The 287,401-nt window shown below is 45.9% G+C and overlaps 4 protein-coding genes and 1 long non-coding RNA gene across 17 annotated transcripts in view; 1 reads left to right on the top strand and 4 right to left on the bottom strand.

Annotated features, from left to right (window-relative positions):
- The window catches only part of ATG4C (autophagy related 4C cysteine peptidase), an 83,791-nt gene extending 71,352 nt beyond the window's left edge, over nt 1-12,439 (bottom strand). For 3 of the 4 annotated variants that reach the window (XM_020993090.2, XM_020993093.2, XM_020993091.2), the window contains exon 1: nt 12,332-12,439. The gene's annotated coding sequence lies outside the window, so the exon portion shown is untranslated. Of the gene's footprint in view, nt 1-10,192; nt 10,268-12,331 lie in introns of those variants that run through there. The other variant, XM_078156679.1, reaches the window with a different exon arrangement.
- Nucleotides 12,440-75,121: 62,682 nt separating this feature from the next.
- On the bottom strand, nt 75,122-83,584 carry LOC144457870 (uncharacterized). Its single transcript, XR_013487456.1, has 3 exons — nt 82,754-83,584; nt 80,274-80,350; nt 75,122-75,532 (listed from the first exon to the last, which is right to left on the bottom strand). It is a non-coding gene; the product is annotated as an uncharacterized LOC144457870 (long non-coding RNA).
- A 165-nt stretch (nt 83,585-83,749) lies between these two features.
- On the top strand, nt 83,750-257,805 carry DOCK7 (dedicator of cytokinesis 7). Of its 10 annotated transcripts, none has more exons than XM_020993038.2 (50): nt 83,750-83,832; nt 105,540-105,645; nt 116,454-116,629; nt 116,909-116,977; nt 123,317-123,446; nt 123,551-123,763; nt 124,326-124,411; nt 127,557-127,623; nt 134,574-134,723; nt 139,682-139,762; nt 142,697-142,862; nt 143,592-143,734; nt 144,195-144,288; nt 145,159-145,321; nt 178,132-178,249; nt 184,761-184,831; nt 188,918-189,056; nt 189,411-189,512; nt 192,700-192,786; nt 195,629-195,860; nt 200,290-200,454; nt 201,601-201,770; nt 205,746-205,838; nt 207,042-207,131; nt 208,058-208,153; nt 208,398-208,538; nt 208,640-208,753; nt 208,951-209,121; nt 213,168-213,307; nt 218,582-218,751; nt 219,824-219,978; nt 222,624-222,806; nt 222,903-223,038; nt 226,948-227,044; nt 233,670-233,766; nt 235,053-235,187; nt 235,877-236,029; nt 237,601-237,759; nt 237,951-238,051; nt 239,105-239,297; nt 240,123-240,266; nt 240,753-240,884; nt 241,920-241,934; nt 251,889-252,014; nt 252,665-252,754; nt 252,886-253,122; nt 253,461-253,604; nt 255,223-255,329; nt 255,572-255,739; nt 257,348-257,805. In XM_020993038.2, the coding sequence occupies exons 1-50, from the start codon at nt 83,795-83,797 to the stop codon at nt 257,388-257,390; spliced, it is 6,396 nt and encodes a 2,131-aa protein (XP_020848697.1). In that variant the 5' UTR covers nt 83,750-83,794; the 3' UTR covers nt 257,391-257,805. The 10 variants fall into 10 exon arrangements, with proteins under 10 accessions (XP_020848697.1, XP_020848696.1, XP_020848701.1 ...); XM_020993037.2 differs by having other exon boundaries at nt 251,880-252,014; XM_020993042.2 differs by lacking the exon at nt 205,746-205,838.
- On the bottom strand, nt 154,907-165,475 carry ANGPTL3 (angiopoietin like 3). The gene is made up of 7 exons (XM_020993048.2): nt 164,885-165,475; nt 164,142-164,252; nt 162,763-162,877; nt 162,008-162,121; nt 159,590-159,685; nt 155,994-156,260; nt 154,907-155,137 (listed from the first exon to the last, which is right to left on the bottom strand). Exons 1-7 carry the CDS (start codon nt 165,377-165,379, stop codon nt 154,953-154,955), a joined length of 1,383 nt encoding a protein of 460 aa, XP_020848707.1. The 5' UTR covers nt 165,380-165,475; the 3' UTR covers nt 154,907-154,952.
- Nucleotides 257,806-261,196: 3,391 nt separating the features above from the next.
- On the bottom strand, nt 261,197-268,807 carry USP1 (ubiquitin specific peptidase 1). The gene is given in 10 exon segments (XM_020993047.2): nt 261,197-262,308; nt 262,311-262,870; nt 263,171-263,372; nt 264,077-264,247; nt 264,885-265,567; nt 266,377-266,537; nt 267,845-267,952; nt 268,078-268,204; nt 268,305-268,496; nt 268,719-268,807. Coding segments are annotated over 9 exon segments (2,361 nt in total). The 5' UTR covers nt 268,475-268,496; nt 268,719-268,807; the 3' UTR covers nt 261,197-262,129.
- Between the last annotated feature and the right edge of the window lie 18,594 nt (nt 268,808-287,401).

Here is a 287,401-nt window from a genome sequence, read left to right as displayed (position 1 = left end):
ACTTCCATACTTTCAACAGACCTATCATCTCATCAGCGCAGGGACACCCAGATCAAAGGTAATAAAAACCGATTTAAATAATACAATCATTTAGATAGAGGCTAAGATTTGGCAGTCTTAGCTAAGTTTTATCAATATTCTCTTTCAAAGGAAAGTAATATTTCTTCTGGTTTGACGTAGGAATTTTCATCATCTGAGAAGGCCGGATGAGCACAACCCTGGACCCCAAGAAGCTCTGATAACTCAAGCTTCGCCTCTCAGGGAACCCAGCTCCAGACTGCAGGGACCTCCACGTCCTCATGTGAATCCTTTCAGCTAAGGTGGCCTTCACCAGAACAGTCTTTCTATGAGGACCACCATCATGGATCGGGGAGAGCCTGACAGTTCCACAGCATGCTAAGGTCTACTAGAGTTGACATCCATCATTTCATTTGATTCCCACAGTCCCATAAAATCAGTACCACAAGGACCGCCCCATTTTACAGACAAGGAGACTGGAGCTCAGTGAGATGAAAAGGCTGTGCCCATCACACAGCTCAGACCGTGTTTTCACCTCACTCTGCCCAGGGTACCCCACAGTTCATCCAGCTGAGAAGTAGTCATGAAACGAGTCATTTACTGTGTACTTACCTCCCATGTGGAGGGCATTGCACAAGGTACCCCTTGAAAGAGATTTTTTTTAAAAGCATTTAAAGCCAATGCTTCCCCTCAAGAAACTTTGTCTAGCTAGAGAGAAGGTATGCACAGAAAATCATCATTAACAATAACAGCAGGTTAATGAGGAGTGCTCAGTGAGCACCACAGAAGGTAAGTGGCGGACAGCCGGAAGCAGCAGAATGGGCTGCCCGGGAAAGCCGTGGGCTGCTTCTTAATGAGAGCTCTTCAGACAAGGCTAGTATGGCAGAGAGGCTTCTGTTCAAATACAGGGGAGACTGAAAGCTCCCTGAGGTCTCTTCCAAAGCTGAGATTCTGTGATTCTGAGATGATATTATCAGAAGACTTTAGAACTGGAAGAAACTTTGGACACAACTAGATATGAACGTCCTTTTTTCACACAGGAGGAAATGGAGGTCCCGTAGGTTAACCTCTCTGATGTCACATGGCTATCTGGAGGCCGCGTTCTGCCTGGAATCCAGGCCTCCTGATGCTACGCTTCCTACTCCACCATCTTGCCTCTGCCCCACACTGGGCAGGAATCAAGTAAGTCTTTACAGAAGAGGTCCATAGAAGTGGAGTTCACTGATGGACCTAAAGAGTGCTTTGATGGTCAGGTCTTGAGTGGGAAAGGATCCAGTGAGACCACATATGTGATGATCATTTGCAAACCTTAAAGGGCTCCCCACGGACCAGCCCATTATTATTAACAGGACTGGGCGGGACGCGTAGGCTGGGAAGAGAGTGTGGTAGCAACGCTGGATGAAGCAGTTTTGAGAACGTGACCCAATTCCCTAACTCCACCTCACTGTCTCATTAAGAATCCAGTCACCCATTAAGCTCTGCAAGCCCTTCCTCAGGCTACTGAAATTTTCAACTTGCACAGCTCCTTGGGCCATCAAATTCAATGTTTACTCACTTCTGCCTAAAGATGTGCTTCCTTTTATTTATCCTAAAACTACCTTTGTCAAGCTGGAAGCTGATGGGAAAAGTCGATGTTCATCTCATAACCCTGGACAAATCACCAGGCATGAGTCCTCACTTTCTGACCTTCTTCCAGACTGAGGATCCCTAATCCTCTGGCCACACTGGTACCCGGTATGACTACAGCAAGAAGCAGAAGAAACAGCATCATCCTCAGAGTAAGAAGACATAGATTCCAACACTGAACTGGCTCAGTCTCCTCACCCACAAAATGGGCACAAACTCGTCCTCACACCACCTATCTCACAGGCTGTCATAAACACAGATCTTTATGACCCTAGGGGTATCATGGAAATACAAGCTTTCATGAAGGCTCAGTTAAACAGAACCGCGACAATATCTGAATAACAAACACACCAAATCAAAGCACGGTTGGTGCAATGAGGGCACATAAGAGACTGGGGGTTCCCTGTGTGTCCTCTCTCTCCTGAAGCAGACTACAACACCCCAACCCCACCCCGCAACTTCAGAGACAGAGGTGAGGAGCTGCAGCAGCTGGTGATACTTGGTGATGGGCCTCTGAGTTAGCCAGGCTGGGACTCGGATGACAGGCAGGCTGCCATTCTCCCCTCAACCAAGCCACACCAGCGTGGGGTGACCAGCAGGCGTTGTCTCAGCATCGTGAAGGAAACCACCGTTGTGAGAGCAGAAGCATCAGGTCTACTGAGGGTGGTTCTCTATGTCCAGAATCAGCTTCCCCACATTTTCCCAAGGGTAAGAATAATGAAGGCTAGCTGCCAGGGCCTGACAGCCAAGCAACAGTCAATGCTGGAACAAGCTGAGTCCCCACCATCGACTCACTCCTCCAGACTTGAAATCTGGCTTTCAATTCCATCACTACCGAGACCGCCGTCTCCCAGGTCACACCGGACATTTTAGCCAAATCAGAGGCCCATGCCTTGGGACGTGGCAGGGACCTTAGACGTCGTCTCATCTAAGACCTTTTATTTATATTACTTTTAAATTTAAAAATTAAGAAATTAAGCTTTACTGGCATGGAATACATTGATTGACAATGGCTCCCTCACATGGTCCAGCAATGAGAGCAATATTGGACACAGAGGACGGGAGGTGTCCTGAGGGAAGACACTGCAAGGGAGTTGACTTCTTCACTTGTTCATTCATTTTGGAGGGCACTTCAACGTGCTGGAGTTTATGTGTGCCCAGGTAAGTGTATTTATGGGTTAGATTATCTCATCTTAACTAAACTAAGCCTCATAGAATGGACGAGTAGCTTAAAAAGAAACATGGACTGAAGACAGCTTGAGCACAAGAGTACAAGATGACGGTCAAGCTGAAATTCTCCTCTTCCAAGTACAGGGTCTTCCTTACAACCTCTGGGGTCAAGCAGAACAAACCGAGCACCTCTGACACCAAACAAACCTTCAAACACCATCTTCCTCACTCAATCTTCTCTTCTGGATAAACATTCCTGGTTCTTCTGGACAGTTCCCAGATGGCATGATCTCGAGGCCTCTTACCATCTTGGTCACCCTCCACATTGGTCATGTTCCAGCTTATTAATGTCCCTCCTGAAACGCAGCCCTCCAAACCAAACACAGCTCTGCAGGTGCAGTCTGGTCATGTCGGAGCATGACGGAACCAGCCCATCTCTCTGCCCCCTCTGCTTCTGTTTGTCACTGCTTTGGTTGGCTGGGTTTCACAGAGGAGATTTCACAGGTATCGGACGCTCCCAGTGAGGACCAGAGGAGCTGGGATCAGCCTGGCCACCCGGCCAGCACGTGACAGAGCTGTTCTCTACCACCACGCTGTACTGGAGCTCGTACTTCTGGGAAGGCCATGTCAGTTCTTACAGGTGTCTTAGGCTGCCATATCACACCTATGGCTCTCGGAATCACCCAGCCCTACCTTCCCTAATGCATACTCGTCAAGCTGATTTGTAACCCAAGTGTACATACATCAGTATTCGATGTCACCATAATTCACTCCCCAGCCATCCACCCAGTCAAGATCTTTTTGTATACTGACTTGTTAATCCAGCAGCTTGCATATCCGCCTGATGAGCGTGCCAGGTAGGCCTCTGTCAAGGTCATTAATACAAATGCTGAACGATGCCTCCTTCTAGCAACGTACTCAGTGTCTCGGGCACTATCTAAGCCCACGCTGTCCCACAGTTCCAGAGGGGCCTCGGCAAAGGGAGATTCCTCCCCAGGAGATGTCTCTACCCGATCAATCCCAGGTCCAGAAGAACAACAACCAGGTGAACAGCACCCAGAACCCTGGAACACTCCACGGTCCTTAACCTGGGGTCCACAAGCCGGTTTAGGTTTTTCACCTGTTTTTTTTTAATAACTAATTCAATGTGATTGGTTTATATTGTGATCCTTTATATTTCATTTATATCAATATATTAATATCACTATTATTGTATGATATTATAATACATTAGCCTATTTAATAAGTTAATACTTATTTTATTTAATATTTTATAATATAAAATATTTTGTTGGTATTATATAATATTATGTTTTCTATTTCATAATATATTCTATATTATTTATTATATGCAATATAATATATTTCTATATTATATATTTAATATATTTATGTTGTATGACTTATTTTATATTATGTATTGTTTGTATTAATATTTTAATTATTTGATAATTATTTTAATTTGATAATATTATTATATATTATATTATATCATGATATATTAATATATATCATATTTCGTGTGATCCTTTCTATTTCATTTTACACATTTAAAAACATGACTCTGAGAAGGGATTGATGGGTTTCACCAGCCTGACTGTCACAGGAGCCCACAACACAAAAAGGCTTCCCACAGAACCTGTTCTAAGCAGACACTGAATCTTTAATGACTATTCTTTGGGTCTGGCCATCCAACCTCTTCTAAATCCATGTCTGACAGAGCCGAAACAGCACTGAAATCAAAGAACCTGGGTTCATGTCAAACTTTTGACACTCACTACCTCTGAACCTTGGCCAAGGAAGGGAAGAAACAAGCATTTATTAAGTGTCCACTACATGCCAGGCACTATGCTAGGCACTTCTCAAATACTATCTCATTTAATCCTTACAACAACCCTGGGAGGTAGGCGTTATTATTATCCCCATTTTACAGTTGAGGAAACTGAAGCATGTAGAGGTTAACTGACCTGCCAAGGGTCACAGGGGTAGTTAAGTGTGTGAGGCTGGATTTGAACTCAGGTCTTTCTACCTCCAAGCCCAGTGCTCTAACCACTGTACCACCTAGCTGCCCAGGGAGCCAAGCCATATAACCTCACTAGTCCTCAGTTTCCTCATCTGTAAAATGAGGGGGTTGGACCAGACTCAAGATCTACGATGCTACGATTCCAGTATCGTCTAATCCAGTGGTCCTCAAAATGGGGTCAAAGGATCCCAGGAGTCCCGGACACCCTTTCAAGGGGTCCATGAGGTCAAAGCTAGTTTCATAGTAATACTAAGATGTTTACATTTCTAAGATGGTACATATTAATAATCAAAAGCTCTTTGTGGAGGTCCTCAATAATTAAGAGTGTAAAGGTGTCCTGAGACCCAAAAGTTTGAGACCCAAAAGTGCAGCTGACCCAGTTGACATTTCTGCTTTGCCGAAATAAAGGTAAATTATAGCTGCGGCGTTCCCCTAATCTACGCGGTCAGTGACCCTGTCAAAAAGGAAGTGAGGTCAAGCTGGAATAACCCACTCTCTGGCTTTAGAGATAATTACTCCCTTTCCTAGGAGTTCCCCAACCACCTCTTTAGTTACATATTCTCCGATCTGGGCAAGGATCGCTATAAATCCAGCTCACTGACAGAGGTCACAGATTCCGGTCTTGTTCTTTTTCTGAAAACCAGGGCATTTGCTCTTCTCTAATCCTACAACATCTTCCCAGGGTTCTTCTCATCTCATTAATCTTGTCTGCCGGTTTTTCAAGTTTTCTGGGAACCTGCCCTCCCACGGGCAGCTGGGGACATTCTCACCAGCTCCAAATCTGCTCTTGACCTGGGCCTACCTCCAACACTCTCGAGCATGTGAAGTAGCTTAGCTTAGCTTTTCTCACCTATAAAAGACAACCTCACAAGAGCAGCTTTAAGGAATAATAAGAATAATTATAAAGCACTTCATTAATGGACTATTAACTAAATGATCACTAAGGAAAATAATGATTTGATTCTATTTTGAAGGCTTGTTGTCTTCAAGAAACTATGCCAGAACCTGCAGTTCTATCCCTCCTCTCATTCAGCTAAAGCCAACTGGGACAACAAAGGGGAAGCTGCCCGAGCACCAACGGTCTCGGGTGTGCCAAGAGTCACTCAGAGCCCTAAACTCCCAGCTCCAATATCTGTTCTGTTTCCTTGCCGCTGTCTACAAGAGGGTTTTTAAAGAAAACAACCACTGTACATACAAAGTTCACTGAAAGTGAGCTAGAAGCAAGCAAAAATAACCCAACCAACCAGTGACACTGATCAAACCGCTACCCAAATCCGCCTAGCACAAAAGAAAGAGATCCAATCCCCTGAATTCAAGCGTCTGCCGAGGCCGAAAGTTCAGCGGCACCTCTCAGACAAATCAGTGCCATCCCAGGCTTCTCCCACAGGAGACTGACAGCGAGGAGTCATTCCCTCAGTCTAAACACCAATTTCTGACTTTTTTTTTGGTCCAGACGCACAGATGCCGTCAGTATGGGGAACAGCCTGTAGGTAAATTTCACCCACTGACTCCTTTGTTCCTCACAGTCTTAGAGAGTTGCCTAGCCTCTGAGACAAGAGTGACTAGCCCCGGAACTCACAGAGAGTCTGTGTGCCGCACAGGCAGAATCTGAAACCAGGTCTTCCTGACTCTAGTGTCTGGCTGTCTTCTTGGGTCACAGGGCACTGAAATATCCACTGCAATTACAGAAGCATACCTACGGTTTATTTTGTCATGGGGGTCACAGTCCTCTTGAACTACTTCCTGAGACCCACGTCCACTGAGTCCTCACATCCTTCTCTTTCAATCCCACCACCCCAGCGGTGCCTGGTTAAGGCCTCACGGCCTCAGCCTCCAGGCTGGACTTCTGGCCTCCATGTCCTCCCCTTTCACACCACCCCAGACCCATCTTCCTGAAGCACTGCCGAGTCTGTCACCCGACTGCTCAGAAACCATCCAGAGTTTCCCACTGTCTCCAACTAAAGTTCTGGCTCCAAAACAGAGCCTCACCCCATTTCTAGCACTGCTTCTGTGTACCAGGACTTCAGTGGACAAGTTTACTGTTCCCCAAACACCCTCAGCATGAATCTCTGTTCATCCCATCGTCTCTTCCTACAAGGCCCTCTCCACCAATCTCCTGGAAAAAAGGCCCAGCCATCCTCCAAGGCTCCACACAGACAATCCTCACTATTCACGGATTCCAAATCTGCAGATTCATATGCTCACTAAAATGCATTTGTAACTCCAAAATCAATACTCCAGGCACTTTCACATTATTCAGAGACATGTGCACAGAAGCAAAAACTTTGAGTCACCGGACATGGGTGACCCCAGGTGAGGCCTACCAAGGCCGCCATGCTCTGCCTTGCTTTGCCTCTCTTATTGTAAACAAGTGTCCTTTCCACATTCCATTTAGTGCCATGTGTTTTTGCATTTCTGTGCTTTGGGGGCAATTTTGCTATTTAAAATGGCCCCAAAAGCATCATGTCGCTAAGCCAAGAAGGCTATGAGGTGCCTTATGGAAAAAATACACTTTCAATAAGCTTGCTCAGACACGAGTCACATCACTGTTGGCCATGAGTTCGACGTTTATGAATTGACAATACAGAGGGGCCATCCAGAAAAAGGAAGAGGAAATTCACTGATCTGTAACGAGTCTCTCCAGAACGTGCCCAAGTACACACTGTGACCCAAGGCTCACAGCAAGCTAACCTGGATTTCTCCTAGGAGCAATGGTTCACTGTTGGCTAATTCAGTGTTCATGGCAACTTCACGAACCATAACTACCTCAAATGACCAGAACTGGCTGCACTACCTCCTCCTTGAAGTCTCACTGGATCTTTCCCTGTTATAAGTGAGGGCTCCTCCATGGGAACTTCTCTGTCACTTTACGTGGCAGTCACATATTGCCTGGCACTACAGATGAATCAGTATCTTATTTCCGAATTACTTCAGCTACCAAAGACCCAGAAAATAATGTTCTCACCACCAAAGTCCTTGGCACTATCAAGCTACCAACACAGAAATGGGCAAGATTTTACGAGCAGAAATGACACCAAGGAAGATACCTGAACTCGTGCTGTGCCACTGCACCCTAAGGAACTGGTCCATCTGACCTACAGCTGAAACCTCCTGGCTCTGCTGACTCTTCTGTTGAATGGGAGCTCTCTGAGAGCAGGGGCTGTGCCTTAGCACAGTGATAGGCACACAGAAAGCCCTTGATAAATGGTTTTCATTCCTTCATCGCCCTCCCTCATAGGAACTGTTTTCAGGCCAGATTCTCAGTCATGTAGAACACACACTATAAGCAGAGAAGACAAGATTTCTGAGAGACAGGAATGGATTTAATACACCTTCACACAAGAAGCTCAGTGGCTCACAAATTATAGATATTTGAAAACATTTACCGAATGAATGAATGAAAGAAAATCCAGAAAAGAATCCACATGTGTAGAAAAGGACTATCCTCTCTTTCAACTTAAAATAAACATTACCTCTCAACATTTCCAAAAGAGGTCATAATACACTGGAATTCCACGCATCAAACAGAACTGAATCAGTTTCACATTCAGCATATTCTTAACTCCAAACAAATTGCACCGAAAGAGTAGCACCAGTTTTTCAGCTCGTAAATGGATAATGGACAAAAGGCAAGCATCTAATTAATAAAACAGTGTTGATTAAGAAGTTTTAAGAGAATTAAAGAATTAATCACTTTAAAAAAGAGTTGTTGACCATGCAGTCTTGGTCTCTACAAGAGATGAAGGCAGATCACAGATTCAGAGCTGAAAGAGATTTCAGGGTTTACGGAGTCCAGCCCCCCCCTTTTACAGATGAAGATGCTGAGGCTACAGGAAGTAGCTGTGTGACTCTGGACAAGTCATTCAACTTTTCTCAGGCTGAGTGCCCCATCCACAAAATCGAACAAAAACACATCTGCCTCTCAGAGCTGTCTCAAGGATGGAAGGAGATGATGTCATTGCTCTGAACACCTTCAAGGACTCCAGAAATGTTAACTCTTACGAGCTGTCATCATTCTCATTCTCATCATCATCATAATCGTTATTATCACCCAAGGGCACAGACCTAGTGAGGGCAGCGCCAGAATCTGAACCTATGTAGAGATAAAAGATGCAATCCTGAACACACACATGATCACTCGTGAGGAAAAAAGCCCCGACACTAGGAGGCCCTGCCTGCCATGTCCTCTCAGAAGAAAACCTGGCATTCTTGGGGGCAAAGGTGAGGAGGGACTGTGCTCCAGGAGTGAGGCACAGCCAACGGAAAGGCACAGAGGTGACTATGGAATGCTGAGTTAGGGCAACAGCAAGAAGGTGGCTCGGGAGCTGGGAAAGAAGAGTGTGAAGGAGAATCATGTGAAACCAGCCTGGGAAGGCTGGAGACACATTGGCACGTTTATTAAAACTGCCTGGGGGAGGAGGGGTGGGACTGAACCGGTACAGTAGAGAGAGGGAAACACATAGATGGCATATTGGCTCACATTATCTCTAACTTTTAAAATATGCACTACCAATTTTGTAGAACAGGAAAAATGGTTACAAATTTAAAATCACACTAAATCTAAATGATATTTTCTTCATTTTTTAAACTTCCACTTAAATTTAAACAATCCCTAAAGTTTTAATGAAACTGTTACCCAGGAAGAATACAGGTAATGTAGCAAATACAGTGACATTCCTTTTCAAACATAGGATTTCCCAGTCCCTTCCTGGCGCTCCAGTCCTTTATAATCAGGTCACAAGCAAGTCAACCAAGTGGGAGAGTCCCCTTCTCAGTCCTAAATTATTAACTGCCCAGTGACCTCACCGGCCGTCTCTCCAGCCCTATTCTCCCAAGCTCCGATCACCAACGGCCTCTTGCTCACTCCCAAAGAGATGTTCCACAGGCGCCTCAAATTCAACAAGCCCCGAAAAGAGCCTAGTCCCTGTTGCCAAGCCCTCCCTCTACCAACCTCATCATCGCAGTCAAAGGTCCCACCATTCTTCTAGCCCCCCAGACTTACAACCTCGGGGTCACCCTTGACCCATCCCTTTCCACACTCAGTCAGCTGCCAAACCTTGTCCCTCCCCCTAGCTCTCCAATACGTCCCATTCACTGCACTCACACTGTTCACCATGCCTTGGCCCAGGCTGCCGTAATGCTCGCCTCGATTCCCACAAGAGCATCCTCCTTGGTCTTCTAACCTCAGATCTCTGCCCCTCCAACACACACATCCACCCAGCCAAAGTCACCCCCTCCCATAAACTCAAGCAGCTCCCTGTAATCTAAACAGACACTCCTCCGAAAATCTTCCCCCTATCCCAGTCTGCCCATACATTCCTCCTCCATACAGACCAGACAGAGGGACTTCCTTACCATTCAGTCCCCTCTCCCAATTCAGGGTCTTGCCCCGCTGGTCCCCGTGCCTGGAAAGTACCCCCTCCTCCTCTCAGCTTCCTTTACTTTCAGACTCAAAGGAAGTACAACTTTCTACATGAGCCTTTCATGCTAAGCCTCATGCTCAGGCACACCCTCTCTGCCCAAACTACCCATCCTGACTTTCCAGCTATTCTGTACAGACTCGAGGTACATGCCAGTTCTCTCCCAGCTGGACTCCAGGGACTGCTACACTTGTCTTTGTTTCCTGCCTGGCACACAGTAGGTACTTAAGCACCTGTAGATTGATGGGAAATGACAGCAAAGGGTGATGGAGGCACAGGGGTTGGTGTGAAAGGAGGAGAGCAGTGCTGCAAAGACCAAGGGGACCTCCAGGAAGTCTGGTATTCCTTCTGATTCTGGGCCAAGAACAAGCACAAATGGGAGGACAGAAAGATTCTCCACCGAGAATCTCAGAAACACCAAATCGTCAAGGGGTAGGACATGCCTGGGGAGGGATCACTGACCATGGCACTGGCTGAGAAATGAACGAGCCCTCAAGATGGCAGAGGCCCCTGAGACCAGCTAGCCCGACAGGAACTGGGCAGGAAAGCCCGCTCCAGCCTCCTCCAGAAGCGGCCACCCAGCCTCTGCCCATAGACCCATGACTGCGTCTCCTCTGGAGAATGAGTAGCACAGGGCAGGAGGGGGAGACTGGGCCTCTGAGACTGCACCACCTGGGCCCCGTCCCTGCTCTGGCCCAAGGCTGTAGGGCCCTGAGTAACTCCCTTAATGACCCCATGCAATGTTCTAAAGGTCCGGGTGCAGAGGCAGGGGGGCCGAGAGGCACCAGGTCCAGATCAGAAGTAGTAATGGTGCCAAGGACGTGGGTCCCTAAAGACCCCTGAATATGAGAGGGCAGAGAGGGAGAGGCCAGATGGGTCTCAGGAGGGACATTAGCTGTCTCTAGGCCATTTTCAGAGGATACTGGAAAGAGCAATAACAGGGGCCGGCATCTGTGTCCCCAAGACCCCTAATCGCCCAGAGGTCATCCTCCCCCCCTCCCCACCTTGCCCCCACCCCGGGCAGACCCTGGCTCACTGCCAAGCTACTGGGGGGGGGGGTCCTGCCCGCCCCAGGTCACCCCCCCCAAGTCCATTCTCCACTCCTCTCCTAAGGCTCAGGACTCACCGTGTCACCCCCTCCTCAACAAACTCCAGGGCAAACACATCTCCCGGCCAGCCCCCTCCTCCCCTTCCAGGCCTCATCCTCCTCACACCCCCCCCCAGAAGCCCACGCCCCTCCTCCTTGTCTCAGGGTCTTCCCTCTGAGACCCCTCCCCACTTATCCCATCTGTGAGGAATGAGCGCGCCCCCCCCAAGACTGGCAGCTCCCTCGGCCCTTCTTGGGATCCCCAGCACTGACTGGCTGACTTTCCATCCCTGAGCTTCAGTTTCCCCCTCTATAAAATGGGCAGTGGGATGGCCACTGGAAGTGTGACGCTCACTACTTTCGGGAGGGGCCCAACCTCCCTGGACCTCAGTTTCCCTGCCTGTCAAAAGATGGCCTGGGGTCCCCTGAGATCGTGGGCTCCTGAGGGAAGGGCTCCCTTCGGTCCTTCTCTGGATCCCCAGCATTCAGCAGGTGCTCAATAAATGCAGCCTCATAATCTGCACCCGCCCTATGATCTGATGGGGGTTGGGGGGCACCAGCTAGCTGTGTGCCCCTGGATAAGTCACCGAACCTCCATCTGCCTCAGCGTCCTCACCTCTAAAATGGGGGGTGACAATGGCACCTCCCCAACATCTGTTAAGTGCTCAGTCGGTGTGTGGCACACAGGACGTGCCGAATAAATGCTTATTCCTCCACCACCAAACCGCCATGGAGTGAGGAAGTCTGAGGATCAGAGCCAAAGGGAGGACTGAGGTGTGGGGTTCAAATCCCGCCTCTGACCTAGGGAAGACCACTCCCCCTCGCCAGCCTCAGTTTCCCCATCCGTAAAGGGGAGGGGACCGGAGTCCAGGAACTCCCAGGTGGCCTCCCTCCTTCCCTCCAGCCCTGCCCGCCCCGGCGAGGCCATGTCTGCCCCTCGGGTGAGCGGCCGGGACCCAGGGAAGGGGAGCACGCAGAGCCACTAACCCAACACCGCTGCCGCCGCCGCCGTCCTCTCCGCGGGTCCGTCCGCCCCGAGCCGCCGCCTTCGGGCCACCGTAGACAGAAGGGCCCGCCCCTCCGGGCCTCGCTCCGCCCCCTCCGGGCCTCGCCCCCCAGAAGAGCAGACACCCTTCACCAACACCTTCCAGGCCACCGTAGGCAGAGGGGCACGCCCTTCCCGGCCTCGCTCCGCCCCCTCCTGGCCTCGCGCCTCAGAAGGGCTGAAAACCTTCCCGACGACACTTCCCCTTCCGGTACTAACGTGGGGACGCTCTACTAGGGCTGCTGCCATGACGACGGCCCCACCCACATCCGTCCTTCTTTCCTCCCTGGGCCTGAGCCATTTATTCCCCTTTACTGAGATCAACAGGCAAGCATTATTCCTAAGGAGGGTGTCCGGTCCAGCAAAGGATCTCTCAAGGATGAATGATCTGTCCTTTTGTAACCGGCCCGACTTCAAATCCCAGCATGCCCCGCGAAGGTTCTCTCCAAGGCGGGACCAACACGAGGACTCCAAGGCCCAACATGCAGTGCGCCCTGACGTCAACTCCCAGCATGCCCCGTGACGGCTGTTGCTCCGCCTGCACAGAGACTAAAAGACCCAGCATGCAGTGCGCCTCGACTTCGAACACCGGCGTGCTTCGCAACCTAGGTCATTCGGCCAACGCCACCAACAATACGGGGATACGAGGCCCAGCATGCAGTGCGGCCAGACCCTCTCTTCCCCTGCCCCTTGCCCCCATCCCCAATAGCCAGTGAGGTCTGGAAGAAGTTAGGAGGGCACCAGGACCTTGGGATTGTCCTCTAAGCTTGGGCATGAACAGCTTGGTGCTAGGAAGTCCCACACTTAAAGGCTGGACCCAGGATGTTGAAGGGAGCACGTAATTGTAGACCAGGACTGAGCAGGAAGAGGGAAGGGATTTTTTTTTTGGCTTGACTCTTCATATTTGTGACAAGAATTTGGTTTTTCTTTTTTTTTTAATTGTGAGAGAAAAGTCTGTTTTTGTTCAGCGCACACACGCCCCTCCCCCCGGGTCCCCTAAACTTGCCCTCGTGCTTGAGAACCGCAGGTTGGGTCTCCAGGAGGCTGCTACTTCCAGGCTGCTATGAGCCCCTGCAGAGAGTCTTCTCTTACCAATCAGCCCGTAGACTTCCTTAGCTTTAAGTAAAGGCGTTTTGAGGAGCCGCTAGGGGGCGCCATAGTGCACAGGCCCTGGGGTCAGGGAGCTTCGTCTTCCTGAGTTCAGATGTGACCTCGGACACTTACTCGCTGTGTGACCCTGGGCAAGTCACTCAACCCTGTTTGCTTCAGTTTCCTCGTCTATAACGAGATGGAGAAGGAAATGGCAAACCCCTCCTGTGTCTTGGCCAAGAAGGCCCCAAAAGGGGTCTCGGAGAATTGGATACTACCAAACAGCTACAATGCTAGTTACCATCATCATCATCATATACCTATATGTGTACTTATCGGTCCCCTACCCCCCCCACTATACTGTAAGCTCTATAAGGTCAAACAGTATTTCCCTTTTGTTTTTGTGTTCTCACCTGTTTAATTAATTGGTAACATTAACTTTTGTACAAACTAATTACTATTAGTCAAGAAGCATTTATTAAGTGCCTACCATGCAACAAGCATCATGCTAGGCTCCACAGATACAAAGATAAGAATGAAATAGTTCCTGCCCTCAAGGGGCTTACATTCAACTAGAAAAATGCAATATGTGTACAGATAAGCCAATGCAAACTGAAACACAAAATAAATATACAATGGGAGATAGAGCTCTAACAGATTAGGAAAGACTTCTTAGAGGAAGTGACCGTTCAGGTAAACCTTGAATGGAACTTAGAGTTCTGAAAGGCAGAGGTGAGGAGTGAGGGATAGCAAAGGCCTGGAGGCAAGAGAGAGAATGTCATAGAGGGGAAGCAGCCAGTAACTTCTGCTAAATTATGCAGCGCAACCATGTAAATATTTAAAATCTCAGCTCATTTAAAATGATCTACTGCATTTCATATTAATATACAAAAACAATCCTAATGCAATGAAACAAAGCACTGCCTTTGGAGTAATTCAAAGTTAATGTCCATAACCCGTAATTAACTTGTCTTCTGTTGCTCAAAGTTGGCAGTATGTTCCAGTTTTTTAATCCTTTTATTAGTTATTTGTTACAGCTGCTTTATAAATATGCTAAATATTTAATAGACTTCTGTCCCTGACCCGTGGTGTAAATGAACCAGAATATGACTTTAAAGTATATGTGAGTTATGCCATGGGCTTTTAAAAATAGATTCTGACAGCTGCAGGACGGACAGAGAGTGTCCCTGGCCCCAGTGGGGTCTCTGAGTTGTCCAGCTTAGCCATTTGCAGGACATGAGTTGAAATTAAAAAGCTCTTCCCAAATCAAAGAAACCTCTGATAATTCAGAAAGACTTAGGAGAGAGGCAAGAAATAGGCAAGAAGGTGAAATCACGAAGAAGAGAATGCATCAGGCAAGGATGTCCAATAACACAGAGAGCTCAATAACCCAGGATTCCATCAGCTAGAAGTCTCTAATGAGGAGCACTTTGCCATAGCCACAATGGAGTGACAGCTGAAAGTGATAATAATGCCTAAGGTGCCGAAAGATTACAACTGCCCAGGTCTTAAGAGACCTTCGTCTCTTTTCAAATTTTTTTTAATAATATTTTATTTTTTGCAATTACATGTAAAAACAATTTTTAACATTTTTTTTAATTCTTGCCATCTCCTCTCCTAAGATAGTAAGCAATTTTATATAGGTTGTACGTATGCAGTCTTACAAAATATATTCCCATATCAATCATATTGTGAAAGAAGACATCTAGATACAGAAAAACATACACACACACACACACACACACTGAGAAGCTTCCCGTCCTTCACCTTCTCCCCTCATACAGCCGCTCCCCTGATTTACGCCCACATCACCTCTTGCCTGAAATATTCCAGTCTCCTCACTGAGCCCCCTGCTCCAGCACCTCCCCAGTTTCCCACAGTTTCCACAACAATCTACCTTGAACACAGATCTGACCCCATCATTTTCTGATCAGAAATCTTTCATGCTCCTCGTTGACTCAAAGATAAAAATCAAACTGGCTGCTGCCTCCCTTTCCAAATACCTTTCCTCTGAAAAGGCCTCTGTATACATGAGCCAGAGACCCTGTGATGCACATCTGTGTGAGCCCAGGTACGAGCTTTGCCTAAAGATTTTCACGGAGCGTGATCAGGGGAGGCATAAAGAAAATGAGATTGAGGCCACCCCCAAAATAAGCCCACTCCAGGTAAACTTAGAATCTGGGACCTTGAGCAAGAGGCTCCATCTGGGTGTGCTTGGCATCCTTCCAGTAGAGGAGAAGCTACTTGAAGGCAAGACCTGTTTCAACTCTCGTAACCTTAGTGTCTAGCCTTCTGCCACGTCCTACACAGAGAGGGTGGTTAATAAATTTGTGTTGAGGTGTTGGACGTTGCACATGTTTACAGACTGTTTCAATGTATCAATCAGTTGTGCTGATGTTTTTTCTCCAAAAAAAGTTTGTCATACAAGATGGTTCTCTGAGAGGGAGACGGGAAAGGATACATGAAATACCATGGTGATGTAAGAAACAAAAAATATGAATAAACACTTAATTTTTAAAAATGTTAACTGAAGTTCCCCAAAAGCATTACATTATGTTTGATACAGGTTAAAGATAAAAAATACAGTTCAAATGTGTAATTTAGTGTTTTGTAATTCTTTAAACAATGAAAACCATGTATGAAACGCGTGAACAGCCCATACAAAGTTGCTGTTACCAACATCAGCCCCTGAAAGGTCTCTAGCTAAAACCCAGGTAGGGGGAGGGAAGGGAGGAGCCTTTGTTTGCTTGCTGGTTAGCTCTCAGCAGAGATGATAAGGGTTACATACACGCTGATCCCCTGGTTATGGGGAGGCCTATATGGGAGCAGCCCCAGATCCAGCACGGGCACTGATTTGATGGATACAACCTGTTTTTGTTGTTTAATTGTGTCTGACTCTTCACAACCCCATGAACCATACTGTCCATGGGGTTTTCTTACCAAAGATACTGCAGTGGTTTGCTTCTCCAGTGGATTGAAACAGAGGTAAAATGACTTGCCCAGGGTCACAGTACTACCAAGTGTCTGAGGCTGAATTTGAACTTGGGCCCTCTGTGATTCCAGGCTCAGTACTCCAACCACTGAGCTGCCTGGCTGTCTTGTACTTTTTATAGCTCCTTCTAAAACATAAAGGAAAACAGGTAAGATTAAAAAAATTTTTAAAAACCCAGCAGTTTGAGGATTTGGGTGCAGTAGACACAAGTTTGCGGTCAGAAGACCACTTAGAATCCCAACTCAACAACTCACTATCTCTGGAACTGGGGTTTTCGCCTGGATGGTGGAACATGGGGAGATGAATTGAGTATAGGATGACTTGAATGGGGTGTGCATCCTGGGATCCTGGCCAATGGAATGTGTCAGTTCCTTGGGAATTTCACAGATGACACCAGGAATTTGTTCTATGTAAATTGGTATTTCTGTTGGAACAGAGGACCCTGGCCCCTTGCTCTGGCTGACCTTGAGCTGGGGTTTAAATAGGGTCTCAAGGCAAAACTTTTGGTCACATGTGAAAAGGACTTTGCTCAAGCTCAGCCTAGGCCAGGTGGTGCTTCCCTTGGGCATTGCTTTTTTTCTACCTCCGTTGTCGAGTGCAGGCTATGAACGGAGGACCTGGGTGATATTATCAGGGCCTGGGGACTAATAGTCCCTAGAGTCAACCTCCTTCCACAATGATGAGATACCATAAAAAGAAAAAAAAGGACCTCTTTGCGCAAAGTTATTTGTAGCCATTTTGTAAGAGTAAATAACTTGAAGAAAATCCAGTGACCCACTGAAAAGGGAAATAGATGTAAACATGGATATAAATATAAAGGCATAGGCACAGATATATAGAAGTAGATATATTTGAAGGTCAATATCCAAATTTATGTAAGAATCCTCATCTCTAACAGTATTTTAAATTAGAGGTTAGAGGTGCATTGAATGAAAAGCCCAAGAGACAGTTTCTGGGTAATTAATAATCAATTTATTAATTAGGCTAGCTAATAATAAATAAATTGATAAGCAGTGGTTTTTCTTGGTAATTAAAGACCCCTAATGGAGACACGAATGCCTTAAATATTGTTTTGAAAGAGAATGTCCCTGACAGGAGAAATTAACCCTCGTTGGTGGATATTTAAAGGAGGAGATGGGCTAAAAATCTTCAGCTCCTGCTGCTGAGAACGTGGCTTGATGAGACTCGGCCACCTCCAATGATCTGAATAGAGATGAATCCATCTCTACCCAGAATCACTCCTTCATGTGCCCTAAACTTCATGTCACCCTAAACTCCAATGGAGGGGTGCAAGAACACAGGCTTATTCCTTAAGAGCAAGATTCATCTAGATTCTGTTTACACTGTGAGCAGAAGAAGGTCTCCTAGTTGGGTGGGATCCTGCCCAAGATCAAAGAGCATGTTCCCCGAGGATTAGGGCAATCTTATCCATCAGAGATGAATCTTGTTCTACCGAGATCGACTTTCTACTGGGTCCTAAATGAGGAAATGAAAACGTGGATCCTAATTAACAACTGTTTATTAATATAATAGAAAATAATAACCTCTCTCTGAGGATTCTCTAGGATTCTAACAAAAAGTTAGCCCCTTTGCCATCTGCCTTCTGGGATATTACTGGATTCTTTACCTTCCACACTTTGTTTCAGCAAACACCTTTGGTAGACCATGTTCATGTCAATCTCTCATGCACAGTATGGTGTCTGCTACCCTCCAGATCCCCATGCTGCACTATGTAGCTGAAATGCCCTATTCTCTGATAATAGCCCCTAGGTGGCCCAGGGGATAGAACACTGGGCCTGGAGTCAGGAAGACCTTAGTTTAAATCCAGCCTCAGATACTTTGTAGCTGGTATGAGAGCAGGTAGGGAGGGACAATGGCTTGCTGCTCACTTTTTTTTTCTCTACTCACTTATCTACATGGGAGAATTAAAATGACTTGAGATTTAAAAACTGAGAAACCTCCAGAGCTATTTGGTAATTATTAGGCAAGTAACCTTTACCCATTTGTAATCTAACTTTCAAAGACTGAAAATGGGAAGTATATGAAATAATCACCATAAGTGAGTGTGAGGTCCTTGAACAAGGGGCCGAGACCTGGACTGGAAAGAGGAAACAATCCATCAGTCAATTAATAAGCATTTGTTAAGTATATATTGTGTGCCAGGCACTGGACCTATATAAAGACAAAAGCAAAATGGCCCTTACTTGCAAAGATTTTACATTCTAATAGGAAACCAACATACATGTACATGTATTGGAGCAACTTGGGTTTACCTAACCCTCCCAAGAAAGGAATAAGAGATATGAAAAGGAATAATATAATGAAGAATAATAAGGAATAAATTTTCCATCAGTTCAAGCTGGGGGGTGGAGGTCAGAGCCAATTAGAGAGTAAGAAAGACCCTATTAAATTTCTTTGTGATAATTAAGGATTCTTTGAACTCTGGCATCTCATAAACTCTAGAGCTAGAAAGATACACTGTGGAGCAGACCACAAAGGTGTCACTTGTATCTATGGACACATTTACACCCCTGGGCTTCCTGGAATGTGACCAAGGCTGATGCAGTAGCCTAGGGGTGGAGGCTTTACCAAAACCACGAGGGTCTGGTGGGCAGTGCTCAGAGACCTCTGATTATGCATAGAGGAGCTTTCCCGGGCCAAACGGGGCTGGTTACCGTTGGTTCAAGAGCAGAGGGCTGCTGGCCTTGCTCACAGGAGCGGCTCTGTGATGGTTACTACAAACATATACAAATACAAGGTAACCTGGAGGGGATGGAGGGTGGGAAGGAACATGGACACCTGCGATAACACGGCTCTTTTTTCTAAAGAGGTTGGTACCAGGCCCTGGGAAGATGAAGAAGGAGCCCTAGCTGAGCCTCTGAGGGAGGGAAGCTTCTCCTGGTGCCAAGGCAAAGGTTTTTCTTCATCTTATAAGAGATCTGAGTTCTCTTAGCTATGGAGGAGCTGGGAGTATGGCAGCCCCTCCCACAAGGAAAAGATCAAAGCTTCCAAGCAAGCCAAAACTGGAGCCCGTAGAGATTCCAGCCAGGCAGCCTTTAGAAGCAACTGTGTGTCCAGCTGTGCAGCATCCGGTGGAGGCCAGCAGGGCGCAGAAGTCACATGTTCTAGTGTCACCAGGAGATAGGAGCCGCCTTGAAGCCTCAGAAATGTGAGTGGACATTCCCCATGTCTGTCCTGGCCATGGCTCTCCATGCGTGTGACTCTGTGTGCACCTGGCTCATAAATGTTCCCTATATTTGTATGTTCTCTTTGGGAGCTCCCTCCTCCCCCTGGAGCTGGGCGAATTTGTTGGAGAATGAGCTCTAGATTTATGGGGGAAATGTTGCTAGAAAAGATTTTACTGGTGCTTCTCTTATTGAGCCATTTCAAGAAATGCCTTTGTTTGGAACTAGCTGTATTCTCCAGCTTTTAATGGTAAATGCCTAGGGAGGAGCTCTTGCACCACAGGGTTAGGGGATGCATTCCCACACTTGGAAGAGCTGTCCTTTTTGGGACTGCCATGGCATCTAAGGCTATCCCCAGGCACTATATAGCTAAAGTTCTTCACAAACCTTACTGTGTAAATGCCCACCTAAACTCTGCAGAACTCCAGGATCCTCCGATAAGTTCACAAGGGAATTCTCCATATTTGTGCCTGTTGCCTATGAGAGGAAGAGGCACATCCCCACTCACCCAGCTGTACGGCTCCTTCTGAAAGCCTTGGCTTCCTGCAAAGACAAATTGAAAACCGTTGTCCTAGGAATCGTGATTGCCTGTAAACTTGTCTCCCGTTTACAACACTGTTACTATGAAAATAATGCCCCCTGTGATGTGTTTCACCTTAAATGTTGTGTTTTCTGTGGACCAATTAAGTCAGCCAAGAACTGATGAGCCACTGTAACAAGTATTTGATTAACTGTAATGTCCCAGGCTCCATCCATTCAAGATGAGGCAATTTGTTGCTTAGTTGTGCATACATTGTATGTACATAATATCATTTATCTCAAGACTCAAAGTCTTTTCCAAAAGGAACTTAGGAAGTTGAATCATCCTCCAATAACATCATTTAACTTGAAATTTGTATCAGGTATGTAGACATATTTGATGGAAATAGCTTTCTATTATTCTATTTGTCTTTATTTTATTTTATTTTATTTTATTTTTTTGCCTAGGCAATGGGAGTAAGTGTCTTGCCCAGGGTCACACAGCTAGTAAATGTTATGTGTCTGAGACCCCATTTGAGCTCAGGTCCTCCTGAATCCGGGGCTGGTGCTCTATCCACTGCACAACCTAGCTGCCCCTAAGTCTTTAATTTTCAACCAGCTAAGAGGCCTTTTTTGATTCCCCTGTTGTAAGTTTCCTCCCATTAATGTAGATTCGTTTTGCATTTATACTGTATTTTATTTGTCTTTAATATAATGTATCTCCTTAGTACAGGGGTTCTTAATCTTTTGTATGTCATGGAACCCTTTGTGAGTCTGGTGAAGCCTATGGACCCTTTCTCAGAATTATTTTTAAAGACATAAAATAAAACATATAGGATTACAAAGGAAATGCATTGTACTGAAATAGTTTCATATGTATCTTACATATAAAACTTCTTTTTAAAGATATTTAAATTTGTATGGATTATATATATATGTATGTATGACATGTATAATATATGGCATATAAAATCCATACAAATTTATATATAATATATTATATACATAAATCTCTCTACATAAAATATTATATATGTTATATAAGGCAGCTAGGTGACATAGTGGATGGAGTGCTAGACTTGGAGTCAGGAAGACTCACCTCCCTGAGTTCAAATCTGGCCTCAGAAACTTACTAGCTGTGTGACCCTGGGCAAGTCACTTAACCTGTTTGCCTCAGTTTCTTCATCTATAAAATGAGTTGGAGAAGGAAATGGCAAACCACTCCAGTATCTTTGCCAAGAAAACCCCAAATGGGGTCATAAGAGTTGGACACAATTGAACAACAACAATATATATTTTATAATATGTAATATATGTAAAATCTGTATAAATTAAGAGAGAAAGGGAAGGAGGGAATGAGACAGAGAGAGAGAGAGAGAGAGAGAGAGAGAGAGAGAGAGAGAGAGAGTGCGCGAAGGGAGGGAGGGGGAAGAGAGTTCCTGGAGCCCAGATTAAGAAGTCTTATCCTAGTAGAGTTTAAGTTCCCTGGGGTCAGAAGCAACTTCACTTTTGTATTTGTACTCCCATTGCCCAGCATACTAGAGGTAGGAGATACTTATTGACTGATTGAAGTTGATGATGGAGTTAGTTATGATTATCTCCAATTTATTCTTTCTATATCTTGCCTGTTCATAATTGTTTCCATGTTATCTCCTTCTCTTCCCACCCCTACTCCCACCTTATTAGACCGTGAGCCCTCCAGGACACAAAATGCTTGTTTTTTTCTTTCCTTTCTGTGTATCAAGGCTTAGCACAGTACCTGCCACATGGTACAGCTTAATAAATACTTGTCGATTTGACTTTTGAACCCAGGGCAGCTGCAAACAAAAGGTAAAAGGGTCTACCCAGAACCCCCCAAAGGAAAGACCTTGATTTCTCTGAAGGCCAAAAGAAGAGCTTAAAGGCCATAACTCAGCCCAGATGAGGAAGGCAGAAGGTAGACAGGGCAGAAGACCTATGACCTCAAGTCCAAGCCTGTCAAGCAAGCCTGGGCACTGAGTGTAAGAAACAACTACAATCTCTCTGTGGCTGCAGTGCAAGCTGCATGTGCAGGGGTTACCAAGGTCCCTGTGCTGGTGTGAGTGGGCCCCAACAGTCAGTATCCTGACTTCTATAGACCTATACAAAGAAAGAATGTCACTTTACCATTAACCAGCCAGAAAGTTGAATTTATAATTTTCCCCAGCAGATGGCATGCTACTCCAGCCACCATCTCTATGGTCCTGTCTGCCTTGACTCAAGTGCAAAATGACTCAGCTTGGTGCATGCCCAAGCCGCACAGCCCTGCCAAGCCCCTCAGCTTCAAAGAGCTGGGCAAAGAGAAACACTTACTGACCCTGGGTTCTGAATGAGTTTAGGGGTAAGCTATGAAATGCGGCCAGGGATTATTAAAATATGGAAATCCCTATGGTTCTAGCCTCCATGCCACCTCTGGGAAATTTCCTGTTATTGACCAATCATATAAATGATTCATAGGCAATTAACTTGTCTTCGGCTACATTATTTAATTAAACATAATAATATAAAATCTCAACAAAACTGTAAAGTGTTCCATCTTATGTAGCACTTGCCCAATTATCTCCTAACTTCCCCCTGCTCACCCTCCTGATCCTTTGAAGGGAGAGCAAGATGAGGGAATCCCATACTACCTGTTCCCTTAGGTCATGGAAGAGACTAAAGAAAGAACTGCATAGCTAAGACCCAAACTAGATACCATATCGAGTAGCTATAGTGAACAAAGATGAATAACATTTGAGACACTCAAAAATTCATAGGAGACAGAAAGCAGCCAGAAATAAAACCCTTGGCCTCATATGTCTACATGTAAATTTCCCAAAGCTTATGCAATAAAAACTAGAGGTCCTAACAAAAGGAAACAGGTATCAACGAGATTCAGTGGGATCAAAGCAGTGACCCAGATATGGCTTTGAAAGGGCATACTTCTTTCTCTTTTTTTTGCTTTTCACTAGGCAGTTGGGGTTAAGTGACTTGCCCAGGTTCATACAGCTAGTACGTGTTGTGTGTCTGAAACTAGATTTGAACTCAGGTCCTCCTGACTTCAAGGCCAAAGGTCTATCCACTGCACCACCTAGCTGCCCTGGCATACTTTTTCCTGAAGAGAAGGGATAGGTAAAGGGAAATATGGGAATAACCTTATATACTCAGAAACTATAGTATCATAAGGAAATCCAGGAACCATAGGGAAGAAAAATTGTGGGAAACATTTATATGAGGTTCAGTGGAGGGAGAAACAGGCATGACTCCATCATCAAACCATAATACTTCTGTGTGTTGCTGTGGAGGGTAGAGCTGGCCGGCCAGCACTTGGTCCTTTCTCCTCCTTCCTCCTCTTGGAGGGAGGTAGAACTGAATGCTTCTCAGGTTGTGCATATCTCCTTTCCTTGGGAGATAAGTTGGGATCACTGACCACCTTTCTCTCTAGAGAGGTAATCAACCACTCTGTATCACAACAGCTCATTTGGGGACTAGAAGGGGGGAAAAGGCCTTTGGGTTCACTTGGTCCTTTGCTATTTATGGACTTTATATCAAATGAAAAGCTATTGGTATAATCACAATATCTCATAGCTCCCAGATGGGAAAATTTCCCAACATTCAAAAAGAAGTTTGGATCTCTGCCCAAATTTAAATTTCTGTGTATCTCCAATTAACCCCTGGCTTCTCTGTATGTGAAGTAAAAATCAAGATCCAGGAAACATCTAGGTAAAAGGAGTAAATAGAGTATATTACAGCATCTGCTCCTGGACAAGCATGGGGAGGAGAAGTTGGGGAAAGAATAGGACTTTTGGGAACTTCACTCAGTCCTTGAAGAGGAGAACAGCCCGAGTTCTCTCTTCCAAAATAGCTGCAGAGAACCAATGGGCCATATGGACATCTTCCTGCTCTGTCACAGCTCTGCCCTCCTTTCAATTTCTTCTTTTGCTTGCTGCCCCTGAGCCACTAATGCTTTCTTTCTAGTTCAGTCCCCGCAGAGCTGGAAACAGTCTCCCTGATCCTTCCTCTCTCTGTCCTCTTAAAGGCTGTGAGGTCTCTTTTAAAACTATCTAGCATGACTCAAGTTCTCCTTCCACCTCAAACATCACAATAGTCCAAATCACTCTTACAGCCGGGAGAGGACGCTCGTCCTTGTGAATCTCAGAATACCAGTCAGTGCTCAGACTGTTATTTTGAGAATATCTACAGGGGGCAGAGTGAAGATGATGGAGGAGAAGGAAGCGATTCAGCTGAGTTCCCATCTGTAACTCCTCCAGACAGATTTATAAAATGCGCCACACTGAATCCTGATGGAGAAACCCAGAAAGAGCCACAATGAGCCCGTTGTCCAACCCAAGTTGGTATAAGAATACAGGCAGAGAGGTTGGTAGACACTGGTGACAGAGTCAGGGCAGGCACACGTGGTATGTAGGACACACCAATACCCAGGAAGAATCTTATACTAGACAAAAGGAGGTCCCAGAGTCCCACGGGGACACCAAGAGATCCATACTAGGGCTTTGCGATGAGGACAGGTGCCACATGGCGGCCTTGTTGCCTCCTCCCCAGTCTTGGGACAGGGATCCAGAGCACATGGCGCAGTGAGGCGATGGTGTTGCTGCTCCCAGGTAGAGAGGTCCTGGGCAGTGTACCAGGAACGGAGGAAGTTCAGAAGCCAGCAGCAGCAGAGGCATGGTTCAGACCCCAGACTACAGAGGAATCAGCAGGACAGAAAACCCAGACCAAAGGTGTATCCTACAATTCTGCCACTTGGGACCCACTGAGCTTTCCCTCTAACTGATGGAGCAGAGTCTAGCAGAACTCTAAGCTGGCAGAACTTGCCGAATGCAGGTGGGGGAGGGAAGGGAGGTGCAGCAATCCAATTTTCCCCTGGATCAAACCTCCTTGGGATCACTGAAGGAAGCTTCAGAGTCCGCAGCCTGTCCCTGGGATCCTGGAATGAGACGACATTCATTACCCCAAGGAAGCAGCAATGGAACCATTTAACAGGAAAATAGAAGGAAAAGGTGAGAAGGGCAGGGGCAGTTAGAGAGAGGATTTACTAAGGCAGGAATTAGTTCTAAGCAAAATGAACTTAAAGATGTACCAGCACACCCTTGAGCGTAGAAGGCTCCAGACTCCCAGTAGATAGCACAGTAAATAGAGTACTGGGCCTGGAGTCAGGAAGACCTGAGTTCAAATCCAGCCTTACATGCTTACTAGCTATGTTACCCTGGCCAGGTCACTTCTCTTATCTACCTTGGTTTCCTCCACCGTAAAATGTAACAGCACCCACCCAGATGGGTTGTTGTGAGGATCAAATAAGATAATATTTGTAAATGGCTTAGCACAATGTCTGGCCCACAGAAGGCTCCTTCTTCCCCATTCAGCTGTCAGGTGATTTTCCAGAGCCCAGGTCTGACCACGTCACCCCCTACTCAGCAAATTCCACGGGCTCCCTGTCCCTTCAGGATCAAAAGCACACTCTAATGCTCATTCATTTTTCAGAACGCTGAACCTCGAGTCACAGGATCTGAATTCAAATCCCAATTTTGCCACATGTTCCTGTGTCATGTTGTGTGCCAGTCACCCGACCGCCTTGTGCCTCAGTTTCCTCACCTGTAAAATCAGAAAGCTGGATGAGATGGCTTCTGAGATCCCTCCAGCTGCCAATCTCTGAGGTGCTCCTACTGTAGCAGATGCTACGGAGCTGAGGTAGGTAAGAATCTCTTCCAAGATGGATATGTCTGTGTCTGGAGCTGACCTTAGGAGTCTGAGAGATGCTGCCTCCCATGAGGTCAGAGCTGAAGAGTAGCAAGGGGAATTAGCCCAGTGCTATTAGAGAGGACTGCCACTGACTGGCCCAACAGAACTGGACTAGAAGTTGTTTGGACAGAGCAAAGTCAAGGTGGAATGTAGAATGCCTCTCAGAGATCCCATAGATTCTCTTAGCAGACTGTAACGGCAGCTATAGATTAAGTTGTTGAATCTTGTTTGACGTATTTGTCAAATGCCTGCTTATGAGTATTTAGCATTCCTCTTAAGTGTAGCAAATAAACACCTAATTTGTATTGTACGAATCTTTCTTCTCCCACTTTGGGGAAACCCTACATATGACTCTCACCCTGGCTTTATATAATTTCTCCCAGGGGTACCAGGGTGGTGATTTAACAAGCCAAAGATTGTGAGAGAAGAAATCCTTAGGAATCCTTAGAGCCCTGGCACTCCCGTGCTGAATCTGGTCCAGATTGCCTGTGTAGGTCCAAAGCAGATGGTTCCTTTAGCAGTGATGGAGTGGGCCCAGGATCCCAAGCCCTCTGGGTCCAGCAGCTGTTCCTTAACGTTATACCTCATTACTTCGTTAGTAGATATCTGACCTCAAGCAAGCTGTCTGTCCTTTCTGGACCTTTGTTTGCTCACGTATAAAATAAGCTAACCCAGGTGATCTCCAAGGTCCCTTCCAGCTCTAAATCCCATGCCCTTGGCCCACCTTTCTATTCTCTCAGATTCATCAGTTGGCCCAACCTGCCCTCTTGACCCTAATTCCGTTGCTTCCACTATCTCCCTAGCATTGATGTCTGCCTATGATTCCTCTCATTGTACGCAAGTGTCTACTTAGTTGAGGATTCCCGACTCCCTTTTCACCTGTTTTTACATCCTAGCCCCCTGATATACTCTTACCCAGCCCTTTGATCAGATTTCTTGGTACTTACCTTTTGGTGATTGATACCAATTACTTGCCTAGCTCTATTCTCAAATATCACATCTGCGTAACAGACCTGATGCCAGGCTCACTTTCAGATATTTATTGATGATAGCTTCCAGCCTAATCCTGCCTGGCCCCATTTACAGTAGAGAGGATCCTTGGAACCTTAGCCCGCTCTTACCCGTCTGACAGAACTGGTGGTAGAGCACTCTCGTGGGACTGAAGACTTCCTGGTAAAGCACTCTGGGATCTATAGAAAGAGAATGTGTCACAGTGGGGGCAAGCCCTCCTACTTACTGAATTAGAATAATTAGATAATTAGACACTACAGACATAGTTTTAGAGTCCTCTCTTGGCTCCATGAGGGTCCTACGTATTCCTATAGAATCTCTTGGGACTAGCTGGGTTCTTGGCCTTGGTCCAGTCACATGTAGAATTTCTCCATGGAATGATCAAAGGTTGACTTCTTGATTGACCTACTGGGTCTGTTGCATACTCACCTACTCCCTACATGCTTCAAGATAGCCCCTCACTTGGTTGCTGTGAAAAGTCAAATCATCAAACTTCTCTGGGCCTTTATCTACAGAATGAGAGGCCTGGAACTGGTCTCCTTTGGTCAACATCTGGAGTACTGTGTTCAGTTCTAGGGGCTCCATCTTAGAAAGGAGATTGGTAAACTAGGGAATGTCTAGAGGAAGGTCACCATCACGATGAGCAGACTGGAGACTGTGCTATATGAGGACCAACTAAGACAATGTGAGCTGTGCACCCTGGCTCTGGAGCAGAGGCGGGCGAGGGAGGTGGGAGAAGAGAATGACAGCAGCCTGCGAGGATCTGCAGGGAAGTCATGTTCCAGATTCTTTTTCCACAGTTCCCTGACCCTGGTCATTATCAGCGTAAGGCTGAGGCCAATCGATCAAATCACCTGACCCCACCTAACGCAGAGTCCGGTGCTTAAAGCCATTGAGAACACATCTTGATCATTCACTAGTTAGAATAAGAATCAATCACCTCCTTAGATGTAGTAGGAAGTCAGTTCTGATTGACTGAACCAAGAAAACTTGGTTATACTTTGTGGGTTGTGGGTAAAGGACAAGGAAATTCAAGTCCAAAAGAGATTCAAACAGAAAGAAGCTAAAACCATGAGAAATACATGATGGGGGGGAGGGGAGGAGGAAAGCAGAACGCTTGGCAGATCCTTCTGGTCTTAGTCTCAGTCGCCCTTTGGTGCCTTGGCCAGAGGGGGATCTTGTGAACCTTAGAGGTCAGGCAGAATTCCTGTTTTCCATTTTACCATCAATATATTAGTGATATCCCTAGATGTTTCTGAGATGGCAATGTCTTCACTGTGAGCCAAGGACAGACTGGATATGGATTTACAGCTTGACAAAGAGCCCAGAATAAAAGCTATACCATGACTAAGGGAAGCTTCATGAGCACCCCACGAAGTAGGGAGTAAGATCTTCTGGTAACCAGGAGTTACCACCTTACCACGTGTGCTAGATGTGAGTCTGCTTTCCCCTGCACTCTGTACATATTTGTGGGACAGTGTGTACCAGTTTTGGGGGGGATGTTTTGTGCCAACTCTTCTTACTAAGTTCCACCTTAATTAATACCCCTTTTCTTAAAGTTAACTTATTCTGGCTGACTAATTGATAATCATCTGGCAATTAAGGTGGGAAGAACATTGTTGGGGGCTTTTATTTTATTTTTTGTTTGTTTTTCCTTTTTGGTGAGGCGATCAGGTTAAATAACTTGCCCAGGGTCACACAGCTAGTAAGTGTTAAGTGTCCGAGGCTGGATTTGAACTCAGGTTCTCTGATTCCAAGGCCAGAGCTCTATTCACTGCACCAACTAGCTGCCCATAACTTTTTTTTTTTTTGGTGAGGCAGTCAGGATTAAGTGACTTGCCCAGGGTCACATAGCTAGTGAATATCATGTGTCTGAGGCCCTCTGATTCCAAGGCCTGTACTCTATCCACTGGACCAACTAGCTGCCCTGGGAAAGATGCTTATTCTTTTTTTTTTAAAGGCAATTGAGGTTAAGTGACTTGCCCAGGGTCACACAGCTAGGAAGTATTATGTGCCTGAGGTCAGATTTGAACTCATGTCCCCCTGACTTCGGGGCCAGTACTCTAGCTGCCCCCTGTTGGGGACTTTGAGAAAAAAAATAACTTCTAACCCATCATGGCTAACTCTGCAGCTCTCAGGGGATGGAGCAGCCTAGCTCTGAAGCCCCAGCAGGTTAGATGGAGGAAGGAAAGGGCAGGATAGTAACCCTGGGGTTTTACTATACTCTCTTTTAAGAATTGCCACCTTCATTCTATTTCTTCTAGATCCAATTGTGGCCCACTATCATTCAGCGTTATAAAAATATAGGTAGTGGTAATGACCAGGACAGCAAAGGTGGAAAAAGAATTTAGAACATTATTTAGTCTTAGCAATGTAGCCTTTTCAATGCTTCCCAAGGCCTTTGTTTATTTGATTAGGTAGAATTGGACCTGTGATGTCACTGATACAAGGATCTCCTGAGTGAGGAAGATTCTTCTACCAATGCAGTTCAGCACTTTCTCTATAACTTAGAGTCTTAGATGGTTGTCTAGAGCACTAAAGAGGTTAAGTGACTTTCCCAAGGTCACACAATCAGGATGTGTCAGAAGCAGGACTTGAAACATTGTCCTTCTGGCTTTGAATCCAGTCCTCTAACCATCATATAGCCTCTCGTTTGTTGGTTTAAATAAAGGGCAAATTGACAAGAGATCCTTCTCATCTGCCCAACTTCTTTCAACATGTCTAAGATCTTCTGCAGAATCCTACTCTGGTGCCTCATCATGGTGTAGGGGTGGCTCCCTCACCCCTGGGGTTCACAGGGGATATGCCAGTAGAGCACTGGTACCTTCTGTGATGTTGGAAAGGTTATGAGGATGGCTCTAGCAGATCGTCTTTTTTGTAAGGACCCATCTAGTTAATTACAGAGAGGCAAATTACCAACAGGCTGGCCATCTGATGGGGGCGGAGGTATGGCAACCCATGAAACAAAGAAAAATAAAGATTGTCCTTTGTTCTTATGCAACCAGTGATGGTGATACCATAGCAGAAAAGAGGACAGAGAGTGCTAAGAATCACACAACTTTTAAACCATCAAAAACTTTCCATGTGGCTATTGGTACTCTAATTATGAGAACCTCATCCAATAACCAATTAGAAGACATAATACTGAGGGTGCTGAATCACACCAGTCTTGACATTCTTCCTATAAACAAAACCAAAAGGAAGAAGGAAGTTCCTGCTAAATAAAAGGATGCCCACAAGAAATGTTATTTCATGGAATATTTGGTCATTGTGTATTGAAATAATAATGATAAATATTTTCAAAAAAATGCTACTTTAAAAATAACTGCAGCTTTTGCACCAGCATCAATTGCTGAAGACAAAGTGATGGAGAAATTCTATTATGAACTCCTAAAGACCTTCCAAATTAAATCAACATACGCTCAAATACTTGGTGATTTCAGTGCAAAGGCTGGAAAAGGTGAGAATAAGGAGAACTATATGTGAAAGTATAATTCAGAAGAAAGAAACAAAGGCTAAAGAGTTGGTGATTATAGAGGCCTCATATGTCTACATCATGAATATTTTCCTCAAAAAAAGAATGCAAAGGGATTAGATATAACAAACCCCAGATAACATCATAAAGAATGTTGGCTACATTTTAACAGACAGGAAAATATTTATTATTGCTGAGGAGTTATCCCCAAATCAACAGCTATTTATTCATAGTCCATCAGCTTCTCAGAGCTAAGATTAGAATTTGTCATAAAAAAAGGAAAAAAATACTGATAAAAGGATATGACATCCATTAACCGTGAATATTTAAATGTTACTAAAAATAAAAAAATGGAAAATGGACAACAGAAATGACATCAACACTAACTGTAATGGTTTCATCCATAAGTTTAACCAATGGAGAGTAATTCTCGTAAAAAGGAGACTAAACGAATCCAGAAAGTGTCTTAGTAAGCATCCAGTTACTAAACAAAAAAGAAAGATGACTGCCAAAGGCAATACCGTGTACAAATGGCAACTTGTCTATAAAATCTTATGAAGAACAATGATGGATGATTATAAGCAACATAATCCCATAAAGCAAGGAGAAACAATAGGAGATAAAAATCAGTTTAAAGAAAGCTTGGCAAGATAGCCAACTGAGCCTAGTCATCCCAATGGGCATTCAAAGATAAAAATGGAAGGATTACAAAGAGAAGAACAAAATGGAAACTATCTACAAAAAACCATTTCAACAAATTGTTTTCTCCTTGAAGGACAACAGAGCCACCATCCTTGTACTAACATCACAGTCCCTGTGATATTAAAAACGGCATTAAACAGTACAAAGATGGAAAAAGCAACCACACTGGAGCACGTATACAGAGGAGATCCATAGTGGAAGTAACAAGTGTAAAGTCACTGAGGGTCTGATATATAAAGTATCTCAAGGAGAAAATACCAAATGTTGGACAAATCTGGGACCTTACTAACACTCAAAAAATTGTGAGCAAGAGAATATCAATAATTACCAACCTATATGCCTACTCTTCCATCTATACAAAATCTTAATGAGAGTCATCTATACATGAATGATGAGCATCCTCTATGAAAGTATTAGTACAGAAGAAGCAGACATCCACAACTGATGTCAACAAAGGCCCACATCTTTACTGTCTCACATTTACTTGAACAACATAGGATATAGAAGGTCCCATTGTGCCTGTTTTTTGTGAATTATGGAAAAGCATTTGATTTGTTAAGAACAAAATGTCACCTTACAGGCTTTTATATGGCAAGTTATATCCCATCCATATATCAAGGTCATTCAAGATTCCTTGAGTGATGTAACAATAGAAATGACCCTGTTCAATGATCTTCCAATAATAAATATCAGAAGAGTCATAAAAGATATATCTTCCCCAAAGGTACTGTGATGGCAGACAGAATCTAGACTGAGGAGGGATTCATTGTGGATGCCGACATCCTTTAGATAGTCTTATTTTGGCATGATATTGGGCTGATTACATCCAGCCTCCTGGAAGAGATCTATAAACACTCAAAGAAATTTAACCTATCTATCCACATAGGAAAGACCAAATAGAGGTGAAATCTTTATGACCTAGATTCCAACATGCATTTAGATGAACACAGTATAGAGCCTGTCCAACAGTTCACATATCTGCGAGGCACAATACAGATAGACAATGAGCTGGACCCAGAGTTGAAAAGGAAGGCAATGAGAGTAAACTGGATTGCTATGAGGAAATTGCAAAACCCTTTAACTGACACCAAGCTTCTCACTAAAGCAAAGGTACTAGACTTGGAGGCAAGAAGACCCTGAGTTCAAATTCTGCTGAATATTCTTACTGAGTGACCCTAAGCAAGTCACTTAATTTCTGTCAGCCTCAATTTATTCATCTATAAAGTGACAGAATTGATGATCTCTTAGGACCTTTCCAGCTCTAAATCTATGATTCTGTGATCCCATAAGGCCATATTTGCTTTCTTTTTTTTGCCACATTTTTAATACTAACATTTTACCTGGGGTGCTACTTGGCAGAAAGATATGGAACATCACTGCCTCCAAAGAACTAAAGATTAGTATCACACAGAGGGTCATGGAGAGGCAAACGGTAGGCACAAGCAGGTTACAAATAGAACCAACAAAGAATTCTGAAGAAAAACAAGAGTAGAGAATGCCATTAAGGAAATGTAGAATAGGAAGAGAACATGGGCTAATCACATGGCAAGAGTGAGCTATGGAGGTAGGACAGTGAGAGTGTTCCACTCTTACTCTCACAATGCTGGAAGAAGGTGAGGAAAGGCTCCAACAAGTTGGGAAAACCCTCTGTGGTGAGCTTTTAGAAGACCACGGATATGAGTCCCATAAGATGCACAGACGTGGATGGGTTGCTGTCTGCACCGTCAGAGGGAGGTCACGATTAAATGAAATCGCAGCTTCAATAGAGATAGTTGAGGTTGTAAGAGAGAGCTTTTACCAGTTTCACCCCTGAAAGCTCTTGGGAGGGTATGGCTCATTTGGGTCTCATATTTTGTTTCTGCCACTTTTCATTGCTTTAAAAGGAGGGACTTCTTGTTATCTTCTGCCATTCTGCTCCACAGTATTTCACAAATACATTTGTGTCCATATTCTGTGTGACTTGGCCTCTGTCCCTTTTCCCTGGTATATGCTGGTCTTTGCTGAGAACAAAATCCATAACTGGAGTAATTTAGAAAGAAGCTTAGTAAGTCATCTAGCAAAGGGGAGAGCAAAAAAAGGGGTGGCTCACTCCCCCCGATGTCTCTAACTTATACATCATGTAGAGTTCAAACAGAGGAACAAGGAAACAGTAGCTGATTGGCCAGCATGGAGGCAGTTTCCCAATAAGACACATAGATTGCTTGAGATGTATAATGGGAGAAAACTTCCATTACATTCCTTGCATCAATCTTTGGCTCAGACTGGGTTTCTGGTCAGCATAACCTAGGTCCTGAGTTAATTATTAAATTAATCTGGTCTCTAAGCAACAGGTCTGGTTTCACAGCCACATAGGGTTCAAACAATGCCATAAAATTTTCCCACACTGGTTAAGGAAGTTTCTGGATTATTCTGGCCTCTTTCACTGTGGGAACTGGTTAATATCACTTAAACTTTTGCAGGAAGTGATAATACTCATAAGCAGTGTTATTGTGTTCAGTCGTTTAAGTAGTATCTGACTCTTGGTGACCCCATTTGGCGTTTTCTTGGCAAAGATACTGGAGTGGTTTGCTATTTCCTTCTCTAGTTCACTTTATAGGTTAGGAAACTGAGGCAAACATGGATAAGTGACTTGCTCAGAGTCACACAGATAATAAGTGTCTAAGGTTGGATCTGGACTCAGGAAGATGGGTCTTCCTGACTCCAGGCCTGGTGTTCTATCCACTGTGCCAACTAGCTGACCATCCTTGTATTCCACTGCAGGTGATTGCATTTTAGCGATCAAAGTATCAGGTGACCCAAAGGCGATGGAAAGTGACATGGCACACACAAACTAAACAGGTAGTAGTGTGTTTCTCGTGATTACCTGTCCTTAAAAAGGGCCATGTTACTGAGGGAATGCATGATCAGAAAAGTAGGAGGGCTGGTCATCAGTACTACTAGGGGGATAGCCACGTGAAGACAGGGAAGAAAGATGGATTTCAGCCAGAATGGTCTTCTGTTTTCCACAAAAAAATAACCTAGGAAAAGGCCCATAATTCACCTGGTAGATCCTCTGTGGAGGATGTGTCAGATGACGTGAACCAGGATTGATTGCACAGGATGAGAAGGTGGGGGATTGGTTGTGATCTGTACCCACATCAATGATCTCATGGTTCAATAGAAGTATTTAAATAGCCCTTGCCTACAGCAAAAAGCTGGTATTGATACGCAGAAGAACATTCAGCATAAAGAATAATAAATTTGGGAGTCAAGAAATCAGGGGTTCTAGCCCCAACTCTGCCATTAACTAGCCATGTGACCTGGGAGAAGGCAGCTCCCTTCTCTGGTCCTCAGTCCCTTTATCTGTAAAATGAGGGTTAGAATCTAATCAAATGATTAGATTGATCTCTAAGGTTCCTTCCAGCTCTAAGATTCTATTTCTTTGTGAAAAGGGGAACATAACACTTTATCAGAGAAAGACTGGGGATTCCATAGCTCACCAACAACCTTGGTGGATAAATTTCAGTCCTCTTGGAAATGGCACTGGGGAGGGAGGAGAGAAAAGATGGACTTCTAGCCCATGATCACAAATTCTAATTACATGTTGGTGATACAAAGAAATTAATCATATAGGCTTAAAACAATCTAAATCTTTATTTTCTTTGTAAAGATTGTTCACCTAATGGGGGGTGGGGAGGGATTGCTAGGGCAGGTCCTGTACAATGTAAATTTAACTCTTCTGTGTCTTATAGTTTACACTTTACAGAATTGTCTGAGGAACTGAGAGGTTAAGGGGACTTGTCCAGGGTTCTGAGGCCAATGTCACAGGCAGGGCTTGAAACAAGTTCTTATGACTCCAAAACCCATCCTCCATCCCCTAGGCAAGGCTTCCTCTCTTGTTATTTTTACTGTTGTTGTTGTTGTTAGTGACAATAATAACAACAATAGTAGTAGCTATCACTTACATAATATTTTATGTAATAGGAGACTTTCTATGGCATTTGTCCTTTCTTTTGGGTAAAAGGAGTTCATCTGGAGCTTACAATCCTGTGGGTTTTGAAAGAAAGGTCAGGAGAGTGAATCAATCCAAGTCCAGGAATCTTAGCCTTGAGTCCATGCAGGATTTACAGCCTCATTGCCCAGAGGAAGGAGGAACACTCTTCTAGACCAAGTTCATCTGTACCTGAGGAGAAGGCTCATTCTGCAGTGATGCCGCAGTTAGATGTGAACTTGGTGGGACTGATATGCAGGAAATATGTTAAGTCTGAGCCCACTTTCCCCAGACACCAAGGTGTGTTTTGTATCTCTTAGGTGTTGGGAAAAAATATTTGTATTTCTATTCTTCCTTTGTCTTTAAATAAATATACCTTGGTAAACATTAATTGATAGTAGAGGGTTCAAGGAACTGGGTTGCTGGTCACTGGTGGCTAATAGTGGAAAGAACACTTCTGGAACAAGGGCTTGAATAGATGAAAGTAAAAAGTGATACTCCAGCTCCTCAGGGGTACACCTAGAACTCTGACAATGAAATATAGCAGCTTGATTCTGGGACAGTGAGCTCAGAGAGTACTCACTACATATATATTATCTCATTTTATGCAATGGTTTAAGGCTTTCTAAGTTCTTTTATCTAAATGATCTCATTTGAACCTCATAACAGCCCTGTAAGGTAGGAACCACAAGTATTATTACTATTACAATTTTACAGATGAAGAAACAATCACAGAAAAGTTGATTGTCTTGCCTATGGTCTCATAACTAAGCAAGAATCAACACAGGCTTCCTCTCTTACCCTATTCCATGTTGTTGGTCTTTCAAACATTTGTCTAAACAAAGGGATGGTGGAGCTTCACATAATATAGTTTGAGGATGAGGAGCTGAGGAGCCTGCAAGAAACCTCTTCCACCGTGGGCTCAAGATCACTTTCTTTATTTTATTAAGGTTTTCTTCCACATGAGTAGATAGGTGCCTTTGTGATTCTCTGAAAACATTCATCTTTCAGCTCACCTATTACAAGAAGCCTTTCCCAGTCCCCTTAATGCTGGTACCTTTCTTCTGTTGATTATTTCCCATTCATCATATATGAGTGTATACATATATGTGTGTGTATGTACATGTGTATAATATATGTGCGTGTACATATCTTGTCTGTACGTAGTTGTTTGCAAGTTGACTCCCCCATTAGATTGTGAATTCCTTGAGGGCAGGTATTGTTTCTAGACTTGCTCTGTAGCCCAGGACTTGGCACAATGCCTAGCACATTGTAGGAGCTTAATAAATGTTGACTCGACCATTTTTTAAACAACAATATTCTTCTAGCATTATTGTATGGCTGTGAGTCATTGAACATGAGTCTCTAAGGAACTAACATGAAGTGTCACTCACTGGTCAATGGAAAGGGCATGGGGAGCATAAGCAAATTGTGACACATGGAATTAGACAGAAGCAGCTAGGTGGTGCCTTAGATAGAGGGCTGGGCTGGGAGTTGTCAAGACCTGAAGGCTTACTATCTGTGTAACCCAGAGTAAGCAGCTTAATCTGTCTACCTCAGTTTCCTTAACTGTAAAATAAGGATAATTGTTGTTCGCCTTTCGTTCTCAACAAACAACAAAACAACAAACTGTGAAATAAGGATAATAATAGCACCTACCACCCAGAGATTGTCATGAGGATCCAGTGAGATAGTGTTTGTAAAGTGCTTAGAGCTATAAAATTGAAAATTGACTTTAATTCTATTTCTAAGACTTAGTCAGGCTGGCATAGGTTTAATACTCCCCACCTCCCTTGTGAATCTAAACTCCTTACCCGGGTAACTTGACCCTTCAACCTATATTCTAGAGAAATTTGCCTAAAGGTCAGGCTTCTGTCTTATAATTACCTCCATCCTTTACTCAGGTGGCCTCCAGCGGTTTGAGTCCATTATGTTATTTTGAAATCTGTTATTTTAATTTGTGTCTCCACCTTGGGGCAGCTAGGTAATGATTGAACAATGGGTTAGGAGTCAGGAAGACTTGAGTTCAAATCTGACCTCAGACACTTACTAGCTGTGTGACCCTGGGCAAGTCACTTAACCCTGTTTGCCTCAGTTTCCTCATCTGTAAAATGATCTGGAGAAGGAAATGGCAAACCACTCTAATATTTTTGTCAAGAAAATAACTGAAATGACTAAACAACAGCATCCACCTTGGTATTGTTTCCCTTTGTAACTTTACCCACCACCTGTTCAAGTTTCTTTGTAACCTCATCCTTTGTTGTTGTTCAGTTGTATCCAACTCTTTGTGACCCCCTTTGGGGTTTTCTTGGCAAAGATACTGGAGTGGTTTGCCATTTTCTTCTCCAACTCATTTTATAGATAAGGAAACCGAAGTAAACAATGACTTGCCCAGGGTCACATAGCTAGTGTCTGAGGCCAGATTTTAACTCATAAAGATGAGTCTTCCTGATTCCAGATCCAACACTCCATCCAGTGCACCACTCGGCTACCCCTGTTACCTCACTCACCACACACTTAACTCAAATTCAAGTCAATTCAATCAAAGTCATTGTAGACCACACCCTTGGCTAGCACCTGAGGATTATTCCTATCTCCCAGGAAGTAATGGTGAGGAGCTGAAGTAACTCTTCCATTCACTCCTCATTAAAATGTCTGCCAATGGGGATTTATCTTACCATTGCAGGGGAGTGGTATGCAGTGTTCAGGAAGGACCAGCACCTTTGGTGTGAGGGAATACAGAGCCCTTTTCAGGACTGTGCATCCACCTTTATTGTTCACTTGTCACCCAACTCTCCCCTGTGGCTCTAAGAAGCTGTAGTATGTACAGTGGTCACAACCCAGTTAAACATCTCAGTAGACAACTCCACTAGGTTGAGGGTAACTGACAGGCCTCAGACCCATTGGTGAGTTAGAAGAATGTCTACCCCAAGCATGTGAAGACCTCCCCCAGCAGAATGGGTGGATGAGAACAGTTTGTTCCAACAGCCATGAAGGCAGCTGAAGTACGTGCTGTGGAGTGCTTAGAGCTTGGTCAGACATTGAAGACACCAAGATCGTCCACTGCATCCCTGGCCATCACCAGTTGTCTTGACTTTTGTCTTGTCATTGGACTTTGATGACTGGAAGAGAGAGTGAGGCCGAAGACTTTGTGCAACTCTGCCTCACTTAAATCAATTCACTCACAAGTTAAGCCATCACCACATCATTGGTCCTCTTTGACAATGAAGGATGAATAACAAAAACTTTTTGCAGGGGAGCTCCAAATGATGTACTTTCAAGCCAATCAGAAGGAAGACACACGTAGGTTTAAAAGCTCCTGTCAGCACTCATTCAGGGTTCTTGGTCTTTGAGAGAGGCCATTGACCCAATTTATTGGTTACCGCTACCCTAACTAATAAAAAGATCATGCTCAGAATTTCATCTCTCAGTTTACCTTAATTTTCAAACATAACAGCACAGTGGCAAACACGTAGCAGTCACTTAACAAGTGCCTGGTTTTTTCAAATGAGAGAACATCACAAATGAATAAATAAAAATGAAGATAATGATAAAAGCTAACATTTATATAGCACTTTAAGATTTGTAAAGTACTTTACAAAATTATCTCATCTGACCTTCACAAAGAGCCTTGGGAAGTAGGTGCTATTATTAGCCATTTATTGATAAGGAAATGGAGATCAAGAGAGTTTAAGCAACCAGGGTCATGACTGGTATAATGGATCAAAAGCTGGACTTGGTGGCGCCAAATCTGAGTTCAAATCCTGCCTTGAACCCTACTAGGTGAAAGCTGTAAAGTCTCATTTGTAAGACCCAGAAACGCAGTTTCCTCTCTCTCTCTCTCTGTGTGTGTGTGTGTGTGTGTGTGTGTGTGTGTGTGTGTGTGTGCGCGTGTTATGGAATCATTCTTAAATACTTGGGAAAGCCTGCATGATGATTGTCGGAGGCTAAAAACATTAACTGTATTATTTTATTATGGTGTTGCATTCATCATCTGAGGTGAGAAATAGAATATAGATTTTATTATAATCTCCCTGGCCTATTCCCTGGTATGCTAGTTCTTTGTGTAGAAGATGCCACTTTGCTGGGATATTATAATCTTACCTTCAAAATGATCTCCTGACACCTTTGGAAGACCTCTTCTTGCACCATTACCTGCCTCATTGGAGATAACATCATATAGGATTTGTGTCAACCTCGTTATAAATCTCGGGAGGCAGAGCGATGATCAGCAGAGGCCTGACTTGGAATGATTATAAGCATGCTAATAACTATGCTAATCCCACATTATGCTCCTGATTATCATGCAGATCACCCTCTCCGACTCCAGACCTGATTTATACTAAAAGGGTTTTGCAGGCTCAGCCCCACAGGATTTCTAAAGATGAGAATAATTAGATCTTCTCTCACTTTCCTAAAATAGTCTCCAAATTTGAAGATGACTCCAATGATGTTGAGTGAAATACATTTAGAGCTGGGAGGGGCCTCAAAGGTCAACCAGTCCAACCCATTCATTTTACAAAGGAGGTACATGAAGCTCAGGGAGGTTAATTAACTTCTCCAAGATCACACAGGCAGTAAGTGGAAGAGCTGAAATCTGAACCCACGTCTTTTGATTCTAAACGCAAGCAGTCTTGACGCCTCCCCTACAATTATTCAGTGATGAATCCTGTCATTGGTCACAGAAACTGCAGGCACCTCTTCGTGTTCTCACTCCTTTCTCCCCCATCGATATGTGCAGAGATTTCTCCACTTCCAGTCACGTTATTTTGCCATCCGGCTGGCATGTTAATAGTTCTGAAAGTTTTTATTTGCACTATTAGTTGTTGCTGCTCAGTTGAATCTGACTCTTTGTGACCCCATTTGGGATTTTCTTGCAGAGAGACTAGAGTGGTTTGCCATTTCCTTTTCCTGCTCATTTTCCAAATGAGGAACTGAGGCAGAAGGGTGAAGTGACTTGCCCAAGGTCACACGACTGGTAAGTATCGGAAGCCAGATTTGGATTCAGGTCTCCCTGATGCCAGGCTGGGAGCTCTATCCAAGTACCACCTAGCTGCCCGTATTTACACTATAATGGTGATGAAATTAAAAAGCAAAATGACACAGACATTTTTGGACATGGACAATGTAGGAATTTGTTTTGCTGAAAATGCATATTTGTTATGAGGTTTTGATTTTTTTATTGTTCATTCAGGGAGAAGTCAGAGGGGGAAATAACAAATGTTTGTAAGAATAATTTCTTTTAAAAGAGAAGCAGCAATTAGGAAAAAAATGAATTAGTCATGACACCAGCTCACAGTCAGATGGCGCCTCATAGAGTTACAAAGTGTTTTGTCCTCTCCGTGAGAGGTCAGTCATGCTCTTCGCGTGATACTTTCTTCTCTCTGGGCTTCAGAACCCTTTGGACTTTGTTCATCACCTCTTCCTAGCAATTCTCTCGGCTCTAGGTGTCCATCCCATAGCTTTTGTCTAACTCTCCTCTTACGTGTCCAACCACTGCTCCTCAGTTTCCCTTTGCTGGTAGAAGAAGATACCCATGCCATACACCCTTGGCTGTGTCCCAAGGCTCTCTGTCCTCAGCCCTCTTCTCTCCTTCCTCTCTACTATATTGCTTGGTGACCTCATGGGCATTCTGGGGTTCAATGATCATCTCTATGCAAATCACTCTATATCTGGCCCTTGTTTCTGCACAAAGAACTGGCATACCAGGAAATAGGCCTGGGAGATTATAAGTGGTCACATGCCTCCAATTTTAGATGTCTCAAATTGAATGGTCCCAGGACAGCTCAAGTTCAAAATGTCCAAAACAGAGCTCATTGTTTTTCCCTCAAAACCTGCTTTATTTGGCCTCACAAGTCAGGTCAAAGCAAAGGCCTGGGTCGGGGAATTTCTAAGAAATCAGTACTTGGGGAGCTGATAAAAACAGAAGCTTTGTTTTCATGTGATACAACAATATCTACATATACATATACATATACACTAGATGACAATATATTCTGATAGAGGTTTGTCCTCAGGGATACCAGAAATTCAGCCAGTGCAAAGGGGAGGGAGAAGTGTCCGGAAGGAAACCCACTCAAAGTATAGGCTCAGATGGCAAAATTATATTCCCTAAGAATGGTCTTGGTTGAGAAGAGGTAATTGGTGCCAGATGTGGGAGAGGGCATTCCTAATCAGACCCAGATGTGGTGGAGAAGTTCTCAAGGTCATTTATGTTAGGCTTGTAGGAGACCCAGATAGGGGGAGTTTCTTTTTTTTTTTACTATTTAGTGTTTTATTTTTCCCCAATTACACGTAATAATAATTTCTAACATTTGTTTCTAAAATTTTGAGTTCCAAATTCTCTCCCTCCTCTACCCCTCACTGAAAAGGTAAGTAATTTAATATAGGTTATACATGTACAATCGCGCAAAACATATTTCCGTATTAGTCATGTCATAAAAGAAAACAGACAAAAAAACCAAGAAAAATAAAGAAAGTTTAAAAAGGTCTGCTTCAATCTATATTCAGACTCCATCAGTTCCTTCTCTGGAGGTGGACAGCATTTTTCATCATAGGTCCTTCAGAGTGGTCTTAGATCATTGTATTGCTGAGAATAGTCATTCATAGCTTATCATCTTACAATATTGCTGTTACTGTGTACTACGATGTTCTCCTGGCTCTTCTCATTTCACTTTCAGCAGTTTTCATGCAAGTCTTTCCAGGCTTTTCTGAATGCTCCTCATTTCTTAGAGCACAATAGTATTCTATCACAATCACACACCAAACCTTGTTCAGCTATTTCCCTAATTGATAGGCATCTCCTTGATGGCCAGTTCTTTGCCCGCAGAGATGAGCTGTTATAAATATTTTTGTACAGCTAGGTCATTTTCCTTTTTTGTTCTTCTCTCTGTTGGGATGCAGACCTAACAGTGGTATTGCTAGGTCAAAGGGTATATGTGGTTTTATAGCCCTTTGGGCACAGTTCCAAATTGCTCCACATAATGGTTGAATCAGTTCCCAACTCCACAGATAGTGCATTAATGTCTCAATTTTCCTCCTCCAACATTTGTCATTCTTAGGGAGAGTTTCTTTATCAAAATCACAAACTGGGGGTGGGGGGTGGGGGTGGATGTAATGTTAGCTATGAAAGGCAGCAGAAAAGATGACTGGCTTTCACCACTGAAGCTGGTCAAAAGGTTGACCCAAACAAAAACTATAGGCATTATCTGCCTGGCACCAAGTTTACAGTGGAAAAGTACAAACTGTCTTTGCCAGCGTGTTTTTATGGGCATTAGGACCACTTAATGCAAATACCTGGTCCTTTCCTACCTTTGCAGCCTTCTTTTATACCTTACTGTCCTCCAGATACACAATGATCCAAGTACAACATTATGCTGTTCTCCTACCTCTGTGCCTTTCCATGGGCTGTCCCCCCATCCCTGGAATGCTTTGCCCCCTAACCTCTACCTCCTATGTTCTCTGGTTCCTTCAAGGCTCAGCTCAAATCTAACCTCTGCTGGAAGCCTCTTTGGGTCACCTTAGCTGCTGAGGCCTTCCCTCCTCAGATTAACTTTATCTACTCATATAATTTCTACGTGCCTTGTTATTTACATGTTGTCTTCACCACTAGAATATATATTCCTTGAGGACAGAGACTGTTCTTTATTTTTAGGAGGGGATGAGCATACCTAGTGCTTGGTACCATATCTAGTACATAGTAAGAACCATATACTTGTTGACTAATTGACTCTTGGTGAGAAGACATTGGCTATAGAGTTAATGGACCTGGGTTCAAATCCACAAACATTCATTGAGTGCTTACCATATGCCAGTTAGTGTACTAAGTGCTAGAGATACAGAGAAAAGCAAAAAACATGGTCTTTGCTACCAAGGAGCTTCCATTCCAACAGACAAAACAATGATGTGCAGGTGAGATAAATACATTGTAAATGAAAGGCAACCTCAGAGGGAAGGCGCATAGCAGTTGTGGGGTGAGGGTGGGGGACTGGGAAAGCCTCCTGCAGAAGAGGGGAAGGGACCAAAGAAGGCAAGAGGTAGTGGTGACAGGGACAGGGTATTCTAGTCATGAGAGCATCCCGTAAAAAGAGACAGAATTGGAACATGGATTATCACGTATGAGGAGCAGAAAGTGGCCAATGTCACCGGACAGTAGAGTATATTGAAAAGGAAGAAGACTGGCTAGGTAGGAAGCAGCCAGGTTATGGAGAACTTTAACACCAAACAGATGACTTTGCAGTAGATTCTGATTGATCCTGGAGGGAACTGTCGGAGCTCATTGATATGGTACCTTTCTGGACTGTCTTCCCTACAGGGAGCTGGCTTGCTTTCAGTCCCCTCCAGGACTTGTTCCTGCCCTTCTGGACATCAAAACCACACCTCTACTGCTGTCTCATATTGGAATGGCCCTCAGTGCCTGAGACCTCTTTGCCCTAGAACAGCCTACTATCCTTTTAGCCTACTCACCTTGGAATAACCCTCCACAAGGCCCTGCACTCCCCTTTTCCTTTTGGTGCATTCCTCCTGGAGGCACAGGTTGGCCTGCCTTCATTCCCCTGCAGGACCTATTCTTGACATTCTAGACTTCAGAATTCCCCTTCTACCTCTTATCCCCCACACACTTTTCTGCTCTTTTTATGTGTTGTCTTACCCATTGGAATGTAAGCTTCTTGAGGGTAGAGACTCTCTCTCTCTCCCTCCCTTTTATTTGTTTGTTTTAGTTGTCAACCTTCACTTTTATAAGATTTTGAGTTCTCTCCCATCCCCCCTCCCCAAGATGGCATGCAACCTGATATAAGCCATACATGTATAGTCATATTAAACATATTTCCACATTAGTCATGTTGTGAAAGAAGAATCAGAGCAAAAGTGAAAAACCACGAGAGAGAAAAATAAAGAGAGAAAATAATGCACTTCAATCTGCATTCAGACTCCATAGTTCTTTCTCCGGATGTGGATAGCATTTTCCATCATGAGTCTTCGAATTACCTTAGATCATTGCATTGCTGAGAAGAGCTAAATCTCTCAAAGCTGATCATTGTGCAATGTTGCTGTTACTGTGTACAATGTTCTGGTTCTGCTTACTTCACTCAGCATCAGTTCATGAAAGTCTTTCCAGGTTTTTCTGAAGTCCTCCTGCTCATCATTTCTTATGAAGACTGTCTCTCCTTTGGGTTGTATTTGTATCCCCACTGTTAAGCACAACACCTGGCTCATAATAAGTAATTAATAAACATTTCCTTCTTTCTTTTCCTTTCTCCCTTCCTTTCTTCTTTCCTTTCCACCTTCCTTCAGTTCTTCCATCTTTCCCTTGTCTTCCCCAAGTTAAGTAAGATGGCTGTCCATGGTTCTAAGGCCAATGCCTCCTTCAAAAATGTAATTGAATCTTCCAGGAGGAGCACACCTGGAATTTCTGGAAGTACCTGGTAGGCTTGCATGAGGAGTAGTGAGAGCCTGGGGCTCAGTTATGTCCATGGACGATATTCAGCCCAAGATCAATGAACTTCCAGAGAAACCCAACCTAGGAAAGAAAGATAAGTTATCTTTCCTTCCTCTTCTTTCCTAACTTTCTCCTGGCTCCCACAATCCCAAAGATAAAGAGTCTGTTTACATTTTTTTCCTTACAGGTGCCTCCCAGGGAGAGAGTCTTCCTTCTTCTTTCACTCCTTAAACCTAGAGGGAAAAACCTGTTCTTCCAGTGCTGTATTTTCTAATCTGAATCTAAATGAGCTAATAAGAACTTGTGTCCCTAAGAACTCATTGGTTTATAAGAACTTGTAGCTACTGTAACCAATAAGAACTTGGAACCAATAAGGACTCACTAGCCTATTAAAAACTTGCGGCCAATAAGAGTTCTTCATCAAGTTATTAAGACTTGTAACATGACAAGAAGAATGTTTTCAGAAAAATTGGAAAGACTTACATGAACTGAGGGAAATTGAAGTGAGCAGAACCAGGAGAACATTATATGCAGTAACAGCAAAACTGTACAATGACCAACTGTGAATGACTTAGCTACTCTCAGCAATGCAATGATCCAAGGCAACTCTGAAGGACTTTGATAAAAAATGCTATTTATACCAAGAGAAAGAACTGATGGAGTCAATGCAGATCAAGCATACTTTTTTTTGTACTTTATCCTTTACTTTTCTTAGGTGCTTTTTTTTTGTCTGTGTTGCACAACACAGCTAATGTGGAAATATGTTTTGTATGACATATAGCATATACCAAATTACTTGCCTTCTCAAGGAGGAGGGAAAGAAGAGAGGGAAGGACAAAATTTGGAACTCAATTTTTAAAAAAGAACGTTAAAAATTGTTTTTATGTGTAATTGGAAATATATATATTTAAAAGACTTTGTGACCAGGAAGAATTCAGCAGCAAGAAATGATTTATGATGAATAACTTGGTAGCTAATAAAACTAATGGCCATTAGGAACATATTGGCCAATAAGAATTTAGGACCAATGAGATCTCTTTGAGGCAGCTAGGTGGCATAGTGGATGCAGTCCAGACCTGGAATCAGGAAGACCTGAGTTCAAATCTGGTCTCAGACACTTACTAGCTGTGTGACCTTGGGCAAATCACTTAACCCTGTTTGCCTCAGTTTCCTCCACTGTAAAATGAGCTGGAGAAGGAAATGCAAACCACTCCAATATCTTTGCTAAGAAAACCCCAAAAGGGCCCACAAAAAGTCACACATGACTAAACAACAGCAGATCTCTTTGATCAGTCAAAGTTCTGCAGCCAATAAGAAATCAGTAGAAATTCATGGCCGGTGAGAACTAACCAGTTAGTCAGACTTCTCTGCCAATAAGAACCCACTTAGACGTGCCTATGGGGTCAGGGCTGGGAGTGCTGCAGGGGATTTGGGGAGAGAGTATGGAAGGAGTCAGTCCCTGTGAGAGAGGGGGAGAAAGGGAAGTGAGGTGAAGAGCCCTGGCAAATATGAAGTATAGGCTCTATGGAGTGACTCTCACTCCCTGAATGATCGGTATGGCATTCAGGAAACCCAGCTGCTGGTCACAGTTATGGGATGGGATAATCTCCACCTTTGATTTTGGGTAGCTTGTTTCCCTTCTCTGGACCTCAGTTTCCCCATTCGTAAAATAGGGTCTGGGGGCAGAGTTGGCCTGGGTGGTTTCTGATGTCTTTCTAGCCCTGGGGATTCTCTGCAGCTCTTCTTTACAATGCTTCCCCCAACAGCAGCTCCTGTGTGAACAGAAAGTTGGGGTACTGGTGGTGGGGGAAATCATGGCTTTAAGATTAACTTTATTAACCTTCCGCCTCTGGACCTAGCTACCCATGGCTCCCTTACAGCAGGGTCCATGACAAATTTGAAAAGTAGAATAGGGATCGTGTCTGTCTCCCTTGGGGTCCTGCCCAGTAAGCCCCACCACATCATGGCATATTAGAGCAGGAGGTTCCCTGAAGACCATGCAGTTCAAGCCCCTCAGAATCCCAGCAGGATCTCAGAGCTGGAGGAGACCTCAAAGGCTGTGGGATCTGAGAAAGAGCCGGTACCTGTAGGGTGACAGACCGTTCAGAATGATGGTCTCACCTCCAAGAAAGGTCCTGAAATACCAAAGAAAGAGGGGCAGTCCGTGCCAGCATGCCCGCAAATAGGTTTTATGAGGGGAGCTCCCAAGGCCAGTCCTAGGCAGGGGCAGGATATGATAGATCTCTGCATCACACCTCGGTCTAGCCACGTATTACATAGAAACAGAACAGAGATGGCCCAGGGTCACATGCAGGTTTCCGCAGGGGAGCTGCTCTTTCACAACATGACAACGATAACCGTGAGGCCACAGGTGGCATTCTCGGGCTCTTGATCCTACCACACATCACCAATGATGTGGACCCTGTGAGCTGCCAATGATCTTTACCCATTTAATCTCGTTGGCTGTCGTCCAATCCACGCCTGAATGGGAATCCCTTCTTTGACATTCCAAACAAGCGGTCACCTCTCACTTTACAGAGGAGAAACTGGGGCACAGAGAGGGGTAATTACCTGGCCAGGGTCACATGGCAGATCAATGGCAAAGCCAAAACCAGAGCCAGTTCTTCTCCCTCCCTGTTCAGGACACCTGCCCCTGACCTGCTCCTTGCCTGATCCCATTCTCCCTCAACAGCCTTTCACTAGCTAAATTCCTGAGAAAATGAGTTGGCCCTTTTGGTAGTTCCTTTCCGTCTACTTGGCAAAGGAAGAGGAAATTAGAAATAAGGAAAGAAGCTTGGGCCAGATCACCCAGTGAAGTGAGTCAGAGGCAGAGATCTCCCATCTCCTGTCATCCCACCTCCCTAACCCCTAGGAATAAGTTAAGGACTCCCATGGCCATGGCCACAATGACAGTGGCTGGAGCAGAGTCCAGGACCATCCTTGGCAACCAGAGCTAAGGTGGTCCTTCCTGCTTTATGGCAGGCCTGGGGGCAGCTCTTCTTGGGGCTGATTTAACTTCAGAAATGACTCATCCAAGTATGCAATATCTATTTGCTAATAAAGGTAAATGGGGGAAAAGGGGGACCTCCCTTCTAGCTTAGCATCCAGGATCCCCTCATAAGTCTTGGAATCAAATACCTCAGCGGGAACCCTACCTGCAACAGTACTTTTGTCCTTATAAGGACAGTAAAGCCTCTTGAGCTTCAGTACCCACATCCTGATAGAAGCATTTCTCTACTGCTTTGAGGCTTAAGCAAAGTAAGGTCCACAAATTCCAAGGCACACAGTGGAAAGCGCTATCCACCTCCAGGAAAAGAACTGGTGGAGTCTGAAGGCAGATCGAATCAGGCTATTTTCACTTGCTTTGTTTTGTGGCTTTCCCCTTTTGTTCTGTTTCTTCTTTCACAACATGACTAATAAGGAAATGTGTTTCACATGATTGCACGTGTATCTCCTATATCAAATTGCTTAGGAAGGGGAAGGATGGGAGGGAGAAAATTTAGAACTCAAAATTTTACAAAAAAATGAATGTTAAAAATTGTCTTTACATGTAATTGGAAAGAATAAAATACTATTTTTAAAAAGTAATGTCTACCAAGTGCTTTGCAGACTTCAAAATGATATAGAAATGTCAGTATCTTGAGTAAACTGGAGCAATGGCTATAAACTGTAGGAGAGCAGTTTTGACTCAATATAAGAGAAAAATTGGTCATAATTAGAGTGAAATGTGCCACCTGGAGAAGTTCTCCATTACCAGATGTCTTCCATCAGAGGCTGGGTGACCACTTGTTCAAGATGTCATGGAAGAGATTCTTGCCCAAGTGTACATGAGAATTAATGTCTCAAGAGATACCTTGCTACTCTAGGCTGTGATGATTCAGAGAGATACTGAAGAACTTGGCTTCAATCTAAAACACTTCCTTCCACTTGATACCAAGTGTTACATGTCTGTACCTTAGATTAAATTTGGGAACGGTACCCAGGAGAGAAGGTAAATTATATTGGACACAGGAGCCTAATCAATGAAGCGAGTTTCCAGGGGCTGCCAGCAGATGGCTCTCTTAATTTGCAATTTGGGTCATTTTCTGAGTTGGCTTCTTTGCCTGATTAAAGCCCCACCCCCCACCCCCCACCCCATCACGGAGGCCTGAATGCTAGGACTAGAAAGGCTTCCCAGAACTCATGGGATCAGAGGTCCCAAGATGAAAGGGAACTTAAGGGCCACTTAATCAAAACCCTTCATTTTACAGCCAAAGAAACTGAAGCCCAGAAAGGTTTAGGGTGGTTTAGAATGTCCGGAGGACCAGACATTCCCCTTAGATATGGTGTTGTATTTCTGTTGGCCTTGAATCTGCCTTTTCCTCAGTGGATCTAATTTGTTCTCCCCCTCCCCCAATAAAGGCACTACTACTAGACATTGCTGTCCCAGGGACATTGTTGGGATGTCAACAAAAACTTTTAAATCTTCCAGTTCTCTGAAGTTTTCCTCCGATAAAGGGGGAGCACAGGTTAAGGCTTTCCCCCCAACCCCAATGCCAGCTGCCATCTATTCCTTCTCAAGGGTTTGGCTGGAATACTCTCTCTGGTACAACATGTAACTTTCACAACTGTTCTGCTTCTCTGTGAATAAATGGAGAAAAGATTAGCACCTATGTGAAAGAGTAATTATGAGGACCAAATGAGTTAACAAGTGACTTGAAAACCTTACAGGCTATTTCAGTGCTACCTATTATTATCACATCTCTGGGTCCTCCTCCCCTCTGTCCAGGACTCCTCCGCCTTCCTTTCCTGGTTATTCAGCCTAATCACCCCCACTCCCACTAACTGTGATTATACCAACCAGTTCTGTCCTTGAGACTTTCCTTTTTTCCCTCCATGCTATCATGGTTGAGTTCATCAGCTCCCATGGATTCAATTATCATTTCTTTGCAGGAGATTTTCAGAAATATAGCCCTAGTTTCTCTGCTGAACTACTGTCAAATATCTCCAACTGTCTTGCAGAGGTTTTGAACTAAATGTCCTGTAGACTTCTTCAACTCAAAAACTTAGTTCATCATCCTCCCCCTCTACCCAGGCCTTCCCCATTTCCAAGCTTCCATATCATTGTTGAGGACTCTACTCATCTTCCCAGACTCCGGTCTAAAAGCTCAGTATCACGCCGAACTCTTCCCTCTCATTCACCCCACAAATCCAATTTATTGCCAGACTCAGTCCTCTCATTAATTTCACAACATCTCTCATTTATGTCTCCCCTTTTCTATGCCCATGTAGCCACCACCCTGGTTCAGGTCCCCCTTAGCATCTCCTTGGACTATTGCATTAGCCTTCTAAACTGTCCTTCCTACCTAAAATCTCTCCCCACTTCAATCTATTCTCTAATAAGACACCAGAGTAAGTTTTCTAAAGCGTAGGTGTGACCATGTTACTGTCTCCCCTCCCCGAACTCCAGTGACTCCCTATTACCTCCAAGATCAAATATCAAGTCCTCTGTGTGGCATTTTATCCCATCTTCTATTCTACTCTCTTCTGCCCACTCCAGCAGCCAGCTGGACACACAGACCTCTTCATTGTTTCTCACACCTACACATTTTGCATCTGCTTGTCCCTCCAGGCCTGGAATGCTATCCCTCCTCATCTCTACCTTCTGGATTCCCTAGCTTCCTGCAGAACTCATTTCAAATGCCTTCCTTCCCCCTGAAGGGAGGCCTTTCCCACCCTGCCAGCAGCTATCGAGTTGCGTTCTGTGTATATCTGGTAGGTCCTTAGTTTTGGACATCTGGTCTCTCCTATTAAAAGGTGAGCCCCTGGATCAGTGCTTGATGAATAAATGTTTGTTGAATGGCTGGTTGGCTGCAAGGAGCTTCCCTCTTGACCTCTGCCTCTTAGTTTACCTGGCTTCCTTCAAAACCCTACTCAAATGCCACCTTCTTCAGGAGGCTTTCCAGGTCCCCTAAATTTCCCCTCTCAAATGACCTGCCATCCGCTCTGTACCCATCCTGTATATGGCATATATTCTTCACATGCTATCTCCCCCATTAGATTAGAACCATGAGCTCCTTGAGGGCACAAACTGGTTTTGGCTTTCTCTCTAGCCCTAGTTATTAATTAATTAATTTATTTTTAGTTTTCAACTTTCACTTCCACAAGATTTTGATTTCCAAATTTTCTCCCCATCTCACCCCTCCCCCACCCCAAGGTGGCATGCATTCTGAATACCCCTTCCCCTAATCTGCCCTCCCTTCTATCTCTCCCCCCCTTCTCTTATCCCCTTCCCCTTCTATTTTCCTGTAGGGCAGGATAGACTTCTGTACCCCATTACCTGTATATCTTATTTCCCAGTTAGCCCTAGTTCTTAGTACAATGATTATGACCTAGTAAGTAATTAGTAAGTAATTAGTAAATGCTTGTTTAGTGATTGAATCAGAAACCTCATTCCTTCAGTAATTCCAAATTCAAAAAGGACAGAGTTCTTGGTTTTCCCTTCCACATTTATTCAGTTCTTTCTCCAGAAGAGAAATCATACCTATTGAAGGTGTGAATTCAGTGGATTCACACCAGACCCAAGAGAGTATTTAAGACAAGGGGACTGGTGGGCATCATCATTGGCCTGGACGACATTTTCCATGTCCTGAACATGCAGGACCAGGTGGTCACTGTGTGCCGCCAAGCAGTCACCGCCAAGGACAACCACCTGGCTTTGGCCCTGGACGGCCAACAGCATCAAGGATTCGGTCAGGGTGGTTGACGGCCCACTCTCTGGACTCGAGGCCAAGATGTCCACCTCTTCAGAGGAATCGCCTTTCTCTACTCCAAGAAGCTCATGGACAATGGGGGCTTGCTCGCCTGCAAGTCCTGCCACCTCCTGGTCATCGGGGCTTCCCAGTCTACCTGGGGCAAAGACCTTTTAGTAAGGGGCCTGGAGCCGGGCCGGAGCCCTCACCTCGCCAGTCCTAAGCGCCCTAGCCCCAGAGGGCACAGGGGGCCAGCATCTGAGAGTGCAGCTGGTGGGGGCCTGAGCCGGGGCTGGGACCGGGACCGGGGCCAGGGCCGGGCTCCGACAGGGGCCGCGGCTACGACCACCGAGACAAGGGCCTCGTCAGACAGTCTGTGCACATCTGCCAGGGGCCCTAAAAGGGCTACACTGGGCTCGTGAAGGACATGACGGAGGACGTTGCCCGCGTGGAGCTCCATACCCACCAGACGATTTCTGTGCATCCTCAGAGACTCATCCCCCTTGGCACCACATGCCTGGGACTCCTGACTTCCACCCCTGCCTACCCCCAGCTATGGCTCTCAGGCACCCCCATGGCTCGGAATCAAATAAATACCCAGCACATCAACCCTCATCAAGTCCTGCTTACCCCCATTCCCCAGCTAGTTTCCTATCTACGCCCTCACCCATGGCTTACAGATTTTTTTTTATTTCATTTTCTTTTTATTCTGAACTGTCTGTTGTTTTTGTTCAGTTGTTTCAGTCATGTCCGACTCTTCATAGCCCCATTTGGGGCTTTCTCAAGATACTGGAGTGATTTGCTATTTCCTTCTCCAGTTCATTTCACAGATGAGGAAACTGAGGCAAACAGGGTGAAGTGACTTGCCCAGGGTCACACAGACAGTAGTGTCTAAATCCAGATTTGAACTCAGGTTTTCCTGACTCTGGGCCAAACATTCTATCCACTGGACTACTTAGCTATCCCAAATCGAACAAGCATCTCCATATACATCAGAGAAGAAGACATGCATACTAATATGTGAACATGCCTTCCTCAATAGAATGTGAATTTCTCAAGGGGAGGCACTGTCTTTTTCTTTTTTGTATCTCTAGCACTTAGCACTGTGTCTGGCATATAGGGGGGCTTAATAAATGTTTATCTTATGGTATTGTTTTGTAATTAATTGCTTCTATTTCTTGTTTGGTTGAGACTACATTTCCTATCTGTCTATGATTTGTCACTCTTCCAACTTTTTCAGAGTATGATCTTCATATTAAGGTTACATGTCCTTTTAAAATATAGTGTGGAATATAGTGTATGGTGTTGCTCTAAGCCTAATTCCTAAAGGGCATCATGATGGTAGTGAAGTGGAAACTGGGCAGAGCAACTGGTGGCAAATGAGAAAACAGGGATTTTGAGCCCTCTAAAAAGGGAGACTCTTGGAGAAGGCTTTTGCTCCACCAATCAGAGAGGGAGAAGAAACTGAAGGTCCCATAAGGTCTGATAAAGATAAAATAGGTAACTTTGCATTAATTGAACTGAAAAATTGAATTGAAAAGCTTCTGCACAAACAAAATTAATGCACCTAACATGAAAAGAGAAGTGGTTGAATGAGAAAAAAAAATTGTATGAAATTTTGGTATCCAAGATATAACATATATATATATATATATACATATATATGTATATATTCATTTATATATATATATATATAATCTCACTCATATATATGTTTATAAATATATATGACTAATGACCATTCCCCACTAGAAAAGTGGTCTAAAATATGAGCAAAAGAGTTCTCAAAAGAATGCAAAGTATTCACAAACCACATAAAAGAATACTCGAAATTACTAAAAAGAGAAATGTAGATCAAAATTTCATACCCCGAAGACTGGCAGAGATGACCCCACCCCCAAATGGCAATGGTCAATTTCAGAGAAGTTGTGGAATGATGAGCATACTAATTACTGTGATATAAGAAAAAATGTGTGTGAAGAATATAGAGAAACATGGGAAGATACATAAACTGATTCAGAGAGAGGAAAGCAAAACCAGGAGAGCAATATATACAGAACTATGACAATGTAAAAAGAAAGAATGATGCACAAAATAAAAAATGAATGTAACAAAATTAGGAAGATCAAGCAGGACTCGAATGGATTATTTCACTTTTTAAATTTCTATTCCTGGCACTCAACACATGTCTAACACATAGTAGGCTCCTAATAAATGCTTATAGATTCATTACTCGATGGATTAATGAACTGGCTCAGAGATTTTTTTCTTTCTATCCGTTAATCAATGAATGCAATGTTTATTAAGTGCTTACAACGTCCAGAGCCCTAAGGGATACAAATAGAGAAACCAGATGGTCCCTGATCTTAAGGACCTCACATTTTAAGAACTGAAATTCAGTGATGATAAAGAAAGTTTCCTTTAATAAGTCATCCTTGATGAATTATTAGAATTGGAAGAAATCATTCTCTAGCAGTGACTGTGCTATGGAGGGAGCCATGCTGAATTTGGACTCAGGGTACTTTGGTTTCAATCCTGGTTCTGGCACTTCTTTGTTCTGGGACCTTGGCAGCAAGGGGAGGAGATGGCTGGGAGGTGAAGGCCTGGTCCAGGCAAGATAAGGCAAATCTCACCTATCAGAGCCAGGGGAATGTGGATGAGGTAAAGGGGACGTATAGGCAAAAGAGAATTTGTGAAGGCAAAAATAACAGGATTTAGCAAAAAAGCAGGGGGGTCTTAGAGGAGTAAGGGAGAGTGAGAGGAAAGGATAACAATAATAATGATCACAACTAACATTTATGTGGTGCCCACCACGTACCAGGCACTATGCTAAGCACTTCACAAACATTATTTCAGTAGGTGCTATTATTATCCCAATTTTATAGATGAGGATACTGGGATGAACATCTAGGCTGATACTTAGGTCATGATTGTGGGTGATAGGGAAGTTTATAGTAGAGGAAGAGTTGGGGGGAAGATGAGTTCAGTCCTGTTGATGTCATCCAGTTCTAGCTGTCCAAGAGGCAGTCAGTCATAATAGTCATTGAACATTTATTAAGCACCTATTGTGTACCAGATGCTGTGTTAAGCACGTTGGAGATACGTGGGGATACAAAAAGAGTCAAAAGACAGTCTTTGTTCCCAATTAGTTCACAGTTGAAGACAGCTGATGATTTGAGCCTAGCATTTAGGAGTGGGGTTAGGGCTGGAGGGACAGGTCTGGGTCCCATCTACACAGAGGTGATGATTGAACTTATGAGATCACTAAGTGAGATAGTAGGGAGGGAAATGAGAAGGAGGCCCAGGATTTAGCCTTGGGGCACACACCCAGTTATTTTAGTGGGCATTGCACAGAGGAAGAACCAGCAAAGGAAGCTGAAAAGGAACTGTCAGAAAGATAGGAAGAGCCTGTCCTGAAAACCCAGAGAGAAGCAAGTGTCCAGGAAGAGATACGGATGCAGAAGAGTGTCAGGACGTGTGTGCACGAAAATGGGGCCCAAGGAGCTTCTCAGTGTATTATCCCAATACAGCGATGTTTTATGTTACCAGCCTGATCTAATGAATTAGGAGCAGAATGAGAAGTGGACTCAGCGACAGAGGCCAGGTCTGTTACACGTGGCCCTTCCCACCAGATCAGGCCTCTGGTACCCTTAAAGGGGCTTGGGGGACGCTTAGTCTCTCTGTCAATGTTGTTCCCTCAATTTAAGGGGTCCCCTTTACCCCTCCTTCATTTAATCATATAAAAGTTTAGTTTTTACAAAGAAATATTTACTTAAAAAGCATATTAAGAATAAACACACTCCCCCATAACATATGGGGGCATAATCCCCTCACTCTCTGGGGGGGGGAAGATTGTCATTCAGTTGTGTTCAACTCTTCGTGATCCCATGGACTACATCCATGAGGTGGTTTGTCATTTCCTTTTCCAGTGTGTGCCCATTTTACAGATGAGGAATTGAGGCAAATAGGGTTCAGTGATTTGCCCAGAGTCACATAGCTAGTGTCTGAGATCAGGTGTGAACTCAGATATTCCTGATTCCAGGCCTAGTGCGCTATCCACTGCACTAACTGCCCTACACTTCAGCTATGCTGCTATAGATTGTAGTCCCACCAAGTTCTGAGTCTAATGCCCTCCTAGGCTTTAGTCCCAGCACCCTGGCTTCTCAGGGATTCCCCACGGGGCTGGCAACAAGATCTGGCCTGAAATCCTGGGCTCTTGGGTCACCTTGCCTCACGGTCCTGCACCAGGGGCTCTATCACCTGTGTGTAGAACTGAAGAGGATGAACAAAACGCACAAAAATCCCAACCCTTCTTCTAGGGGTGATGTGGCCTCAAGTGGGGAAAGCTCCATTCGTAATGTCCATGCTGTGGGTGAACGGGACCTTCGCCGACTAAGAGACAGAGACAGAGACAGAGACTGGGCTGGGCTGCTCATTTTAAAGCCCATTCTGGTTAGGTAGCCAGCGGAAAGAAGCTGGTAGGAGAATGTTCGATGTCAAGATGCTTCCTTCTGAAGTAATCTGGCCATCTCACAAGAAGAAATTGTGAAGAGGCAAATGTAAGCTCCATAGGAGGAAAAACTTCCTAACCATTAGAACCACCCCTCAGAAAAGGCTATGTCTGAAGGGAGTGGTTTCCCCTGAATTGAGGTTGTCAAGCAAACATTGGATGACCAACAGTCAATAAACATTAAGTGCCTCATATGTGTTAGGAACTGTGCTGAGTTCTGGGGATGTATGAGCAAAAAAATTGAAGATAGTCCCTACCCTCCAAGAGCTTACAATCTAATAGGGGTAGAGGCACACAAAAGGAAGCTGAAAAGCAGGGCTGAGGAGAGAGGTACCCAACGTGAGGGCATGGTGGAGACGTTGGTCAGAGAAGTCCCAAAGTAAAGCAGCCAGATGAGAAATAAGGAGAGGTCTGCTCTACCCCCACCCACCCCCCTGAAGGAGGGGCTAACTGACTTCACCAGGGTCACACACCTAGTAAATGTCTGAGGCCAGATTTGAACTCGGGCCCTCCTGACTCCAAGGCCAGGGGTCTATCCGCTGCACCACCTATCTGCCCTAAGGCTCTCTTCTTAAATGGAGGTCTGGAGTTCATGGCCCCATCCTTCAATCAGAGAGAATGAGGGTAGTGAGAAGGTGAGATCTTTGGGATGATGAGGTCATCACAATAATGACTATTTGTAATGTATATCATAGAAAGATTTCTTGGTCAGCTATGAGTCTATGTGGTTTCTCAGCTCTGAAATTCTGTGACTTGTAACGTCTGGGCAAATCTCACATCTGCTCCGTATCCTCACTCAGGGGATGCCACATTAGCGTTTGCTCGGGGTAACAGATCAGGAACTACAGGGGCTACAGGAAGGCGCCGGGCACGGAGCAAACGTGGAGTGTGGGATCTACTCCTGGATCCCTCTTGCCTCTAACATCAAATACAAACTCCACCAGCACTAAGTCCTTCACTACTAGGCTCTAGCCTCCCTTCCTAGCCTTCCACCGTGTCCCTCCTACCCTTTGTCTATGCCATATTCCTGCTAACCTGGCATATTTGCTGTTTCTCACACATGACATATCATTTCCTATCTCTTTGCCTTTGCACTGGCTGTGCCTCACACCTGGGATGCACTCCCTCTTCGCTTCAATCTCTTAGAATTTTTAGTTCCCTGAAACATCAGTTTTAGAATTCCTCCCTCCCTCCTATAATCAATCGATCAACAAGCATCTATTAAGGGCTTACCATCCCAGGCACCGTACGTAAGGATGCCTCCAACCACCAGTGCCTTCCCCTGCCCCCCTACCCCCACCATTCTGTACACACTTATCTGGATACATATTGCTTCTCTCAATAGAAGGTAAGCCACTTTATCAAGGAATGTCCTTCCTAAAACGTGGTGCCCAGAAGAGAACGCAGCAGATGTGGCCTGACAGAGAATTATCATCTGGCTGCACACACAGTTCTGGCTTGATAATGGCCATTAGCAAATAGAATTTGAAAAGAAGCCCATTAATAATTAAAACCTGAAAACCTCTTTATAGGCCTGCATTTGCCAGGGCTGGGTATCTGGGAGCCCTGAGCTTTTCTTACACCACCTGAGAGGCTGACCACTGCCAAGGCCTGGAACACACAAAGGCCTGTTTGGCCTCTTCAACGATGCTTTTGTCGACCCCAAGTTTTTTGGGTTTTTTTTTTCCCTCTGGATCTTATCTGTAAGGAGATAATCCCGTGGACAGAGCGATGGGAGCCTGGCTAACTGTGACCTAATATCACTCAGTCAAAAGGCTTTTGTCAAAAAACTTCCTCTAAATGTGGCATGGACCACGTTAGTTTGAAATTCAAACAACTGTGCCTACCTCAGTGCAAAGGCTCACAGTTTTACTTTTGTTTTAATGTTAAAGTTTGATGTTAAATTTAATGTTTAAATTTGATGTTAATTTAACGTCTTGTGTTGTTCCTCAGAGCTTTTTAGATCTACTCTTTCTCTGCCTCCAAGAAAAACAATTGAATGGAACTAACCCACACAACATCCCTGTCTAACGGTATATGCAGCTTTCCATACCAATAGTCCCCCACCTCTCCATGGAAAAGGAAAGTGGCATATCTCCTCTTGTCTTCTTCAGGCCAGGCTTTGTTGGGGTTTGGTTTGCACAGATTTAGAGCTGGAATGAACCCCAGAGGCCACCCAGTCCAATGCCTTCATCTCATAAATGACTCTCCCCAAGCCCATAAGGTAGTAAATATCAGAGGTGGGATTTGAACCCAGGCCCTCTGACTCCAGAGCACCCTTCTTTTATTTTTTAAAAATTTTTATTTTTTACAATCATATTAAATGTATTTCCACATTAGTCGTGTTATGAAGAATCAGAATGAAAGGGAAAAACCATGAGAAAGAAAAAAAGAGAGAGAAAATACCATGCAGGGCATCCTTCTAATTGACTGTCACTGTGTAAACGATTTCCCGGTTCTGTTTGTTTTACTCGGCATCAGTTCATGCAATTGTAATATAGTACAGAGGAAAGAGAACCATGTTAGTCAGAGGGTCTGAGTTCAAATCTCCATCCAGCATCTTAGTAGGTAATCTAAGGCCACTCACTACATTTGTCTGGGTCCTAACTACTCCATCTGTAAAAGCAATGGGTTAGACGTAGGTCCCATTGAGCTCTCCGCAGAGGATACTCAGTCTCTTCAAATACCTTAAGGAACCTTGATTCAGAGACTCCACTACCTCCTCTATGGTTTTCCACTGCCCTTCAGGGGGACTGAGTCTAAATTTTCTACCACTGACTCTAGCTCCCACCAATTATGGGGTGATGCTCCCCAGTTTCATTCTCCACCACAGTCTAACTTTTACAAAGAAATACTTACTTCAAAAGGTATAATCACAAATACACTAACTTACTTCTCCAGTTGTTGTTCAGTTGTTTTTCATTCCTGTCCAACTCTCCATGACCCCATTTGGGGTTTTCTTGGCAAAGATACTGCAGTGGTTTGCCATTTCCTTCTCCAGCTCATTTTACCGATGAAGAATTACGTGTCAATGGACACCCTCGCCTTTCATTTCTTCTTTGAATCTTTCCATGTGGTTGAAACAAGGGGGATGGGACTGAGCAGGTGGCACAACCCCTCCCAGGAGTCCACACGCTCTGGCCCTTGCCTAAAGGATATGGACGTGTGGGACCAGCAATTCCAAGTTGGTCTTTTCAAATCCCTGTGGCAGGAGGAGGAGGAGGAGGAGGAGGAGGAGGAGGAGGAGAGAACTTTCTTTGTGGGCTATAGGGAACAGGGAAAGATGTTTTCAGCCTCTCTCAAGATGTCTTCTATGTCAGGACATGGGCAAAGCCACCTCTCCCTTGGACTTCTAGAACAAGTTGCCAAGGGCATTGCTCTCCCTGCCCCCGGCCCCCACCAGCAATGTCAACTGCACGTCCATGGCCGGAGAGTAGATACTTGCCTCCGTGAGCCTGGATCTCTGGTGGCCCTTTTTGCTTTATGTTTCTTTCCCTGAGTTTTCCACTTAACTCTAGCAGCCTCTCGGCTTGTTCTTCATAATTCATCTTGACCAGAGTCACATGGATGCCAGATAAGTCATCGATCCTGAGAGATGAATATATCCAGCCTCCATCACTACAGAGGCTGGGGTTGATTGCCCAATGGAAAGTGCTCTCTATGATGACACCCTTGTTGGAGGAAAAAGTGGGCACTTGTAGGAAGCTGGTGCAGCTAGAAAGACTAAGAAAGACCGTGCCATAACCGGGAAGGCGGAAGAGAGAGAGCTGGTGACGAGCATGGACAGTGCGAATCCAGGGTGAATGGAGAATTACTTTTTAGCAGGCTCACAGATCTTATGGGAGTTTTTGACTCTAAAGTGATAGAGGTGATGGGTTATTGTTTCATGTGTTAAATATTGCTGGTTTGTAATTATAAGGTTTTGTGTTTGTGTGTTTGTTTTGAGCATTTCTTTTCTGTGATGAAGGAAAGAAATGGCTGTCTTGCCTAATATCCAAGACTGGGACCTTGTTAATTATTTTTGGAAATACCCTAAGGTCATCCACACTTAAGCTTTGTTTTAGAGATTTTCCCCAGGTTTCTACTACAGGCTGGAGGCAGACCCCAATTTGGGGTTAGGTTCCCCCAACACTGAACTTGGAGCTGTTTGAGAGCAGAGTCAGAGACCCTTGAGAGAGAGGCATCTCCAGGGCCACAGACTTCAGGATTGGTCAAGGTCTCCGGCTTTCAGCAGTCTTCCCCTCGCTGATCTCATGGAAAGGCTGAGGATGTTAACACCCGGGTCACATGCTTATTCTCAGGGCCACAGTCTGTTAAGTCATTAGTCTGAAAGTCTGGGGCCGGAAGCTCCATCTCCTGATTTCTGGTACAGGGCCCCATTCATTCTCCCACGCTCCTCTCAGAGGGGCCGGCTCTGGTAGAGCAAGGAGCCAGCGATGTGTTAGCGACTGATTTCTCCAAGGTCATACAACGAGTAAGTCCCAGAGCCAGATTTTGGACCCAGGTCCCCCGTTCTCAGCTTGCCCTCTCCCCCGCACCTCACTAAACTTCTTTTCTCTATGATTTTTTCTGTCTCTGGTACATCAAAGAGCCAGTGACTGGCTTGGTGGTATCCCCAAAGAAGTTTATTTCTTAAAAATACCAATTAGGTTGGGATATTAATGCACTATTGGTAGATCTGTGAACCGTTCCAGCCTTTCTGGAGAGCAATTTGAAGCTATGCCCAAAGGGCTATAAAACTGTGCACACCCTTTGATCTAGCAATACACTTCTAGGTCTATATCCCAAAGAGATCATAAAAAAGGGAAAAGGACCCACAAGTACAAAAATATTTATAGCAACTCTTTTTGTGGTGGCAAAGAATCGGAAATTGAGAGGATGCCCATCCATTGGGGAATGGCTGAACAAGTTGTGGTACATGAATGTAATGGAATACTATTATGCTGTAAGAAATGATGAGCAGGCAGACTTCAGAAAAACCTGGAAGGACTTACGTGAACTGATGCAAAGTGAAGGGAGCAGAACCAGGAGAACATTGTACACAGTAACAGTAACAGTAACATTGTACAATGATCAATTGTGAATGACAGTTCTTCTCAGCAATACAACGACCTAAGACAATTCTGAAGGACTTATGATGAAAAGTGCTATCCACCTCCAGAGAAAGAACTGGTGGAGTCTGAATGCAGATCAAAATATATGATTTTTTACTTCATTTTTTCATGGTTTTTTTGGAGGGGGTCTGTCTTCTTTGCAACATGACTAATGTGGAAATATGCTTTGCATGATTGCACATGTAATAACCTATATCAAATTGCTCACCACTTCAGGGAGGGGGAGGAGAGGAAGGAAGGAAGAGAGTTTGGAACTCAATATTTTTAAAAAATCAATGTTAAAAATTGTTTTTACATGTAATTGGGAAAAATAAAATATTATTTAAAAAAAAAGACTACCAATTAGGAATTGGATTTAACGTGGCATTAGCAGGGGTCATGGCGTCAGTCTGTCTCTAGCTTCCATTCTGAAGGAAAACAGAAATCCTTCTATCCCACTGGGAAGAGAGGCAGAAAGCCTCCCTTCTCCTTTCATTTCCAGTTGTTCAAAACCACTTGTGAGGAACCCTGAAGTCTTCCAAGGAACCGACTTAGAACTGAATTTGGTGAAGCTGGCCCAAACACCATTAGCATTCTGCAAGGGCAGAATATCAGAAAAATCAAATGAAGTAAATAGAAGGCCCTGCCCCCAGACAGTAAAAGCGTGTTTCAAAACTCTTCCTGGCATTCCTACTGCTGCAGCTGAAGATGATTGGCTTCTTCCTGTTTGTCTCCAGAGGGGGATGGGGAAGTTGGCTTGCTTTTCTTTCCTTGCTTTTGAGTGGGAGTAATGCAATAGCATCGTCAAAAATAATGACAAAAAAAAAGGAGGTGGGGGGTGTGGGGGGAGAGTGATATTCGGAACTGCTTTAAGCTATACTTATTCCTCTGGCAAAAAAAGAACTTTGATTCAGTTGTTTGGTATGCTTCCTTAATCACACAAATGTAATCACGCCTTGATTGAATTGACAGTAATGAGAATAGCAATAAAGATAAGAGTTGGTATTTCTATAGCTAACAAAGTACATTACCACCTTGGATCCTCACAACAACTCTGGGAGGTAGGTGCTATTATTATCCCCATTTTACAAATGGGGAAACTGAGTCTGGGAGCGGTTAAGTGACTTGCCCAGGGTGACAGAGCTAGGACGTGTCCGAGGCCAGGTTCAAACCCAAACTCAGGGCTTCCTGACTCCAAGTCTAGAACTCTATCTGAGCTGCCTCAAAAACATAAACTAGGAGTGAATCGGTCTTTAATTAATTTGAGAGGATCAAATGAGTTAACACAGGTAAAGGCTTCCCAGCCCTGAGAGCTGTATAAATGCTAGTTACCATTTCAGGGGAAGAGGAAATAAATAAAAAGGCCACAAACAAGAGCAATATATTCTTTAACTGGTTTGTTAAATGAATCAGGCATTTATTAAGCACCTACTAGTGCTGGGCCCTAGGCTAGGAGATGAGGATACTGAAGACAGAAATGAAACAGCCCCTGCCCTCAAGGAGCTTATTATGTTCTGTTGAGAGTAGACAAGTACATCTGTAAGCGTATGATGGCAGAAAGTAAAGAGGAATTAGGAAGCCTCTAGATGACGCTGAAAGAGGAGAGTATAAAAGCTGGCTTGCAGCTTCGAATCAGAAAAACAAAGATCTTGGCAACTGGTCCCATCACTTCCTGGTAAACAGTGTGAGATTTTATATTCTTGGGCTCGAAGTTCAGTGCAGACGGCAACTGCAGCTTCAGGAAATAACAAGACACTTGCTCCTTGGAAGGAAAGCTATGGCAAATCTGGACAGCAGACTAAAAAGCAGAGACCTCCCCTTGCCAACAAAGGTCCACATAGTCACAGCTATGGTTTTTCCAGTAGTGATATATGGCTGTGAGAGTTGGACTATAAGGAAAACAAAGCACTGCAGAATTGAGGCTTTTGAATTGTGCTGGAAAAGACTTTTCAGAGTCCCTTGGACAGTAAGGAGATCAAATAGGTCAACACTTAAAGAAATTAATTCAGGCTATTCATTGGAAGGTCAAATACTGAAGCTGAAGCTTAAATACTTTGGCCACATAACGGGAAGATGGGACTCATTGGAAAAGACCCTGATGTTGGAAAGATGGAAGGTAAAAGAAAAGGGGATGGATGGCAGAGGATGAGATGGATGGATAGCATCATAGAAACAATGAATGTGAACTTGGACAGACTTAGAAAGATAGTGAAGGATAGAAGGGCCTGGCGTGCTAAGGTCCATGGGGTCACAAAGAGTCAACATGACTGAATAACTGAACAATCTTTGAAGAGTGGTACTAGCAGCTAGAATATGAACCTAAGCTCAGGCCCTTCAGGGCTGGGCCCTTTTATTTTTCTTTCCTCTTTTCTATATAAATTAAAAAATGTTTACATTATACATGGAAGCATCTATTAGCACCTTCAGTGTACAGAACTGTGCTTGGCACCCAGGGACACGTTCCCTGATCCCATCAAACTTAAAGTCTACTAAAGAGATAAGATACCAATACCAAGGGTAGCTAGGTGGCGCAGTGGATAGAGCAGCAGCCCTGGATCAGGAGGACCTGAGTTCAAACCTGACCTCAGACACATAACACTTACTAGCTGTGTGACCCTGGGCAAGTCACATAACCCCATTGCCTGGCTAAAGAAATAAAAAATAAAATAGATACCAATAACTAGAATGCATGATATTTTGTAATTACAAAACAATAGAGAGTGTTATATGAAGTCTAGAGGTGAAAGGGATCATGAAATAGGCACAATTTGAGCTGGACTAAAAATAATAGTTTAGCAATGCAACAGGAAAATAAAAGCCTTGGCATTCCAAGTCTAAGGGGGAAGGTGTTCATTAATGTAACCACATACATACAATCACATCTTGATTGAATGAAAGGGTATAGCAAGGGTAAATAAGTTGATACTTTGAGAGAGAATGAAAGGGTTTGGTTATTGAAAGAAAAGCAGATGATGCTTCACAGGAAACATCTTATAATCAATTAAGGAGACCAAATTACATCTCTTGGGCTATATCGCTGTTGTTTGTCCTTTGCTGTTGAAGGGGCCCATGACATCAGGAAGGTGATACCACGACATGCAAGTGAATTGGATTTAAGTGAGGCAGGGTAGCCTCACTGTCTCCTCTGGAGCCATCTGGGTCCAGTGGCCAGATATGGATCAGGACCACTGGGATGGCGCAGGCCTTTTCGAGCTGAGGTTTCTGAAAGGTTTCAGTTTGATTGAGGCCGCGCTCATTCAGTGATTAAGGCTAGGTAAGAAAGGTCTATGGAACACAAACAAGCTAGTTCTGAATTTGTAAGTCAAGCAGTGGCCTTGCCTGGTGATGGAACAGTTCTGACAGCTGAGTCAGCTGGCACAGATAATGAATCCCTCCATGTGGTCACACTGCCTATTTTCCACTGGGCTGGGCCTAATGACCCTAGTGTACCTAATTCTAACTTTGAATAAGGGGCTATTAGGGGAAGCCACAGTGCGTACAGCATCAGGCCTGGAGTCAGAAGACTCATCTCCCTGAGTTCAAATCTGGCCTCAGACATTTTCTAGCTGTGTGACCCTGGGCAAGTCACTTAACCCTGTTTGCCTCAGTTTCTTTATCTGTAAAATGTGCAAAAGAAGGAAAAGGCAAACCACTCCAGTATCTCTGCCAAGAATACCATAAATGGAGTCACAGAGAGTCAGACAGGACTGAAATGACTCAACAAGGAACTTTGAATAGTGTGAATTTGATTACATGTGACCACTTCGGGGGTTTAATATTTCACATTAATTGGGACCTAGCTGTAGTGTTAAAGATTCCAGTGAGAGAGACAGAGCCACGCCCCTGAGAGAGAATGAGGGAGACAGAAGGGGAAGGAGAGTGTCCCTCTGTCTCTTTCTTTCCTCCTCCTATCTTTGGCCATGTTGCTGGAGGGACTGGACCAGTTGGATATAGGACATCCAGCTGAGCGTGATTATCCCCCCAAAAAAGGCAGCTTCAGGGAACACAGCTCTTCATGGCAGAGAGAGACAAATAGGCTTGGGTACCACTTTATCCTATCCTGGCATGTAGAGCCTCAGAGGCTGGCAGAGGGCTACACTTCCAGGTAACTTCCTAAGGACTCTAAGAAGTGGGAAGGGACTTTCAGGAACCTTTGGCCTCTTTGCCACATGGGTTTTCTACACGTGTTCCTCACTACCTTTGGATTTGAATGTTTTGAGCAATGAAAAAGGCAAAAACAGGGAGCTCACAGTATAATGGGGGAGGCAATATGCAAACAGCCTTGTGCATGTAAGATATACACAGACTAATAGGAGGTAATTTCAGGGGGAAAACATCAGCATTAAAATGAGAGAGGCTTATTGCAGAAAGTAGAATTTTAGCTGTCTTTTTTTTTTTTGAGGAATTGGGGTTAAGTGACTTGCCCAGGGTCACATAGCTAGTAAGTGTTTGGGGCTTGATTTGAACTCATGTCCTCCTAACTCCAGGGCCTGTGCTCTACCCACTGCATCACCTAGTTGCCCCAATTTTACATAAGTCTTGAATAGAGTCTAGGAAACCAGAAAATGGAGGTGAGGAAGGAGACACTCTCTTCTTCCAAATGACACAGGACCTCACCCCTCTGCCTCTAGGTGTGAGTTGGGTGGAGAGGAGGGGTGACCAAGGGACCACTCAGGAGTTAGCCCTTCATATCAAAACAGCAAATCCTTTCACATGGCAGATGGCAGCCAGGAAGTTAGTCATTTCCAAAAGGCCCAAGCAATGAGTCACCATGTCCTCAGAGTCCCAGAAGTTTCCAAGGAAGCTCTGCATAGTCCCTGGAATGGCCCCTGCAGGCAAATTCAGCCTCTCCAATGTAAGTATATACAAAATAAATGCAAGTTAATGTGGGGGGGGGTGCACTAGCAGCCATGAGGATCAGGAGAGACTATGTAAAATGTCACCCTTGAGCTGAGTTTTGAAGGAAAGAAGGAATTAGAAGAGTCAGGAATAAAGAGGAAGGACATTCTAGGCATGGGGAACAGCCAGTTTGTAGGACAAGAGACCAGAGAGGGAGTGTCCTGTGTGAGAAACAGCCCGCAAGGCCCTTATGGCTGGACAGAGGCTGGAGAGGTAAGGTGGGTCTAGGGTGCAAAGGGCTTTAAATGTCCAAAAGAGAAAATTATATTTGAAATGAAAGAGGATGAGCAGAGGAATGAATGAATGAATGAAAAAGTATTTATTGAGTACTTAGTATGTGCCAAGGATGGTACTGAGAGCTGGGGATACAAAAAGAGAAGTCAGGCAGTCCCTGCCCTCAGGGAGTTCACTTTCTAACTGGGGAGACCACACCATGGGAAGGTTTCAGCTGCAAATCAGATGGAGAAGTCCCATAGTCCTTTGGGGCAGCAGCAAAGCAGACGTCAGGCCTCTTCTTTAAAGTCATTTCTACTGATAAAATCATCAGTTTCTGAGGCCAAACCATTGGACAGGGCCAAGGACTTTGGGGTCAAGAGCTTTCCTCTCTGGATTTTGGTAGCTGTGGCTGCAGCCTCTGCAGGAGCAGGGACCAGGCAGCATCTCCGTGGGGGCTGTTTCCCAGGATGAAGGCTGAGGGCACTGGGCTGGAAGCATCACTTATTCCCAAGACTCTTGGGTTCAGGGGCCTGGGCTGTTTCCATCAGGGTCTGAGGACAGATATGTAGACAGTGGTAGTAGTGGTCTGACTTGGCTGGCACATGCTGCCTCGGGCCTCCCCCTCGGTGCCTTGATGTTTCAGATAGGCTGGCCTGCCTACCCTGGGGGTGGCAGTTGGTGGGCTTCACTGGATCCTTCTCCACAGCAGTAGCTTCCCCGAACGATGGCTGTGAAGTCTGGGATTGAATTAAGACTGGTGGTGTCAGGGGGCTGTCACTCCCAGGGCTCCTGTGCCCATTTACTTGTTGCTGACACTTGGTCAGCAATTGTTGCTGGTAATGAGGAAGGTGGGCCCCCTTCCCACCATGACCTCCCCGCTCAGTGATGGCTAGGGGGGCTGGGCTGGAAGCAGGTCTTATGGACTGGGGGGCACTGCTATTCCCAAAGCTCTTGGATTCAGAGTCCTGGGCTGTCTGCACCGGGGCCTGGGGGGGTGGTGATCCAGGTGGCAGTAGTGGTCTGACTTGCCTGGTACTTGCTGCCTCCCATCTCTTTCTCAGGGTGCCCCACTGCTCCAGCCAAGCTCCCCTGCCTGCCCCATGATGAGTACTGAACCAAATGACTGGTTGTGGTGATTAGGACTGCACCGGCCACCTTAAAAAGAGTTTGGACACGGATATAAATATAAATATGACGGCTGATGTCTCACAGCTGATTCCATTTATTTGAAAGGATTCCATGGTGACATTACAGCCAGGATCCGTGCCTACAAAACATTTCCTCAATAGCCTGACATGAAACAAAGAAACTCACTTGACCCGGAGCAGACATGTTCCACGGAAGTTAATTGTTTGGTGATTTCCCATACTTGAAGTGCAAATGTTTCCTTTTTAAACAATGGACTTGCTCACATCTCAGCCTGAGAAATGTTATTAGGAACTTGAATTCAGCCCCATCTGCAGATTTGTTAGAACAAAGATCAAAATTAGTACAGAGCTAGAAGAAAGCAAAGGAATGAGAAAAGCATGAAATTAAAATGTTGCCAACCTGACCTACTTAAATTTCAATGAGTTATTGATGCTAAAAAATGGGATATAGATGGAAGAAGGGATGCAGATCAAAATTACAAAATTTCACGTGAAACTTTAACTCCTGTAAATCAAACATCAAGATGAGGACAAAAGAGCCTAAAATACCTTAATCAGCAAAGACTTCATTTACTTAGAAGCAAAAAAAAAAAAGCCATCCAAGGTCAACATAGATTTAGAATATTAACTTGTTTGTAAAATTTTATAGAGAATGATAGTGGAAGATTATGAGTCGTTTCACCTCATAAAACAGAAACAGGAAACTAGTTCATAGAAACCCAACTGAGTGTATTTAAAGATGAAATTGGGAAGAGGCCATCTAAAAAGATGAAGATGGAAAGGATCTACAAAGATTTTTATAGTAAACTCTCTTCATCAACAAGGCTAGTGGCCCACATTTGGAGTCTACCATGGCAGCCCTGGATGTGGCTCTAGGAGTTAGAAATGGCATCAAAGAGAACAAAGATGGGGAAAGTTGCCATATGGGCCCATAATTATATAAAGGAGATCCATGCTGGAGGTAGCACAGTTGAGAGAGCACTGAAGCATTCATTCACAATCTATCTAAAGGTACCAAAAATGTAGAGAAATGTCTCAGACTTTATGATTAAAAAAAAAAGATGAGCAAGAATGGACACCCCCATCTACCAATCTATATAGCCCCTTGTTCCTCCAAGTGGACATTCTTATGACAATGATCTACACACCCATCAACAGCATCCTTGATGACAGTGTTAGCAGGGAGCAGGTAGGCTTTGGCAAACAATATCCCGCGGTAGATAATATAATTACCATCATATGACTAACTGAAAGATGTAGTGAATACAATATCCTGTTGTGTTTAACATGTGCGGCTATATTTTAAGAAAGCAAAAAGGTTTTCCTCCCATGTTTATGTGAAGATTACATAAGATTCTTTGAAAGATAAAATGACAGAAACGACTGTTTTAAAGAGCCCTTTGATGATTAACATCTAGTGAGAAGGGGAAAGTATGCTAGCCGAAGGTGTTCACCACTGCCTGGGAAGAGACCCAGAGGATGGTATGTAGGTGAAATCAATCAGTCAGTAAGTGTCAACTTAGTGCCTACTATGTGCCAGGCAGCGTGCTAGCTGTTGCGCATACAAAGAAAAAGCAAACAAATAAATAGCTCCTGCCCTCAAGGAGCTTACATTCCACTGGCGAAGGTAATGTGTATACAGTCTATAAATACATACCAAAAGTACATAAACATAAGGCAGTTTGGGGCAACAGGAAACATTGGCAGTCTTTAGAGAAGCCAATACCTCAAGTTGGGATTCCCCACATTTCAGGGGTTCTTAACCTTTTTTTTTTTTTTGGTATCCTGGATTTCTTTAGCAATCTCAGAAAAATGCTTTTAAATTCATAAGATAAAATATATAAGAATACAAAGGAAATCAATTATACTGAAATATGGTTATTAAAGTATTAAAGAAACAAGTACAGGAACCCCAGGTTAAGAAGCCTACTCTGGCTGAAGAGAGATTCCCTAGAGATGGTGACACCCTCCAGCTGCTTCTGGTGGCCATGACATCACACTGGCCACACCCAGCCCCACAGTGCTGCAGGGATGAGGGCCACACCAGGAGCCATTATTCAACCAGTACCTTGAGGTTGGCAAAGCACTTAACATACATGATCTCATTTGATCCCCACAATGTCCTGTGAGGGAGGTGCTGTTATTATCTTAATTTTATAGATGAAGAAATGAATGATGAGAGAGATGAGGTGATTTAACCAGGGTCACACAAGATTTGAGGCAGTATTACTATTCAAAAGACTGGTGGGAAACCCAAATTGATGGAGAATACCTATTATCCAGGCTAGTACATGCAGATATGTGGATGGCTTGTAAAGCTCACTCAGCAACACGTCGATATCTTAGGCAGACCCTAGAGTTATTTAAGGGGAGGAGTGGGGCATGGGTTGCTCCTAGGAAATTGTCAAACTCTTTTAATGGTCTTCCCCCAATTTTTCTCAGGTATAAAAGCTCATCCTTTAAATCCTCAATTCCCCTGGCATTGATGGATAGCTACAAGTCATGGAAAACTGTGGTCTTTGAACAATTTAAAATCAGTATGATTCAGAAGTCAGTGGAGAAGTAAGAGGTAGAGTGCAAAACATTACAGATAAGGAATAATCAAGAAAAACAGATGATATCATCAAAGAAATGTGAGATTGAAAAAAATAAAATGGGGCAGGTCCAGAGGCAAGAGTAAAGAATAATCAGATGGCCTGAGCATTCCACTAGGATCCTAGAATAATTTCAAGAGAAGATGAGGGTGGCCTCCAGTGTGGTGGGTGGACTCCTCTGTGGTCAGCCTATGGGAGGGCAGTTTTCTAGTGAGCAAAGAACCCAAGTATTTTCTGCAAATGGGTTTCCTGCAGGAGAATTAGAAAGAGAGCACTTTATGTGTTAAGTGGGGAAGATCATTGACTTTGAAGTCAAGAAGACCCCGGATCAAATCCCACCTCTGACACTGCCTATGTTCTAAGCCTGGCCTCAGTTTCTTCAGCTGTAAAATGAAGAGATAGATCAGATGTCCTCTAAGGTCCCTTTCATTGTAAGATCTATGATCCTATGATATGCTAAGCAACTAGGACTCTCTAAAGGGATATATTGAAATGTCTTCTCAGTGAGCTTCTTCAGTCAACAGTTAGAGCGCTCAGCTGGGAATTAGAAGGCCTAGGCTGGGACCTTGGGTCTGCCACTTGATTGGAGATTAGCTAATAAATACATTTGTCATCTGAAATGACTTCATCTTCTTAAATTTGATGATACAAGAGTTTCTTTAAAATACAGGTGAGATGATAAGGCCTATTGCAACTGATGCTATTTTTTTCCCCAGTGGAAAAAGGACCAGTCACCAAACCCCAGTTCTGAGCATTCTCAGTGTTCTCCCCACATGGACTTCAAAGCATGTTCAAGTACTGATTCTGGTCTGAAATAAAGGCAAAAAAAAAAAATCCCTTCTCTCCAGGAGCTCACCATCCAATGGTATCCGCTCCCAGCAGGCTGCTCTCCTGGGCTTCATCATCAACTCCAGAAACTCATCAAAATCAAATCAACTCTGAAGGTGACCTCTCCTCAGCACCTCTATCCCAGGTCCCTCCCTCCCTCGAGCAGGAGAGGGCAGAGGCTGGGCAAAGGCACTTCCTCCTGCATCCTGTGCTGAAGGAGGGGCCCCGGACACAACCTTCATGCATAGCTATAACATGTCCCTATTCCAGGTACCTTTTATGGGTTGTTTCCTCTACTAGTCTGTAAGCTCCCTGAGGGCAGGGACCATCTTTTGCCTTTGTTTGTATCCCCAGCCTTAGCTCAGTGCCTGGCACATAGAAGGTGCTTAATAAACGTCCATTGACTGACTGGTGAGGGTGACATGTGCAAATCAGCCATTTGGGTCATTTGCAGTTTTGCTTTCTCAGGAATCACGGTGTTCCAAGATTTACAGCCAAAGAGCCTCACTCCCTAGCCTACTGTTGCCCGTATTCACCCTTCCCTCAGTATCTCTCAGCCTTTGTTCAGCCGGTCCCCCATGCCTATACTGCTCTCCTTCCTCCCCTCTGTCTCGTGGGGACCCTAGCTTCTTTCCTGACCCATCTTAAGACTTTGCCATCTTCTCCACCAGGCCTTAACAGCCAGCACCCTCCACCTCAACAGTCTTACTTTGTTTTTTGCTGTGCATGTATTTGGTATTGATTCATCTGTATACATGTTTGTAGGATCATAGCTTTAGAGCTAGAAGAGGCCTTGGAGGCCCCCTAATCCAAACCCCTCATTTTACAGATGAAGAAACTGAGGCCGGGAATGTGACTTGTGGACAAGAGATTTGTGAAGTGCAGTGATTTGTCCAAGACTGTTCTGTAAGTCCCAGAGAGGCCTCTCTCAACCCCCCCTCTTCTTCTTTCCCATCACTAAACTCTTTTCCCCCATGATTTTTTTCTGCACTGGGGTCAGGGAATATTTCCTTTTTGTCTTTCTATCAGTAGCACCTAGCATTGGGCATGCGTGTGTATGTGTGTGTGTGTGCACAAGTGCCTGAGTATGTATGTGGGTGGGTGGGTGTGAGTATAACAGAGTTCTGGAAACATGACTGACACATTTTTGTTATTTTTCTTGTGTTCCTTGCTAAGGCTCATTGGGTTTGAAGATTTGCATATCTAGATCAAACAAATGAAAGGCACCTGAAGGGGAGGGCTGGTGATCTATTACCCCAGAGGAAAGGTGAGTTAATGGATCTCATTTAGACTGTGCTATCTGTTACCCAGACACCCTTTGGACCATTCCGTTACTGCCTTGGAAGTTTACATTTGGGATCATCTATGTAAACAGGGTCTTAGGATTAGGCAAAAAACCATCTTTCCTCCAGCAGCGCTTTTCACAGGTTGCATCCTTCTTTCTGGAAATCCCTAAGCAATAACACCAATAAAGTGGAATTAAAGAATGAAAATCAGAGGGTGATTCTTTGGGGCTGACAAGTGGAAAGAGTAGGTTTTCTGTAAGGAATGAATGGGCTGATTGTAGACTTCCAACTTGACAATGCTGACTCAGGAGGGTCAGTGCATCCCAACAGCCCTGAACGAACACAAAGCTCTCTGGCAGTCAAGTCCTCACTCATTAGAAGACCATTTCCATAGGACAGCAAGCAAAAATGAGGCCAATTCAGACAACCAAAGGACACTTCGACAGCTGAATTCACTGTTCGATTTCTGAAACCCAACTCTAGAGCAACAAAATCAACTGACTTTCCCCCAAGGCAAGTCACCCGTTGAATTGGAGGATGACACTCACTTCGACAAGCATCTGAGAGCCTCCTGCAGGGTGCTGCCCTGGACAGATAGACCAGAGTGTGGAGCCAGGAGCCCTAGCTTGGCTCCTCACTCACTTGTGATCTTAGACCAGTAACGTCATCTTTCTGGTCAAAGTTTCTTCATCTATATACTGAGAGCATTGGGCTAGAAAATCTTCGAGGTCCCTTCCAAGTCTAAATCTATGGAACAAGAAATAAGTGCCAAGCACTGTGCCAAGTCCCTGCTGTCAAGAAACTTTCATTCTGACCGAGCACTGGCCCTGGAGTCAGGAGGACCTGAGTTCAAATTCAGCTCCAGACACTTGATAGCTGTGTGACTTTGGGCAAGTCACTTAACCCCAGTTGCCTCAAAAAAAAAAAAAGTAAGAAACTTACATTCTACCAGGGAGAAAACAGCAAGTTTAAATATAAGACTAATAAATAGAATAATTTCAAGGACACCGTACACGTAACATGGGGGAATCAGGAAACTCAAGTCAACAAGAATTTATTAAATGTTGACCACATGACAAGCATTATGCTAAGTGCAGAGGATACAGATACATACAAACAAAGACAGTTTGTGCATTCAAGGACTTCTAATGGGGGGAAATGCATCTTAGCACGTGTGGGTCCAATTATTCAGGTTAGAGTATTTGGAAGCATCCCTTTCCTTCTCCCTGTCTTCTGAATGCAGGCAGTATTCACAGCAAGAATTAAGGAAGGAAATTACACACAGTGGTAGGTATGATATTCTTACTTGGGCAAATACTTTGCCCATATCTGCCTCTTGGATTTTACTCAAACTAGCAGCCCTAGGATCAATAAAACTATGTGGCTATGAGATAGGAAACCCTAACAGTTGTATTAAAATATTATGGGACAGGACATTCCTGTCCCTGGATAGCTGGGATTCTGTCTTTAAAGAAAATCCATGTCTGCTTGGGGGTTGGTGCAATATGGGGAGAGATTCATTAACACTAGGAGGTCCAGGCATGTCAATTGACGCAAAAGTTTCATTATAATTTTACTTTGAAATGAACATTTTCATCCAATCTCTATTCTCCTCGCCTTATGAATAACAAAAAATGAATTGTGTCAATTTACTTAGCTTGATTCTTTGAAATATTCTTAAATTCTGGTCCTTCATAGCTATCTAGCCTACCATCAATCTCTCATCTCTCCTTATGTATGGGGCCCTAATGAATCCATCACCTAGGACCTGAGTCTTTTCAATCCCTTCCTGAGCCTTGACTAGAAAATAGGATGTTAAAATTAAATCCAGATTACTGCCTGGTAGTCAACACCTGTGTGATCATGGGCAAATTGTTTAACCTTTCCTAAAGCCTCATTTTCATTTGTAAAATGGGGATAATACCTACAGTCTTTCTCTCATAGATTTGTAGTAAGACTACAGTAACATAGTACCTGGAAATTGATCTTCAGGAATTGAAAAAATTTAACTTTTAGAAACCCAGTTTTTATTATTATTTTTTCTATTATCTTTTCTGGAGGATGGCTTCTTTTTCAGTAATATTTCAAAATATGCACTTCCCTCTCTTCCTTTCAGAGGTGAGGGGCCAGCAACACGAAATGGGATATGCTTGTTAGTTTTGCTGACCTCTTTTTCTTCATCTTTTTATTTTTATTATTATTTATTCTTTGTTACTATGGCTCTTTTGAGGCAGAAGGAGGAAAGAAATATCTGGAAATGAGGATGATGTAAAAAAAAGACATCAATACATTTTTTAAAAAATCATTGCCTCAATTCTATATTCCTATATCCATATTCCCTTACCATATTGACCCCTCTCGTTGATATCTAGATCCAAAATTTCCTTGCTGACTACCCTCTCCAATTTCATTCCTCTTTGTCTCTCTGTCTCTCTGTCTCTGTCTTTTTCTCCCTCCCCTTCCCTATGTCTCTCTATCCATCTATCCATCCATTCATATCTACCTATCTACCTATCCCTCTTTCCCCCCCGACCCAGAGAACCATCCCTTGTAGCTATCACTTGTTAGTTCAGCAAAATTAACCAACATATCAACCAAGTATGACAGTGTATGCAATGCCCCACACCCATATTTGCATGTATGCAAATAAAGAAGGGAGTTGTGTTTTCCAATCTCTTTTGGGGAGTTAAACAGGGTCATCATAACAATGTAGCATGCAGTTGTTATCTTTGTTTATTCTTTCCATTTCCATCATTGTAGTTATTGGGTACAATGTTTTTTGTTGGTTTTCACTTCCCTCTGCATCAGCACATGAGTTCGTACATGTCTTCTAGTGCTTTTTGAAATTATTTAGGTTCATTGTTTCTTATATTTGGTTATATTCATGGACCGCTGTTTGTTTAGCCGTTCCTCAGTGAATGAGAATCTGCTCTATTTTCACTTCCTTGCTGGTATATAAAGCGTTCTGACAAATATGTTGGTGAATATGTAACATTTATTGAAGGATCATAGATTTTGAGTTGGAAGGGACCTGAAAGGTAGTCAAATCCAACCTTCTGATTTTGCAGATGAGGAAAATGAGGTCGATGGGCTGAAAAGGCTTGCCTATTGTCACTCAGCTAGTAAGTTTCCAAGGCAGGATTTGAATTCAAGTGCTCATGATTTCAAGAAGAGCACTCTATCCACTATGCCATCTGTCTCACACAAAGACACTGTCTGACTCCCTTGGGGCATATGTCCATTGTAGCAGGACTTTTGCCTTCAAGTCCCACAACTAATCACACAATCAACCAATTAACAAGTATTTATTAAGCACTACTATGTGCCAGTCACTAGGGATATAAGTACAAAGAATGAAACAACCACTACTCTCTATAAGTTTACATTCTCACGGAGGAGAAAAGTAGCACATATCTAAGTATATATAGAACAGGTATAAAATCAATGAACACATATACAAAGTAGTTAAACATAAAGCAGTTTGGGAGGGAGGGCACTAGTGATTCCATGCAATTATTTGAATGCTGCATAATAAAATCCGCTTGAGTCAAAAAGCATCATGTGTCCTTTGGCACGAACTTTCCAGGGGTAACAGTCATAATTCTGGGGAGCTGTTCTCAGAGGTAGAACATCAGGGTTTCATCAGCAACGGCACTAAGGGGAGCAGTAGCTCAAAGAGAATAATCCCAGGTCTCATATCTGACGAAGCAAGTGGAATGAACATATTTACAAAGGTGGCATTTCGTTAGTACCCACAATAAGAGAGCAGAAGCGCCGCTAAATGCTAATGTTAATGAACGTCTTCTCGCCCAAGGTCACACAGTTAGTTTGAGAGGAAGTGCTGGGGGGTGGGAAAAGCCTGGGATGTGGAGTCAGGAGGCCTGAGCTGGACGCTTGCCTGGCCACCGCACAGAACCAGGGCTGTAAGAGGAAGTCGGAATCAATGACTTAATGGGAGAATCAAGTGAGCTAACATATACCCTAAAGCTCTCTAAATGTTAGCTATAATAATAGTTATGATTATTGCTGTGTGCCAGGCACTGTGCTAAGCTCGGAAGACAAAAAGAAAGGAGCTCACATTTCAATAGGGGAGGCAACATGAGAATAACTCTGTGCATTTGAGATACATACGAGGTAAATCGGCAGTGATCTCAGAGGGGAGGCGTAAGCTTTAAGGGGCATTGGGAAAGTCTTCTTGAAGAAGGAGAGGCTTTAACTGAGACTTGAAGGAAGGCAGGGAAGCCAGGAGGCAGAGATGGGGAAGGAGAGCCTTCCAGGCACGAGGGACAGCCAGTAAAAATGCACAGAGTTGGAGATTGAGTGTCTGGTTTGAGAAAAAGCCGAGAGCCTGGATCACAGAGTGTTTAAATGGAGGGGAGAAAATATAAGAAGACTGAAAAGGCAGAAGCGAGGGCAGGTATGAAGGACTTTCGAAGCCAAACAAAGGATTTTCTATCTGATCCTGGAGAGGGTAGGGGGCCTCCGGAGTTTGTTTACTAGGTGGGCGACTTGGTCAGCCCTTTGGGAAGATGACTTTGGTAGCTGAATGGGGGTGGCAAAGAAACCAATTTAGAGGATGATGGGGAAAAAATCATTCCCCACAGTCTGAGCTGTCCAAAAGTGCTATGCCTTGTCTTGAGAGGCGATGGGTGGGTTCTCCCGCACTGGACGTCTTCAAGTAGAGGCTGGAGAACCCCTTCTCAGTGACATTATGGTGGAGAATCCTTTCATGGATGACCCTCGATGGTCACCGGGCTCTCTTCCAACGATCAGATTCTGTTATTCTGTGACTTACTCAATATGACCAAGTGCAAATCGCCTAACTTCTCTGAATCTGTTTTCTCCCTTATAAAATGAAGAGAATTGGGTGCTCGTTGGTGTTACCTACCCCTTGGCCAGTTACTGGGACAAAGGTGATTTTTAAGCCTTATAACACCATAGGATCCTAGATCCAGAGCTGGAAGGGACCTCAGAGTCCATCTAGTTTAATTTTCTCTTCTTTCAGATGAGGAAACAGGCTTAGAAAGACTGTGACTTGCTCAAGTTCATACAGCCAGTAAGTAACAAAGGAACTGATGCTATTCTTATTGCTAGTGCCTAATATCAGATTAGAATACAGGTCTCTAGGGGCAGCTAGGTGGCACAGTGGATAGAGCAGCAGCCCTGAAGTCAGGAGGACCTGAGTTCAAATCCAGCCTCAGACCAAACACTTGACACTTACTAGCTGTGTGACCCTGGGCAAGTCATTTAACCCCAACTGCCTAAAAAAAAAAAGAATTCAGGTAGTGGGATTCACTGTCTACTTTAACCACTCAAAGTCAGACAATTACACTGAATATGTTGTACTTCAGCTGTGATTTTGTTGGTGTGGGTGTTCCCCTCATTGATAGGTCAATCCCTCCGTTCCTTATTAGATGGACCTATTGGGCTGCTAAGTATAAGAAATTAAGTCTCGTACAGCTGACCAGCTTAGAGTCTCTCGGAGTTTAGTGGCACTACTCATCAGAGGATACACTTAGGCCATATTCAAAGCCTGTTTAGCTTGGCAGGACCCACCAGAGCTTGCATCTCATGGCCCACGCTCTTTGAAAGCCCAGGGTCATCTCCAAGTCATGAGGAGCTATTGAAGACATGGCTAGAAGCAAGGAAATATAGGTCTTGGGAAATATGCCAAGGAGAAGGGAGCATCAGTGACACGTTAAGCAAAAAAAAAAAGGGGGGAGAGGGAATAGAATGGGGGTAAAAATGCCATCTAATAGCATTTTCTGCATTAAGAGGATTTTAACAATGTCACTGCACACTTCTCTCTCTCTCTTTCTCTCTCTGTGTTTATGACCTTCCCTCCACTTTGCAGAATTATTTACTCCACACAAAATCCAGGTTTTATTGCCTTTATTTGGAAGGCTGGGAGATAGGATCTCAGTGATCTCGGGTGACTTACTAGAACCAGTCTCTAGCAGAGCTTGGGTTTGATTCAGAATTGTCTGGCACCTGTCGAGACAGACTCTTTTCTGTAAAAACAACTGTATGAGGCTCTGTGGCCACACAGGCAAAGCTAACAAAGACTGGTAATAAACTTTAGGTTCGATCATAAGGGGGATTCCCATAGAAGACTTCTGGTTAAACTCATGGAACCAGTGGACTGGAAGGATGCCTGCCTGATGATTGGACACTTACTATCTACCCCACCAAAGTCACCCTAGAAGAAAGAGAGCGGGCTAACTTTTTCTTAGAAAACATTTCAAGAATACTTTTTCTTTTGTCTGACTTCATGCACAGGGAGCTGCCAGTGCGGGCCTTTCCCCACCATTACAGAATGGACCTTCTTCGGGATGGCACCAGGCAGCCAGAGGTTAAGTGATTCCAAGGGCCCCACAGCCAGTATGTGCTAGAGGCCAGAACTGAAGTCAGGACTTCCCGACTCTGAGGCCAGTTCTTTATCCAGGGACACTGGCCTCCTTGCTTGTCATGGAACGGGCCAAGCCACCTCTGGATTCCAGGTTTTACTGGCTATCTCCCATGCCTGGAACACTCTCCCTCCTCAAGACCACCTCCTGGCTTCCCTTGTTTCCTCCAAATAAAAGGAATATAGAGACAGGGCGAGGAAGGGATTGGGGGAGGCATGGGGAGGAGAGGGCATTCCTAGAGACTGGTCGTTGTAGTGTAAGCACAGGTGCAGGGAATGACGGGTGAGGACAGACTGGGGTGTAGAATTTGGATGTAGAGTCCTAGATCCATAAGACTACCGAGTGGGAGTGGCCTGGTGGAATAAAGCATCTTTCTAATCAGTTTATGGCCTGGGGGGGTGGCTTCAGTTGCTGGGATTGCAAGCACCAGTGTGGGCTGGGATATGGCTGCTCTCACTTCACCCCTATTTGCCTCAATTTCCTCTACTGTAAAATGGGGATAATAATAGTACCTACTTCCCAGGGTTGTTGAGAGGATCAAATGAGGTCCTATTTATAAAGTGCTATATAAACATTAACCATGATCCCAAGACTCCATGGCCTCTGAGGTCCCTTCCAGCTCAACATTCATGATCTGGTGAACTTAAGGAACAGAGTGGCAGATTTAAGCTCATTTTTGAAAAAATTTCCCAACAACTAAAGCAAGAAATGCAGTTGTCCCAACAAGATCCACCCTTTTCAAAGTATGAATTTGTTGTTTTTCTCTCTCTCTTGTCCTTTTTAATATAGCTGTAAAGCAGCAGGAAGGAGATTCTTTTCCCCTCTGTTCTGAACTTCATCACGGGGCAGAAGTGGATTCAATTCACTCAATGGAACATTTATTTAGGGCCTACCACTTGGAAGGCACCAAGCTAAGCAGTGGGGATATGAAAACCAAAATCAACAACCACCCAGTCTCTGCCCTCAAGCAGCTTACCATTTGCTATCTGAAATGTCCTTTGCCCTCCCCCAGCTCTTTTTTTACTGCTTAGATAGGAACTAAATACTTATAAACTCTACCATCTCTCATGCACAATAGAAAGGGGGATTCTCAGTCAGGTGTAGGTATGGCTGGAGGGCCCCTGAGTTCTCTTCTAGCCCTGAGGTTTTGTGTTTTCTCTATGTCAAATCACCTTGTATTGTCTAGGCTACTACATGAATTTGTTTTGACAACCTACAGAGCTCATCCATCAGCAACTATATCTTGGACAGACACTGCAAATGGACAATGATTTGGGACTGTAATTGAAATTTATTTCTCTCTCTGCTGCATTTCCCCAGTAGAGGCTGAGGCCACTGAGTTTTTGTATTCCTCAAACTGTCTTCAGCACATCTACTTGCTTAATGTCTGCCAAATGTTATGGAATGGAATTCCGGGATCCATCAGTTCTCCTTCAATGTTTCTCATCCATCTTTTCTGGCAAAACAGATTCTTAACAGGCTGGTTTCCACAGAATTAATTTCAAAGCTCTAGGGAACTTTAGAGATCTTAGGTTCCTTATAAAATCCTCTCTTCCAACTGTTCTCCTGAACAGAGTCAGAGGAACTGAGTTCAAATCTTGGCTCTGTTACTTATTGTTTGACCTAATCTCTCTGGGTCTATTTCTCCCACCTCAAAAGGAAAGAGGTCGGACCAGATGGTTCCTAAGCCCCTCCCCTTTCTCTGAGCCTCATTTTTGTCTGACACCTTAGTAATCCAATTTCTGTCTGCATACCTTTTCCTAGACCTTTTCCTCATTTCTGGAATGTATTGAGAGGGCCATAGCTTCCAGGAATGAGGAGGTGACACTGTCCTATTGTTCTCTGCCCTCATCACCTTCTCTAGGGCAACACATTCAGGGCTGATACTGTGGTTTAAGAAAAACATTGATAAGCTGGAGGACCACCAACACGGCGAAGAGCTATCCGTCCATGACATTTGGAGATCAGTCTAAAAACTTGGCATGTTTAACCTGGAGAAAAGAAGATTGAGGGAAGAAGGGGACGCATAATACCCATATCTGAAGGGCTGTCACGTGGAGGAGAATGGATTCGACTTGTTCTATCTGTCTCCAGGGGGAAGAACCAGGAGCTGTGGGGAGAAGGTGCAAATAGGCATATTGAGATTTGCTGTCAGGAGCAACTTTATAATAAGCAGAACTTGTTCAAAAGTGGAATGGTTATTTGAGGAAACCCTCGGTTTCTCTTCCTTGGAGGTCTTCTAGCAGAAGCTGGACAACCATTCCCCCCCCCATCTAATTTCATTTTTAAAAATTCAAATATATTTTTGTTTTCAGCTCTTTCCTTTTTTCCTCCCTCCCAATGAGAAAGCACAAAAAACAAAACCCGTCACAAACATGCACATTGAGCCAAAACAAATCCCCTCACTGGCCAAGTGCAAAACCCCAACAAATTGTGACTCGCAGGCTGAGTCCATTAACTCTCTCTCTGGAGGAAGGTAGCATGTTTCATCTCGAGTTCTGGAGCTGGTCATTATGTTGACTGGAGTTACTAAATCTTTCAAAGTTGATTGTCTTTACAACGTTCTTGTTCTTGTATAACTATTATATCCTTTATTAGCAGGGGCATGCAACCTGGTAACAAAGTGGTTTTACTGGCTAGCCTCCATTTGTGCCAAAAGTGTGTGTGTGGGGGGGATGTTTAATACCTAGGTGTGACTTTGTTCTGACTGGCCTAACAGTACATCACTTGGACCTCCCTTGGCAACCCCAATTGGTGGGCGGCGTTTTAATGAAGAGGTGGGCTAAGACAGTGCTCAGCTCCTTCCTATCACTTCATCTATGGGTCGAGGGAAGCAAGAATGTCCCCTGGGGAGGGCCTTGGCTCAAATTGGCTTCTGGGGCAAATAGAAAATAGGAACTCTGTGAGTTCCGTGGAAAGCTTAGAGCTTGGCCAAACATCCAAGATGCCAAGGTTACCCACTGCATCCCAGGCCATCGCCAGTCATCCTGATTTTTGTCTTGCCACTGGACTTTGATGTCTCTGGAAGAGAGAGTGAGGCTAATGACTCTGTGTAACTGTGCCCCACTTAAACTCAATTCAAGCCCAGAGTCAAGACATCACCCCGAGATGCTATAGTCCTCTTTGGACACCAACAACAATAACAACCAACAGAGGCAAGGGGCCCTGTCCAAGCTAGGTAATGAGCAGATGTCTTTGGGGGCTGGGAGTAATGACTTCTTCAGAAAAGCTGCCAGACCTTCAGAGGTTGGAGTCTGGGGAAACCAATGGATTCACATAGAACTATTGGTAATAAATACAAGCCAAACATTAATCTTCCTCATTCTTCTCAGTCTTCTCACTTCACCCTGCATCACTTCATGCCAAGCTTTCCCTGGTTTCTCTGAGACTTTCCTCTTCATCATTTCTTATAGCACAATAGTATTCCATCACCCTCATGTACCATTGTTGATGGGCACCCCTTCAGTTGGCAATTCTTTGCCACAACAAAAAGAGCTGCTATAAATATTGTTGTACATGTGAGTCCTTTTCCGCTTTCTTTAAGCTCTTTAGGATATGGACTTAGTTACATTATTTCTGGGTGAAAGGGTAGGCACAGTTTAGTAGTTTCGGGGCCATAGCTCTAAATTGCTTCTGGCAACCACTTGTGAGGTAGATCAGACTAGGGGCTTCTTCTGTGTGTGGCCACTGAGGGCCCTTCTGACTCTCAAATTCTATGATTCTGTGACCTAAGTCCATAAGGCTCTTAGACTAGCTGTCTAGATTCACCAGGACACATGCTTACTGTTAAGCAGTCTAAGTCTGCTTAAAAGTGAAAAACAAAGCAAAACAAGGTGAGCTTTGATAGTGTTCTAAGTGTAGTATTAGGGAGGGACCTGTATTTAAACATGCAAAGTCCCACAGCCCATGTCTAGCTTTCATACTTACAAAGGTACAGTCACTCCACAGATAACAGAACTTAAGCATTCAAAAGGTTCACAAAGAACCTGGTCTGACTCGTAAGGAAACACACCAGAAAAGGCTGCCCAATTACAGTCTTCCATGGGCTTTTTTCTCGGCTTCCGGTTGGATTTGTAGCCTCCTACAACTCAGCCTCTCCAATGACGTAAGGGAGAGAGGGATCTAACTCCACTTCAATTCACTTCGGCATCCTTTCCCTGCCCTCGGGAATCCTGCAAAAGGGTCTGCGGCTCCACTGCCCTGAGCCAAGCGAGGCTTGGTCAGCCCTCAGATAAACCAAGCAACCCCATTCACTTCCTCCTGCTCCAAAGCCCCCAGAGACCCCATTAAGTTAGTATTTGGTTAGCCAGTAATAATTTTTCCTTCTAGAACTAATTAAAGTGGTTTCCATCTCATAAAGGGAGCAGAGCGTAGAGCTGGGATTCTTAACCTGGAGTCCGTGAGCTTTTTAAAAGTTATTTGGATAACTATTTCAGCATAACTGACTCCTTTGTAATGTTACATACTTTTTTTTAATTGACTTAAAAACAGGACTGGGAAGGGGGAACGGTACCTGGCACAGGGGCCTGATAAAGTCTGGTAGGCAAGTGGGAGACGCAGAGGTGAGCGCCCTGGGGTCCCGCCTTACGTGGGTGCCTCGGGAGGAGCTCAGCCACGCACCCCCTCCAATCCCGGGGTGAGGGGCCCATGGAGGAGGCGTCCGTTTCAGTGGGTCCAATCCTTTGGGAGATGATTTCCTTTATACCGTAAGTAGGCAGCCGGAGATCTGGGGAGATCCTGGGTCATGCTTGACTGGGATGCGAGGCAGGCTTCTGGGACAGGCTGGTTTAATTGCGTTTTGAACCCGCCAGCCCTTGCCCCTCTCTGGGGTCTAGGTGTAGCTGGGCATCACTCCCCGGCTAAAGGGCACTCACACTGTAATGGGGTTTTGGCCACAGTTCCAGATTGCTTCTGGACAACCGCTTGTGAGGTAGATGGGATTTCTGGGTCAATTTAATTCAATCCAATTAATCCACTAGCAAACATTAAGCACCCTCTTAGTGCACCGAGCTAAGCACTGAGGGCACGCCCACCCACCCACGCGGTCCCCAAGTTCTCGGGGGGGGCACTGTAGAGACACGTTGTAGAGCTGGGCAGAGCGACTCCGTCGGTCACTGGATCACCCAGGACGGGTCACACACACCCCTCCCCCCGTGCCTCAGTTTCCCCCTCGGGGGGCGGGGGCAGATCTCCTGGGAAGCGCTCCGCACAGCGCTCCGCCCTACGTGCCCACTGGCTCGGGGAGGGGGTGCGGACGCGGGGCGCCTGACTGGGAGCTCGCGGAGGGCAGCGCCCTTCCTTTAAAGCCGCACGTTTTCATTCCCGGTTCGAGCTCCGACGCCCGGTGGCCTGGGAGCGCCCCAGCGGCCCCGCCCTTCGGCCTGGGGGGAGGGGGAGGGGGGGGGTCGGGCGGCGCGCCTGCGCGGAGGGAGCATCCCGGCGGGGCCGCGCTCGGGCCGGGAGGGAGGGGGCCGGGCGCTGTGGCGGCGCGCGCCCGGCGGGGCGGGGGCGGGGGCGCGCAGTCCCAGTCGGCCGGGCCCCGGGCGCCGCAGCCATGGCGGAGCGCCGAGCCTTCGCGCAGAAGATCAGCAGGTACGGCGAGCGCGAGAGCGGGCGGGAGCGGCCCGAGGCCTGGGGGCCCGGGTGGGGGCGGGGGGTGGCTCGAGGGGGAGGCTCGGGCGGGGCGGGGTGGCCTCGGGGCGGGGGGTGGCCCACCGCCGCCGAGCGGGAGAGGCCGGGCGGGGGAGGGGGCTGGCGGACCGACGGACGCGCGGACGGACTGACGGACGGGGAGGGGAAGGGAGGGGAGGGGAGGGGAGGGCCCCGCCCCCGGGACCCCCCCACCGCCCCTCCTCTTCCATCTCCCTGTCTCCATCCTCATCTCCCCTTCTCTTTCTCTCCCATTCTTCCTGCTCTCCCCCTCCCCCTCCCCCGAGGGGCGGGGGTCCCTGGTCGGGGTCGCCTGGAGCCCCCCCCCCCAGCTCCGGGTGCAGACGGGAGGGGCTCTGCGCCCGGCTGGGGCTGGGGGAGCACGGGGGGGGGAGAGCAGCCCACAAGACGGCGCTGGCCGGGCGCCCTGACCGCAACGAGGATACTTTGTTACCCGCGGGCTCCGTGCGTCGGCGGGGCGGGCTCGGGTCCCGGGCTGGGCGGGCCTGGAGGGCTGCGAGCGGCATCCCTGGAGGGAGCCTTTACCTCTGGGAGACCCCAGACTCACGGCGGGGGCCGGCGAGACAAGAAGAGGACCCTCCTACCCTCCCCGCGCCCCGGGCAGACCCTCGCCCCCTGCACCCTGGCAGTAGCTGCAGGCGGTCTGCCTGCCCCAGGCTCTCCTCCCTCGGGTCCATCCTTCACTCAGGGGCCAAGTGGGTGTCCCAGAGCCCTGGTCTGGCGGTGTCACCTCTCTGCTCACCGGCTCCCCATTGCCATCAGAATCAAATACAATCCTCTGTGGGGCATTCAGAGCCCTTCATCCCCTGCCCCTCTCCCACCTTCCAGTCTCTGTGATTCAGGAACACTGACCTCCAGGCTGTTCCTCAAGCCCATTACTCCGGCTCCCGACTCGCCTTTTTTCCCTGGCAGTGTCCCCTGCCTGGAGTGCTCTCCCTTCTCCTAAAAGTGGCAGCTAAAATCCTTCTTCCACAGGAAACCTTTCCCAGCCCTTCTTCATTCTAGTGCCTGCCCTCTGTTCATTATCTCCCATTTTTCGGCTTTGCAGCTGTTTGTACGTGCTGGTTTGCTTGTCTTCTGCCTGTTAGACTGGGAGCTTCCTGAGGGCAGGAACTCTCTGGCCATTCTTTGTATCCTCAGTGCGAAGGAGGGTGCCTGGAACAAAATAGGGGCTTAATGAGTGCTAGCTGACTGATAGTAGACATTTATTTATGTTTTACTAGTATTCAGTGTCAGGTAATTTCAAGAGAGCTCTGGAGTGTGATGGGGGGGGTGATGGAGGGCACCGAGGTGATGAAAAGGTACCTCACTGCCTTTGAAGGGAATGAGGGGCTTCTCCATGGTGGAGGGAAGGCGGGAGGGAGCACAGTCTACACATGAGGGGCATTTCCGAAAGCAGCAGCAAGGGGAGGCAAGCTGGATAGGACACACATAGGGGCTTCTTCCCAAGGGTGGTAGAGGGTCAGTAACTTGCTTGTGGTCACATAACTGGCCAGTGTCCGAGGCAAGGCCCAGTCAGAGTTTACTGACTCCCCCCATGACCTGGTGGATGGTGTGGGGCTGCCCTGGAACCCCAGGAAGGCAGGCTAATAGAGCAGGTTATATGTGTGCTGGCAGCCTCAGTGCTACCTAGGGATCTGGTGACTGTTTCAGGAGTTGGGCAAACATTTATGTAGTGCCTGCTGTGTGCAGAGCAATCTTCTGCATGCTCTAGTTTGGGGTAGCCTTCTGTCATAAAGGACATTCCCAAATGTGTCTGAGACAAGACCAGAGAGCATTTTGCAAGGGTTAGGGGAGCTCCAGAGGAGGGCAGACCACATGGTGAGTGATCCCAGGGTCCTGCCATCTGAGGAGCCTTTTTTTTAAAGGCTCTGGACAGTCTGAAGAGGAGCTGGCTCTGAAAGGAGCAGGACCAGGAGCTGAACGTGGTCCAAGTGGCAAAGAGGAGAAAGTGGACTGGGCTGCTTCAGGAGGCTCAGGCTTGACCCTGCTGGAGCTTTGAAAACAGAAGCTGGCCAGTTCCTGGTGGGATGACCCTGTTTGGGGGTGTAGGTGGGCCGAGTGACTGCAGAAATCCCTCCCCAAGTGAAAGTGCGGTGACCCTCCCTAGGAGGAGGCTGTGTGAGCTGAGGCTTAAGGAATAGGTGGGAGCATTCAGGAACAGGGGAGGAGCAACGCTAGAATTGCTGCATGCAGTTAATGTGCAATGCTGGATCAGTGTGGTGGAAATAGGTCTCAGGCTTTTTCCTGTTTTGTATTTTTATTGATGGATAAGGGGAAGGGAAGGGAATAAAGAAGCATTTATGTAGTTATTTTATTATTGTGTGCTGGGAGCTTTCTACAAATGTTGACTCATTTGATCTTTGTGAAGTAAGTACTTGAAAACCGAGGCAGAGAGGTGAAGTGACTTGTCCGGGATCACCCAGTGAGTCACTGTCTGAGGCTGGATTGGAATTCAGGTTTTCCTGACTCCAGGCTCAGTGCTCTACCTACTGGGCCACCAGGTGCCCCAACACAGAGCAGAGGATGTGCTTCTCTTTCGGCACTGACTTTAGACAGGCCTGGAATGCTCCCTCTTCCCCTGTCTCTTAGAACCCATCCTTCACGTCCATCCTCTGTCAGAGGCTGCCTCCACTAAGCAGATTTTCCTGGTCTCCTCATCTCACTTTCATCTTAAGCCTTTTCCTTTTCTACTCCTTCCATCTTGGTTCTCACCTCCTGTTGTGTTCTGGCTGGCCATGGTCACCTTTTCCAGCCCAGGCTGCACTTCCACTCATGCCCCCCTCGCCTTCAGCAGTCCCCATTGCCCCTTCTACGCACCACCTCCTTTGTGGGTTATTCAATCCAAATCTGTGTGAGCCAAGATTCTGGGGGCCAGTTCCTTCTGTCCTTGGGGCACTGTCCTTTGTCGGGGAGGTCAGTAGCTGGCTCATAGTCTTTCCATCTAACGTCTGCCCTGGTGCTAGGAGATGGCAGCCCCTCCTCCTGTCATTGATAGTACTTTGGGTCACTCTCACCAATCGTGTCTTTCTTAATCACATACTTTTGAACAGAGCAGGAGAAAATCACAAAACCATACTGAAGGGGTCCACCACGGTTTATGTTACATATTCCCCAGCAGTCCTTTTGCACGTCCCCAATACTTCTCTGCCATCCCCACAGTGGCCTTTCCAACCCTTCACCCTGCTCTGCCCTCCCTTGGCTTCCCTGCCTCTCACTCCAAAGACCTTGCCTCCGAATTCACTGAAAACATTGAGGCTCTTTGCCTGGAGCTCCCTCTTCTCTCCCTGCCCAATTCACATCACCCGAGGTCATGCCCCACAACAAAATCTCCATTACCCCTTGTCTCACACCCCTTCTCCTTGCCCGGGTGACCCCTGCTGCAAGACCTCCAGCTGACTGCCTCCTCCATCCTCACCCCTCTCACTAATCTTCAGTTTCTCTCCCCCCTCCACTGGTGCTCCCCTGCTACCTACAGACACTCCCACGTCTCCCCAGACTTCCTCGCTGGAGCCTGCCATCCCTCCTCTCTGTCATCCTGTCTCTTTTCTCCCTGACATGGTGAAGCCCCTCAACAGAGCTGTGTACAGTCAGTCCTCTCACTCTCTTCTGAGTGCTTTCTCTTCTGCCTTCTGGCCTCTTCCTTCTACTGAAGCTGCCCTCTGGTCACCAGTGGTTTCTTCATTGCCAGATCAAATGGCCTTTCTCCACTGGAGAAGCAAACGCAAACCATCCAGTATCTGTGCCAAGAAAACCCATGTGGGGTCACGAAGAATCAGATATGACTGAGCGTGGAACAGCAGCAGGAATGGCCTTTCTCCATCCTCTTCCTCCCCGCTACCCACACAGCACCCTTTGAGTGGCCAGTGTTGACTCTTTTGCATGATACTGTTCTCTCCTGGTTCTCTTTCCACCCCTGTAACTAACCCTGTCTCTGTCTCTTTTGCTGAATCTTCTTTCAAGTCACGACCACCCCGCGTGGGTGTTTCCCAAGGGTCTCTCCTGGGCCCTTCTCTCCCTCTTTGCTAGAGAGTCTTAACCTGGGGTCTGTGAACTTATTTTAATGTTTTTAAAAGATATTTTGATTACTGTATTTTAGCATAATTTGTTTCCTCTGTAATACTGAGTATTTTATGCGTTTTAGAACATTGTTCTGAAGAGTCCATAAGCGTCACCACACTCCTGGGGCTGGGAGGCGGGGTGTCCAGGACACAGGAGAAGTTGAGAACCTCTGCTCTGTACTGTCTTGCGTGGGGATCCCATCAGCTCCCACGGGCTCCATTATTGTTGTTGTTCAGTTATGTCTGACTCTTCGTGACCCCATGGGTCACAGCACACCAGGCCCTTCTGCCCTCCGCTGTCTCTCCAAGTCTGTCCAGGCTCATGCTCATTGCTTCAATGACTCTCTCTATCCATCTCTTTTTCTGCCATCCCCTTCTCCTTTTGCCTTTAATCTTTTCCAACATCAGGGTCTTTTCCAGTGAGTTCCATCTTCTCATTATGTTGCCAAACTATTTCCGTCTCAGCTTCAGTATTTCGCCTTCCAGTGAAGAGTCAGAATTGATTTCTTTAAGTGTTGCCTGATTTGCTCTCCTTGCTGTCCAAGGGATTCTCAGAAGTCTTCTCCGGCAGCAGAGTTCAAAACTGTCAGTTCTTCGGTGCTCAGGTTTCTCTGTAGTCCAGCTCTCACAGACATACGTTGCTACTGGAAAAATTAAAGCTTTGACTCTACGGACCTTTACCAGCAAAGTGAGGTCTCTGCTTTTTAGTCTGCTGTCCAGATTGGCCGTAGCTTTCCTTCCAAGGAGCACATGTCTTGTAATTTCATGGCACAGTCACCATCTGCATTGATCTTTGAACCCAGGACCTTTACCAGCAAAGTGATGTCTCTGCTTTTTAGTCTGCTGTCCAGATTGGCCGTAGCTTTCCTTCCAAGGAGCACATGTCTTGTAATTTCATGGCACAGTCACCGTCTGCATTGATCTTTGGACCCAAGACCATAAAATCTGACACTGCTTCCATCTCTTCTCCCTCTCTTTGCCAGAAAGTGGCGGGAGCAGTTGCCAGGGTCTTTGCTTTTTGGATGTGAAGCAGCAGGCTATCTTTTATGCTCTCCTCTTTCACCCTCATCAAGAGTCTTCTTAATTCTCCTTCACTTTCTTCCATCAGAGAGCTATTATCTGCATATCTGGGATTGTTGATATTTCTGCCAGCAACCTTAATTCCAGCTTTTGATTTGTCCAGCGTTGTATTTTGCATGATGTACTCTGCAGATAAGTTAAATAAAGAAGGGGCCACCGTACAGCCTTGTTCTCCTTTTCCAGTCTTAAACCAATCAGTCATTCCATGTTTGGTTCTGACTGTTGCTACTTGACCTACATACAGGCTCCTCAGGAGACAAGTGAGATGATCTGTCCTCCCGCGTCTTTGAGGATTTGCCACATTTTGTTGTGATTCACTTAGTCGAAGGCTTTTAGTGTTGTCCACGAAGCAGAGATGGATGCTTTTCTGGAACTCCCTGGCTTTCTCCACAATCCACTGAACGCTGGCAATTTGGTTTCTAGTTCCTCTGCCTCTTCAAAAACCAGCTCGCTCTTCTGGTAATTCTTAGTTCACATATTGCCAAAGTCTAGATTGCAGAATCTTAAGCAGAGCCTTGCTGGTGTTTGAAAGGAGCACAGTTGTTCAGTAATTGAAACATCCCTTGGCATTGCCTTCTTTGGGATTGGGACACAAAAACTGATCTTACCCAAGCCACTGGCTAATGTTGAGTTTTCCAGATGTGTTGACCCATTGAGTTCAATAGTTTAACAGCATCACCCTTTAGGATTTTAAATAGCTGAACTGGAATCCATCACTTCTGCTAGCCTATTTCAAGCAGTGCTTCCTAAGTCAATCCCAGTTGACTTCATTTCTCCAGGCTGCCTGTCTCTAGATTAGTAATCACACCATCATAGTTATCAGTGATGTTAAAATCTTCCTTGTGTAGTTCTTTTGTCTGTTCGTGCCACCTCTTCCTGATCTCTTCTGCTTCTGTTAAGTCCTTGTTATTTTTGTCTTTTATCATGCCCATTTTTGCGTGAAACATTCCCTTGAGATCGCTAATTTACTTGAAGAGATCTCTTGTCTTTCCCACTCTGTTGTTTTCTTTGATTTCTTTGCATTGCTCATTTAAGAAGACTTTCTAATCTACTTGTTATTCTCTGGAATTCTGTGTTCAGTTATTCCCTCTATGAAAATGATTCTCAGATCTGTTTCTCCACCCCTGACCTCTTTTCTAAGCTTCAGTTTGATATCACCAGTTGCCTATTGGACATCTTCAATGACATGTCCCATAGACACCTCAGAGTCAGCATTTCCAAAACAGAACTTGCTATCTTTCCCCCCAGACCCTTCCTTTTTCTGGCCTTCCCTGTTGCTGTGGAGGGTACCACCATCTTCCCGGTCACCAGGCTCACCGCCAAGGTGCCATCCTGGACTCATTCTGTCTTACTCCCTAGACCCGTTCTCTTCCCAAAACTCCTATCTCCCTTCACAGCATCCTTCTTCCATGTCACCTTCTCTTCACTCAGAGCTGCCCTTCGGGGCTGGCCCTCCCCATCTTGTGCCTCCTGGTGGTTCCAGGTCCCTCCCCACTCCAATCCATTCCCCATTCAGCTATCAAGTGATCTTCTAGAGCCTGGGTCTGACCATGTCACCCCCTACTCAGTAAATTCCACTGGCTCCCTGTTACCTTCAGGAGCAAAAGTACATGCTAGTTTTTGATTTTTGAAGCCCTTGAGAATCTGATCCCTTCCTGCCTTTGTAGTCTTTGTACACTGACTCGTTTTCACGTGCTGGAACGATCCAGCATCCCCTTCGGCCTGTTCCGCAAAGACAGCTCTCCACCTGCTGACCCTGCTTCTCCTCGTCTGTCCCCGAGCCTGTTCTCCCTCTTCACCAGTCTTGACTTGAACATGTACATTGGTGGACGGCATCCCTACAGATCAGATAATCAGAGTCAGAGCTGAAAGGGACCACAGAGATGATCTCATTCAAGTCCATTTTACAGTCTAGGAAGCTGAGGCCCACCGCCCCACCGGCTGCGCTCGACCGGGCCCTCTGCCAAGCCCGTGCATCTCCCAGCGTCTCCAGCTTCCCACATGTGCCTCCCTTGTGTTTGGGGTAGTTTGGTTCTCTCCCTGGTGCGGCTGCAGATCTTCCACATGATCCCCAAGGCGAGACCTGGGAGAGCTGGAGACTGCGGGGGGTGGCCAGGCCCACTCCCAGCTCTCTCCCTCTGGCAGCCAGGGGTCACTGCTTCTGGGGAAGGAGACCCGCCAAAAGAGCCCATTCCATTGTGTGAGAGCAGCCTGCGTAGAGCGTCGAGGCCCTTTCCAGGAGACTTCCATCAGCTCATTGACCCTCAGGTTCTCCTGCACGTGTCCAGCACTTTTAACAACTGTGACCTCATTTGGTCCTCACAGCAACCCTGTGAGGTAGGTGCTAGTATTATCCCCATTGTACAGATGAGGAAATGGAGGCAGGCAGCAGTTAAGTGACTGGGCCGGGGTCACACAGCTAGTCAGGTCTTCCTGACTCCAGGCCTGACGTTCTATCCACTGTGCCACTTAACATTTAACTGAGATTTTACAGACATGGGGACCGAAACCCAGAGAGGTGATGGAAGCGAGAAGGAAGGCATGGCTTTGAGAGAAGTACAGCCTGTAGTATTTAGTCACGGAGAGGGGAGCTCTTTGAAGATCTCACCGACAGAAGTTGCATAGATAAGAGCAGGAAACTTCTCGCGGGTGCCAGCGGAGCTCACCTTTCTTTCCAGGGGCCTTTCTGTTTCTCTTTGACAGCTACTTGCTAGTTTTCGCTTGCCTGAACTTCCTTTTCTCCTGCTCCTTGTTCTGTAGCTTCATCTGTTAGCTTCTTGTTTGGGTCTTGTCCCTTTTCATTTGAAAATCACACTTTAAGCTTTGTGTTTTGAAGATAAAATTTAAATTTTATAGTTTTTTCCCTCTTTTTCCTGTGTCCATTTGGATGTTGTGATAGCCATAATTACACACTGTTGCTGTGGCTTGTGTATTTTCTCCTGGGATTGCTAGGTCTTATTTCTGACAAAACAACAAAACAAAACTGTTTAATCTTTTTTTTTGTGACATAGTTTTGTGACGCCATTACATAAACATTCACAGGAAAAATAAAGCCCATTTACACATTCAAAATCCATAAGTAAATTGTTCTTTCAATAACGTTTTGTTGAGCATTGAAACATGGGACATCGGAAGATACAGAAAAAACGAGACCTTGTCTCTTAACTCTAGGAGTTTATAATCAGACGGGGGCAGGTTAAGATACCTGCACTGGGACATGGAAGACGTACATAAACAAATCCTCTATAAAGACAACGCGAGAGATGGTTCATGGAGGGACGTAAGATTGTAAGAGACATATTAAGAGACTTCAAGGATGTGTGGAGTAATGGGGCCTCGGTTGGATTTTCGGTGGGAGTGAGTCAGATACAACTTTGAGGTGACCGCTGGCCTTGGCGTGGTGAAGAGAAGGGTACAGGATGGTTGTTGGGGCACTGGAATCTTGGAAGAGTAGTAGAGGCTTTGTGGGCAGCGAGTGATTCATGGACACAGATGGGAGGGGACTGGATTTGGGAGTAAGGCCCTCCCTAAATGGGGAAGCCCCTCCACTCTCCCAAGAGGTTGGCACCTTCTCCGCTCCCAGGCACGTGCCTGCAGTAGTCCTAGATGTGATAGAATAAGGAGGAGGGTGAACAGGTGGTGGGAGGCTTTGAAGCAGATGAGGAATGAAGCATTTGAGTTTGTTAGAGGCATCTGGTAGAGTCAGGAGATATCATCCCCCTCTGATGGTGCTGTGTGGCACCTCAGGCTTTGCAAAGTGCTCACATATAGGGGGCAGCTAGATGGCACAGTGGATAGAGCACTGGCCCTGGAGTCAGGAGGACCTGGGTTCAAATCCAGCCTCAGATACTTAACAGATAATAGCTGTGTGACCCTGGGCAAGTCACTTAACCCCCAATGCCTCTTCAAAAAAAATTTTTTTTAAATCAAAGTGCTCACATATACTACCTCATGTGATCCTCACAACTGCTCTGGGAGGTAGCTGTTATCACCCCCATTTTACAGAGGAGGCCACTGAGGCAGATGTTAAATGACTTGTCTCAGGTCACCCAGCTGGTAGGTGTCTGAGTCAGGATCTGGCCTTGGCTCTGCTAGGATCCCGGCTTACGGCCCTGTCTATAGCTGCATCTGCTTCAAAATATGGGCAAGTCCCATAACATCTCTGAGCACCTGTTTGTCGGGATACTGACAGTTGTACTGTGTATCTGCAGATGAGATGTGTGTAGAGGACTGTAATGATGGGAACTGCTTGATGAGAAGGGCTGGCTGTGTGTTTGGTGATAGGTCAGTAAGTGGAAGAATGAAAAAGCCTTTCCCTCTAGTTTGGGTGCCCAGTTCAAAGATAAAATACTCTGATGGATCCCGGCCAGCCTCTCAGAATCTGCCTCCAGGCCTTCCCGCCTCGTCAGGGGCTTATGCCCTCTGCAGTCTGGCCTGCCTGCCCTTTCCACCCTGATTTCAGGCACTGTCTGTTCCAGCCGTTCTGGCCTCTGGGGGGATCCGGGCATTTCCATTGCCAGCTCTGCCTGCCCTGTTTTCCTCCGTTTTCTGCTGTCTTTGCACCTGGAGCTAGAGCCTCGAGCTTCCTCCCAGGGTCAGCTCCAGCCCTGTCTCCTGTGGGGCCCTTTTCTGGTCCTGCCTCCTTCCTGAAACCAGCTGGCATTTCCTTAGCTGCACAGAATTTGTATCTTTCCAGTAGAATGGAAGCTTCTTGAGGGCTGCTGGACCAGATGGGTTTTTGTCTATGTGTCCACAATAGGTACTTAATAAATGTTTGTGAAATTGAGTAGACATGGTGTTACGGTATTTGGACTGAAAATTTAAAAATATGCTATTTTAAATTTGACCTCTTGTGTTAAAGGATGGGAGAGATGATGCACGTGTTACATGCAGCCCATCTGGTGAAGGCTGTTCATTAGTGGTATGACCTGGTTGGCCCAGCTCAGTGTCTGGTGATTTCGATTCACGGTTTAATCTGGGAAATGAGATTTTTCCCCTCTCCTTACTAACCATTCCTCCGTGGCCTTCAGGATTTATGATGTGACTTAAGATCAGTTGGGGAACCAGATTTTTCTCCAAACTTAGGAAGTTTGGCTTTTTACTAACATCTTTAGTTAATATATGAAGATATTGCTGTCAGTCAACAGACATTTATTAATTGTTTACTATGTGCTGTGTGTTGGAGTTACAAAGAAAGGCAGAACCCCGGCCTGGCCTCTCGGCACTCCCATTCTCAAGGGGAGTCACCACGTGGAAATAATCAGGCCCTACTTGATAGAGATGGGGACGCTGGAAAGGTTCTTTCCGAGGGAGGGGCCTGGGTCAGACCTCGAGCTTGGGCCTTGCCCTCTCAGCTCCTTCTTAAACTCTGACCTGGCCAGAAGTCTCGGTGTAGAAGGTAGGTCCCCCTGTTCAGTCGGTTTTTAAAGCCATCCAAGATTAGTGCTCGGCTGAGTGAGAATATGCTTTAGTGAATCCTTGTATTTGCTCCTTGATGTTCAGTCGGTGGCATTGATTAAAGGGCTTAACAAGCTAGAGGACATGTCCTTTCTGGGAGGTCCAGGGTTCACACTGTGTAAGAGAATGATGCCACGGGCCTGTCAGTCAGCTTCCTAAAGGCTGCCTCCGCCATCTTGGCTTGGTCCTTGTCACTCTGTGTGTCACTGGACAGTGAGCCGCCCCAAGTGGCAGCTTTGAATGGGTTACCAGTGAAATCATAGGTTGTGGTAGAACTGGTCCAGCCTGGCTCGTGAGTTTAAGATTATTTTCAACTTGGGCCCCATAAAGTTAGTTTCTTTATCTTTTCTATTCTCCTTTGACAATTTTCATAGCTCAGCACTTAGACTAGACTTGGTCTTACTTTCTTAAACCCTTATTTCTTTCCTGCACATTCCTTCTTAGCAGATAATCTCACCTCAGACTTTGAAAATATTACAGTTTTTCTGAGCTCCTTTAAAGAATCTCCATCCTTCACTGTACATTTTGCTGGCTCTGCCACTGTTTTGTCATCATTTTCTTTCGTGTCAGAGGAGTAGATTGTCTTTGCTAAAGCCAAAGCCTGCACCATATTGTGGATTCCATCCTTTCCCGCTTTCTCCAGATCTTAGGCCATCTCATAGTTATCCCTTCTGTTTCTAACATCTGTAACATTTTTCTTTCCTATAAGACTTTTCCCTTTAGACTTTTAAACATGGTTAGGTTTTCCCCATCACTCAAATAAACTCATTTGATTCTGCTACTCTTTCTAGTGACCATCCAGTCATTTTCTTTCTTTCTTCCTTCCTTCCTTCCTTCCTTCTTTCTTTCTTTCTTTCTTTCTTTCTTTCTTTCTTTCTTTCTTTCTTTCTTTTTCTTTCTTTCCTTCCTTCCTTCCTTCCTTCTTTCTTTCCTTCTTTCTTTCCTTCTTTTTTTCTTTCTTTCTTTCTTTCTTTCTTTCTTTCTTTCTTTCTTTCTTTCTTTCTTTCTTTCTTTCCTTCTTTCTTTCTTTCCTTCCTTCCTTCTTTCTTTCTTTTCCTTTCTTCCTTCCTTTTTTTTGTTGCTGTCATATACCTGGAATGTGGGGTGTACACTTACTGCCTCAACTTTCTTTTCACACAATTCTGTGTAATATGGTTCCTCTTCCCACTTTGATAGTGGAACTGTTCTCTTGGAGATTGGCAGTGATCTTGGGTTTTATCTTCAATTCTAAAGCATTTTTATTTAAAGGTTTGAGTTCCAAATTGCATGTCTCCCTCCCTCCCTCCCTCCCTCTCCTCTCTCTTCTCTGAGATGATGAACATGTGCAGCTATGTGAAACATGTCCGTGTGAGTCGTTTTGTACAAGACAACTCGAATAAAAGGAAAAAATGAAAGAAAGTGAAAAATAACGTGCTTCAGTCTGTATTCAGTCAGTGTCAGTTCTTTCTCTGGAAGTGGATGGTCGGCCTCCTCATTAGTGCTAGGGATTATCTCGGATCATTGTATTACGGTTCTTTGTTGAACAGTATGGCTGCCGCTGTGTACAGTGTTGTCCTGGTTCTTTTCACTTCACTGTGCATCAGCTCATGTAAGGCTTTCCAGGTTTTTCTGAAATCATCCTGCTTGTCATTTCTTATAGCACAATTATATTCCATCACAATCATATACCATAGCTTGTTTAGCCGTTCCCCTGTTGATGGGCATCCTTTTGATTTCTGATTCTTGGCCAGCACAAAAAGAGCTGCTATAAATATTTTTGTACAGATAGGTCCTTTTCCTTTTTTTTCGATGTCTTTGGGATATAGACCTAGCAGTGATATTGTTAGATCAGAGGTATGCACAGTTTGATAGCCCTTTGGGCCTAGTTCCAAATTGCTCTCCAATTTGGATCAGTTCACAACTCCACCAGCAGTGCATTAGTGTCCCAGTTTTCCCACATCCCTTCCAACATGCAACATTTTCCTTTTTTGTCAGATTAGCCAAGCTGCTAGGTGTGATGTGGTGCCTCAGAGCTGTTTTAATTTGCATTTCTCTGACCAGTAGTGATTGAGAGCATTTTTTCATACGATTATAGACAACTTTGATTTCTTTGTTTGAAAACTGCCTGTTCATATCCTTTGACCATTTATCAATTGGGGAATGACTTGTATTTTTATAAATTTGACTCAGTTCTCTATATATTTGAGAAATGAGGCCCTTATCAGATATACTTGTTACAAAATTTTCCCCCAGTTTTCTGCTTCCCTTATAATTTTGGTTGCATTGGTTTCATTTGTGCAAATTTTTAAAAATTTTTGTATAATTAAAATGATCTATTTTACATTACTCTGCATCTTCTTTGGTCCTTTATCCATAAATTTGACAGGTAAACTACTCCATGTACTCTTAATTTGCTTATGGTGTCACCCTTTATGTGTAAATCATGTACCCATTTTGACCTTATCTTGGTATATGGTGTGAGATGTTGGTCTATACCTACTTTCTGCCATACTGTTTTCCAGTTTTCCCAGCAGTTTTTGTCAGATAGTGAGTTTTTGTTCCAAAAGCTTGGATCTTTGTGTTTATCATACACTAGATTACTGTGGTCATTTACTATGTAATGTAATTTGTACCTAATCTATTCCACTGATCTGCCACTGTAGGCAATGATCTTTTTGCAAGATGCATCAATGCCTCCTGAGATTCCCATCTCCTTGGTCTTCGTGCAGCCCTCTGCCCTGTTGGCCAACTGCTTCTGACAAATCTGTCCTCCAATACTGTTCTCTAATCTTGTCTCTCTGTAGCTACACACTTCTTCTGCCTGTTTCCAGTCTGCACGGCTTCCAAAGATTCTGCCTACAGTTCTCCATTTCTTCTTAAGTTTGTTTCTTCTCCGAGTTCACAGAGCTTCAGCCATGACGTCTCTCCAAATGGCTCCACAATGTATAACTTGCAGGCCTTGGATTCTGTGTCTTCTCTTGTGTTAGCATTCTCTGGTTTTTCTTCCTTGCGCCCAAAGTGCCCCAGCTCCTTCCTTCTCTGATTGATGCTTTCTGGGTCTGCCTGGAGACCTGCGTCGGGCGGGACCCCACTCCCTCCCTAGGTTGTCTGGTCTGGCACTTCAGGCAGAGGGCTTTCCCCAGGGACCTTCTGGACCAGGGCGATGAGGACAAAGTGAAGGGGTTCCTGGGGGTTACTTCGACGCAGCAAGCCCACGTCTGCGTTTTGCTGCTTTGACCTCTTACGTGAAATCTCTAACCTCTGGGGCCCACCTGAACAGCTTGGGGAAGCCTTGATATTATTGTCGTTATTATTGCACGAGGCATGTCTGTAACTTGCCCATGGGAGCCATCAGTGAGACTACCTGTCATTCAGTCAGTGCTGGGTCCCCCCTCTACAGGAAGCTTTTCCTAACCTCCCCTCCCCCGCCAATTCTAGGGCCTTCCCGCTGCTGATTGTTCCCAGTTCATCCTGTATATAACATTTTTGTCCCTGTCTGTCTGCGTGTTCTCTCCCTCCTTGAGAACAAAGACTGTCTTATGCCTTTTTTTGTATCCCCAGTGGTTAGCACAGGGCCTGGCGCATAGTAGGCCCTTAATAAATGCTTCTTGACTGTTTCTGGGTGTCATTCATCTAGCCCCCACTCTTCATCACGGTTCAGGTGAACAGTGAACATTTTTGAGGACTCTTCTGGTCTAGGCCCTATGCTAATGCTGGGAATACAAAGACAGAAGTCACAGTCTTTACCCATGAGGAATGCCACGTCCTTGTGAGGGAGATAAAATATGTCCACATAGAGCACACACAAAATAGGGACCTGCTGAGTTCAGAGGAGCCAGTCTCTGGGCAGGAAGGCCTCATGCTGAAGGTGGCCCTTGAGGTGAGCATTCCAAGCAGCAGGAGCACGGGGACATGGAGGCCGAGGAGCAGAGAGAAGAGCAGCCTGGCTGGGCCGTAGCCGGTGGGAAGGGCTCTGACGGACGATGGGAAACTTGGCTGGGAGGCCAGGAGGACAAGGTGGTGTTCGATTCTAGAGACTACAGGAGCCCCTGGAGTTTGAGGAGGGGGGGGGACGGGGCTTTCCCTACTTAAGGAAAGCCATGATCAGCTGTGTGGAGAGTGGATCGGAATGGGGAAAGACGAGGCTGGGAAACCCGTGGGAAGAATGGTGGTTAGCTGCTGCTGCCGCCACTGTCATTATGGCAGCAGACTGTTCCGGGCTGCCAGTCCAGGGAGGAATGAGGATGACCTGAGCCAGACCAAGAAGGACCAGCTGGCTGGGTCTCATGGGGGTGGAATGGTCGTGCTTGGCAGCTGGTTTTCACAGGTACTTTGCCTCTGAGCACATTTTTATCTTGGGTGACCCCGGCATAGTTACCCTGGCCTCTGGTGTCTCTGCATTTGTCTCTGCCACAGGCTGCTCCCCACTCCAGCCCATCCTTCACTCAGCTCTCAAAGGGAGCTTCCCAAAGTGGAGGCCTGACCATGCCACTGCCATCCCACCCCATCCACTGCAGTGGCCCCTAGCACCTCCCAGACCCGATATCCCGTCCTCTGTTGGTGTTCAGAGCCCTTTTCCCCTCCCAGGCTTTACCGCATGTCCCCCTTCCCCCCTTGTCCTTTGCAGTCTGTGTCAGCAGCCTCCAGGCTGTCCCTCCATTTCTGAATGGGCATCTTCTCTGGAGCCGTGCCCACTGTGTTTGGGCCCCACTCCCTCCGGGCTTCTGCTGCTAAAATCACACCTTCTGTAGGAAGCCTTTCCCAACCCCTCTGACTTCTAGGGCCTTTCCTTTCCAGATTGTTTCCAGTTGATCTGTTGGGAGCTTGTTTGGACATTGCTGTTTGGCTGTAGACTGTGAGCTTCTTGAGGGCAGGGAAGGCTTTGGCCTTCCTTTGTGTCCCCAGTGCCTAGCACACAGTAGCTGCTGAATAGATATTTAATGACTGCCTGATGTGTGGAGATGGATAGATTTGAAGAGAAGTACCTGTGTGTATAAACGAGCCATTTGACTTTGTCCAAAGAATGCCTGGAAGAAACAGCATTTACATGTTTCCTGTGTCTGGGCATGGTTCTAAGGCACAGATGTTTGTATATGAGAGACAGCCCTTGCCCACAGACTGCTTAACCAACCCCTCTTTTCGCACTGGCCCCTTTGGCAGGGAAGGCTGTGGTGCCTGCTGACCCCTGCTCGGAATCTTAGGATCACAGAGTAAGCCAATTCTACAAAAGTACGGTTATCAAAACATTTTTTTTTAAAAAAGTTAAAGAGGGACCAAAAGAGTGGGGTATAATCATTGTATTGTTGACTGACTTCAGCTAAATGGGAAAGGAAGGATGATCTCAGAAAATAGTAATTTTGTGGAATCCTTAAAATAGAGAAAACCAAGCGTGTGTCCAAGTTAGCTCTTCCTCTGCTGTTCTGATGGCCCTTCTTTTCTCACTCAGATTTCTCCAAGCTTGTGAGCCGTTGCCAGGACCTAGCCTTGGGCTCCACCATACATGGTGCTCATCCCCAAGGGCTGGGAAAGGCACAGACTTTTTCCAAGTGTAAATACCCCTCAGCATTTTTCTAGTTCTCATGGTTTCTGAACGTGGCCCATACTGGAACATAACAGCATTCACACTTTAAAATGCCTCCCCTGTCATCTGCTCCTTACATGTGAGTGGAACCTCGGCTTTATTTTTTTCCACTCATTTAAAACAGCAATGACTTTTTCTTTACGCCATAGGCATTTTCTGACATCAGCTCACAATTATGGAGTGCTTTTAAGGTTTGCCCATCTTTTTACAGATGGCATCTTATTTGATCCTCTCTTATAACAGAAAAACTACTGAACATAAACTGTCCTCAAATCTTGCTTTATTTGGTATGGGTGAGGAGTGAGATTTAGCAAAAAACTCTGTCTCAGATTCTGCAACTGAATATTTTAAGAGCGGAATTTTTTAGCCTGATTTGTTTTTTTTCCAGTGCCAATGACAAATACCTAGCATGTCAAATTGTAAAATTTTATATTCTCCCATTATTTGACTATTTGGTTTTAAAAAATTGTTTACTATGTGCTGTGGAGTAGGGCTTAGTAATATCATAGTTTTCAAGGTAAAAAAATTAACAAAAGAAAGTCAGATGATGCTTAACGTCATTGTTAACATATTGTTAACGAGGGATTCAGTGTGCAGATTCAGGTCTTTGATGCGTCTTCGATGTTCCACATTCACTAACCCATCACTTTGTGACGCATCCGTGAGACCACGTAAATGTGAATTGTGTTGTTGGAGACCAGGATCTGTGAAGCCTGTTTTGGGGCTTCCATAATCAGCTGGGAATCAAAGGCCCTTCTTTCCTCATTCAGTCCTCTGTGGTTGGCAGTGATCTGATGGAGCTGCTTCTGGTAACCTGCTTTTTCCAGTTTAAAAGTAGCCCCACAAAAACATGTAGGTGACCACACAAAGGCTGGCCAAGAGGAGGGAATTTCATTGACAAGCCTGTGAGTGACATCCTGACTGATGGTGTCCCTCGTGCTACATCAGCATTTTCTTTGGAATCACAGGATGGAGGCACTTTAGCATTTACAGTGAAACTCCTACCGCATGACTTAGCCTGAGTTTTAGAATAGGTGGTGATATGGAAGAGTGAGGAATGTTTCCATTTTAGGGGAGTTTCCTGATCTTAAATTCTGATTTGGGAAACTCCCCCCTTGAAATAAATATTTATGAATGCAAAGCCCAGTCTTTGGAATCTGTTCCTATGTCTTTGTTTCTAGTTTGTGAAGTCTGTTCATTTGTGAGTTTTTCAACTAAAGTAAATTTTTAGAAAAGTTGCTGAATTTGGAGGCTAAGACAACTATCTTTCATTTAGTTTTTCTTTTTTGACTGATTCCCATCTTGAAGCTTCTGATTTCTTTCTCTTCTCACCCTGACCTGATTTTCTAAGTCAGAGGGATTGGAAGCTGGCTCTGTGTCTGCCCTTGGCAGCCTCGCCTTTTCATTAGAGGGAAGCCGCCTCCACCACGGGGAGGCTGCCTGGGCTGTTCTGAAGGCAGTACCTGCAAGTGTTTGTTGTGGGGGAAGAAAGAAAAAGGATTCTGTTGTTGGGGTGCTGGCGGGGGAGGACAGTTAGGATGGTGGCAGGTAGGAGCTCTTTTCTGGAACACTAGCTAAGTAATATCTTCGTTGCCTGATTATGAAATGTTACAGAGTGGGGTCTTAGAGGGGAATCTATGTCCGCATCTAAGTAATAATAATAACAATAGCAACTCATATTTATAAAGCGCTTTAAGGTTTTCCAAATGCTTTCCATATGTTATCTCATTTGAATCTCAGTACAGCTTCTTAATTTAACAAGCATCGATTACGTTTTTTTTGTTATAAGTAGACGAAAAGGACTGGTGGTGAGATGACCTGAGATCTGCGTCTGCAGTATCCAGTCTCTTACACTCGGTCATGCTAGCATGTTTGCTTGCTTGGGCTCAGTCACGTCAGAGCTCTGTTAACAACAGGACACAGTGAGAGGTCTGGGGAGCTGCCCTGGCGACCCGTTTGACCTTGGGAGCATCCACCTACATGGGCATGCAGTGGGCATGCAGATACCAGAGGGAAGGCCTCCCTGCCCCCAGGTGACATGAACACTGTGTCACACAACCTTAGTGAGGGGAACCCGATTCAAATATAATGGGGAAATATTTAACAAAATCAATCAAAATACAATAGAACATAGTATTAATATGTGGTTTTCTATGGCCATCTCCTCCAGAGAAAGAACCAGTGGAGTTGGAAGGTGGATTGAAGCATCATTTTTTAATTTTTTTTTCTTTTTTACAGCATGGCTAACATGGAAATAGGTTTTGCATATTTCACATACATTTCACATGTATAATTGATATCTTTTTTTGCCTTCACAATAGGTAAGGGAGGGCTGGGAGGGAGGCAGAGAATTCAGAACTCAACATGTAAAAAATGTAAAAAAATGACTAATAATTTTTAAAAGATAATAGTTTAAAAATAGCATGCGGTTTTTCTGTGGTTGAGTGGCCATCTTCTACTTGGGTTTGTCACCGCTGGCCGAGGGCCAAGAGGCGGCCTGTGCAGCTAGCATGTGTCAGAGATGGTCTTGAACCCCTTCCTTTCTGACTCGGAAGCCAGCTTTCTAGCTGCCGTGTCACGCTGACCCTCACACATACACAGTATACAGCTTACATACTTCAATAAAAGAGACTTTTTTGGGGGAGGCAGTAGCTGTTGGGGAGATGTGGAAAGGCCTCACGTAAGAAGGTGATGCTTGAGCTGAGCTTTGCAGGGAACAGAAGCGGCCTTGAAAATGGCCTGTATGGAGGTGTGGAGGCTGAAGATGCCTTGTGTTGGGTGTAAGGAACATCCAGGCAGCCAGTCTGACCAGATCACGAGTATGTGAAGGGAAGTCCCGTCCGACAAAGCGAGCCAGTGTGTGAAGGGCTTTAATTGGCAAAGAGAAGAATTTGGATTTGGCCCTGTCATCGCTGAGGTCACTTCCTACTCTAATGACCACCAGCTGGTGCCCAGATGCCAGATGTGGCCAATGCATTGGTGTGTTTGTGGAACGCTTCTTGTGGACTTAAGGGTAGTGACAGAAGTAGAAAGGAAAGGACATCAATACAAATTATTTTTAATGCATAAAAGAAAAAAGTTCAGAAAAGACAAAGGAGCAAATTTATTTTACTACCTTTTTAAATTTAAACTGTGTGTAGCAGAAATCCACCATTTCTTATATAGTTCTCTTTCTTATTCCTCTAATATTGAAATGTTTGTTTTTGTTGATTGTTAAATTCATAACAAAAAAGGAAATAAACTTGAACCCAGATGGGGGACTCAGTGTCTACTCATTTGGACATAAGTGCTTGAGGGACCTTCTGGGCAAGGACAGAGGCAGCGGGTGACCAGATAACTCACATTTAAAATGATGCCCTTTCAGCTGAGTTGAATAGTAATATAGTGCTTTAATACTTATGAAGCACTTCCTTAAAGAACCGATTTCCTGCCTCACACTGCCTGCTCCCATCCTTCCATGTCCTGTTGTAGAAGCCAGCCCTTCCTCAGTGCTCTCTGGAATGCTTGTTCTCTAGGTCACAAACTTCCCCCTCCTTCCATCTCTGGCCTCTCACTGAGACTTGGCCCCCTCCTGATGACCCAGCTGTCCTGGACGCTCTTTCCAGCCTCAGCTGCACTTTCACACATTCCCCCAGGTCAAGGTGGAGGCCTAGGAATCCTCCCTGCTCTCAGCACCATGGCCAGGGTCTCCCTTTACTTACCACTATTACTCAGTAACCTCTCTGTCCACACTTTCCTCCCAGTCTAAATTCTGGCAGATATGTCTGCTGACCCCCATGGTGGTACTCCTGTTTGCTCATGAGCTCAGTAGATGGCTAACAGTCTTTCTTTCCTCCTCCTGCCTGGGGACGTGAGCATACACACTCATTCCTCAAACACCACAACTTGACCCGCCCGTCGATCTCAGCCACACACAAAGATGACCATCCCCACCCACACATGCCCCACTTCCACGAGCTCTGAAATTCCCTCAGATGTTCACAAGCTGTCAGCATCCCTGTTCCTCCTCAACATCACGACTTCAAATCCCTTCCCCTCCCCTGGGTGAACCACGCCAACTCTATACTCCCTTGAAGGCCTTGAGTCCCATCCCCACATCGTACTGTTCCCGTCTAGCTAAGCCACAGTCTTGGGTTACTTCCACCACGTGTCACCTTCACTCCTGCACACATGCGGCTGAACAAGGGTGGAGAAAACTGCACTGCTGTTCTGACTGGGGCCACAAGAGACCAGTTACCCAGACCCAGCTGGGCCCTCCCTGCTGCCGGGCACTCTCCCTACATCCACATTGTCTCCTCATTCTCCAGCTCCCACAGTGGCTCTTCCAAAGCTTTTCATCCCTCCCCAAGCCTCCCGTGACTCCCCTTCCCCCCAGCCTCTCAGCGGAGAATCTGGCCTCATCTGTTACAGAAAAATGGCGACCACTCCCCATGCGCTGCCTCTCTCCTTGTCCTCATCTGCAGTCACCTGGATGCCTCTGCCTCTCTCCTCTCACTTCCTCTCCCTCCCTGCCTAGCTCTGAGTCTGGCTTCAGACCTCCTTATTCCACCAAAGCAGCCCTCTCTTGTTTGCCAGATCCATTGACCATTTCTCAGTCTTCATCCTTGACCTCTGTAGCCTTTGATACCGTCCATCACCCTCTTCTCTAGGCCTTCTGGACACCACTCTGCTGCGCTTCTTCTGCCTGTCAGACTGCTCTTCCCGGCGTTCAGTGGATGTCTTAAATTCAGCAAGTCTAAAAGTGAATTCATTGTCTTTCTGCTTTTTTTTTATTCGGAAGAATCAGTTCATTTATAGGCTTGGGGTAATAATAATGGGGGCCGCTAGGTGGCATCTTAGTGCACAGTGCCCGGGCTCATCTTCCTGAGTTCAAATCCAGCCTCAGACACTTACAAGTATGGTGTCAGGGTAAGTCTCTTCCCCCTGTTTGCCTCAGTCTCCTCATCTATAAAAGGAGCTGGAGAAGGAAATGGCCAACCACCGCAGTACTTCTGCCAAGAAAACCTCGGGGGTCGTGGGTCATCAGACATTCCTGAAGTGACTGAACAGCCACAAGAATAATAATAGTAGCCAGCATTTATCCAGTACTTTAAGTTTGTAAAAACACTTGAATGAATTATCTCATTTAATCCTCATGTGCACCCTGTGAAGTAGGTGCAGTCATCACTCCCATTTTACAGATGAGAAGACTGAGTGAGGTTAGGTGACTTGCCCAGGGCCACACAGCTTGTATGTGCCCGAGGCAGGATTTGAATGGTGCTCTCTCCCTCAATGCCACCACCTGGCTGTGGAGGTGACATTGTGTCCCACTTTTATTTATTTCTCTGTTGCCATGTATTCCTCTCTCAGAACCATGTTTTAGTTAATTGTGGTTAATTTTGTATAAACATTGGTGTAAAATAACTGTCCCCAACATTCCTTTTTCCAGCTGTACAAGTTTTTCTAATCTGTGACTTGCCTTCCTTCCATAGAACAGTGGCAGCTGAAGTGAGGAAGCAGATCTCAGGCCAGTACAGCGGCTCGCCCCAGCTTCTCAAGAACCTCAGCCTTGTGGGCAATGTTTCCCACCACGCCAGTGTAAGTAGCGCATCAAAAATGGGCTCAGTCGTGGCGCGTTGCTGACGAGGCTGGAAGCATTTTGCAGATGCTGGGCATCTGAACCAGGAGGAAAGGCTCTCCGGCTGGGGCCTGCCCCCAGTGCCTCCGACCTTCCTTCTGCAGCTCGAGTGTGACGCCAGGGAGGATGAGCATGTAGCTGACCCAAGGGGGCCTTTCTTTTCCTTCTTTCAGGGAGGTCACTCTCAACACTGGGAGCCCCAGTGCCCTTCACGTCTTCTCTCCACTCCTGTCTCCCCATGTGTATATACAGACACGCACACACACACACACAGATCATCTTGTTGTTAGGTACCGCTCCTATGAAGAGGCATGAAAACACAACTATGAAAAGAGGGTAGAAGTTTGGAGTAAATTTTGATTTATACAAAATATTGAGCTTGTAAATTAACTAGGAACAGGTATACAAAGTATATTAGAAGTTAGGTCTTTCTGATACTTGGGCAGTTCCAGTGACATGGTAGATGCTGATATTTGTTGCTTTTTAAAGACATAGACATATTTGGATTGCGATGTGTTCTGGTGTATGCTCTCCAATACTGTTGAACAGAATCACAACAAAAGTCGTGTAGTGCGGCCTGTGGGAAGGTATGCCAGCCAATTCTTCTCTCAGCCCAAGAAAGTGCCTTTATGTAAGGCCGAGACGAGACTCACCAGCGGCTTGACCATAATGGATGAAATGTATTCTGTTTACACGATCTTAGGATTCGTGCCTCCATGAATCACCGCATCAAATGATTGCGCTTAGAGCTGTTGCATCCACCCACTCTCTTACCTACCGTTTGGTTTGTCGGTTGGATTTCGTCCCATTGCTTGACGTTCTCCTGGTGGTGTTCCAAGATAAAAGTATTGGAGCTAGATGGCAGCCGCCACAAGGATGGAAGTCTTGCAAGGTCAGCAAAGTTGACTCGCATCAGCTGCTGACAGAGCCAGGGTACTCTGTTTTTCGTGGACGCAGATTGGTCGCAGAGCGTTGCTTCAGCATTCGCTTCATGCCAGGCTTTGTGCGAGGCTCCAAGGGGGCACAGACAAGAATGAAACAGTCCCTGCCCTCGAGGAGCTGATACTCTCTTGGGAATGGACAGGACTGGGCAAAATATATATCACAGAATCACTATGAGGTAATCTGGTGGGCGGGGAGGGCAGTCCTAGAGGAGGGGTCAAGAAAGGAAGGGGCTGATTCATCAAGAAAAGTGGGAATTCTAAGAGGCAGCAGTGAGGAGGGGGAGTGCTTTCTAGGTGTGAGACACTGCCAGTGCAAAGGTGCTGAGATGGGAGAGGGAGTGTCCTATGGGAGGGACAGCAAGAGGGCAGCATGAGAGGGCTTTAGAATACAGGGAGGAGATTGATGTGTAATGTAATAGTACTGGCCAGCTAGGTTAGGGCTGTCAGGGCCAAAGAGAAGGATATATGTTTGATCTCATTGCTTCCTGTTGCCTCGTATCAAGTTACCTCTTTAGTTTTTAAAGTTTCCATGTGTTGCAAAGTCACATAGAGAGCCATCGGCCTTGGGGAGAAGGGTCTCTTCATCTCAGACTGGAGGAGAGACGTGGGTATGGTGTCAGGGTGTTTTGAGACATAGAGAAGGGGAGAAGAAGAAACTCACAGCCAGGGACCCCTTGCCTTCTTAGTGAAGCATAATCCTGTAGGTGACAAGGAGCCACTGGAGGTTGGGGGTGGTGTGACGTGGTTGGACTGCGCTTTAGGAAAATCACCCTGGCGGCTGAATGCCGGATGGACGGGAGTGGGGAGATCCTGAAGGCAGGCAGTTGCACTGTCAGCTACTGCTGTAATCCAGTAATCCAAATGAGAATTTACCGGCCTTGGCAACAACCTGGACATGGGGAAGCCTGAGGGTCTGGGAAGAAGTGCTGCCCTGCCCAGTAAGAGGGAAATTAGGTGAGGGGAGGGTCTGGAGGGAGAGAGAATGAGTTTAGTTTTACAAATGTTACATTTGAGATGTCTGCTGGACACCCAGTTTGAGGTGTCTGAAAGGCAGTTGGATGTGAGTCTGGAGGTCAGCGAGAGTTGGGGGTAGGAACGGCAGCATAGAGGTGATTGTTCAGTGCCTAAGAGCTGATGAGAGGATACTTGTGAGGGACAGTCAAAGCAGAACTTCCTTAGGCAATGATTTCTCAACACTTTATCAGTGAATGAGGTACATGACTGAAAATAGTAAAAAGGTGGCAAATCAAAGCCCCAACTAAACACTGAAATAGAGATCTGAAAATCAGAGAAAATTAATAAATTGGGAAACCAAAAAAACCCCTATTGAATTAATGAAATTGTGAGCTTTTTTGAATAAAAAAAGAACAAAATAAATGGTTTTGTCATCTGATTTTTTTTTTAAGGAGGAAAAATAAATTGCCCATATGAAAAAGGAATGCCTAATGGCTAGTTACCTTGCTGCCCCTCCCCCAGCCTAAATTCTCTCACCTTCCCTGGTCTCCTTCAAGATTTAGCCCAGATCCCACCTTCTGTAGGAGACCTTTCCAGGAACAACCCACAGCCACAGGAAGCCCTTAATATTTCTTGACTGCCTGATGGAAATAAAGGAATTTATCAGAAATTATTTTGCCCAATTATATGCCAAAAAACTAATAGTTTAGATGAGGTGGTTAACTACCTATAAAAATAGAAAATACCCCGATAACCAGAACAAGAACTAGACATTTTAAATGGCCAGATTTTAGGAGTGGGTGGGGTGGGGGAATGGCCTGAGAAAGTACCGACTTCTGGGACTGGACAGAAAGAGTCAGAGCCTCCTGGGGCGTGAACTCTCCATGGAGTACCAGGTTTCAATGTGAATCCTTTATACTTATGAGTTGCTTAAATAAGTGATTTGAAATATCCCAATGCTGCACTGGTGTTTTCTGTGCTGGGTGGAGGTCTTGGGTTCTCCAATAGACTGCTGTGCCTCAGATGCATTTAGATTGGGAAGTAGGAGAGGGGGCAGCTGTCTCTGAAGGACCTGCCTGCACAGGGCAAATAACCTTTGTTATTTGTGTTGAATTTAATTTTGTGTCACAAATACGATGGTCAGGCTTGATGGGCTCCATCCTCCAAGTGCAGAGCGATGCAACTCAGGAGCATCTCCTGAAAAGGGCTGGTGTAACTGCGGCCGCCCTGCTCTAGGACGGGGAGAGTAGGGAGGCCGGGCATTCGAAGGCGGCCAGCTTGATCTGCGTCACAGTAATAAGTTAGAGCTCATTCACTTTCTTCATATATATTGGGTGCCCAGCTCTCCCAGGAACTGGGGATAAAGAGACTGAAATGAAACGGGCCCTGCCCACAAGGAGCTTACGTTCTGTTGAGGCCGAGGGGGAAACAATCTGTCCATAAATAAGTACAGCCAGGCCTCGGCTTCCACAGGGCAATATTCTTGTGAGACGGTGCTGTGAACATTATGGGAGATGGGCCAGATGGTCGTCTCGCACAAGAGATTGCTGGGAATGCACTTTTCGGCGTATGACTCTTTATGACAAAACGTGATTTCTGATGACAGGACCTTTTCCTAACAGAGTGGCCATGAAAGGACACATGGTGCGCAGGGGAGGGGAGGGCAGAGATGTCAGAGGAACCCAAAGTACACAAGGGAAAGGTACCGCCTGCCCTCTCTGAGCCCCCTCCCATGAACTCCTGCCCCGGGCATGGGGGCGGAGGGGAGACCCCAGTACCGTTCACCCACAGACTTAGCGGCTTTTCCCTTTTTTCAGTTCCCTCATGGCAGACAGGAGAGGGCACTGTAGCATATATGGATTCATGAACATTGGCCTTTAAAGGGGAGGCCAGTGTGAGGGCCTGGAGATGAGGGCAGTGTACCCAGTGCGAGGAAGAGTGGCAAGGCCTGGCAAGGATGGTCTGAACTGCCAGGGTCAGCAGGAAAGCAAAAGCATAAGAAATAAGACTGGAAGGGGGGGGTCGGGGCCATGCCATGGAGATCTTTACAAGCCTACAAAGCCATTGATCTTTGGTCCTAGGCTAGGCGGGAGGGAGCTGTGGAGGCCCCTAGTAAGTAGAAGAGTGACCTGGCTCAACCCGGGCTCTGCTGGGAAGTTCGGATCTGGCCGTTGACACTTACTCGCTGTGTGTTCTTGGATAAGTCACTTCACCTCTACTTGTCTGTATCTTCATCTGTGAAATGAGGATAGTAACAGCACCCACCTGCCGGGGTTGTTGTGGGAATCAAAGGAGATGATATTTATGCTGCTTAGCACAGTGCCTGGCACATAGTAGGTGCTCTATAAATGCTAGTTACTGTTGTCTTTATACCTGTGCTTTAGAGAAATCACTGTAGTAGCTGTGAGGAGAGAGTGTGTGTGTGTGTGTGTGTGAACATAGGCACACATATGCATGTGTGTGCATACACACACATATAAGAAGGATGAAACTGGAAAGAGACAGTGTTACCAGATGAATCTTGAATTGATAAATACAATTAGACACTTTAAAAAACCAAAATTGATGAGCCATTAACTCAGTTTACTCTTGCCAGTATAAAAAATGAGAAAGGAGAAATCACAACGCTTGGAGAAGAAATGAAGGAAACTATTAGAAACACCTTTGCCCAATTATATTCCAACAGAATTGATCATTTAAAGGAAATGGATGAATCCTGAAAAATACGCAACATCCAGATTAACAGCACAAGGAATACAAAATTTAAATAACCCAGTTTCAGAAAAGGAAACTAATCAAGCAGTAGTAAATGAATTCCCAAATAAAAAGATCCCAGAATCAAGTGGATTTACAAATGAGTTTTATAAAACTTTAAAGGAGCAATTAATTGCAATTTTGCGTAATGTGTTTGCAAAAACAGGAAAAGAGGGGATCCTCCCAGATTTGTTATATCATTCAGTTATGATCTCAATAACCTAAATCAGGAAGAGACAGAATCAGGAGAAAATTATAGAAAAAATCTGTTGTAAAAATCTGCAAAATTATAATCAAAATAGTAGCAAATGGCGACAGGAATGTTTCAGAAAGGTTGTATGCTATTAACAGGTAGGATTTATAGATTTAGTCAATATTAAGAGAGCTATAAATAGAACAAAGTCATATAATTGTTTCAGTAGATGTAGAAAAAGATTTGGCAAAATTCGATATCCATTTCTGATAAAAGCACCAAAAAGCAGAGAATTAAATAGATCTTTTCTTAACATGTTAAATAGTATTTGTCTGTGGGGGGAAAAAAAGAGAGCCTCATTTAGATCTAATGAAGATAAATTAAAGGCCTTTCTTACTAAAATCCAAAGAAAAGTAAACATGTCCATTGTCAATCAATCAATAAACCTGTATTAAGCACTTACTAGGTGCTACCATTATTATCACTGTTATTTGACATGGTGCTAGAAATGTGCTCTTGTAGTAAGACAAAAAAAAGATGCTTAGGGAATAATCACACAGAAAAAAGAAATAGAATTGTTGCCTTTTGCAGATGATCCAATCAAGAACTCTACAAAGTTATCTAAAAATTAATTGAAATGGTAACTTGAGGAAAGTAGCAAGATATAAAGTAAACTCAAATTAATTATGTCTTTTTATATATTACCAAGAAAACCCAACAGGAAGCGATGGAAAGAAATTTCATTCAAAATAATTACCAATGTAAAAATATTAGGAACTATACCCAGTAATTCTACAATACAGTTACAACTCACTCTTGCATAAAGACAGATAGACTTGAGTGAATGGGAAGAGATTGTTTAAGGTTAGGCCATGCTAATATACTAAGTGACTGTGCTACGGAATTCATTTACTTATTTCCATAACAATCAGACTGATAAAAGATAACTTTGGATAGCTAAAAAAAAGGACAACATTCCTCTGGAGGAACCAAAGTCAAGATTCTCAAGGTAAATAACGAAAAAAAGTGGGAAGGAAGGGAGGCTAATCTCCAACTGTACTACAAAGCAGCCCTAGTCACAACTGTTTGGTACTGAGAAATAGTAAACTTAATCAGTGGATTAGATTTAATACAGAACATTCAGAAGCAAACACAGTGTGATGTGGTGTTTGATAAACTGAAAGACAACAGTGACAGAGAGGACCTGGGTGGCAGGTAGACCTACACGTTATACCATGCACCGAAACACACAATTTACATAGAAAAATGGTCACATCCTAAATTAGAGGAGCAAGGAAGAAGAAGGTGTTTGTAAGTGTGGCTGGAGGGAGTGATCATGACCAAACAGGGCATGCAGAAGATCAGAGAAGGCACAGTGCCGATTATGTGGAATTGAAAAGTTTTCAAGTGCAGTTAAAATTATAAGGAAATTTATCATTGGACAAAAATCTTAGCGCCTTCCAAGTGGATGTTTGGAGATGTCATAAGCTCAGTATGTCTGAGCTATCCTTACAATCTTTTCCCCAAACCGCACCCTCTTCTGGACTTCCCTGTTCCTCCTCGATGTGCTGCCATCCTTTCAGGGTCTCCCGTTCATCATCTTGAGATTGTCCAGGACTCCTCACTCTCCTTCCATCCACACACATCCTGTCACTTGTCAGACCCTGACATGTCCACCTTTCCAGCATTGCCAGCGCCCTCAGTGCCTCTTACTTGTGTCATTGCAGTAGCCTTTGTCTTGTGGCTTCTGTCCAGGTCCCGCTAAAATCTTACCGTCTACTAGAAGCCGTTTTTAATTTATCATGTACGCGTCTTGTTCGCGCATTGTTTTTGCATGTTGTCTGTTTCGTTAGACTGAGCCCCTTGGTGTTTATGCCTTTCTTTGTATCACCCAGTAGTGCCCAGCACAAGACACATAGTAGGTGCTAAATAAGATGCTTGTGGATTTGACTTGACTCCTCATTAGTGTCCCCTCCTCAGGCCTCTCACCTCTCCACTTCAGCCTGCAAAGGGCTGCCACAGGAACCTTCCTTCTGCTCGTGTCTGGCTCCTTGACTCTCCTAGCGCCCCGGGATCGGATCCAAACGCCTGCGCTAGGCTTTGCAGCCTGCCTCCATCTCTAGCCTCAGTAGACAAAGATGGCATTCCTCCTCCTGCACACTGTGATCCAGCCACTCTGGCTTTCCCTTGGTTTCTCCTGCCCTTTGCACTGGCTGTCCCTCTCGCCTGGAGCCCCTTTCTCCCTCCCTCCCTTTAAGGCACAGCTCTCCGGCCCCCTCTTCTGCATGAAGCCTTTCCTGATTCCCCCAACTGCACTTGCCAGACTACCTGGTATTCACCAGTGTTGCGGATATTTGTCTTCATTCACGTGAAATTTATGCTGCCAGCGTTTTTATATGTAATTGTCTTCCCCATGAGAATGGAAGCTCATTTTGAATAGGGACTGTTTAATTCACTGTACTTCTACCCAGCATGCCTAGCAAAGTGCCTGGCCCATACTTGGCACTTAATGAAAAACTGGGGACTGATTCCTGTGATCCAGATAATCTAAGAATGACAACCCTCCCCACCATGGATAGGCAGAAATTCAAACATTCAACAATCATGAAAAAAAGGTTCCAAATCATTAATAATTAGAAAATTCAAGTTAAATCCATCCTGCGGTTCTGCCTAACAGCTATCAGAATCTCAGAGGTGATAAAAAGTTAAAGAACAGTTGTTTGGAGGGCTGAGATAGGATAGTCAGCAAACACTTAATAAGTGATTACTGTATACCAATTACTGACAGTACAAAGAAAGATAAAAACATGGTGGCTGCTTATAAGGCCTTCATTTTCTAACAGGGGAGATGACACGAAGGTAGCTTTGTATATACAGTAGGAGTGGGAAATAATCTCAGAGGGAAAGAAGGAGCACTGGATTATCTTGGGGAAAGGCTCCTGTAGAATGTGGGGTTAGAAATAAGTCCTGAAGGAAGCATTCCAGGCATGGGGGGCTTTCAGTGAAAAGGTAGAGAAGGAAGAGGCCATTGTGTCCCAGAGAGTAGCGGGGTGGGGTGGGGGGAGCACGCCTGGATCAGGGAAGGAAAAGGAAGAGCGTTTATTAAGCACCTGCTATTTCCTGGACACTATACTAAGTGTTGGTGTGTGTGTGTTTTTTTTTTAACAAATGTTAAACCATTTGATCCTCAAAACAGCCCAGGAAGAGGGGTAAGGTGCTATAATCCCTATTAAATAGTTGAGGAAACTGAGGCAGGCAGAAGGTAAGTGACTTACCCAGGGTCACAGTAGTAGGTAGTAATTGTCTGAGGCTGGGTTTGGACTCGTCTTCCTGACTCCAGCCCCAGTGCTCTCTTCACTGTGTCCCTTAGCTGCTTAATGTGGTGGGAAGTAAAGTGTAAGAAGGAGCCAGGTTGGGAAGGGCTTTAAAGACTAACAGAGGGGAATTGTTGGAGATTATTCAGTAGGGAGGGTGATGTAGACCTAATGCTTTAGGAACATCACTTTTGGCCCCCAAGTAGAGGATAGATTGGAATGAGGAGAGGTTTGCATCAGAGGCCAGCTAACGTTCCATTGTGGTCATCTGGCGGTGGGGTGATGAGGTCCTGCATCGGGGAGATCACCTTATAGATAAGGCAGTGTGCCCCAGACAGGCACGCTGGTACGCTGTGGGTGCAGCTGTGACTTGGTCCAGTCATCTTGGAAGTATGCCTCAGAGGTGACCAAGCCCTGTATCCCCTTTTATCCAGTGATTACTAGCCCTGTACCCCAAAGAAATCCAGAAAAGAGGAGAAAGCCCCAAATATACAAAAGTGCTGATCAGTGCCTTTCGTAACTGGAAAGAGAGTAGGTGCCCATCAATCAGAGAACTGCTGGATAAATTACAGCGTACGAATGGAATGGAATAGCACGAGTAAGAGAAACCTGGGGAGACTTGAATGAGCTGATGTAGAGGGCAGTGAGCAGGATCAGGAAACCCAGAGTGATTGTCCCTGATTCCAGGACACTGGCAATGAAGCACAGGGGCTGAATGGAGGAGACATCCCTGGACAAGGCTGCAGGGTGGTTTGTTTCGCTTCACTCTGCATCTTCATTACTAGGATCATGTGTTTCTCCTTTATTGTTGGGGGAGTGAGGAGCTAATGATCGTGTCCCTTCAAAAAAGAAGGAAAAAAAGGGGAAAAAAAGTCTGTAAAATTTACTGGAGGAAACAACTTTAGACAGAAATGTAGACAAGTAGGACAGTGTTGAAAATAACGTATTGAATTTGTTATATGCTTAAAAAAGCAAGCTTCGTATAATAGAGATTTGATGTTTCACATATAATCCTCCTTTTCTGCTCTGCTTTATATTTGGAAAAATGTTTTTGATATAGTTGTTAAATTCAGAATGAAAACTTTTTTGAAAAGCATCTTACATGTGGCCCCAGAGCAGAACTAGATGGAAGTCACACAGAGACCAATTTAGGTTTGCTGTAGTTCTTATGAAGGCTTCCCAGCTGGGAGGAGGGGCAGCAGAGACCCCATCAGCACTTACTTGTCCAGTATGTTATAGAGGCTGTTCTGGGCGGACTGTATGGCCTCCTAGGTCCCTTTCACCTTGGAGAATGGCATAGCTTCTTCTAATGAAGCAGAAGCTTAATACCCAAGTCCCAGAAGGGTCTCTATATAGTCAGGCCTGGGTCTGTGGATGCTCTCCAGCAGGGCCAGATAGAGGCTCTCGATGACTTGGGTGGGAAGTCCTAGCGCTTCGCTTGGTGCTAGGAACCGTTTCACCTTTACCCAAGTTCCACGTCCCATGTTCTGGACTTGAACTGGCATTTTCTTGGCCCCCATTCCAGTACTCTGTTTTATGCCATGCTTTCTTTACAGATATGTAACAATTATAGTTAAATTAGTGAATAATGTAGTCATTAAGGTTAATTAAAAGCACATGACTGCCTTTTGGATGAGATAGATGGAGCCTGCGATGATGAGGGAGATTCAGGTGGTCCCCAGTGCACTGCTCCAGGGAGGCTGTGCTTGGCCCTTGCTGTCTGTCCCCTGTTGGGCTGGATGCGCTAGACAAAGCTTATCAGATCTGCAGAGCGCACCGAGCTGGAAGGGACGGTCAGCATCCCAGAGGGCTGACATCGTAGAAAAATGGGCGGAATTTAATAAACTATAACAAGGATAAATGTAATGTTCTGTGCTTGGGTGTAACAAAGAATTAGACAGAACAGAGGTGTGATGCAGGAAGTGTTAGACCTTTTATTATGCACGTCCTAACACCCTCAAGGGGGTGGTGGCAGGAGTCGAGGGCAGTGAGGAAGTACTATAATGAAGAAATGGCAGCTGGGAGGCAAGGGGATGGGACTGTTCTTTGAGCTGTGGAGCTCAACTGTGGGCCTTACAGAATGGATTGATGTCAAGTTGGAAGCAGGTCCCTAGCAGTCAACAAGGAGAGGTCTATCACTGTGTGTTCTGGGATGCCCGAGGGCTCCTAATCCCCTTCATGCCACAGCAGCTGAAAGTTTCCAGTTTGACTGAGAGGAAACAGGTTCTCGGGCATCCATGTTGTCTTTGATGTCTTACACCAGGCACCATGGTGTATGGGTTAATGCAGAAGTCCTTGGCTGAATTGAAGCCTGGGATTTCAGGGACAGGCATGGAGAGGGGCCGTGCTGAGTGTTTCTAGCAGAGGGGGCCTCTGGACCGGAGGCCGTTTGAAGGCGCCTGTGCTGCTGAGATTCTGTGATGGCAGACTCGGAGTCTGCAGGAGTTATGGAGGAATATGGAGGTCTGCCAGCAGGATAAAATGCCTCCTTTGTGGGCAGGAGTTGGGGGATCAGTCTGGGATCTCTTCAAGTGTCTGTTGAGATCCAGATGAAAACTTAGCTTAATTATTATCTTCATTCAGATGTCTTCTGTGACTTTGTCTTTAAGGTTCCCCTTACTGAAGCTGTGGACCCAGTGGATTTGGAAGATTACTTAATCACTCATCCCCTAGCTGTGGAGTCTGGGCCTTTACGGGATTTGCTTGAGTTTCCCCCAGATGACATCGAGGTTGTTTACAATCCCAGGGACTGTCGAACCCTTGTGTCAGCTGTACCTGAAGAGAGGTGAGGAGGTCTTCAGGTGGCCCCGGCTGGGTTATGAGAATTGCTGCCTCCTTCTGTAATGGGGCCCAGCTTCCTTGATTGTGTCACTAATGGATACTGTCATACAAAGCAAGGGCTCCTAATGTGGCATCTGGGAATATGTTTTTAAAAATTATTTTGGTAATTATTTTAAGATGATTTCTTTGCTTTGTTAACCTATGTTTACATGTTTAAAAACATGATTCAGGGAAGGGTTCCATAGGTTTCACGGCAGCACTAATGGCTTTTCTTCTTAAACAGTGAAATGGACCCGCACGTTAGAGACTGTGTAAGGAGCTACACCGAAGACTGGGCCATTGTGAACAGAAAGTAAGTTCCCCGGTGCTTGTGTCTGTCTGTAGTCGCCACTTCAGTAGCTCAGGCTCAGTTACTAAAAGCCCAAAGGTTTGGAAAACTCCTGACAAAAACAGGAGAGGAGGAAAGGGAACATTTTAACAGACGCTTCCTCAGTGAGTCCTTTTTACTGCATCACTTTCACTTCCCTTTGCCACTGATAGAATTCCCCCTTATAGGCAGACGCTAGAGTAGAGCCAAGACTGCCCCAGAGGCAGGTGCAGAAGGAAAGGAAATGTCTGTATCTGTGGGTCCTTCTGCTACCCCCCCCACACCTCTCTGAGGAGGACTCCTGATTGTAACCTGAGGAGATGACGTGTCGAGCTCTTAGTATGTGCTGCTTGAGTCATCCCGAGAGAGTGAGGGCCCTGACGGTAACCGTGGTGACGACGTGTGGAGCCATCCCTTTGAAGGTTACTGTCCTGCCCTGGGGCTGGTTGTCACAATTCACTGGGGTTCGTGGGGTGCCCAGCACCCCTTGGGGGCACTGCCAACATGCGTTTTCAGTGACTGATTAAAAACATGGCCTTGGCAAAGAAAGGCTACTTTTATTAACTTGCAGCTTTGACAAATATGTGGACCATGGTCTCTTAGCTGTTGAGCAGAAGGGTGAAATCTAGGAGGAGGGGTGTGTGTGTGTGTGTGTGTGTGAGAATCAGAGGTGTAGTTACTGCTGACATGTATGTTTACACCCAGCAGTACTAGCTTGTATGTATTTATGGTTGGAGTCTAACTAGAAGGCTCTTAAGGAGGCTGCAGGCCTAAATGAAGTGTGCAACATATTCTGTGAGGTGTGGGCTGAATTCTAGTCTTTGCTCGCTGACCTTTCACTTTCAACACAACCTTCCTCTTCTTATTTAGGCAGTTATTTGTAAACTGTACTTCATACCAATGTAGTTTTGTTCAGAGTAATAATTAAAAATGAGTGTAAAGGTATTCACATAAACTAAGATCTTGGAACTCTAGCACCAAATTAAACGTGCATTTTTTTAACCTGTGTTGTAGGTGGTATTATTGTTGCTAATTAGCCTTTAACACCCTGATCATACATACACTACAGTGGATTTGTATTCTCATGTGGGTCTTCTCTCCAAAAATGCAAATTGCAGCCCATCCTTACCTGCTTGTCCCGTGTGACTGGTGTCCAGGTCTTCTCATAAATCTGCCATAGGGATTCCTTCCGACGTGCTGAGAACTTTTAGCTTTTTAGATCTTGCCGTCATATCCGAGAGCACGTAGACTGTTCGTTGATTGTCCCTCCCTCTTGCTGTAGGGCCCATCTTTTTTCCCCAGGGATACATTTCTCTGATGATGTTCTTTAAATTCAGCAAAATTCTCTGTTGGTAATGTAATATTTCTTCTCATGCCACTGTGTACCTCTCTCTTGTTCTTGGGGTGACCCTGAGACTAGTACTTCATAGCCTGCAGCCATGTGGTCCCACCAGAAAAATAGTCATGCTAGAAAAGATGGTTTTTTGTTTGAGGGAAATGATTGGGGCCATTCAAAGTTCAAGTTCCCAAAGGCTCTATTCCGTTTTCTCCCTTTTGTTCTGTTCTGGGCTCACCTCTGTGTATTCGCCATGCCTGTCTAATTTATATGTACTGACAGATGAGCCTTTGAGTTGTCCATCTACATGTATACCAGAGTATGGATGACAGTCATTCAGCATCCACTTTGTTTTTCCTGTATGGTTGGTTAGATTAAACTCATTTGAGTATTTGTGGGTCTTTTTAAGAAGGAGACCCTGCAGTGTTCTTGGGTTTGATATAATCCACACAATATCATATGCAAACAGGATCCTCTAGATGACCTTTCTTTCTATAGGGAATTCCTCTTCTACTGTATATTCTCAGTGACGGTGGCAGGTACCACCTCCTGGTTGGCATGTTTCCTTGATTACCACCCCTTTATTTGGTGGCATCCTTCCGTGTTCAAATGTGGGCTCCTCGAGGGCAGGGGATGTCTTGCTTCTATATTTTTATCCTCAGTGCTTAGCTTAGGCCTTGGTACTTACTGACTGCTTTACACGTGCTCATTTGTTCATCCATCCATCCACTGGTTTGTGAGATCTTATGTTCTCTATACCTTTCAAGTCTTTTGTGCACCTAAAGAATGGTGGGTTTTGTGGCGTATCGTTTGTGGAAGCTTTCCCATTCCTTTCTCGTATCTTCTTCAGTATCATTTTGATTCATTCTGTATTAATTTTGTAGAGCCGGGAGAGTAAGCAGTTACTGATAACATCTCATTTCTCTTGGAGGTAACACTGAGGTCTGAGATATTTCCAAAACTTTGGATGTTCTCCCTTCTTTGTGCCTTGGTAATTTCTCCCAGACTGAGGAGAAGACTTGATTAAGTGTCTCCTGTGTGCCTAGCATGGTGCTGAGCGCTTTACAGACAGTGTCTCTTTGGATCCTCATGACTATCCTGAGAGGCAGGTGCCACTACTATTCCCGTTTTACAGCTGAGGAAGTCGAGGCAGACTGCGTCCAGGTCCGCTGTCACTGATGGTGAAAAGTTTTTCTTGAAATCCTCCACAGATTTTTTCCATTTTGCACCTTGGTTGTTTTCCATTGTCAGCCCATTTTCCATTGCTGCTTTCTTTGACTGGGTTTCACCTCCATTGATTCTTATCACTTTATAAGTCAGTCTTGCTCCTAGTCTCCCAAGGACTTCTCTGTGAGTATCCTGAATCGATGGTGTCTTTGGCCGCCTCCTCTGGGCCCGTGTGGTGCTGTGCTCTGGCTCCCAGTGATTCCATGTCCTTCTCTTTGTCTGGGTCTTCCTCCATGGTACACCCCCTCATCGTGGGCATTCTGCAGTGCTCTGTCCCAGGCCCTCTTCTTTCTCTGCACTCTCTGCTGAGTGCCTGTGGCAATGCCGGCGGGCTTAATGATCATCTTGGTGTTGTTGATGTCTACACATACAGCCTGGTATCCAATTAATCAATAAATCTGCAACATCTCACATTCGTATTCTTCCCTCTGCTCACATAGGAATTGGATTGCCTATCAGTTGAGGAATATTATTTTGATATGAGAAATAGTAAATATGAAGAATTTAGGGAAACTTGGTAGTAAGACTTAATTGAAATGGTAGAGTGAAAAAAGCAGTCAGAACAATCTTATACAGTGGCCACAACAACGTAATGGAGAAAAACTTTGAGAAATATGTGAAGTGTGATCAGTGCAGTGATCAGGCTTGGCCTTAGATGGTGTCAGTGAACCTTATCTCCCTTCTCCTCCTGGAGCAGGTGGAATTTCAGGTGCCAAAGAAGGCAAAGGTTTGTTTTCATTAACTGGACTTCTTTGCAGTGGGGGGCACTGGTGCCGTGAAGCAGTCTCTGCAAAGTGAAAGTGGTCAGGAATAGGAAAAGCTTCAATAAAACTTAAAAAGAAGTTTTTCAGCGAAGCGTTAAAGCTGTGAGGCTGGCAGCACCTTGATGCTGGTCTGTGATTTCAGTGTAGTCATGTCTGATTGCTCACCACGACAGTGTCGATTGGACTAGCGCCTTCCATGCAACTGATGGAACAAATTATTTTTTTTAAATAGAGGAAACAAAAAGAGGCATTTCTTTTGAAAGGAAGGTAAAAAAAAATTACTTTCAGTTCCAAATTCTCTCCCCTTTGTTCACTCCCCCACCCATTAAAAAGGCAAGAAATATGATATCCATTGTACGTGTGAAGTCATGCAAAACATATTTCCACATCAGCCACGTTATGGAAAAAAAAGTAAAGAAAAATAAAGAGAAAGCAGTTGCTTCAGTCTGCACTGAGTTCATAAGTTTTCTCTCTGGAGGTGGATAGCATTTTTATTATAAGTCTTTGGAATCGTCTTGGATCATTGCCTTGATCAGAATAGCCAAGTCTTTCACAGTTAATCATTATATAATATTGCTGTTACTTTGTATGAAACCAGATGTTCTTACTTCACTTTGCATCAGTTCACATAAGTCTTTCCAGGTTTTTCTGAGAGCATCCTGCTCGTCATTTCTTGTAGCACAATAGTAGTCCATCGCAATCACATACCACAACTTGTTCAGCCATTCCCTAATTGATGGGCATCCCCTCAATTTCCAGTTCTTAGCTACCACAAAGAGAGCTGCTGTAAATATTTTTGTACATGTAGGTCCTTCTCCTTTTTCTTTGATCTCTTGGAGATATAGACTTAGTTAGTGATGTTGCTGGGTCAAAGGGTATGTATAGTTTTATAGCCCTTTGGTCAGATGAACACAGGGTGTGAACAGTGACTGTCAGGGTGTGGATCCGAGGAGGCCTGGGGTGGAGAGTCCACAAAGAAGGGTCAGACCACTGGCATAGTTTGAACCCTGGGCATTTTGCGGGTAACAGTGGTGGGGCAGTGTTCACTGGCTTCACTTTTTAAGCCATCTAAGGCCAACTTTCACACAGGCAGCAGGTGGTGTGGATAAGCTTGTCTTTGCTGTCCCAGTCACTCTGGGTCTAAACCTCAGATTCCTGTAGAAGCAGGGTTCCTTTTCACTCAGATTATTTTTTCATTTTTTATCTTGGCCTCTCAGCCTTCTTCTGCCTTTCAACAATCATTGCCGAATGCTTTTGTTAAAATGGCCTTCCTCACGCCTGCTGCATAATGGTGACGTCCTCTTCATCTAATCTCAGCTGGTCCATCGTTCCTTTCCATTTCCCCAGGTTCTTGGGCCACCAGCTGACTAGAGAGGATCTCCTGATTCACTAGAATTTGGAAAGATCTTCTGGAGTTTTACATCAAGCATACAAATACGTGCATTACTGGTTGCCAAATCCAGCGGCCTTTTCTCCGTGCTCATTCTCCTTGACTCCCCTGCAGCCTCTGACACTGTTGGCCCTCTCTCTTCCTTGGTATTCTCTTCTCTCCAGGTTTTCAGGACAACTGTCTCTCCTCAGTCTCCTCCTACTTCTCTGACCACTCCTTCTCAGTCTTTTTTGCTCGTTACTCTGCCAGATCACCTGCACTCTGTCCTGGGCCCTCCTCTCTTCCCCCTCTATATCACTTCACTAGGTGATCTCCTCAGCTCCCCTGGATTTCATGCCCATCTCTGTACTAACGATTCTCAGATCTAACCATCCTGCCCAGCCTCTCTGCTGCCTCAACCTCCCCTCTCCCACTGCCTTTCAAATGTTTCTAGCTGGACGTCCTGTGCACAGCTTAACCTCAACATGTCCGAAGCAGAACTCATTATTTTTTGCCCTCAGATGCTCCCCTCTCATTTTCTCTGTTACAGTAGAGGCACTACCACCCTCCCAGCCCCTCAGGCTCCCAACCTAAGAGTCACCCCAGACTCCTCGCTGTCTCTCGCCCCCACATCCACTCTGTTGCCAAGGCCTGTGGAGTTCACCTCTGCAGCATCTTTCCGCTATGCCCCCTTCTCTCTGCTGACACAGCCCGTACCTGTGCAGACCCTCACCTCCTCACACGGGGGCTGTGACAGTTGCTGCTGGGGGTCCTCCCTGCCGCCATTCTCTTCCAGTTCTACTCCGTCCTCTATTCAGCCATGGAAGTGATTTTCCTAAAATGTGTTCCACCGCCCACTCCCACCCCCAGCCTCCCCAGGTTAATAAACTTCGGTGGCTCCCTGTTGCTTCCAGGATCAAATTCAGAAATCCTGTTTGGCGTCACAGGTCCTTCATGGCAGAGGGCCCTCCTGCCTCTCCAGTCTTCTCGCACTTTTCCCCCACATCCTCTTTAATCCAGTGGCGCTGGCTTGGCTCTGCTGTGAACGAGACCCTCCATATCTCCCCGTGGCCAGAATGCTCTCCCACTTCCTCGTTGTCTGCCAGCCTCCCTGGCTTTCTTTAAGTCCCAGCAAAAACCCATCTTCTGCCAGAAGCCTTTCCCAGCCCCAGTTAGTCCCCTCTGTTGATTGTTTCCTGTTTCTCCTGTGCAGGGAGTGCTTTGTGTAGATCTGTTTGCGGCTGTCGCCCTCATTAGACTGTAAGCTCCTCGAGGGCAGACTTGTCTTTTGCTTCTTTTTGTATCCCTAGTGCTTAGTACACTGCCTTGCATACAGTAGGTGCTTAATCAGTGCTTATTGACTGACTCACTGTCACACACATTTGTGAGAGTACAAGGAAATGGGACTGGAAGACAACAGATACTGTTAAATGAATATTAAATGTTATGGTACCTTGGGTGGGTGGCTATTTGTTTACTGCACACATTTGTCATTCTATTGGGCGTTACAATTATTTTAAAAATGGCAAGAAACGTTGCAGAGAAATATGTACTTTTTGAGTAAGGACACTGAAGAATTGAGTTTGACAAAGGTAAAGTGGTTTAAATACTTGAAATTTTTTTGACAGGTACCACAAACTGGGAACTGGCTTTAATCCTAACACGTTAGACAAACAGAAGGAAAGGCAGAAAGGTTTGCCCAAACAGATCTTTGAATCCGATGAAGCCCCCGATGGTAACAGCTACCAGGATGAACAAGTAATATTCTTTAACTTTGACCATAAAGGCTGTTTTTAACTTGAGCGCTTAAAAACGTACCCATTGCTCATTGGATTATGTATGCTTGACGTTCCACGTCACAGGATGACCTCAAAAGGCGATCCATGTCCATCGACGACACTCCAAGGGGCAGCTGGGCCTGCAGCATCTTTGACTTGAAGAATTCTCTGCCGGACGCCCTGCTCCCCAGCCTGCTCGACCGGACTCCAAACGAAGACATTGACCATCAGAATGACGACCAAAGAAAGGCCAACCGGCACAAGGAGCTTTTTGCGCTGCACCCGGCACCAGATGAGGTACGCGGGTTCACGGATGATGGAGACAAAGCGAGGCCAGCGCCCCTATGCGCTCTGCTGGAGAATGGGCTTCTCACTTGCTCTTGGAACTCATTCTTTGTTCTGGTCTCCTGTGGAGTGCAAGCCTTCTTTCTCACTGACTTTCCCCGGAACAGTGGTTTGCACATTCCTGGGAAGTACTCAGAGAATTCTTGCTTGTTGAATTGACTGGATTAGAAACTTTGGGAATATTAATACAGTGTTTAAACTTTGTGGGACAAAAAGGAGTGTAACTTGCCCCAGTTGCTTAACTTTCAGAGTTAAATTGTTGGAAATGAATGGATTTCTTGTGCCATAGCTCAGGCTTAAGCCAAGCCATGTTGACATTTTAGTGATTTTGAATTGTGCTCAGACTTCTTTGCTGCTCATTATTTAGAAACAGCAACATCTTTTTAGCTGCCCCTACAAACGAAATGAGTATAGCATAATGTCTAACTTGTGGTAGAATAACTTTTGAAAATGTATGCTGCCCTGCTAAATTTTGAAAAGCTTGTTCATTTTTAATTTTGTTGCTCAATTGTAGGAAGACCCCATAGAAAGACTCAGCATTCCTGAAATACCCAAAGAACATTTCGGTCAAAGACTTCTTGTAAAATGCCTATCCCTCAAGTAAGTATTTCTTTCTTTTCCTGTTCGAGTTTATTTTCCACAATGATTTTGCACCGAGATGGCATATTCCTCATCCCTCCTGCCACTTCTGCCCCTTCGCTTTTCCATGTGAAGGTCCATCCCAAGGTCTCCGTTTAGAGGCCAGTATCTGTTACATGTGGCAGGTTATAATAAATGATTTTTGAAGGTTTAAGGTGAAAGTCACTGTTTTGGGGACACATAGTTTTTAAAGTTGCCTCTTCAGGATCTTGCAGGGAATTTTTCTTTGCCTATAGAATATGATTTCACCTTTGTCTTCAGGAGATCAAGTTGATAAACCTTAGGATTTTTAACAGATCTTGCTTTGTTTCTGTCAGAATTAATTATCCTGTCATTTATTTCTTTGAAGAAAGAATATTTAAGAGAAAAGAAGAAAGGTGTTGTAATTAAGAGCATTAAAAAAGCTTCCAGATCTCAGGGACCCATTTGGAATCCACGTCTGTATTCCTTTAAGAGCAGCTGTTTTATACATTTGATGACCTTTCACTGGAAACCTGTTAGGCAGGTGTAATGAGCTGGAGCTTTTGAACAGAGGGCTCCCTGTGCCTGGGTCCTTGCCTGTAACTCTTCTCTAATAACACAGGTGAAAATTTTACTGTTGCTCCCTTAGAGGAATGAAGCTTCTAGCTGCCGTATTCATCTTCTTTATCCCCAGTTAGGCCACCAGCCAGCCAGGTTTTCCTAACAGTATTAGAGATACAGCCTCGTCCATCAGACATTTCATAAGGGGCAAGGGGATGGAGAACATCAGATAAGGTGGAAGCATGACTGAAGACTTGGCGCTCGGCCACGGAGCAGCTCATTATTGGTGCCTTGGGCCGAGGGCTGGGCTTGAGATCAGTAATGTCTGGGTCAAGTCGTGCTTCTGACACCGAAGGGCCAGACCCTGCTGCTCATTCCCCCGCCTGTCGCACCAGACGACTCCAAGGCAGAGGTTATGGGAAGTCACTGTGTGACATTGATTGGGGGGGGGGGTTACTTCCACTGGGGATTCCCTTTACTGACGAAATATCTGGACTGGAAACCACCTTCATCTCAGAAAAAAAAATCAGTAGTTGTCCAGATTTAATTCCACTAATATTTACCCTGGTAAATAAATTCTCCATAGAGTATGTGGAAGACACAGTCAGGGAAAGAGAGAGGGCATAAGCATTTATATAGCGCCTCCTGTGTGCTGAGGGCTTTACAGATATTATCTCATTTGATCTTCCCAACAGTTAGGAGGTAGGTGCTGTTATTATCCCCATTTTACAGCTGAGGACACTGAGGCTGTGAGGTTGGGAGACTTGGCCAGAGACACATTGCCCTGAAGTATCTGAAACAGGCTGGAAGGCAGGTCTTCTGGCACCAGCCAGTGCTCCAGTGCCCTCTCCTCTGTGCTACCGCCCTGCCTTTCCATTCAACTGCTGTGCTTATGTTTAGGAGGAAAGGGCTTTGCGGTTTGTCTTCATATTATGCATTAGTCTTTAATTAACAAATAAGCTTGGTCTCAGACTTCCAGGCCTGGAGGTAAACTTCTGTACTTCTTGCATCTGTTAATTTGTTCGTGTGAGCTCCTCTTCCACCCATGAAGGTTGCAGTCTCTCTGTAGCCTCGTGGGAGATACTTGCTGAGAGTTGCTTTAGCCAAAAACTTATCCAGTCACAGGTACGCTGTCCCATCTTTTACGGGCTGCCTTCCCTAACCCCTCTCAATTCCAGAGCCTTCCTTCTGTTCATTATTTCTGATTCAGGTTGTATATGTTTGTGTGCATGTCATCTCCCCCATTAGGTCATAAGCTCCTTGAGGTCAGGGACTATTTTTTGACTCATTGTATCCCTAGGACTTAGCATTGCCTGGTGCGTAGTCTTCAGTTAGTACACATTCATTGGTTGATTAATGACCCTCTTTAAATTTATTTTGATTCATCTTTAGACAACCATGAAGTCCATCTCCCAAGTGTTAACCTTTCAGGCTCATTAGAGACACGTAGGGTAGAGGAGAAATTGTGTTGGAATTCCTTAATATGGCACCTTCGTCCAGCACAGCCTGGCCTGTGCACAAGGGCACCTCTCTTCTGTCTCTGCTTCAGTGAGATGGAGGGTGGGCAGCATTTTCCATGATGTAAACCTCTTTGTGATGGGATCCACAGAAGCTGCCCTCTGTCAGCTTCTCTTCAAGGCCACCAGCATGTGCCACCACGAGACAGAGACACAGGACTGTTGGTGCGGGGAGGGTTTGCAAGTTTTAACTCCGTCTGTCTCTTGGCATTGGTGATGGCAAAGAACCATCTTTAAGACTGGGTTACAGTGAAACATTTGGACCTTTTGCCTTTTTTTAATTATTATTATTGTTAGTGTTATTTTGTATCAGACCTAAGATTTCACTGGTTCAGGGCCACTCTCTGTGTGGGCATGACATCACTAATGCAGATTAGCAATTTGTGTGAAGTTGAGAGTCTCAGAGAGTGGCGTGGCCAGTCTGAGGCACGTCTGGGAGGGGCTCCTCTGCCACCGGGCCTCCTTTGTCTCTTATCTTTTTGATGGGTAAGGTACCACCTGTGGCAGCTGCCTTCAGATGGCTTACCTGGAGAAAAGAATCAGAACTCATTGATGTTTTATCTGATTGGAGTTGTAGACACTTTGGTAGTTTGTCCCATATCTCTTGATGAGGAGTGTCAAGGAAATGATTTTCTTTGTCCCAGAAGCCGGCCTCCAGCAAAGCCCAGTGTCCATGTGACCCAAGCCTCACCTGACCAGGATTCCTCTCCCAACATCACTGAGAAGTAGCTGTTTAGTCTTGGCTTGGAGAGGGAGCTCTCTGGTCCTGAGGCAGCCTGGTCAGCCCGCTTTGGGATGGCTAGGTTACGAAATCCTCCTTACATCAACCCCAAATCTTCCTCCGTGCTGTCGCCACCCATTTCTCCTAGTTCTGAACTGCAGTTCTGATACTGTTCCATTTGACGGCCCATCAGATATTTGAAGACAGTAATCGTGTTCCCCTCTAAAGCTCTTAATACAGCTAGATATTTTAGGAAGTGATTGGCCATATGTATGAAAAATGCATCAGTTAAAACTTAATGTTCTCTTCTTGTGGGGAATTCACCATATTGTTATTATTTCTTTAGATTTGAAATTGAAATTGAACCCATTTTTGCAAGTTTGGCTTTATATGATGTCAAGGAAAAGAAAAAGGTAAGTTTGCGGAATATGGGAACATTTTTCAGTCACAATCATGTAACTTTAAAAAATTTTCTGAAATCTTATTTTGATATTTTTAGCTATAGTCATAGGCCATAATTTTAAAAAAATGTTTCTAGAATATTATCTTACAAGGCATATGTGAAATGTGTAAATTACCGAGTAATTGATGAGTAAACATTGATCTTTTACCAGCATTTTTCAGAGTGCTTGGCACATAGTAGACACCCAACAAATGGTTTTTGATTGGTCTTGACAAAAAACGTAGAAATGTTAGGCAAGAATGTGAATTCTAACGATTGTTGAGCATTTTTCTGTTTCGAAGCAAACTTGATGGTAGGCTCCAAAGTCATTTAGTGATTTCATTTCCTTGAAAAAAATGTCGAAAGTGAACAATACAGAGAATGAGATATGAATGGCAACGTTCTTGGATGTTGTGATTAATCAAAAAACTTGGTCATAGAGGAAAGGCGTTTGAGGCAAACACTACGAAAGTCATAGTCATCAGACGTTCTCGTTGCTTTCTTCAGCAGCTGAAACGATATTCTTTTCGGGTTTAGAATATTCTGTGTTGGAGAATATGCTTCTTTCATCGTTTTAATAGCTGTGTCTTGTTGCTTTGGGTGCTTATTCCACTGATGTAAACCGGCACCTCTGTACCTTCCCATCCAGTCTGCTTCTTTAGAAAGTAAGTGCTGCGTCACGGCTGCACATACGTGCCCGCTTTTCTAGGGTCAGCTCTGCTTCTTTTAATGTCTCAGGAGGACTAGTGTAGTAACGCACGGATGATCAGAGATTCCCGCTGGGGAAGGACCTTAGAGATCAGATGATGCAGCCTCTTCATTTCGGAGGTGATGAGACCAATGGCCAGAGAGGCTCACACACATAGGTGTAGTCAGGGTGAGAGCTGGCATGGGAGCCCAGGGGCCTGGCTCACAACCCTGGCACTTCTGATGCCTCCAGCTGCACTTTCTGCTAGGTGATGGACTGTCTCCTGTAGTCACGTAGAAGGTCACAGAGGTCCCTTCCAGCACAGCGATTCTGTAATTCCATAACTTCTGTCCTAATCTTGGAGAAGAAGTTTCATTGCCAAAGTTCCATTGTCCTTTGGGTTGTGTGTCATTTTGGTTTTTTTAAGTTTATGGAGATCAGGCATCCCTGAGTGAGAACTGGTGTGAAAGAGAGAGGCTTTTGTAGAACTCAAAGTCTGGATATCAAAGGATATCATGGTTTACTGCTTCATGGATTATTTTCTCTTTCTCTGCTGAGCTTATTGTTCATTGGGCAACACCCATCCTAAATCTGTGGATCTTCCTGGGTATCTGTGATGTGTGTGTATGTGTCTCTGTATCCAGATATCCCTCCATCCATCCACACATGCATATATACCCTACCTTGAGAGACTTCATGTAATTTAGGCAAAATTAGTTTCTCGTTGACTTTGTTTTTATAGTGTGGTGTTTAAACCAGTCTTATTCTCGTTGCTGTGAATTTGTTTTTATGGAATATCATATCCGAGCTCTCTGTTCCTTTATAGAGGTAGCTACTAAATCGTGCGTGATCCTGACTGTGGCTCCTCCGTACTTGAATTCTTTCTTTCTGGCTGCTGGCAGTGTTTTTTCCTTGACCTTGAAATTCTGGATTTTGGCTGTGATTTTCCTGGGAGATTTCATTTGGGGGTTTCTTTCAGGAGGTGATAGAGTGGATTCTATTTCCATATTGCCCTGCTTCTAAGAGATCTGGGCAGTTTTCTTTAAGTGTTCTTGAAATAGGTGTCTGGACTCTTTTTTGGTCATGATGTTCAAATAGTCCAGTGATTCGTAATATTTTTCCCCTTGATCTGTTTTCCAGGTTGTTTTTGCTGCAAAATACTTGATGTTTTCTTTTATTTTTTCCAACCTTTTTGCTTTGTTTTAATATTTTTTGTTGCTTCATGGAGTCATTGACTTCTCTTTGAAACATTCTACTTTTTAGGGAGTTTATTGCTTGGACAAGGTTTTGTACATCTTATGCTGAGCTTTTAATTCACTTTCCAATTCTTTCTTCCATAGCTCTTATTTTTTTTTCTTCAAGGGCTCTCATTTCTTTATAAAAATATTTTAAAACTATTTTAAAAATTAATTTATTTTTAGTTTTCAACAATCACTTCCATAAGCTTTTGAGTTTTAAATTTTCTTCCCTTCTCTCATCGTCTCCCTTCCCAAAACAGTGTGTAATCTGATATAGGCTGTGCATATACATTCCTATTAAACATATTTTCACATTAGTCATGTTGTAAAGAAGAATTAGAACCAATAGGAGGAACCACAAGAAAGAGAAAACAAAACAAAACAGAAGAAAAAAAAAGAGCAAACAGTATGCTTTGATCTGCGTTCAGACTCCATAGTTCTTTCTCTGGATGTGGATAGGATTTTCCACCATGAGTCTTTTAGAGATGCCTTAGATCCTTGTATTACTAAGAAGGGCTAAATCTATCAAAGTTAGTCATCACACAACATGGCTGTTACTGTGTACAACGTTCTCCTGGTTCTGCTCACTTCACCATCAGTCCATGCAAGTCTTCCCAGGTTTTTATGAAGTCTGCCTGCTCATCATTTCTTATAGCCCAATAGTATTCCATTACATTCATGTACCACAACTTGTTCAGCCATTCCACAATTGATGGGCATCCCCTCAATTTCCAATTCTTGGCCACCACAGAAAGAGCTGCTATAAATATTTTTGTACACGTGAGTCCTTTTCCCATTTTTATGATCTCTTTGGGATACAGCCCTGGAAGTGCTATTGCTGGGTCAAAGGAAAGCTATGTTTTAAACTCTGGCTTCACCTCTTGCAGGAATTCCAGTTGAGTTTGTGCCCAGGCTATGTTCTTCTCTGAGCTTTGCTTGTAGAAGCTTTGGAATCATTCTCTTCTTCTGTATTTGTGTCTTGAGCATCCCTGCTACCATAATCCATCATTGCTACCATAAACCATTATTATGGTGGAATTCTTTTTTTTTGTTTGCCCATTCTTCTAGCCTTATTCTTGTCTTTGGGCTGGCTTTGTGCATGTATGGAGGGAAGGTCTGGGCTAGTCCTGTGGCCACTTTCTTGGAGCATTGAGAGTTATGTTACTCCAGAATCTCAGGGATAGGCCAGGGACCTGCAAGCTTTCAGAACTCCCAAAGGGGTCTGATCCAGGACAAAGTCTGATTACTCCACCTGGTCAAACCTCCACAAGGTCTTACCTGGGTTTGGATCTGAACAAGGGCTGATTGTGACCAGACCCTGCCTGTCAGCCCTGGGGAAGCTGTTAGTTCAGAGTGACAGAATTGTAGGCTCCTCTGGTCTGGGATTCCTGTCCTGGTTATCCTCTGCGGGCTGGGCCAGATGCTGGACTTAAGGTACTCTTCTGTACCTTAATCCTGAACCACACCGCTGCAGCTGCTGCTGTTTCCTGATCTTCTTCCTTTCTCAGCACACTGCACGGGGCCTCTTGACAGTTAACATTACTCCCCTCTGTTCAGGTCCCCTTTTTTGCCTGCCCTGGATCTGTGACTTGGGGCTGGGTAATGGGCAACAGAGGGGTCGGCTCCTACCTGTCCCTGTCGGTCTAGGATTTCCTTGGGGCGCTGGAGTACTCTGTGCCCTACGTGCTCCCAGCCCCATCCCATCCCTAGTGTCACAGACCTCCCTGTCTGTGTGCTGAGCTGGACAAAGGACTTAATGGGATTTTTTCTGAATTTCCCTATCAGGATTCAGTCCGATGTATTTTCGAGATCTCTTTGGAGGAGTTTGTAGAGGGGAGCTGCCCCGAGTGCTCCCTACCACTCTGCCATCTTGGCTCTGCCCCTCAGAATTCTTTCATCAGGGTCCTCCGTTCTGGGCTTTGGTTGAAGACTTCTCATGCTGTGACATCTGTGACCTCCTAAGGCAGTCCATTTCACTTTTTAGAGTCCTAAGTATGAGGAAGCTTTCCTTCATTTAGAACTAGAGCTTGTCTTTTTGCCGCTTCCACCCGCTGTTCCTGATTTTGCTCTTCAGAACCAGGCAGAAGCAGTCGAGTGCCTTCTTTTCCATGTGGCAGCCCTCTAAATACTGGAACATGAGTGTCCTCTTAGAGACGCATTCTCTTCTCTGAGCTCAACGTCCCAGGTTCTCTCCATCAGTCTTCACATGTTGTGGCCCCCAGGCCCCTCGTTATCCTGGTTGCCTTCTTCTGGAAGCCCTCCTGCTTAAGATGTGCCTTCCTCAACTGAGCGCACTTTGAAGTGTGGTCTGCCTCGGGCAGCGGCACTACCGCATGCCCTGTTCTAGGTCTGGCTTGATGCGCAGCCTGAAATGGCATCACTCGTGATTTCCGTGTGACCTTTTTGACTCATGCTGGTGTTACGGTTCATGAAAACACCTAGATCTCGTCTGGCGAGCTCTCTAGCTATTCCTTCCTGTGGCGTACTTGGGCCGTTGGTTCTTTGGACCCCAACTGTGTGACTTTGCAGTGATCCCTACTGAATGTTGTTGTGTCTGGAATCTAACAAAAGGGTAAACTGAGGCACCTCTCTGCACAAGGTAACATTTATTAGCAGGGGCATGCTGCCTGTCAGCAAATGGGTCAGTGGCTTGACTCCATTTATGCCAGAGACCCTGAGAAAAAGGACAGTTCCATATATATAGGGTTTGGGGGGGTACAGAAAAAGAAACAGGACAGGGTAGATGACATCATGGGATCGAGGGCAGCGTGACTGGTTACAAAGCTGAGGTGCAGGGAACAATGTTGGTTGAAAGTTTGGTGGGGGCCTACACCCCACCCCCAGCCCGTCTTCTCTCCTGAGACCGCAGAGTGCTCACGGCTTGAGTGCAGGTGTGAGATGGTGGCCCAGACTTCTGGACAGCCAACAGACATCCTTGGAGGATAGCTTGATTAAGATATCAGGCCTGACTCCCTTGCATTCACCCACATTCCCAAGGTCAAACTACTTGAGGCAGGAATAGATCAGTGATTAGCTAGGGGGCTGGTTTTCTAAAATTAGTCTGTTATAGGCCAGCTGAATTCTGAACTAAGCTCAGAGATAAAGAGCCATGATGTAAGCAGTTACAGGACAAAATCAATTACCTGTAAATAGGATCAATAAGAAAAGGATACAGGATCAATCTTAATCTTCCCAATTTCATCTTACTGGATTCAGCCCAGTGGTCAAGCTTATGAAGACCCTTTTGGTCATCCAATGTGTTAACTATTCTCGGAAGTTTATCATCTGCAGATATAATAAGGAAGCCCCTTATCCAGGTCAGTAATAATAACGTGAACTGTTCCAGACCAAAAAGATATCTATCCCTTTGACATTGTATTGAAGCTTTCTTTCCAAGGTGACATTGAACCATTGATGACTCCTTTCGGGGTCTGGTCATCTTGTCCCTCTGTCTTGTTCCCCACCCTCCCCAAAAAGGGAAATACTGTCCATCTACCATCACTTGTCTTTTTTTTCCTTTTTCCTCTTTGAGGTGGTAAGCAGGAACTCATCATGGTCTTTTAATGTTTAAGTATAAATAAAAAATTCATAATGTAGTATTTCAGGGATTTGTGACATAGTTGATTCTCTCACCAATGCAGATCACAACTCCTCTGCTTCTTGAGAGATGGTCATTGTGGGGTGCTTTGACTGGCACATTCATCCTGCTGTGGCCTTCCTAGTGAAATGCCTTCCCTCCTAGGCCGGCTGCCATGACTGTTCTTTAAGAATTGTACTGGTTCGGGCAGCTAGGTGGTACAGGGGATGGAGCACTGGCCCTGGAGTCAGGAGGACCTGAGTTCAAATCCGGCCTCAGACACATAACGCTTACTGCCCATGTGACCCTGGGCAAGTCGCTTAACCCCAAGTGCTTAAACAAACAACAAAAAAAGAATTGTGCTGGTTCTTTGAGCTTGGCTCTTTCTTTCCTGATCTCTTCAGTAGTGCCCTCTTGAGATCCGTCATCATTCAAACTCAGACTCCTTGGCCCAGAGCCTTCCAATTCCACTCTCTGGCCCCTTATGAGAATCTCATCAGAAATGCTTGCCCTTTGCCGAGTCTGTGGTAGCGCTCCCAGGGAGGGGGGCCCGGCAGTGGCGCCCCACAGTGGTTGGTGTGCTGGGTTGCGTGGTTCTAGGCCTGCTGCCCAGATTGCACGCATGCTTGCCTCAGCTGGGGTCGGCCTGTAGGGTCTGCCCTTTTCAGGTCAGAGGTCATTCTCCTCGACGCTGGCAGACCGGGAGTTGAAGTGCCTCTGGTTTGTCTCTGCCATTGGTTGCCCTTACCTGCCCGCCCCAAGCTGGGCCGCGCACCCATTTCCGCCTTCGGGGTGGCCTTTGTATTCCCTGCCAGCCCTGTGCTTCGTAAGGCTGTTTAGTTGGTCAGTGAGTTCCCAGCATATTCGCTAAGAACATCATAGTGTTAGGGAGGAGTGTTTCCTCCCAAGGTAGCCCTTATTTTATTGTTTTAAATCTTTGTTTATGGGAAAGAAATAGGTAAGAGCACACCGGCGACCTCCTGCTTGTGAATGGCGTCTCCCAGGCTGCTTGAGGTCTGTCCAACTGCAGGACTTGTAAATGGTGGTACTTGGCATGTTAAGATTTACCAGGCCTTCTTAGCAAAAAACAGTCACGCGGTTTGGGAGCGTTGATTCTGAAACACAATTCCCTGATTTGTCACATTGAGAAATATGTCTGCTAAACAAATTTGGAACAAGATGCTTGAGAGTACAATAGTAGCCTTTGTGAGGAGTTGAAGATTGCTTTCTTGTCATGGTTTATCCTCTTTGGGCATCAGAAGGTGGGTTGTAGTGTGTTTCATAAAGCATGTTAACAGAGGCTTATAGAATTGCTTCTGTAACCTTTTTGATTGAGCACATGTAGCTTTATTAAATTGATGGCTAAATAAAATAAATTTTAACTGCATTTGAAAAAACAAAAAAATGCTCTCTTTCAGATTTCAGAGAATTTTTACTTTGACCTGAACTCTGAACAAATGAAAGGCATGCTGCGTCCTCACGTGCCCCCCGCGGCGATCACCACGTTGGCAAGATCTGCCATCTTTTCTATCACTTATCCCTCCCAAGATGTATTTCTTGTAATAAAGGTAAGAGTCATACTTTTTTTTTATATATGCTGTCCTTTTTTCTCTGGTCTTGTCTCCCAGGATAGATGTTTTGAAATCCCTTTTGCATTACTTGTTGGGGGGCCTGCCTGTGGCCGTCATTATCCTTGCCTGGGTCTTGTATTCTTCCTAGACTCAAACTTCCATGAAGGGAGGTTTGTGAATTCCATAAGCATTTAATTATTATTCTTATTATCATCATTCTGTTTAGTGATGATAAGAGCAGCTAACATTTATATAGCACCTACTGTATGCCAGCCTTTGTATTAAGTGCTTTACAATGGTTATTTCATTTGATCATCACAATACCTCTGGGAGGTAGGGGCCATTATTATCTCCATTTTACAGTTGAGGAAACTGAGTCAAATAGAGGTTAAGTGACTTACCCAGGAGCACATAGTTAGTATTTGAAGCAGGATTTGAACTCAGATCTTCCTGACTATAGGCTTTGTATCCTATGGCACAAGGCAAACCTCTCCATAGAAAGACAAGCCTAAAATAGTCCTCGCTTTCAAGGGGTGTTTCTACCGTGGGAGGAAACAACACATACATGGAAAACTGAATGCAGAGTGTAGAAAGTCTACAGAAAGTCACCTCGGTGTGTGCTAGCCATGGGTTGGTAAGGGAGGACCTCATACAGGAGGGCACGCAGGGCCTGCGCAGAGGGGTGGATCTGCTGATACTAGAGAGCCTCACAAGGGCCGCCATCCCTGCGAGCTCTCCCCGATGCTTTTACTCTTCTGGCTAGTCTCCTTGAAACATCTGTCTGGCTTTGTGGCCTTCACGCCCTCTCTTCCAGACTGTCTGGAATCCTGCTTTCGCCTTCTCCAAAATCATCCCTTAGTTCTTAATGGCTAAACCCAGAGGCCCTTTCTCAGTCCCCATCCTTTGGAGCACAGGAGGGTCATTGGCTTAGAGTTGAAAGGACCATAAAAGCCCTTGAGCCCAGACCTCTCGTAGGGCCAACAATGAAACTGAAGCCCAGACCAGTGCATGGAGCCATGATTGGAATCTGTGTTCCCTGGAGTCCAGATGTAGCATCCTTTCCCCTGGGTCAAACTCTTGACCTCTTTTTGGTATGAATGAAGAGTAGAAGTTGGCCTTTATTATTATCAAAATCCTCCATTGACTCTTTATTAAAAACAATACCGTTGGGGCAGCTAGGTGGCACAGTGGATAGAGCACCAGCCCTGAAGTCAGGACCTGAGTTCAAATTCGGCCCCAGACCAAACACTTGACACTTACTAGCTGTGTGACCCTGGGCAAGTCACTTAACCCAGTTGCCTGAAAAAAAAATTTTTAAATAAAACGACACCACTACACAGACTTCCAGTGCCAAGATGGCAGAGTGAGGAAGGAACCCTCTGAAGCCCTCTCAGATTCCCCTCCAAACAACTAGAAAAGCACATCACAGTCGGTCTAGGAGCAGCTGAGCAGCCCAGGAGGAGAGGTCCTTCTCACTGGGGTGGGAGGGAAGGGAGGTCCAAGGGAAGCAGCAGCCTTCCCGAGGGAGGGGGCCTGCGGCAGAGCTCTGAGCCTGGGCAGTCCACCAGCAAGGCCCCGCCCTCCTGCAAGCCAGCAGACCCCAGGCAAGTGAGCAGTCTGTGCAGCTCAGCAGGGCCCCACCCCCAGAACAAGCCCACAGTGAGGCCTTGACCCCATTGCTGACCAGCAGTGAAGGCCTGCCCTCACCCCTGTGGCCTACCAGCAGAGAGGCCCTGTTACCATAGCAACTTTGCAGCAAGGCCCCACCTGGGGGAGGGCCCCCTCCCCCCAGCCCAGCACAGGCCAGAAGGGAAGCCTGCCCTCCAGAGAAAGCAAGCGGCTGAGCCCCGAAGCCCAGTGAAAGCCCGCAGTAAGACCCAAAGCCCCAGCACAGTGCAGGACTAGAGCCCAACTCCCATGTGAAAACAGTGTCACCAAAAAAAAGCAGGAAAAAGTGAGCAAAAAAGAGCTCGACTTATAGAAAACTGCTGTGGTGATAGGGAGGATCAAGGCATAAACTTAGAAGAGGACAGTAGTGTCAAAATGCCTACATGTGAAGCCTCGAAGAAAAATGTAATTTGGTCTCAGGCCCAAAAAGAATCCCTGGAAGAGCTTAAAAAGGATTTTAAAAAGCAAATTAGAGAAGTAGAAGAAAAATTGGTAAAAGAAATTAAAGTAATGCAAGAGAATCATGAAAAAAGAGTCAGTAGGTTAGGAAAGGAGACACAACAACTTACCGAGGAAAATAACTCCCTTAAAAACAGAATTGGCCAAATGGAAAAGGAAGTACAAAAGCTCACTAAAGAAAATAATTCCTTAAAAATTAGAATTAAACAAGTGGAAACTAATTACTTTATGAGACATTAAGATATGATAAAAATCAAAACTGAAAAAAAAAAGAAGAAAATGTGAAATTTACCATTGGGAAAACAACTGGCCTAGAAAATAGATTCAGGGGAGATAATTTAAGAATTATTGAATTGCCTGAAAGCCATGATTAAAAAAAAAAAAAGCCTGGACCACATCTTTCAAGAAATTATCAAAGAAAACTGCCCTCATATATTAGAACCAAAGGGCAGAGTAGAAATTAAAAGAATCCACCAATCAGCACCTGAAGGAGATGCCAAAATGAAAACTCCCAGGATTGTCATAGGCAAATTCCAGAGCTTATACATCAAGGAGAAAGTATTGCAAGCAGCCAGAAAGAAGCAATTTAAATATCGTGGAGCTGTAATCAAGATTACACAGGATTTGGAAGCTTGCACATTAAAGAACTGGAGGGCTTGGAGTATAATATTCTGGAAGGCAAAGGAGTTAGGATTACAACTAATAATCAACTACTCAGCAAAACTGAATATAATCTTTTGGGGGGGAGGTGGAGAACATGTCTAATTAAAAGACCAGAGCTGAATAAAAAATTTTACCTCTAAACACAGGACTCAAGGAAAACATAAAAAGGTTTCAAAAAAAAAAACAAGAAAGAGAAAATATAAGAAATTCAATAAGGTTAAACTTTTTATATTTCTGCATGTCAAGATAATGTTTGTAACTCTTAACGATTTTATTACTGTAAGAGCAATTAGAAGGAGTGTATGTAAACAGAGGGTGTGGGTGTAAGGTAACTTCCATGGGATGATACCCCAAGAAACAAAAAGGTGAGAAAGAAAATTGCATTGGAGGAAGGAGGGAGGAGATTGAATGGGGTAAACTATCCCACATAAAAGAGGCATCACAGAGCTGTTATAATGGAGGGGAAGATGTAGCATGGGGTGGGCAAATCTTAAACCTTACTGTCATCAGAATTGGCTTAAAGAGGGAATAGCATACACACTTAGTTGGATATAGAAATCTATCACCTTACAAGGAAGTAAAATGGGACAGAGATAATATAAGAGGGGGGAGCCAGTTAAAAGGGAGGGGATATTGGGGAAGTGGTAATTAGAAGTTAAACACTTGTGAGGAGGGAAAGAATAGGGGGTAAGATGGGCAGGGATAAACAAGCAAAAAATAGCATGGCAGGAAATACACCGTTATCATAACTGTCATGTGAATGGGATGAACTCACTCATAAAGTGAAATTGGATTAGCAGAATGGGTTAATGTGTTGTTGCAGAATCCTATAATGTGTTGTTTGCGAGAAACATATTTGAAGCAGAGATACATACAGGATAGAGATAAAGGGCTGGAGTAGGATCTATTTTGTGTCAGCTGAAGCAAAGAAAGCAGGGACAGCAATCATGATCTCAGACAAAGCAAAAGCAAAAATAGATCTAAAAGAGATAAAGAAGGAAACTATATCTTGCTGAAAGGTACCATATACAACAAAGTCATATCAATACTAAACATATATGCATCAAATGGTATAGCATCCAGATTTTTGCAGGGAGAGTTAAATGAGTTACAGGAGGAAATAGATAATAAAACTATACTAGCGGGAGACCTCAACTTTCCCCTCTCAGAACTAGATAACTCTAACCAAAAAATAAAAGAGAAAGAAGTTAAGGAGGTGAATAAAATTGTGGACAAGTTAGATAGGCTAGATCTCTGGAGAAAAATGAATGGGAATAGAAAAGAATATACTTATTTCTCGGTAGTACATGGCACCTACACAAAAATTGACCATATATTAGGACATAAAAACCTTACAACCAAATGCAGAAAAGCAGAAATAGTAAATGCATCCTTTTTAGATCATAATGCAATAAAAATTACGTTCAATAATGAACAATGGAAAGAGAGATAAAATTAATTGGAAATTAAATATTCTAGTCCTAAAAATAGGCAGGTCAAAGAACAAATCATAAAAACAGTTGATAATTTCATTAAAGAAAATGGTAACAAGAGACAATATACCAAAATTTGTGGGATGGAGCCAAAGCTGTACTTAGGGGAAAATTAATATCTCTAATTGCTTTCCATCAGTAAAATAGAGAAGAAGCAGATCAATGAATTGAGCACGCAACCAAAAAAGGTAGAAAAAGAACAAATCAAATCGTTTGGCTTCATCAGACTGCCAAAAGGGTCCCTGTCCCAAAAAGGTGAAGAAGCATGTCTTTAGATGGCAACAGACTTAAATTTTCTTCAGAATTTTGTTTTACATCACATTTGTTTCTGAATTGTTACTGCTGTATTCCCTTCCTTTCCCAGTAAACCTTTCCTTGTGAAAATGATTTGAAAAGAGGAAAAGAGTGATTTGGGCTCACGGTGTCACCCAGTCCATGAGGTATTTCTTCCACCTGCTTTGTTCTGCCTGCTGTGGTGGAGGAAGGACGCGGTACCTTTTCTCCCTGTTCTCCAGGGGCAGCCTCAGCCGTGGTAATAGCACGGTGGTCAGTTGCTTTTTGTTGTTCTTTCCGTTTTCTGCAGCCATGGCAGAACGTGGTGGTTCTGGCAGCATTGTTAAATCATCGGTTTTGTTGTGAACATAACCTGGCGTCCTGTTTTTCTTTTCTCAGCTGGAAAAAGTTCTACAGCAAGGAGACATTGGAGAGTGTGCGGAGCCGTATATGATTTTCAAAGAAGCAGATGCCACTAAGGTAATCACTCCCTTTCTCTCTTCATTTTTGCTTAAGGAAATAGCATGCTAATTTTAAAATTTTACAGTCTTTCTTTTTAGTAGAAATTCAGACTGGCCCCCTTGCTTCTGTAAAGCCTACTCAAGCCATGGGCTTATAGATCTTGAGCTGGCATCGAGTTCTGACCCTGGTCTTGAACCTCAACTGTAATAACTCTGACAGGTGGTCCCTCAGCCATCTGGGTTACCTTCTGGAGGCATCCTCTTCTCTTCCATTCAGTTCTCTCAGCTTAGGGCCTAAAAACAGTTAGTTATCCCTTCCACATCACCACTTTCTCCATCTCATGCTGGCATAAGAAATTAAGTGGGAATTTTTTGGGAGTTTTGCAGAAACCTCAGATGACACACAAAGGCCAGCAGACGACACAAAAAAAAGGTTTAGAAACTCAGAAACACATCATGTATATATGTGTTTGTGTATGTATGTATGTATAGATACATATTTATACACATGCATATTATTGTATAATATCAACATTTTATCTTTTATTAACATAAATATACACAGTTTCTGTAAAATTAAAATAAATAAAAAGTTAAAGTCTGTGGAAAGAACACAGAAGCCAACAGATGAAACATAAAGGCTAGACATGTTGAGATATTTTAAAAAGCTTAGTAACTGTAATCCATAAAATGTATGATATTGTTAGATAGAATGTTACCTGTACAGTATGTATTTTACTGTTGAATAATTTAAATGAACGCAATTTTTTTTTCTTAAAATTAAATTTGTAGTAAAAGAACCACAGTTCTACCCACTGATTTGGGATACCAAGTGTATTTATGGCACAATTTCATGTGCTGTCTCACAGCAATCCTGCAGTGATCTGTGCATCTCGAGTTTCTTATGTCTTGTGTTGTTTAAACGCTATAAACTCTGTTAAAATATGGGTCCCAAGCATAGCATTCCTAGTGATTTCGGAAGTGTTTCCAAGAAACAGAGAAAAGTGATGAGCTTGAAGGAAAAAGTAGAATTGTTAGATATGCTTCATTCAAGCAAAATGGCAGCTTCAGTTGGGCATCGTTATGGCGTTAATGAGTTGACCTGAAGGCATGTCAAGAAGAAAGAGAAGGAAATCCTAGAAGCCCTCACTGCAGCTACACCAACGGTTTTTGGGTGCAGACTTGTTAGGAAGAAGGCATTCCGTAGACTCTGGCGTCATAGGAGAAGAGGCTAAGTCCTGGTATGATTTCCCAAAGGAAAATGGAGGTGAAGCGTCTGCCCCTACGGATTTTCAGGCCTGCAGAGGCTGGTTTGAAAATTTTTTGAAAAGGTCCAGTCTGCACAGTGTGAAAGTAACGGAAGAGGAAGCGTCCGCTGATCAGTCAAGAGGCAGCTAAGGAGTTTGCTGAAACCCCGAAGAAACTGATTGAAACTGGAGTAGATTCAGTGCTGGCAAGTCTGCCCCAGGTTGGCATAAAAGGCCCCTGAGGACCTGTGGCAGCCGCAAGGGGCGGGCTGGCCCTGCTCTTCTGTGCTGGTGTCTAGGGGCCACAGTAAGCACAGCCCTGATGCATAAAGCTGTGAACCCACGAGCTTTGAAAGGGAAGGGCGAGGGCCTGTCTTTGTGATGTTCAGTAAGAGACCGCGGATGACCCAAGCTCTTTTCCTTGACTGGTTCCATCAGTGTCTTGTGCCCAAGGTTAGAGAAGTCATTGCCAGCAAGGGATTCCTTTTGAAGGTGTTACTGCTTCTGGACGACACCTCGGCCACCCAGAACCCCACGAATTCCACGTCGAAGGTGCTGAAGTCGTCTGCATGCCACCTGACAGATGTCTCTCATTCAGCCTCTTGGTCAGAGGGCGATATGGACATCTGAGGCACACTACACATGCTATTCACTGGTTATTTTTTTTAATCTCTTTTGTTATACATGCGGTATGTTCAGTATTATGCTTCTCAGATTTGCTCCATTTTTTAAAATTTTCTGATTTCATATTTTTAAAATTTCTTTTAGCAGTATCATTGACCTACATATAGCCTATGACTAAATACTTAACCCAAATTTTACAGGAAGGTACTGTAAACAAGCATAAAAGGAAAAGAAAAAAATCAGACTGCTTCTGTGGTACAAAGAGAGGGCCAAAAAATTTTACATGGATTTTGTAGATTGTGGGGATGCTGTGCCTCTGACCCCACTGATGTAAAGGGGATAATTGTAGTGAAAATGGTCATCCTAATGTAACTTAGCCAAATAAAAACCAAAACCGAACAACTCAATAATAAAAAAAAATGTTAAACTAAGAGATAAACCATTGAACCAGTCTTGCTTGTTGGTCTGGCATTTGGAGAAATACTCGACTCGGTGTTATAGTTCAGCTCTGAATTATTTGGACCCATGATAGATATCTCACCTCTGGAACTACTTGTATACTTGTACAGCTGTGCGAGTAATTATTCTCATAATGTAGTTGACTGTAAACCAGATGTGTCCAAGATCCTCTCGCCCCTAGTCTTTTCAAGAAGAAAAGTGTGTTTGGTTTTGGAAGCTTGTCTAACCAAATCTCCATTGCTTTTTCTTCCAATCTCCTACACGTGCTGGGTTATCATCTCTGTGAGGACAAGGGACAGACCCTGATTCACCTTTGCATTCCCCCTGGTGTCTCGAGTGCCCAGTAAAGGTTTATGGAGTCAGTCGGTGCATGAATGAATGAATGCCCTCAGAGGCTGGACGTGTCAGTGGCGGGGAGATGAGAAAAACACCTCGTCCTTGGTATTTGTACCCCTGTGCCGGTGCAGGCTGTGAGGTTGTCAGAGACGCTTGAGTCCCTGTAGTGGGCCGATCTCTGAGCAGGGGACTGTGGCCGGGGCCCGCTCCGCAGGCCTCTGGAGCCGTCGCTCCTGGACTTCTCGCACAGTCATAGAACTCGTCGTCTTCTCTGCTTGCTTTCTCAGAACAAAGAAAAGCTGGAGAAGCTGAGGGGCCAAGCAGACCAGTTTTGTCAAAGGCTGGGGAAGTACCGCATGCCCTTTGCTTGGACAGCAATCCACCTGATGAACATCGTCAGCAGCGCGGGGAGTTTGGAGAGAGACTCCACCGACGTAGAGATCAGTGCCGCAGGTATGGGGGCTGCCCCGATTCTGCCCAGGCGTGCAGCTCTCGCTGCTGCTGGCCTTTGTGGGCCTGGGAGTCTGAGTCTGAGACGGCGAGCCGTGTGACCCTGGGGCTGCTCGGAGGCAAGGCGTCTGCCCGTATTTCAGGTCACGCTGTTAAGACTGGGGGTGCATTCTGACTGAAGAGTTGGCGGCTGCTCATCTCTTTAGCCAGTTCAGAGAGTCTTTCAGCCCAGTAGCGTCACCTCCCCCTGTAGAAGAGGCGTATAAACCTTCATGATAAAGACTTAGGGTGATTGATAGCATTGCTCTGAGATTGTGGTAAACAACAGCAACAGCTCTCTCTTACTTCATCATAGTAATAGTCATGGCTGCCGTCTGGATGGTTCTGTAAGGTCTGTCAGGTGCTCTCAGTACATCACCTCCTTTGATCCTCACTCTCGCCCTGCAGAGGAGGCACTGAACATCTCCATTTCGTAGATGAGGAAACTGAGGTTCTTGTGCTCACACTCTCAGTAAGGGTCAGGGGACTGTTGGTATCTGAGCTTCTCCTTCCCGAGCCCAGTGCACACAGCCTCGCCTCTCGGTCATTCCCGGTGCTTCAGGAGGGCGTTTCTTTAGCAGAAGGACTTGCTTACTCCACGGTTTCTCATTACCTTGAATACGTCTGCATTTAGGGTTAATGACTTAGAACTGGTTTTAATTCACTGGACCTTTTATTTTTTTCCCTTGGTAGAACGCAAAGGATCGTGGTCTGAGAGGAGAAATTCCAGTGTTGTTGGCAGACGATCCCTAGAGAGGACAACAAGTGGAGACGAGGCTTGTAGCCTCACCACCTTTCGACCGGCGACCCTCACTGTGACGAATTTTTTTAAGCAGGTATTTTTGGTCACACACATCCAGAAGTTTGAGAGACAGTGTATGTGCTGTAACTTCCTTGAGTTGAGGCTTCCCAAAGGCTAAACAGACTCTGAGCGTGATTGAGTGCATACAAAAGATGGAGAGAAGGGCAGCTAGGTAGTGCAATGACTAGAGCACTGGCCTTGGAGTTAGGAGGACCTGCGTTCAAATCCAGCCTCAGACATATAACACTAACTGTGTGACCCTGGGCAAGTCACTTAACCTCATTGTCTAGCCAAAAAAAAAAAAAACAACAAAAAACCCCCCCAAAAGATGGAGAGAGAAGAAGAGCGGGAAATAAATGGCGTTAATTCACAGTCATCCGCATGTTGACTTAGGAACCATTTCACTAAACCCAGTAGGGCAGTAGGAAGTCAGAACTTTTCTTTACTCATTTGCATATTCCCTATAAAACAGGTGCTTTCTTTTTTCCAAACAGGAAGGAGACCGCTTAAGTGATGAGGATCTCTATAAGTTTCTGGCTGATATGAGAAGGCCGTCTTCTGTCTTACGGAGATTAAGACCCATCACGGGTATGTGTTGATTTTGGAGAAACAGCATTATAGGCATTTTTGTTTTGTTTCCTAGACATTACAATTGCCATTTTATTTATTCATTTTTCCTGATCGCACAGATGTGCCCTGTATCCTTAGGTGTTCCATATGACTATGATCTTTCACTTTCACTGCATTAAACTTTCAAAGTACATGACTGGAACACGAGGGAGTTGGGAAACTGATGATTTCGTGCTGAAATGGGAAGATAGTTTCACGCAGTGTCTGAAAATAGACTTTTTTACCCCACAGGAAAAAGCAGTATTTTTTCAGTAGATTCCTATAATAATTAAAGACTGTGAGCATGATAATAATTATTACCAGTATTGGCTTGAGTCCGCCATTTCAGAGTGAAATGTTGCTTATTCCTTCCAGAGTCGATGTCAGCTTCTCTACTGAGGCTGCTGAGGGGGCAGATCACGCTAAGAGTCTGGTGCCAATGTGGGATATGGTACCTAATTTTTGAAACATTGAATAGCTTCCTCTAGAGCTCTTGGGACTGGATAGATAGTTTATAAAATCTGAGGGCAGGGCTCATGTCCTAATTATCTTCTCATGTCTCCCAGCTGTTAGTAAATTCTTTGCAAATACTTAACCAATGGTTGTCAAATAGTTGTTGAATTTCTCAAGGACATATTCAGTTTTGGGTTAGTTTGGGTCATAAATCCGGAACATGAAATGAGAAGAATTAGACTGTCACTTATTTTGTTCCCTTTGGAGGTTCTCCGGGTTTCCAGATAAGCAACACTGCACACATTCAGATCACCCCTTTGTCAAAAACAAGCTTAAATACAGATTCTAAACTCTGTTTTCTTTTAGTTGTTATAGTAATCCTTTTGTAATGTGCAGCTCAGCTGAAGATCGACATTTCTCCTGCACCAGAGAATCCCCATTACTGCCTGACCCCCGAATTGCTGCAGGTCAAACTCTATCCTGACAGTAGAGTTAGACCCACTAGGGAAATCCTGGAATTTCCCGCCAGGGATGTGTATGTCCCGAACACTACTTACAGGTAAGAGCTTTTCATCTGGCATCAAGGAAGGGGCATGAAAAGTTAGTTGCCTAAAGTCTCAACCTCAGAGCCTAGCGTGAAGGAGGAGCCAAAGATGTGTGGACTCACAGTGCAGAGAAACTGGCAGTCCCCTCATCCAACCTTCTGGCCCCCTCAGAACCCTGTAACACAGCCTTTAGAAATAATGAAAGAGATCACCTTCATAAAATCTTAATACTAGAAGCAGACATTGAGAGGTCAGGAATTTACGAAATTTTTAAACACCTTTTGTCCAGGTAATTCAGAATCTATTTTTTAATCCATTTAAGCCTTTAAAAATGTCCTATTTCAGGAAATGCTTTCAAATATCTGACCTAAAGATATTGTTTCATGTTTAAATTCATTTCTTTGTGTTCAGTCTTTACCAGATGCGTAAAATGGCTTTTTACTGTCCTTTGTATAATAACTCTTCATATATTGGAAGATCATTCAATCATTCTGCAAATTTTCCTTTGCCAGGTGAAATGACTGTAGCATCTTAACCTTTCTTCGTGAGCCTTTTTTTTTTTTAACCATTTCATCATCTTTTGTCTCTTCTCTGAAACCCCTTATGAATTCTCCTATTACCTCTTGGTAGAAGTTATAGAATTTTAGAGCTAGAAAGGGCAAAGAGATCCTGTAGTCCAGTTTCCTCATTTTATAGAAAAAATTAACTGCATCCCAGAGAGTTACCAAGCTGAGCTCAGTAGATGTTTAATCTAAGGCTTAGACCTGAAACCCCGCTTATCTGGGGCATCGACCCAGTCATTAACCTCTGTTTGCAGCTGGCATTCTGCGCTTTTTTTAGCAGATCGATATTATGTCTGTTTTGTGTTACATTTTCAATTTGTTACCCAAAGGTAATATGTTTCCGAGTATGCTTTTCGTTAACTTTAGCGTTCCATGGGCGCGCATGTATTAGTACTGTTGTTGTTAGTAATTATAAACGTTGGGGCAGGCGGCATAGTGCACAAGGGATCAAGCTCTGAGTCAAGATACCCGTCTGCTTCTCAGTGGAGGCCCTTCAGAGATCCCACTCAGCCTTTGTGTTTATTACTGGAAAAGCTGAGACGTTTAAAAAATGCTCTTGAGACGTTGTCCTTAAATGGTGAGAATAGTATGAACAATGAGAACAGAATAATTACTGTTATTTTCAAATGAATAGTTTCAGAGCTCTTGTTAACCCATGAAGACAGAAGATTCCAAAGGGAAATAGGTTGCCTTTTAAATAAGTAATATGTCTTAATTCATTCTGACTGTATATAAAACATATGGATTATTTAGTCTACTATGCGGAAGTTCTGTTCTCTTATTACTGATTAAAAAACAACGTCATTTGACTAAGTATAATTTTTGCCAAGATTAGGTGTTAACACATTTAAGTAATGTTTATTGGAATAGAAATAACATTCAGAATTAAGGTTCCTTTTTTAGATTGATATTGGAGTGGAAATGTTATTGATAATTGGCCTCCTTTACCTTTCTGGTTGTCATATCGTATCACGTCACCGCGGTACTCAGCGTGCTAAAAACGTCCGACAGCGATGGTGACATGCTACGCAGTGACAGCCAGAAAGGCAGATGAGGCCAGGTATCAATAACATTTCCACTCCCATGAGGCATAAGCCCTATTGATCTAAGTGTGGCTGATCAGATGGGATGGCTCAAGAATCCGTGTGTGTGTGAATGGTCCGTCCATAGGGGCTCTGTGCCCTGCTTTCATTGAAGGGTTGGAACGATCCATGTAGCAACATGGTTGGGATATTTTGGATTTTCATTTTCATTGGTTTGACACACTTGACGTGAATACATGCCATGAGGAAGTTTACTTGTTAGATCAGTACCTTGGGGTACCATTATGTTTCATCCTGTACTGTATCATTCAAGGTCTGCACAGTTCTGCAAACAAACTATGCAGCTCTAGGAATAGATTTATGGAAGTTGAGCATGAGACTAGGCCTTGAAAGGTCAGCCAGACTATCCCACTGTACTCTGCAATGACTGCCTCTAAATTGCCCTGCTAATTACAGACCCTGACATTCATCCCAAGCATTAAATAATGAGTGTAATAGAGGAGCCAAAATTTTTTTCTTAGGTTCATTAAAAATCTCACGGAAGGGTTCATTCTTCTCCCATGAGTGAGCAGTTTATTCCCAGAGAATAGCAACCCCATCTATGCTCATCAATAAGATTAGGCGTATTCCTTTTAAACATTTATTGAGCACGACCCATGCCACAGACTTTAATCGTTTTCATCAGGGTAAATTGGTTTCAGGTTAAAATTGTGCCTAACCATATTCCTTCTTGTATTTTGTGCAGCCCTATAAAAAATTCTTCTGTAAAATGCTTATAACCTGTTAACAAACCTTACCATTGATAAATTGTGGTATGTGATGTGAAGGCTATTAAGTTTCATATTTTATGGTGATGATCGTGCTGCTGCTACATGAGTAATATGTTACCAGAGAGAGCTGTTGAAGCAAGGAGGATACATTATTTTGTTCCAGAAAGAGATTAATTAGTTTCTAGATGAAGGGTGTCCTCGAGGAAGTGAACAAAGTTTGGAAAATGGTGGTATGAAGCGAGGTTAGTTAGACTCATTCTCCTTAGTGACCCTTTTTCCCTACTGCTGCATTTTCTAGAAAATAAGTCATATTCTTACTCAAAGACATAAGGAAGAGGAAGATGTCACTCAGATTTTTTTAATTAAAATCTACCTCAAGTTTCATTGGAAATATATATATCTGAAAATACCATGTAACTGGAAATTAGGTACTGGAGGTAGTATGTTAAATTTTGGAATGTAGGGGCACGTGACCAAGATTTGATAGCCCGTTTTATTACAAGTTAATGAATAACTGGAAAAACATTTATTAAGAGCTTGCTCTGTGCCAAGCACTGTTTTAGATACTGGGAATATAAATGTAAGTAAGCCAGTCAGTCTCTGCTCTCAAGCAGCTTATAATCTGATGAGGAAACACAACAAATGCAGGGGAAGACAGGAGAGGAGAAGAGCTTGGGTAGGATGTCAGGGGCCGGATCCTTGGAATTGAGGCAGCTGAGTGACCTGTTCTTGCCTGGAATGGTGGTTTGGAGTTGTTCTTAGCACTAGAATTGGACAGTAGGGGAGGGAGAAGAAGGTGTAGTCTGAAGGTGGTGCAGGAAGTGGCACAGTTGGTCTGACTGGGAAGGAAGAAGCTAGCAAGACAAGGCACCCTGTGGGAGTGACAACATGTAGTCTGTGCCAGGCAAGTCAAGCCACCATGACTCCCTGGACCACCACCTTCTCCAGACACCTCAAGCCCAAGAACTGCAGTTCTTAGCAGGGACTCCCCAAGACCTCAGCCCTACTTCTGCCCCAGGCCGTGTAGCTACCATCAAGGGGAGCAATCTCTGTGAAGAAAGGGCCCGTTTTTCTTGTCACTACCATCACCAGCATCTCACCACTGCCACTGGTGGTAAGTTTGAGAGCCGATGGGGTGTCAGCATCCCCTCCCACCCCTCTGCTTCCAGCCCAGCCCTCCCATCCATCACCCTGGAAATAACCTCGGTGGAGATGCATGGCAGTTGCTTTGATCAGTGTTATAGCCATAGCTACTGAAGACCCAGCCAAGACAGTGCTTCCCATCAAAGCCTTTGGCACTGTCAGATGGTTCCAAATGATACGATTTTATGAGTGGAAATGACATTAAAAAAAAAAGATGTTACCACCTGCTTGGCTTCTGCACCTAAAGGACCGTGGCACTTTCCATCTGATGCCATTGTCTGTTTGTATATTTGTATTCTATTTTTCCCCAAAGAGGAAAGGGAGTGAGGTTCCACCAACTACGTCTTACCCTAATGGCTCCTGTTGCAGCACCTGAGTGGCAGAGTGTTTGAGAGAAGCCAATCTCCCCCACCCATCCGTCTCTTTAAAGAGGATGCTTCCCGGTTACCATATTTTACCATGACTTACTCTAATCTGATTGTAGCTAGTTACTGATATGGTACAAGAAGAACGGTTTTGATGAACAACAGAAAGGAGAGAATTAATTTTTCAACATAGAGCAATTTTAAGATTAAAAAAGTGACATTCAAGAAAATTCCCAGTAATTTATAGGAAAAAATAACTAGGATGAAGTTTGGAACCAATACCTCTATTTTTAATGCATATGTTACAGTAGGCAGAGGGAAAGGCAGTGGACAGAATGTAGCTGAAGCTGTTGCACACTAGTAGCGAGCATTTGTGTAAAGCTTTAAGGTTTGCAGCTTCCTATGTGTCGACCCGTTTTTCTGCACATGATAGCCCATGACATAGGTGCTGTTATCGGCAAAGCAGGCAAACTTGGTGTCATAGATTTTACCGTGGTTTATTGAGGTGGAACCCAGGACCATAGCTGTGCAGTGGAAAGGTATAGTTTGTTCAGTGAAACAAGTCTGATCGAGGGGATGGTAGACAGGTCTTCTCTCCGTGGACTTCAGGATAGGGGCATGGTGGTAGAGAGCAGTTAGGAGTGAATTCATGCCGGGTGTGATCTGCTGTAGAGCCCACTGGGATCTGGTGCGTGGAGCTGATGCTTTCTTAATTGAAACTCCACACCCAGAGCCCAGGTGTACTTGTGATGGACGTTGTGACTGTCAGCTATCCAGACAACAAATGGAAGACTTATTCCTTTGAGAGCCAAGAATTGAATGTTCTTGACAGTTTTCTTCTGTTGGAAGGTGGAGGGCTTAATTCTGACCACTGAGAAGAAGCTGATTGCTAAGTTGGAAGTGGTAAGAACTGTGGGCAAGTGTAACCATGTGATGTTATCACTTGTAACGTCCAAGGAGGGGAATGCTGAGCAGAGTCAGAAATGGAGTGTAGGAAAAATAGATTTCATAACATTTCAGAAAGAAGTGACTAGTCCACGGTCCCTCAGCACCCTGGTAGGAAGTATCAGGAGAGACATGAGACCTCTGGTGATCCTGTACATGGTAAAGAGTGTGAGTAAAGGCACAGAGAGTAGACCGGTTTGGCCGTGACATAGAGCATGCAAGCGGTGTGATCTAAAGTAATGCTTGTGGGGAGAGGACCTTCACTGTGAGACAGAGGAGCTCACACTGACTCAGCAGTCAGGAGGACTGCTGAAGCTTTTTGAGTGGGGCAGTGACCATGATAAGGGCAAGTCTGGTGCAGAAATAAGGATGGATTAGAGTTTGGAGACAGTGGAATCAGGAAGAAGAGGAAGGACATCCAGGAAGTGACTGTGATTTAGCCTCAGAAAACCCAGCTTAACCTCCCCCTCAGACTTACTAACTGTGACCTTGGGCAGAGCTCCTGTGTTCCCCTTTGAGATCACCTTCCACTTGCTCGTGTACGGACCAGAATATTTCCATGTTCTCTCCACCATTAGAATGTGAACTCCTAGAGAGCCGAGGCTGCCTTGACCTTTCTTTGGATCCTTAGTGTTTAGTGCAGTGCAGAGCAGTGCACATAGTAGGTGCTTAATAATGCTTTTTTGGTTGGTTGGAAAAGATGAGCTGGTCACGTAACAGGAGGGAAGGCTAGAATGATGCAAGAAGATCATGAAAAAAGTAAGAATCTTGAGAAAGGAGGCACCAGAAATACTGAAGAAAATAACACCTTGAAAAATAATTGGCCAAATGGAAAAAGAGGCACAAAAATTCACTGAAGAGAAGAGCTCCTTAGAAAGCAAAATTGACCACTTAGAAAAAAAGATGTGCGAGAATTCACTGAAGAAAAGAACTCTTTAAAAAGTAGAATGGGCCAAATGGAAGAGGAAGTACAAAACCTCACTGAAGAGAATGATTTCTTAAAAATTATAATTGGGCAAGTGGAAGCCAAAGAAACAATAAAACAAAATCAAAACAATGAAAAAAGTAGGAGAAGATGTGAACTATCTCACTGGAAAAACAACTGACCTGGAAAATAGGTTGAGGAGAGATAATGTAAGAATTATTGGACTACCTGAAAGCCATGATCAGAAAAAGAGCCTAGACATCATCTTTTAAGAAATTATCAAGGAAAATTTCCCTGATATTCTAGAACCAGAGGGTAAAATAGGAATTTTAAAAAATCCACTGATCACCTCTTGAAAGAGATTCCCAGATGAAAACTCCCAGGAATATTATAGCCAAATTCAAGAGCTCCCAGGTCAAGGAGAAAATATTGCAAGCAGCCAGAAATAAAGAATTCATATATCATGGAGCCACAGTCAGGATAACACAAGATTTAGCAGTTTCTACATTAAAGTAGTGGGAGGCCTGAAATATGATATTCCAGAGGGCAAAGGAGCTAGGATTACAGCCAAGAATCACCTACCCAGAAAGACTGAGTGTAATCCTTCAGGGGAAAAAATGGTCATTCAGTGAAATAGAGGATTTTCAAGCATTCTTGATGAAAAGACCAGAGTTGAATAGAAAATTTGACTTTCAAATACAAGACTTAAGAGAAACATAAAAAGGTAAACAGCAAAGAGAAATCGTAAGAGATTTAATATGGTTAAACTATTTACATTCTAACGTGGGAAGATGATACTTACAATGCCTAAGAACTTTTTTAGTATTAGAGCAATTAGAAAGTATATATAGATAGTGGGCACAGATGAGAGTTGAATATCATGGGATGATATATAAAAAAATAAGATTAATGGGTGAGAAAGAGGAATGCACTGGGAGAAGAGGAAAGGGAGGGGTAGAATGGGGTAGGATATCTCACATAGAAGAGATGCAAAATAACTTTTATAGTGGAGGGGAAGATGGAGAACTTTGTTTTCATTGGAATTGGCTCAAAAAGGGAATAACTCAGTTGCATATAGAAATCTGTTTTGCTCTACAGGAAAATTGGAAGGGACAGGCGTTAGAAAAGGAGGAGATGGCTGATAGAAGGGAGGATGGATTGGGGAAGGTTGTAGTCAGAAGAAAAACATTTTTGAGTATGGACATGGTTAAAGGAGAGAGTGACTAGGATAAACAGATGGAGGGAAATACACAGTAATCGTAACTGAAAAAAAAAAGTACAGCAAGTTTTTCTGATAAAGCCTTCATTTCTAAATAAATAAAAAGTGAGTCAAATTTGCAAGAATGCAAGGCATTCAAAGGATAGGAACAGGCAGTTTTCAGATAAAGTAATCAAAGCTATTTATAGTCATATGAAAAAATGCTCTAAATCACTATTGAGGAATCACTATTAAGGAATGCAAATTAAAACAACTCTGAGGCACCACTCCGCCTGTCAGATTGGTTAATAAGACAGACAAGGAAAATGGCAAATGTTGGAGAAGATCTAGGGAAAACTGGAACACTAATGCTTTGTTGGTGGGGCTGTGAACTGATCCAGCCATTCTAGAGAGTGATTTAGAACTATACCCATAGGGCTATAAATCTGTGCATACCCTTTGACCCATAAATACCGCTACTAGGTCTGTATCCCAAAGAAATTAAGAAAAAAAAGAAATGTTTGATTCTGGAGGCAGTTGGGAGCCACTGGAATTTATTGAGTAGGGGGTGCCATGGCCAGACTTGTACTTTAGAAAGTCACTTTGGTGGCAGAATGAAGGATGGATTCGACTGAGGACAGCCTGGAGGCAGGTGACCCCCCAGCAGCGATTGCAGTAATGTAAGCGTGAGATGAAGACGGTCTGCATCAGGGTGGGGGCAGCGAGAAGGGGGTAGATTTGAGATGTTATGCATGTGAAATCAAGAAGCCGTGGCAACGTCTCAGGTCTGGGGACTGAGAGACGGTGAAGAATCCAGGATGCCTCCTACATGGTGAGCCTGAGGGGCTGGGAGGAGAGGGGAAGGGTTTAAGGGAGAGGTCAGGAGCTCAGTTTTGGACATTGAGTTTAAGATATTTACCGGGCATCTAGGTCAAGGTGTCTGAAAGGCAGATGGGGAGATGTAAAATTAGAGTTATTGTCCGAGGTCACATTTGAATTCAGATCTTCCTCACTCCCGGTCCCACACTCAAACTATTGTGTCACCTGGCTAGCTGTTTCTCTATTTTGGGAGTACTTATTTGTAGTATAAACAGAAAAAAAATCAATAAATAAATTAATAAATTACAAATCTTTGTATTATTTTGAATTTTGAAAAGGCAGTATAAAGATCCTTATTTAGTTATGAAAGAAGCCTTTTTCTTTATTTTTTAAAAAAATAATTTGTTGCAAAATGGTTCTATTTTTGTGGGATCCGTTAAAGCAGCCCTGGACTCCTGGTTAAGTGATGATCAAATAAGAGCCTTATTGCCTCTAAAAAACGTCTGGCTTTGTGGTTTCCTCCTGCAAAGCCCCATAGAGAGCTCAGCTCACTTACTGGTGACTGGCTTCATTCATTTCTATCCTTGCCTGTGTAGTTTAGCGATCTCTCTGGCCTCAGTGTTTGAGCCACTAGGCATGGCCTTAGAGGACTCATTTGCCTAGACTTCTTTATCTTTGGGCCAACATCTTCATGAATGGGGGGTGAGTAGTTATGAGGCCCACCCCTTTTAGTGAAGGCAACAACATTCAGCGTTTAAGAGAGATTCTTTAGGCATGTTATAGTCGTTTTAGACATAGACTTTTTATTTATTGAACTGCGAAGTATACATACGGGCCTATCAGGCTTCCTGCTTCAGTTCAAGTCATTTACTCATTTCTTTCTCAGAATTTTGATTGTTCTTTTTTACTTGGAAATTTCCAACAGCATCTTTTGTTTTCCTTGTTGTAGGGACTGAGATCCCTGTTACCTTGTTTTTGCTGTAGTGCTTATATTGATTCTTCTGCTATACTCTGACAGGATCATTTTTTAAAGTATTTTTACAGGTGCCAGGGCTAAAACACTGTAAAATTAATACACTCCTACAAAGTACAAAAGACTCATTAATAAGATACAGTGCTATAAAATAGAAAAGTCAATATGACTTAATAATGATGACCAACTGCATTTACTCAACGAGCATGAGCCAATTTAAATACAGTAATTTATCCTGCTTCTTTTGGTTTCATAAATAAAGTATAAAAACATGTGACACGAATTTTTCTCCGGCGAGGTATAATATAAATTTTAAGTTTTACATTATGGATTTTCATAGGTACTGTTGAACAGATTGAGTTCAAGTTTTAAATTAATAATATGACAATACTTCACGAATATAGAAGCATCTGACCTTCACATTTATTCATGTTTATATTTTTTAAGAACTTGGTGAAACTGTGAAATCAGACTGCATTATGAATATAAAAACAAAATTCTTTTTGTAAGTTTCCAGTTAATAGGGTGATCCTTAAATGGAAAATAAAAGTGCCCTTGCCATAGCGTTCAAGGTTGTTTAAAAAAGTCCATGTAAAATTGATTACAACATCATGAAATATTTGCACATTCAATGTCAGAAGGCATCTGACTGAGAAAGGTAAAGTTCACGAGGTGGTATGATGACAGTTTTGACCTTGAAATAAATTTATAATCGTTTTAAACTCCAGATGAATTCTTATTAAAGAAAAGAAAAAGGTATGTGAGGTTGCCCTAGCAAACACCCTAGAACATCGGTTGGCCCTTAATGCCTTTTGAAGGTCTTTCTTGCTGATTATTAAACCACAGTAACTTGGGTTGAGTTTAATGTTCAGTTTATTGGTTTTTGGAAGCTTGCCTGTGCTCATTCAAAGCTTTCCAGGTCTGTTGGGTGGATTAACATTTTGGTTGTCTTGAGGGCATAGAGCCTTCCTTTGGGAGACTTCCAGTACAGGCCTCTTCTCCGCTCTGGCCTGCCCTTCGATCGCGCCTTGCTGTATTTGCCATTCAGGTTGGTTTCTCCACATACGTTGTCCCACCACCAGCCGCCTAGGGAAGATAGACTGCATGAACCTCAAAGTACATTTTCCTCTACTGCCCTGTCTCCTGTCCCCAGCTCCCCTCGTTGGCTTGGAGCACGGAGCGGCCCTCAGCCGTGCCGGCCAGCCTCTCTGCTTCGTGCAGGCTGGCTCCTATTCTTGGCCTTCCCAGACCTCAGCGGCCCAGAAGCCTGCTTACTCTTGGGCCACATTTAGGCCTTAGGAACAGGCCTGTGGCGGCTCGAGGGGATGAAGAAGGCCTTTGTGTCATTCTAGCTAGGTCATGGTTAGGCCTTGGATTTTAGCTACATGTTCCATTGTAGTTCAAATGCAGGTGATACTCTCAGAGTAGTTCATTGGGGCAGAAAAGGTAAGGTAACCTTCTAGAGTATATGCAAAGGTAATCCTGCTCAGGACCGGAATTTGTCATCCCGAGTAATGTCTGAACCCCATCCTGGTTGGTGCTGCCTTTATTTCTCTACGTTCATCTCTTCTAGATGCTGTGACCAAGTTTCCCTAGGGAGTGCACTTTTATTTTCTCTAAATAAGATCCTGTTTCAAATGTGTTTAAGAACTTGAATATGCTGGTAAACATTATGTATTTCACCAAATATGCTAAAGGAGAATTCCAGGGGCTTTAAAAAAGGCAAAGCTTTAAAAAAGGCAAAACTCCTAGGTCTGCTTGTACCAAATGAACTTCTTTTTTCATGATAGTTGCAAGATTTTGTTGATAAGTAAAATTGACCCTAATTCTTTAAGTTTTTTTTCATGTAAGCAGTACTTGGGTGTTATTTTTATTCAGTTGCTTAGCATAGTATTTCTCACATATGCAAATAAAATATTAATATTAGTCTAAACAAGAGTACCTGAGTAGCTTTCTGGGCAGTTCAAATAGTTCTTTGCATTATGATCCCAAGTCGAAAAAGCAAGGTCTTTGTGTTCAGGGATTGCATTGGGAATGTTGCCTAGAATCTCTGACAGGTGCAGAGTGTAGTCTGTTTCTTTACTCCCCAGGCTGAACGAATATTCAATGTAACGCTTGTTGTCTTTCCAGTCTTCCAGCTCAATTCGTAAAATGTAATCAGATTGGTTAACAATGGAGTAGATCTTCTCTAGGCCCAGCCAAAACTCTCCTGCAAAGAAAAGTGTCATGAATCTGTAAATGTGAATCGCAGGTGGGGCACAGTTATTTAAAAGGGTTTGATCTGTTGATTTAATTAAATCAGTATTATTAATATGCTGATCATTTTAGATGGTCTCTGAAGTATTCCTCCTTGTTTACTTTCATGAGGAGTAAAACAGAGATTGGAATAAGAATGTGACATCTTACGTTTTGGGAAAAATTAAAATCTGCAAGTTGAGTTGAAGGCTTAATTTTTAAAAGGGACAGCATACGACTGACATATGTGAACCTTGTTAGGTGTTTCCTTTCGTAGAAAACTGTTTAGGTCACTATATTAGATCATTTCATTTCCAAATCTCCAAAATCATTATGGAATACAATTACATATGACATTGAGTTATTTATTAAGAGATATTTAATATTTCAAACACCACCAGAAGGTTTGGGGTTTTTTTAACTCAGCAGCAATATAAATTGGTTTCTAAATGCCTTAAATTGAAACCATTGTTATCTCTTCAAATGTAGATGTGGTCTTTTCTTTCTGCCTGATGTCTTCTAAAATGATACATTTTGTCTAGTCGAAACTCGATATGTAAATACGTTTTTATACTCTTTTAAAAAGTTCCCAAACCTTCCTGTTCCTTCAGTTGGCACGAGGATAAATCCAGACATTTGTCCTTGAAAATGCGCTTTTCACATATGTAATCGAGTCTCTAGTTAGAGGTTTGGTCCATGTAATTTTGAGGGTAAACAGCATTTGATGAGGGAGGGAGGAAAGGCCATGACTCTCTGTGATTGCTGACTGGTTTCTTTATGCATGAGCCTCAGGAGAGAAAGGCTGTGATTTAAGGATAACAAGCCTGCAGGTGCTGAATATTTGTTTTTGACATGACAGGGGGTGCAATAGCCTTTACAGGCTGTGCTCCATTCCCAGAGTTCCACCAACTTAGCCACTAGTGTCTTAAACGAGATCTAGGACCTCCAAGACCGTCTAGTCTGGCTCCTTCCTTTTAGAGACGTGGAGACTGGGGCCCACTGAGGTGAAGTGATTTTCCGAAGGTCACCCACTCGTGAGCGTCAGAGGTAGGATTAGAACTCAGGTCCTGTGCTTCTAGAGCCAGGATTTTTTTGGTTTTCCTCCCCTGTCTATCATGCAGACACCTTAGGAGTGGACTTGATGAGATTAGGTAATCAGTGGGGAATCATATTAATAATCACCATTTTAAATTATAAATAGGATATTTTGGGGAAAGATTCATTTTAGGACAAGGGTAGTTGACAACGTATCAAATCTGGCATTTTTAAAAAGGAAGTTTAAATTGCAATGGATTTTTTTTTATAATTTCATTCAAGCGATGAAAGATGGAGTCTGTAAAGTCCTTGGTCATCAGTAACAGGCATAGTATTTGTTTATATCTCAAATAGATGCTTCTGATAAATTTATTTACCGTCAACCAGCACTCTCTATCACAGATTTTAATCCTTAAATACATTATTGGACTTTCTGTGTTCTGTGTTAACATATGGGAAGAGATGTTTGTGGTGCAGTGGATTGATATCTGGCCCCGGGTCTGTAGGCTTGGCTCGGTGCCACATTCTGACCCATCCATTGTGTGTGATGCTGCCTGAGCTGGCCTCTCAGCTCTGTAGGCCAGTGGTTCTCCAGGTGGGGTCCTTTCAGAGAGTCCTTGAGGTCAGAACTGTTTTCAAAGGTATATGACAGTGTGATTCACCTGAGGAAGTAGTCTCACTTTTTCCACCTGTATATCCATGTGAGGCTGGATTCTTTGTTGACTTCAACCAAAACATACTATTGGAACAGATTGAGTTTGGCAGAATCCAGCAGTTTTCTACTATAGACACTGAAAAGATTTGCAAAAAGATGTAAAACAATGCTGTTCTTCTTACTAAATGTTTGGGTTTTTAAAAAAAAAATTTGCCTCCCAGGAAAGAGATATCATAAGAGACTTATTAAGGTTGAACTATTTACATTCCTGCATGGAAAGATAATATTTATAACTCATGAGACCTTTGTCAGTATTAGGGTAGTTGGAGGGAAAAAATTGTATGTATGTAGATAGATAGATAGATAGATAGATAGATAGAGGGCACAGGGTAAGTTGAAGATTAAGGGGTAATATCTGGAGAATAAAATTAAGGGAGAGAAGAAAGGGAGAGGTAGAATGGGGCAAATTACCTCACAAAAAGAAAAGAAAAGAAAAGAAAAAGGTCTTACAGTGGAGAAGAAATGGGGGAAGGTAAGAGGGAATGAGTGAATCTTATTCTCATAGGATTTGGCTTAATGAGGGAATAACATACACATTCAATTGGGTATGGAAATCTGTCTTACCCTACAGGAAAATAGGGGGGAGAAGGGGTCAAGAGAGCAGGGAGATGATACAGAGGAGGGCAGATTAGGAAAGGGGGTAATCAGAAGCAAACACTTCTGAGGAGGGACAGGGTCAAAAGAAAGAATAGAATAAATGGGAGGGCAGGATAGGATTAAGGGAGATAGAGTTAGTTTTTCACAACATGTCTACTGTGGAAGTGTTTTGCATAACTGCACATGTATGACCTATATTGAGTTGCTTGCCTTTTCAGTGAGGATGGGTGGGGAAGGAGGGAGGGAGAAAATTTGGAACCCAAAGTTTTTAAAACATATGTTTTTAAAAAAATGTTTTCACATGCAACTGGGAAATAAGAAATACAGGAGATGGGGTACAGAAGTTTATCCTGCCCTACAGGAAAATAGAAGGGGAAGGGAATAAGGGGGGGGGGGATAGAAGAAAGGGCAGACTAGGGGAAGGGGTATTCAGAATGCATGCCATCTTGGGGTGGGGGGAGGGGTGAGATGGGGTGAAAATTTGGAACTCAAAATCTTGTGGAAATAAATATTGAAAACTAAAACTAAATAAATTTATATTAAAAAAATTTACCTCCTATAAAAATATACTATTTATATTACCATGTGACTTGTTTTTGTTATTTTTAAATGAATTAATATATTTCAAAAATTGATCAGTATTAATTCCAACATGGTAGATATTGACATGTAACCCACAGAAATAGATGCTCTTGGAAGGGGTCCTCAGTTTTTAAGAGTATAGGGAACTTGAGATCCCAAAAGTTTGAGAACTGTTGCTGTCATTAAGCTCTGAGATCATAAGCTCCAGTGAAGGGGTGTCCTGATCTGAGAACTCGTTACTCGCCAGTAAAGTCCCGCTTCGAAGCCCATTACTATTGATCTGAACACACACATTCCAGGGGTCTGACATGCCCCAAGAACTCTTTTTTCTCTTTCCAGTTCTGGGTGTTAAGAAGGAAGTCGGGTGACCTTACCATCAAGACTCCCAAAACCATGCTGATAGTTCTCCCAGGTTTCGTTGAAGTTTTGTGATCCATCCATGCGGTGTTGAATTACTGTCCATGAGCTGCCTGAGAAGGATGAAACAATATTTTCAGTGACTTATAGTGATTTGTTTTAATGCTGACAAGCAGAGGACACGTGCAGAAATAGTTATTTTTATGATCAGTTGCGATGTATGACAGTTTGTAAATGCTCTGTGCTGTTTCTCTGGTGGGTGGTCCGGTGAATAGAGCACTGGGCCTGGAGTCAGGAAGACTAGAGTTCAAGTCTGGCCTCAGAGACTTATCAGCTGTGTGATCCTGGCCAAGTCATTTAGCCTCTGATTGTCTCAGTTTCCTCAATGGTAAAATGGGGATGATAATAGCATCTGCTTCCCAGGGTTGGTGTGAGGTTCAAATGAGATACTAATTGTCAAGTGCTTACCACAGTGCCTGGCACATAGCAGGTCATTATAAAAATGCCTTCCCCCTTCCTCATTGTGAATTATAGAAATCTAGAAAAGTTGAACAAAGCACCTGAAAAACTCTCTAATCACATCATACTCTACTCATTTTGATCTGATACATTTTAATGAGGATGTGTTTGACATATATTGGTATTTCCATTTGATTCATTAAGCATTTATTAACGGCTCACTCTGTGGCCACCATTGTGCTTGTTGCTGGGGTACAGAGATTGAGATGAGGGGACCCCTGCACCCCTGCTCACTGACAAGCCTCTCATTCTGGAGTGCCAAAGACATAAACAGAGTTTTCTAAAGACGTCCGAGCTATCAAGAGCCATCTAAAAACGCTTTGAGTCATGAATAATTAGAAAAATTTAAATGAAAGCAGTTCTTAGGTCCCACCTCCTACCCATCCAATGAGCAAAGCTGACCGAAAAAGGAAATGGTGAATGTTGAAGGGTCTGCAGAAAGCCAGGTGCCAAGTAATGCCCAGTCTGGGCAGCTGGCCTGGCTCCTTGAAGAGCAGTTTGGCACGAGGCCCACAGAGTTACCCAGCTGGCACACTTGGGACCTGCCAGAGCACTCCAGGACCTGGGTGCCGAGGAGGTGAATACCAAAGGAAACAGACCCTGTGCGCAGAAGTCACTGTAGTGACTCAAGAGCTGGAAATCCAGGAGTGGCTATCAGCGAGAGAGTGGTTGAACCAGAAAGGGACTCCAGATGGGATAGAACGCTTTGTGTGTGTGGTAGACCTGCTGAAGGAGATGTTTCAGAGGAGCCTGGGAAGACTTGTGTGAACTGACTGATGCGCAGTGAAGTGAGCAGAGCCCGGAGGAGCATTTCTACAGGAAGAGCAGCTCTGTACAGACAAAGAACTTTGACAGCTCTGAGGCCTCTGGCCAGTGCAGTGACTGCCTGTGATTCCAGAGTACCGCAAATGAAGCGCGAGGAGATTGATTCACGCTGCAGAGGGAGACCTAGAGGTTCTAGTATGGGGCCATGTGCCAATTTGTTTGGCTGTCCTATTTTTTTGTTACAAGGATTTTGTCTTTTTTTTTTTTAAATGATGTGGGTACGGTGGGAGGAGATGAAAAAAATCAATTTGTTAATTTTAAAAATGCAGTTCATCTAAAAAGAATCAAAAAAATTCCCATTAGGATGTATGCTTTTCAAGACAGGAACTATATTAATTTTTAGCTTTGGATCACCAGTGCCTAGAACACATTAGATGCTAAATGTTTGTTGATTTGAATCACATTTTCTAAATAAACACACAGCAACTCTGGGAGGTAGGCGTTATTATTATTCCCATTTTACAGATGGGAAAACAGAGGCAAACAGTGGTTAAGTGACTTGCCCAGGATCATACAACTAGGAAGCATCTGAGGTGAACTCAGGTCTTCCTGGCTTCAAGTCAAGCCCTAACCACTGTACACCCCAGCCTGCTTACCGCCCCTCACTTTTGCTGTTACCACCTTTCTTTTCTCCTTGCATCCCCAGGACTTATCAAATGCTTTCCATAAAAAACTTAGTAATTGCCTTTTCATTGATTCTTTTTAGCAGTACACTCACTGCGTGACACATAGAAGGTATTATTAAATAATTAGTGAATGGGGGCAGCTAGATGGCACAGTGGATAGAGCACCAGCCCTGAAGTCAGGAGGACCTGAGTTCAAATCTGGCCTCAGACCAAACACTTGACACTTACTAGCTGTGTGACCCTGGGCAAGTCACTTAACCCCAATTGCCTAAAAAAACAACCCCCCCCCAAGAAAAAAATAATAGTGAATGAAGCCCTGTAGAGGCGTCATGAAGGTGAGGGCTAGGAAAGGTCATTGGATTTGGCACTTAGGGAATCAGGCTGTGCCACTGGTGTTAGAGAGACTCCCCTCCTGCCCAGTCACTAAAACAGCCCCACTGCTTCTCCTTTGCCTTGTCTTTTTACCTGATTTCATTTCACAGTAGACATTAAAGACTTCAGATTGGCTAGGTTTGATGGGGTAAATGCCGCTTGAATGCAGATCTCCATCGTAAAGAGCGGCGCAGTCAGCTGGACCATCTAGAATTAGGGGGCAACAGAGTGAGGACTTGGGAAGTGGGAGGATTACACATAGAACATGAACTGTTTTGTCTGAGGCTTTTCTGAATCTTTGCCTACAAAATGCTTCATGCCAGGGCACCTTCTAATGGTTACTGCTACACAATGACTGTATTAGATGGGGTTTTAAAGTCTTTTCTTTGAGGAAACATTTACAAAAGATGCCTGAGAAACATAATTGCACTTTGTGATGGAGATGGGGAAGCTGGAAATGGTCAAAGGCCAGTTTTTGAGATTGGTTGGGTTTGGGGTCAGGACCTGGCTCCCAGCTCTGGGTCTGTTCCTCCTTACTTGTGTGACCTTGAGAAATCATGGGCAAAGTGGTAGGCTTGGGCTTGGTCATTCCCAAGGGTGCTTCTTACACTCATTCTCTGTTCCTCGTCCCTTGTTCCTATTGCTTGGGAAGCCTCTTGTCCCTTCTCCTTCGGTTCTGTGTGAATCAGGGCTGCTGAAGTCGTGTCATACACAGGGGCTCCTGCTAGTCAGACTTGCTTTGTATTTTTCACTCTTAATCCATTTGCTTAGTAGGACATTCCCATTTTAGAAACATTCACCTGTGGGATCCTGCTGAACAGGTTTTGCAAAGCTCTCAATGATCTTACCATCATGTTCTTCAGATTTTGTTCCATTGAGCTGAAGAGAAGGAATGGTCCTTGGCGCTCTTTGCTTTGAAGAAAGTGAATTGTCTGCGGTTTCTTGAAAACCTGTCCTCCTTAGCTGATAAGAGGAACATGTACATATGATTAATTTCTTAAAAACTGCTAGGGCAGGCTGGGAGAGTGGGTTAAGTGCTGGTCTGATTAAGCAGAAGATGAGGAACACATACACATTCTCATTTTTCACAGCCCAGAAGGGATGATTCAAATGCCTGTGGCCTTCCCGTTTTGTGCCTAGAGATCCTGTGTGCTCTGGGAACATCCTGGGACCTCCCAGAGCCTCCTGCCTGGCATTAGGGGGAGGGCTTGCCCAGGGATGAAAGCCCAGATCCAGAAGACCCCGACTCCCAGGGTTTCCTTGGTAGAATACTGTCATTTATACAGTGCCACATAGGCATGGTTTCATTTGCTGCCCAGAAATGATGGGGGAACAGTAGGGCCACCACACTCGTCACATGTAGGTGATGCTTTGAATGTTCTAATTCTCTTTCCTCACAACAACCCTATTAAGCAAATAGTGCAAGTACTTATTCTTATTTGGCAGATGAGGAAACTGAGGCTCAGCATGACTGGCTTGCCTAACCTCACAGCCAGGGAGGGTCCTGGCAGCCTGGTGTCAAGTCCAGAACTCTCCTCTCCTCCTTGGCAGAGGGATTTTTCAAAAACATCCTTGTAAGGCAAGGGTTGTTGAACTCACACAGCTAAAGGATGTCAGAGACACCCTTTGAACCTTCCTTCCTCACTGCATGCCCAGAACTCCTTCCATTCCAGTTCTCAACAAAAGTACGTCATTGAGGCTCCATGTTCCTTCTCCCACTCGCCCGATGAAAGCGCTGTAAGCACTTAGCTCAGTATCTAAAGGACTGTTGCCATAGTTGCTGGATGCAGCCAGACATTCCTTTCTAATTTGTAGGTGCTCCTTAGGGGCTGCTGTGGCAGAGAAGGTCCCCCTTGGAGGGGAGCATTTGTCCAGCCCTCAGACAGCGGCCTACGGGCTCGTGCTCAGAGCGGCCGCCACACTTAACTGCCACCTATTGAGGAGGCGGTGAAGGAGAGACCCTGGTGGAGACTAGTAATACATATAATAGTGATGGCATTTTGTGGTCTGCAGATGGCTTCCTTCACAGCACCCTGTGACGTAGGTGGTGCAAGTGATCATATCCTCACCATACAAAAGAGGAAACTGAGTCTCGCTGAGATCAAGGGACCTGCCTAGAGAGGAGCAGAGGAAGCACTCACTGCCTTTCTTGAGCACCCGTCTGGTGCTTTCTGCCACTGATGGCAGAGCCATGGGACGGCCCTCTCCCCTCTCACTGTGGCCTTACCTGGTTTTCCATCTCTTTGATCTGGCCGTGCTGCTTGGTCAGCTGCTGGTACTGCTCTTGGACCGTTTGGAAAAGCTCTTTGATGCTGAGATCTTGCTGCTCTACAAAAGTCTGGAGATGGGGTCTGGTCAGAGGCCATCCTGGCCGGACCTGTCCCACCCTGACCCTGTGACCCCAGAGCCTGGCAGCCACTTCTCCCTGGAAGTTTTCTATAACAGTCTGTATATGTGCTTTTATGTTGGATTTCAAGTCAATATTCTTTGTGGCTTTTACTGAACTGGCTTTTTAATGTAACATTCCTTACATGGACCTGATGAAATGCAGTATTTCAATAGGAGAGGATTTTTAAAAATTCCTCTTAAAAACAACAAACCTCCTTTTTAGTCTTGAGTAATAATCCTAAATGTTTCCCACTTAGTGGTCCTTTAAATTTTTCATTTCACAATTTTGGTTTTCTACTTATTGGATCTTATATAATTTTGCTGATAAATGACCAATGATTTCAAAGACATTTTGCTTTGATTTTTTTTTTCAATTTAAAAGGAAATTTTTACAAAACATAATGAAATTTGGAAAACACAGATCTGATTTGAAATATTACATGAGCTTTGATTTTCCTGAAGCTCTTTTCCTCAAGAGCTTATTTGCAAATCCTACCTCTTTCAGATAACATTTTTGAGAAACCTGCGACAGAAGAAAAGCTTGCCAATAGAGACAGTCACTCATTGCGTGGGTGGTCTCACCTTGAGGAAGGTCACCTCTTGATGGCCCTGGCCTTGGGGTTGACTGCGAATTAATGTGATCAGCTTCTCTTCTAACACCCTCACTTTCTGCTGGAGTCGCATCTTCTCTTCTAAGAGATCTTCGAGCTTTGAATTCAGTTCGAGCGACAGATTTTTCATTTCTTCGTTTTTGGCTTGAAGATTTGAGGTCGTTTTGCGAAGCTCTCTCTCTTCTTCCTTGATCTCCTTGGTTTGTAGTGAGAGGTCGTAGAAAGACTTGTCAAATATGTTCAGTTTTTGAAATATGTCGTTAATCTGATTCTTCGTCTTGTGAACAAAGTCCTTGAGACCGTGTCCTAGCTGCAGGAGGCCATTGGCCAAGATCTTGACGTCATCCAGCATGGCGAATCTTGATTTTGGCTCCGGGGGGGGAGAGTCCAGCGGGGAATGACTCTGGTCAGTTCTAGAGGAAATAACAAGAGGGACGATTGCAAGGAAGAGGGAAATTGCTCTCATTTCTTTTTTCTGATTTCTGTTATTTATAAGAGGTATGGAACTAATTTCCTGTTGTAGCTGACCTAGATTGCTGAACTCTATATATACCCCAGTTGCTTCAGAAGAGGTGAGCTGCAGAAGAAAAGATAGTTGATCATTAAACTGTGTAAACCTGAACAAAGGTAACCCCTTTCTTTATTCAGTTAGGTCAGTTTTACTAAGCAGTAGTTTTAGGAATTAAAAAATAAATGTGATAGAAGTTGAACGTGTAATGATGTGTGGTTGCCTTTTTTTTTTAATTAATTTATTTTGAATACTAAATACCAACCCTTAAATAGACAATAAGAAAAGAAAAAGAAATATGTTATAAACTTAAATACAGAATAGGAAAAGAAAAAAGCATTGCTGCATATGCAGCCGGATGTAAGAGAGGATTCAAAATATAGAGCAATAGATTTCCGTTTCCAGAAAGCTGTATAATAAATACCACACATTGTGTTCTGAGCTGTCCATCTTTTCTTTGCTGCCTTGTGAATTTTCTTTTGTCCTCTGCTGTATACTTTTTACTTTGTTCTTTTTTCCACCTTCCTCCCTCACCCCCCACCAATTGTAGAAGGCTACAATTAAGTGTGGATACACACACACACACACACGCACATATACATATGTACATAGACTTACATACATATACTTAGATAGCTATGATATTCATATGTAGATGTATACATTTCTGTGCATCTATGTAAGACTGTACTATATTTATTTGGCCTCCTATTTTTTCTGAGGGTGGATAAACTCTTCTTTCATAAGTCCAAGTCTTTCCATATTTTTCTCAGTCCACCAACTTGTCATTTCCTATGTCACAGCAATATTCTAACCCTATAATGTCTAGTTATTTTAAATAGTCTAAAACAATATTGATTAATATGACTGGCGTATAAGGTAGTTTCCCCATTTTTCTCTTTTGATTAAAATTTTCCTTTTTTTCTCTTTTGTTTTCCAAAGCTGGTTTTATGATGATATTAAAGCGAATTATGAAGCAGAAATGAGCCCTTTATCTCACAGAAAATGGAATGCAGTTGACATTGAGGAAGTAATGGATAAAACTTAGATGTATACCTGTGTCTTTAGAAATATTGAAATTTTAAAATTATTTAGCAGTTCGGAGGGTTTACATTACAGTAGATCCGTGATGGCATTGCCATGAAGAGGCATTCCGAGATGAGGTAGACAGACCATCGATGCTAAGAGCGATAGGCCTTTACCAGAGAGGTGTTTTAATTTTCAAAACAACAGCAGCAAAACCAACCACTTGTGACCTAACTTGGGATTCCCAAGGGCCTGTCGGGGGGGGGAGCACAGAGGCTTCTGGAAGATGGTATCCTCAGAGGTGAGCTTTGCCTTGCCCACCTGCCAGGGTTGTGTTCCTTTTCCTCATGCTTGCCCTCTGCCCTTCTCACGTGCCTATAATATCAGGTTCTTCTTCCCTGCCCCAGTGATGTGCACACATTGGGGTGTTCAGCTCTGCTGCACACATCAGGGTACTCAGCTCTGCAGAAGGGTGCCCAGGGCTCATCTGCCAGCCCTGCTTGGTTGGTTGCTAGCCTCTGATGTAACCAGCAGGGAGGGGCCATTTATGGGCCAAGGGGCTCCCTTGAGTGCAGCAGGAGGCTGAGAATGTGGAAATGTGTGACCATCTGAAGGGTCCTAAAAAAGGGAGAGTGTCTGGACCACAGGCGGCATTCTATACATCGGCCTCGCAGCTCTCTGAGAGTTCCCCATCCTCTAGGGAAAAGCAGCCACCACAAGGTCGCTCGAGGAAGCTGGTTTCTGTTTGTACCATGTGTTGGAAAGTTAGACTTATGCAGGTTCTTCCTAAAACATGCTGCCTAGAACTGGAGCACAGTGTGCCAGATGTGTTCTGCCCAAGGTTGACCGTAATGAGAATGTTGTCTCTCTGCTTTAGACTCTTTACCTGTCTAAATTCTCTAACTTTCTTGACTGACACATCGTAGAGTTAACTCATTTTGACGTTATAGTTTGCTAGAATACCAGGCCTTTTTCAGACCTGCTTCCTCTGACCGTGCTTTCTCCATCTTAGACCTGTGAAGTTGATTTTTTGAACTTATATATGAAACTTTCTGTTTAACTCAGTTAAATTTCATCATATTAGATCTGGCTCAATATTCTAGTCTGTCAAGATCCTTTTAAATATTGACTGTCATACAGTATATTAGTTGTTCTTCCCAGCCTTGTGTCATCTGCAAATTTGCTAGGCATGCCATTTATGTAATTGTTAACGCTGAGTGAAGTAAGGACAGATCTCTGGTGCACTATGTTGGAGACCTCCTTCCACATTGACATCAACCATTTGGGACTGCTCTCAGGATTTTTGTGTTCAGTGGTAGAAGTATGGAAGTCTGCATCTCCAAATTGTCCACAGAAAGGCCAGGAGAGATTTTTTTCTATCGAATACTTTGCTAAAAGTCATGTAATATTTATTTATAGCATTCCCTTGAACTACCAATCTTGTCACTGCTGAAAGAGGAAAACACATGCATCTATCACGACCTGCTCTTGATGAAACCGTGGTGGTTCTTTGGGATAATTTCTTTCTCTCCCAGATGCTCATGGACCAATTCTTTATTGATGCCTTTTAGAATTTTCTAGGAATCAGTTAAGATGACTGTTTGTAGCCTTCATTTTCTTCCCTTGTTTTAAAAATTGAGCCAGCCCCTGGCCTTCCACAGCTCCTTGCTGCTGCTCCCATTCTCCACTAGACTCCCAGTGATACCGACAGTTACTTAGCATCATCTCTGCTGGTTTTTTCAGTACCTGAGGATGTGGCTCCTATAGGCCGGCTACTTAAGCTCATTAAGGGTTGCCGGGTTCTGGCTTACTGTCAATTCCTCATTAGCCATTTGTGTTTGGTTGCTTTCAGTCCAAAGATCATTCTGTCTAGTAGAGAAAGCAAGCAGAATAAATATTAAGCACTTCTGCCTCTTCTCCCCCATCTGTTATCATTGTCCTGTCCACTCCAAACGACAGTTCTGTCCTTTCTTTGATCTCCCTCCTTTCCCCAGAGCATACAAAATACAAAACCTCTTTTTTGCGGTTATATATGTTTTTCAAAGTATTCACTTCAGATCAAGGGACATTTTTTTAAAAATCATCTGCTTTGTACAAAGCTCTTCACTAGGTGCCGATGGGATGCTGAAGGGATAAAATACATGCATGGATGATGATAGATGAGCGATGCAGGCTAAGTGCTGTGGGCAGATGCACAGGAGGCTGACATGGGACATTCAAGGGGGAAAGGTGGTGGAGAGGAGACTCTCCCAGGAAGATGTGAGCTGCTGATTGCTGGAGCTCCCTGGCCAGAGCTGGATGGCCACGTGCAGGGGATTCTGTTTGATCCGCAGTGGGTGGATGGCTCCTGAGAGCCTTTCTAACCTGAGTGGCTGTCAGGCAGCCTGTGGGAGCGGAAGCAGCTTTGGGCCGGGATCAGTTAGAGACCTCAGTCCAGATTGTTCTTCCGGTGGTTACCACTTGGGTCATTAGGAAACCACTTAGCCTTCACCTGCAAAATGAGAAGTAAAATCATGTGTATGATGCTTTGTGGTGCAAATTGTTGTAAGACTCAAATGGGAATCCCGAGGTGCTTCTGGACCCTCTCTGCTGTGAGCGCCTCCTCTGTCCCTGGAATCGCTTTGTATTTACTTTTTTTTTAATTTTTAGGCAATTGAGGTTAAGTGACTTGCCCAGGGTCACACAGCTAGTAAGTGTCAAGTGTTTGGTCTGAGGTGAGATTTGAACTCAGGTCCTCCTGACTTCAGGTCTGCTACTCTGTCCATTGCGCCACCTAGCTGCCCCAATTGCTTTGTATTTACTTACGGCTGTTTTGTATATTAAGGTAGGTCCCAACTAGCGCAGATAAGGGATTCCCACACAGTAGGTTGTACTATCTGAAGTTACGTTGTACTGTGGTCATTGTTTCCAGCCAAGTAGAAATATGCAGCACAAATTGAAGTGATTTGACTGCTTCGTGGGATTCATTATTCATGCTAATTGGGACCTGGGCTGCTTAGATGTGCACATGCTGTTCTTGCCATAGAAGGAAAGCTTCCTGATGGGCAGAGGCCGCTTACCTTTTGTCTTTGTATCTCCCACGCTTCTCATGGTGCTTGGAACATAGTAGGGTTTAATAAGTGTTTGTTGATTGAAAATAACTGTAAAGCACTTTGTAAACCGTGGGATGCTGTGTAAATAGTTATTACTGTAGGAGAAGGTGATCAGGGATGGCTCCGTAGGGCAGTCGATGTGTGACTTTGAGTTTTGCAGAGTGTTTAGGGAAGAGGGTGAGGGAATGCATTCTAGGCACAGGGGAAGGTCTGAGCACAGACACGTGGGTAGCAGCATGTCTGGCTTGTTTCCTGGGCCAGAGAATCGTCGGGCTTGGTGGACGTGTGGAATGGGTAGGGAGCACAAAGAGGATGCCAGGCTGTGCACGTAACCATGGATTGTGGAGGGTTTTGAAAGCCAAGCATTTAAACTTGGTAGACCTGAGGCTGTGTGCACACCTCCAGCTGCCCTTTCAGCACTGGGTGGATGGGGCCAGAAGGCCGGTCCTGGGGCTGGGCTGAAAAGTAGAGGTGTATGACAGAGGGAAGGCTCCAGTATTTTGCCAGAAACTCCTGTGCCATGGAAGGCTCACCTTCCTTACCCTCTGTTGCCTTTGGCAGAAGCAGCAGCTGCTATCAACCCTTTCCTCATGGAAGAGAAGGCTTTGTGATCAGCCCTTCCACCCACCATTTTGTGAAACAGGAATTAACATGTATCAAGTCTTAGGGGTTTTTTAATTTTAAATAAACTTTGTTCAGTTTGTAGGACCAGGGGCTTACGAATGTCCAAAGGCAGATTATTACTATTCCTGTGATAGGAGCCATTTCACAGATGAGGGGTGCCCTTCCCTGCTTCTGCCTAGTGCTTGGAACCCCTCACTCTGCCCTTTGACGGAAAAGCCCTTTAGGCACAGACACGCATGACCTGGTGCTATGGTGACAGCAGGCATATCTGCCGGGCTTGTGTGAGGGGCTTAAATTGGAAGGGAAGTCAGCGACCATCTAGGTCATCCCAAAAGTCCAGTGTAACAAGAGCTCATCTGGCTTCTGCTTGAAGACTATGGATGACGAGGGAATGGTTGGGAACTTAAATGACCTCTACATCATCTGTCCCTTGTCCCGGGTTCTGCCCTTGAGTCACACAGTCCCCATGTCACAGAGCTCGAGATGTTTGAAGACAGCTGGCCCCTTCTCTTAGGCTAACATCCCTGTTCTGTACACTGGGCCTCGTCACATGATCATCACTGTTTGGTGCTCTCCTCTGCACATTCTCCAACTTACAAATGAATTTCTCTGCTAAAATGTAGAGTTTAGAACTGAACATTCTATTCCACATCTGGTCTGAGCAAGACAGTGCCGTAGGACTGTCACTGCCTCACTTCAGAAAGGACACTTTCCCACCAGCATTCTTGCGTTTAATTTTCTTGAGAATCTCTTCTGGTACCTGACGGGGTACTTGAAGGAGGTGATTTACCAAGTTAGCAAACACTAGAAAAAGCGCTCCAGGGTAGGAGAGCTGGACAAAAGTGGCATTTTTAGAAATTATTTTCATTTCTCTTTTTACTTTCTTCTGTCTGACTTACACTATCTGTTATGGGGAACAGAACTCCTGTTTTCCTTGAACTTCTTTTTATACAAATAAAACTGACATAACTAATTATCTTGTAGAATAGCCCATTTACTAAGAAGATCATCTTTAAAGAAAACTAGGAAATTTGCAGAGCAAGTTGAAAGAGGACGCTTAACTTCAGAAACTTTGCAACGGCCGAAAGCTCTCAGGCCTTTAAAACATTTGGATACTTTTTAGCCTTGTTTGAAATAGCACAAAAGCAAAGTCCTTTATCCTGCCTTGCTTGTGCAGGGGGTGGTGTGATTGTGAAATCCCATGAAGGTTGGATTTCCTAATACAACACAGGGCATTTTTGGGTTCTTCGAACACTGCAGCTGATTTCATTTCTTTTCATTTTCTAGCATACTTCGTTGTTTTGTCTTTATAACCTCTTTCATTTGAGTTTCACCCACACACCTCATGTTCCTCGTGTAGCCTCTCATACTTATTGAAAAGGTCCTGATTAAACTATTGCAAAGTAATTTTCCATTAGAAGTCTGCACATGCCCATTGACACAAATGATAATGTGATTTAATAAACCAAAAAGAAGCCAAATTGCACTCCCTCTGCTTGCGCTTAGAAATTGACAATCCCCCGGTCAGTAGGCGTTTGTTGAATGTCTGTTTACTGTGTCCCAGGAGGCGTTTGTAGTAAGGAGTGGGGACAGCCAAGAACGTATTTCACTTTGTATTTTGAGGAAGAAAATCACAAGCGTATTAGTGCTTATTCTTCTGAATGAATGAAAAGAGCAGTTAGTAAGCGTGTAGGTTTCAAGCAGTGTACTAAGGTCTAGAAATGCAAGTGGGTTGTTTTTTAAAGATTGGTTCCTCTTATCTTGCCCAGGCTGAGAGTCAGGGGCCGCTCGTGGGCCTGATACCGCCACCAATGGGCACCAGAGCTTCTTCCTGCTCAGTTTCCAGCCTGGTGGGGTCCATCCCTCCTTAAGCAGCCTGGTGGACCACCCCCAGTAGGACACTCTGTTGGAGGAGCCCTTCCTGTTCAAAACTACCAAACTGAAGCGTTCCATCCACCGTGGCCTCCTGGTGAGCTGGGATTAATAACACGTATCACCAGAGCATACCTACTTTCCAGGGGCTCATATTCTGATTAGAAGAGACAGTACATATAAGAAGGTTCCATTGAGGGCTCAGTGGCAAGGCCTAGGCATCCTGAGGGCTCAGTTGCAGGGCCTCTGGTATAAGGCCCCATGGTCTGGAGAGTGCCACAGAACGGTAGATTACAATGTGTGGGGTCCAGATGGTGAAAGGTCATCAGGCATGGTGGCGCACTCCCCTCCTGGAAGGATGTATTAAGAAAGTCCTATGTCCAGGAGGCCGTCATTGATAAATATTGTGTAGTAAGGCATGACCAGAGTAACCGATTCAGAATCTAACTAGTGATTCATTTTTACCAGTGCATTTCAATATCATATTTCCTTTCCAACCATCCCTCCCCCTTTAGTGAATTCTATCATAACACTGGCAGCAAAAACAAAAACTGTGCTTAGCAGTTGATCCTTTCTCCTGCCACCTCTCCCCTGAGAGAAGGGGGGGTGCGTGCCATCATACCCCCCTGCACACGTATTGATCAGCACCTTTGAGTTGGGGTCTGCTGAGCGGGAGGGACACCTTCATTTATGTCCTTTCCTCCTGTTTCTGCCTCCATCCCTCGCATCTGTTCATTTGACTCTTCTCATGTTGCTCTGAAGTTCTCCTAGTAGATGTTTCTTATGTCATGCTATTATTTGTTCATCCTACGATGGATGGTCAGGATTTGTTTCCAGTTGCTAATTTATCTTCATATGTCATTGATTTTGCATTGGTTTTGTTGTACAAGAGCATTTGGATTTTATGTAATTTAAATTTCATGTAATTTTTGTCTACACAAAAATTCTTTAACCTAATGTTCATGTCATCTGAGCCTTGTGGAAGGTAGGAAAGATAAACAAAGAATTAGAAGACCGTATTCTGTCATTAAGTTCCAATACTGACTGGGAAAAAAATGAAATGAGCGTGTACCGTCTCCTCTTATCCTGTAGATTCCTCTGTGCCAGTTGTATCCTCACCATGATTTCTTAGTGTTTTGTCTTACTCATTGAAAAACTCGAAGAATAAGAAAGAGCTTCTTTGTTTACCTGACGGATGATCGAGTATCCACTCGATTGCTTTGTTTTGAGTCAGAAAAAAGATTACTAAAGCATAGATGTAGAGTGTGTGAATCTTGTGATATAATTGGAAAGCAAATTATCCCATTGGTCTGTATAAATAATTACTAATAGCACTATGAACAGCAATATGAGAGGTCATCATAGGCTTTCACTTAATGAAATAATGATGAGTTAAGTTTTGTGTGTGTGTTGTGGCCTCTACTTCATTCTCAGACCTTCTCAGTTCTCCGCCCTTACCCCAGTATGGCAACCTAAAAAAATAGTAAAATAAAAACCTATAGCTGTTTTCTGTTATTCTTTGCAAATCTGTTCTATATAGAAATTTCTCCACAAATGGAGAAATATGTTTTCTGTATTGCTGAGGACAACCGTTTCAGTGAGACAGTCTGCCCTTAGGTGGCTGTGTAATCTTGGCCAGTTATGTATTCAGCTGGCCAATTTTTGTCATCTGAGGTGAAGATTGGGTGAGACAGTTAAACACGTGAAGGAAGCCTATGCCCCTTAATTGCGTATCCATGCCATGAGATTCTGGCCATCATTTATTCAGCACCTCTCTGCAAGGTCCTTGGGGTGAAAGGTCTGAGGTGCGCTCAATGGTAGGTCAAGGAGCTAATGTGCAAGCGCTGTCTACCTGGATTTGGATAGGGGATGGAGATACCTTTGGCGATATGCAGATGGCGCAGAGCTAGGAGGGGTTACTGACATGGCGCATGATGGCCACACAGCAGACATGAATCAAGTAAGATGGAATTGTTATCAGGGTGACATGGAGAGGTTGACCTTTGATTTTAGAAAGCCAGCTCTTCAAGTATAAAATGGGGAGCCGTGGTGGATAGGCAGCAGTTTGCCTGAAAAAGATCTGGGGGTTTTAGTGGAGTCACTAGAGTCTCATTATGACTCATCAGTGTGATAGGGCAAGCAGATCAGTGAATGCAGATGTTATAATCTGCATTTCCCATAGAAGCTGATGAAGTGGTGACTTGACCTGTGGTCATACAGTTAGTCAGTGTGGGAGACAGAATGTGGAGGCAAGGATGTCCTGACTCTAATTCCAGCAGTCTGACCACACTGCCTTGAGCCCACAAGGACAAGGACACAAATAATGATATCACGGTGGGTGTGTTATAAGTGTCAAGGGCAGGTACAGGCCCAGATACCAGGGGACATCCAAAGAGGGAGCATCTCCTCTGTCCCAAGTTAGAAGTGGGCAGTGCCCGCCTGGCGTGGTCCCAGTTGGCGCCTCTGTCTGTCGCTTGCCACCTGTGTGACAGCTCGCCTCAGCTGGACCATGATGGAATTGGGCTCACTGCTTTCTGAGGGCCCTTTCAGGTCCTACGTTGAGCCCCCAGTGGCGTAAATGATGGTCTTGTCTTGGAGGCTGTGGCTTCTGGCAGAGCCAACCCACCGGTAGCGTGACAAAGGAATCAGCGTTACCTTGTTCTTAATCATGTGGCAGGTAGATGGACACGATAGAATTTCTCACTTGGGATTCTTACTTTCTGATCCACTATTTCAGTGTCTGTGTTCCCATTCACTTTTGATTTCTTGTGAGTAAACTTAGCCACATAGACGGAGCAACTGATCGTGTATTAGCCTGACTTGGTGTTAAGCCCATCCTTCAGAAGCAGCAGAATCATTGGAAGGAAATTCCCCAGCAAAGGGCAGCTGGCTGCTAGCATGGGAGTGATGGGAATAAGTGACCACATCACGGTAGAGTTTAGGCTAGAAGAAAGGAGAGCCAAACCAAGTCTGACAAGCAGCCTGGATTTTTGGAGAGGTCGAGAGGAATCCTGAGCATTATGCCAAGAACTGACACTCTGCAAGGGAAGCCATCCTCAGGAAAGACGGGAAGGTCACAAGAACAAAGAGAAACAACTTGAATGAAGAGGAAGAGGGAGATTTATGAAGGAGAGAATGATATACATGTAGAGGATACTCGTGAACCAAGTTAAAATTGTAAAAGAGATGTGGAAGATGGCAACAGAGATAGGTAAAGAGACTCATTTAGAATTGAGCACCTACTAAGTGCCCGGCACTGTGGGAGGAGCACCTAAAGACAGAAGGGGCTTCCTGCCTAGCTGGTAGAGACAACTTAAATACATCTGTTTAAAATGGATACCAAGTCAGTACAAGGTGATTTGGGCAAAAGCACAAGCAGCTGGTGAGGGTCAGGAAAGACATGGTAGGGAAGGGGAGGCTTGAGCTGAGACTTGAAGGAAGGCCGGGATTCTGAGAGGTAGAGGTGAGGAGACGAGGCAGGAGACAAGGAGCCGCTCTGAGCTGCGGCTAGAGGGCCAGCGTGACTGGACCCTGACGTTGAGGGAGGCCAGGGATGGGCAGGGGGGGCTCTCTAGGTGGCTGCGGCCCAGCGGGCCCTGGAGGGAGTTTATCGAGTCAGGGAGCAGCACAGTCAGACTCGGGATCATGGTGGAAAAGGATAAAGGAGGAATAACGCCAGTGCCCATGTTGCTGGGAGACGCAGATTCTAACAGCCCAATCCTGGACCAGTCCAGCCAAGAACGGCACCAGCTCCTGACCAGGCGGGCTGGCAAGTGAACTCTCTCAAATGCGGGGTAGTAAGGCCCAGGGAGGGCACTCAGTGAATCCACTCACTGCCCTCCATGTGACCTGGATTCTACACCTGTGTTTAACAGAAGGCCCACAAAGCCACTTTGTACTAGAGTCCAAGGATTGTAAACACAGCTCATAGAATTATTTAACATTAGGTCTAGAAAGGACCCGAGAAATCATCTGGTCTTTTACTGATAAGAAAGCTGATGTAACTTAAGTTTTTAATATGCCTGAGAAACATTGGAATAATGCACACACGTGTGTGTATAAACACACACACGTACACGTACACATATATAAATATATGAACATGTGTGTATCACTTTAAGATTCAGAAGCTGCTGTCATGTCCTACGGGGGATAGGTAGCACATGTATTATTCCTGTGTTATCAGTGAGGACACTGAGGCTCAGAATTTGAGGATTATCTCTAGATCACAAAACTACTAAGTGTCGGAGCTTGAATTTGAAGCCGGGCTGTGTGGCGCTGTTGAACTAGGAAGGAGCCCAAGATAAACACTGATGTTTCATAGCACTGCATTAGCGTTTATGTGAATGATTAATGATAGGAAAATCTTAGATTTTTTGAAAGCTGTAATTGATTTAAATTTAATGAAAGCATCTAATCACTGTCGGAGGCGTTTAACAATTCTTAAAGAATATGACTAAAAGGAAAGTGGTCAGTATTATATAGATTATTGCTTTTTATGAACTGTCAGTCACCGAGCATTTATTAAGCACCTACTCTGTGCCGGGCCGTGTAAAGTGCTGGGGATGCAGAGGAAGGCAAGAATGATCCCTGCTTTGAAGAAGCTGTGATGGGAGAGAGACCGCATGGCAGCAATTATGTACAAACCTGCCGGAGACAGGATGAATCAGGGCTGAGGACACCTGAGGTAGCTGCGTCTCAGAAGGAAGGCACTGAAATGAAAGAGGACAGGGACTTTGACTGAGGCTCGAAGGAAGCCCGAGGAGCGGGAGGCGGAGGGGGAAGGCTCCGTCTGGGCATCCGTCCCGTGGACTTCCCTTGATTCGCCCACTGCTCAGCGCTCTCCTTGTTGTTGGTGCCTGGGCATGCTCTGTCCCCTCTGTTCAGGGGCAGGGGATGAGAGAAAGGCCCCTCTCTTTCCTCTGTGTCTAGCCGTGTCTAGCGGTCACCTAGAGGAGGAGGCATTGGGCTTTAGAGGTTTCATTTATCCCTTTGAATTTGTACTGGGATTCTCAGAAGCCGTTAACACCTACCTCTAAATGAAGAGCAAGGCGGGTTCTGCGGTGGCAGGAAGCCTGCGTTTAAGGCTCCGCGGCTGGGCCCAGCTTGGACGGGGCTCCATCATTATCACTGCGGTCCTTTCTCTTCACCAAGTCCTGGTTTACTTGTCTCTGAGGGGAGGGGTGACGTTAGGCCTCCCTCCCTTCAGCTGTGCCATTGTGTGCCATAGAATCCTCTATTCCATGCCCGACTGCCTCCCGTTTCTGAGGTCTTCTATTTGATGAGATGTTAGATCTCTATACGATCTCAGCCTTATCGTTTTCTCCTCCAGGAATAGTGACAGCACTTCTGTTATGCATCCCCTCTTCCATTCCCGCATTCCTAGATTTTTCCTGATATTTTCAGAGTTGATATGATTTTATATCATATGTAATTATATTATTGACTACATATCATATGTAATTATGTATTATTACAGCATGTATAACATTTTGTAAAATAGCATTTATACAGAAAATCAGGCCTGACCTTTGATGACCTAGGTCATCATAAGGAAAAACTTCCTTCCAGCCTCAGACTTACTGTTTTGAATGAAATAAGGCAAAAGCGGTGAGATTTGGATCTCTCTTAAAGCCTAAGTCATTGTCCCTTCCTACAAAGTTATTTGTTACTAGTTAATGTTGGACTGTATAAATAGAACCTTTTGGAAAGTTTGTTTTTAAGAACTTGAAATGATTTAGAAATACTGTAACAAATCAACATTTACCAAGTGGAATTGGATTGAATTATAGACTTTTTTTTTTTTTGGCTAGGCAGTGGGTTTAAGTGACTTGCCCAGGGTCACACAGCCTAGTGTTATGTGTCTGAGGCCGGATTTGAACTCAGGTACTCCTGAATTCAGGGCCGGTGCTCTTTCTACTGCGCCACCTAGCTGCCCTGAATCATAGACATTTTTTAAACAAAAACTGGTGTATGAATCCATGCTCGTTTTGATTCATTATCATTCAGATCATTTTTTCCTTTTAAGAATGTTTGATGATATGTTTTTTCTTTATGTGAAAACTAACTTTTTTTTTTGCACTGTTGGCTTTCCAGGAATCTCCTCTATGTATATCCCCAAAGCCTCAATTTTGCAAATCGCCAAGGCTCTGCCAGGAACATCACTGTAAAAGTCCAGTTTATGTACGGAGAGGATCCAAGCAACGCCATGCCGGTAAGCGATGGCATTTGTTTTTCTTCTCCTGTCTAGCTTGGAGAGGAGCCAGAACACTCAGATCTGAAATTACCTGTTAAAAAATGTCTGAGTGCAGAACTTTCTGTGTGGGTATAAATGTGTGTATTTCCAAACCAAGTTAAATATTCGTTCATTCAACAAATATTTATTGACTGGTCTACGTGCTGCAGGAAAATACAGGGATGACCAAGACAGATGGTGTCTCATCTTAGGAGTTTATCATGTAGTTGGGGAGAGAGAATGTATCTGCAGGGAATTGCAGCATGAGGCAGTGTGTGATAGACCCGTCACTTATGAGTGCTCTGGACGGGTAAGCCGGTCAACTTCTGGCTGGGGAGATGAGGAAGGGCTTGATTTAGGTTGGCTTTGCAGGGATAGGGTCAGTCAAGGGAGCTATGGTGGGAGGGCGTTCCCAGACTGCACAAAGTGGGGGGCGTGGTGAGGAATGGCAGATTGTGTTTGCCTGAGCTGAAGGCTTCTGTGTAGGGATGCAGCAGTAGATGAGGCTGTAGGCAGCAGTCAGATGTGGGGTCCCTCAGGAAGGGCTGGCTCACCCCTCTACTGGGGGGTCTTCAGTCGGATCTGGAATGGACTCGTGTCGGTTTTGTTGTAGAGAGAGTCCTTGTTCAGCCGTCCTTCGGACCAAATAAATAGCCTCTGAGGCCATCGCGCCTGAGATTCTGTGGTTCTGGACCAAGTGTCGTCTGAGTCCCTTTGAAGTCTGCGAACCTGTGACTCTGGGGATTCCGCTGGAGCTCGGCCCTGAAGGAGCGCCTCGTGTATACGGGTGTGCTGGGGGAGCATTTACATCTCAAACTGGCAAAAACTGCGAGTCAGGGCTTGGGTTTGTGGTCCACACTGAAGAGTGGTGGAAAAAATGGCAGTGTGTAGCCTAAACGTGTGTGTGTGTGTGTGGTGTAGGGGTGTGTGTGATGTGGGTGTGGGTATGGGTGTGTGGTGTGGGGGTATGGTGTGGGAGTGGGGGGGGGGGCGTATGGCGTGTGTGTTGGGATGGCAGTTGATAAACATTTACCAACCCCCCTCCCAGGCCTGGCCACCAGGCGAAGTATTTCTGTTGGCCCTCAGTAGGTGGGAGCCATTGGTGTTGGGTGGGAATTCGATGGGAAGAGGGAAAGACACCGGCAGCCAGCCCCAGTGCAGGCGTTGGGCCTGCGGGCAGCCGCAGTGAGGCCTGTAGAGTTGGAGGGCAGGGATGGTGAGCAGAGACCTGGGTTCAAGGTCTCCTGCTGTCTGTCGCTCACTAGTTGTATGACAGTTTCACTGGTCTGTACTTCAGTGAGCTCATCTGGAAAATGGGAATCATCGTGCTTCTGGGGCCCTCTTCACTCCTTTTCTGGGGGGCTTCTCCTGGGGCATCCACTTCTTCTACACTTCCTCTCTCCTGGGACTTCCACTACTTCTACACTTCCTGTCTCCTGGGACTTCTGCTCCTTCTGATGAGGTTTAGGGGTATTGGGACCCCAAAATCACAACACACAGGTCCTGTCCGAAAGAATTTGACCCAAGCCTTCTTTCAGCCAAAGACAAGGTTTATTAGAACATCCGTCATATTGGACAGACTCTTAAGGAGTCTGAACATTAGTAAGCTATTGGCTAGATTTTAAGAATCTGAGCACCTTAATGGAGACAAGATGGACCTTATATACAGAAAGGCTGTGGGAGAGATCTAGGAGTGGCCAAGTAGTCTGGTGGGGCGGGGGAGGGAGGGGGTTGAACTGTGAGGTAATAGAATGCCAGGGACCTGGACCAGGTGGCTAAGGAAGAATGGAGCCTAGCTAGGACTAAGGGTGGGAAGTGTCCAGGGGCCATAGGGAGGTAAGAGAATGGAGGGCCGGGCTAGGTTAAGGGTAATGGAGAGTGGGCCAAGCCACAGTGAAAGGCCAGTTGATGGAATTATAGCCTCAGTCTAAAGCCAGAGATTTGGCCATGTGGGAAAGTCCAGGGTGTTTCCTTTTTGGGGTCTAGATCTCATCTTCATCATTTCTACACTTGCTCTCTCCTGGGATAAAGTCACCCTCTGCTTCTGTATTTCCCACCCGCCTGGACTTGTTTCTGGAATTCTGGGCCCACCTCAATAACCTCTGAAGCCCCAGCCTCCCCCCCTGGTGGACACTCTCGCCCTTCCGTAGGCAGCACAGAACAGGGGACCTCAGTTACTCGTGGTGGTACGGCTGCCCCAACCTCACGGCATCTTCCTGAAGATCCAGTTACATAATGCATGTGAAGGACCAGCCTTCAAACCCCATTCCAGTGCTGGTGATCATTGTTCTTTTTGTAGGAAGCCTCCACCACTTCCCTTTCCCTCCCTCCTCCCTCTTCCTGTCAGTGACCAGGTCCAGTGTCCCACCCCGTCCCCTTTTCTCCCCCAGTCCTGGTTCAGGCCTATTTCAGTCTGTCAGGCAGCACTGATTAAGCATTTGCTGTGTGTTGGAAAGTGCTAAGCTTGGAGGAGACAGAAAAAAGCAGAAGGCAGCCCCTGCCCTCAGGGAGCTTACAGTCTGGCAGGGGAGACAACATGCAGATGGTTATATGCAAAGCAAGTGATATATGGGATTCCTAGGAAATAATGAACAGAGGAAAGGCACTAGAATTGAACGGAGTTGGGGAAGGCTTCCTGAGAAGCTGGGGCTCACTGGAAAGTGGGACTTAAAGGAAGCCAGAGTGGTCAGTCAGTCGTCAGAGCAAAGCAGGGAGGGCTTCCCAGACCTGGGGGGTGCCAGAGAAAGTGCCCAGAGCCGAGACAGGGAGGGTCTTGTTTCACAGAGTATGGGTCAGGGAGTGAGGTGTCAGCAGGAGGCCAGTTAGGGAGGGCTTGCGGTGCCAAACGGCATTTTGTAGCTGTTCCAGAGACCACAGGCAGCCACAGAAGTTTATCGAGTAGGGGCGGGGCTGACGTGGTCAGACCTGAGCTGTAGGAAAATCCCTCTAGTGGCTAAGGCTGGGCTGGAGGCCCCCGGGGGCCCCCGGCAGCTCCTGCAGTGCGCCAGTGTGGGGGCTGAGGGTCTGCACCATGATGGGGGCAGCATCAGAGTAGAGGAGGGGGCGTGTGAGAGATGCTTCGGAGCTGAGAGCCAGGGTTTTCCGTCTTTCTCCTCTTTGGCTTCTCCTCCGTGTAACAGCCACCTTGAGATCCCCCAGACTGGATCTGGTGATGTCTCTGGCCCAGAGTCCTCTGTGGTATCCTTCAGGATAAAACTACACAATCCCCCACCTGATATTTAAAGCCCCCATGTACTTTTCTGGTCTTGTTTCTTATTATTTCCCAATAAGGTAATAATAAATAAATAACATATTTGTTGTTGACTCCTTTTTCTGTCGTGTCTGACCCTTGTGACCCCATTTGGGGTTTTCTTTGGCAAAGATCCTGGAGTGGTTTGCCATTTCCTTTTCCAGCTCATTTGACAGATGAGGAAACTGAGGCAAACAGGGTGAAATGACTTGTCCAAGGTCACTCAGCTAATGTCTAAACTCAGGAAAATAAGTCTTCCTAAATTCAGGCCAAGCATTCTATCCACTGCACCACCATTTATATAATTATTGTAATTTAAATTTATTTATAGTATAATAAATATACCATACAGTGTAATAAATACCTAGGTAGTGCTGTGGGTAGAGTGCTGGGCCTGGAGTTAGGAAGACATGAGTTCAAATGTGGCTGCGGACACTTCCTAGTTGTGTGGCCCTGAGCAGGTCATTTTACCTCAACTTGCCTCAGTTTCCTTATCTATGAGATGGGGATCATGATAGTACCTCTGACCCGAGTTGGCATGAGGCTGAGATGAGATAATGTTTGTGCAGTGCTCAGCACAATGCCTGGCACACAGTAGATGCTTAATAAATGCTTATTCCTTACCTTGTTTTCCCCCTGCTGCCCCTGACGCCCTCTTTGCCCTTCACACCAGCCTGCTTGCTGCCCTTCAGTTACAACGTTCCACCCCCTGTGGCCAGCACTCACACAGCTGTTCCCCCACGTCTACGGGGCACCCCCAGCGTGCCAGGCTCTCCCTTGCGGAATCACTTTACATGAGTGGAAGCTCCTTGAGGGCAGGTCTGCATCCTTTCTGCTCCTGTAGCCAGCCAGTACCCCACAGAAGGCTAATCAGTGTTTGTGGGGTTGACTAGAGGGTAGCTCCAGGGTCTGCACCCTCCCTGCTTCCTTGGACTTTCTCCTCCCCAGTTTTCCTCAGAACAGGCGTGCCAGTGACCCCGGGCCCTCTCTGGGACGTCCCGTCCGTCTGCTCACATTTTCCCCCTTTGCTTCCCAGTCCTGCGCGGCCTCTGCTCTCGGGGGGAACAGGAGCGCTCTCCCTTTAGCTTTGGATCCGCCTCCAGCTTGGCACGGTGGAAGTGGTCAGTAGAGATTTGGTGAATGAATGAATGCATGCATGAGAAGGGCCCGAGAGCTTCCGTCCTCCTGGGTAGGTCCTGTCCAGATGCTTCCTTGTGGTCCATTGAAGCAGAATGCCGTGGACCGCGTGGGCCCTGCAGAGAAGCAGGAGCTGACCGCTCCGTGCTGGACGGGCTCTCCTGGAGAATGTGCCGTGGGCAGGGCCCAGGAACCATCCCCACTTCTTCAGGTGTCTGTGGGTAAAGCCTGTCACTAGAGAGTCTATTGATTTTGGTGTCTAAGTTAGCTTAAATGCTTAGGAAAATGTGCATCGTTGAGTTCCAGGGTGAAGGAGTCTATTTTTACAGCCATGGGCAGTAATGCTACAAGTGTTAAACCCTAAAGATGGAAGAAGTTCATTCAGAATTATCTGGCGGTGCATGGCCTTGGTAGGGTGGGCCCTGGCATGCTTGCCACTTTGTAGCCAAGCCGTCATATGCGTAAGGGGTATAAACATTTAATTGCATTGTACTTATGTGTAATTTGTGTTCACGATTTTGGACGTTTTTGTACCAGTCAAAATGTTATGCAGAGGACCTGCGTGTGAGTTCTGTTTTCTGGAGCTTCTGCCTCTGAGTTATGTGACCTTCACCTCTCCCTGGCTCAGTTTCCTCATCTGTAAAGTAGGGCTCGTAATGCTTGCCCAGGCTGTCCACACGGCTTTTGTGGGGGAAGCCTTTTCTGTGGCGTTATCACGTCATCTTTAGCAGTGTCCCCTCCGAGTGTTCCCGCCCCAGGAAGCCGTGGGGGAGGCGGATCAGGAGCCAGAGGGCCCGAGTTTGCATTCCGGCTCTGCAGTATTCCGTGTGATGTTGTGCCTGTCCTCTCTCTTCTCCTCTGGGCTTGCCAGTGCGGAGGCTGTGCTGGACGCCCACTGTAAATCATGGTGCTTGGTGGCCGCCTTTTCTTCTCTGGCCTGTCACAGGATAGTTTGTTGATTGTCACGGCTTCCAGGGGAGGTAAGTGGTCATCGGTTTACAGAGAGGCTCAAGTCTGTGTCCAGGGCTTGAACCTTGTGGGAGAAACAGACGTGCACGGAACAGTCCATGTCTCCGCCTGATGCCTGGCTGAGCACTTCCCCAGAGCAGAACCTCCTGGCTCACGGGCACTAACCCAGCCCCTGCCGATGGTGCAGAGCCACGAGGGGACTCGGGGGGCACGTCGCGCATATGATTTCACAAAGGACGCGATGGCGTCCCGTCAGCTGGCCACGGCCCCCCTCGTTCAGTTCTCAGGTTAACTGGAATTAGACCCTTTTGCAGGAGAAGAAATTTGGGCTCCATTGCCTGGGGTCACACAGCTAGTAGAGGTGGGGCCAGGGACTTGAACCCAGGTCACAGAGCTGAAGGGGACCCGAGAGGTCATCTGGTCCAGTTCATTCATTTTGCAAGCCAGGAAAGTTGTGTGACTTGGATCCAGCTCGTCTTGACATGGAGTCCCAGCCTCTTCTTCCCCAGCAGCCTGTGGCCTCTGAATTTCAGGGGCTGCTCTTCTGCCTCAGCATTCCCTGTTCTTTGTAATATTCCTCTTCCCCCCAGGATGGCTGTGTTTGTACTGAATGAGCTCCCAAGAGAATGTTTCTTGTCACTTATTATCCTACCAGTTTATGCATGTTTTCCTCAAAACACCGCTGTTATTTAGGCTGAGCACCTCAGCGTTACTTCACCAAAGCAGGGAACGTTCATCCTCAAATTGAGGCCACATTTCAGCATTTCATAGAGTCACAGCACTGGAGAACTGGAATTGGTCATCTTGTCCAACCTGTACATTTATTTATATAAATTCTAACTTACTTTTTATAATGAAATTTAAAATGAAGAAAGGAGGAAGTAGTTTCTTGCCCCTCGTTAGATTTAAATAAGGCTTGAAGAATTTTTGGTGAATCTGTAACTTGCCCTTAGATCAGACGTTTGAAGGAACCCGCCTTTATTAATGAGTTTTGTGAGTAGGCCGGTTGATTGTCCTGTCGCTGACCAAGCTCCACGCCCAGCAGCTGTGAGACTGGGAGCTCCTCCCCCGTGACCGCGAAACGTTCAGCTTTATGGTGACGCAGTTTCAACAACACACTGTTATTCGTTCCAGGTCATCTTTGGCAAATCCAGCTGTTCAGAATTTTCAAAGGAAGCCTACACAGCTGTAGTGTATCATAACAGGTACCAAATTCAGATGATTTCTTTCAAAGTCCCCTCTTCCCAAGTACTTCCTCATTAACATGATTATCGAGCCTTTCCTGTGTTTTCTGTATGTTGTGCTTCATTGAGTGTGCCAAGTTCTAGAAAACTGATGTCGTGCTTGTGATTTTCTTCCTGTAGGTACGCATTGACTCTTTTTATTCCACACAGCAGATTTGAATCCCTAACTCTGGTGGCTGAGTTTTGCTGGAAGAAATAAACATTGTGCTTACTGAGTTCACTCACTCCACATTCAAGTTATCTGCCCTTAGCTGGACCTTGGATGCCCTGATCATATCTTTTATTCATCTCTAGTTAACTGCCTATCAGATATTTCATATCCATTGTGTCTAATCCCTTATAGTCTTTTTTCCCTCCAAGTGACACTGTGGTGCGTTTAAGGATAGAGTGGTGACTTTGGAGTCAGAAAGACCTGGGCTCAAACTCTGACACTTCCTAGCTGTGTGACCTTGGATAAGTCGCCTTTGTCTGCCTCAGTTTCCTCGCCTGTAAAATGGTGAAATTGGATTCATTGGCCCCCAAAGTCCCTCCCACCTCTCAGTCTGATTCCTCTCTTCCTGCCTTCCTTTGGTCCATCTCACCAGATGACCTTCTGCTTTGGGGGCTCTGAGTACAAATGGACTTTCCTAAAATCTTCCTTTTGACACCAGCATTTTCCCTGTTGTCAGCCCACCTCATGTCCCCAAGAAGAACATGCCCTGCAGTTCTCAGTGTGGCCTTGATGACTTCTAGACTCTTCCAGCTCCCGTGTTCTGTGACGGTGCCTTTTCCCGTCTATAGAAACCCTTTCAAGACGTCGTCCCCTCGGCTCTCCTTTGGACTCAGACTTGCTCTTCCTTCTTCCTGCTGCTCCTTCTCAGAGCTCAGGTCTTCCCTTTCACATCCAGACACAAAGCACAGAAAGAAGGCACCTGCCCTGTCTGTCCCCAGAGCCACAGTCCTTCCTCATCAAACCCTGCCTCTTCTTTTCTGACCCCTCCATCACTCTGCTTTCCTGGGTTAGCATCTCCTTGCCTGCTAAAAATGGGTTTGGCTTCAGCTTCTGTCCTCATGCTCCTTCCGATCATTTTCTTAGGGGCCAGTGCTAACCCCTACCTGTCTTCTGCCTTGCCATGCCAAGGGGCCACCTGTCTCTCAGACATCTTAATGGCCAGTAGATGCATTTACGTGGCGCTTCCAGGTTTTCAGAGCACTTCACAAATAGTAAATATTGATTAAGCACCCGCTATGTGCCAGGCACTGAGCTAAGATCTGGAGATACAAAGAGAGGCAAAAGACATTCCCTGCCTTTGAGGAGCTTACGGTCTAATGGGGGAGATTGTATGTGCAAGTAACAGGGTAGAAACAAGCTGTAGACAGAATAAACTGGAAATAGTCAGCAAAAGGAAGGCACCAGGGAGCACTAAGGGAGATTGGGAAGGGCTTCCTGTAAAAAGCGGGATTTCATTTGGCCCTCACAGCAACTCTGGGAGGTAGGTGCTAGTATCATCCCTTTTTGACAGATGAGGAAACTGAGGCAGCCAGAGTGACTTAGCCAAGGTGTCTGAGGCAAGATTTGAACTCAAGGTGAGCACTCTAACAATTGAACCACCGAGCCATTGCCTGTGTGTCCTGGCAGCCCTTGCGATGCAGACTGTCCCAAAGCATCCTCATTCTATGTCTGTGCCAGCAGATCTCTCTCTGACTTCCTGGTTTCCATTTGTTTTACTTTCCTGCCACCACTTACTTTGGGGTCATCCATGTTTCCTTTCTCCCCCACCTCCTTTATTCATGGGCAGAAGGATCCAGTCTGTCCCACCCCCTTTCTCGTCCCATGGCCAGCATCCCAACTCAGGCCTTCATTGTCTCTTGTCTAGAGTAACCCTTACGAGAGGCTCTGGAGCAGTGTCCTGCACACAGCTGCTTTCTACTTGGTGCCTCCACTGTGCTGTGATCAGACTGATCTTTCCAAAGTACAGTGCTCATACCTGCCCAGGATCCCTAGCCGGACTCCTCTGGTCCCTACTGTGCCCTTCCAGCCTTCTCTCCTGTTTCTTCCCTCTGTGTCTCACATGTCTCAGCTGAAGTGAACCATGTCTTGGTTCTGCTTTCAAGCAGGCGTTGGGCTTTCCTGCCTCCACCTGTTTGCTTAAGCTGTTTCTCCTGCCCAAATTAACCACCTCTATGTGTCAGAATTCTACCTGTACACACAGGCCCATCTCAGAGACCACACATTCATTCCTGATTGGCCCTAGCAAGAAATAGTCTTCCCTTCTCTGAACCCTTATAACCTGCCTTAATTATGACACTTACCCTCGTTAGCCTTCTGTTTGAGTTCTCAGTCTCTGTGTCTGGGGGTGTGTAAGGAAAAAGACGTGCGTGAGGACGGACAGAAGGCCAGCAAATTGTGTGGTTAGCGGAGGGAGGAGAGGGCAGGAGCAAGGACAGAAACCAGACTGTAAGATGAAGACGTATAGGCAGCAGGCACAGACGCTGTTTTCAGGACGATTTTTCTATAAAGAGAATGAGATGGATGAAATGGTAAATTGAGAGGTGTAAGAAGGTCAAGGGAGAGCTTCATTAGAATTGAGCTTGTTTGTAAGCATGGGAAGGAGACAGCAGAGGGAGCAATTGAATATCTACGAGAGGAGATGATTGGGACAAAGTCTTGGAAATGGGATCCAGACTCTAGCTTTAGGGCTGCCCTGCAGCAAGAATGGTGGGCTGTCCTCTAGGGGAGCAGGTGTGCAGGATGCTACTGCTCCAGGTGACCTCTGGGCAGTGAGGTATGAGGGCTGCTGATACATGTCGGGTCCAGAGCGAGAGTAGGGTGGAAAAGAGAGGAAGAGGTCTGGAACCTTGTGGGGAGTGATGGAGGGAGGAGACAAATGGGTAGAACAGAAGGACTCATAAGGCGAGGCCTGGTTCTGTGGCTGTTACCTAGTGGGTGCTTCATAAGTAAGCCTTTGTTGACATGAATTGAAAGATTGCCAAGCCAGGACAGGGAGGGTTGGCCGATGTGAAGTTGTAGATTTGTGGCAGGTATACTCAGTTTGAATACATGACCATTTTCCATGAATGCTTAGCAGTTTGGGAGCTGGAGTGGAGGAAGTGAAGCAGGAGGGTTATCTGGACTGGAGAAATGCCAGTGTGGAAATGAAGGATGACCTAAGCCAGCGAGGACTTTTAGGGTGGTGGCCAGTGAATTGCTCAAGCACATTCCTTCCCAGGGCAGCTTTAGTATGGAAGCACCCGAAGCCAGTGGGGGACCAAGACATGGCAGAATGAGGGCAAGTAGATGCTCCTGTGTGGGGGCCAATGGGCATTGGTCAGTTCGGACCAGAAGTCTTACTTGAGTCCTTAGTAGCCTCAGTTTGATTGTGTGTAACCCTTGAGTGAAAGAGTGAAATGATGATGGACCTTAGGCCCGTGGTGTTCAGGATCAGCTCCAGACTCAAGTCTTAAGTGTCGTGGAGGTCAACAAGGCTTTCTTCAAAGACATCCCAAGCTGCCACTCACAGACACAGAATCCTGGGCCAGTCACTGTAGGGGCTTAGCAGGAATCTCTGATTACCACAGCACCTGAGAACAGGGCTGAACTGGAAGGCCCGCAGAGCGGTTGGGTTTGTTTTCTTTTAACTGGCCATTGTAGAAGGAAGAGTTAGTTTACAATAATCGCAGGAAGCCATTTGTGTCACAGATCCAAGGGTGATGATGCTTTTTATCTTGCGAAAGAAGAGAAGGGGACACAGTGAATATGCAGCACACCTCGCCCCATTGCTTCTTTTCCCCTCTTTCTGAAAGGACGATTGAGGAATAATTTTAAATTGCAGTGTTCTGTTTGTTTTAATTTTCAGAAGGCTAAAGCGCTGTAGAAATAAAATTTAGGAATGAAATATATGCTTATGAGAAAGTGTCTTTCCTTTTGTGTCCTTTGTGTTGAGATCAGCGTATCAATATAAGTATTGTTATAAACTATGTGAATAACCAGGAGTGACTTTAAAATAGACAGTGTGTTTGTGCTGTATCACTGACTTTCAACCAATGTTTCTTTGTTTTTCTGTTAAGATCCCCAGATTTCCATGAAGAAATTAAAGTGAAACTTCCCGCCACCTTAACCGACCACCACCACCTGCTTTTTACCTTCTATCATGTGAGCTGTCAGCAGAAACAAAACACTCCCCTCGAGACTCCAGTCGGCTACACGGTAAGCGTGTTTTATGCCATAGTTATTGACAAGGGGAAAGTGTTATACATTGATAATTATAAAATTTAAGCTATTACTGGATGTAAATACTATGGTTCTAATAATTACTGTTTTTTAAAAGAAAAAAAATTCTTTTCTGCATGGTCATGAGTCTTCTTATAACTATAACCTACCGTATCCTAGGGTCCTGCACCAGGAGCCAACTTAGAACCATCATTTTGGTTTTTCATTAACTAAAGAGCATTTGGGATCAGACTAAGACAGACCTTCTTTGTACCAGATAATGTTCTATCATGAATAGGGTCTTTTCTAATATAGACCGATACTTAAGGTGATGTTCCTTTTTCTTTAAAGTGGATACCAATGCTTCAGAATGGACGACTGAAGACTGGTCAGTTCTGCTTGCCCGTCTCCCTGGAAAAGCCACCACAGGCTTATTCGGTGCTCTCTCCTGAGGTCAGTATCTCTTATGTTGACATTCTAGAGAAATTTAGGAAGAAGTAAAAATCCACAGAAAATATGGGGGGAAATTCTGTTTGGCTGGTTTACTGAGATGGGTCCTGTTCTGAAACAAAATGATATTTTACTCATTTGAGGGCATGTGATTTAATTTGCATGCATACCCCCTCTGCCGCTAGGGAGGACAGCCTTTCCATCCTTCCTGGGCAGATGCTCTCAGGGAGTTTCTGTGGCCAGAATGCATAGACCCTTTACCTCTGCAATGCACTTTTCAGCTCTGAGCTGGGCTGCTGAGGGGAGGCCCATCCTCCGCCCTTCAGTTTGTCCTGGAAGCATTCGCGAGAGACAGACCTGCCGCAGCTTTGCTCCGGCTCACCTGCAAGGGCCACGGGCTGGCTCCATGCCTCTAGACATAGATTGTGGACAGTCTATGAAAACTCCAGCTCGAGACAACTGTAAAAAATTATTTACTCCAGGCTTCCTTCCGGTTCCACATAAAACCAGGAAGGACCAAGGAGCTAGAAGCTCAGTTGGGACAAACCCCGTTCATCAGTGATTGATCCAAAATTGAATGAAATCATTACGAAAATATGTAACAATAAAACAGTCATTCGCAGAAGTCTAATTTCCAGGGAATGCCCCTTTGCAGGAAGTGAGTTTATAGCCTCCTTTTCCCTTAGACCCGAGCTTCTCATCTAACACGTCCTTCATCACTAGAGCCTTCAATACAAAACATATTGTTAAGGAGCTTCTCACATATTTCACGACCACATCAGGCAGGGCTAAAGCAGCTGTAGGAAGGGAGGCTGTGTGCTGGAAGGACCGATCCTGCCGGTCAGCAGCAAGTCTGGAGGCCTTGGCCTGGCTCCTCCTCACTCAAATGACAGGATGGATCATTGCCCGCTTCTGATCTACGAGCTTCGTTTTCACAAACTCCTCAAGAGGAAAGGGAGTCAGTTGGCAAAGTGGATTTAAGCCTATCTTGTGGAAATTTTATTTTGATATGTTTTGTTTTCATTTCCTTTTCCCTCATTCTCTACCCAGTGGTACCCATTGTTATAAAGAATAAAAAAAGGAAAAAAAAGTTCAGCAGAACTGAATCCATCATCCAGTTGTGACAGTGTGTGCTTCCCACCTCTGCCGTGAAGGGAAAGAGGTTCGTCTTTCCTCATCTGTAGAACGGGCACAGTCATAGCCCCTGCCTTCCAGGGTTGTTGTGAGGACCCAGTGAGATAATGTTTGTAAATTGCTCAGCACAGTGCCCAGCACACAAGCAGGCACTTAATAGGCGCTCGTCTCCTTTCTTACTTTTCTCCCGGGGTGGGCGTGGCCACTGCTCTGCGTTTCCTTACATGCCCCTTCTGGCTCTACGTGCTTCTGAGAGGCTTTCCTTGTTCCTCTGCGTTCTTCTGTTCCATTACTGGCCCTCCCGTAGTTGGATGAGCCAAGGCTGCATTAGTGCTCCGCTGTCCCAGACGGCGCAGGAGCTCCGGCTTCTGTCTCGGATGGCTCTGCAGGGTGGCCGAGCACCTCGGCATTTCTGACATTCGAGACACCTTGTTCACACGATTCCAAACTTTTCAGGAAAGTGTGGATCATCTTTACACAGTCCTCCCAACATCGAGGATTTCCATTCTTTGATGTGTTTGTCCATTTTCTGGGGTGGGGTAAAACCACAGAGTTTCAAGTGTTAAGAATCCAAGTGTATCTTAAACTAAAAGAACAACAAAATGAAATAATAAGGATGATGATGGTGGGAGTTAGTATTATCTCATTTTATCCCCATCAGAACCCCGAGAGGGAGGTGTTATTATCCCCATTTTACAGATGAGGAAACTGAGGCAGAAGGCAGTTAAATGACTTCCCCAGGGTTACACAGAGTCTGAGATCAGATGTCAGCTTAGATCTTTCTGACTCCAGGTCCAGTGCATTGTCCACTGTGCCACAAAGTTGCCTCTAGTCACTGCCTGTGGTGAAATCCTAGCACCCGGTGAAGATCTTGGTAAGGATGTATACATTCTCATTGGGAGCTTGGAGTATTGGGCACGCTGTCAGACTTGGCTGATGCATTAGTTGATTTTGCTGACTGTTTTTCTTTGTTATAAGAGAAGTCCTGGAAGCAGGGAGTGAGGCCCAGGGAAAGGCTATATTTAAAAAGGCCATGAAAGCAAAAAATATCAATGAAATCTACAAAAGTACTTTTAAATAAAAAATTTAAGCATATCTCAAGATAAATGCCATCTGTGTTAAAGTATAGAAATTACATATAACACATTCAGACATACTAAGAAGATCGATGGGTTTTCTGCATACTTTAAATGCTTGCTGTCTATGAAAATGAAAACTCAGCTTGCTGAGTCCTCTGAAGCATAGAACAAGATTTAAAGAAGTACAGTCATGATACCCGTGCGGTCGATTTTGTCCTCTTTCGGTAGTCCTGGGTCTGCGCTGACTTACACTTGGGCATCACCTTGCCGCCTGAATAGAGCCCTCTTCGTGTCCTCAGGGCTGGGGGTCGCTGCAGACATCCTGGTTTTGGGATCGTTGGGGTGGCTCGGCCTGCTTGGCGGCCAGGGCCTTGGCGTCCTTCCCAGCTGCCTGTTTCCCTTTAGAGATGAGCCCGTCATTTCAGCTGCTGCTTCGCTTCCGGGGTCTTTCTCCCATCAGAAGGGCAGGCACCAAGCAAGTCACTCCCACTCTGTTTGTCAAGTATTTTTCTAAACAGAAAAATGCCCTTGTGGCGACCAGCTGATAGGCCAGTACTCTCCTAACTCTTTTCTTCCCCCCCTGATCTGGTGACTTAGATCATTCACCCAGCATTTATTAAGTGCTCTCTGGGTACCAGGAACTGTGGTAAGTGCTGGGAATATGGAAAAGAGGTGAGAACAGTCGTTGCCCTGAGGGAGCCCCCGTTCTGGTGGGGCCACGACATGAGAAAGACTGGGATGGGTGATGGGGCAGACGAGGCCCCTTGCCAAGGCTTCATTTTAGCTGGAGCTTGAGGGAGGCCCCGGGGCAGGGGAAGAGAGAGGGGGATGGCCAGTGAAAAGGCACGTGGTAGAGAGATGGAGTGCTGCACTGCGGATTGTGGATTTTGCGCAGACTGGGCTCTTTGTTAACAGATGTTGTTCAAGTGGAACATGTTTTAACCGAGCTGAGGATCGCTCTGTTTCCCTCATCACAGGTGCCTCTTCCGGGAATGAAGTGGGTGGATAACCACAAGGGTGTTTTTAATGTGGAAGTCATTGCTGTATCTTCTATTCATACCCAGGTAAGTGTGCAGTGAATCTGTGATCGGATCTCATCTGTGTCATTACAAGACTCGTTGATGATGAGATTTCACGAAAGGATTCTGTGTAAAGAAGTACATCTCTTAAAGGGCTCTGGTTATGGGCTGTATTTGATTGGCTGAGGTTTCTGCTGGGACATTTCTTACTGATTTTGTTCTGTCCCATGTGCTGACATTTGTTACTGATCCCGAGTTTGAATGACCTGATTGACATAGGATTGTGGAAGCGGGTGGTATTCTGATTCGGTTGGACAGCAGAAGCAAACATTACCATAATTCAGTCCTATGGTTCCTTCCAGTAGACCTGGACATGCCACAAAATTTGGGTTGGTGTGCTAGATTTGTGACCCTGGACAAGGCCCCAACCCTGTCAGTGGCTCGGGGAATTAACTTGTTAAGATTGCAAGTTGTAGAATTTGAATCTGCCTTGGTAGAGAGAGCACGTCACTGGCACTGATGAATTCATGGATCTGGTTTAAAAAACAACTTTGTATCTCTGGTACTGTCAAGATACTATTATGAAAATAACGCACCCCTTGGAAAGAAACTCTTTTATAAAGAAGAAAGTAATACTTTAACAAAATTATTGACCTAGATTATGTAAGGGCAGCCAAGTGGCACCATGCTAAGTGCACTGGGCTTGGAATCAGAAAGACTCATCGTCATGAGTTCAAATCCAGCCTCAGACACTTACTTGCTGTGTGACCCTGAACAAGTCACTTCACTCTGTCTGCCTCAGTTTCCTCATCTATAAAATAAACTGGAGAAGGAAATGGCCAACCACTCCGTCGTCTTTGCCAAGAAAACCTCAAATGCAGTCCTGAAGAATCAGGTGCGACTGAGCAGCAGCAGAAGATCATATAAAATAGTATTGGTTTGCCTCATGCACTGGACAGAAATGCTTTCCCAGATAGCGTCTCTTTTGTAGTATACACATGATCTATAAGCAGAACTGAGAATTCTGGTCAATTCTCCCAGCATCTTCAAAGTGCCGTGATAGGTTCTAGGAATGCGAGAACTGAAAAGAAGGTAGCCCATGCCCTCAAGGAGCTTACAGTTTAATGAGGAGAAAGATTGTGAACTGGGATAAGCCAATTAAAATGCATACAAAATAAATTAAAAGTCCCTTGGGGCTAGGAAGAGCTAACAGTTCAAGGGATCAGCACATGAGCTGGGGATTCCCAGAGTTCAAAGGGGGAGCTAGGAGGAGAGCATTCCAGCCTTCCAATGCCACCTGCCTGTGTGAAAGTGTGGAGGTGAGAGATGGAATAGAATTCAGAGGGAGCGGATCAGACCAGGAGTGTGAGGCAAGGGGGGGCCATTGTGGCTTTTCTCCCAAGGAGGCATGATGCAGTCATTCCTGTGACTGGAGAACATCAGGTTGGCAGCTCCATGGAGGGTGGAGGATGGACTGGTTCACAATTTCTTCTCCTCCCCAGCTCCAGCCGTCATACTTGGGGACTTCAACACACACAGTGACTTTCCCTCAACCTGCTCGCCTCCCACTCTACTCTTCAGCCCCTCCTCAGCCACACACAAAGGTGGTCACCCTCTTGATCTTGCCATCCCCCATAAATGTACCACGTCCGTGTTCAAGAATTCTGAGATCTCCTCCTCTATTGGCCTTTTATCTCTTCCTCAGTCTTCTCTTACGTACCTCTACTCCTCAGCCATGTTGTGGCCCCGCTCTCTAGGGCCCTCAGTCCTTTCCCAGGTCATCTCCCCTCTCCTAGTTGTTTACCCTCTGCCTGTGCAGGTGACCCCTTCCATCCTGTCTCCTGCAGCAGACTGCCCTGCCCCTGTCCTTCCTGTACGTTGACTTCTCCTCGGTCTCTCCCTCTCCAGTGCCTCCGTCCCTACTGCCTGCAAACATGCTCTTGTCTCCCCATCCTCAAAAAAACGCTCCTTTGATCCTTCCATCCGTGCAAAGTGTCATCCCAGTTCTCTGCTGTCCTTTGTGGTTGAACCCTTGAGAAGGCCATCTACACTAGGTGCCTCATTTCCTCACCTCTTATAATCTGATTTCCACTGGAACTGCTCTCTCCAGAGTTCCCAGGGATCTCTTATTTGCCAAATCCGGTGGCCTTTCCTCAGTCTTCCTTCTCTGTGGCCTCTGGCACTATCACCTCTCCTCCTGGATCTTCTCTTCTCTCTAGGGTTTCAGGACATGACTCTCCTGGTTCTCCTCCCACCTCTCTGGCTGCTCCTCCTCTGTCTCCTTTGCTAGATTCTCCTCCAGATCGCGCCTCTAACCAGATGTGTCCCTCGGAGTTCTGTCCCAGGCCCTCTTCTCCTCTCCTTCTATACTACTTCACTTGAGGAGCTCATCAGTTCCCAGGGATTTAATGACCATTTCCATGCTGAAGAGTCACAGATCTACCTGTCCTGCCCTAATCTCTCATCTCCAACTGCCTTTCAGAATTTCCAACTAGATATCCTGTAGACATCTTAAATTTAACACTTGTAAAACTAAACTCATTAACCCTCCCCTCCCACTCTCCCTACTATTGTCTTCTCACTAATTTTGACCCCTCGTATCCAGTCTGTTGCTGAGGCCTATGGATTTCACCTCTGCAGCATTTCTCAACTACATAGACCCCCTTCTCTCCTCTGACACTGCCCCCACCTCGTATTGTCAGCTACCTTTCAGAAGCTTAAACTAAACTTGTGCCAAAGTGACCTCTCGCCCACTCCTCCCTTCCTTCCCGAGGGCTCTGACTCAGCCTTCCGAGTACACAGTCTGAAACCCCAGGGAGGGGTCAGCAAAGGCGCTCTGGGAGGCCAGAGTGCCGGTCACCTGCCACTGTTGTGTTCTCTCTTCTAGGACCCTTACCTGGACAAGTTCTTTGCTCTGGTTAACGCCCTGGATGAGCACATGTTCCCAGTCCGCATAGGAGACATGAGGATCATGGAAAATAACTTGGAAAATGAATTGAAGAGCAGTATTTCAGCTTTGAATTCCTCTCAGTTGGAGCCAGTGGTGCGGTTTCTTCACCTGCTGCTTGATAAGCTGATTCTTCTTGTTGTGCGGCCGCCTGTCATTGCTGGCCAGATAGGTAACATGCCCCGGGGTGCACAGGCAGCCGAGGACAGAGCTGCGGCCCTCCCTCGGGGGAAACCAAGTTATTCTGGGTTGGGGCTGGGGGAGTAGGATGTGTGGACAAGTAATTCTAATACAGAGTAATACAGGGTAAGTGCGCAAGAAGGTGCTCTCTGAGGCTTGGGGGGAAGAATTTTGTTGATCAGACACCAGGAGAGTGCGTATGAAAGATGGGCTTTTCCTTCGCGCTTTAAAGATGAGAGAGGTCTGAACGGGCAAAGAGGCAAAGGGAGGACATTCTGGGACTGAGAGAATAGAACATGCCGAGAGACCAGAAAGTCCAGGGCGTGTTCAGCAAGTTAACTGGAGTATTTTGAAATGAGGCTGGAAGGACAGGGTCAGAGAGTGGCGTTAATGAATGCTGATCAACTGACTGTGGTGGTCGCGGTGTGAGGAGACAGAAGGTGAGGGATGCAAGGGGCATTGTGGAGAGAGAAGTGGTAGCTGGTTGGCTGTGTGGAGTGAGGAGTTGGAGAGGATGCCAGTGTTACAAGTCCAAGAGACTGGAAGAATGGGGCAGCCCAGGGCAGAAATGAAGAAGGTTCTTGGAGGGTGAAGCCCATGAGTCCTGTCCTGAACAGGCTGCATTTGGGCTGTGTCCAGGACGTCTGGCTTGAAATGTCCAGTGGGCAGTTAGTGGTGTGGGAGTGGTATTGAGGAGATCACGAGGCTGCCTAGAGATGATAATTAACTGTATGGGAACTGATGAGATCCCCAAGAGAGAGCAGAGAGAGAGAGAGAGAGAGGAGGTCCAGGGAACAGCCTTATCTACAGTGTGAGTAATGACCCAGCAAAGGTGACTGAAAAGGAGAGGAGGTGTCAGAGAGATGGACCGAGGAAGAGAGTTAGGAAAGCCCAGTGGAGAGGATGATCAGCAGTGTCACATGCAACGGAGAGGCTGGTAAGTCAAGGTAGCAGGCGTTACTGAGTGCCACTGTATGCCAGGCACCATGTCAGATGCTGCCTTTGAGAATCTCCCAATCTAACGAGACACTCAGGATGTGAGAGTGATGCAGGTGATGTGTGGCACCGAGTGCTGGACCCATCAGAGATTTATCCCCTCCAAGCTAAACATTCAAATTCAATAAAAGCAGTGGCCCAAGGCAAGACAACTACCGGAAGATTTAATGTCAGCAGAGTAGAGTGCTTCTCTAAGCGGGAAAACTGAGCCAGCACGGAATTGGAGCAGAAAAGGAGTGGGCAGCTTTCGGAGATTGGGTGCGCAGCGCTGCATTTACTCTTCTGGGCCAGAATCCTGGCAAACATCAAGACTGGTTTGACGAAAATATGGGGAAATTCAGAAGCTGCTAAATGAAAAATGAGAACACCACAAGGCTTACCAACAGGATAGTTTATCCGTCTCTAAGAAGGCAGCATTTAACTCCATCAAAAGTAAATTGCAAACAGGGGCAGGTAGGTGATGCAATGGATAGAGCTCCGGCCTTGGAGTCAGAAAGACCTGAGTTCAAATCTAGCTTTAGATGCTTGACGCTTATTAGCTGTGTGACCCTGGGCAAGTCACTTAACCCTGATTGCCTCACCAAAAAGCCCCCCCCCAAAAAAAAAAAGTACTAGCAAAGCTTAAAGAGATGTAGGACTCTTGGCTCAGCAGGAAGGCAGATGAAATTCGGTTTTGTACTCATAGTAACAATCCAAAGCGCTTTTATGTTGCCCTGAAGGCTATTTATCGGCCAGAGACCTGTGGTGCATCTCAGCTACTCAATTATGGTGTAGCCACATTGAGTAGAGATGATGGACATGATCCTGGGGAGATGGGCTGGACGCTTTCATGGTGTACTCAGAAGACCATCATCAGTCAATGCTGAAGCCCTCGACCGCTTTCCTCACGTTGAAGTCAGTCCCTCTCTAGCCGAACTTCCCACTGAAGAAGAGGTTTTGAATGCCGTTAGGCACCTCTCATGTGGCAAAGTGCCTGGTGCTGATTCTGTTCCAGCTGAGATTTACAAGGCGGGGCTGCACTGCTCATACAGAAGCCGGCTGAAATGTTCCAGGTTATATGACAAGAGGTTATCCCCTAGGAGTTCAAGGATGCCTCCATTGTCCATCTCTATAAAGGTAAAGCAGGTAGATTGTTTTATGACAATTGCAGAGGCGTCTTTCTCTTAAGTCATTGCTGGCAAGATTCTTGCCAGAGTCCTTCTTAATAGGCTGATCCTTCATCTGAAAGATGGTCATCTACCTGAGAGCCAGTGTGGCTTCAGAAAGGGCCAAGGAACGGTAGATATGGTGTCTGCTGCCCGACAACTCCAGGAGAAATGCCAGGAGCAGAACAGAGGCCTGTGCACAATGTTTGTAGATCTGACCCAGGCCTCTGATGCTGTCAGTCTCAAGGTCTTGTGGAAAATTGTGTCAAAATTCGGTTGCCCAGAGAAGTTCCTCAGCATTGGACATCGGTTCCATGACAGCGTTCTGGATAATGGACGACACTCTGAAGTGAAGCAAGGTCGTGTGCTTGCTCCCATGTTTTTCGGCATGATGTTTTCAGCAGCGTGGTCAGACTCCTTCAACGAGGATGAAGACAGCATCAAGGTCAGTTACCGCACCGATGGTATATTATTTAACTTGAAAAGGCTACAAGCCAAGACTAATGTGCAGGGTCTACAGAGCCATTGTGCTGACCTCCTTGTTGTATGCCTGTGAAACCTGGGCAGTCTACCAGCACCATGCCAGGAAACAGAATAGCTTCTATTTGGCTTGTCCTAGAAGGATTGTGAAGATCACCTGGCAGGCTAAGATACCAGACCCTGAGGTCCTTTCTCGAACTAAACTGCCAGGCCGTCAAACTCTGCTTCAGAGAGTGCAGCTCCAGTGGGCTGGCCACACTGTGTGGATGCCCCAAAGTATGCTTGCCTTAAAGACTGTTTTACGGAGAACTCACACGGAGGTCAGAAGAAGCTCTACAAGGACACTCTCCAGGTTTGTCTAAAGAACTTTGGAATCGATTGTGAGATGTGGGAGGCACTGGCACAGGACCACCCAGCGTGGTGCATCCTCATCAGAGAAGGCACTGTTTGATCAGTGAAACAGAATTGCGGTAGCTCAAAAGAAACATGAGATGCACAGATTTAGAGACCTCTCCCCTCCGGATGCTCACATGGCTTATTATTGTCCACTCCCGACCTGTGGGAGAGCCTCCCGAGCTCACGTCGGTCTGACCAGCCGCAGTCGAACACACTCATTGCACCTTCACCCCAAAAGGACAATGTCACTTTGATCCTCTTCAAGAGTGAAGGACAAGCAAACAACGGTCCAGTGGGGGAGAGAATGTGCAAGTGTCTATGTAGAAACGGAGTATGTGGGAGAGAAATGGGAGGGGTTCTCAGGGGAAGGCCAGGAGGCTTCTAGGCATGAGGGCATGAATGAAGAATCAGAAAGGACCACTCGGTCTGGCCATTTAGAGGTGGTCCAGCACCTTTAGAGAGAGCAGATTCAGCCAAGCGATGAAGTGAGAAGCCCGATTGCCAAGGGTGGAGGAGTAGATGGGAGGAATGGGAGTGGAGACAAGGGAAGGCAGCCTTCTCCAGTCTGGCTGAGAAAGAGAAGAGAGATTTAGAGGGACTGGTAGGACCTGGCGAGCATCTCTTAAGGATTAAGGAGACTTGGGCATGTTGGAAAGACTGCTGAGTAGTGCAGTGGCAAGAACACTTGATTTGGAATTGGGAGGCCCTGAGTTCAAATCCTGTCAGGCACTTCCTCGTTGGATGACCTTGGGTAAGTCACTTAACCACTGTCTGCCTCAGTTTCCTCACGTGTAAGAGGCAGTTAATAGCAGCATGTAATTCAGGTAACCGATGGGAAGTGCTTCACCAACCTTAAAGCACTGTGTGAGTGCCAGCTGTTGTTGAAGGAGGGCCTTGTTTGGGTATCAGTTGAACTCGCTGGCTTTTGAGAGTCTTTCCAGTTCTGAGATTCTGTGACTGTTTTGCAGTTAATTTTTCCTCACGGTGAGTTCTGAGACTTGAGTCTTGATGAAGTTTTTCAGTATTCTCTTTTACATGAAGCAGGTGCTCTGTGTTCAGAGACCCAGGAAGGACGCCTCTGGTATCTGTGAGCATGGAAACCTATTGATCGTGAGCTCCTGCAGGGCAGGGATTGGCTCTTTGCCTCTTCTTGTATCCCCAGTGCTTAGCCCTGTGCCTGGCACACAGTAGGTGCTTAATAAAGGCTTGATGACTGGACTGTCCATGCCCACTGGGGCAGCGTAGTTTGATGAGCAAGTCAGGACGGCAGGCTTAGAAAAAGCCTCATGCCTGTCATTGCCTTTAACATCAGGATTTCCTCTCTGGCACCCCCGCCCTCCTAGAGGCAGAGAGGGCAGAGGTGCTGCCCAAATAACGTGAAGCTTTCCTCCTTGTCTTCTCAAGTGAACCTTGGACAGGCATCTTTCGAAGCCATGGCTTCCATAGTCAATCGACTGCACAAAAGCTTGGAAGGGAGTCAGGACCAGCACGGCCGAAACGGCCTTCTGACGTCATATGTTTATTATGTTTTTCGCCTGCCCAACACCCGTCCCAGCTCGCCATCACCAGGTACTTGATTCTTTGATGCTAGCGGCGGGCCGAGCTGGTGTGATTCGCGGCTGGTCTCCTGGGGCGGGTGGGAAGCCTGCATGACATCTGGGAGGGTGGACAGTGGGCGGTGCGCCTCACTAGCCATGCCAGGACTCCTCACCTGGGATTCTTGTCTCACTCTTGGCAAACAAGGCCAAGCACAACCTGATGCTGGACCGGAGAGGTCCGTTTGCTTACTTGGTTCTGATCAGACTGTTTGAATTTTTTGTTTGCCTTTAACTAAAGATACTTATATTTGTAAGAAAAGAAAAGGTTTGGTTGTTGTCTGGGGTGGTGTGATCTCCTGCAGGTCAGAGACAGCCACCCAGAACAGCCCTTGAGGGACTGCCTGCAGTGTGAGGGTCGAGCCCCAAGTTTGTGCCTCTTCTGCCCTTTTCCCCCTGCTTAAGTAAGGCGTATACCATTCGTCACGTCGGCATGTTCCTGGTTTTTTACCCAGGTGATCTGTGATGCTGCTGGTGCCTGGAATGATTAACCGTCTCCAGGTGTCAATAATGTTAGTCACATGCTACATATTGGAAGTCTTCAAGCCAGCAGACTTTAGTCTGTTCAACCCAAAAGATCTTGGGTCCCATTTTTCATGAGGGAGAAGGGCCTTTGGAAGCCTTTTCATTTTCCTTGAAGTCTGACTGGGGGAAAAAAAAAGCTCTGCAGCAAATCTTAGAGGAGGCATGTCCTTGGCTGGCTGTGTAGAGAAAAAGCATGAGTGGCCAGGGGGGGATTCCCTGGTGGGTGATGAGAGGGCCTGGAGGTGGGAAGGTGCTCCGCCCATCCATTGGGCCGAGAGCCTGTGGTTATAACCGGGCATCCATGGGTGCTTGTGGCCGTGGGAGGTTGGTGGAATGTTTCTCATGTTTCTGTGCCTCTGCTGACACTGCTGAGATGGAAGTCTCTTTAGCCGGTGACCGTCTGGTCTCCAGTGCTGACGATCTGTGCTTTCCTTCTCTGCATCTAGTGGTTCTCCTTTAGAGGCAGAGGTCACTCATCTTCATGCTGGAATTTGAGGGAAGGGCTAAACATGTAATCAGGCTCGTTCAGGGTCTTAGGCCTTTTCTGATCGATTCCTGTTTGCGTGATTGTGTGCTATTTCATGAACCCCTGAAGGACCTGGGGGTTTGGGAGGATCCGTGCACTATGCTACAATGGCTCGATCTGCCGTGAGACCTGCCAGCCTTCACTTAAATCGCTCCCGGAGCCTCAGTAACAGTAACCCAGATATATCTGGGACTCCTACATCTCCGGATGATGAAGTACGGTCAATTATTGGAAGCAAGGTAAGCTGACATGCGTGTCATGTCTTTCCATGAATTTTGTTTGCATTTTATGAATAGTGTGAAGGGGAAAATGTCCAGTTGTTTGTGGTCTTATTTCTGAGGTTCTTTGGAGTGGCACGTACCTGAGAATTCTGTGTAGGTGTTGTTCTCTGAGTAGATAATCGAATTTCTTTATGAAAATGGTAAATATCCCTATTATCCTGAACTACCTCGTGTACTTTGTAGAAAACATAGACTCTAAAGAAACCAATCTGTCGCCAGCCCTGATCGGCTGGGCCAGCACGTCCGGAGCAATCTTTTGTGTGCTGGCGAAATCTCTCATTTCTGATCTAGAAGCTATCAGAGACATGCCCCTCTCACTCTTTCTGCGCCCACACCAGCACCCCAGAGCTCATGGCCCTCCGGAGCCTGAGATAAAGGCACCCTTGGGGGGGGCCCCATGCCTGGGGACCCATCATAAACTGATTTGGGTTAATAAATGCTTGTTGGATTGCATTGAATCGAGGTGGGCTCTTGTCCCACATCCAGGCCTGTTTTCTGGGCTTTTTTGTCCCTTGGGGAGTAACATGATTGCCTTGCACTAGGCAATGGTGTCATCATAGGAGGTCTGATAGGTGCCTGCTCTGCATGTTAGGGCTTAGAGCATTGCCTGGGGCTCTGCCCCATGTGTCAGACTGACCCGGGACCACTGCTGCCTCTCGCGGATCCCATTAGAAGGAGTTCATAGCTAGGAGGAGCCCACTAATGGCTTGTCTTTGCTGGCTGATGAGACTGGTGTCTACCGAGCCCTCGGCTTGTGTGGCTAGAGAACCTTAGGAGCTGCTGTGCTGGACCTTGGTCACGGACCTGACTCGGCGCCGCGGAGCATCTGCACATCACGACAGCGATGCCTTCCCTGGTCAGCCTTCATGACATCTTGTTGCCCACCACTCCTTTTTGAACTAACCTGTAATTTCTTAATCAGAGACCCAAGGCAAATTGTTTAACCTAATGATTTTTAAACTATAAAAAAAAGCACATTAAAATAGGACTCCAAGAACATAAAGACCCGCTCAATCTCCTTAGTTAGGCAGTCGTGGCCTTTTTTGGGGGGCCCGAGGCAGGGGCAAGCACAGATTATGCACCAGTGTGCTGCACATGCGTGGGCTCCTGGGAGACCACATACGTTTAACCAAAGCAGTTTTTGCACACATAGTATGGCGAAAAGCCTCACCCTTAGGAAGCTCTTCCTAGGACAGGCTGAGTTGAGGATTCAATTTATTTCTAAACTTGAAAGTGGGATTGTCTCAGTAAGTGAGTCTGAGCCCTGGCTCCAGAGGATTTTTCATGCCATCGAGCCTGGGGCAGCGTGTTCTCCATAGAATGCCCTGAATGTCTGTGAAGCTTCCATCAGGTTACCATGGAGGTAGCATGGAGTGTTATTTGCCCAAGACTTGTCCTGCCAAGGATCAAAAGGTCTTAGGACAAGAAATAGTAAATATTTCAGAATGATATCGTCCTTAATTCAAGTGATATTTCAGGACTAAGCATGTTAGGCATGGACCTTCCCTGCTGGACGTCTGTCATTGGTGTAGCTGAAGTGAAATGGCGTAAGGGGGTCATTGCTGTTTCAGAAACAGGTGTCGTAAATGGATGATGTCACTGAGGGCATTGCCACTTTGCCACGCCTTGTGGTTGTAGAATATTTAACAGAGTGATCGTGACACGGCATTGGTTGGAGCCACTCTAGGAGTATCTACCAAAGTGGCCACCCAAGACGGGGAATGTAGGCCGGGTGACATGGACCTTTTCTAAAAGGATCAAAAAGCATTTCTTTTTTTTTGTTTGTTTGTTTTTGTTTTTTAGGCAATTGGGGTTAAGTGACTTGCCCAGGGTCATACAGCTAGTAAGTGTCAAGTGTTTGGTCTGAGGCCAGATTTGAACTCAGGTACTTCTGACTTCAGGGCCAGTGCTCTGTCCTCTGTGCCACCTAGCTGCCCCTCAAAAAGCATTTCTTAAGGCCTGAAATGTGCCCGGCACTGTGCTGGCTGAGCCACAGAGACAAAAAGGGAAACGTTCCTGCCCTCAGGGAGCTTGAATGCTATTTTAGGATCTGTGTCTGTGAAACGAGAGAACCAAAATGTGTGCAAGGTGGTGAAGGCAGCCCGCCCCAGGACGCTGCTGTCAGCGTCAGGGAGGGCCTGGGGAGCAGCTGGCCTTTGCCTGAGCTCGTAGGCAGTGAGGAACCCTAGGACGTTGGGGTGAAGAGCCAGGCCTGCCCAGGCCAGGGGTCCACAGAGATGGAGGATTGGATGCAGGGACCCACAGGGCCGCTGGGCCGGCTGAGAGAAGGAGGTTGTGAAGGTCTCCAGACCGCCATTTGTGTGTGCTCCTGCCAGTGACAGGGAGTAATCGGACCTCACGGGGCAGGGTGATCAGAAGCGCAACAAAGCCTGTTTGGATTAGAGAGGGGAGAGGCAAGGCAGGCAGGCAGGTCGAGGCTGTCAAGAAGTCAGGGCGGAAAGGTACCCCACTCCTGTGGGGCTGTTGAAGCTCATCTTCTAATGACATTACCACTGTCTTCTTCTTAGACAGGCTGACAGCCGCCAGTCCAGCGTGGTTTATAGAGCTTTGATGCTGGGTACTTAACAGATAGACTAATAGGATAGGTGCTTTTAAGAAAGGAAAAAACAAAACTTTGAGATTGTAAGAAACCCCAATTTTGTTCTTTTCTGTCACCAAGAATATCACTTATTATCTGTGATTTACATATTTCAGATTCATTGATAAGGAGCAAGTCTTTTCCTTTATTAATTCATATAATATGAATGGGAGACTTTAAAGTCAGTTATCAATGAATTTTTATCAAAACCATAGAAAATTTGAACCTAAGCCAACATCTTTGTGGCCTCAATCAATCAACAAGCATTTATTAATTGCCTCCTGTGTGCCAGGCCTTGTACTGGGCACCAGGAGTACAGTGACATAAATGAAGCAGGCTTTCATATGTACTGTACATGCCCCTCCAAACATAGGCTCGTGTCCATCTTCTTGGCTGATGTCGCCAGGCATGTTGGCCAGGGACCAAACAGCTGGGCCGGAGGGCTGGAGACAGGCCTGGAAGGAGAAAAGGAGCCAGCTTGGGCTTCTTCCTTATGTTCTTGCCTGCCTTAGAACCCAGATCTGCTCCTGCCTGGCTCCAGGATGGACTGATGGCCTTTAGAGTCAGTTAGACCCAGGAGAGGCAGGAGTGGAGAAGAGAAGGCTTAGTCAGGACATAAGGAGGAGCATTCTGCAGGCCATTTCTTAATCAGCTCTTTAGAAATGAAACAAAATGAAAAGCCTGCTGAAAAAAAAAAAGAATAAAATTTTATTGAAAGGGAAGAAAAGTAACAAAGAGGCTCATAGAAGCATTTTTTAACTCTCAGAGAATAGAAGGAAACCCAGACAAGCAGGACAGCTTTGAAATGAGCATCCATAGTCGTGTTCTTCTGGGCTGCATCCTGTGTGGAAATGGGCGCCATGTTTGTTAAGTTCAGAACAGAAAAAACAAATGTTGAGCCCAGCAGGAGCTAGCATGTCCTTGTCAGCACTTTGATGCCCCTTGGTCCTGCCAGCTTCACTCCCCATTCATCCACACATGTCCTTTGTGCCCCCACCTTATATTGCTTAGATTGTGCCCATTTGACCATAAAGCTTCAGTCTCTGGTGTCCCCAATTGGTGTTTTTCATAAATAGAAGTTAAGGACATTATACTATTCCAGGATGCTATTAAATAATTTTCTGTAGTGTCTTACACAGTAGGATGTAATCGGGTAACTTGGATGAACGAAAATACTAGTGCCTAAAATGTTGTTCCTTTAACAGTACTAATGAAAGACATGTTGGCATTGAACACATTAGTTCTTAAAAGACTGGATTTCTTGAAGAATATTCTGTAGCATGCAACATGTAATCTTTCTTTCCTTTCCCAACTGCTTTCTATTATATGCTTAGGGCTTAGACCGCTCCAATTCCTGGGTTAACACTGGTGGTCCAAAGGCTGCCCCATGGGGATCCAACCCCAGTCCAAGTGCAGAGGCAACACAGGTGGTGTCTACAGCATCAGAGGTTTCTTTATTGGCTGCTGATATCTCCCTCTAGAACGTTACTTTTTAGTCCATACTATGGTTTCAGTGGCTTGCTTTTCTCAATTTTGGAAAGTTCATGATTTTTTTTAATTAGCACATTCCCCCACCACATGCATGCATGAATACCACCCAACGTACCAGTGATGTCCCCTCTCCACCGCTCCCCTCCCCCACTCCTGCCTACATTTCTGTGGATGCTGCTTATGAAGTTTGGGTCGTCTGTAGCTTAGCACCTGTCTGGTGGGTTTGTTCTCACTCCTATCTGCAAAACCACAGTGTTCCATTCTTATTTAAAGTCTCTAATCATCTTACCGCTTTCATAAAATATTTAATATCTTGTCATATTTACATAACACTGAATAGTAAAAATGGTGATAAACTGAAGCTGAATTTAAACTGAAAGATGAATGCTGAAAGATTAAGAACCAAAAGTAAAGATATGTTTTAATTTGTATTGTGTTGCAAAGGATGAAATTGGTAGTAACTTAGTTGAAATAGTTGAAATCACTTACCTAATTCTAGTTGCCTGCTGCTTTTAGATTCTGCATGACGTAGAACATACATCTCAACTGTCTTTGATCTATAGGAAGAAAAGTTAACTTTATCCCCCAGAATGCTACCTCATAATTATCATTGCAAATGGCATGACCAACATCGCACACTATTCCTAATGCAAGGATTTGTAGAATATTGACTGCCCCCCAAAAAACCAACCAAACAAAAACCCTCCAGACATTTTGAGTGTTGATTGGGCAAAATTGTTTGAATATTTGTTCTGTGACCATTGAGAAGTATGTTGCTTTTAAAGAAAGGTTTTTTTTTTCTTACTGGATATGTGCATGTTTACAGACTACAACTGTGAAAGTTTCATTCTTTGCAGCAGTAGCTATATGTAGTTCCATTAAAATACCCATATTTCCTTAAACCTTTTTTTAATCCATTGAAGGCATTTGAACTTTTTTTTATACATTGTTGTCAGACTGTTTGAAGCAGCTCAAGATGGTGGATAGCAGACTGGGAAGAAAAAAAAACTGGCTTTTGACAACAGAAATTAAACCCTATTATTGACAAGTATTTAAAGTTGTACATTATCTTTGAGCTGCGAAGTCACCCACAGCAGACTTTAATGCTCTGTCATCATTCATTCATCTTCACTCCATAGGCGATGGATCGAAGTTGTAATCGTATGTCTTCGCACACAGAGACGTCAAGTTTCTTACAAACATTAACGGGACGTTTACCAACTAAAAAGGTAGATTCAAGTGGAGACAACTGATCTTTGGGGGAAAAAGCCATCAGATTCGTCACTGTTCCATAGGAATGTTTCCACCAGCGCCTCAGGCACCAAGATGCCAGCTAGAGGGCTCCCCTTGCTCGGGGGCTGCTCCGCTGTACCCATGGAACGTAGATTCGTTTATGTGATGCAGAATCCGCTGGGGTTGACTCTTTTCTCAGAGCCTGGTGAATTAAAGCTTAGTCATTTAATTTCACTGCCAAAAATGTACCAACCCTTAATATTGCTTCTGTAACTGCTTCTGTTTTGTGTTTAAATCTCCAGGGAAAGGAAGATGAGTTAGAAAAATTATCACTCTTAGTAAGATACGTTAATTTGCTTCCCTTGTGCACAGTTGTGTTAGTCCTTTCTCATATTAATTAATATGCACTAATTTGCGAATTGCTTTGTATGCATATCCATTATGCTATAGGAATGAGGAAGGAATTTTGTATTTTTAAAAAATGAACTGAAGTTCCTGATAACATGAGAAATAAAGGCCAGATTTTCAAAGGTGTCACTTAAATTGTACCAGCGAAGGTTGTGAGAAACCCTCCAAGCTATCCATTTGAAGCCACGGACAAGAGCTAACACATGTTCGTGGCTAGTTCCTGCTCATATTTGCAGGCACAGTTTAAGGGCCCTTTCCCATCTGGCCTTGTACAGTTCCATTTTGTTCCAAGATACCATGTAATGTTTTCGGCTGCCAGCACCCCATCATCTCACATGGTTGCACAGTCGTTTCGTTAATGGATGTCATCCCTGCATCCCCCAGATTGGTCATGTGCCGCCTTTTGCTTCTTTTCATTGTTTTCCTTGTATCTTTTGTCCCAGTGTTGGCATTGCCCCCGAGCTCTGCCTGCTGAGGTAGTGCCTGTATTAACTCTGGATTTCCTCCTGGGTAGCTTTTCCATGAGGAGCTGGCTTTGCAGTGGGTCGTCTGCAGCGGCAGTGTCCGTGAGGCAGCTTTGCAGCAAGCCTGGTTCTTCTTTGAACTGATGGTGAGCGTGCGACCACGTGTGGGCGTAGTTCTTGCGGTTCTCCCTTGCCGCTGGTCTTCGGCTCCACATTTCTCCAGGGCAGAGGGCTGGACGGCTGGGTGGTTAGTTACCGGGTCACAGGGAAACGGGAACCTCTCTCAGTTACTGCTGAAATCAGACGGGGAAAGAAAATGGTCCTGGAGTTTGCAGCATTTGTACTCATTCATGATGAGTATTTGTGACTGGCCGTTCACATTCTCTTCAGGTGAAAAGCATGGTGCACCATTTGTATTTTACGGATAAGCTTGACGCTCCGAGGAAAAACCGCTTTCCAGAACGCTTCATGGACGACATCGCTGCGCTCGTCAGCACGATTGCCAGCGACGTCGTTTCTCGGTTTCAGAAGGTGAGGATGATGTCACTCTTGTTCCAATCTGCTCTGGGGAAAGAGCCAAGCTTTTCAGTGAGTGTCCCTTTAATTCTGTGTTCCGGTCTCCTGTTCTCTAGGACGCAGAAATGGTGGAAAGACTCAACATGAGCCTGGCCTTCTTCCTCAACGATCTATTGTCTGTCATGGACCGAGGCTTCGTCTTCAGCCTCGTCAGGGCCTGCTACAAGCAGGTGAGATGTGACGGGCGCTCCGCAGCGCTGGCTGGGCATCAGGATGTGGGGCGCGTCGGGAGCTGGCAGTGGGATGGAGCTGGCAGTGGAATGGCTCAGCCCCCCTGCTCCCGAGTGGCTCCTCTTCTCTCAGGACCAGGCCCCTGGCCATCCGGGCCCTTCTCCCACTAATCCCACGGTTCTCTTTGGCCCACCAGGTGTCTTCGAAGCTTTACTCGCTACCAAACCCAAGTCTCTTGGTGTCCTTGAGGCTGGACTTCCTGAGGGTCATTTGCAGCCATGAACATTATGTCACCCTAAACCTGCCCTGCAGCTTACTCACGCCGCCAGCCTCGCCATCCCCATCAGTGTCGTCTGCAACATCTCAGGCAAGTGGAGGGAAGAGGGAGCAGACCACCAGGACTCGGTCAGGGAGCCTCATTAACTGCCTACTGTGCGCCAGGCATGGTGCCAGGCTGAGGGTACAAAGAGAGACTGAGTAGCCCTGCGCACACTGAGCTTACAGGCTGTCCACACGTACACATGTAAGATAGATGGGGCATACTGTGTACGTACAAATGAAGCATTTATTGAGCGCCTAGTGTGTCCCAAACACTGGGAGGAGAATCCAGGCAGCCCCTGCCTTCAAGGAGCTCACAGTCTAATGGGAGAGGCCGCACGTGGGGAAAGTTTCAGCTATAAGCCAGACAATAATAAAGGTCCCCTGGTCCTTAGGGCACAACAGCAAAGCAGTGCTCAGGCCCCTTCTTCTGCATCATTTCCACTGATAAGATCCTCAGTTTCTCAGGTTGAACCACTGGAAGGGCCAGGGTGACGGGAGCTTTCCCTTCTGGTCCCTGGTAGCTGTGGCTGCAGCCTCTGCAGGAGCAGTCCCCAGGCAGCATGTCTGCGGGGCCCACCAGGATGACGGCTGAGGCTCTCAGGTCCAGGGTCCTGGGCTATCCCCATTAGGATCTGAGGGGACTGCCAAGGAGTCAAGGGGGAAATAGTGGTCTGACGCACCTGGCCCATTTTGCCCCCTGCTCTCCTTCAGGGGCCCTGCTACTTTAGCAAGGTTGTCCTGCCTGCCTGGGGTGAAGGCTGTCCCCTTGTCCCCAGGACCTGCTTTTCCAGATAATATAGATAATAATAATCCAGGTGAGGCATATGCTGAAAGCAGGACTGCTTGTCTGGGGATGGGGCCCTTGTGCCCGTCTGCCTGTTGGGAATACACACTCACACACACACACACACGCTCACACATGCTTGCACACACACATGTTTAGTTGCAGAAGACGCATCAGCCGGTTGGGTGATCGAGACTGGTCTTGTGTGGGAGCTCGCACTTGATCTGAACTTTGCAGGAAGCTCAAGGCTCCAAGAGGAGGGAGGAGGAGGGAGGCCATTCCAGGAAGAGCCTGGGGCCGAGGGAGGGCGTGTCACAGAAGGGCAGAGAGACCAGGTGGCCTGGATGGAAAAGCACGTGAAGGAGTGAGTAGCATCTGAGAAGACAGGAAAGGGAATATAGAACAGGGTTGTGAAAAAGGTTAAATGTCAGATAGGGCTCCTTATATGTTTAATCATGGAGGCCATAGGGTTCCCTTGGACCTTAGTGAGTGGGGGGTGAAATGGTGCCCTTTAGAAAGGTGACTTTGCCAGGAGCCTGCTGGGATGGGCCAGTTGAGAGGCGATGAGGAACAAAACCAGGCTGGTTCAGGAGGAGTCCTGAAAAAACAAAGAAAATGTCAGGGCCAGAGAAAGCAGAAAGGAGAAGGGAATAGAATGAAAAATGCCTGACTGTTACCAAGAAGGGAATACTGGTCCAGTCGCATTAGCGACCTCGGGTTGCTTCTGAAAGAGTTTTAGCATTCCCAAAATCAGAATTTCAGATGTATGCACCTTGGAAACCTTGAGTTGGGTGTTTTGTTTAGAACTGTTTTACATAATGATGTTGTATTCACTGAGCATCTGAGTTGGGACAAGATCCATGGTGTGTGGTAGAAGTCTTTGTGCCGCCTGCCTCTCTGCTCGAGCCCTCATCTCATTGTACGTCTTCTCTTGATTGCCTCAGCAATGACCATGGATTCAGTCACCATTTATATGCAGGCACCTCCCAGATCTGGGTACTGACCCCTCCTTTCCCTTATGAGCTCCTCCTCACCCATTTCCTGCGTCAGCTCTCCCAACTGGATGCTGTTCCACAGGCATCCCACACTCGGCATGTCCACGCTGGAACTTGGCGTCTTCCCCAGCCGAACCTGGCCCTCTTCTGAACTTCCTTATTTCTAGTGGGGTGACCACCTGGCGTTCATTCCTCCGTTGTGCAGACTCAGTCACCCTTCCCTTGGATCCCCACATCCAGAAAGTTACCAGTGGCTTCTCTGACGCCTCCTCCATCCACCTGCCAGAGTAATCTCTTGAAAGCACAGATTTGGCCGTGTCTCGCCCCTACTCAGAGGGCTCCAGTGGCTGACTGTGCCTTGACAGGCTGATTGCGCACAAGGGTCGCGCCAGACTGGCCTCTCGTTTGCCTTCTGTCTCCCATCTCTGCCATGGCACCACCCCTGTGAAGCCCTCCCTGACCAGTGTACATCCCTGCCCGGAGGTCAGTGCTCACTCTCCTCCCCCCACAGTTATGCAGGATGTGCTCCTCTGGTTACGTGCTGCATCTTCCCCATCAAATGGAAGCTCCTTGAAGGAAGGGACTGGTGTTCTCAAACTTTGTCATTGTGTCATCAGCACCTCAGAGTTCCTTGCACATAGGAGGCACTTTAAGAATGTATGTTGTATGGGGGACAGCTAGGTGGTACAGTGGATAGAGCTCCTGCCTTAGAATTAGGAGGACCTGAGTTCAAATTCGGCCTCAGACACTTGACACTTACTAGTTGTGTGACCCTGGGCAAGTCACTTAACCCCTGATTGCCTCACGAAAAAAAAGAAAAGAAAGAAAATGTACGTTGGTACGTTTTTAGACTTGGTCAGTGTGAGAGTTTATATTGCTTACCTGTGAATATCTGTGACAAGGATTTTTTTCCATATTTGGGAGGAAGTGGAAGAGAAAGGAAATTCACTTGTAGATTTTCTTAAAAAGGGAAAAAATGTGTTGTCTTGGCTTTGCATAGAATTCCCACATTGTAGACCACGGCCGTGGTAGAGGCTCACTTTCACGCACACTTTTTTGAATTGTTTAGTGAAATGACTTCTTATTTAACTCATTTTGCTAGTGGGTATATGTCTACTTTGTAGCCAGTCGATAGTTTCTGTCACAGTATCTTCTAAGGTGGTGTTGAGATTGCAGAAGTAAAGAGAAGAGATGATGGCTGCTTAGGGAATCGAGAAGGACTAATAATCTTAGTTTTATTATCTCAGCTATCTACATTTTATATATGTTGATATGAACTATTGTAGTTTTTTTAATTCCTAAAAGAAGCCGTAGTTAATTTAAACACATAACTGAGTAGTATTAAAAAGAAAAAAGCTTGGGGAATCATCGTAAATTTCTATGTCCTTACTTAAATAAAAGTTAACGTTGTTATATTACTATTCTCTGTAATGTTTTATTGACTAAAATTAGACTTTCACATAAATTCCTTTGCAGTCTTCATTTCAAGGGTCACCAGAACACAAACTAAATTTTAATTTTAATTAAGAATGCAGAAATGTTTACTTGTTGAAAATAGTAAATTCATGGTGACAGTTTTCTATAAATGATGTGAAAACCCAGTCATTGGTTATTCATGGGTTTCACCATCAGGAGCAATGACATGTTTATTAGAAATGAAAAAAATTTGCAAATGAGATCAGTTAAAACTCCTTGAATGCCTTTGTAACCATTTGCCAAGAAAATGTAATGACGAGGTTTCTTGATCTCTCCCTGCCACGCTCTGAAGAGACCAGGAAATGAACAGGTTTTATAGTTTGTGAGGTTCCCTCTAAACAGTTCATGATTTTTCTGGAAATGCTCTCGATGTTTACAAGTGTTTCTTTTGCACTCTAAGGAAGATCAATAAGTGAATCTGGGAGAAAAAGTGCTTTGCTGTTTGTTTTTTGTGAGTGTGTTTATGTGTATCCTTTTATGTGTGTATCATTGCTCTTTAAAGAGTTGGGTTTTTTTTGTTTTTGTGTTTAGTGAGGCAGTTGGGATTAAGTGACTTGCCCAGGGTCACACAGCTAGTAAGTATCAAGTGTTGGGTCTGAGACTGGATTTGAACCAGGGTCCTCCTGACCCCAGGGCCAGTGCCCTATCCACTGCACCACCTAGCTGCCCCGAAGAGCTTTTTTAAAAGTGAAAAATGTTCTCAGCAGAAATAAAGGAAACTTGAAGAACACTACTCCCCTTGGAGAGCAAAGGAGGGGCTGTCCTCTGCCCTGTAGGTGAGGGCCCCATTTCTGTGGCACTGCCGTTCTTACGCTGCCTCTTTGGGTTTTTCCGCAGAGCTCTGGATTTTCCACAAATGTCCAAGACCAGAAGACAGCAAACATGTTCGAGCTGTCTCTGCCCTTCCGCCAGCAGCATTACCTGGCGGGACTCGTGTTGACTGAGCTGGCCATCATCTTAGACCCTGATGCAGATGGGTGAGTAAGGCAGTCTTTGCCTGGCACGGGGCCAAGGAAATGTCCTTCCTGTCTCTTTGTAGTCTGGAGCTGAGTTCGAATTCGTGTTCTGCTGCTGTGTGCCAGGTACAGGGCTAAGCACTGAGAATACGAATAGAAGCTGAGAGGTCCCTCCCCTTGAGGAGCTCCCACTCTACTGGAGAAGACAACCCATGGGAAGAACCTAAAGGGAAGGAGAGTAGTGGAGGCTCCCCATGTCAGGGCATGGCAGAGTCAAAGGAGAGGCTGCCGAGAAATGAAGGCACTTTCCCCAAATGGAGGGAGTCCTGGGAGGAGCCAACCAGCCAGAGGAAAGGGCCAGAGGGACAGCCAGGGTCCAGGGCAAGAAGCCCAGGGGCAAGGAGCCCCGCAGGGAACATCCGCAGAGCCAGGAGTGGAGCCTGGAGAGTGCTGAGCTTTCTGGGAAGCATCTATTAATCCTGTACTTCTGGTGGGGGAGATGGACCCCTCCCTCCACGGGGTGCTCCAGTTGGAATTCAGGCCAAAAAGAAGAAATGTTTCTTTTAAAAAGGGGTCATGTGCTGCTCCAGGGCCTCATGCAGGGGGGGTGTCAGATGCTGGCACGTGATGTGGATGAGGACAGCAGCCTGTGTCGCAGAAGCCCTTGGGGCAGATGCTGGGATTCAGGGTGAGCCCAAACCCAGCCCACACTGGGGCCACCAGCGGTTCTTCTTCATTGCATGAGGATCCCCTTGTCTGTAGAGATGCAGAACATTGGGCCGAGCTTTCCCAACATGCCCCTCAAACTGAATTCTGGAGCGGCAAACAACAAAAGGTCAGAGGGAGATGTGCTTCCACCCGGGGAAAACATAGGAGATCGGGAGGTGAGGTCTGCAGCGTGGGGGAGGAGGCTGGCCTGGGGCCCACGTGGATGGAACCCCAGCGTGGGGCCAGGTGGGAGTGACAGAGCAGCAGCAGCTTCCTGAACTCTCAACTTAAGAGCTGGGAAGGTGACCCCGCAAATGCTGAGGAGATCGGGAGACCCCGTATTGGACCAGACGCTGTTTGGCAGCTCCATTGCCATTACCACTTGTGGGCCATGTTTCAAGGGCAGAGAGAGAGTGGAGCAGGGAGCCCGAGGGGCATTATCACTTGTGGTCCCAAGGGAAAAGGGGCCCTGAGGAGCAGTATCAAATGTCATCCCAAGGTATCAGGGACCTTCCCAGGTAAGGACCGGAATACAGACCAAGAAAGTGGTGACCACACCACCTTGGAAGCACTGAAAACTTCCAGACTCCCAGAAGTAGTTCTGAAAACAGCAGTGCCAAAAAGCCTGAAGCTTGAAAGAGTGTCCCTCCACCCCACATGTTGGGAACAGCCCAACGCTAACATAAAGTTCCACATCAAGAAATAGGGTTGGAAAATGAGCAAATAACAAACAAACAAACATAAAGACCCTGACCATAAAAAACCACTGTGGTGATAGGGAGCTCAGAAGAAGACAGTGGTGTCAAAACAGCTATAAGCAAAGCGTCAAAGGAAAAAAATACAGGAAAAATATGTGACACAAGCCTAACAAGAATTCCTAGAAGAGTTAAAAAATTATTTTCAGAATCAGAGTGATAGGAGGAAAAATTAGGTAAAGAAATGAAAGAAAGGAAGAAAATTATGAAAATACATTGGTAAAAGAGTGGCCAAAAAAAATTCATGAAGAAAAAAAAACCTTAAAAAACCGAATTGGTCCAATGGAAAAAGATACAAAAGCTCACTGAAGAAAATAACACCTTAAAAATTAGAATTGGACAAGTGGAAGCTGACTCCATGAGACATCAAGAAACAGTGAAACAAAGTCAAAAAAATGAAAAAATAGAAGAAAATTGAAATATCTCTTTGGGGAAAACACCTGACCTTGGAAAAATAGATGTAGGCGAGATAATTTAACAGTTTTTGAATTACTTGAAAGCCATAATCAAAGAAAGAGCCTCACATCAGATTTCCAAAAAATAACTAGTTGGAACAATGAACAATTTCATCAGAGTTGCAGGATATATAAGAAACTCACAACAGTATTTCTACATACTGCCAGCCAAACCTAGCAGGAAGCAATAGAAAGAGAAATTTCATTTTAAATAACTGTAGGCAATATAAAATACTTTGAAGCTTGCCTGCCAAGACAAACTTAGGGATGTATGAACACAGTTACAAAACACTTTTTACACAAAGACAGATTCTAAACAAGTGGAGAAATGTTAATTGTTCATGGTGAGGCCAACCCAATATGATAAAAATGACTATTCTACCTAAGTGGATTTACTCATTCAGGTCATAACAGACTTTATAAAGCTAGAAAAAAATAATGAAATTCATCTGGAAGAACAAAAGGTCAAGAATATTAACAGAATCAATGAAAAAATGTGAAGGAAGGTGACTTAGCAGTTCTAGATTTCAAACTAGTATTACAACATGGTAATCCTCAAAACAATCTGGTATTGGCTAATAGAGAGGTAGATCATGAGAATAGGTTAGTACACAAAACACAATAATAAATGACCATACTAATCTAGTAGTTGATGAATCCATAGATGCAAACTCTTGGGGTAAGAACTCAGCACTTGACAGAACATTGCTGGGAAAACTGGGAAGCGGCTTGGCAGAAACGAAGCACAGACCGACATCTCCAACCATGTGCCATCTGTATTTTAACCAGAAGGTTAAAGTGGATGTGATTTGGACATAAAGGGTGACGTCATAAATACATTGAGAACATGAAAAATGTACCTGCCCAATTTATGGATAAAGGAAGCATTTATGACCAAACAAGAGATAAAGGAAATTAGAAGAAGCAAAAGAGATCATTTTGATTACATGACATGAAGAAGCTTTTGCACAGGCAAAAAGTAATATGGCCAGATTTAGAAGGAAAACAAGAAGTTGGTTTTTGAAAATTTGCCACAGGTTTTTCCACTAACGGTCTTATTTCTCAAATACAGAGGGAATTTGGCCAAATTTATAAAAATAAGAACCATTCTTTAGTTGATAAATGGACAGAGGATATAAATCGGCAGTTTTCAGAAGAAGAGATCAAAGCTGTCAGTGGTCACATGAAAAAAAATGCTCTAAATCACCACTGATTAGAGAAACATAAATTAAAACAACTCTGAGATACTACCTCACATCTATGAGACTGGCTAACATGACAAAAAAGGAAAATGATAAATGTTGGAGGAGATATGGAAAAATAAGGACACTAATGCACTGTTGGTGGAGTTGTGAACTGATCCAACCATTCTGGAGAAAAATTTGGAACTATGCCCAAAGGGCTATAAAACTCTACATACCCTCTGACCCAGCAATACCACCACTAGGTCTGTATCCCAAGGACGTCCATAAAAAAGGGAAAAGAAACCATTTGTACAAAACTATTTATAGCAGCTACTTTTGTGGTGGCAGAGATTTTGAAATTGAGGGGATGCCCATTAATTGGGGAATGACTGAATGAGTTGTGGTATGTGATTATAATGAAATACTATTATGCTATAAGAAATGTTGAGCAGGCAGACTTCAGAAAAACCTGGGAAGACATACATGAACTGATGCAAAGTGAAATGAGCAGAGCTGAAGAGAATACTCTTGGCAACAATACTATATGATGGTCAGCTGTGACTGACTTATCTTTTCTCAGTAGTACAGTGATCTAAGACAGTTTCAGAGGACTTATGATGAAAAATGCTGTCCCTCTCCAGAGAAGGAACTGATGGAGTCTGATTGCAGATTGAAGCGCACTCTTTTTGCTTTATTATTCTTGGTCTGTTCGCTGTTGTTTTGGGGGGTTTTGGGTCAGTTTTTCTTCTGTGATGTCGCTAATATGGAAACCTTTTGCATGTGGATTCTATATCAGATGGCTTACCTTCACGAGGAAGGGGGAGGGGGAGAGCCAGGGAGAGAATATGGTACTCAAAATTTAAGAATGAATGTTAAACATTTTTGTTTACATGAAATTGAAAGAAAATAAAAATTAAATGAAAAAAAGTAACTCATATGCCGTATATGGCACATTGCCATCTGAGAGTTTCAATGTCAATTAATAAATTAAGGCTTAATTTAAAAAAAAAATACGATGAGCAGGATGGTTTCTGAAGAAACCTCAAAAGACTTATATGAACGGATACAAAGTGAAGGGAACAGACCAGGAGAACATGGTGCACGATAACAATAGTATAAGGACGATCAGTGTGGAAGACTTGGCCACTCCGATCAAGGCAGTGGTCTAAGGCAATGCTGAAGGACCCGTAGCGAAGGTCTATCCACCTTCAGAGAGAACCAGTGAACTCTGAACCCAACCTGAAGCATGGGTTTTTCTTAACTTTATTTTTGTTGGGGTTTTTGTGTGTGTTTTCTTTTGCAGTGTATGGTAATATATTTGGCATGACCACACATGTATAATCAAAGTCAAAGTGCTTGCTGTCTCAAGGAGAAGGAAGGGGTGGGTGGGAGGGAGAGATTTTGGAGCTCAGTTGTTTTTTTTAAGTGATTAAATGTAATTGAAAAAAACAAAGAGAGATTGCCCTAAGGCACAGTGGTGGGGATCTGCAGCCCGGTGTGCCTGGATGTGGATGTGGATGTGGGGTTGGACCTGCCATTCCCTCTTCCCACCCACACTGATCCTTTCCGCCTTGGGCCCCTGCAGGCAGGGACAAGGAGCACAGTGCTTCTTGTTGACACCAGAATGGGGGTCTGGGCCATGGCTTGGCAAGGGTCTTGGAAACCTAGGCTCTGAGCAGGAGCTGCGGTGACTTGGGGGCCCATGGAGCCCAGCCTGGGCCAGGCTGTGGCTGTGCCAGCCTCTGTTGTCAGGGCTGGGCCTTGCTGCCCAGGTTAAGGCAGATGGAGCCATGCTAGGTTGATGTGATGATGCAGGCTAAGAAGTGGAGATGTCTGTGAAGCTCCCTTCAACTGGAACACTTTCCTCCCTTTTGGGATCACGGCCAGTTGGCAATCTTATGTGTTCTCTCAGTCCTTGTCATGAGCTCCTGGGGTAAATAACTTGGAGCTCAGTGCCCTCGTAACAATTTCTCTTCTGATTTTTTTGGTAAATGGGCCCATTTTCATTCTGTATTAGAAATGCTTTATAAGAGTAAGTGTGAATGTGTATGTGTGTTTGTGTGTGTGTGTGTTATGTTAACTAGAGGAAAAAACAGTTTGCTTCTGGCTTTTTAATAGTGCTTCTGTTACAAAGTATTGTTTGTTTTCCAGATGTCTGTCCGCTAATCTGTGTGGCTTCCCTTTCTTTTATAGTTTGTTTGGATTGCATAAGAAGGTCATCAACATGGTACACAACTTACTGTCCAGCCATGACTCAGACCCGCGGTACTCTGACCCCCAGGTAAAGGCCCGGGTGGCCATGCTCTATCTACCTTTGATCGGCATCATCATGGAAACTGTGCCCCAGCTGTACGATTTCACAGGTATCTGTCACATCGAAGACATTATGTTGTGCATGTTCCTACCAGGGGGAAAGCAAGCAGTTAATTTGTTCTGAAGTTAAGCCTTTCTGTTACTTAAAATCATGCATTGCAGTTTAAGGTGGTCATAGAGATGCATACACGTAGGCCTTGTTTTAAAAGAATCCCTTGTGAAAAGTGCATTTGCCAAAGTGGAAAGTGAGGAGGTGATTTTTCATATGCTATGAAGAGTCTTCACTTTAGAAGTGAAAAGTTTCTTTAAATAGGAATTGAATTTAAAATATCCCATCTAAAATCCCCTTTTGTACCCAAGCACTTCAGAATGCATATATTTGTATCACATGAAAAAATCTGAAAGAAAAACGTCCCAGGTCAGCAAGCCTCTCTCTGTTTAACAGCTAGATCAACAAAATAGCCAAGTAAAAGTGGTTGGCTCTGCTTCTGATCCTGGCGTTAAAGGGCACCCGGAGAGCAGCTCTTTGCGAGGCTCGTTCCAGAACCGTTTGTTTTGCAGCAGCTCTTAGAGTGTTCTTGCCTTGTGCCTTTTATCAGTGATTTCCCTGCCTGCCCTCCCCAGCCCTGAGAAGCAGCTTGGCGTCGTCCAGAGGGCCAGGGTCAGTTCACCCACCCAGAGCTCCCAACACCCAGGAGATCACTGGTCCAGCCCTCAGAGACTTGTGGAGGGAAAGGGAGGTGATATACAGGGTTCTGCCAGCTGAAAACACAGGGCAAATGCCAGCAGTTGTTGTGACTGTCACGTGTTGGGATGGCACCATTGCATTTATGTGAGAGCAGCAGGGGCCTTGGGGCCAAATTCCCACTGGGGTCGCGCCACCACTGGACAGAACTCCCTTCCCCTAAGAGGAGCGCTCTCCTTTCCTCTTCCTGCAGGCTTCCTTTTATCCTCGGTAACTTGAGCTTTGCAGACAGAGCTCCCATAGTAATTAATGCCGCCATGTTCTGTAACACTTGGCATTCTGAGAACGTCCTTTAAAGTGGTAGCAGGAGCAAGGAGGAGGAGGGTAGGGCATAAAGAACCTACATGTGATCCTTGTTTCTTTTGGACTCTCTCCAGAGACTCACAATCAGCGGGGACGGCCGAGCTGTGTGGCAATGGAGGATTATGAAAGTGAGGGTGGAAATATGATAAGCCAGACGGTGGCCATGGCGATCGCCGGCGCGCCGGTCCCCCAGCTTGCGAGGCCCAGCAGCTTTCTGCTCACTTCCTCGGTACAAAAGCATAACCAGGGCTTCTCTTGTGGAAATGCGGGTCTGTGGAGGGACAGAGTAGCCCCTGCTCGGGTGGGCGGTCGGTCTAGCGACCCTGGGAAACGTTTTATGTCGGCCCTGGAGTTAGAAGATTGAGACCTGAGATTTGATGTTGGACAGGCCTGTTTTCAGTTATTTATCAGCTGAAAATACTTATTTAGGGCCTATTCTTTATCAGCTTTGAGATTTTTTTTTATCTGAGTGAGGGAAGTGTGACAAATATCCTTTTAGTTATATAAAGAAATAACTTTTTTATGTTTGAAAAATGATATATTCACTCCAGGCAGTGTTTTCCCCTACTCTTAAAAACAAGGCTAAAGCAGATTTTTAAACCATTTTTCCCTTTAGAGAAAATACAGTAGTATTTACTAAAACTAAACTGTGTTAGGGAGCGGCCCTGTCATTGGTCCAGTCAGGGCTTCTTAAACTCTTTCCACTCTCAACCATGTTTCGTGACTTTTCACGTGTCAGCCGCGTTTGTTGGTGTTACGTGGCCTGAGGCATGTGCAGTGCAAAGTACACATGCTGGACATTCAGAACCCAGGCTGCAGTGAAGTTGTGTGATGCAGTGCAGGCAAGCATTGCCAGAAATGCCTCGCATTCATCACACCTGTGATTTTGTATTCATTTTTGGTTATAGAGCCTTCAGAAACCTTTTACTGTTGCCAAATTTTTCATGACCCCTTATGGGGCTGCGACCCCCAGTTTAAGAAGGGCTGGTGGGCACTGTGCCAGGTGTCAGCAGTGCACGGGTGAAAAGCCATCTCTCCCATCAAGCAATCTAAAGTCTAAGAGGGAAAACATGGCATGTGATCGGATAAGCATGATCCGAGACGTGAGGGACCTGGTCCAGAGGAAAATCCAGGCCCAGTGCTCTCGTGTGTGACTTGGTGCTCATAATGGGGAAAGGGTCGGGGGCGAGGAAGAACAACGCTTAAGGAGACATTAGAAATACACCGGAGAAGATGCAGAAGGCCGCAAGACAAGCAGAAGGGTCGGTCTGCTCTCGTGTTCAGTCCAATACACGCCCTCTTTTGAAAAAACTACAGGCTAGAAGCTTTCAGTTCCTCATGTGGTTCTCTCTCTCCTGTCCTTTGCGTATTAAAATGTTCATTTTTCTGTTAAATTTGTAATAAAAAAGGTAAAAGTCATCAGAGACTTTGCACTTTATACTTTGAAAAAAGCCAGAGAAAGATGAAAATAAACCTGTGTATGGTGACCTTAAGTCGTATACAACTGGAGAGAGAGAAATAAAGAGTTTCCCAAAGCTTCACCCAGACACAGAGGAAGCTTTCTGGGGGTACTTCAGAAGCGCTCTGGAGGCAGCCTTCAGGGTAAACGTACGGAAGCCTGTAGGTGAGGCGGGTGTTTGGGGTGCAGAGGGCGGTGACTAGAGCCAGCCTCTGACACCGGGTGATACCGGTCAGCTGTGGACAGGGCCCCTGTACGCGGTACTGCCATCTCAGTGAAGTGCTGCCTCCTGGTAGGGGCGGAACAGCCAGCTTTTATGAGTGTGAAAACAGCTTTGAGAGGTCAGTGCCTGCACTGCATCCTTGAGTGTAGAAGGCAGGAGGGCCTCGCTTTCTATGGAGGTGCAGTATGACCTAAAGGCAAGAGTAGATTTGGATGCTCCAAACTGTCTGAGAGTCGAGTACAAGCCTCAGGTTGTGATGAGAGAAGTGGCTGAGTTAGCGACCGTGGCCCGGAAGAATCGGAGCTTCTTTTGTTTTTTGTTTTGTTTGTGGTAAGGCGACGGGGTTAAGTGACTTGCCCAGGGTCACACTGCTAGAAAGTGTCAAGTGTCTGAGGTTGGAATTGAACTGAAGCCCTCCAGACTCCAGGGCCAGTGCTGTATCCACTGCGCCACGGCACTGCCCCTTTGTCGGGGGAGGGGCTGCTCCTTTGCCTTTATCCTATCGTCTTTTGCTCGTGGATGAGATGATTATTAGATGTTTGTTCACTTTTTTCATTTACTCTTCAGCTGTTACGAAAGTTGTTGCAGATTGCCTTAAAGAAAGAAAACAAGGCTCCAGCCCGAAATGCTTGCATTCTGAAATGCATGTTGCAGATCCAGATTGTTTCTCCCTTGTGTGGCCCTCTTTGGGGACATGAAATCCGTGGGCCCAAGCCCCCTGGGAAGACTGATGTATTACATTCCTATGGGACCCTCTGAGTAAATGTCATCTAAATCATAGGATTTTTCAGGGTCCATCATACATAGTAGCTTGGGGCATAGGGGATAGAGTGCTGCTCTTGGTGTCCAGAAGACCTGGCTTCGCACAGTGCCTCTGACACCGGCTGTGTGACCCTGGGGAAGTCACTAAACCTCCCACCGCCATTTTGCATTGTCGGTCTCTGACGCTAAGTCTATGGTGCGGTGATGCTCCGGGGGTGTCAGGCGGCTGTCTCAAGAATCTCAGTTTTAGACGGGTCTCCATCTGTGGCTGGTAGAGGAAGGTCCCACCCAGGAAGTTTCCACGCTGATGGAATCACAGGACCTGTACTTACTTGTATTAGTGCACTTCACTAATCAGAACTTAATCTGGGAGAAGGCAACAGTGAGCTGCGTCTGTCCTCACGGTCCTTCCCTCTCTCCTTGCTTTCAGACGGGCCGGCAGCACTCCATGTTTTCCGCAGAATCAAGCAGGAGCCTTCTGATCTGCCTGCTCTGGGTCCTCAAGAACGCAGACGAGACCGTCCTGCAGAAGTGGTTCACGGACCTCTCGGTCCTGCAGCTTAACCGCCTTCTGGACCTGCTCTACCTCTGCGTGTCCTGCTTCGAGTACAAGGTAGGTGGGGAGCGTGCTGCTCTGGGCGCATTGTGCGAGCAGGAAGAGGAGCTTCCTTCTCCAGCATACCCCCGTTGTGTTGTGCTTCCATTTTAGGGGAAGAAAGTCTTTGAAAGGATGAATAGTTTGACCTTTAAGAAATCAAAGGACATGAGAGCCAAGCTGGAAGAGGCCATCCTTGGAAGCATCGGAGCCAGGCAAGAAATGGTGCGTCGCAGCCGAGGGCAGCTTGGTAGGTAGCCTGGCGCTCCCCTGCCGGGAGGGTCTGCACCGACATCCCGAAGGGGGTCTGCAGAGCATCTCTCTTGAACATCCATCTTTGCATCATAGTTTAGATAGGAACCCTGGATTGAAGCAAAGGAAAATTTAGATTTGCAAACATATAGCTATGAGTATGTATGTACAGTGTTATGAGTGAATGAAAAAAACACTCATTAGATGCTGACTGTGTACCAAGCATAGTGCTGAGTGCTGGGAATAAAATAGAAGAAAGCAAGGCAGAAAAAAGGCCCAGACACTGGGGGAAACAACAAAATTGACCTTCAGGACAGGCGGACAGTACTGGCGCCCCGAGAGTGCCTTGTTGGGTCGGATGGCAAGGCCCGGGGTCCTCCATCTCCCTGGAAGGCATAGAGTCAATGGTTCCTGTGTTCCTATAGCCATGTGGGCTCCCCACGGTCAAGGGTAGGGGCAGAGGGGGAAGTTGGCTCCCTGGGATGGTGGGCCTTCTCTGTATGTGGCCATCCCAGATAGGGAAGTACTCCCCCAGACAGTGTCAATGTGAGGCCAATAATGGGGGGTAGGGTGTTATTAGTAATTTCGCTCGTGTCCAACCCTTCATGACCCCATTTAGGATTTTCTTGGCAGACCTACTGCCAAGTATCAAGTGGTTTGCCATTTCCTTCTCCAGCTCATTTGACAGAGGAGGAAACTGAGGCAAACAGGGTAAGGTGACTAGGAAATGTCAGAGACAGGATTTGAACTCAGGGAGATGACTCCAGACCCTGGGCTCTGTGCACTGTGGCGCCGCCTAGCTGCCCAATGGAGAGACTACCTCTGTAGAAATTCAAGTTTATTGTCATTTGCTGACAGTGAAGGTAGGAAACTGTTCACATAGAGACAAGTCCAACGGATTACAGAAAGGAAGGATTGTTGCAAAGACCCGCAGCCCCCCCAGCCCTCCTCCCCCAGCAGACTCCCGCAGCTCCCCGCTGCCTCCGCGGTCCTCAGTCCTGCTTTCCATCCCTTTTTGTTGCCGTGTGTCTTATGCCCTACGGGCACCAGTCCATCCTGCTGATGTGCCCTTCTGGCTTCTGCTCATACCCAGCGCTCAGTCTGCCATCTGTGTGCCCCAGCTCTGGCACACATCCTGCCTCACCGCCACCTCTCAGAAGCCCTCGTTGTCACCCAGATTTAGCTCCAGCGCCTGCTAGGTGGGGCCCTTTCTGACCCATCCAGCTTGCCCCCTCCCATTACCCGGTATTTATGTGATATGGGATTTATGTGTGTGAAATACCAATTTACGTGCCCTCATTGTCTCCTGAGAGAAGACTGCTCGTTTTTTGTCTTGAGTTCCCAGTGCCCTGCACAGAGGTTGGCACATAGCAGGTCTTCATACATGCTTACTAATTAGATTGATTGCCATGTGCATATGTATTTCTTTGGCTGGCTTTCTTCCTTAGTATTGGCAACTTGCAGGATTTTTCCTCATGCATTTTTCTGCTGGATTTGGCTGTTTCAGTATTTTTCCCCATTGATAGATCTTTGATACAGTCTTTTGAATTCTCTGCCTCCTCATTTCCCCAGTCTGCCCCCACCAAAGGTAGTGATTGCATCTTCTCATAAAAGGGACTTTTCTGTCCTAGCAAGGGGACAAAAACCAGGGCTCATTCCCCTCCTCAGTTTACTGCGTGGGCAGAGTCATTTCTTGTGGACGGGCTCCCCGCTCCCAAAATGTCCTGATCCCTTCTGGGGAAGAAAGGGAAGCCTAACACCACCCCCCAATATGTCCCAAGACCCGGCCTTCACCTTGAGCAGTACATGGGAAGCCCTTCCTTGGTGCCAGCACTGAGCACTGGGTTGGCGCTGGAAGAGAAAAGAAGTCTAGTAAATTAGACGGGCTCCCTTTGCTCACGGAGCTCAGTCCACTAGGATGATGTGAGTCCTCCCCAAATAACTAACAGAATACATCCCAGAGAGGAGGTGAGCGATTACCCACCAAGATCTCCAGAGGGATCATCAAGGAAGGCTTCCTTGAGGTGGTGGCCTTGGCGCTGGACACTAAAGGGCTCATGGAGGTCACAAAAAGGAAGCTGCCCTCCCAGCTCCCCTGGGTTCAGGTGTCACCTGCCAGACTCCTTAGCCTGTAGAGCCGACCATCATCTCCGTCCTGAGCGCTAGGCCCCTGGGCATCCAGACGCCTGGACCTGCCCTGCCTATGCTTATCTCAAGCTAGTGTCCCAGTAGGACCAAAGTGGGACCCATTTTCCTGGCCCTTCCTGTAGCATGTAATGCTTCCTCTTGACCCCTTGTCCTTTGGGGCAGCTAGACCATCTTTGGCTCAAGCCTCTTGTTGCCTTACATGGAATAGGGGCTTGACATTCGCTGATTGGATTGGATCCGCTCTGCTTTCCTAACCCTCCATTCACCTAGATCTCCTTCTTATCTGTGCCACCAAGATCCAGCCTGGGGCCCTCTGTCCTCCCTCTGACCCTCTTACCATCTACACTCACGGAGTCTCATTCAGAAGAGACCCAGGTGCTACAGGATCCGGCCAGGCCTGCCTGAGGCCCGTCTTATAGCAGTAGCCGGCCTTTATGTAGGGTTTTGAAGTTTGTGAACGTCTCTGTGCCTGGCTTCCTGTGAACCTCACAACTCCCCTTGGAGAAAGGTATTGTTCTCTCCATTTCACAGATGAGAGAACAGAGGCTGAGAGGTTGGTCACTCAGTTGGTCAGCAAGCATCTCTTAAGTGCCTGCTGTATACCGGGAGCTGTGTTAGTGCCTGGCCCGAGGAGCTCACAGTCCTTGTGGGGAGACAACAGGCAAACAGTGATGTACAAGCAAGCTCTGTAGGGGAAAAATAGGAGATGATGAACAGAGGGAAGGCGCTGAAATTAGGGGAATCGGTAAAGGTCTCCTGCAGAAGGGGGAATTCTACCCAAGAAACAGGCTATTTTAAATGTACTTCACAGATTCTGAGAGGAGAGAGCTTAATACCAAAAAAGAGCCTTACCTTGTTCTGAAGGACCCTTAATTACTATGAATTGCTGTAAGTTACTAGGCACCTGTGATAACTTTCCTAAGAATTTAAATATTAAACTGTCCAATTATTAGAGTTTGGCCTGGTCTAGATAATTTGACCAAGGGTGTCTTACATGCCATGTTTTATCACCTTGGCAGCTAAATGCCGGATGGAGACGATAGTGTAAACTATTTGTTGTTGGGTGGGTGGGTATCTGTCCTTTGGAGTGGCTGTACACTGCTGTGCTTCTGACACCAACCATGGAGACGAGACGTGCTTCAGATGATATTTTAGAAACATCATAGTCCTTCCGACTCCCCCCAGTATAGCTAAGGAAGCAACAAGTCTGTACCGAAGGCCTGCTCTGTAGCCATCACTTCCCAGGGCTGCAGGGGGGACACAAGGAGAAGTGTTAGATCCCCACGCAAGGTTGAGTCCACTTAACCAAAAGTTGGTCAAGATGTGTTGCTGTAAAACGCTGTGACTCACAAAATTTGTCGCATTTTGTTCTTTAAAAGTTAAACTGCAGGGAAGTGAGGGAGAGAGAGAAAGGAGGGCAGACGAGGAGAAGGGATATTCAGAATGCATGCCATCTTGGGGTGGGGGGAGGGGTGAGATGGGGTGAAAATTTGGAACTCAACATCTTGTGGAAATAAATATTGAAAGCTAAAAATAAATAAATTTTTAAAAATAAAATAAAAGTTAAACTGCATTTCGCATGGGTATAGAGGTGGTTTTTAACTGTCATGATGATGGGTGTTTGAGCAGAGCTTTTGAACATGGAACTCTGAGTAAAAAGAATTTTCTAGGGCAGGAATTTTGTATGTCTGCAAACAAACATGTGCTTGGTTCAGAGGGAAATCACCTTTACGGATTGGTTCTTCCTTTCACTTGGCAGAGAGAAGCCCCTCAGGAAGCGCCTTCGGAAGCCAGGAAAACCTGCGGTGGAGAAAGGACATGACTCACTGGCGCCAGAACACGGAGAAATTGGACAAGTAATAGAGCCTTGTCTTCTCGTGCTACTGGTGGGCCAATCATGTGACAAGCGCGCCAGGAACGTGATGAATTTGGCGGACGTTGCTTTAGAGGCGTTTAATTTTCTGCCATTTCCATTTTGCAGGAAGCCTTGGAGGAAGGGGAAAAAATTTACTTTGTCAGTAACCCCCAACCTCTGTTATTTTAAAGTAAATAAGTTGAGGAGAGATGGCAGAGCTAGAGGAAGCCAGCCTGACAGCCCTGAAACCTGGTCCCGAGGCCTCTCTGGCCGCATGTGGCTGGGCCGCTATGGACCAGTGCCCTGGGCAGCTCTCTACCTCTTAGGTCACAGGAATGCTGGTCTGTGGGTGAGATCATGGGTCTTGTCCTAGCAAAACTGCAGGGAATGTCTGTACCTCTAGATGTAGGTAGATTTTCCCTTGCACTCTCATCCAAAATCCATCAGTTCTGCACGTATTTACTCAGTGTACTGTGAGCCTCGTTCTCCTCTGGGCACCTGAAGTGTCCCCCCAATTCTCAAGGACTTTGAGATCTGGGAGATGAGGGCCCAGCCACACAGAGCCCAGGGAGACCCGGGTGAGTTAGAGGGAGCTAGTGCTGCTCACACGCAGAGAACGGGATTCACAGGCTGTGGCAATGGCAGCGGGCAGGGATAGACGCATGGGCATGGTGGTGGCTGAGCTGAGTCCAGTGGGGCGGGCTCTGAAGACACAGAGAGAAGGGCGAAGGCCCTATTCTAGGAAGGCAGCAGTGGGAGAAAAATCCTGAGAGTGAATCTGTGGGTGGGGTGTGCCGAGACGCCACTTTGGAGGCTCTCCTGGGGAGGAGTGATTGGTGGGTAGTGGAGGGCCTTGGATGTTGGCGTGAGCGGTCTGTATGTACTTCTGTGGGCTGTAGGGAGCAGCCTCTTCAGGGGTCACCGAAGTATGTTCAGATTTTTAGGTGTTCCATCTTGATTGAAGTCGGTACTCAGGTCTGAAAACCAAGGACTTAGTACCTGTAAACAGAGATGCTCTGCTTAGAGAGAATGGCCTAGCAAGTGTAGGATGAAATCAGAGAGAATCCTTATCTGAAAAAATGAAAAAATATCAATAGACTTGTTGCCCAAATACTAGTTACATACAATTCCACAAAAACTTGAGTAGTGCTAACAAAAACAGAAGCACATTCCTGTGTCCGGGTCCCACTCTGATGCCCCATTGTGATGTGGAGGTGATTCTGGCTTTTTGAAGCCTCCAGTGGCCTAGAGCAAATCCTGCCAGGGTGTGTCCTTCCCACTTGGAAGCCTCCAAACCGATCATCCCTGCTGCCCAAGGACCATCCTGGTACAGAGATGCTCAGCCCCAAGGGCCAAGAAGCCTCCAAACTGATCATCCCCACTGTCCAAGGACCATCCTGGTACAGAGATGCTCAGCCCCAAGGGCCAAGAAGCCTCCAAACCGATCATCCGCACTGTCCAAGGACCATCTTGGTGCAGAGATGCTCAGCCCCAGGAGGCCAGGAAGCCTCCAAACCGATCATCCCCGCTGCCCGAGGACCATCTTGGTGCAGAGATGCTCAGCCCCAGGAGGCCAGGAAGCCTCCAAACCGATCATCCCCGCTGCCCGAGGACCGTCTTGGTGCAGAGATGCTCAGCCCCAGGAGGCCAGGAAGCCTCCAAACCGATCATCCCTGCTGCCCGAGGACCATCTTGGTGCAAAGATGCTGAGCCCCAAGAGGCCAGGAAGGCTCTAATTGAAGGTCTGATTCTGAATTCTTTTACTGAGATTAAAAATATCCTGAAAAAAGAATAGAGGATCTGGGAGCAAGCCTGGGCAACCGGAATGGAGCAGGAGGATGAGAATAGACCAGATTGTCTTTGGGAAACTGCACTTCTCATGATCCCAAGCTTCTCCATGACACAGGGTCTGTCTCTTTAATCCCATTATTCTTCGGTGGGTGTTATATGCCTGTGAGTCATGGAAGGGGAGGGTTCCTGAAAAATCCAAATTGTGGGTCTCCCCAGGGTTGTTGGAGAGGTCTTGATGGCCTGAGCAGGTCACAGTCCCTTAGGAGAAGTGGCATAAAGGATGTCTCCAAAGAAAACAGGATAGAAGGATACAGCTGTTGGTCAAGTGGGGAGAGGAAGGGGTGGAGAGCCCCCAGGCCTCACGACCCGGGCCTCAAGAGCATTCATGGATGGGCTGCAGAGGAAGGTTGTCCTCTGACTCACGGGAGTGAATGCCTGCATTGTTGAGATTGGGACACTGGCTTTAGTAGAAGTGCTGGCCTTCAAGTCTCTGGGCTGGAATCTAAAGCCTAGTTCTGCTACGTGGGGCAAGTCAGCTCATCTCTCTTGGCCCAGGTGATCTCAGAGGTCTGGGCAGCTCCGAGTCCAAGACCTTCCCAGTGCATTCCTTAAACGCAGTCACCTCTGAGTTGTATCATTGGTCTCTGAGCAGCCTGATGCTGTAATCTCCTGGGTACAGCATGTCCTGGACAGAAGAGCCCTCTGTTTGTGGTCAGAATAATAATAGTAATGAGAATGATGAGAATGAGGCGGAGGAGAAGATAATCCTTCAATGTTTCCTATGCTGTACTGAAAGTGTATCATTTGCCCTAATAACAAATCTGCATTAAGGTCCACTCTCGGGCAGTTCTGAATCTTAGCAAGTTTTCACTTCAGTCCCGCCTAAGTCAGTCTCACCAGAACATAGCCATTGCCCTTCCTGATCACTGACGTGAGGCTGGTGAAACATGAGGGGCCACCACGGGCCTGCGCAGAGGCAGGTGTGGGGGGCACCGGCTCAGGCCAGTGGGGTTTGTTCCTGGCCAGATCCTCATCCCCTGCACCCCCAACCTGTGGTCCCAAGCATCCTCTAAAAAACACGCCCTGGACCTTAGTGGTTTATTGTTTGTTTACTTTACAAAAGCCATACCTCCCCGGCCATCCTTCCCCCTCGGCGGACGCTGCCAACCACGGCTTACTCTGGGTGGGCTTAGCGCTGGCCTCTTCAGTGTTCACACTGGGCTCTTGGCTTCTCCTTGGATGTCTGCGTTCTTATCGGTCACTCCAGCAGCTGTCCCCTTTCCTCCTCATTGCAGTCATTACTGTTTGAATCTTCAGAATTTTATTATGGAGAAGTGCAGACCTTGTGGCCAGCCAACATTAAATCATTGGGTTCTACTTATCTGTTGTCTTTGAGACATGTGCGTCTTAGCATAGGCTCGTCTCCTTTCCTGTCATGAATTCTATGATGGACTAGATGGCTATCCCTAGTTCCTCTCATTTCTAGTTAATTAGCCAATGTCCTTATGGTCAAAACCAGGCCCAGAATAATGGCTCCCCTGGTCACTTATTTCACCTTTTGAAAGATTTTTTTAAATTATCATATAACAAATTACAAATTGATTAGCTGACCCTCACACGCACTCTGGAATGTGCCCCAGTAGTTATCCTATTACCGCAATATCATGCTTCTGTGTCAGTCTGTGATCTATTTCCCAAGCTCCTCATCTGATTTTTCTTTCCACCCAAGGGGTCACCCCCAACACCATTGCTTCTGCTTCTCCCTTCTTTGAGCCACATTCAGGATTTACTCCATCGTGCTTTCCCATGCTGGCCTGGAAGTACTCCTCAGTTCAGTTCAGCTCAGAGAAAATCTTCCTCATGCACACTTTTAGTCCACACACCCTCTTTCTGTCTCGGGTTCTGTTCAGTAAGGTTCATCCTTCCAAAGCCTTACCACGGTACTGAGAAGTCTCAGTAGCGACTGCAAAGTGACCTTTGCCCCCTTGTATTCTGACATCTGGTTCTCTGTTTTTCGTAGCCTTTGTGCGCTTTGTTGCTGGTTGTCTTGGATTCTCTCATGAATTCTTTGCCTTTCTGCTGTTTTTCTGGGTCCCTGTTCACCATGCTCACTTCAGTATCAAGCTTGATCCATGGGGCAGTTTTCCTGGACCAGATCCTTGGAGGCGAGTTTCTTCCCTCCATTCCATTTTTGCTTTGAAACATGAAACGTTCATGTTTTTGCCAGTTCAATACAGTAGACTTTTATCAGGCTTTGTTAGAGCGGACATCTTACAAGTCAAGAAATGGAAGCCTAGAGAGGCTGAGTGATTTACCCCAGATCACAGCCAATAGGAGGTGAGAAAATGGACAAAACAGGCTGTCACTAGAGGCTACAAGAGGTCAGTGATGGTTCTTTTCAGCTCTCACCACGTGTGAGGACGGGTTCAAGAAGGATGTTGTCAGGAGAACTAGAGAATGCTGGAAGGGAAGGGGATAATGGTAGGAGTAAGACCCCTTAGAAAGCAGGCAAGGAACAGGATGTGGAACATAGCAAGGAGAGGAGCGGTCTCTTGTCCTCTCAAAATGAAGGGAAGAATAAGAAAAAGGACGTCATAACAGAAGGTCGAGTAAAGAGAACCATCGCTTCCTTGGTTGTCTTCATAAGGAGCATTTTCACAAACATCATCATGATTTGGGGCTTGACGAGAGAAGGAGATTCAGGAAGGCCGTGGCGTAGCGTGCCCTAAAAACACATGACGCAAAAGAAGGAAGGAGTCTCAGAGAATAATGTCAAGGTCCCAGTGAAACTGGGCTTAGTGAATGTAGGCCAACCAGAGCTGCCTCTGTGATGTGAACAGAGATTAAGGATTGAAAATCCCCCCACTGGAACATGTGAAGAATCTCAGGTCCCCCATTTCAAGATAAAAATCAGGAGGAAAAGAGAGTATTTTCAGGACCCAGCAGACAGGATCTCTTGGTGCAGCAGAGCCAAACTTAGTATTGCCTGAGGCTGGGGCCCCATAGAGCTAAGTAGTACGCTTCTTCATTGTCCATGGCCTTCTGTCAAGTCCATAAAGAGTCGAACTGAGCCCTCAGTCCAGGGTAGAAGGGAACTTATCCCAAAACCCAACTTAGCGTTCGCAGAATCCTAGAATTTAGAGTTGGAAGGAGGCCCAGGGGCCATTTCATTCAGCTTGTCCCCAAAGGGCCCCCTCCCATGACAAATGTGACAGGTGGTCATCCAGACCAGTGGGGGGGAGGGGCGCTACCCCCCTCCGAGGTAAAGGGCTCTAGTTCTTGGGAGGTTTTTTCCTAACCATAAACCTGGAAAAAGCTGCTAAAGCAGAGAACTCATCGAAGACTAAAATCTGTCACTTTGAAGCACAAAAGCATGTGCTGAATTTTTCCATCCTTTAGTAACTCACAAGCTCAGAATTGTGTGGAATGGGTTGCCATCTCTGGTGGGATGGATACCCATGTGTGTACGAGTGCTCTGGATTATTAACAGTGTTAAAAACTCCTAAAAGATGTGAAGTAAGTTACTACCCTGTCAGTGCAGGTTGGGGGTGACCTAAGAAACATACTTTTATAGGCTAATTAATACGAACTATGGATACTCTTCCAGTCCGCACTGTTACAGAGGGAGAGTCAGAGAGGGTTTTAAATGGGGCACTGTGGTTAAGGTCTAAGCACACAGACCAGACTTAATCAGGGAGTAAATGATGGTGTGAAAGCTGCCTGCCATCACTTCCCTTATTTATTTATTTTTTAGCTGATTCTCGAAGCCTGAACGCTCTTCGTCCTCCACTCTGTCTGTCCTGGTCCCTCCCTCTGGTTTCTCCTCAGTGCCTTGCTTTGTAGAAACCGCCACACCCGAGGCCCCCGGCTTTGGCATCCCTGCTTTATTTCTGCATTCACTTTGCTGGGTTTGGAGGAAACAGTTTTGATTTTTAACTGAAGGCAGCAAGTTTTACATTTCTTTTCATGAGGCTCCGCACTGGAAGGTTTAAACATTGCTGTGATGTGTGGCATATTTTCCTGTTTTGTCAAGATAATCATTTAGGCTCCTTAACTCTAATATTTCATTGACTGTCCTTCCTTTGCTGAGTAAGTATGGACATAATAGTGATGATAGGGTGAATGAGAATTTGTAGACTTTTAAGTGGGAGTTTTAGGAATTAGCCATCGTAGTGTCAGCATCCTTTCCTCTTGTATCTGTGCATCTGTCCTGTGTGCAGTTGTTAGCCTTTGCTATCACAACACAAATATTTACCCACAATTGTACTCGGTGTTATACTTAGCATTTTTATAGTAACAAAAATCATTTGTGAGAATGGAGATGGAAAATGCCTTCATTGCATTAAGGTGGATTGTTGCTGGTTCATAGTTCTCACTGAAGACTTAAGTTATCACCTGCAATTAGATGTGCCAGACTTTCTGGGGAAATAGATGCAGCTTTAGAGAAAATAAGTACTTTTATCCCAAAGAAACATGTTGAAAATCCTTGGAATGGTAATAAGCCTGTTCCGAGGCAGGCCATTTGGGAACGCTGCACACGAGAGCCCCTGGCACTTCCTTCAGATGGTGCCGGGTGAAAGGACTGTGAAGGCCCTTCCCATGCGGGCATGACCTTTCCCCTGTGCCTGCTGCCTGGCGCTGGCCTGGGGGGAGCAGGGAAAGCTGGGGTCCCCAGCAGACTTCTCCTTGTGCCGTATCTCTTCCCCTTTCTCTTTTTCGTATACTATATTTTACAATTTTGGTGGTTCGTTTTTGAGAGATTTGTTGAAATGTACTTTTATGGGGTTTTTTTTGAACATTTAGATGTAATTAACTTTAATACTTTATTTCATTAGGTCAAGGGCAGAGATTGAGCATGAAGCTCTTATTGATGGAAACCTTGCAACGGAAGCAAACTTAATAATTCTGGATACATTAGAAATAATCGTGCAGGTAAATGTCACCAAGAGGTAAGAATGAAATTGTAGTCTCAGAATGGGCAAAATTCAGAAAGATGCTGACCTGTTTCATGGAATCTCAGAGGTGGAAAAGACTCCCTGGTTCCTTGGTAATTCCCCATGCAAGGTCGCTGAGGAGTGGCCATGCTGCCACCTTGCCTCCCAGGGAGAGAGACGTACTGTTTTCTGAAGTGGCTGGTTCTGACCTGGGGCAGATCTCATTCTTTGGAAAGTCTTCCTAATTAGGAAGTGACCTCTGCCCTCCAGGACTTCTGCCCAGCTTGCCCTCCCTGGCCTCTGCTGCTCTGTCCACAGGACAGCCAAAATCTGAAGCCTCCCAGTTATTGATCCTCAGAGCTCCATGAATGTACTTCCAGCTGAACGCCATGCAGCAGAAATAAAGATTTCTATATAGAAACGTGCGTGTGTGTGTGTGTGTGTGTGTGTGTGTGTGTGCACGCATGTGTGTGTGGCGAATCTGTGGGTGATAGACCTAGCACGGTAGAAGAAAGTCTCCAAAAGCCCCAAGTAGAATGATGCCCCATAGGTGGGAAGGAGTTTGAGCACCTTCATGGGAGCTCCCCAGACCCTGTGCCCTTGAGCCCCTTTTTGGTAGCTGGTGCAGCGTTGAGTCCCTGCATAGCGGTTCTGATGGGGCCATCCACCGTCTCCTCCTGAAGCTCCACAGGAGAGGGAGGCCAGCGCTTCTGTGGCGGCCTGTTCCGCTCTAGGTGGCTTTAGTCGTTTGGTTTTTCCCACGTTCAGCCCACACTTGCCCTTTTCCAGCTTGGCCCCATTGCTTCTATTCTGTCCTCTGGGGCCACGCAGAGTGCCATTGAGTGTCCTGGGGCCCTTCCCCAGTCTGGTGCTCTCCTGCTGACCCTCTCTGATTTCTCAACGTCCTTCCCAGGCTGGGCCGGGGCTGCTCCAGCTGCGATGTCATCCAGGCACGCAGCAATGGGGCTTTCACTGCCCTGCCTCTGGCCGAGGATCTCCCACTGGCCTTGCTGTCCCTGGCGTCCTCCTTGCCGACATCTCTGCCCTTTGGGCTCTGTGCCTCACAGGGTGCCTTCCCTCCCAGGGGCAGTTGGGGCATCAGGGGCCAGAGCGTGTCTTTGGTTGGGCGTGGGGCTCAGTTTCCTTGGCCGGAAGGGAGAGCTCATTCCAGGGTGTGGAGGGGCCGAAGAAACAGGCAGTGTCCCGTGGGGGCTGGAGCTCTTGCACTAGTGTCTGGGTGAGCCCTGGATGTCTCCACACCACGGCTTCATTCCTGTATTTCAGACGGTTTCCCTGGCGGAATCCAAGGAGAGTATCCTGGGTGGGGTGCTGAAGGTGCTCCTGCACAGCATGGCCTGCCACCAGAGCGCCCTCTACCTGCAGCACTGCTTCGCCACACAGCGAGCCCTGGTCTCCAAGGTGGGCGGCCCGGCACCATGTTCAGGGAACTGTTTCTCATGGATGGGGGGTGTGGGGGACGGGGACTGGCGGCCTCCGGGGCCTTGTTCACTGCCGGCCCCCGTTGTCCTCCCGCCCCTGGCTTCAGGACCTTGTCCTGTCCATGCCAGCGTGCTGAAGGGATTCCTTTTATGGGGGTGATGGGAGTCCCATGGCAGCTTTTAAGGGTAGAAGAGATTGAGATTAATGGCTCAATTTAACTCCAGGTTTCTTGGGTATTGTCCTTCCATTTTCCCATTCCCCATTAGCAGACCAGCTTTTAAAGTGGGCTCTGTGGCTGGGGCGCTGAGGGGTCCGTGAACTTGGATGGGCAAACAGATTACCTCCTTCTTACATCTCTGAACTCTAGCTGAAGTTTAGCCTTTCCTGCGTTTACACACATGTTTCAAAACCCATTCCTCGGACCAGGGGTTCCTTGGTGTCACCCGCCCTGCCAGGCGGGCCCGGGAACCGCTGAAGGTTTAAAGCCCCAAACTGGATGCCCCAAGGCCTCTTCTAGGGAAGCAGGGCCTCTTTCCTTCCTGCTGTGTGTTGTGTTTCCCTGGGGGCATCGTCAGGATGGAGGGGGCCACTGGCACATTTCCTCCACGGGAGGGCCGCTTTCTGGAGCCTCTGTTGCCCTCCCCAGTTACGGTCTTGTTTCCTGACAGTTCCCCGAGCTGCTCTTTGAGGAGGAGACAGAGCAGTGTGCGGACCTGTGCCTACGGCTCCTGCGTCACTGCAGCAGCAGCGTTGGCTCCATCCGTTCCCACGCCAGCGCTTCCCTTTACCTCCTGATGAGGCAGAACTTCGAGATCGGCAATGTGAGCCCCGCCACTGGGGGGGAAACGGAGGCCCTTTCTGGGGCTCACTAGGGAGGCCAGCAGGGAAATCCCACAGGGGAGAGCCCTCTCACGCTCTGTCTCCTCACTGCCCACTCGCCTCCCCTTTAGCTGGTGGCTGTGGCTGTGGTGGAGGCAGGCGCTGATGCCCGTAGGCTCCTCTTGGTCCGTTGGACCCCAAGCACTGATTTAAGCAACATTTGACCCCGTCTCCCATTTCAGCTGCCTCGGTCTCCCCACTCTCCCCGGAGGAGGCAGCGTGGCCAGGTAGGCCGGATGCTGGGCTGGAGATCAGAGAGTTCTGAGTTAGAATCTCGGTGCACTTCCTTGGTAGCTGTGGACAGGTGTACAAGCCCCTCTGAGCCTCAGTTAATGCCAGTGTGTAAACGTGAGCTCTCATTCTCGTGAAGGTTGCCCCCTCTCTTTCTGTCCAGTGAAAACCTTGATCACGCCCCAGAGCGGTGGGGTGGCCTTTCAGCCCCAAAACTGCTCGGCAACACGTTTTTCAGGTGCCCGAGACGTCTGCGTGTCCAGGTCAGCATGGGTAGGAGCTGGTACCTTTGCTCTGTCCCAGGTTTCTGTGGCCTTTTCTGGGGTGAGAAGGAAACCGTGATCGAGAAGAGGAGATGCTCCAGTTTGGAGCAAGCCTCCCTCCTCTGGCCCCCCACTGCCCGTCTGCTTGTGCTCTTGACCCCCAGCCCTGGGGCTTCTCGAGGTTTTCTTATAGCCTAGAAGACTTGGTGTTCTAAAATAAGTGAGGCGGGCGGCGTAGAGGGAAGAGCCCTGGCTCCGCAGGCACAGACCCCACGTTCAAACCCTGGCTCACCACTTGGGTGACTTTGGGCGGTCACCTGCCTGTGCCTCAGTATCCCTGTCAGTGAAATGGAGGAGTTGGGTCAGGGGAGCTCCAAACTTGTAGATTAGTCAATTACTTGTGTCCAGGGTTTTCTTGGCAGAGACACTGGAGCGGTTGGCCATTTCCTTCTCCAGCTCATTGTACAGATAAGGAAACTGAGGCAAACAAGGTTAAGTGACTTGCCCAAGGTCACACAGCTAGTAAGTGTCTGAGGGCAGATTTGAACTCAGATCTTCCTGACTCCAAGCTCAGCACTCTCTGCACCATGGCGCCACCTAGTTTCACCTGCTTGTGGTAGCTCTAGAGCCATGCCTCTGCCCACCTCTGATTCTAATTTAAAAAATAGTAAAAAGCTACTAAAAACTGGCCGTGACACATGAAGGAGAGATTGCGGGCGGCCCGACAGGCATGTTGTGTCAGCTGGGATGGGGAGGCAGAGAAAAGAGCCACGAGAGGAATGGGGGGAGGGGTCAGTCAGGCCATCGGCCAGTGTCCGTGAGCGCTGTCTGGCCTGGTACCGGGCCGCGGTCACGGCTGAACACTCTGCACTCACGTGTACGTGGTGGTGTACGTGTGAGCGCGAGCACAGATGACTGTGTGTGTGCGCGTGTCCCCTGAGGCCTGGGCAGGGCCCCGGTCTCCCAGCTGTGTCCGCTCCTCCAAAGCTGGGCCCCTGTCCGCTTTTGTCCCGCGGCAGAATTTTGCCCGTGTGAAGATGCAGGTCACCATGTCGCTATCATCCCTGGTGGGCACCTCGCAGAGCTTTAACGAGGAGTTCCTGCGGCGCTCCTTGAAGACCATCCTGACGTACGCTGAGGAAGACCTGGAGCTGCGGGAGACGACGTTCCCGGACCAGGTCAGCAGCCGAAGGACCACCAGGGCCTGGGGACGGCCCGGCTCCGGGCCTGGTCCCCACGCAGGTCGCTGAAATGCCATCTGGGCAGCGTCTAGACCCGCTGGGGCTTAGTATGGGGAGGCCCTGGGGAGCAGGGAGTGATCAGCGCAGCCGCCAGAGAAGGCCTCCCTCACGCGGTTTCTGGGCTGCAGGTGCAGGACCTTGTCTTCAATCTCCACATGATCCTTTCTGACACGGTGAAGATGAAGGAGCACCAGGAAGACCCCGAGATGCTCATTGACCTGATGTACAGGTAGGGCCATCTTGGCTGTGGCCGGGGTGGGGCGTTGGCCCCCGAACCCCAGACCCAGGCCCTAAGACAAGCGCATTGTGCAGCCTTAGTGCGCGCTATCAGCGGCTGTGACTTCCCCGTCTCCCAGCATCCCTGAGGAGGACGTGGGCTCCCTTCTCGCCCAACCCCACAGCTCCCGCTCGTCTCCTCCCACCATCTCATCTTCCCGCCGTGGCCTATGGGACAGGTAGCAAAGAGCCCCCTTGCCCATCCTGCAGATTACAGGATCATTGGCCTCAGAAGGCCCCTCGTCCAGCCTCCCTCATTCCCCCACCTCACCTCAGAGGGCATCACTTGTCCAGGGTGCCAAAGCCATTGTCACAGCCACGTCCAGTGGGACTCGGTTTTCCTTGGTGTTGGTGTTTTTGCCCAGACACCCCCTGGGGATGCTGCTTTTTTAGTTACTTTTGTTCAGAGATCTGGAAGCTTCCTCAGGGATGCCAGGAAAGCCCTTTCTGACCGTTCACGTGGCACACACAGCGATGGCGGCTCCCCTTTCTTTTCCCCTTATCTCCTAACATATCAGACTTCATCCCTCCTTAACAAAGTGGTCAGTCAGTTGACAGTTGTTAAGTGCCTACTATGTGCCAGGCACAGCGCCACATTCTGGGGATACAAAAGAAGGCAGAGATAGTCCCTGCCCTTGAGGAGTTTACAGTCTTATGGGGGGAAACAGCAGACAAGCAGACAAGCAGCTCTGATGAGACCAGCTCTCGGCAGCAGAGGGCAGCGGGGATGGGGAGGACCGTGGAGAAAGGACGTGAAGCAAGCCAGGGGGTCAGTGGTCGGAGTCTGCCCGGCGTGGGGGATGGCCAGGGGAGTGGCCGGCTTTTTCCTTCTCTGCACACCGTGGGGGTGTCCCACTTTCCCAGGAAAGCTTTGGCGGGAGCTGGGCCTCTCTGGGGGCCTGGACGGGGACCATTTCACATCTCCCGAAGGCTCTGCAAGGAGGTGGCAGGCCTCCATTCGGCCCTGTGACCTGAGCCGGCTCGGCGGTGTTTCTATCCCAACTAGAATCGCCAAGGGCTACCAGACGTCTCCAGACCTGCGTCTGACCTGGCTGCAGAACATGGCCGGCAAGCACTCGGAGAGGAGCAACCACGCCGAGGCCGCCCAGTGCTTGGTGCACTCGGCTGCCCTGGTAGCTGAATACCTGAGCATGCTGGAGGACCGGAAGTACCTGCCTGTGGGATGCGTGACCTTCCAGGTGATCCCCTCAAGGGGCGGGGGCATCTGGGAGAGGGACGCCTCGGCCAGAGAGCCGGGTTCGAGTCCTCCCTTGGACTTCCCCAGCATGGATGATGCCAGGCCAGAGACCTGCCCTTAGCACCCAAGGCTCTCTGGGACAGAGAAGGTGCCAGCCTGTGCTTGTCTCAGTGAGTGGTGGGGCCAGAGGCTCTCCCTCCATAGTTGATCCTACCTGGGGCCTGATAGCACAGGTGTTGTTAATGCTGTTTTATGCAGAGCAAACGGAGGGTGAAACAGAGGTGAGAGCCATGCTCTGATTCTGGAGCAGGTCAGTAGAAAAGGCAGGATTTGAACCTAGTACTCTGTCTCCTCCGCCCTGTTACACTCTCCTCAGCTGTGGGGTGTGAGAATCCGATACCTGCCCTTTGGTGGTGAACTTGGTCTCGGGACCAAGCCAAGACCCTGGCCAGATGGAAGGTCCAAGGCCAGAATCAGCCGGTGGCACAGGGGTTCGAGTGCAGGTCTGGGAGCCAGGAGAAACCGAGTTCAAATCTAGCCTCAGACGCTGCCCCTGGGCAAGTCACTCAGTGTCCTCATCTGTAAAATGGGGATCATGAAGCACCTGCCTCCCAGAGCTCTGAGCACAGGGCCTGGCCTGTGGTGGGCATTTTATAAAAGCTTCCCCCACCCCTCCCCTGTTTGTGTGAGCTGGGACATGGCCTTAGTTTTCCTGTGCCTCAGTTTCTTCACCTGTCCAGTGAGGGCGGTCGGCCTCGAGGTCCTTCTGGAGCCCCTGTTTTTGCTCATTGGCAGGGCAGCGTCTCACCCGGCCCTGTCTCCACAGAACATCTCGTCCAACGTCCTGGAGGAGTCGGCCGTGTCAGATGACGTGGTATCTCCCGACGAAGAGGGCATCTGCTCGGGAAAGTACTTCACGGAGGCCGGGCTGGTGGGGCTGCTGGAGCAGGCGGCCGCCTCCTTCTCCATGGTAGGTGAGCATGCGGCCGCGGCCCCAACAGGCAGACACAGACACGCATTTCCACATGCACATTTGTAAACCCTCTTTACCGACATAATCAGGGTTGAACGGTGGCAGAATGTCCCGTAGATGTCATCTCTGGAGGCACAAAGTGGGACACAGACTCCAGGAGGAGCGTTCTCCATGAGCATAGACTCCTTTACGAGCCCGGCTCACGCCCAGCCCACGGGACGGTGGCCGGCTCTGGGCAAGGCCCTGCCCCACGTCGGTGTCACTAGCTTTGGCGAGCTCACGTCTTGGCACACGTTGGGCGCTCGGTGCGCGCACGCCATGTTAGCTCACGCTGTTAGCTAGTGCGCGCTCCACATTAGGTCGTGCACACTGCATTAGCTTACACTGTTAGCTCGTGCGCTTACTGTGTTAGGTCCTGCATGCTGCATTACGTTGTGCATGCTGCAAGCTTGTTGACCGTATGCATCTGTTGTTGCTCTTCAGGCCGGCATGTATGAAGCCGTCAACGAAGTTTACAAAGTGCTCATTCCTATTCATGAAGCAAATCGGGACGCAAAGAAGCTGTCCGTCATTCATGGTAAACTCCAAGAGGCGTTCAGCAAAATCGTCCATCAGGTAAGCTCACCACGTCCGTCCTCCATGAACGAAGGGAACATGTGAATGCAGTGGTGGGCTGTGTGCCCCCCAGACCTGTCCTCTGCACTGACTATCTTACTCAGGTTACAAATGACCCGGGTCAGAGTCAGTCTAGGGCCAAAGTGCCTTAGCACTTCAGAACAATTCCTTGTCCTTTTAAGTGCAAATTGTGTGGTTTGCCATATGCCAGCCAAACACAACAAACCTTTTTGTATTTGGTTGAGTTTCTCACCAAGTGACATGAAATGCTCCCTCAGGTTCTTCCTGGGTAGAAGAGTCACCAGGAACTTCCACCTTTTTCTGGGGCATCAGTATTCAAAGGCTCCTTTGCTTGCTTTCTTCTATGCCCATAGAGGGTCCCCACAGACAAGGCAGGGGCTGCTCCGGGACTTGGGCGGAGCCTCCCGGCCTCTCCTGTCCTCTATTTCCCCAGCTGCTCATTGTGGGCCCCCTCTCAGGAAAGGGACTCGCTCCCTGGGCCTCTGCCCAGCGCTGATCCTGCTGCATAATTGACTGGCTCAGTCTCCCAACTCTGTCGGAGTGCTGAGGAGCTCCCCTGAAATCGGCGCAGGCTGGAAGGCTGAGCCAGAGCGCCACGGCCCGTCGTGGTGAGGGGCAGATCCACCCCAGATCAGGCCCCGGGTCCAAGCTGGCCTATGTACGAACAATGCCCTCCCCATCTTGGACACCGAAGCTGGGTTCCTAAGAGACTTTCTTAGCTTCGTGTAAGACTCGCTTGAACCGAGCGATGAGCTGAGGGAGGTGCAGTCAGCTGGAAGCTTGATGCAGCCGCAGCAGCTGGCCAGGCGGGACCCCAGGCTTGCCCCTCGGTGGTCCCGTCGATGGAGGAGGGGACAGGGTGCGCGGTGGGAGGTGCTCGGGGAGGAGGTCAGGGTCTCGGGTGAGCGTGGAGATGCAAGGTGGTGTGTGTGGTTCCTGACACTTGTGACTGATGGGGCCTGGCCCCCGAGCTGGCTTGTCTGTGACGTGCCTTTTCTGCTTTTTATCACACAGAGCACGGGCTGGGAGGTAGGTACCACCTTAGCGAGGTAAAGCCGCTCCTAGATTGATCCAATTCCTCGTGCCCGTGCTTGGCCCACATGTGCTAGCTGTGGGCACTGTGTTGCTGTCTGCTCTTGACCGCATTCATTAACCAAAGACGTTGTTCGGAGCACTGTCCGTTGTCGTAGACACTGATTGTGAGGGCGGTCGAGGCCGTGCATGGGGAACGAGACGTGTCACTAATGAGATCCCCTGGCGAATGAGCCCCCGTGCCATCACCCTCATCTGTTTGCATCTTTCAAACGTTTCCTGTCGTCTGGCACAGAATATCATCTTTGGTTAAAGCCATGTGGTGCTTCCCCCATCCCCAGAGGTCGATTTATGGACATTGTTCAGAGGCACAAAACTACAGCAGCCGACCTGGGCCTGGTTCTAGGAGGCAGGGACGGGAGAGCGGGAGGTGTAAACGGCCCCCGCTCTCCTCGGGCTTCTGGACACCTCTCTGCCATGTGATAGGGCCGAAAGGAAAATACCCACGGGTCTTACTCTGCGCAGTATCTAGGCGATTGAGAAGCTGCGTGGAAATAAAAACTTACTTTATATTCTGTAGGGAAGCTAGCACTTTAAAGAATTCAGTCTCAGTTCCTTTCAGTAACAGCAAAGAATTTCAGATGCCCACCCAATACGCTTAAAAAATGAAATCAGAGCCGTAAGCATCCTTGAGGCTTTACCAGTAAAGTGAGCTTGAGGTCCTAGGTGATGTTTCACATACTGTATTGTTCATACGCACCCAGGTTTGTGATGAAGCAACTTAGATTTTTCTCTGACTGACTTTACGGCATGACCCTGATTTATGGGTCTAAACATACAAATTTGGGAAAAATCTGTTGCGCCCAGATCCATCCAAAGGCAGCACCTACCTTTGATTTTTCTTCCATATGAAGCACCTAAATTACTGCTGAAGTTAATTGGACAGTTTGGTGCCTGAAAAGAAGCTCATTCTGGTGCTTCCAGGAAGTCTCAGTCCGAGGCTTTCCTCTGATAGCACTTTCTTCCCTGGAGCACTTGGCTTAATCAATCAGCTGAAAATTAGAACCTCTGAGCCACAGAGTTGGGAGTCGGCCTGATGCTAAATCGACCCCTGAAACCGATCCTTTTCATTAGCTAGAGCCTTCATGTCACTCCGTCGTCGTGTGTCGCTGCATGTTCAAAGACCCCTCACGTCCGTGTCCTGTCTGAATCCACTCCGCTGTCCACCTCTGCTGAACCTCTAGCTTTTTAGCTGCCAAGTTTGCTGCATGTTTGTTTTTTGCTTTTCTTTTGTAAATACTTTAATGGATGCTTGCATTTTTAAATTTATTTGCTACCATTTGCTGCTTATTTGTTTTGAAATTTCCCTAATTAAAATACTTTCTGTTTTCTCTTCTCTTGCCCCTGGTTGCTGACCCTCCTCCCCACTTTTACTATTGTCTGTTGTGGTAAGTTCGTACTTTGTGAATATTTTTCTTTTTGACTCTGTGGAAGCCACAATAATTCCGTTTTATCAAAGAGCTATGCCAATCAGTTGCCAAAAAGTTGACAAAATTCATTCCCTGGATTGACATCCAGTGAGAATAATTCCGGCATGCCAGCCGGCCGGCTCGAGCCACAAGCTCGCTCGGTGAGGAAGCGGGAGCTGCCCGCCTGTGCTCACTTCCTATCCTCCTCTTGGAATTGGTTCAGATCACTTTTTGAGTTGGCAAAGCTTTTTGGCTCTGTGTGTGTGCGTATCCGAGATAACCCCTAAGACGTGGTTCCTCGCAGTTTGGAAAGGTGTTTCCTGTGCACAGTAACAAATCCTGAGCTCGCCACGAATCGCGATGGCTGTGATCTGCTCTTCCAAATCTGTACTGGCTATGCAGTCTTCACCTGCATCCTCTCTCCTCTTGAGCCCTGTTATTTTTCTCAAAATAATAGAAAAGAAAATACATTTTAATCATTCCTTTTCCTGTGCCTGCATTTGTCGCTTGTGTTCAAAGACATGAGTTTACAAGGCATTTGAGCTTTTTTCTGAATTTCAGTGTAGAAAACCATAGCATGTGTGTGATTTCCAGGTGTGATTTTTCTTTTAATTGTTAAACAATGTGAACTGGCCTAATTTTCTAGAGGGATAAGTACGGAAGTTTGTGTCTTTCTCCCATGACTGGTAGAATGTAGCTAGATAAGACCGTGTCCAGATTTTCAAATTAACCTCCAGTTTTTAGAGGGAGTAACCCCTAAATATTGACGTTCAGCCGGACACTTTTTCTCATTTCTTTGAAACGAATGCCCTCACTTGCAGGAGGCAAGAGTCTGGGTCGGTGGCTGCTTGGTCCAGGGGGTGACCAAGGGAAGGAGTAGGGCTGGCTGTGGGTAGCTGACCTCTGATGGGGGGGGTCCTGGGGAACAGTCAGCCCTCTCCCCGTCACACTGGACCAGGAAGGATGGCACCTGGCCTTCTTGCTAATCTGCTGCAGTGGAGCTAGGAAAGCAGCGTTAGCTTCAGAATAAATGACGCAGTCAGACCTGAGTCTTGTGGGCAAGATAGAAGGCCGCCTGTCTCCACTGAAAAATGCCTGAAACACGCTTTTTTTCCAATGCCATTGTTCCTGAGAATTCGGATCCTGTCTCCTGTCCAAAAGTGTTGCTGTGCACTGCCCTTTTACCAAAGAAGGACCTCCGTGGTAGGAGGGACTTGCCTCTGCAGAATCTTGCCCCCCTCATGGAGGACGCCTCCCTGCGTGCAGTCACCTCCACATATCTGTAGACCGTCTGTATGCTTTGCAAAATGGGGTTTGTATCATTTACTTCTGGGGTAGGCAGATCCCTGGTGGTCCCTGGTGGTCAGTGACAGAGACACCAGAGGTCCCCCTGGCCTTGCCTTTCTACTCCCAGGAGAGTGGACCTGGAAGCCCAGTCTAACCATGGGGCCAGTGAACATTATGCAAAGCCCTGCTCTGGCCTGAGGCTGATTAATAAATATCTGCCTTTGTTTCTAGGTCTGCGTGGGTGGGACAGGTGCCTGGACAGGTGCCCAGGCAGAGTGAGCTGGTGCATATCACTGATTGGTCTGGCAGCATTTGGAATCAGAATTAATTTTAAAGACAGAAACACACTTAAATTCCCATTCCTTTTTTTAGAGCAAAGTCTCTTCTTTCTTCTTCCAAAAATGTCTGTGATGAGCTGTGGTATGCCTCAGGCCTGGACTCCTGTAGGCACTGCCCAGGCTCCTGAACCTGTCTCCCCTCATCAGTGACCGCAGTGTCGAGCCCTGACTCAGCCTGGCCCCTGGGGCCGCCTTCACTGCCTGCAGAGCTCAAGAACTGTTTGTGGAACAACCCTGGCCTGCTGGAAAAAGTTCTGTGCTCACCGGCTCGTAGGGCTAATTGGCATTTGCTCAAGTCTAGACAAGTCAGCAGAGCTGTCAGTCAAGCCTTTGATGTGCAGGTTGCTGGTTTCTGAGAGTGGATTCTCCCCGTGGAAATGTCACAGCCTGCTCTGTTCCCCCCAACCCGGCTAGATCTGGCCCCAGAACAGCCCTGCTACCAGGCTGCACTCCATGCTCTCCGAGGTATAGTCCCGGCCTTCTTACTTTCCCCGGGACTCCCCCCACACACACACTGCTGCTTTCTCCTCTGCCTCCTCTGCCTCCCAGCTTTCCAGCCTGCCCGCTGCTCTACCCCTCTGAGATCCTCCAGCGTCTGTGCTTTTCTGGGCCTCTCCCGGCAGGGCGGTTTGGTTCAGTGTTTGGCTATGGTTCTCTCCTTTAGGTCACGAGGACCAAATAAAGAAAAGACACGCTGTGCCACAGAAGGGAATGAGCATTTAGGTAGCGTCTACTGTGTGTCAGGCACTGGGCTAAGTGTGCGTTCTACCTCAACTCTGCCAGGTAGGTGCTGTTATTACCCCCATTTCATAGTTGAGGAAACTGAGACCAATAGAAGTTAAGTAGCTTGGGGGCATTGAGGTGGCTCAGTAGATAGAGGACCAGGAAAAGTGTGACCCTGGTCCAGTCATTTAACCTCTGCTTACCTGTTTCCTTACCTGTGAAATGAGGATGGTAACAGCACTTACCTCCCAGGCTTGTTGCGAGGATCATATTAACAACTGCCGAGCGCTTAGCACAGCGCCGGGCACAGTGAGCATTATAGAAATGCTGGTTATTTTTAGCAACTTCCAGAGTCCCGCAGCTAGTCAGTGTCTGAGGCCAGATTTGAATTCGGGTCTTTTTCAGTCCAAGCCTGAGTGCTTACCTCCAAGTGAGCAAACTTCCTCCACCAGTATCAGGACTCGCCTTGTAGCCTCAGAGTAGCCTGAGGCTCTGTGGCCTAGTGTCTGGCCCTGGGCACCCCCGAAGCCCAGGGGCCAAGCTGTCCTGACCCTGGGGCTGGCTTTGTGTGTGTGAGGTAGGGGAGAGGGGACCCTGGCGAGCTTTGCCCTTCTATCCATGCCTCCCTGAGGTGCGTGCCCACGGATTCCTCTATTCTCACCTCTCCCTCTTTCGTTTGGTCATTCTTTCATCATCTTCTGAGAAATGGGATGTGGGGCTCCCAGAACAAAATGGCTCCGTTGACTTAAGCAGTCACTCTGCTGTCTTGACCTTGCCACTCTGGCCTGTGATCCCTCAGTGAATATTCCAGGTCTGCCACACCCGCTTATCCAGAGGATAGCCAAGAGCCCTGCTGTACAGTCAACATGTATGAAGCCCCTACTGTGTGCTGTTCAGTGCCTGCCCTCCAGGAGCTTGCAGCCTAATGGGGGAGAAGCTAATGAACAGAGGGGGGGAGGGCAGTAGGTCAGGAAGCCCCAGAGTAGAGCCGAGTCCCCTCCTTGGATGGGGGGGATTAGAGGGGCGCGTGGGTGGGCGGCCTATAGGCATCTGCCGGCCTTCTTGTCTGCCCCAATTTGTACTTCAATATGTCTTCACTGAACTTCCTCCCATCTCTTCCTCTGCCACAGAGGTTTTATGTGGCCTTTAACCACACCATGCATGGTGCCTGTGAGATCCTCAGAAGGACCTTAGTCTGTGTCCTGGCCTCAGACGCCTTCTAGCTTTGTGACCATGGGCCAGTCACTTCCCTGCTCTTGCCTCAGTTCCCTCATCTGTAAAATGGGGGTAATAAGAACCACATCATGAAGCCGAAAGCAAAACTCACAAAAATACCAAAAGCAGTTTTTTTTTTTAAAAGGGTTGTGTTTTTCTGCTTGTCTTTAGAAGCTGAGTCAGGGAGACAGGGCCATGCTTGAGATTGTTTGGGAAAGCTGGCGGGAAAGGGCAGGGTGGCTCCCTGTGGGCTTCCTATCTGTACTCACATCCAGGGCGAGTGAATCCTTAGCCAGGAGAGGACCAGAGGAGCATTACTGAAGAGGATGGATGTCCTTTTGTGGGGGAAATGCCCCCAAGAGGTCCAGGGGGATCCCAACCAGCATAAGGGTCCAGCCAAGCAGCATCAGAGGCTGGTGCCCAGGAAAAGGAGGTGGACGCTTGGAGGAGGAGACTGGATCTGGCACTCACCAACAGGGACCGCTGGCTGCTGGCATTGCAGTGGAAGTGACTGATTCATCTATTCTGTGATAAAGAAAGTAGGGACTTCTCAGTTGTGTGAGCCCCAGGAGGGAGGGTTGGGCAGTGTGTCAGGTCTCCGTGTCCTCCCAGACCTCTCCAGAGCAGACATTATGCACCAGAGCAGCTGCAGCCGTCTCCATGGTCTAGGATGCCTGGGACCCAAGAGAAGGCTTACAAAACAAGCCGTCCATTACCCAGCACCTGCACCCCCCTGCCCAACACCCTGGGAGCAGTGTGGCTGCATCAGCCTCCCCGAGGACCCAGCAGACACCCAGCTCCAGGCTCTGGGACAGCACTGAGGCATTGTCATATGATGCAGCAGAGCAAGGGACGTGTCGTGCCTGGGCTCGAATCTGAGCTCTGCACGCTGCCCCCACACCCCACATCAGAGCCAGTGAGGAAGCCGGACGGGGCATTGTATATGAGTGGGAGAAGGGGGAGCAGTCCGTGCAGCCCTCCGCTGAGCTGAAGCAAAAAGGCCCAGCATCCACTGGGGAGGGGGAGGAGACCTAGAGGCTTTGAGACCCAGGCCCTAGGAAACTGCTGTCAGAGGGCAGGGAGTCAGGAAGCGAGTGACAGTATCTGCCCCAGGCACGGGAAGACCTTGTCCCAGGCAGAACGGGTGGATGAGAACGATGTGTTCCAGCAGCCAAGAAGGCGGCCGAAGCAGGTGCCACAAAGCCCTCGGAGCGCCATCAGACATTGAGGACGCCACGGTCCTCCACTGCATGCAGGGCAGGGCATCCTGCTGCCGGACTTGGATGGATCTGGAAAAGAGAGTGGGGTGGCAGCAAGGTAATGCAGCACCCGTGACGTCATTGGTGTTCTTCAGAGAGGAAGGACAGACTGCAGTGGCACTGCTTAATTAATGGACGGACTGGGTGGCCAAGAGCCACCTGCGGAGATGACCCTAAAAGAGTGAAGCCTGGCCGGGGGAGCGAGGGGCCTGGAAACCCTATTCTATGAGGACTGGTCGTGGGGGAGCAGGGGAGCTCCAAACTGAACAGAGCCCCAGAGCTTCTCTGTCTCAGTCACTCTCTTCTTTTTTTCTTTTTCTGCACATTAACAAGACTATATATGGATATTCATATTCACAAAGAAAGACAAAGTGGAGACAGAGACGCGTTCTTCAGGTATTGGCAGGACCACATGTTGTGCAGGAAGGGCTCCGTTTTGTGTGGGGCTCCAGGGAGCAGAACAGGACCACGGGGTCGAGTGGTGGGGAAGCAGGATGGTCATGAGCAGGCGCCTCCCTCCCTTGCTTTTTAGGGAGATTCTCAACCTGGTCCCTCTGGTCGGTGCAGCTCTGCTCCAGCATGCAGACTCTCCTTCCTTACCTCTGTCTCCTTTGACACCTCCTTCATCTCAAGGGCCTTCACAAGACCTTTCTTGCACCCCCCCCCGCCCCGAGTTGTTAATGCTTCCTCCCATCAAAAATTACCTTGCCTGTATTTTGTGTTGGGCAGCCAGGTGGGGCAGTGGTTAGAACACCAGGCCCAGAGTCCAGAAGATCTGAGCTCACATTCAGCCTCAGATCCTTACTAGCTGTATGGCCCTGGGCAAGTCATTTCACCCTGCTGGCCTTGGTTTCCTTATCTGTAACATGAGCTGAAAAAGAAAATGGCACACCACTCCAGTGTCTTTGTCAAGAACACCCCAGATGGGGTCACAAAGAACCAAATGCCACTGAACAGCACCATTTTGTATTGACGTGTAAACTCTTTGAGGGCAGGGAGTTTTACTTGTCTTCTTGTCTGCAGCGTCTAGCCCACGGCTGCCTGATCAGCTGCGCTGTTCAGGGTTGTTGATGCAGGGATTCCTGCACTGAGAAGTGCCTCATACCACACTCTCTCTGCAGCTGTTCTCAGTCCTGTTTTTAGATCACGTGCTGAATGAGTTTGCCTCGATCCAGGTGGAAGGAGAGTCTTTCCCCTCCTGCTTCAGATTGTACAGATTGTTTTTGCTGCATTTGATTAGGTTTTTCCCCTGTTATCAAACTTTCACTGTCCTTTCCATCCACCTGTCCCCTGAAATTAAAAAATTTTTAAAAAACTGTTTTAACAAGTGAGCCTAGCCAAGCAAAACAAATCACTCTATTGGCCATGTCCAAAAACGTGTTTCTCATTCTGGATATTAGGTCCTCGTCTCTGTCAGGAGGGGGCAGCTTTCTTTATCATTGATGCTTTAGAGTTGTGATTGATCATTATATTGATTAGAAATCTTCCGTGCTTTAAAAGTTTTTCCTTTTTGCAGTGTTGATAGTATAATATTAGTTGTTCTCTTGGGTCTGCTCACTTCCCTCTGCATTAGTTCATGCTAGTCTTCTCAGGTTTTCTCTGAAACCTTTCCTTTCCTCATTTTGTGCAACACAATTCTATTCTGTTACATTCATGTACCATACTTTGGGTTCAGCCATTCCCAATTAGTGGACACCCCCATAGTTTGCAGTAGTTTGCCATACAAAAAGAGCTGCTATAAATATGTGTATTTATAATAGGGGTGTGTGTGTGTGTGTGTGTGTGTGTGTGTGTGTGTGTGTACGTATACATATGTAGTCTGCATACCACGTGTGTGAGAATAGAAGAGGTTTTTAGGTGACTACTTGAATATCTCTTAAATTTTGAAATGCCAGTACTGTTTACAAGTTTTTTGCTTTTTAGCCAGGAAAGTCAGTTGATACCTAGTTTACAATTAGATCCAGTAGACCCAAAGAGATGTTTTTGTCTGTAGTAAAGCAGAGTAATTATGTGCAGTATATTTGAGGTCACCCTCCCCCCACTTTGTGGTAGGGAGGGTTAAGTGTACAGTCAGCTCTTACAGTCAGCGCTCATCAAACCCCTGGCCTGGGGACGCAGCACCCGGAGTGAGCTTCACCCAGAAGAAGTGAACACAGATAAGCATGACTCACACTCAGCTCTCCAGTTTGTGGCCATTCCTTTACCTGAAATATTAAACAGTACAGAACGGGTCAAGAGCTTTCCAAGATGCGTCTGGTCCAGTCTAGTTCTGCCTGATCTCAGAGCCAGGCCTTGCAGAGCTGGCAGAAAGGTGGGCAGGCCATCGTGGCTCCTAGCAGCCAAGCTGTCTGATGGTAGAATGGGCTGCCATTGTGGCTGGTGCGGTCCTTCACAGTCAGTGTCTTCCTGCAAAGACCGGGTGATGCCTTGTCCAGGGCATGTTACGGGGCTGTCCTGGTCAGGTCTGGATTGGCCTAGATTACTGTGTGTCCTTGCCCCCACTGGCAGTCTGTTGAAATCTAGAGCCCCTTTTCAAAATTGTGTGTGTGTGTGTGTGTGTGTGTGTGTGTATGTGTGTTTTCATTTATAATTAAAAGAAATGCTAAATTTCAGTTAGTGAAAATAAAGATATAATTTCCCCCCATTCAAGTTCATGGAATGTCCATGAGTCTAGCTATGGACCCCAGGTCTAAAGAGGCTCCATGATTCCTTCCCCCTCTGAGATTGTGATGCCAATAGAAGGTGTCCTGCAGACAGCCAATCTGGGTTTCACATTTCCTCCACATCCCTTATGTCATTTGTACACGATTTTTCGTGACCGGTTGTGTCAGCCCCTGCGACCTGGTATTGAGAAAATGAGAATGAGAGAGCATGAAAATGAGATGTGGATTCTATGTAGACTCAGTTGGCGGGTATGTCTCTATGTGGGCACATTAGCACAAAGCCCTTCCGGTACAGCTGAATGGCAGATGTGTTTCTGGGGGACACAAAGCACCTCAACTGTCATTTCTAAAACTACTTCTCATTTGGATTCTCTGCATTTTTTGTGAGAGCCAAAGTAAGCCTGTCATAGTTTCTTCCTAAAATAGACCTGTGGTGGGAGCGCACATTGGACAGTTTGGGGTCTTAGAGAAGCAAACCAACCTTCCCCTCAGAATGTGATTCCCTCCTTGGCATTTTTGTTTCACATTAGTCTTCCAAGCATAGGTCACTCTCTTCCATCTTTGCTGGCAGAGAGGCCCTCTGAAGGGCTTTCAAACCCAAGACAGACTCTGTAAGATACGCACGCACCGCTGCTGCTTTAAATACTGCTGTCACTGACACGAAGCACGTATGAGAAGCACGGGTCAACACGTGCCTTTTCTTTAACTCAGAAGAGAAGCAAGTTCAGTTGCTGGACTTAAACCAGGACATCGTATGTGACTTGTTCTCTGTGGGCTAACCTTAAAAATGCTTATTGAACAGAGTAGTCATTTAGCGATCTGGGCATAATATTATGTTGCTCTTTATTTTAAATCCTTTCTTCATTTAAAAAAGACGCCTAGTCGTTTTGCCCGTAGAATTTCCCTTTTGGTCAGCTTGCACTGATGCGTGCCGTGTGTGGTACGAAGCGGCTCTTTGTGCTGAGACACTTCCGTCGTCTTCACCTAGGACGGCAAGCGGATGTTCGGGACCTATTTCCGTGTGGGTTTTTACGGGACCAAGTTTGGGGACTTGGATGAGCAGGAGTTTGCGTACAAGGAGCCCGCGATAACCAAGCTTGCCGAGATCTCACACAGACTGGAGGTGAGTGCCTGGACGGTCCAGCGGCGCCGTTCCCGCCCTGAGCGCCCAGCCTGGATCTTGTCACTTAGTAAGCCCGTGGTGCAGTTCTTCTACTTACGCGCTCTGGTAGACGCAGACAGTGCCCAGAGCCATGCCCCCCAACTTGAAAGCCCTCAGCTCATCCAGAGAGTGGCTCGCCGGGAAAATCTGGCCCGCAGACTTTGAGCTTTTCTTTGTCGATTGACCTTTAGTTGGTATTTGGCCAATATCCTTTTTCTGATTCTTACCACACTTACGTGGTTTCCGTCTTCCTGAGCCCAACAAAAAGCAGACCTTGGGCATCACAGAAATTAAACGTGAGCTACCCTTCCTTCTGTTCCCTTATTGTTTGGTTTTCTCAAAAGTCTACTGAGAATCGTGTGTTTTCTAAGTGCGGATGCTTGCGTTTTTTGCTTTTTATAAATTGAGAAAAAAGAGGAAATTTGAGCAGAGTCAGTGCTAAGTTTGAGGACCTGTTTTTTTGGCAGATGAAACAAATGATTTCTCAAAATCATTCGCGCGGCTGTTTTATACATTAAAGCCATCTAAACGCTCACATCCTCTGAGCTCTCTTCACAGCAGCACTTGTCTTACCTTTGAATTTTGTGTGAAATTTTTCCTCTTTATTTTAGGGGTTTTATGGAGAAAGATTCGGAGAGGATGTAGTCGAAGTAATCAAAGACTCTAACCCTGTGGACAAGTGCAAATTAGACCCTACTAAGGTACGCCGACAATAGACAGCCAGGAAGTGTCATGATGCCTTGCAGATGCTCCCTGACTTATTTGGGAGAAGCTAAATTGATGACGGTATGACACGATATTGAAAAAGCTAAGGCGGTCTTTCTTCTCTTAGGCGTACATTCAGATCACATATGTGGAGCCGTACTTTGACACGTATGAAATGAAGGACAGAATCACGTACTTTGACAAAAACTATAATCTTCGACGTTTCATGTACTGCACACCCTTCACTTTAGACGGCCGTGCCCATGGGGAGCTCCAGGAGCAGTTCAAACGGAAGACCATCCTCACAACGTCCCACGCCTTCCCTTACATCAAAACCAGAATCAACGTCATTCACAAGGAGGAAGTGAGACCCGGGGCCCGGGCTTGGGTGAAGAACGGTTTAGAGGGGGGAGGGATGGGTGCTGGCTGAGCCCCGTGGCCCCACGTGCGCTGCGCCCCTCATCTGTCACCCACCAGCATGGTGCCATGCCCTTGGGCCAGAAGGTGCTTTATGCCTGGAAGGTTTGGCTCTTCGTAGGGGTAACCAAAGTTTAGAAATAAAGAACAAAGTGAGAATCCACAATGGACCTTTTAGAGTTTCAAGTGAAATACATTAATTTTCATTAACTTCATTAATTCAGTCATTTTAATGAAATTTATTGACTGGCTCAGGGCTCGTCTTACGGATGCTGTTTCTCTTAGATCATATTGACCCCCATTGAAGTTGCTATTGAAGACATGCAAAAAAAGACCCAGGAGCTGGCCTTTGCAACACACCAGGACCCAGCAGACCCCAAAATGCTTCAGATGGTCCTCCAAGGGTCTGTGGGCACAACCGTAAACCAGGTAGGACCACCGGAGGGAGAGGAGTTCTGCTCAGTGTCACCCAGAGTCACAGTTGGTTAGCAGTTAGTGAATACTTAAAGAATTTACAGTGCATCTGAGTCCATCACTGGCGTGCCTCGCAGAGGTCCAGGTTGCAGCCATCCTTGCCTGCCCGTGCTGGACGCTTCTTGCCCAGCCTTCTGGGGCTTCCCTGGACGTGGCCTGTCCATCAGTTACCCGTTCTCTCTCTCCGTGTGACCAACCCATCCTTCTCCATTTTCCTTGATGCTGCCCGGGCTCCAGTTTTCCCCAGTCCTTTGTTTGCACTGTGCGTGGCCTTCTGCTGCCGCCAAGTGCCTGCCTCTGCATTGCCCTCCGAGCTGTACTTGTTGTGAATTCATTGAAAGCTATAGAGTCCTGTGACTCACAGCCACAGTAGAAAATTGATCAGGATCACAGATAACTAAAGAATAAATCAGCTAAAAATGTGTTTATCTTAGTTGGGGAGTCTTTGTAGAAACTGGTTTTAGAGACTTTTTAACACTGCAGGTACACACAGATTAGGACAGGTTCACGTGTTCATGCATTTGTTTCATTAACATCTTATTAATCACCTGTGTAAGCCAGCCCCTTTCCTGGGTGCTGGAGAAGCAAAGACAAAAAGGCAGCGGCTCCTGCCTTCAGGTAGTTTATAATCTGCTAGATGGAAACCACAGGTGCATAGACAAGTAAACACAATATGAAGCAAAGGAATTTGGAGATCAGCGGGTGGAGGAGAGAGCTACTGTTGGGCCTGCCCATCTCCCTCCTCCTGCGGCGATCCCAAAGAGAGGTGACCCTGGTGGAGACCCCTCCCCTAGAGACAGGTGCCCCGCCCCCAAGCATGACCAGGCCGGGGTGGTCGGCGATGCCTGGACGCTTGAAGATGGAACGTGTTTGATTCTGCCTGTGACAGAGAAAGTCCCTTTAAGTTTGTGATGGATAAGCGGGAGGGAGGAAGCTTGGCTGGGAGGGAGGAATCCCGTAGAGGAGCGTGGGCCACAGAGGGAGAATGACTGTCGCTTCAGACTACAGGGGTCAGCCAGGCGTCCCTCGGCCAGGTGTTACTCTCATCTAAGGGGGTGGGAGACTTCTAAAAGTGGGAGGGCAGAAAGTTTCTCCCCTTGGCTCCTCGCCCTTGGATTGGACACGGGAAGGAGGCCGATGTCAGCATCAAGAACGGGCTTGAATCTATTTGGAGCATTCCCCAGTGTCCCGCTGCGTTCACTGTAGAACAGGAAAAACACACACACACATAGATGTATATACAACCACACAACACACATATATAAAAACAGCTGAACGTGTCCTCCTGTATGGCAGCTGGGTGGCACCGTAGTGCCAGAGCCCTGAGCTCAAATCCTGCCTCAGCCGCTGCCTCACTGGGTGCCCCTGGGCAGGTCGTTGAACCCCATCTGCCTCAGTTTCCCCAGCACCCCCTCCTGGGGTGAGATAGTGTCGGTGAAGTGTTCTACGAAGCTTGGGGCACAGCATGTGGCCGTGTCAGCGAGTGCCTGTCACTCCCATTCTTGCTGCCATCATCACCATTGTCTGTGGTGGTTTTTAGGAGGAGGGCCAACGGCGTCTCTTTGTCTTGCAGGGACCTCTGGAAGTCGCCCAAGTGTTCCTGTCAGAGATACCCCATGACCCCAAGCTCTTCAGGCACCACAACAAGCTCCGCCTGTGCTTCAAAGACTTCACGAAGAGGTGCTTTACGGGTGGCGCGGCGGGGGGGGCCGGCCCCGGGCCCTCAGCGCCGGGGCCCGGCGGCTCTTGCCTCCTCAGCCGTCCCGGTGACTGACGGGGTCCCGAGAGGCGCGTCAGCGTAGTCACTGGGAACGCGAGTCTAGGCGGTCCACGCGTTCGGCCCTAGTCATGGAGCGGGCCGGACCGGACCCCAAGTGACCACGCTGCCCTCCCGCTGCCCACTGACCGGTCTTGTCTCCTAGGTGTGAGGACGCCCTGAGAAAAAACAAGAGCTTGATCGGGCCCGACCAGAAGGAGTACCAGAGGGAGCTGGAGAGGAATTACCACCGCCTGAAGGAGGCCTTGCAGCCACTCACCAGCAGGAAGATTCCTCAGCTGTACAAGGCCCTGCTGCCCAGCACCGGCCACAGGTACCAGGCGTGGGCACGAAGGTCTCCTCTGTGGAGGCCTCCGGGGCACAGCTGAGATGCGTGAATGGAGTCAGAGGGAGGAGAGGCTCAGCTGGGTGTGGGAACAGAGGTTCTCATTGGCGAGTCCCGTCTCCGGAAACCTTTGAGCTGAGGAGGGATGGCTCCCCGTCAGGGTGTCATAGAGGGGCGTGTGCACTGCCTGGACAGCCACACCAGGTGACCTCCTGGGCCCCTGCTAGCCTTCCACAGCATCTTCAAACCAGGGCCCCTTGTTCCATGGATTGCTGTGTCTCCTGTCTCCTAGAACATGGCAGAGTTAGTCCATAAGATGGTCAGTGGTCTTGCCCCCAGAAGCAACTGTAAACCGATGGTGATAAAGATGGGCCCTCCCCCGAGGACTAAGTCTGGAACTCCAGAGTCAGGACCCGTAGTTCTCAGTGTGTCTCCGATACACCTCTGACATCTGGGGCAAGGAATGGCCCTGGGGGTTGTACAGGTTGGAGGAAGGTCACCCTTGCCCCTAGAAAACTGAGCGGGGAGAGGCTCGTGGCGAGACCAGGCAAGAGTGGGGGAGGAAGGACAGAGGTGAGAGATGCCATGAAGGTAGAAGCAAAAGACGACAGCAGACGTGCATCCGTGGCGAGCGGGAGCGAGGGGGTGACCGGGAGCACAGCGGTGCCCCAGACGGGACGGAGAACTTCAGGGAAGGGACGAGATACCTGCGGGACAGAGGTAGTGAAGCCTCCTGGAGCTGAGGGAGGAGGCCAGGGCTGGGTGTGGAAATCCAAGAGTCCTGTGCATAGAGCGGACGCCCTCAGGGTGAGATAATAAAGTGGCGGGAAACTGGGCCCCAGGACGAAGCTGTGGGGGCCACCGATGATGACCAGGTTGGAGAGCCCAGAAGAGATGAGAGAGGCCCTGTGCAAAGTGCCGGGACACAAAGACAGACAAAAAGCCTGTTCCTGCCCTCCAGGGCCTTCCCTTCTAACGGGCAGAAACAATACATGAAAGAGATGTGACCAGCACAGGTGCTGAGAGGAAGGGGACACAAACCGGAAAGGCAGGAGTGTGGCCAAGAGAGGGAGCCAGGGTGGCGGCCTGGGCCTTCTGCACGTGGTGGTTCTGGGAGGGCCGCTGGGAGCTCCAGGAAAGGAGAGAAAGATGAGGACTGACAAAAGTCCGCTAGATTTAGCAGGGAAGAGACCCTTGGGCATGCAACAGAGGACGGGAATTAGCTGACCAATCAGCAAATACTTCTGAAGTGCCCACCGGGGGGCAGGTGGCAGGCGAGCCGCCGGGGATGCACATACAAGGAGGGAAATGATCCCTGCCTGCAGGAAGCTTACATTCTAATGGGGGAGACAACAGGTCGTGAAAAAGATAGGCAACATCAGTGTTAACAGGGAGGGAGGGCGGCGGCACAGAAGATGGTGCCCGCGAGGCCTTGGTGGGAGGAAGGCAGGGAGGAGCGCATTCCAGCCTGCAGAGCTTGGGAGGATGTTCTGAGATTCCCTTTGCTGAGTTAAGAGACACTGGGGGCCTAGCGATTGCACAGAATGGTGCAGAGACGCTTTGCTTATAATCCCCTTTCCTTGATTTCCCCCCCAGAGATTCCTTCAGCAGAATGAGTCTTCGCAAAGTGGACCTCTAGGGAAAGACACAGCACTTGCCCTGGCTTATTGAAAAGAAAGCCATGTCTTCAGCAACATCAGAACCTGGGACTTCGTTTTGGACACATGCTTTCATGTCCTTCCGTGGAAGAGTTCAGTGGTCAGAATGATACTAAATTGTGAACTGTAGACTGTTACTGCGTCAAAACCATGGCTGTGGTTTCCAGTGTCCTGGGAGATACTGCAAGCTTTCCAAAAGCCATTTCTATGATTCACAGGTACACTAAATACATTTACTATTATTTATAGCATACCTAATGTTAAATTTATTTACATTAAGTTCATAGATTTAATTTATATTAGGAGCTTTTCCAGATGCATTTTTGAACCATTTTAATGTAGTAATGTTTATTTTAAAGGTACTTATTAAATATGTGGATGTTTTCACTTATTTTATTCTGATGTGAACATTCCCATTTGTTGGGGGGGGGCAGAGGCTGATAGAAAATGGATTTATAGCTGTTGCTTCCAAGTTATTGAAATGAAAATTTGGACCAGTGACCACATAGATCTGAACAACAGCCCTGTGTGGAGATGGATAATGGGAACATATGAAATTTAAAATGAAGACACTCTAATGATAGCTGCCCAGTTCCAAGCTCCTGCCCTCGGATTGTCCTGAGGCCTGGCGGTCACTGACCGCGTCCCTGAGGAGCAGAAAGGACCCAGCTGTGACAGACGGTGGGCGTCGTCTGGGGCAAGGACGTGATGCAGCAGGTAGACTTCCTGGGGTGGGGCCAGAGGGATTGTCCCAGATGAGGGCAGGGGTTCCACGTGCTGTAGCCTGTCCTGATTCAGTTCTCTGGCTCCAGGTTATTTGTTTTTGGACAGTTCAGCCAGTGAAACAGCCGTTTGCCACACAGGCCATAAAGACTGTTTTCTCTAGAGCACCAGCCACCTCCGAGGGAGCGTCGGGTCATTTGGACGTGATGGTGAATGGTGTGGGATCGTATTTTCAGAATCCATCTTGGCTGTTACTTGAAGAAAAATTGCACCTCTGGTTATCTTGGCACCTTGGAAAGATTTTCTAGGGAGAAACTGATTATTGTCAGAAAGTATCAGATGAAGGAGGTGTCATTTGTAAGTTCTCAGTTTATCGGTACTTACCCCTCTGGCAGGAAAGAAACACGTGTCTGGCCTGAGGACACATGAATAACTAGAGATTTTGCAATCAGTGTGTCGGGTCCCATGTTTCACGATGCTGTTCATTGATCCCAGGGAAGCAGACCTTTCTTCTGTCTAGAAGTGAGCAGCATGACTTCTGCTAGTGATACCTAAACAAGGAGCCAGATTCTGTAAAACATGTCCAAGTGGGCAAAACCATTTTGAACTGACTTCCCACGGTAGCGGGTCTGACTGACCCACAGGGAGCAGCTCCTAGCCCGGCCCGTATGTGGATGTATGCCATGGCTGGCTGCTGACTGGCGCCCCAAGGTAGGTGCCTAGAGAGACCCTCATCCGTCCTGTCCCCGAGGGCCACAGCTGCTCTGCCTCACGCAGGTCTGGGCGTGAGGGGATTAGATGAAGTCAGCAAAGTGGGGCCCTGCACCTGCCCTAGCCCCAGATGATGAGGAGGGGGGTAACGGCTAACACCGAGCTAAGCAGGATACAATTATCTCCCTTGATCTTCACACCCACCCTGGGAGGGAGGTACTGTGATCACCCGCTTTACAGGCGAGGAAACTGAGGCAGAAGTGAGGTGACTTGCCCAGAGCCCCATGGCTAGGAAGGGTCTGAGCTGAACTTCAGGCCAGGCGCTGGCATTTTACTCATTCTGTGACCGTCTTTGGGCCAGTCAGCTCCTGTCCTTATCTGGAAATTAAGTGGGGCTCTCAGATTCCACCCATCTGGTCTGAATGGAAGGCTACAGGACAAGCCCCATGTTGTAGCAAAGGGAAGGAAGCCCCTCTGCCTGCAGCCAGGACCGGGGGAGCTGGAGGGCAGGCTGCCTTTAGACGATGTCTCAGGACAGGGTGGCTCCCAGAGCCCAGCTGCTGTTGAGGCCTCGTGGACTGAAGCGGCCTTGCAGCCTGCTCATAAGACCATGAGGACACCTTCAAACGTAAGTACGCTTTCTGGAAGGTCTGCCTGCTGTTTCGCTGTCACAATTAAGGCATGCGGTATGTCCGATTGTTGGAGAGTAGGTGAGCTTTGGTTCTAGAAGCTATACCAGATGCTCATCTCCCATGAAGTGCCCACCCGAGGTACCACACACTTAAGTTAACCCTACAACCCCAGCGAATAGAAGGGAGTCCTCAGTGATTCAGAATGCACTTCAGGGTCACGTCACACATCTGGCTCCTAATTTACAGAAGTATTGGACTGAAAAAACTCGCCATCGGAGCTCTCTGGTTTGTCCCGGGAACAGTAAGAGCAAATTAGCCCAAAGGCCTGACTTCATGGCTCTGAAGTCTGCCTTCAGACTCCTAAGCCAGTCCCTTCGCATAGGGGACCTTTGCCTTAAGGGAAAAAGAAACCTCAAAATATTCCACCTCGATGATTTCCTAACATTTTTATTTTTGAAAAAATGCCTTACCCAGTGTTCAAACAACACATTACCATTTATTGTGGTGGTTATACAGTGACTGTTCATTTTGTCTAAATCAACAGGATAGCATAGTCCAAAACCTCAAGTGCAATCTCAGGCAGCCTTCATACCGTCCAGAATAAATACCCAGTCTTGAGTGGCTCATACCCAGAGTACTGTGTCCATTTCTGGACACCACCTTCTAGAACGGACATTGTGGGTGGGCACAAACAATGGTGAGGGGACTGTGCCTTTCCCAACTTAGCTGAATGGACAGATGTTTGATCTAAGAGACTATGTGCATAGAAGAAGAGTCGTCTTTGAATATTTGAAGAGTAACGTGGGAGAAAGGAGCAGACTTGTTCTCAGCCCCACACAACAGGGGGTACTTCTGGGGAGGCTAATCTCAACTGTCATGCTAGATGAGAAAAACTGCCTTTGGAGCTTAACACGGGGGAAGTGGGCCACAAGTGGTGGAGGCCAGTCCTCCGGCCTGTTCCTCACGTGTTAGGGTTAGTGTTCACAAAGCGACTTTGATCATGCTTGCGCATTCATCCCACCCTGTTGGCCTTCGCACATGGAAGACGGGGTGACACTGGGCCCAATAGTTTCCTTTTAACAAGCAGTGACCTTAAAGAAATCATTTCATTCTCAAGTCTCGAAGTTTCTTCTTCCATAAAACTAGTATCTACTTGGTCCTTTATAGCTACAGCATCTTAAGTAGAAAGATAGGCATCCGCCAATGTTTCTGAACACAGTAGGCACTCACTCTGTAATACTTTTACCTCCACACTATCATTTTCCTTGTAGAGTATCTTCAGTCTGATAGAAATTCTGGTGTAGTTCAAACTTAATACACAATTGTGCTATAAAAATAATCATTTCTTTGAAATATCTCCTTAAGACAAAAATTATTTTTCTCGAGTGACATTTTAGATCGTGACTATTAATAAACAATGTCTAAATAAAGCTTTGAAGATTTTACCATTTATAATGGTCTTTTCCAATGAGTAAGCTTTACTTTTAAATACATTTAAGATTTCCATGCAGATACCTTGTTTGAAATGCTCTGGCTTGACTATTCCGTCAAGTCATGAGTAACTTTGAATTGATGAAATGGCTTGTTCCAAATGCTACCGAGTAGGGCCTATCACATTTTTCACGTACTCCTTTCAAAGAGAACTACCGTAAGGTAAACAGCATCCTCAATCACTTTTTAAGGGCTGGTAAAGCTAGTATATTACTTTTCATACAAGAAAATAATGTTGTAAAGGTGATTATGAATGTTTATTCCACATATATACATAAATTCTGTTCTTGAAAAGAAACCAGATGCTTTAGGGTAGAAAGCTGTAAGTACAAAACTTCAGTGCGCTTGTATACATAGCTGCTAAGTATTTTAAATTGAATGCCCTCCCTGCTTTAAAAAAAAAAAACACAACCTTAAAGGTCATACCTCTAAATTTTTATATCCTATTTACAAATTATATAGCAATATGACTATGAAGAAATACAGACTACTCTTGTCCAAACCTAGACTGATCTGCTAAAGTACAAAATCATAATCATAAATATATATATGTATATCTATAAAATCCTTCCTAAGGTAGTGATGGGCAAGGATGCTGTCCAAGGGCTTCTGAGATACACCTTCCAAAGTGATCCAAGGCACAGAATTCACGCCAGTGTGAACATGCAAGTTCTAGAATCTTCAAGGACTCTGCTTCTTAACTTTGTTATAAAACTAAATGCAATGAGGCGGCTGCCTCCTAATTACAAAACCACACAACCTATAAACATTTTGGCAATATATATAATTATTCCAAAATATGGAAAATACAAATACAGCACTTTATTCTTAAAAGCCGATACAAGAGACAGGTGTAAAACTTTCTTTAAAAAGTGTTTTTAAAGAGCTCTATTTGGACAAACTGTTCCAGAACCTACACAAATTTGTCCTTGGAAGCTAACGTATTGCTAGTCTCCAGCAGAGTGGTTAGTGAATGTGGAAAATGAATTCTAAAAATTAACAGGGCTTTCAGTCATTCAGAGTTCACTAGTCATACAAAAACTAGAGACCAGTAATAACCCAGGAGCTTCCAAAAGGCCAACGAGCCGCTACCAAGGAGTCTTTGCTGTAATCTCTATTTATAAGATTATCCAAATCTGTTTATATACACAAGGAAAATACACTCACTCTATAATTTTCTTATAAAACAGTAAGTAAGGAGTGGATGTGGAGGATGTCGCAGGGGAAAGTGAATTCAGGAAGTCTTTCTCTTCTGTCACCTTCACTTCCGAATCATCAAAGAGCAGCCACTTCCCCTCATACTCTTTCAAGCTCTGTATCACATCAGACACTCTGTTTTCCATCCATTCGCATTACTGTCCATCCGGCCACTGGACTGCTTGGTTCCGTCCAGCTCCTGGGTCCCGTTGGTGCTGCCAGACTCGGGGCTTCCGTTTTCAGCCAACGCCCCGATGACCTTCTCTGAGCTAGACGCTCGGTGGCTGCTGCAGAACTCGCAGTCCGGCCTACTCTTCTGTCCCCCGAGGAGCCCGACGGCTTCCACATTTTTTTTGCTCAGGACTTTGCTGGGCTGCGCGCTCCCGTTGACTCGGAAGGCTGCCTCATCGTCATGTTCTTCAGTGAGAGCCTTGGCGTTCCCTTCGTTCGGCAGGTCAGGCTTGCCCGCCTCGTACATTTGGTCCACCACAAAATTCTCTGTGTCGAGCTGCAGACTGTTCAGGTCGGTGACTTTAACAGAAGCGGTGTAGTGCCCGCTGCTGATGGTGATGCCGCTGTGCATGACCACCGCGAACAGTCCGTAGCTGTCGCTGGTTGGCTTAGTGCTCCACTCCTCCAGGGACAACTTCAGGGGCGTCAACAGGGGAGTGTTGATCTTGGACAGTCCTCCACCATAACAGTCAAACCTGGCAAAGAAAAAGGCAAGTCATGTCACATTTGCTGCGTACGCAAAAAGTGCTTCCTATTCCTGTCTGGAGCACGAAAGGACACGCTAACTAAACGTTTCTGTCACATGGTGCAAGCATTCTGACGAATGGACTCGTGACCTACATGTCAGAGGACAAATTAAAGAGCTGGTTTCCCTCCCAGTTAGTTGGGGGATGACACTGGTCTCTGTCACGCTCCGCCTCCCCCCTGGCTCCCCCAGGAACGGTGGCAGCCAGCGGGGCACAAGCCAGAATTGTCAAGCTCTGTCTGACACTCACTCCAAACCTGCGGCAGCGAAGCACTTCAGGTGGATGGTTATCACCTCGGGCATCTTGTCGAAAAGGAGGCTCCTCTCCGCCTCTGTGTAGTGACGGCAGTTTTCGCAGAAGTATTTGTCCTCACCCACGATCCTTTCCACGGAGGCGAACTGCGAGATGGCCCACTCGAGGCTCTTCAGCTCGGCCTTGGGCTCTGGAGAAACTGCAGAAGACAGCCGCGTTTTGTCACTCGCCAACACGCCTCCCTGGGCTTGTCAACAAAGTCGCAAAAGCTTAAAGCAAGCGCAAGAGAAGGAGGGAGGGCGTCCTCGGGCAGACTCAGCAGCTTGCCTGCCTTCTAGGCGGACGGGATGCCAGCAAACGTTACCTTCAAGCTGGCATTCGCCGATAATAGGAAACGACTCTTCAAAGGTGAGAGGAAAGCAGTTACACTTTAAATCTCCCGTTCTATTTCATATACAGCATAACATAAAAAACATCACACAAGCCAGACTTTATACATTTCCAAAATCAAAAAGGAAGGCACTTCACAAGTGGAAGGTGGTTGAAAGCCATTAAAATAAGAGGCAGATCGAAGGAGACCTAAAAAAAGGGCTAAAAGTCCCCCAAAGTCAATCTATATTCACTTTTCTAGAGGATAATCCAAAAACCTCTTGCTTCCCCCCAAATAATGCTCCTAGGAACACCCCACTTAACAAACACAGAAGACGGCGGTGTTCCACGGGGACGGTGCTCCATGGAGGCATCAGTTACCATCTGAGCAGGGCTTCACACTGCAGATACATGTTAGACTCACAAGTGCCACTAAGAAATGACACTAGGAAGGGGGACCCTGTCTGGGGGACACCTCTAAGCGGCAGGCTTTTTTCAGCTGAGAGCAGAGCGGGACCTGCTCATCATACTCACTCTCTGAACTCTCTTGCATTCTGGAAAACTCCTCCTCTTGTACTGGGACGCTGATGTCTTGGAAATCTTCTCTCCTCTCTGTTAGACTCTCACACTCCAAGCACCGAGTTCTTAACACCAACTGGCCTTGGAATAACTTCTCCACCAACTCAAAACAGACTTGTTCCATCCCTACAAAGAAGGTGAACTCCGAATCAAACACCTGCCCGAGAATTCCCACTCCTCAGCCCAGCCTGAAATTTTACTAAGTGTCTTAATGAATAACACATGAGCAAACCTGAATTTCTCTTTTTCAGGCCCATTCTCTCAGCCCATAGTTAGGAGCATAATAACACAAAGGACAGAATGCAGCCCAGAAGGAAAATGCTGCCTACTGGATCCTGTCTTCCTTTCTCTTATAGAATGAATTCCCAAAAGCTTGGCTTCCCTTGTCTTTAAGGCAACCTCTACAGAAAATCAGGGGAATTCAAGCAGTTTCTCGGAATGCCCTTTAAAGAGTCCAGGGGGTGCTACCAGCACAACAGCCAGCTCACCCCACTACAACACTCATTTTTCCTAGGGTGCTATAGCAGCCAAGGGTAATTAAAAGTTTTTAAACTGTCAGTTTTCCCATAGGATTTTATCTGTAATAAGAAATGCCTAATACAAATACAGTCAAGACAGAAGCCCGTGGTAGTGAGTCTGCTGCTGTCTTCAAAGGCTGCCCCCCAATCTTCCTGCCCTCCCCCATGTGCCTGAGGCCGAGCCTGCCAGAGGAGGGTCAAGCTCCACTCTGCATCTGGCAGATCTGGAAGGTGTCAATACTGACCTCTGTTTCTCAAAGACTGCGTTTCTTTGTCCTCCACACTCTTCCCTGGGGGTGCAGGTTCTCCAGGGTCGTCTGTTAAGGCACCCCTGGTCTCCCCTTTCAGGTCCTCTTCGTGTTCACCATCGTTTTCTTTTGAAGGCCCTTTGGGTCCCGAGTGTGTGGTGATCTTCCCCAGACTGCAGAACTTGGAAAGGATGCTGGGCTGTTTGGCAGTGGGCTTCAGCCAGTTCAGTTTGAGTCTTGATTTCTTGTGGCTCTGTCGGGCGCCGTCTCCGTCAGCGGCCCCTCTGGGCATCGCTTCGGGAGAGCTTTCCAAGCGAGCATCCCCAGCGGCTTTTCTCTTGGACCGGGTCTGCCTCTGGTTCTCTTCAGATGCTGCCGGCTCCTTGGATAGCTTAGACTTCTTCTTGGGATTCCCCGCTTCACTGTCACTCTTCCTTTTCCCATTTCCCTTTGGGAATCTGTCTTTCCCTTCCCCGTCATCCTCACTGGTGTTTGTTTCACTGCCTCCTCTGGGAGGAAGAGGCTTCTCCTCCAGCGGGGAAGGCGACGTGTCTGCTGGGGAGGTTCTCAGCTCTTCCTTCTTCAGAAGCTGGCACGTCTCCTGGATGTTTCCCAAGATGCACTGCAGCACCTCCTGAGCATCGTGCTGCAGGTAGCCTTCATACATGGGGTTCAGCTCCCTGCAGAGGACAAGCTGTCACTCAAATGGCCATCGCCCTTCTCTAACACACACAAGTCCATTTTTTCCATTTCAAACAGCACCGTTATCCAGTGACACTGACAATATTCTTAAATAAGCCCTCCCTCAATATTGGCCACAGTCAACAGCTCTCCCCTCTCCCCCCCAAAAGCAAAACATCACAACCAAAAGCCCCAAGTACCAAACCGACTGGCAAAAGACGAGCAGGTGAAGTGAGGCCAAGAACCACTCACTATGAAATGCAGATGGGAGAATTTAACAATAAGGGTCTTTCTCTCTTTATCGATTCCCCCCTCCCCCCCCCACTATTCAGGAAGCATGCAACCAAAGTTGATGCTCTTTTAAATTTCAAAAAACTATTCAATAAACAATAAGAACCTGGTCCAGATCTCTATGACCCCATTTGGGTTTTCTCAGCAAAGATACTAGAGGATTTACCCCTTCCTTCTCTAGCTCATTTTACAGGTAAGGAAACTGAGGTAAACAGTATAAAGCACTTGCCCAGAGTCACCCAGCCAATAAGTGTCTGAGGCCAGACTTGAACTAGGGCAGAGAAGTCTCCCCGGCTCCAGGCCTGGTGCTGTATCCACTACACCACCTAGCTCTGGAGTCTAGACTTGCTTCTTGCTGTGGGCGAGGGGGGCTTGCACACAAGAGAGCGCTCAGGAGGCCGGGTTTATGGCACACACGACACCCACGCACTGCAGCTCTGGCATCAGCGTTCTGCCGTTTTAATTCGCTGCGCTCGCCAGCTTAGGGGGAGCGTTTACATTTCAATCTGGGCTATACCTCAGAGTGTTAAGTAGACGCCTTGGCTGAGTAGCAAGTTCATCTGTGTATTTCTCTGGATTCAAAAGAAAACTGGCCTGAAGTTGTTCAACTGAAATAATTAAAGACTGTAAGCTGCATATTAATTCATAGCTTGCCAGGCTGTCTTCTTTGCAATTTCCCTGCAAGAAAGAAACATAAATAAGCCAATCTGGTATTTATGAATACAAGTATCTTCCCCCTTCTCTACTTCTTCTTCCTAAAGCAAGTTTCTTTCTATAATGCTCTAAGAAAGAAAAAAATCTAAAATAAAGTATTTTTAAAAAGCAATCTCTCAGTTTTGCTACTTGTGGAGGCCAAAATAAAATTCCAGTTGAGTAGAACAAAGGAGAAGTTCTGAAAGTCAAGGAATTCATTTTACCTTTTACTTCAGAGACAAGTTGAATTCAGCTTTTCTATACAGCTAACTGTTTCTGCTTCCAACAGAAAGCTCTCAATGGGGTCCACTCCTGGTGGTCATCCAAACCTGTCTACATGGCAGGCTTCAGAGCCAGGAAGACCAAAAAGCCTAGACTGTAGATAACCCGCACTTCCTTATTCCCAATCGATTCAGATGGTTTTCTAATTAGGTGGGATATCAAAATTTCATATGAACATGGGGCGACTAAACAGACTACCCAATTTTACCCATCACTTATGTCCCGATTAACACAAGGCCTCAAAAATGGCCCACCAAGCTGGATGTCTCACTCTTCCCTCGGATGCAAGGCCCAAGGTATTTAGATATTAACCTCTACAGTTTGGGGGTTTTAGTGTTAACCTACAATTTCAGCAATGAACAACCTATACCAATGTAAACTGGCAATTCTGTTTTGACAGCTAGACACAGATCAGTGAAAACACTTATGACATGCAACCGCTGAATGACAGGGATATCAGGAAGGAGTCAAACTCGAATTTGGTAATTTTAGTCTTTACAGCTTGGTGAGATTATAAACCCTGGGAAGGCAGGCACAGCCTCCTGTTTCTTTGAATCTCCCCATGGTCTTCTGATTAACTTAAACTACAAAGAGCAGGCACAGCAAGGGAAGCCAATGTGCCATAACTGTATTTAAAGTAAAAATTGTGAACCTACTATCTCTATTTTCTTTGCCTTATGGATAAAAACAAAATGCACTGCAATAGCCAGTGTATCACCTGGGTCCTTCCATGTAGTCTTATCCTTAAATCTCAGGTCTCCAGTGTGTATCTACTACATGGCATCCAAAATATGCCAAACAGGCTTTAAAATATGAAAACTGAATTCCCAGACACGTTTTTAAGGTAACAAAGTATAGCACTTATTCCATATAAAATAAAACTGAGGAATGCCAGGAGAAAGCAGGTTTCAATACGTTAAATCACTGGCAGTTATTCTACCAGAAAAGATGAACTTAAGGAAAAGTGTTTTAACTGCCCCAAATTCTGTGTTTCTAAACCATCTGCTCACCTTGTCCACCTTTTGATTGGCTTCATCCTTTAGGGTTTCCTTCTTCCTCGTAATGACGTTAAACAAGTGTTTTACTCCAGTTTTAAAGCCAGGACAAAAGTAGAGCACCTGGAGGAAGGTCGTGTCAATCCCGAGCCGCTGCTGCGAGTCTGGGGGGGGTGTGACTAGGTCCGAGGCCCCGCCCCCTCGCCCGGCCGCCCCCCCCCTCACCCGGCCGCCCCGCCCCCCCTCACCTGCAGGACGCTGTTCAGGTAGCAGGTGTTGCCCAGATTGTTGAGCCCCACGAAAGGCAGCAGGTTCTCCCGCTTCTCGCAGCCGAGGGGCGAGGGCTGAGCGGCGGCCGCCGGCACCACCTGGTCCCTGGGGCGGACAGAGTGACCGGATGAGCCCCCCCTCAACCGGCACCCCTCCCCCCCGGGATGCCCCCCGCCCCTCCCCCGCGCCCACGGCCGACACGCACACGTCCGGCCCCGCCGCGTCCCCGTCGCGCTCCTCGTCGTCCTGCGAGTCCGCGAAGTCCAGGGCGCGCTTCGTCTCCTTCTTCTGGAAGAACTTGAGGGACAGGCGGCTCTTCTTGGGGCTCCCCCGGGCCGCCGGGCCCTGGCTCTCGCTCGGCACGACCCCGGGCATCTCTCCCCGTCACCGGCGGCACCTGCCGAGGCCCACGGGTCACGACCCCGCCCACGGCCCCCCCCACTGGGGCCCCCAGGGGGGCGGGGCGTGGGCGCGAGCGCTCCTCTGGCAACGCCCCCCCCGGGGCCCCGGCCCCCGCTCCCGGTCAACCCGCCGCGTACGGCGGCGATCGCGCCCCGTCTACACCCGTACCCGGCCAGGCCGGCCTGCCTCAGTTTCCCCGCGGGGCCCGCGCGCTTACTGGCTCATGGCAGCGACCACCGGCGTGGCTCCATCCCCGGGGCGGGGCCGGGCGGGGGTCCGGGGCCCCGGGCGGGGCGAGGGTCCCGCGGCTCGGGAGGCTCGGGGGGGGGGGGTCCGGACGCGGCCGCCACCGGCGCAGACTTGGCGCGTTTTCCGCGGCGTCAGGACCCCCGCGCCGGGCGCCGCTCGGAAACGCCGGGGCGGACTCCGCGGCCTCGGGCCCCGGCAGGCCGAGCCCAGCGCTGCCGCCGCCGCTAGCCCCCGCGGCGCGCCCAGGCTCCGGGGCCGGCTCGAACGGAGGCTGCCCCCGGGCGCCTAACGGGCGGCTGTGCGGTTTCGAAGGGCGCAGGCGGCGGCGCGGGCAGCTCGCGGGGTCCTCGCTGGGCGCGCGCGTGCCGGCCGAGGCCTGGCCGCCGGAATCGAGCCGCCCCAAAGCTCTCGCGGGTGCTCGCTCTCCCCGCCCCCACCGGCCCTGAGCGCGCGGGATGAAGGCGAAACGTACGGGTCGGGAGACGGCACAGAGAGCGGGGAGGCGGGAGGGAGCCCCGCAGTGGACGAAGGCTGCCGCCAATTACTCAAACTGGCCAATCCTCGGCCGAACTTGGGCTCCGGCGCGGCCCCGCCGACCCCGAAAAACCAATGGCAGAGGCGGTGGGCAGAAGCGGGGGCGGTGCGACACGGCGTTGGCCAATCAAGGAGGAGGGACCTGAGAAACACCAAAAGCGCCGCGCGTGCCCTGCCCCCTTGCGTTCTCGCTCCGCGCTTTCTTCGCGCCAGGGGCGGGGGGCGGTGCCTCCCTGTGGGCTCGAGCTGGGACTGCCTCGTTCTAAGCAATGAGCCTCGGACTTTGAGGGAATGGTAAGGGGGGGAAAACGTTGGCCCTGGAGTCCCCTTCGCTATCCCCCGCCTTCGTTACGGGGGAAACCGGGTTTGAAATAAAACGGCAGCCGGCCGCGCGCCCCCCTCCCAAAGGACGGTGGCCGGGAGGGGGGGGGGGCTTGGCTTGGGCGGAAGCGGAAATGAGCCTGTCGTCCAGGCTCTTGACAGTTCCGGCTTCTCCCTGACGGAGCATCCGTTGTCCGTTCTTTGCCCCGGAAGCTACTGCCGCGCCCTCTTGCCTCCGGGGTAAAATGTCAGCTTAAGAGCGGCCGGGAGACCCGAGAGGAGAGCAGCACCGGCCGCCTCGCGTTATTCTGTCCCCGCCGCACGGAGCCCGCTGGCGGCTCCTACCCCCTTTGTTAGATCGTAAGCGTCCCGAAGGCAGGCCTCGTCTGCGCCTCTTTGGATGCACAACGCCTGCTCACGCGGGCTATTTGTGCTCAGCCACAGTGGGACACACTGCACTTTGACCCCACTTAGTGATGTCATGTCGGTCCTCTTAAGTGCCGCCCCCAATCCTGCAGGCGCCTAATAAATGCTTGTGGAACGACTGACCAATGAGGTCGCCAGGCGCGGTGTTGCAGGAAGTAGAAACCGACCTTCGGGGCTCATCCGTGGCCCCCAGATGTGACCTAGTCAGACTGGAGAGGGGCGTAGGCCAGAGCCTCGAGAGGGCAAGAATAACAGGGATTCAGAATGGGCTGTCAGATGAGGGCTTTGCGGCCTGAGAGGTTGAGACCCGTCAAAGACCGAAGTACAGGCGGGGCTCGTCTGGAATGAATTCACAGACTCAAGTATTCTTCAAAGTCAAGATGGCAAAGATTTATTGTTAGGCTTCTCAGCCGGAGGGGATTCTTAAGGAACCTTTGAGAGACTGAGGATGGAGCTAGGGTTTATATGGGAAAGGAATGCCAGGGTTACTGATTAGGTAATCTAAAGGTCCAGGTGTCCGGGAGCTAGGGATGGGAAAGTGTAGAGAGTATACCAGACAGGGAGGGAGATGACAGAGGCAGGGATCTTGGGAGTCTGGCAGGAGGAAGAGTCCTTGGGCTGGGCAAGGCACCCCACTCTCTGTCCTGATTAGAGAATGCCCTGCAACAAAGGAAAGCTTTCTCACAAGACAGAAGCTGACTAAGGAATTGGGAGGCTTCCAGAGACATGGTTTGAGGGCTGGGGCCTGAGCAGGGTCTTGCTGGGGTAGGGCCCACTCATGAGTAATTGCTAGGCACAGTGTCCTTGGGCTGGGGAGTGATTGTCAGAGACAGTATTTCTGAGACTAGGGAGAAATTGGGGTCCAAGTACAAGCACAAGTACCCCATCAAGGAGAGCAGTCTCCTTGTCAGAAGGCAGACTGCAGGTTTGGGAAGCAGATGAAAGAAATAACAGCTGCAGAAATGAAAGTCCCAAACCCCCAGAACTTTCAGGTCATGCTGCTGGGAATTGTTCTTGTTGGAAAGGGCTGTGATGGGGATGCTGGTGCATTGTTGGTGGAGCGTGATTTAGTGCAACCATTTTGGAAAGTGACATGGAGTTATGCAAATAAAATGACAAAAATTTTGATGCAGATTCTACTTTTTGGTATGTACCCCAAGGAGATCACTGATTTAAAAAAAAAAAAAAGGAAGTCCCTCTACATGCCAAAATATAGCAGTGCTTTGTGAGCTAGCAAAGAACTGGAAACAAAGTTGATGCCCGTCAATTGGGGAATGGCTAAGCAAATTGTCGGACGTGAGTAATGAAGTATCACCATGTTCTAAAGAATGACTTGATAAATACAGAACATAGAAAATACATAAACTGAAGCGGAATAAAGTGAGCAGTGCCAAGAAAACTATATACGTACATATATATTATATGTATACACACACACACACACACACACACACACATATAAATGGAAAGAATAACTCACACAAAGTTGAAACTGAACTTTGCAAAAATGACAAGAAAAACATGGCCCCAAAGGAGAGTTATAAAAAGACATCTCCCCCTACTCTTCTTGTAGGTAGGAGGTCCACAGTTGTGGAATAATGCAGATGTTTTCAGGTTTTTTCAATGTACTGATAGGTTTTGCTTCCCCCCCCCCTTAAAGAAATATTCTTCGTTATATGGGATGGCTCTGGGAGAGGAGGTGGGGGGGGGGAATTTAGTATATGTTAAAAGATAAGAATAAAGTAGGTTAAAGGTTTGGAATACTCACTGGTGAGCAGTATAGTAAATCCTTTAGTGAGGTTTACAAGGATTGCTTTGCTGAACCGAGGACCCAGTTGAAGTGAATCTAACAGATTTGTAGTGGATTCAATGAGCACAGTTTTGTGATCTTTCTCCACCTCTAGCAGCACATAAATAGGAGCGAAAGAGTAATCCAAGATTGGGGTTTTGGCAAGGCATGATTGGCATTAAGACGAGGGGAAAAAGGAATTCAGGTATACAGGCTTGTGTGGAACTGATTGACCAAGACATAAGGAAAGTGCAGCTGGTTCAGGAGTGATGAATTGGGAAAGAACTGAGAGGTGGAAAGAGTGGAGGTCACAATGAGGATGAAGAACAGTGTTAGAGGGATTGTAAGGAGTATGGAAGTGTGGAATGATACAAGTTTATGACCACATAAAATGACTTTTGAAATCATGCATGTGGAACACTTGTGGGTCATAGCAAGATGAAGCACTGAAGTGGAGTTAAGGAGTAGGTCACAGGACTTGAGTGGTTTGAAGAAGTTAGGGTGTTTAGGAAGCTATCAGTATCTATGTTGAAGTCCTTTAGTTTTCTGGCAACAGCTGTAGAAAAAAGACTGTGGGCCAAAACACTAAATTCATTGAGGAAGGAAGAAGAATTTCCTGCAGGCTGATAAATAACGGCCAAGGGACTAAAGGGACTAAAGACAGGTCATTGGTTATCTTCCTGCTGCCCGCAGTACAAAAGCTCAGGCCTCAGTAACCACCTGGCTTCTCCCTTGTGCTTTTAGTAGAAGAAACCCCTGCTATGTTCAGCGGAATCCTTCACGCTCACAGTGTCCCTCCCCTGCTCTGGCCAAGTGTAAGAGTCTGGTGGAAGTCATCCCATTTTGACTCTGGTGCCTGACAAGGGGGAGAATTTTTTTCATTGAATCAATCAGAACTTAGTATAAACCAGAATCTTGAATCAATCAAAGCCATTGTGCGTGAGACAGTGAAGAAGCTATCTTAGAACTTGGGCAAGAGAGGACTTGGAATATGATATTCCATAAGGCAAGGGAGCTTGGATTATAACCAAAGATCAGCTACCCAGTGAAATTGAGCATAATCTTTCAGGGGAGGACATGAACATTCAATGAAATAGGGGACTTCCAAATCTTCCTGATAAAAAGACCAGAGCTCAACAGAAAATTTGATCTTCGAATACAAGACTCAAGAGAGGCATAAAAAGGTAAATAGGAAAGAAAAAAAGTGTTATTAATAAGGGCAAACTGTTGGAATCCCTACAAGGGAAGAAGACACTTGTAACTCTTGAGAATTGTATCATTATTACTACATTTAAAAGGGGTATACATAGTCAGAAGGCATGGGTATAAGTTGATTTTGATGTGATGATAAAAAATCTAAGTGGTAAAAAGGGATTGTTCTGGGAGAAGAGGAAAGAAGGAGGCAGACTAGGGTAAATTACAACACGTGAAGAGGCACAAATACCTATTACAGTAGACGGAAAGAAGGGAGGGAGATGAGCATTGTTTGAACCTTACTCTCGTCAGATTTGGCTCAAAGAATAACATTATATTATATTATATTGTATTATATTATATTGTATTGTATTGTATTGTATTATAGTATATATTATATTATTATATATTATATTATGTCATACATCATATATTACATTATATTATAATATAACATAATAATAACAATCAGGTATAAAAATCTAACTTATCCTATAGGAAGTAGGAGGGAAAAGAGGAAAGAGAAGGGAGGGAAGAAGTTATAAGGGTTAAGGAGAAGAAAAGGGAAGGCAGATTGAGGGAGGTGGGGGTCAAAAGTAAAACTCTAGTGAAGAGGGAAAGGGAGAAAAGAGAGGAAGGTGTAAATGGAGAGAAAGACACAGATAGTAGTCATAACTGTGAATGTGAATGGAATGAACTCTCCCATAAAATGGAAGTGGATTAAGAACCATAATCCTGCAATATGTTGTTTAAAAACCTGCAAAGACTTATACGAATTGATGCTGAGTGAAATGAGCAGAACCAAGAGAACATAGTACACAGTAACAGCCACGCTGTGCAATGACTGACTTTGTTGGATTTAGCTCTTCTCAGCAATGCAAGGATCTAAGGCATCTCCAAAGGCCTCGTCATGGAAAATGCTGTCCACACCCAGAGAAAGAACTGTGGAGTCTGAATACAGATGGAAGCATGCTATTTGCTTTCCTTTTCTTTTGTGGTTTGTTTCTTCTTTCTTGTGGTTCCTTCCATTAATTCTAATTCTTCTTTACATCATGACTAATGTAAAAATATGTTTAATATGAATGTATAAGTAGAGTCAATATCAGATTGTGCCCCATCTTGGGGAGCGAGGGGGAGAAAATTTAGAACTCAAAAGCTTATGGAAATGAATGTTGAAAACAAAAATAAATTAAAAAAAAAGTCCAAGGGACATCAAGTTGGAGATGTTTAATAGAGAGTTGAGATACAAGTCTGGAGGTAAGGAGAGAGATTAGGACTAGATAAATAGATTTGAGAATCAGCAGCATAGAGATCATAATTGGATCTGTGGGAGTTGATGAGAATAGCAAACAAAATAGTATGGAAGGAGATGAGAAGAGATCCCAAGACAGAAACTTGGAAGACATACATGATTGTTGGGAACAACTTGGAAGAAGATCCAACAAAGGATACTCAGAAGATCTAATCCGAAAGTTAGGAAGATAACAAGGAGCTAATAGGAACATCAAAACTTAGGGGAGACTATGGGAAAATGAGGGAAAGGACTAGGACAGGGAGGAATGATAGAAAGGAGGGCAGATAGAAAGGGAGGGGGTCATCAGAAGCAAAGGAGAGAATAAAATAAATGGGGGGTGGGATAGGATGAAGGGACATATAGTTAGCTTTTCACAACATGGCTATCATGGAAGTGCTTTGCATGACTACACATGTATAACCTGTATCGAGTTGCTTGCCTTCTCAATGAGGGCGGATAGGCAGGGAGGAAGGGAGAGAATTTGGAACCCAAAGTTTTAAGAACAAATGTTAAAAATTGTTTTTACATGCAACTGGAAAATAAGATATATAGGCAATGGGGTGTAGAACTCTATCCTGCCCTATAGGAAAATAGAAGGGGGAGGTGACAGAAGGGGGGGGGCAGATCAGGAGAAGGGGTATTTAGAATGCATACCATCTTGGGGTGGGGGGAGGGAAGAGATGGGGAGAAAATTTGGAACTCAAAATCGTGGAAGTGAATGTTGAAAACTAAAAATAAATAAATTTTCTAAAAAAAGAAAACTTAGGGGAGAATAAGGAGCTCTTGGCAAATTTCAGTGAATATGAGAGTAGGTTCTTAGTTTACTGGATGGGGGAAAGGAGGAACTGTGGGAGGTTTGAGAAGAGATGAAAAGGTTCAGAAAGGCCACTGTGGTAAGTGGGATAGTGCATCATTTCCAAATTGTAAAAGTACTGCTTTGCCATAGTGAGGGACCAGTTGATACTGCATAACAAATTTATCGTGGCCCCAGTGTTTGATTTTATGTATTTAAAAACATTTTTCTTATGTTTAATGTGATTGTACATGTATATATAGCCTATATCAGATTGCATGCTGTTTGGGGAGGGGGGAGGATTTAGAATTCAAAATCTTGCAAAAGTGAATGTTGAAAACTAAAAATAAATAAATAGATTTAAAAAAAAAAACTTGGGCAAGTTCCTCTGTGCGAGAGAGAGAGAACCTGCGGTCTTAAGGCCACATGTAACCCTCTAGGTCCTCAAGTACAGCCTTTTGACTAAATCCAAACTTCACAGAACAAGTCACCTTAATAAAAGGATTTGTCCAGTCAAAAGGTCACACTCGAGAACTTAGAAAGCCACATGTGGCCTCAAGGCCGAAGGTTCCCCACCCCTGCTGTGCATTTCTGGGGATCTCAACACCATTTAACAAACTAGTGAGATGGCTGGTCAACCATGGTGGAACTCCTGAGTTTTTTCTCTGTAGGCACATTGGTGTTAGAATTGGGGAAGCTTACCTTCCATGGACATCTAGGTGGTGGTAGAAGAAGCAACCTTGGCCTCTAAAACCTCATTTCAAGCCAGAAAATTTCTACCAGAAAAGGTCATTCTGTATTGGTAAAAACCCCAAACCTGTTTTCAAACCCAAATATCATTCCCTTTCATTAATGCTAATAGTAGTAATAGCTACTGTCCCTCAAATGGAGCACTGCAAATCATTTCCCAAATACAGCAACCCATCTAGATTGTTTTCAAGTATTCTTGAATGTTCAAATGACTCTAATAATTCACAGACCATATATTTAGTGGATGCTTTTGGGCATGATACCCTATATACTTTTCTACAATCCCCCAGTTTTGTTAGTCTGGTCTTCATAAAGTCTATGATATCCTCCTCATTAAATGAATGCTCTGTTTATATATATATATATATATATATATATATATATATATATATATATATATATATATATATATATATATCTGTAGACCTTTATTTGTACCTATCCATAAATTGACAGTGTTTTTTCAAATATCATTCTCATATCCTCAAAATGTTGCTCCATGCCAGGATATTTTCAACAATTTGATCAGTTCAAACAATACACAGGGCTGGAGAGGGATCCTTGAAGTCACTCATAAGCTAAGACAGAAGCCCCAAAAAAGAAAAAATAGTCTGCTTTGATCTGCATTCAGACTCCACAGTTCTTTCTCTGGATATGGATAGCATTTTCCACCGTTAAGGCTTTTGGAACTGTCTTAGATCATTGCATTGTTCAGAAGAACTAAATCTAACAAAGATGGTCATTGCACAATGTTACTGTTACTGTGTACAATGTTCTTCTGGTTCTGCTCACTTCCCTCAACATCAGACCATACAAGTCTTTTCAGGTTTTTCTGAAGTCTGCCTGCTCATCATTTCTTACAGCACAATAGTATTCTATTACATTCATATACCACAACTTGTTCAGCGATTCCCCAATTGATGGGCATCCCCTCAATTTCAATTCTTTGCCACCACAAAAAGAGTTGCTATAAATATTTTTGTACATATGGGTCCTTTCCCCATTTGTATGATCTCTTTGGGATATAGCCCTAGAAGTGCTATTGCTGGATCAAAGGATACGCAGTTTTATAGCCCTTTGGGCATAGTTCCAAATTGCTCTCCAGAATGCTTGGATTAGTTCACAACACCAACAATGCATTAGTGTTCCAATTTTCCCACACGTTCTCCAGCATTTATCATTTTCCTGCTTTGTCATGTTAGCTAAGCTGCTAGGTGTGATGTGGTACCTCAGAGTTGTTTTAATTTGTATTTCTCTACTCAGTAGTGATTTAGAGCATTTTTTCATATGACTATAAATAGCTTTAATTTCTTCATCTGAAAACTGCCTTTTCATATCCTTTGACTATTTATCAGTTGGGGAATGACTTGTATTCTTACAGATTTGACTCAGTTCTGTATTTGTAACTCTTAAGGGTGTTATCATTAGAGTAGTTAGAAAGAGTATACGTAGATAGAGAGCTTGGGTTTGAGTTGATTATGGTAGGCTGATCCTAAAAAATAAAATTGGATAGGGAGAGGTAAAATGGAACAGATTGTCTCATGCCAAAGAACTGCGAATGGAAGAACTGAAGGGGAAGATGGGGTGAGAGGCAGGCAGTGTGGGAACCTTGTTCTCATCAGAACTGGGTTAAAGAGGGAATAACATATATCTCATTTGGTATGAAAGACTTCTTAATTTACACAGAAATAAAAGGGCATGGTAATAAAGCAAAGGAGAGACTCTTAGAAGGGTGTATGGATTAGGGAGGCAGTAGTCAGAAGTAAACTAGACGTCTGAGGAGGAGTAGAGTAAAAAGAGAGAGAAGGCTAAACAATGGGGAAGAATAGGATGGAGGGAAATACACAACTAGCAATTAGAACTTTGAGTGTGAATAAGATGAACTTGCCCATAAAACTGAAACAGCAAAATGGATCAAAAGCCAGAGCCTGACAAAATATTGTTTATAGGAAACACATTGTAAAATGAAAGATACACATAGAATAAAAATAAAGGGCTAGAGTAGAATTTATTTCAGCTGATGTTAAAAAAAAAAGCAGGGGTAGCAATCATGAGCTCAAAGTTAAAGCTAAAATAGAATTAATTAAAAGAGATGAGCAAAGAAACTACATTTTATTAAAAGGTACCATATACACATTGGCTAAAATGATAGAAGATAAAAATGACAAATATTGGAGGAGACGTGGAAAAATTAGGACACTTATACACTGTTGGTGGAACTGAACTGATCCAACTGTTTTAGAGAGCAATCTGGAATTATGCCCAAAGTGTTATTAAACTGTATATCCTTTGACCCAGCAATACCACTATTAGGTCTCTTTCCCAAGGTAATTGAAGGAAAAGGAAAAGAACCTACACATTCTGAAATATTTATAGCTGTCCTTTTTGTGGTGGCAATGAACTGGAAATTGAGGCGATGCCCATTAATTGGGGAATGGCTGAATAAGTTCTGGCATATGATTGTGATGGAATACTACTGTGCTGTAAGAAATGACAAACAGGTTGATTTGAGAAAAACAGGGAAAGACCCGCATGAAATAATGCACAGCGAAAGGAACAGAACCGAAGAACGTTGTGTACAGTAACAGCAATATCGTTTGAAGAGTAATTGTGAATGACTAAGCTATTCTGAGTAATATGAACATTTCAATCAACTCTGAAGGACTTATGAAAGAAAATGCTATCTGCCTCCAGAGTTACGTAGCTAATGTGGGTCTTTTACTTTACAAAGCTATTCAGGTTTTGTTCCCCCTTTTTCCCCAGGGGTTTGGGTGAAAAGGACATGAGGTAGGAAAGAGAAAAAAATGCTTAATAATTGAGAAAAACATGTTTAAAAAAATAACATCTAAAGAGGACTTTAATTCATTTCTCACCTGGCTACATTACTTTGAGTCTTCCCTGACCAACAGATTGGATTCTTCCCCGTGCCCCAGAAAGCTCATTATTGAGATAATGTCATCCTTTTGTCTTGGAACTCGACCACTGCACTACTCTCTACCTCTCTGATTGAAGGATGGGGATCATGAATTCCAAATCTTTATTTAAGGAGAAAACTCCAGCTCAGACATCTCATTTCTCTTCTGGCTGTGATACATTGGGACGTCTCTGATCTTTCCACCACACCCTCGCACTGGGCACCTCTCCTCCCTTGCCCCTTTTTCAGCATGTGTGTATGTGTGTGTGTGTATGTGTGTGTTTTATCTCCCCCCCCCCATTAGACTGTAAGTCTGGTTCATAGTAGGACATCTAATAAATGTTTATTGACTAGCACTTCGTGCTTCCACAAAAACAAAGTCATTTTTTGTTTTGGCAAGGCAATTGGGGTTAAGTGACTTGCCCAGAGTCACAGCTAGTATGTGTGTGAGGCTGGATTTGAACTCAGGTCCTCCTGATTCCAAGGCTGCTGCTCTATCCACTGTGCCACCTAGCTGCCCCAGCAAAGGTGTTTCTTGAAAGATCAATAAAATTAATGGTGAAAATCAAAAACAAGAAAGGGGAAATCACAATGAAAAGAAGAACTAAAATGACCAAAAACTTATACACAGTTTTATGGCAGCAAATTGAATATTTGAATAAAATGGATGGATAGCTACAGCAATTTTAAATACCCAAATTGATTTAAAAAAAATAAACTAATTAACCTAAGCAGCTCAGTCTCAGAAGGAGAAATAAGTGATAAATTAACTAATTGCCATACAAAAGTGCAGTCGTGAATTATAGACATTTCTTTATTAAATATATATATTTTTACTTTGTTGCATATTTCCCTATTACATGTTAAATTTTTTTAACGTGTTTTTTTATTTTGCGTTCCAAATTTTCTTACTCACTCTTGCCCTTCTCCTACCCTTTGAGAAGGCAAGCAATATGTTACTGATTATGTAGGTGAAGTCATGTAAAATGCATTTCCATATTAGCCATGTTGCAAAAAAAAATAGTAATTTAAGAAGACTGTGCGTCAGCATAGACGACATTTAAAGAATAAATAATCTCCGTGCTATATAAAGTCTTTGAAACTTGAGAGGGAAGACATTTTACTTCACTGTGCTCAGAGGGGAAGCGCCCAGGGCATGCTGGGAGAAGACGAATCGCTTCGTTGACAAGTAGAAGGGGGTCACCATCAGCCCTGCTTACCTGAACGTCGCTGACACCACCTGCTAACCTTGAATGAGAGCAAGCAGGCTTACCTGTCTAAAAGGGAACAGTGCTATAACCAAAATGAAACCAAGCAACTGACTGTCATTCTATTTTTGGTGAAAGGGGAAAGACCATTCAGAAGGTGCAGTGAAAATGATGACAATCTGGAAAAGGGCTTGTTTCTACATTTTCTCAGCACGCAGCTACAAGCAGCTGGGTGGTTCGGTGGACAGAGTGCTAGACCTGGGATCAGATCTCTCAGACAGCTTAGCAGTGTAGTGGCCCTGGACACGTCATTTAACCTCTGTCTGCCTCAGTTTCTTCCTATTGTATAAAAGGGGATAAAAAGGGCACCTACTTTTTAGTAGTGTTACTAAAGATTAGATGGTATAATATTTGTAAAGTACTTTGCAAATCTTAAGGCACTATAAGAATGCCAGTTATTATGCTGCAGAAATATGATTCCATAAGGACAAAACATAGGGAAAACTCTTCCCACTGAAAGTGATTTAACTGTGGCAGCGTTCTACCCCAAAAGATTGTGTCTTCACTAAATGAAAAAGATGGTCTTAATAATTGCTAATGATAGAAGCACTGAGCTCACTGGCCAGTCCCACCCCCACCCCCCATTTTCTCTTACACTAACATTACACCTCACAGGGATGTTGAATGCTTGAGGTGGAATTAGGAAGGCCTGAGTTCAAAGCCCATCTCAATTACTAGCTGTGTGACCCAAGCAAACCATTTAATCTTTCTGAGCCTCAGTTTCCTCGTTTATAAAGTAAAGATAATAATGACAGTGTCATACAAGGAATAAATGAGATAATATATCAGGGAGAAATAATAATTGCTTAATGATATTACTATGGACACCACAAATGGTAGGGGTAATTTGACAATGAGAAGCAGTACAATTCAGGGCTTCTTAACCCAGCATCCATGAACTTTTAAATATATATATATATTATTGTTATAACTATTTCCATATACTTGGTTTCCTTTGTAATCTTATGCATTTTTAAAAATCCATTTAACAACATGTTTCTGAGAAAGGGTCCATAAGCTTCACCAATTTGCCTAAAGGGTCCATGGCTCCAAAAAGGTAAAGAACCTCTGAAACGGTTGCACATTTTCTGTCTGTTCAAAGACTGTTATTTGGTGTTCAATCTGTGTTTGCTAGTAAAGAGCTGTCCTTGGCATTCTTAAAATTATCTGTTTTCATGGCATATCTGATCTGTGCCTGGATCACTGTGGGAGTTAAAATAACGTGAAGAAACAGTGTAATATATTCCAGTATTCACTTCTATGTACATGTCTGAACCTTGTCCTTGTAGATGCATGCGCTTCAGAAGACAAAACAGACCTGTCTCCTGTGTCAGCTCTTACTCATATTCTCTGTGCCTTCCTGGTGGGGAATCCCATGCCACATGCAGGACTGAGAATTTCACCAGTTACATTGATTAGTTCATTTTAAGCTAAAGAGCAACTTCAAGACTTTTTAAGGTTCACTTGGTTCTCCTCTCTTCAGCTTTAGGGAGTTTATTTTGGATGAAAATTTCTGAAGTCAGTCATTTTTGCTTAAAACCTCCAGTTAAGAAAATTGTCTCTCTAACCTTACATTCGTTAAATATTAGAAATCTGGCCTTTCTGTGGCTGAGGCAACATTCCTTTTAACTGGAAACATTTGGTAATGAAACAGCAGGTGACATTATGAAATGCGTGAACAGATCGGCATAATAGGGAGTGGAATTTGGGGAACGACCTGATCATTTCTTGGGACTTACCTCAGCCTGGGTTATTCTCTCCAAGATGCCCATAGAGCCAATGACTCTGATATCTCCTTTCTCTGTGACAGTTCAGTCCTCCCTTTGTTCCAACCACTCCAATCCAAATGCCCAGAATCTCTTTTTCCCCCCATAGCTGCTCCCTAACTAACACAATGGCTCTGATTGTTTCAAGGAGTTTTACAGAACCTCTTCATACATAAGACTCATTTTCACAGGCTCTTCAGCCACCAGGCATTGAATAAACAATGACTGATAATTGCAAAAGTAACTGGATTGCTGCCTTGGGAATATAATTTACTTCCTCATTCTAAAAATGTTTCTGTCTGATGGGAATTAGAAGAGGAACTGTAAGAGGGGAGTAAAGCAAAGAGCTAATATACAGTGCCTTTCATATAGTAGAGTTTTAATAATTGTTTTGCATTGAATTAAATAGATTATGATCATCCCGAAGGCCTCTCTGGTTTTGGAGGGTCCTGGCCTCTCTTGCAGCTGGCAGCCTCTATTCTAGAGAAGCCCTCTCCCCCTGCCTGGCACTGGCCAACTACCACCATTACCCCCTTTCTCTGGAAATTTCTGGAAAGTGCCATAGCCTGTCAGTTAATCTGTCAGCAATCTGAAGCATAACATATTCTGTACTAGCCCCTCATTTGAACTCTGTGTGAATGTTTCTAGTGCATTTTAAAAAAACAATGCTATTTAAACCTCATGTAAGCAACAAATTCCCTTTTGCACTCCATTCTGCTATTCTCTTCCATTTGATGGGTAAGTTCCTTCCATTCATAGATATGGTTGGTCATTGTACACTTTATTCCATCCTACGTTCTCTCATCTCTCCTCTAATCCCCTGGTTTTTTTCCCCACAAAGCCTAATATAGCATGATCTCATTGACACTCCCTGTGAGGCCTTGGGCAAATCACTTCATTGGCCTAGGCCTCAGTTTTCTTATCTGCAACATGAAGGTGTTGTACCCTGCGGCCTCTGAAGTTCCTTTCAGCTCTAGACACGTCTGCCTCTCTTTACAAAGAAGACAGTAGTGACGGGGAGTGAACTCAACACTAGAGGTCCGTAGTGGAAGAGACCCGCTTCTACCCCGCCGCCCACCTCCATTCCCTCTTGCCTAGGTCCGTCACAGGCCATCACCCTTCTCCTTCCAAGGAATTTATTGTTTGGGCAAAGCTCGCCTCTTCTTGTCCTATTATTTATTTTCTTTCCAACTCTTTCTTTTGGAGTTCTTGATTCATTAAAATCTTCTTTTTTTAAAAAGAAATCTCTCCCCTCCTTTCTTACAGGACCTTTTGTATTTCTTGCGACCACGCTATTCCCGCCCCTCCCCACCCCCAAGAGTTTGCTTGTAGTCTCTTCTTCTGAGTATGTGTTTGGGCATCATTAGATACTATAATTTAGCGATCACTGACATCTTCTTTGATTTACTCATTTTCTCAGCCATATTTCTGAAATTGGAGAATTTTTGCTTTAGGACAAAGCTCCACAAACTTGAATACTGAGCTGGGGCGGTAGGTCCCTTTGGGCCTCATCTGTAGCACCTGGACTCTCGCCACTGACTTTTTCTTTCCCCAGAACTATCTGTACACAGAGTGCTAACAGGTTTCAACCATTTGCAGTGTAACACGTCCACATGAGGTGTGATAATTATACAACCAGCCACTCACAATAGTGACCCTTCCCAATCTTAAATGGAACCATTTACTTAGGAAAAAGATAAAAGAAATGATGGCATTAGTACTAATCTGTTAAAGTAAATTAAGTATTATGCATTAAATAATATATGTAACATAATGGAATAAAATGCATTAAATAATAAAAGATATCTAGACATATATAAATCTGCACATTCTCCCACCAACACACTCATCTGTAGTGAACAGTGAGCACACACGGGAACCTGGCAGGGAGCTCATAAGGGATTTCACTTACTGGCTGTATGACTCTGGGCAAGTCACTTCACTGTCTTCCTCAGTTTCCTCATCTGTAAAACGAGCTGGAGAAGGAAATGGCAAACCAGTCCAGTGTCTTTGCCAAGAAGACCCCAAATGAGATCATGAAGAGTCAGACACGACTGAAAACAACTGAACAATAACAAAAAACTTTATTTAGAATAGGATTTCCCTTCCTGTTATTGCTTCTTGGGTTTTGTTATCGTTATTTAGAAATGCCATTGATTGTTAAGAGCTTATTTTATAGACTGCAACTTTGCTGAAGCTATTAATTGCCCCAGTTAGTATCTTTGATGATTCCTGAGACTTTTCCAAGCATACTGTCATATAATCAACAAATAGGGATAGCTTTATCTCCTCATTACTTGTCTTCATGCCTTTAATTTATTTCTCTTATTGTATTGCTGTCACTAGCATTTCCAGAACTATATCAAATAATATTGGGAAGAGTGGGCCCCCTTGTTTTACTCCTGTTTTTATCGGAAAAGATTCTGGTGTGTGTCCCCATAATGCTTTGGGGGGTTTTAAATAGATTCTTTTAAACATATTTAAAAAGGTCTTTCTGTGCCTCTGTTTCGTAGGATTTTTAGCAATATGTGGCTGTATTGTACTTTCTCAAAGGCCTTTTCTGTATCTATTGAGATAATCATGGGGTTTTAGATGTTTTTGTGTTTAACATGATTGTATTGTTTTCTTAATGTTGAATCGTCCTGCATACCTGGTATAAATAATGAATTATTTGTTGGATAAATCACTGTAATCTGACAGGATTTTGTTTGAAATTCCTTAATGATATTGGTTGATTTGACTTGACTTCTTAACTTGTAATGTGAATAGTAATTCCCATTAAGCCAGATTCAAGTCAACAATAAGGATTTATTAGCACCCTAGACATTAAAAAAAATGCACAATCAGCCCCTGCTCACAGTCTAATAATGGAAAATGCAACATTGATCAAACTGGCTTTTTCTGGGCTATAGAGACCCGAGCAACCAATTACTCACCCACCTGGATGCTGCATTGTTCAATCACCACAGAGCTGAGGGCTGCCCCGTTTCACCACCTATCCCAAAGAAACCTACCCAGCACCACCAGCCTCCCTTTTTCCTTCTCAAACCACAAGTAGCAGCAGATTGTATGTACTTGCAAGAAGCATTGCCTCTTTCCAACACTAGGTGGCACAGAAGGGCAATACATGGCTAAAGATCCTAGCCAAAAAAATACAATCAATTCTCTTTCCCACCAATCAGAAATCACTTAACTGAAGCCTTCTCTCCCCTGACTGCTTCTAGCAGAACTGCTGCAGAATAGTTTTTCCATCCATCCCTTTACTGTTTTTTAAGTTCTCAGACTTGCTTAAATAAGAGCCATCTGGCACTCAGTGTTGCTTTCACTTAAACTTTCAAACTCTCCAATGAAGTCTTCCATATTAAAAAAAAAACTTTTTAAAAACTCTACCTCATTTCCAAAAACTTTTTAAAAACCATACCTCATTTCCAAAAGTTCATATCGTTTTGCTTTTTTGTTGTTGTTTTTTCTTATGTTAACATAAAATAGTTACATGCAGATCTAAGGAGCCAGTCAGTCAGTCAACAATCATTTATTAAGTGCTTATTATTTGCCAGGCACTGTGCTAAATGCTAGGGAAAGGAGTACGGAAAGGAAGGCAAAAAAAAAACAAACAGTCCCTCCTTTCAAGAGGCTCACTGACTGTCTGTCAGGGGAGACATGCAAATAACTAGATCTAAACAAGATATAGAGAGCTTAAGTTGGAGATAATCTCAGAGGGAAGGCAAACTTCTTGTAGAAGGTGAGATTTGAAGGAAACCAGGCAGCAGGAGTTGAGGGAGTGCAGAGATCTGGTGCTGGGGACAACCAGTCAAAGGCTCAGTCAGGAGATGAATCATCTTGTGTGAGCAGCGGCAAGGAGGCCAGGGTCACTTGATTATGAAGTATGTGGAAAGGAGGAAGGTTTAAGAAGACTGGAAAGGTAGGAAGGGAGCAGGTTATGAAGGGCCAAACAAGATTTTATATTTGATCCTGGAGGTGATAGGGAGCCTATAGAGTTTATTGAATAGGAGGATGATATAGTTAGATCTGCACTTTAGGAAAATCACTGGTGGCGGAGTGTGGGATGGACCAGAGGAGGGAGACTTGAGGCAGGCTATTGCCACAGTCCAGGCATAAGATGATTTCACCAGGATGAGAGCAGTATCAGGAGAGAGAAGGGATGGATGTGGAGGATGAGAGATAGTGAGAGTTAAGGATGACACCTAGGTTGTAAGCAAGCTTGGTGATTGAGAAGATGTTGGTGCCCTTGGTGGTAATAAGGAAGTTTGGGGTGGAGTTGGGCACCATTTAGGAGAAAAGATAATGAGTCCAGTTTTGGACATGTTGAGTTTAAGACATCTATTTGACATCTAGTTTGAGATGTCTGAAAGACATTTGGAGATGCAAGACCAGAGATCAGTCAGTAGAGAGTTTAGGGCTGGGTAGGTAGATTTGAGACTTTTCAGCATAGAGATGATAATTTAATCCATGGGAGCTGATGAGATCACAAAGTGAAGTAGAATAGAGGGAGAAGAGAAGAGGACTCAGACCCTGTCGGACCCAGGAGAACGTTCTGGAGGCTGGTAGGAAAAAAAAAAACCATCAGCTTGATTGGGCGATAAACATGGATGGAATGGACTTCAAAGAAGAGAGGTTACTGAATCCTGATGGCAGAGGGAAAGCCTGTAAGTGGCAATGGAGCACAAGGAGTATCCCAATTCAAACAGTGAATTGGGAGGTGGGAGTGCAGCAGGGCTGGAAAGGGTGGCCAGGGTGGCCAGGGAAGCCACGTGGTGAGGTCTCCTGTAGCTGTAAGTTCAGAACATGGTCCTTTACCTCCTTGGATGTCCTTCAAAACCAGGTTTTCTTTACATTCATGTTGCTGCAGTTTTCAAAAAATGAAAAATTTTCCTCCACCTAATATAAAACATCTAACTTCACATCCAAGAGAGGCCCCATTCTACACTGTTCACGAAGTAACTTGAGGTCTTCTATTTGTGCCAGTTTGTTTTCTGCCCAAAACTGCTCAGATAGTTGGTGAATCTGTGAAAACTGCATTTCTTCATACACATATTTTAATCTTTTTTTTTTATTAAGCCAAGGTGGTTTTTTGTTCCTTTAAAGCATTAAAATGTCTGCTTATAACAGCAGCAATATCTTATATCCTTGATAGTTCATAAAAATATTTTCCTTTATGTAATTTTTTCCCCTTTTCCTCACTAAACTGCTTCATATAAAAAGGACCTAAATAAAGGGACAGTGTACTTGAAAGCTAGAATATATCAAATACACTTACTAAATATCTTCCCTCCCTTCTTCCCTTCTCTTTGTCTGTCTCTGTGTCTCTAGCTATCTCTGTCTCCTTTCCTCTCTCTTTCTGTCTCTCTGTCTCTCTCCTTCCCCCCGCCCCTGCGCTCGCTCTCTCTCTCTCTCTCTCTCTCTCTGTCTGTCTGTCTCTCTCTGTCTCTCTGTCTCTCTCTCTCTCTCTCTCCTTCCTCCCTTTCCTCTCTGTCTCTCTCTGTCTCTGTTTCTGTCTCTCTCTTCTCTCACTTTTCCCTGATTAGTCTCTGGCTTGGATCTCTCTCAAGCTGCAGCTTGGCATCTCACGTTGAAGCCTGAG

The sequence above is a fragment of the Phascolarctos cinereus genome, unplaced genomic scaffold (genome assembly GCF_003287225.1).
Source record: "Phascolarctos cinereus isolate Bilbo 61053 unplaced genomic scaffold, phaCin_HiC Scaffold_5;HRSCAF=322, whole genome shotgun sequence".
In the NCBI taxonomy this organism is placed as follows: Eukaryota; Metazoa; Chordata; class Mammalia; order Diprotodontia; family Phascolarctidae; genus Phascolarctos; species Phascolarctos cinereus.
The sequence above is the reverse complement of the archived record's forward strand: the minus strand, read 5'-3'. Positions and strand labels throughout refer to the sequence as shown.

Excerpts from the sequence above, each read along its gene's own strand:
- DOCK7 (XM_020993037.2), top strand. The coding sequence starts at position 83,795 with ATGGCGGAGCGCCGAGCCTTCGCGCAGAAGATCAGCAG. Across the intron at positions 144,289-145,158 it reads GAGATTAAGACCCATCACGG|CTCAGCTGAAGATCGACATT; the intron begins GTATGTGTTGAT and ends TGTAATGTGCAG. Across the intron at positions 213,308-218,581 it reads TTAGACCCTGATGCAGATGG|TTTGTTTGGATTGCATAAGA; the intron begins GTGAGTAAGGCA and ends TTTCTTTTATAG.
- ANGPTL3 (XM_020993048.2), bottom strand. The coding sequence starts at position 165,379 with ATGAGAGCAATTTCCCTCTTCCTTGCAATCGTCCCTCTTGTTATTTCC. Across the intron at positions 156,261-159,589 it reads TGGTTTTGGGAGTCTTGATG|GAGAGTTTTGGCTGGGCCTA; the intron begins GTAAGGTCACCC and ends TTTTCTTTGCAG. Across the intron at positions 155,138-155,993 it reads CTGCCCAGAAAGCTACTCAG|GCGGCTGGTGGTGGGACAAC; the intron begins GTACTCTTGTTT and ends TATCTTCCCTAG.